A 218,715-nucleotide genomic window follows, 5' to 3' on the forward strand; every position below is an offset into this window, starting at 1 on the left:
TACTGGAAAGCAAGGGTGCGCTGAGTGCACTGAGGGCTCTGCATCCCATGTCATTAAAAACACTGGCTGCGATGTGAACGTCCCCTGCTTTCTGTCGACAGATCCGTTGTGTGTATCAGCGGGCCAAGGCTTACAGAATCATTAGAAACGCTTACTCAGATGAAAACTGCTTACTCGTTAACACGCTCAGCCAACGGGCCAATAGGAGGAGAGCAGCAGCAGCAGCATTCCCGTAGAAGAGATGCATCATTTCCTGTTTTTGGCCCAGAAATGGAAAAAACAAATAGGTTGCAAACAGCATCCACTCACACATGATGTAAAAGGTTTTAACATCAGTGTAGAAAGACTGGGATCCCACTTAGTGCCAACATTATTGTAGGCATTAAAGATTAGCTTCTTGTATTTAGTGATGTTAATTGTATTTGTCAAACTATACTGTTAAATACTGGAAAACATGTTTTTCATGCTCTCTGTGCAAGCGAGGTTTCTTCTTTCTATTTCATTTCAGGGGGAGATATCATATTACAAGCCCTTTCACGTGGTGTTATGTGGCTAACGTAGCCACTAGCTTCTCCAGCCACAGGCTAACATCATCTGCATATTACAAGACATCAACCAGTTTGTAGTTTTAACGGCTATTTACCACCAAATGTGCGATTAGGAAGAATATTTAGGTTTTTTACGTGACATAAACGTGACATTTATCTTATCTTATTTATCTTATCCAGAGAAACACGAAACAAATGTGATTAAAGATAAACCACAGACCTGTGATGTGCGGTTAATGTTACTTTGAACTGACAGATGTTTCTAGATGAGTGTCACACTTCAGTATCCAACCAAATGTGAAATATGGTCACAAAGGCGTTGAACAACAGCCAGAAAGGTGCTTTTAAAGAAGGTTATGACGTCCCAGGGAGGGTGACCTGTGACCTTTGGGATCCTCATCATCAGTTTATCCTCGAGTTAAACTGAATATTAGTGCCAAATATGAAGAAATTCCCTCACGGTGTTCATTTCATTAAGGCGAACAGACAGACAGATGGACGGACGACCACGGTGACCACATTTGTACTGATCGTCCCGTAAGTGCCGAGCTGCTCTGAAAGCTAAGACACTGGGAGGAGTTTTAGATTTCAAAGCTATAAACTTTCTGTTAGTGCCGCTGATGTTTGGGAACCCTGAAGTGCAGCAGACCAGTGTTTTAAATCCCAGATTATTTTTTTAGTTTACAAGTTTACAAGAATCAACTCACTTCAGAGGCTTTTTGTTCAAACCAGCTGTGGCTCACCTCAGTGGAGGTTCGAAGTCAAACACAGAAACGAATCCAGATCGACACACATGCTCACATGCTGGTTGTTCTTCTCCCAGTCACAGGACTCTACACATACAATCCTTTACTTCTGCTAACATAGGATCCACTCTGGGACCCGAACGACCGGCAGACGCTGCTGAACTGATCCCAGTCACTGCTCCTTTGCTGTGTTTTGAGTTTGTTGTGTGAGTGAACGTCGGCTCTGTAGCCCCAGGCTGCTCTCAGGTTCTGTTCAAGAGACAATAAATCATGTCACAGACGTGAAGCTGTTAAAATATACCTGCAGGGCGGCGATACGATCAGCCATCGGTGTCTTAGATTACCGCCATTCAGAGCTATTAATCCCAACTAATCATTTAATCTACACAATGACAGAAAAAGTGCTCGTGCTAAGTTCCCAGAGTGCAACGTGGCATCTTTTGTCTGAGAAAGAGCCGGAAACCCAAAGATATTTAGTTTACTGTGACAGAAACCAGCAGGAGCCAGTATGAGTGTTTGGGATTGAGAAACTACATAAACGATCAACGAGATGTCGTCGATCAATTATCTGTCAATCGACTTATGACCTCGGCGCCATCACCACGTCAGTAAGGTCTTAGAATTAAGCCAGCGTGGACAGAAAAAGTCCTCAAAGCGACACGGACAGAATCACGACAGCTGATCAGTTTACGGGGGTCAACGCTCCCGTCTCCATGGCAACAGAGAAAATGAAGACCGCGTGGTCGAAAGGCTCCGCAAAAGGCCGACGTGAGGCCTTTTGAGTTGGGACTGTAATATCAAATTCCAGGTTCAGTCAGTTAGATGGGTTTTTAAAAACAGGATGTGTGTTCACTTCGGTCCTTCTTCATCGTCACACACGTTCTGATTCGGCCAAGACAGAGAGGTGATGTCATTAGAGCTACAGAGGAAGTTCTGCCGTAAATAGAGAGAACAAAGGGTCATTTGAATAATGTCTTAACTTTTTACTGTGTTTTTATAGATCTATTTATTCTGTGTTTTATGAGAGCTAAATGTAGTTCCTCCCACCAATCACACCCCCGGGCGCAAATAAAGCCACTGATTGGAGACTCAGCTGCCAGTTCATCCCTGTAAACTGAGCCGGCTGAGCTCTGAGCATGAAAATAACCCAAACATGATCCCTGATGCACCTCAGAGGAGGTCAGGAGGTCAGCAGCACACACACACACACACACACACACACACACACACACACTGAAGACTTGTTAACCAACCACAAGTCCGACACCGACTCTTACAATACTAATCTAAATCAGTGCACAACCTACAGACAATTAAACGGTGTAGAAGGTAACCATAGCAACGGTGCTGATGCTGACAGTTACCTGACAGGTGAAACTCTCCTAAACAGGGTTAAAATGGCTGCAAGCACACTTTAAAAGGACGAAGGAGAGACACACACTAAACAGAAACTAAATACATTTACTCAAGCACTACACTGCTGTGCAATTTCTAAATACGAACTGTTTCTGCTCCTTTATGCATCTACTCCTCTACAAATGTGCTTTTTACTCATCTTCATTAATCTGACAGCTACAGTTGCTTGTTACTTTTTGGATTTTACAAAAAAAACACATATGAAACACAACATTTAGGATTAAACCAAAGATGTGTAGCGTATAAGCTGCTGTCAGCTCCACCAAAGAGACGTTTCCCCTCTAAACTTCTCACATAGTTTCACATCAATGATTGTATGAAGCCAAGAACGGTCAGATTATCTAATATTTCACAATAAAAGAAATAAGATACAAATCCTAAAGGCAGGATTTGTGTATCAGGACGTTGAGGCACAACTACACCCTGATTCAACCTTCAAAAAGGTTTACTATGTTTTATATGTAGAATATTAATCTGACATGTCATTTAAGAGTAAAAACTGTGAGATTTGCCTTCAGCATTGTAAAACTGAAATACTGAAGTACATCAAAACTGTACTTAAGCAGAATAGAGCATCTCCACCTCTGCCTACAGAGATATAACACCAGTGTGGTGCTGCTGTAGTGACCTCCAGGCCATCATGCTGTCCTCCTGGATTACTACTAGAATATTCTTACAGCAGCTAAAATGTCTCATAGTGACTTTAGAGGAGACTCATGTTGCATTTTATGTTTTTCTTTGCAGCTTTAAACCATCAGTTTAAACATCTACTGAGCTGATGGAGTCGTTTTATTCACTCTGTGTGCTGCAGCCTCCTCCTGAGAGCTCAGACCTCCCTCACATGTCATATTTAGGCCTCAGTCTGCAGCTGCAGCTCTGATCTCAGCTCTGTTGTCATGCAGTCAGAGTTTCCAGCGGTGTGAAGCCTCCACCAGGCTCCACCGGGCTCCACCAGGCTCCACTGTCCTTTACTCCGCTGCACAGGGAGCAGGGAGCCGCTTACCTGTCCGCAGGTTCCCTCCGGCTCCGCAGCAGCAGCTTCTCTCCGGGAAGACCTGTTTTTTTCCCCCCGAGTCCAGTCCGGCGGGTCTCGGGTTTGTTGTCGGAGACGGACGGAGGATCTCACAGGATCATGGTGGAGCAGACTTCAGGAGACTCTATCTGCCAGATGGTTCAACCTCCGCCTTGTTTTGTCCGCTTTTCTATCTTCTTCTTCCAGTTTTCCCTCTGCGGTGCGCTGGAAGGAGAGGATCTGCACACTCCAGAAGAGAGGGAACAAAAAAAAAAAGTTCCTGTGTATTTACATCACATCCCGTTTCCGAGGAGGAGGAGGAGGAGGAGGAGGAGGAAGGCAACATGAGCTCCCTGAACGTCTGACATCTGAGAACTTGGAGGAAATCCGCAGTAGAGCCCTACGAAGGGGACTACGGAGGGCAGATGGGACTTTTGCCCCCTTTCCCCACCAGTTTCCTCTATAATGTCTATAATTTAGTGGTCTAAAGTAACTAAGCACATGAGTTCTGCACCTAAGTGCAAGTTTGAGCTTCTTTTCTTTTGTGTTTTCATGTTCTAATACTTAATACTTGTCATCCACTGCTGCTCAGACACAAATATTGGACTTTTTTCCTCCTCTGGATATCTTTAGTCACCTTTTAGATTCTTATTATCCACAGTAAATATGATCACATCCAACAAACAAACCCTGATGTCGGCTTTTATTATTATTTTTTTTTAGGAAATTCACAAGCTCCCCAGCAGTTTCTAAAGTAAAAGTGGCCCCTTCACCAGCTGCACTGAACACATGACGACATGAATCGATGATTAGAATCCAGTTATGTTTGTTGTTGTTCTGAAATAAATCGTTCTGTATGATGAGTTCCTCTACTTTTAATGCTTTAGGTAGATTTTGATGCTGATACTGGTTTTGAATGCAGGACTGAGTGTTTCTGCACTGTTCTACTGTTACTTTTACTAAAGTAAAAGTCCTGAATGCTTCTTCCACCACTGGTGAGAGCTTAAAGTTGGTGCTTTCAGGTGTTTGCTGTGGGACGACTGTACTGTACATCAGCACTCCCTTAGTTTGTTGGTCAGTTTGAGAAGGTGACGTCTGAACCCCTTACACACACACGACACGTTAGATGAATTAGATTATAAGGAGCTCATGACTTTCCCCTTAATTCACATTCAATTGAATATTTGGGTCATTTGAACTGTCAGTTTAAGGTGATCCAGTTCTACTGAGAGATCTGAAACATTTTCAGATGCAAATTAAATATATTTGAACCCTTTTATGCATGAATTATGAAAACTTCAAGTGTTTGTTCATCTGTAGGTGTGAAAAACAAGATTTATAAAGAAATATTTACACGTCCAGTAGTTGAAATATAGCCAGTGATTCATGATGTACAATTCAGTGGACATGTGATTAATCATAATTTCCTCCCAATATAAAATCAATACTTGAAAAATTTAGCAACTGCATGACTCCTTAGATGTTACTTGATGTCTCCATATGTTTCTTACCTGAAAGAGTTTCTTTTTCTAGAAGGTTTGAACAGAAACAAAAGAGCACCTTGGTGTTTCTGGCTGTTTGTCGGCCATCTTGGCTTCACTCTGAGTGGATGAGATGATGCAGTAGCTTCACTGTAGCGGCTGATGTGCAGCTACGCCATCAAAACTCACGCATATACAAAAAAACAAAGGGTGCACTAGTACTCAGAGATCAGTGTGTTTGGACGGTATGCTGAGCCTTTAGGTTTTCACTGTCACTAAGCTCTCTTTTAACCTGCCAAGATCACCGTGGCAACTGATGCTGCAAACTTAACCTGAGTTTAGGCTTAAATCCTCCTCCCTCTTGTCCCTGATGATGTTCTCTGTGATTGAGGGAGATTCTCAGGGAGTCTGTTCTGCAAACTTCAGAAGTGCCACCAAAAGAAGCCGTGCAGTCGCAGCGTCACGTTGTCACGGGAACCAACAGCATCCAGCTGGTGATGCAGGAAATCTGTAGTATGAACACACACACTAACAAATGATGCACAAGTCTCTTCTGTACAGCATGATGTAGATCATTTAGACTAAAACAGACCATGAAGCAGGGTCCGGTCATTAATCAGTGAGCAGTGCATCGGGCCTCCAGCTTTGGGACGGTGCATTTTCAGCTGATCCAGAATAGTTTGTTTCACTTAAAGAGGAGGAACATTTTCTCCACTCCTAAAGGAACTCGTCATTCTTCAGTTGATCTCAAACAAATCACCAAGTTTGAACATACTCGGTTTTCACTGTACAGGAAAATCAAATGGTAGATGGTCTGTGTCACATCCTCACTCGTTCATTCAGGAGGAATCTAAGTTTCTTTCATTACACTGAAGCTGCTTCAGGAGCAAACTGGGGAGGACACTTCCACATGCTGGCTCATGGAGCCGGGGATCGACCCACTAAACCTCTGAGCCACAGCCGCCGGACTGAACTGTAAAAGCCATCAAACGAATGTAGTGAAGTAAAGAGAACAATGTTTCCCTCTGAGATGTATTTGTGCATCAGTCTACGTATTACATTTCACCACTGCTGTTTGGGGCCCGTGGTGTTTTGTGGGGCCATTTTGATGGACACCAACGTTTTATGTGTGTGTGTGTGTGTGTGTGTGTGTTCTTGTACCGTCCTACATAGTGAGGACCAGAATTTCACCAGCAGAGTGAGGACATTTTTGGGAAGTGAGGACATCTTGGCCGGTCCTCACAACTTCAATTGGCCGTTTGAAGGTTAAGATTTGGTCTTAAGGTAAAGGTTAGAATCAGGCTTAAGTTAAGGTTAGGTGCGTGTGTGTGTGTGTGTGTGTGTGTGTGTGTGTGTGTGTGTGTGTGTGTGTGGTGCAGGCAGCAGGGGGCAGCAGAGTGTCTCAGTAAAACCAGAGGAAGCTTCTTCATCGCTGCAGACACTCAAACTGACCTCTGTGGTCTTGCTCTTCATCACTGCACTCCTCCCTCACCAGAGACGAGGGAAGTGAAGAAGGTGAAGTTTAAGACGATCAGATTTCTTTTCTCTCCGTCCTTTTTCCAGATGTTTCTGAAAACACCAGATGGTCGTGACTGTTCTACTCTTTACTTTCCTCCATCTCCCCATCCAGAAGGGGGAGCCCTCTCTCCCTCTCTCTCTCTCTCTCTCCCTCTCTTTATTTGTCTCCTTCAGTCCACTGTTTCATCACTCTGCGCATGACATCACTTCCTGTCGCTCTCGTTCGCCCCGTGTTGACAGGGTCCCCCTCACTGTGTGTGTGTGTGTGTGTTGATGACGCAAGAGGCCTCTGGACTGTGTACACTAAAACAAGGATGGCAATTAGAGGTTATCTCCACACACACATCACATCACAGTTTCAACCACACAACGGCGTCACAACATGAGTGTAAAGTCACGGAAAAATGAATGCACACAACAGTTCAGCTTCACTCCTCCACAGTTTGATCCAGAGATTCCGGATACTAGTGTAGTAAATGTATATCTGTGTAGTATCCTTTTTTTCCACGCTGCTTCTCCTTTTCTGCATGAAATGGAAGTTTGGTTGTTGACAAATCAAAAAAAAAAAAAGGCAATAGATGGTGTGGATCAGCAGCAAGCAGGAAAAAAGACTTCACCGCTGTATTTGTTCTCATGTATTTTATTTTGAATTGTTCGCATCCCAGCAGCGTGTTTTTGTCGATGTTCCTGTTTGACAGAAAACAGTTTGCCGTTCTAATTAAAGATGTCATCTGCATGGAAAATCTGAGAAACTACAGAAAAAGCTTAATTTCCTACAAGTAGGAGCTTAGAATAATATCACAGCATCAAACAAACTGAGGATAAAAAGAAAACTTTGAGGCAGAAGATTTTTTTTAATCATGACCAGAGAGGTTTTCATTTTTTGAAAAAAACTTCACGTGAAAACTAAATTTCTATTAGTCTCTAAAATCACTCTGCACTCAGGCACAGTGGCGCTTTGAGCTAAATGCTAACATCATATCATCAACCATGAGGCATAGCAGTCATATAGAGGAAGTGATGTCATGGTAAAAGCCCGACGACACTCCTCTCGATGGCTGTGTGTCACCTTAAAAGGCCTCAGATATTCAGATGATGAAATTAAAAGTCTGAATCTGCTTGTTCTTATTTAGAATGAGTGAAACATCAAATCTCTAGACATCAACTATGAAAAACCAAAAATAATTTGTGGAAGAAGAAGAATGACTTATGGATTTATGTCTTTCAAGAAACCCAAGGGTGTTTTTACTGCTGGTTGAATGGTGCAAAAGCTCAACTCTCCACGCTGCTTCTCCTTTTCTGCATGAAATGGAAGTTTGGTTGTTGACAAATCCAAAAAAAAAAAAAAAAAGGCAATAGATGGTGTGGATCAGCAGCAAGCAGGAAAAAAGACTTCACCGCTGTATTTGTTCTCATGTACTTTATTTTGAATTGTTCGTATCCCAGCAGCGTGTTTTTTTGTTTGCCGTTCTAATAAAAGATGCCATCTGCATGGAAAATCTGAGAAACTACAGAAAAAGCTTGATTTGAATTCACCTGCTCACTTTCCCAACAGATCAACTTCAGTTTACAGAGTTGTTCTCCTGGATGGAGCGAGTACCAGATCTCATGTTCACTTTTCAGAGAGGCTGTGTGTCGCCGGCTAAACGTTCTCTGATCGATGGTACAAAGGGAAATAAGATGCTGACGAGTTTAAAGGCCTGTTTAAAGATGGTGCGCCTACAGAAAAGAGAGGAGCGTCAGCATGTGGCTGAAGAAAGGAGGAAGGATTATTATTAGCTGCACTCCGACTCCACACATGATTGATTTATTACTAGAGGAAAATGGCTCAGGGGGGAAAAAAGGGTCAAGACTGATTACAAACAGGATCTTATTGGTTTCTATTTCACACATCACAACAATAAACAACAGAATTAACAATAAAAATGGAGCCCAGGCTCAGAATGACAGACGCCTGCAGGTCGTCTACAGAGAGAAGAAGAAGTCAAAGAGCCGATAAAGCCGTCTGCAGCAGGAACCAAACGTTTACAGCGCTGACTCACACATGTAAACCTGCCCAAATGTGGCGCTGAGAGCAGCTCCGTCCTCCTCAGACTGTAAACAGGCATCAGCACTCGTTCATTTCATCATCACTTTAACCCCCCTTCTTCTTCCTCCTCCTCCTCCTCATCCTCCTTCTACCTTTTAACCTCTTAACAAAACTCTCACACCAGTCACTCAGATCTTCTAAAGATGACTCTGCTTTTTACTGCAGATTCACACTGACTGCATTTGTCTATTTGACTCATTCGTCTTTACAAACAAACAGTGAAGAAACAAGTTTTACTCATTTATATCCACTGGTGGTCGAAGTACGCAGATATTCCATGAAAGTAACAGCAGTGTGGAAATCCTCTCTGTGTTAGCAGCCAGGAGGAAAAGTCCTTTTCATTCAGCCTGTTTCAGAATAGTAGCCTACATGGTATTTTTAGTAACGTTGCAGCAGGTAGCGGTGGAGCGTTCGTACCTGTAGAAACTGCTGCTAACTTAATCTGTGATAATATGTTATAACTCAGTAGTTTTTATAGTCAAACTGTCATTTCCAAAGTCAGAAGTCATCCTTCAAACTCATTTAATTGGATGACTAATTAAAAAAGCATAAATTCATTATTACTGAGACATCAACAAAGATTATCTGCCACCTTGTTTCCACCAAAAAGCTCCAGGAAGTCCCGAACCAGAAGAACCTTTTTCCCAACATCGATACCAGAGCACTTCTGAGAATGCAGCTGTCTGAGCTGAAGTGTCCTCACAGCAGGGACTTTTTGGTGCTTTTGGTTTACAGGAACTACATTCAGGTTTATACGGGAAGGTCTCAGTCCCCCTGAAGGGGAAACACCCTGTAAGCCAGACAAGAACAGGACATCTGAAGAAGAAGACGTAGCAATTAGCGCGTTTATTAGAAGAATCCGTGGTGATGTGCAAGAGGGCAGCTCCCACGATGACGGCCCCATGAGGTGGGGACGGCCCAGCGCATCATCAGGTTATCCAACAGATGGACTCGGTCCAGCCGGCTGAAGTCTGACCCACTTCACGACCCCGTTTCTGCTCGTCACACAAAGACACAATTCATGTAAGACGGGAACAAACAATCTTCCTCAAAAAAACAAACACGTCAACATCTTCTTCTTCATCTCCTTCATCTCCTGGAGCTCGACTGCTTTGGTGGAAAACACTTCTGATAAAAAAACCTTTCACAGTGACGTTCGTGGACATTATTAAGCAGAGATGTCAGAGACACACAGTTTGATAACTTGACCCAAACTATATGAATGTAAGAGAGGAAATGGGCTTGTAAGATTTTAGTGCAGCTCTAAAAAGTGGGGGCACAAAAGAGGGAAAGGTAGAAATGATACCTTTGGAGTTTCCATAATGAATTATCATCAATGATTCATCTCTGTCTGTTTGTTTTCCAGATTGGTTTCAAATTATCTCCCGTAATGTAAACTTTGCTCCAAAGAACCCACATTTCTACATCACCTGTATTTAAAAATAGCTCTCAGGTCATCAGATACAGATCAGCGCAGGAGGAGGAGAGTTTATTTTGAGTTATGAGGAGGGAGAAACTCCAAGTGATGGTCATCAACAGTTTGAAGCCGCAGTGTTTCCTCTGGATTCACTCACAGAGCCGCTGTTATCACCATCAACTCTTTAGTGTGGAGGAGGACTGAAGGTCAGTTTATCTGGACACAGTCCAGCTGGCTGCTGCCACACAGGTTCGTTCGCTCACTTCCACTGATTCAGCTTTGACCAACGCCGTGACAAAAACATGTGCAGCTCGAAAAGTCGAGCCGCGAATGAGTGTGAGGACGTTTGTTTACAACAGTTTGGATGATTTCTGCACAGACCCAAAAATACTCTGTTAGAGGTCAAAGTACATCAGTGTCATCAGGACAAAGAACTGCTGTGACTGTACTAGTACATGTTCTATCATTAGAGTATAAGAATAAGAATGACTTTATTTATCCCGGAGGAAATTGTTGTGCCAGAGTGCGATACAGAGGTCAAGTCACAACAATACAAAATATTAAAATACAAAATTGAACAGAAACTTAGACACAATAAAATACAATTAAAACAAAAAGTACAGATTGAAAAGTACAAATTTGTGAAAAGTGTAACTCTTCATGTATTCATGTAAAAACAGGACTTTACTGCTGGAGCTCATTGTGAACTGTTTATCAGCTGATGATCATCTGCATTATTGATTAACAGACAGATTTATTTGTTTGTAGATGTTCTGTATATGATGAGAAACAGTTACCCAGAACCCAGAGCGTCCAAACAACAGTTAGAAACATTAAAAACACGTTAAAATCTTCATATTTGTGAAATGTTTTTATTTAAAAAAAATATTTAAACACTTACCAAAAATATATATGCCAATGAATTGTACTTATTGATTAATCTGCTCATTATGTCAGCGTGTGCACACTGTTTGATAGCTTCTAGACATGGTTTTGTATGTTTTGTGTGCAGAAATCTAAATCTATAAATTTGATAAATGATCAGGACGACCTTTGACCTCTGACCTCAGATTTTCTTGCTCCCTGGTGCTAAAATGGCCCCTGATTCTGACCAGTCTGAATGAAACTTGACTTTCAGTCCCCACGAAGGTGGAGAGGAAACACATAAAGACACTTCATAGACAACATCAAAAAAAGGTTTTACTACTTTTAACTAACACTGTAAAAGTTTCTATGAATTTAATGTAATTCTCTCAATGACTTTTATATTATTTCTACTATTATTCTGTATTTAATGAAACAAATTAACTCTTTTATTATCATTTTAAACGGCTGTCGAGGGAAATTACCTCCGATTTCGTGTTTTTCATTCACATGAAATCCGAAGCCTGCGTCTGATGGCTGGAGGTGTGAGTTTACTTTGCCTCATCGGCTCTCTGGCTCTCAGCCAACATTCCTGTCTGAAGGTTTGACTCCTCCATGAGCTGGAAGAGGAAGAATTTAAAGAGACGTTTGCTGGGAAATGTACATCGTCATGGTTTCGACAGGAAGCAAAGCAAAGCAACACAATTAAAGACTCGGACATTCAAAGTAACAGCAAAGCATGAGAATATCATTTTTGTGATGCTTCTGTTTATGATCAAATGATAATATTCACAATTACTATCTAATTAATTCCTTTTTTTTAAAATAATCTAATAATAGCTATGGAAATATTGACACATTTACATCTACTAATGATAATAATATACATCACCTTTATCTCTATGAGTTTACCTGTAAGAGGAAATATAACTGTGACTAAAACACTCCAGTACAGCCCAAGCATTTAACAATATCAAGACTAAATCATTTTTAAATGTTGATTTTAAGCTTTTGATGAACTAACAGCGAACTGGAATAAGAATTTGGGGATCTGAACTATTTGAGCTGCTCCTCTCAGTTCAGGCTGTTGAGTAAACAGACGTCGAGGTGAAGAAAAGAGAAGGAAGTTTGTCACTCGTCTTTGTTTCCAAACTGTGTTTCATCACATCAGATTAAACGGAGTTCCGCCTCATTATGTCCGGGGTGTGTCAGCACGCTGCTCCTGTAAAAACATCAAGGGGTGTCGCCCTTTTCTCCGCTTCCCTTCATTTTTCTTCCTCTGCATGTTTGACATTCGGGTTTGGTCGTGGGGAAAAGCTCAGACTCCCAGATTCAGACGACTGTTGCCTTTAGAGAGGAGTGCCTCCTTTTATTTAACGCTGAAATTAGACTGAATATAGAATAAGGACATTACAATCTAACGCCTCCAAAGCCACCATTCAACATCTTATCCTTCGTGAATTGCAGAACCGTTGCATTAGACTGCAACAGTTTTAGCTAGGAGGGTGAATGGGGGGATTACAATGTTACAGCAGCCAGCTCACACAAAAAAAAGGAACTGATCCATTTACAGAGAGCCACAGAAGTGGTCTAAAATCTGACAATACAGAAGAAACCAAACCCCAACATACTGTATATAAACTGTATTATGTTTTTATTTGATACGTCGATCTAACCCCAAAACAGCAGTTATGTTTTCAGGGAAATGTAAAAGAAAAAGATCGAGATGACGAAGGAAATGTTAATTGATGGATCTGGAAATTTGTTCAAATGTTGATATTGAATGTTTCAATAAAGTTTTGTTTGCTTTCTGTCAAAATATCAAATCTACAACATCCACTCGTCGCAAAATTGTAAAAAAAAAAAATTGTAAACGGCACCAAACCAGGCAAACTAAATGAACCTCATGTCACTGTAAACGTCAGCGTGGTCTTGAATCAGCATTTAGTACTTCTGGAAAAGAACCTGGAAGCTCAGGGGTCATTTTTTCTCTCCAGGACTTGTCTTGTTCTTTGGATTATTTAAGGTTGGGGTTCATTTCATGGCAATCTGGAAATGATTTCTAAAGATATTTTGATGCAATCTGACGTGTTGGCTGTACTGACCATCACTAGACTGATTTTAAACTCCATTTTTAAAAAGTTTGACACCTTGAAATATATATTTTACAATCACAAAACTATATATATATATATTTAATATTTAATGTTTGTTTTGTATTGTTGACCACTGGCAAAGTCATTTCCTTCGGGATGAATAAAGTGTTCTTATTCTTATTCTTATTTATAAAACAGAAGCTACACCTGAGCTTTCACCGTGAAGAGATGCTGCTGTAATCCTGTGAAAAGCAGCAGGTGATGTGTTCAGGTGTGTTGCAGTGACTGACATCATGCTGCACCTTCTTTTGTTATATGGATCATGATGTTCCAGCGTCTGTGCCTCCTCCGGTATGTACGGCACGCTGACGGTCCTGTCCCAGGTATGATGGTGGCCTTCCTGTACGGAGGTGATGCACTCTCTGATTGGTCCGCTGCGTTGTTGAGAGAGTGGGAGGCGTGGGAAAGAGCTCAGATTAGTAACAGTGAGATATTGACTTTTCCAGGTGTCGGATGTGTGACTGTGCACCTGAAAGCAGCCCCACCTGGCCGGACCGCTGGGCGTTCCCCTGCACACGAATACTTCAAATACCTGACATAGTTTTCTAATCCTGGATTTCTGCAGCTCTTTGGGTAAAATTAGCCAAAGGCGTTTAGCAATAACTCATTAAAGCATTTCAATCGTGCTCATCAATCAAACATACAGAGAAACTGTCAAATCAGGAAGTCGGCACACATGATCATGTTGTTTGTACTGAAAGTGACAAAACAATACCAAAGATTTTTATTATTATTTTTGTAGTAAATAACATGTTTAGTGAAGTTTTTGCTCTGGAGTCACTGATATAGTAGTAATAAAACTGTATTTCACAGCCAAAACTGACCTGAGATCAGTTGTAGTTCCTGGAAAAAATAACTTAAACTTGTAGCTGGCATCTGAGGGCACGCTGTCTGTCAAGCCAAACCTCAGAAAGAATCTCATCCACACATTCTCAGCGTGTTTTACCACCATTTCACTTTCCAAGTATGCCTGTAATGCTGCTTTCATTCAGACAGTAACAAGGAGGAAGCTGGAGAAAAGCCAGTTTGCATGTTAGAAGAATGTCCTCACTAAATAGTTGACACTCTTCTGCTAATCACCTGGACAGAATATCCTTCATCTGAATATGGAACAAATAAAAAAAAAAAGCCTCATAAACGACACATATGATTCAAAAATGATTACTATGTACAATGATGCTGTGAGGAAATGAGCAGCAGCCTATTAAGTCAGTGTCACACATGCTGAGTCATTTTCTTCACATCCGTTACAGGGAGTGGACGCAGGTGGGAAAACTGCTTTATACTCATCTGCTCTAAATAATCCATAATCCATAATCTACCCACAGATTATAAATCAGTCTCTCTAACTTCTCCACGTGGATTGTGTTCCCCCCTGCATTGGTTTTCATTTAAGCTTTTCATTTCAGTTTTTTTGGCTCCTTTTCAACCTTTTCAACTTTCTAAGAGCTGTAACTTTCCTCGGCCACAGTCTCAACCTCAAAGAATCTCTGACAGAGGAACTTTTTTTCATGATGCTGGTGTTGTCCCAGGATTTTGCAACCAGAAGTGTGATTAAGGACTTTTTAAAAAAAACTGTCCTGTGATCATGATCAAGCATCAGCAATGAAATATGATGAATTCTCTGCTCTGGTGAAGATCTTTGTTTTTTTTTCAGGTTCAAACGTCACTGATAGCTCAAGTGTATTGAGAAATCCCTACTTGGTCTTTTTCTGCTTCCTGTCTGATGCAGCCAGGGAATCTCCCATCAAATAACCTGCTTCCTTTTTTCCTCTTTTCCCTCGGCTTTGTCCTCCCCTCCTCCTCCTTCTTCTTCTCTCTCAGATTTCAGCTCCTCCTGCTTTCCCCAACCCCCCTTTCCTCTCCTATCTGGTTTGAGGCACGCTTGCTGCCAGAGATGACTCAGTGTGTTGGTATGTAGGGAAAGTAAAGGAGGAGGAGGAGGAGCGATAGAGGGGGAACGAGGAAAACCTTTTCTTTGTCCTCTTCAACTCTGCGATCATTTCCCCTCTCAACTTCACTCTCCAAGAACAGGAAAAACAAACAGCTCAACTCTTCTTTTTTCTGACAGGATCACTCTTAAACTCATTATTAAGTTTGCACCTGATAAGACGTTGATGTTAGGACACAAGCCAGTCAGCTAAGTGGCTCAAATAGGAGGAAACAGCAGCGAACTGGTGGAGAAAAATAAAGGTTGTTGCAGCAACAAATGGTGAATTGATACAACAAAGAATAGTAGAATAAAAAGAAAAACACTGAAAGTATAAACTCTTATTTAGATGAATATAAAATGACCCTACTCTTCCCCTTAGCATGTTACACTGACACACTAAATGATCGTATGTAACATAGTAAAATAAGTAAATGATTACAACCAAACATGTTAACATGAGAATGGTACTGAACAATAACATGCCAACATATTCAGTTACCATAATGATAAACATAACTAAATGTTAACATGTCATCAAAGTGGAATAATTAAAATGTTAAATGGTTCATTGTAAGTATATTAACATGCCGGTGGTTGCCTTCTTATGCATGCTAACATGTTAGCAGCAGCAGTAGTTCGTCCAAATGTGTCCGTCCTTCATTAAAACTCACATCTTTCTTATCTCTGACAGACCTCTGTCTGCAGAAGTGTTGGCTTTGACTGTTCAATATCTCAACGGCTAACCCTGATTTCACACCAGAAGTGATGCACACGTGTTTGTGTGTGTGTTATTATTTTCCCGCCTGCCATAACTCCATAACCATGACAGGGCTGGACCACTAACCAGGCGAAGTGTGCCAGACCCTCGGGGCCCACAGAGTCCCCGCAGTCACCACCATGTGTATTTTGTTTGTGGTAATTTGACAAATTGAAAACTGGTCAGAACTACTAAAGCACAATATCAGTGAAATAATAATTCAGTCAACAGCACGAAGCTCACGGTGAAACTGGGGCTTTGATCAATCACATATATAACTATTCATACATCTATAGTTAATACGAGCACAGCGAACACAGCAGGGGAAGTAAAGATGCTCCAGAAACACTAAAACATCAGATTTTAGTAGAGGAGCTTTAGGAAACGTGCAAAAATTCCACAAACTGCAGAAACAACTGGCCCTGTGTGTGTGTGTGTGTGTGTGTGTGTGTGTTTACCAGGGAGATGCTATAGATGAAGTGTGTTTGGAGTGACTGCTTGTTATGTGTAAAGAGTTGTCACGCGAGGAAGGTGAGCAGAGAGTTTCCACTGAGGTTTCCTGCTGCTGGAGCGTGTGTGTGTGTGTGTGTGTGTGTGTGTGTGTGTGTGTGTGTGTGTGTGTGGGTGGTGACAGATGACCACAGCTTCTGACTAGCAGCTGGTCGGTGAGGTCACCATTTTCTTTAATGCTGCACTCACATACAAACATTCGCAGTTTTCTACAAAAATATTTAAAGTGAGTTCTGCTGTTTATTGTACATTTATTACACGTGTGCTGTTGGCAGGAGTGTGTGTGTGTGGGTGTGTGAGTGTGTGTGATGAGGTATACATGATGTTGAGCTGTGTGTGTTATCACAGTGTGGGTGAACCTCAGCAGATGCAGCCTGTTAGTCACACAGTCCCCAGTCAGAGGAACAACATGAAGAACCACAGCAACAATAACAACATAGCAGGGCAACAACACGACACGCTGTGGATCATTAACATGTAGCATGATTAATACACACAGCTGTGATGTCTGAAGGACCAAACCAGCAGTCACGCAAGTTCTCACCCATTTATTTCTGTTTCTTACAGTGAACATGACAGCCGATCAGTCAGCAAACCATTCTGGAGCATTTTGATCTGAATATAATACTTTAATAATAAGTTTTTCCCTCCAGTATTTCCAGATATTTGTTATATTATTATAATATCCATTAATTTGCGCGTGTGTGAAGATCTATTAGCAGACATTATTCATTCTAATGAACATCATGTCATATATCATCATATCATTGTGCTTAATGCAGCACAGAAATGGATGGAAGCCAAGAGGCTGCCTCACAAATCTACAGCCTGCTCTCAAAAAATCATCTCAAACATGTGAAGTGTGTGTGTAATTAAACACGACTGATTAAACACACTGTCCTCACATCAATCTGCAGCATTTTTAAACTAACAAAAGTCTTTTTTTTTGTCCCTGCTTTCAGTTCGGTTCCGCTTGTTTTTTTGTTTTTTTGCCACTGAGTTATTCAAATCACTTGTTGCCTGGTTTGGCTGCACAGGAAGTGATGCAATTTATTTATTCAGTCAAGAGTCTCTCGCCTCTTTAGATAAAACATGATACAGTGTGTTTTTACCACAGAGGTCACATATAATAATAATAATAATAATAATAAAACCAGGGATTTAGACCATAAATGCATCACAGCTCTCAACACGCTGTCAAACCACCTGATACCACACTGCCATGAGTCCATTATCAGTGTTATCAGTGTGGCTGGCGGCTTAGATATGAACTCATGTAAACAACAGTGTGGTGAGTAAACTCTGGTCGTCTGACCTTGGCTGGACGGACCCACAATCCCTTGGGTGTCGTTCAACACCGACAAGACACTGTGAAAACCTGGAGGCCAGAGCTGGTCTTGGTGTTTGGGTGAAATGATCTAACAAACTACTGTTGGCCGGAGACACGAGGAGAGAAAACAACGACTGGAAGGAAACTAAGGCCGAGGAACAACAGACGGGCTCACAAGTTGGAAATGAGTATTTGTATGAAGAGCACTTGGGTCGGTTTGAGGAAAAGGATTTTGAGACATAAGTTAACGAGAAAATGTTTTGACGTTGATCATCTGAAGTCACAGGTTTCACCAATAAGCACCTTTTATTTTCCTAATTACACTAGTTGCATCATGTATGAGTTTAGAGAAACACCACAGCTTTTGTTTGGAAAACGTACGACTTTATTATGAGTGTGTTTCATGTTTGTATGATGAAAAAAACGTATTTATGGAAAAATCAACTACAGAAAAGTGGCTGAAAATGTCTGTAGTGACTCAAATGTGACAAAAACTTGCATGTGTTGTTGTCAAATGCAGGAAATGTGGAAATGGAATAGGAAATAGGAAATGTGTGACAGAGTGACAGATGTCATCTGAGCGAACCCAGTTCTCAATAAAGGTTTAAGCAAATAACCCCAAAAAATTCAGGTATCACGCGTCCCCAAATCTGGAAGACTGACCAGAACAAAAACATCTTTTCAGCCACACAAACTACAGAAAAGTTTTATTTTCAGTAAGTCACAGAATAAAAGTAGGAGCGGCAGCAGAAGTGATTTAAGGTAATTTTCCACTGCTGCTGTGGCTGAATGACACCAGGGGAGATAATGAGGCTCCGACAGGTTCAGACTCATCTTCAAATATCTTTTCACTATGTAACATCTGAACGCAGAGCCGCTCGTGCAGGATTCAGGAGGAAGCTTTGATATCAGCTCACTGACTCGGTGGTTTAGGAGCCACAGGAAGCAGCTCTGTGTTTACATTCTCACTGCTGCCTTTTTCTGATATCATGAACGTCCTTTTCCTTTCCTATTTATCCTGTTTATCTTATATTTGTATTTGATATTTTTACATATATCGATATATTTCTCCCATGCGACTTCACACTGAACACAGAGGTGCTAGTATTGTAGTTAAATCCGTCATTTGTGTTGATTAATTTGTAAAAAAAACTGCTGTTGGGTTCCTAAAGTAATTTATTACCATTTTGTTGACGGATTTGCAGCAAAACCTGATAATATCATACAGCAGACTCACTGTAGAAGGTCTTCTGTCCTGTTTTTAATACACAAACTGCTGTGGAGAGATTAGGGTTAAAGCTGTGAGGAAACATCATCATACATGCAAAGATCAACACTTGAGCTTGTAGCTGCAGACTACAGCTACAATATTAATGCTAAGTGTTGATCTGTAGAAGTGTGTTATGAAGAAGTGGGCCAGTCTGAACCTGATCAGCCACACCTCTGTAAGGGGACTCTGAAATACACCTGATATTATTGAATTCCCTTGAGTTGGTTGAGATACTGCAGCGATGAAATATTAAACTGGTTGAACAAACACATTTACATCATAGTTTCCATAGTTTGCGCTCTGACTGGAGCTCTTCTCTCACAGTAGCTGGAAACACATTACTCTATGTTTTCTTTTGCTATTTTCTTTTAAGGAATTCATTTAGAATTTGCATTAAATTTGGATGGAAACCCATCCGCCCGTTTCATCCACATCCATAACGTTCACCAACACTCGCTGCTGCTTTTCCAGCGTTTCCTCTGTTGTGTTCATTTCCTGCTGTTATTACAGACGTCTGAATTCGCTGTGACCCCTTGACTCGCTTATGGGCAATGGCATTAACCCGCGCTCTGTGGGCTTGTGGGAAATGACGCTTGGCAAAGGCAGACATTTCGACTAAGCAAACTTTTTCTTTTTTTAAATACTGTCCTCGTCTAAGCCACAGTAACGTACTGAGAGAACGGCTTTATTCCAAGAATTTCAGCTATTTAAAGTTAGTACAAATGTCAATGGGATTTTGAATGAGGTTTCACTTTGTCTCTCTATAGGATCCACATGTGAGCATATAAGAATGTGTGTGAAAACATCAGGATTAATGTGTTTGTGTCTGTCATTTTAAACGTGAACGTGTGTGTGAAGAAACACTTGTTTCTCCGTGCCCCCCCACCCCCACCCCATACCTGCCATACCTGGCCTGTTACCTGTCAAAGCTTCCGTTAGTGATACACCACGTTGCCAACATGGCAACCTCCAGCATCAACATCAACAGGTCTTCCCCAGAGGCCCCGAGGAGGCGGTCGACCTCATCGCAGCACGACTGCCTATGAAGTAATGCATCGACGGACGGTGAATCAGCGTCCATATGGAAATGAAATGACTTACTGAATATTAATCATTAGAATAACAGATCAGTCTGTAGGGTTTTCAGACACTTGGACTCTGTGACTCATCACCGTACGAAGCCGTGATGTAACCTGAAGCTGCAGCGGCTCCACGCCAACAGGCTCGTGACTCAGCTCCCATCAGACTTCATAACTCAGGGGAAAAAAGATGAAAAGTGGAAAAATGAAAGTGAGTCTGCAGAGGAAGGTTTTCTGCAGGAATCACTCCAGGCTGAACATCCCAAACACCCCAAACATCCTTCTCTATCTACGTTATCTGCCTCACAGCTTTAGATGCAGCAGCAGCAGCAGCATCATCACCCCCCATGTTCCCTAACAGCCTCCACTCTTCTGCTGTCAGTCTGTCCAGCAGGTGTTGAACCAGGCTGCAGACACAAGAGCACCAGTGAGGTCCAACACTCTCAGACCAAAGGTGTTCAGGTCAGTCGAGGTCATTCACACCAAAACCCTGGAAAACCCTTTTCTCTGTGAACTTGGCTTTGTCTCCCAGTGTTGTAATCTAACGTGGGTTTAACCCTGAGTTTATATAAGGGGGAGGAGGTAGCTCGTTTAGACGTTAGATTTCTGATTTCTTTCTTTGTTAATTCCAGTCACCAGATCATGTTTTCTGTATCCTAGCTGGCTCAATTGTTCTGCTTCTGATTATAGATATATTTGTTATTATGTTTGTTGACCTTTGGTTTAAAACAGACCTGTAAACTGCAGCTGTATGTGGTGTTTTTTTGTTTTGTTATTTTACGATCAGCCACAATTATTATTATTAAAGCTTGTAATTGATGCAAATATCACGATTATGTTCCAATTCAATCTGCGAGATACATCTAATAAAAGATAATATTCATTCAGTGTTTGAATAAATCAAAATACATCAGGAGACAGGAGCTTCTTTTCTTTTCATTTTTTATTAGAAAATACTAATCAATAAATAGCAAATAGAATAAATAACTAAATAAAACATTTAAACAAGAGACAGTGTTGGCCTACAGGAGTGACATGATTAAACTTGTAAAACATCCAGTTTGACTCAGGCCTATTAGTGCAATTAATTCTGTGTGTGAATCACACAGAGAAAGTTCAAGTTTTCTTGACTTCAAGTTTTTTGTCAGTGTTCACAGTTTCTTTCTTTCTTTCTTTCTTTCTTTCTTTCTGTGTCCCACTCCAGACTCTGTGTCCTCCGCTCTCTTGGGGACTGCTGGCAGGGGGAAGCCGGCGCATGGAGCTCCCTTCCCGGCTGCGCCGCGCGGTGCGCACCGCTGTTCTCCGGGAGCTCCTCAGGATCAACCCCAGCTCGGCTCATTTGCGGTGCCTGAAGAACCTCCGAGTGTGACTCGGACGGTTGACAGTTAAACTTGACTTAGTTGTCGCTGCCCAGTCTGTGGTAGACAAGCAGAGCCACCATGTAGCTCTTCCCGGCGCTCTGCTCGAACGGCCGGCTGCTCTCCGTCTCCTCGGCGGGCTTGGGGCAGGTGGTGTTGGGGATGATTTGTTCACCAGATGAGCCATCGTCCTCGCACATGGTCGGTGCGGCGGACAGGAGCTCGGAGCCCGCGCTGAGGTCAGTGAGCTGCCGCGCCTGCTCCTCCGCTGACTGGAAGGCGAAGCTCTGGTAGTCGCTGACCGAGCTGTCTGCGCCGCCCTGGGCCATGTCGACGCACGGCTCCTCGGTGTAGATCTGCCACAGCACCACCAGGCACAGGATGACCAGCCAGCGCTTGGCCTGGCTCCTCTCCGGTGGTGGGAGATGCATGCGGACTTTAGCTGGGTACATAACCCGGGTGCAGCGCTTCTTGGGCCGGATTGGCACGTAGGAGCGCACGGCGGTGGCCTGAGCCGGTATGCGCTCGAAGGTGAAGACCTCGGGCTCCGTGCTGCGGGTCGCCATCCTGGAGAAGGCGAAGCTCTCCTGGTGGACTGTCAGAGTCACGCTGTTTGTCCGTGAGTACATTTTCTTTGAGTCTTGTGTCGTTTTTCTCTTGAGTTTCTCTGTTTTACTCTCTCGGAGCTTTCCAGAAAGTCAGATATGCCAGACAGCGGAGAGCTCACACTTTATATCTTCTAGTTCAGGTTGTGCTTTTTTTAGAAACGCCCATATAGACGCAGGCCACTCCCTGAAGTTCAACCAACGCACCTTGTTGCTCAAGTCTGAAAATAACCTAAAAATGTACATATTTCTGCGGCATCAGGCTGCGGCGAGAGGCTGAATCATCAGGGCAAAATGATTACTGGGAAGAATAACTGTCACAGATCACATCAAGGGATGTTTATTTCAGAGAGATAGTCCTTAATATAATTCACTTTAGGACAGTTGGAGTCATTATCTAATCATGAAAACACCATAAATATGATAAGAAACCACAAGCTGCTGGGACATTTGACTTCTTATTGCACGTGTGGCTGTAACAATATGACCTTCACATGATATTCACATGATATTCACATGATATTCAGGAGTCCTTTGGAGGTCCTGTAAGGGTTCAGTTGACTGTAAACACCACAGACAGTGGGAGCTGGAAATTTCCTCAAAATAGTCCACATGGTGTTTTTACTGAACTTCAACTGACACCTGAGCAAGATGAATAAATAAATTAATCAGTGAATGAATAAATAAATTAATCAGTGAATGAATGAATGAATGAGTGAGTGAATGAATGACATCTGTTTCATTTGACCTGCAGGCGGATGCTGAATGTGTCATGTAGATGATGTAAAACACCAAAGTGCACTGTGACCTGTGTAATGTGAGGATTTCATGTTCCTTCCTAAAACTGGACACACACACACACACACACACACACACACACACTCAGATTTCATGCTAAAGAAAGAATGAAAACAGAAAAGTTTACACGTATTCATCTGAAAATTAAATTTAATCACTTCAGCTTGACATGTTTCAGTAAAATGTGTCTCCCAGCAGCAAAACCAATAATCTCCAAATCACCTCGCGGCACGGTGGTGAAAATATGGAGTGTTATAATAAAACAAGGAGAGTATCTTTAACCCTTATCGCTGAGATAGAGCACAATAAAATAGTTGTTGGGGGGAGTTAATCACTGTTTGAATAAACTGGAATAAACATTTTAAAGATGGATACCTTGGTGTTATGCTCTTACAGATTATATTCCCAATATGGCACCTGAATCTGGATTTGATTAAAGTTTAATGTGAAGAAGAGGCTGAGATTTCCAGTGTGTGATCACTGTCACACTGGACAGTCGACATTTGGACCGAATGACTGAGGTGTTTTCATGCTGTCAGTCAGCATCCGGTGGATGATGAACTGTGAACTTGAACTGATTCTAAAAATATCGCTGCTCGTCTGAAAATGTACCTTAAAACGGGGAGTTTTGGTAGTTTTCCAATATGTGATTATCATGACCCTGAGCTGTGGTCGATGTGACTGGTGAAATCACAGGATGTTACACTTGTGAAAACCCAGATTAAAAGAGGAAGATGAGATTTTCATGCACAAGCTGTGTGTGTGTGTGTGTGTGTGTGTGTGTGTGTGTGTGTGTGTACGTGTGTGTGTGTGTGACTCACTTGGCTGTTTGTGCTGATTTTTAATTGAATATTTTAAAATATATTGAAATGATTTTCACAGCCTGCAGCTCTGCTGATGTGGTTCATTCAGAAAGATCTTGTATTGGAGTTTTTCTTAAAATGCCATTTGGAAGTTGTTGTTTTGTTTTTTTTTAATTCACGATGAAGAAGAAGTGGCTCATATATGACTGTTTTTCAGAGTAATTCAAGAAGCTGGTTCTTCTTTTTGAAAAACTGCAGACTGGGTTTTTAAATTTCAACATTTTGTCTAATTTCTGCTGAAATGAATGAGGAGGACTCATTTATGTCCGTACTTAAAATTATGAAACCATCTTCCTTTCTCCCTGTGTTTCCCTGGAAGCTGCAGACTTTGCCCCGACCTGCCTGGTTTCACCTCTTTGTCTGATCGTGTCCTGACATGTGTGACCCCATCCTGTCCTGCAGGAAGAGAGCTTGTGCTCTTTATGTTAGATAATCCCAATGAAAGTCAATACAACGGCCTCACATTAGGTAACTGCAAACTGTGTTTAATGTGCGCAGCTCTTTTATTGTCTGATTCTTGGCATTTTTGAGGCCATACAAGGTGCAATAGAATAAGTCTGAACCTGCTTTCACTCTAGACTAGATGCAACTAAAACAACTTTCACAATCAAATCTTTAAATCTTTATTCTTAACGACAACATTAATAAATCACCGTTGAACACATTTACTGTAGAAAGTTTGCAAACTTTAACAGATTCAAAAATTGATGAGACTTCAATAAAACATTCTTTAGTAAACCCCTGGTCTGCTAAAACTAAAAAGCTGCGTCCAACATTTTGATTGATTTGATTCTAAAAATGTTGCTGCTTGACTGAAAATGCACGTTAAACAAGGGATTTTGGTCGTTTTCCAACATGTAGTTGTTGCGGCCCTGAGCTGCCTTTGTGCACAGCGGCCTTATCATGCTGAAGAGGCACCATTATGCCGAATTAGCTGTCGGCCGGGGAAGATTTAAAGTGCCTTAATTCCCTTTGTTAGCTGCTTTATGAAAGCAGTTTCGGCCTTGCGGGGATCACGGCGCTGCTACGTGACAGGAGACAATGCCTTTCTCTCGGTGAAGACAGCAGCAGCTGCATGGGGAGTGCGCTTTTCACAGGAATTAAATGATGAATGAGGTAGAAGGAGAAAAAACTAAGTGACTAAATGAATCATAAGCTTGTAAACCAGGCGGAACTATCTTTATCATTTCACTGTAACATAAGACTCACTTCAAAGCTTGGTGAATCGTTTTGTTTCACATCCTTCTGGACTCCACTGCATTTTCCAAACTCCCCTTTCCAGCGTCCATCTAAAGGAAAGATCTTTATTTGTTTATCTTTTACCATCAGTGCATACCAGGAGTATTTACATCAAAGAGGAGGAATACAAAGAGATAAAAAACAAAAAGAAGTAGAAAAGGGTTGAGCACAACGTGTTTTCATAGTTTTTCTCTCAGTTGCCTCACACGCTCTGACTGAAACCGCAGCCTGCGAGCCAGAGCTGCGATCAATCATCGAGTCCCATTTGTAATCAAAACCTGGCAAGTAGCTCCGCTTCATGAAGCTGCTTTGAGTTCCTGCCCGCTGCCGAACAAATTTGAGCCATGTGAGCGGTTGAGAGAAACTTTCACTGTCACAAGCAGATTATTTAGTGCTTCAGATGCAAATGTGTGCGGATGCATTCAGGCCTCGATGATTCTGACTGAAGCCAGAAAAAATTCTTCTTTCTCAAGGAAGAACTGGTTGATATTTGTCGTGTTCCTACTGTGTTTTCTATCGCTTGCAGAACTTTGCAGTGAAACTTGTGTTGTGTTCACATCCTGCATGTCTAGAATACTTTGAACATACCTCTGTTCCTTTTGTTTCACCGTGAGCTTCGGCAGAAAGAATCAGAAGCATCTGAGCCTGGTGAGGACGAGGACGCCATCGGCATGACATCAATAACACACACACACACACACACACACACACACACACACACACACACCCAGGGGGCGCATCGGGAACCTTGACTGAGTGTCTGGGTGGCCGGAGGAGTAAAATGTGTCACAAACAGCAGCAGGGTGAGAGATTCCTCACACTGTACATTCATCCACACACACGACTACACCAGCGCTTCCAAATACGGCAGGCAGTGAGGCGAGACATCATCGCCAACGGCAAAAGTGGCTGAAATGGGAGATGATATGATTTGGTGGTCAGAGGTCAGGTCCAACCCGCCGCCCCAGATACCCAGTGTCCTGTGGTGGGGGTTTATCTAGAGCAGCTCGTCGTGTCTGAGTGTAGACGTGGAGATTATGCATCATTGAGCTGCGTCGACCAGAGAGCATCCTGAAAATGTCCTAATAACCCTGGCAGGGTGGCTATATTAAACCTAAACAGTCGAGGAACATCATCACATAATCATGTCTGATAACTCACAGCACTGGATCAGAGACCACTTCTTCCACAAACTTAAACATCTTGGGAATAAGACTCATCACACCTTCTAGAAATCAGATATTAAAAGCTCCATTTTCTGCGTTCTAATCATAGAGGTGGCAGATAATGAAAAGGTCACACAGAGCCTTTTTTGTGGGAACTATTTTGTCCATTTAGACGCGAGGACGTGTGCGTGAGATGCTGCTCAGCACCGTGGATTGTTTCTAAAAACTACTGAAAGCTTTTGTGAAGCTTAAGAGGTTAAAGACTGTGAAACCGTGGAGGTTAAAAGGTTCAGAAATCTCTCCAGCCAGCAGCTCAGGCTCTGTGGTCTGCAAAGTGTTTTTCCACTCGGACGGTAAACTGAAGTGAGACTCCTCTCATATTAAAACGGTCTGTAAAAGCTCCTGTGTGTTATTTCAGTGACACTAACGGAACGTCTCCGCACGTGAACCCACACCTCCGTCTGCCGTCCGCCATTCAAAACTTCCACACAGTTTACAGTCTGTGATGCAGCTTTCTTTCCACTTGTACTGTAAAAGACTAAATGACTTGGAGCAGAACAAAAGACGGTTACTTCTGAATGAGTGAGTCCAGTGTGAGTCACGCCTCTGATGACGGCCACATGGCTTGTTTAATGTGTGTGTTTTCTTTTTACAGTAACTGTTTCTGACCCTCCAGAAGCACCGAGGGGTCCTGATGGATTTCAGTCAGCACACACACACACACACACACACACACTTTCCCTCTCTCTCTTTCAGGTCGCTATGGGGACCATGTGATGTGGGTCACTATTGTTTGGTAATTCTGATCAAAGACACTTTTGATTGGCAGTGTTGGCTCGTCGCTGGCTTGCTGCCATGTGAACAGGCCTACGTGCAGAACAGAGCAATGCCCCGCGGGCGACAACCGGCTGCAGCGGGACGAGGGGGAGGCAGTGTACATGACTGCACAACCCTCTTTTTACTGCAGGCCTGCACAGCTGGTTCTGGTTAGAGGAGAGATGAAGCGCTTCATAGAGAGCCGCTGAACCGTCCTGCAATGTGTTGCTTTTCACAGCGACCCCCGAGCTCAGCAAAGTAAACAGATGACTCCCTGCTCTTAGTAACTTTCGACCGCCGGCAGACGTCAGCGACGACGGGCTTGATGTCTGCAGCTCAACTCAGATAGGAAAACACAAATGGGAGGTTTTAAGTCACGCTGCTGTGTCACCAGTTTGTCTTTCCTCTCATCCTGTGAGCGCTGGGCTCAAACCGACAGCCGGAAAATCTCAGGGGGCCGCTGAGTCCGAGAAACTTTCACCGACGGATCATCGGCTCTGACAAAAAGATTCCTGTCATGGAAATTAAACACTTTCGAATGTTGGCACTTCCTTGTTAAACACATTACTCAGAAAGAGTGACTTGTACTTTTTGTTTGAAGCTTGGTTTTATGTTCAAAACATGACATGACAGAAATAATCTCGCCTCGTCATCTTCATGTTGCCCAAAAGCAGAGGAAACAACATTTTCACACAGATTTATTGAAAGATAGAAACAGGAGTTTAATTGTGACCTCAAAACTTGTTCCCCTGCTCTTCTTGTCCGTGTGTGAAAGAGTCCTTAATCTAAACTGAACCTCGAGCTGCTCCGTCGCCATCAGTATGTGAGTGTGCATGTGTGAGTGGGTAAATGAGATCATAACTATTTACAATAATGATTGTTGTGAGAGTTTTTAAACCACAAAGAGAGAGCCTGGAAAAGTGATTTTTCCTCTGCATGACAGTTGGTGACAGAAGGGAAATACATCTACGCCCAAACCAGGAAGACAAAATATATTCAGTGACACTGACAGATGTCAGATCAAGCGATAAAACCATTTGTTACAGTAAACATTTTGATGTTGGTGAATTTCTGACCCCCACAATGCCTCCTGTCTGCAGCATCAGGGTTAAAGAGGCTTTCATGGTAAGAGACCCCAAAAAACAACAAGAACTGATGCCATTAATCCAAAAAACAAGATCATCAGAAGCTACTGGCAAACTCAGATCAGCAGCTTTAGTCCTTTATCGCAGCTGCAGATCATGAATCACCACCATGCACTGAGAGGCTCCGCAAACTGGAGCCAAATTGGGAAATAAAAACAATTAAAAAAGCAGCACAGAGACGAGATACCTGTTGCTCAGGTGGATGACAGAAACCCCTGAGGTCATCTGATTACTTTGAAAGGTTCACCTGTTTATTTTCGCTGCTCTGTAATGAACCTGAACGACCGCACAGGAATGCAACCTTCCTTTAGGCGTATTATTTTAAATATGCCCCTTTACAAACTGCTGACTGACAGTTGACCTATACGCTGGTTTTCTGTGGAAAGCAGCAACAAGTTTCCAGATAGTGACGCACGTCAAAAGGAGGATCAAGTTGACACCGTTGAATTAGCTTCCGTCAGGTCACAAATAAACTGCGTAGGTTTACAGCTCTGCTGATTAAAGGGAAGAAAGTGATTCACAGGGATGAACCTGTGTTTTCAATCTTAAATTCAAGTATTTAAGATTAGATTCTCCGACTGTCAGAGCACAAGGTTTCTTTACAAGAAGAGTAAAGAGCGCAAGTCTGCAAGCATGAGCACTTTATCTGTCTGGATGTATTTCCACAACTGTAAGAATGATGTAAAGAAAAATGCATGTTGCCTCACAGCGAGTAGGTTCCAGGTTTGAACCTCGTCTATGAGTTTTGCATGTTCTCCCGTGGATACAGGTGTTCTCCAGGTTCCTCCCACAGTCTAAAGACAGTTTAGGTTAACTGGTGACTCGAATTTGCCTGTGGGTGTAAGTGTGAGCATGAATGGTTGTCTGTCTCTACGTGTCAACCCTGTGATTGATTGGTGTCCGGTCCAGGACCTGTGACCACAATAAGCACTAAAGATAATAGTGCTGCAAGTATTTCTTGTTCATGACCCGAATGCACTGCATTTTTCCTGCTCCAAATTGAACGTGTTCTTCCTTAGCCCGTGCTTGACCCTTCCACCAAGCTTCAAGTTCAAGTTTTTCTTTAAACCTACTGGCAAATGGACAAACAGCACCGAAAACACAACCTCCTTGGTAATCACAGTGTTTAAGTTTAGTTAGTTTTAGATTTTAACTACAGACACAACAGTTCTTACGGCAACCCTTTTACAAAAGAATCTGGATATCAAACAATCACTCAATGCTCAGAGCCTCACCCCCATCCTCACCTCTGGCCCATCAGTATTGGACCTCTATGATGATCTGAATTGGAGGTTTGTCCCATTGAGATCAAGGAAGGGGGACCTGGCCAAGCATAGACGCAACACATCATTTCAACAGAAATCACCATGAACTCACACAGATGTAAGTGGCAGTAAAGTATTCAGGTAAAACATCTGCACACAGACAACCTGGATTCAGTAGATTTCACCAAAATCGTTTCTATGTTTTGAAGTTAAAGATCAAACTGGAGATTGCTGAAAACCTAAAGTTGCTGAGATAAAATGTTGAACGCAGCAACTGTGTGACATTCTTAAATTTACAGAAGGGAAACATACATCTTCCACCTCTGATACTTTTCAGATCTCTGCAACTGGTGCATTACAACGCAGGTTTTCCAAATCAATCTTGTACTGCAGCACTTCACAATGACAATCTGTGCAAACTCCATGTTCCATGAATGAAAAGCAATGTCTGAAATAGAGTTTGAAAACATCTGAAACACTACGGTGAGGAGATCAAGGCTCAGATGTTGCATCACAGTGATAATATGACACCTGAGTGACAACATGAGAGAGTGTCTGACGGATCTAACTTTAAGCACACCTTAACCACACTTCATTGAGGACAGTCATCTCAAGATGTCAGCCATGTTAGTGCACCTGAGCCCAACGAGCACTGTGCAAAACAGAGATACACAAATTCTTATGTACATCAGCACATATTGAGAAAAACTTTGGCTGGCGTATAAGATTTCTTGTATGTCTTAATGACTGTGAGCTTCCAGTGTAGTTGCCAAAATGCTATAGAAATAAACTATTAAAAAAAAAAACAGTTGCATTAAGCATTCTCCTGGATTTTGAAGAGATGTCCATTATCAAAAGTAAGCAGATTTTCTGGCCTATGAACCTTTGATACACAGCAGCCACTCAGGCAGAGACTCAGCATTCCTGCAGAGCAACGAAGAATTAAGACCTTTAGTTATTGCACAGAAATGATGACTGGACAGGTGCAAGTTGAAATGCACCAGGTTACAGGTGTTGCAATGAGGTGCAAACATGATATCACAGCATGCTCGGAAAACAAATACAGGAAAAGAAATCCCTTTCCTTATTGATTCTGAGCATCAAATACCAAAAGTCTTGTATTTTCTGACTAAATCCTGGGATGTTTTAAGGAAAGTGAGTTCCGTGCTGTAAGTCATCAAACAAGCAAAAAAATAATGTAACATTGTGCAACATTAAAAACGCATTTGTGCCAAAATTATATTGAAATCTCACTGAGTTAATATGAAGCTCTGTGGGAACCACATTCACACACACACACACACATACCTGCGTTCACACCTGTACACACCTGCTGTGAATATGTGCCCTGATTGTTCTGCCAATTTCTTTCTTTCAACACTCACACACACTTTAACACATGCAAACCGCACACAAACATCCGCACACGCACACACACACACACACACACACACACACACACACACACACGTACACATTAACGAGCCCTGATAGAAACTGTCATCCTGCTCATCGGTGACGTGACGTCTTCTTCGTCTTCCTTAAACAGTTTTTACTTTAGTCACCTCAGGAGTCACTCTGACACAACGACAGAGCCCATCACAACACTTCACCCCTCAAACATGTCTGACTGTCCGTCCGTCTGTACATGGCTCAGTTCAGCACAATGACTTCATCACGGCGAGGGCATCACCACATGCTGGTTGTTTTCTATGGAGGATTATCATCTCTCTGGATGACATCAGATGATGTGCGTTTACAACAATCATGACAAAACTCTTAAACATGTCAGATTACAGTAGAACAAATGTATTTCCTGGAGAAAATGAAGTGAATTTCTACAGCTGAAAGAAATAACATTTAAACTGGTAGTTTGAGAGCTTGAAAGGTTGAAAAGAGGAGCATAATATTTCAACATTTTAATTATTTCTGTGGTAGCAGCAGGAGTAGAAGTTCATTTAAAAAGTGCCACATTTGTGTTTTTATGTTTTAGTGCCAAAATATCATGAGTTAATGAGACAGTTTGAGGGTTCTGTCGTCCCTTTGAAGCCAACAACTCAAACATTTAACCCTCGTATGGTGTTCGGGTCTGTGGGACCCGTTTTCATTTCTTTATCAAGAGAAAAATTATATGATTCTTTATTTTTTCAAACTCAGAATCATTGGCTGTGGCTCATTTTGACGAGTCTAGATCGTATCATTCTTCTTTTGATAAAGAATGAAAACAGATGAAATCAGACTCGATCACCATACAGGGGTTAAGTCATGCTTCTTAACTGGTTACATGACATTAAGGAGGACACAACTGTTTACATTTTGATTTCAAAATCGTATATTGAGAATAGAAGGTTGTGAAAGGGTTGAAGTTAGAAATATTTCAGTAGAAGTTTGTTAAAGAAGCAGAAACACAGTAGTCACTTATGTATTTCTCCACAGCAGATAGATAGGAATCCAAACTTTCCTAGGTGGTGTGGTCTATCAACAATCTCATGCACAATGCATGCTGGTACATGTAGGCAGAATGTGGCACACGTCCAGACTGGACGCCCTCATATCTAGCTGCAGAGGTTTCCTTTTAGGGTCTTTGCTCCAGTAGCCGAGGCTCATGTGATGAGGTGATGAGACCCTTCATGCTCTCTCATCTGCTGCAGCAAACTGTCATCACATCACTGTCTTCTTCTGTGGTGACGTGATGTTCATGCTAATGAACAACAAGGTGAGTTCAGATACACAACATCCCATGACTGAACAGACAGAAATATTACATGTCCACACTGACATCATTTTACCTGAAGGCCAACAGTATACATCGGTCCTGTCTCTCTTCTATCTGTTCTTCAATCCGTCATAAATGTATTGGAAAAGATACAAGATAGTGTGGCATCTTTTAATTCACCACTTCATGATTTAGACTTTTCTTAGTTACTTTCCTCGGCAGCTCTTTAAGATGCAACTTCAGGTTGCTGCTAAGATCCAATCCCTTATTACCTTATATTAAATATTCTGTTCTATTTAAGATACTACTTCAGTAAGGCTTTCTAAATTGGACTGATCAATATTTTAACATACATATTTACACAATGTTTAAATAGATTATGGGATATCATGTTGTGTACTTTATTTAGATTTTAAATTATTATTTTTCCATCTCCTACCTCTTTAGCCCAATTCTTTTCTGCTTTATTATGAATGTCTTCCGTGAGGATCAATAAAGTCTCATCATATATGACCAAACATGGTGTATTAAAGCATATAAACTACACCAGCCCAGCCAGCTGATTTGCACACACGGTGACATACTGGGGCATGTACAGACTTATTTTATCGCACAATGAGCAGGTTCATATTTCCTGAAACTCTCAAATAGTTTGTTATCTCCACCTGCGTGGGCTGAATGAGGAATTACCTTGTCTCCCTGAGTCACTGCCTAAGTTCAAAGAGCCCTCTGTTCAAAGTAATCACCCGCTCACACACCTACACACTCACATAGTTTACCAGACTGCTCAAGGAGGTGTCAGTGTCAGTTGTCGAATGTCAGAGCAGGTTGAACTGGAAACTCATGAACTCATTGCCTGAAATATTAAACATCTCAAATAAGCAACATCACAGTGAAAAGATATATCTGTAGTTGTTAATCTATAACAACTAATCATATTTTAAAATCATAATAAGTAAAGGATGTTGTAACTTTAGCTGTTAGATAAATGTAGTGCAGTAAAAATGTACAATGTTTCCCTCTGAAATGTCGTGGACTCTTTTAAGGCACATGTAAGATGGAAATAATGAAGTAATGTACGGGTACAAGCACCTCAAATTGTGCGTAAGGACAGTATTTGAGTGAATGTGAACTTGGTTATTTTCCATCACTGCTAGACACACATGCAGAAAGACACAAGCACATTTATTAGAGTTTTTACAATAAAAAAAACACAAATATCTATACAACAGTTCTCATATTTGATGTGTAATTAATGTCCTGCAAAACTATATCACACAATTCTAGAAAATGTATTTCTGTTGGCAGTTTTGCAGAAATAAAAAAGTTTCTTTTGTGCTCAGTAAACTCTTGATTTATGTCCAGTCTTTTACAAAGAGAGAGCACATAGTCGTCAGCATATTAGCTGAACCAGTCACTGCACTTCAAGGTTTGAGGTTTCTCCTCAAGAGAGAAACTTCACTCAGATATCAGCATGGCCTCATGTCCTGAATTAGCAACAAACTAATTGTTTGAGAGAAGTCAGAGGTCAAAGGTCACCTCCAGTGTGACAGTGATGAGCAGTGCGACTCTGCACCTTGACCTAACATTGTTTTCACTATCTATCTGCTGCCTCTTCTATTTTTCTTTCCTCAAAGTGCGTCCAGTTTCTTTGGTGACACAAAATGGTGTGAGGGGAAATGATTTGCTCCTTCATCACGCCACCACACACTCCAGCTGTGTCTCTGAAGCTCCTCCCATTGTCTGGACCATCCAAGGCTCCTCCTCCATCCATCCCTGCACTGTGTCCAGGCTTCCCTCACCCTTGTGGACCTGAGACGTTGCCAGGGCTGGACACTGCCTCTGGAGCTCTGCGAGTTCACAACAAAAGTCAAGTTATTTTTTCAAATTGAACAGACAGAAAAACAACAGATACAACATTTTAAAGTTATTTTGAAGTTAAAAGACAAAATTACAGAGTCAGAGCCTTTGTTGCTGCAACGCAAAGGGTCAATACAATACATCAGTGTTAATTTAGTCCACAGAAACTATGAAAAAATGTATTAGATTTTATCAATAAATAAATATTGAATACTAAAGTCAAAGGCAGATGGACAAATTAAATAATTATTATGAAATACTTTGACTAAAACTACACTTAACCTAGCAAAAATCAAATGAGTAAAATTTGACTAAGACTAAGTCAAAAGACTACAACTAAAACTAAATTCACATTAAGTGCTGAATTTAACACTTTATGGCAAGAATTTGAATATATGTTTAGTTTATTTAGTTTTACCCAAGTAAGCTATTGCAGTCGCTGACATTATTTTCTATGTAACATGTGGGAAAGTCATTTCTTTCTTGTTACATTTGCACAGAATTGCCTGCGAGTGAGTGTTTGAATTGTGCTGCAACAGTTCAGGTGTGAACCTATAAACGTTTGATGCATCAGTGTGCGCAAACCAACCTGTGCAGGTGTGCGTCTCCTCAGTGTAGATCTGCAGGAAGACGAGAGCAGAGAGGATCAGCAGCCAGCGGCGGACCTGGTCTGGGGCCTCCCTCTGCAGGGGCCTCCTGCTCTGAGAGGCCGGGTACAGCACCCGGCGGAGGCGACGCCCCCGGGGAGGAGAGGGATGCATCGACGATGACGAGGAACATGAGGAGGAGGTGAAGGTGCTGGTTGCCTCCAAAGGCCCCAGGGCTACAGGGAGTGGTCTGCAGGAGGAAGAAGGCATCCTCGATGTTTGATGATCTTTTGCAGTCTTTTACAGCTTTAGCCTAAGCTGCTGAGTCACCTTTTGATTTATCCTGAGTATAATCTTGTAGACTTTTCTTTGCACCCTTTATGTCACTCTGCCTTTGCCTTTTCACCTCAGACTCTCAGTCAGTCCTGTCCTGTCCTGCAAATCTTTGCCAGAGACCAGAATGTCTCGACTTAAATGACTTGTGACTTAAAATCTGCCATGCATTCTGCACCAGCAGCTTCTATTCTTATCTTATCTCTTAATCAGTTTCCTTCCTTCTTGCTGTGGAAGTCTATCTCCATCACCAATCTAGTTCTAAACTTGGTACACAGTCGCTTTAAATATGTGCAGAGTAGGTGTTGTCAGCCTGCCTGTGGCCAGGTTGACTCCACCCACCTCTGGAATTGCAGTTGTTGCAAGTTCAAATTATTTTTAGATGCACGCAAACTCCCTCTCTCCTGCCTGAAAACACCTCCACCTCCTCCTCTTCTGCCTGCAAATTGCTTCCCTTCTGTGGGGAAAGCCCTGCTGGAGCTGCACACCAGGCTTAGGGTGAAGCCAAGGCTTTCTGAGTTTATCACCGTACATTATCATGTTACTTCCCTGAGGTGAAATTAAAGGTGGTCGATCTCTAAGTAAGATTAGGACCTAAAAGGGACAACATGAAGGAAAGGAGATGAACTCATCAGGGATTGAACCCACAACCTCCAAAGTTAGATGGTAAAGATACTGATCCACTGATCAAGCAGGTCTCACAGCCATGGCACTCCAGTTTAACCAGCTTTTGTCTCCTCTAGCTCTCTGCAGAGTTTGTAGCCCTTCAGCTTCTTTGCTGAGGAGATGTAAGTCGATGCAACCACTGCTTTAGGGCTCCTCCTTCACACTTCAGTCCAGGGTTAGGGTTAGGGTTAGGGTTAGGGTTAGGGTTAGGGTTAGTTAGGGACCAATCAATCTTCATACACTAACATCACTCAAGGTTCCTCTGGTGTTCTTGCCTGCACACCATGGTTGCTCTTAAAACTATGAAAAGCTCAATATTTTTCTTTCATCCAATTGCTTTTCCTGCCCAGATGGTATATTTCATTTATTGCACAAATCAACAATCTGTATGTTATTGGTTGCCACTGAAAATGTGGAATAGCACAGGTGTTATTATAATTCACATATGCATTTCTCCTCTCCGCTCCTTGCGTGTGGACTTCAGCTTTGTTTTTCCCCGTCTCTCCTCAGGCTTCGACCACAGAAGCTCTCACTGAAACGTCAGGAATGTTTTTGAGTTGGTTTGCCTTTCTCTCTGCACGCAACACACACACACTCTCACTCTCACACACACACACACACACACACACACACACACACACATATCACCGCATGCAGCATACTGTATATGATAATGACATTATAGTATGTGATGTACAGTAATTTAGCACACAGACTGTGTTGCATGCCTTATGTGGTAAGCTGACACACACACAAACACACATACACACTTTATGCTGTCTGCTGAACTCTCACCTTCACTTTCACACCTTTGACTCTTCAGCTCTGCAGCTGCTCAGTTTAACAGTTTGATTGGTGTGTTTGGTTTGTGGTGATTGTGGGATTTGCATCAGGCTCTTAATTTCTGTCCCTGGGAGACCAAAGCCAGTTAATTCAGCCGTCAGCGTGCTCACTGTAAGTCAGTTCTTTAGTTCCTCTGTTGTGTTGTTTAACAGATAAAGGCCTAATGTTCGTTAAAAGTCAGTGTAGCAAATTTAATTGCAATCCATCCAATAGTTTTTTTGCGTACTTATACTGTAGAAAGTTTAACTGCAAAAATAAAAAAAGCATCATGACAGCACGGACACATGGCACATGACAGGAAGACAGTGGTGACCACAGAGAGGACCAAAGAACAGCAGTGTCTCACGTTTGGAGACAAACTGGATGTTGGATCGTCTCCATGATGTACGTGCTGCAACAATAAATGGAGCTGGTCAAAATGTGGTCCGACCCTTCGCTTCATTAAGTCCTGATTATCATGCATCTCGACCCTATGAACCCCCCAATTCAACCGCCGCGAGGGCAGAGAGTCCAAAACCCTCAGAGTCGATGTGACTGTGATTCACTGAGGGAGTGTCGAGGGAACGTATGCTTCACTCATTGTCTTTATCCCTGACATTTTTATTCATGTACTCAGTGTGCCCACACCCGCGGAAAGTCATTAAAACTGCTGATTAATGTAGAAGATCTAAAATGAACTCAGCCGTTAGAGTTGGAGAACAGAAGTTCTTTGTTGGGTTTTGTGTCGATGCATCTCAGACTTTTCTATTTTTAACACTTGGTGCAGAATCTCATACAAAACACGATTAACAGTAAAACACGTTACGATTCAAAGCTGATTCTAAGCAATCTGCTTCAGATTATAGTGAAGCTTAACACCAGCATGCTAACGTGCTCACAGTTGCTAACATTTGCTAATTAGCAATAATATGCAGGAATTAGTTAAATATCGACCTGATCAGGACGCTAGATGAAAAGTCTGAACCACATTCCATCACAATAGATCTAATTCTTTCATTTTTTGATTTTTCAGTCTGGAAAACAAAGTGGTGGACGGACAAATTACGATCCATGGAGCCACAAATTACTTTACATACATACCAATTAAATTTCATACTAATGTGAGAAAACAAAGACGGGTTCTGTGTTCTCAGGGTCATATGTTCCCCCACCAATCACCCTAACTTTAACCTGTCTCCTGTCCTTTGCCTGAACTCAACTACCTGCCCACACCCTCCCTGGGGAGCTTGGGAACACGGGACCATGGGAACCCAGTTCCCTTTGTCATGTTCCCATCATGTGTCATATACTGTAAATAGGCATAGGGATGACCCCACTGATCCCAGGAGCCACAATCAATGTACTGGGAATCATGAAAGATCACATTGTCCTCCAGCACATGAAGTGTTGATCGTGTATCAATGAGCTCCACCTCACACACTGTGAACTGCTTTGACCGGTGCTGTCTAGAGAAAGGCTGCAGCTTCTGTTCCTTCTGTTTTATTTTTAACACGGTGTCGTTCATGCACATAAATCCTATAAGCTGCCGTGCGTCAGCGTATTGTCTTCTCACAGCAATAAGGTCACTCTTTTGTTCACAAAACATGCCGACGGGACACTTTATACAGCTAAAGTGTTTGACTTCAGTAGGCTGCTATGTGCACACATTGCCTCTTGTTGGTTGCTATTGTTGGAGCTTCAACATTGGGACCATCACCTCAGTAATATTAACCTATTACAGTAGTATTGTAGGGAAAATGAAGTGTACCTCAGAAAACCTTTGTTTTTTTGATTTAATGGTAATTAAAGCTGGTATTTTTCCTGGGAAAAGATTTGGGGAATAACTCCTGATGTAAATTCTCTGTATTAACCCACAGAAGTAATCAGGGAATCATTGTGTCAGAGCGGATATGACCTTCCCAGCTCTGATGCAACAGAGAGAAAGTGATTTAGAGAAATTCAGATTCAAATTCCACAGATGACGGATGTCAGAGTCAGAGTGGGAGACAAAGACAGGACTGAACAGCGAACAGATCGCCCTCCGGACAGTTCTGCTTTGATAAAGATGTTTTCCTGCTCATTGTCCACCTCTGTCCTGGGAACATCTCACTCTCCTGTTTCTCAGGCGTCTCTCACTGTCCACGATGTTGGGTGATGCTGCAGCGGCTGCTGTCTGTTGTTTGCACTGGCAGGCTAACAGAATACCGACGTGCTGGGTCATACCTGATGATAGGAAAAGGCTCGGCCTCTCGACTGCAGGAAACAAGAAGTGGAGGCACGTTGGAGCTTGAAAATCACAGTTATTACTGCTTAATAATACAGATAAATGTCTCCCAGGGCTGTGATCATTGCAGCTACCACCCTGCCTGAAGAATTCAGCCTCATCATTTAGCGTTTGTGCAAGGTCTGAGGGAAAATTCCAGTTTTATTCAATCAGGGTTGAGTCTTTCTGGCACCAACTACTCTTATTTGGGGAATTAAAATAAAGGCAAATATTACAGTTATTTCATCCATAAAGTACCAAACATCAAGAACAGCATGAATAAAAAAAGGTAAAAAAATATATGGTTTCTAAAGCAGTAGTGGTTTTGTAAAACAGTAGCTCTCTGTAGTTCTTATCTTAACAGGAGGAGATAGTGCCTTTGTTTGGGACTACTTTCAGTGGCGGATTAATGCACATTTAGTCCTCTAGTGAGGATTTGGGGCAGCAGGACAGTGTGTGTGTGTGGGATTGAGTTAAAATTAACAAAAGTGTGTGTGTGTTCATGTAATTTAGGAACATGTTTCCCCGTAAAGCCAACTATAGCGTTTCATTCATGTAGCTTTCCCCGCTGTAGACACCAGTTTGTTCTGAAAACAGGAAACAAATGCACCGGTTTTATGGGTTTATGAACTCCAGGTAACAGTACCAAACTGTCTGAGACCAACCGGAGCTGATGTTTGAAGCCATTTGAGGTGACGGGCAATATCAAATGAATGCTTGGTGTGTCTACGAGTCTGTTTACAGGCTGCCATGACAATTAGGAAACAAACAGCTGACAAATCCACATTCAGGTATTTAATATCATAATTTTGTGAGTTAATTTGATTTATGCCTCCAGCAGGTCGTGCTCCGTTCTCAGGTTGATCTGTTCACCTGGAACAAAAAGCCCCTGCTGGTGTTGTTGGGATTTAAAACATAAAAGTAATTGCAAGTAGGGTGAATCAGAAATGTCTTAGATGATCAAACAGCTGCAGTCGTTGCAGAAGGCTTTGTTGTGAAACCCCAAAAGCAAATGACAGAATAATATTTCACATGATCAAATTAGTTCCCAGCTCAAATACAGCTTTCACCACACACTTTCCTGTGCTTTCACTCTCTCTTTCACTCTGTCCTCTCTCTGCAGCTTGATGATTAGCTTTAGTACGACACCCAAACGTCCTGAGTGGTTTTCTTTTGTGCACCTTGCATCACTTTTACTGCTCATTACTGTTTAAGCCCATATTTCATATTTGAATGTATTCTCTGCATGTGCTGTGAAGTCAGGATATAACAGAACATGCAGATACAGAACAAGCAGGACACAAAGCAGAAATGTTTGAAACAAAGTCCAAAACCTTTAAGCCAGACATTGGAAGGGATCAAAAACGAGGTCACAAGGACAAAGTCAACAGGTGAGGAACAGGCAAAGAATCAAAGTCTTGGCAAATAAAATAAATAGGGCAATGGTTCAGACAGGCAGAGAAACAGAGAAAAAGGAATGATTGGCTGGATGCATAACACAAGCTGGCAGGTATAAATACTGCAGGAGCAATTAGAGGGAATGGGGAGCAGGTGAGTTAGTGGGTGGAGCAGATCAGGTAATGGTGAGAAAGGTCAGGAGGAAGTGGTCGGGTCTCTCTTCCGAAACACTTGATGGAAAACGTCATGAGGTCAAGCAAAGAAATGAGGGAGAACTCTTAAGTTCTGCTCTAACACGGCGGATAAGGGGTCGCTTTAAATGTTGGAGCTGCAAAGAACTGTGGGACGGCATTTCCTTTCATAAAGGATGGTTCAGTGTGTCCTAAGAGATAAGAAAGGAAACGACGAAGAACCTTTCAGAGAATTCACCCAGCTCTCATCATGGCTGCCACTGGAAACCTCTGGGTCAACATGAGACGTTAGAGATGTTAATTTATCCCACAAACATTTTATTTTTCAATCAACTATTAAACATTTTAAGTTCAATTTCCCTGCAGGAAGATGCTAAATTCTGTTTTAAAGTCTTCTGCACAATACCAGGACTAAAATTCTGATGGAGAGACACTGGATCTCCTTTTTACCCACTGATTCCTGTTAACCTGAAAGCAGCACATCGACCACTGACCACTCTGGGTCGTGAAACGTTGTTTTCTTCTTATTGATACTGAAGTGGATTGTTGGATTATTTCGATTTTTCCAGATGTTGTTTTTCAGGTTTCTTCTCATCTGTTCTTGTTGTGTATGTGAATGTGCTAAAAAAAAAGGATGCATGCTAAGATGTTTTTCATAACACAAAGCTTAAATAATGTGCAGAATATATGATTATGTGACCAAAGCAGGGACTGGAAACACAACTTGTCGCATGAAAATGTTAGAAAATGACAATAAAAGCTTTCAGCATCTTTGCTTCATCTCAGGATTTCAGTTTCTGGTTTGCTTACTTATTTTCTGGAATTGAACTCCTGTCGTGAGAGTTCAGACCTCATCTGCCTCTTCGACCTCCACACCCTCATTTTATACCACAAACGGCTTTAACTTTCTATTCTCGTCTGCCTCTGTCTAATCCGTTCCTGCCGAGGAAAAGTAATCCTCTCACTTTTCGTGCAAAGAGCACATTATTTGTATTTTGAAGACATCACCCTCCCAGGCTAAACGCTGGTGGTTGGATGCAGAGGACGTAAATTCAGCCAAGAAAAGCAGACAGTAACACACAGACAGCGGAGGTACGGTGAGCCGGCCTCGGGCTGAATATCTGTGGGAGGTGGAGGTAGCGTGCAGGACACCACACCGTTTGTGTGCAGAGGAGAAACCTCAGCTATGCAAATGATCTACTCTACCTGAAGGTATCCTCACACAGGTGCACGCTGAGTTCAGTGAACTCGGGTTCAACTCAAAGGCAGGTTGGTTACTAAACATTTCACTTCCACAAGTTCTGATTATGAAACGATATTAATGACTGAGATCTGATTCTCTCCTGATTGGGATTATTGATAATCAGCAATATTGTTAGACAAAACATTGATGCTGGACAATTCCTCATGTACTTTTTTTTACACGATTTAAAAAATGGATCAAAATGCAGCAGAAATACAGATAAGAGAAGAGAGACTTTATTTATTCCACACTGGGGAAATTCACTTGTTCCTGCAACAGAAGAGACAGAAAAGGTGCAGAAATACAAATATAAAAATATACAACATATATACATGTGTGTATTGCAGAGGATATTGCAAGTATCACACAGTAGAGACAAAAAACAAATACTAATATTGTCAGTCATCAGTCCTTCACCAGCAATTACATTTATTTAAATATATAGATAATTTGAAACGGGAAATAAAAGGTGGTTAGTTTATTTTCGAAAAGGTTGGAACTTTCCGAGCTGTTCCTGAAGGCACCATTCCCTAACAACAACATTAGCATCTTGACGCTGATTTAAAAGGGTTAAAAAGTCCAGATAAACAACATAAAGCCAAAAATTATATGTAAAAAAAGGATTAATACACAACTATGGCGGCTAAAATCTCTCCTGATGACAAAGAGACGTCGTTATATTTGATACAAATTCGATATCTGGATGAGCAGTTGGAGAGGTAAGGCCGTGCTAACAGCTAGCTAGCTAGCTACCCGCTGCTCTTTATATAAACAGTCTAATATAAAATAAATTAAATAGGTAGATCCTTTAAAAACAGACATATAAACATAGATAGATGCATTAGCTTTGGTCTTTGACAGGAAAACTACTAAACTAATGATAAAATCCTGCTTTATTTGTGTGATGTTAGCATCATGTTAGCATCATGCTAGCAGCAGAGTGTTGTGTGTGACCATGATGTGAAATCCAAAGAGTCAGTTTGTGTTTACTTCACTTTCAAAGGTTGAAAAATGGCTGCAGCCATGAATAGATGATCAGAATAGTTGTCGACTGATTTTCTGTCGATCCACTAATTATTTCAGCTCCAACACTGTTTTCACTATGTAAGTCAGTCTTATGTTAATCTATTATTTTATATCTTGTTAAAGCAGCACTGTGTTACTGTTCATTTGATTGACCTCCATTTGAGTGTCACGTCTCTTACAGATCATTGTACGTTATGTAGGTTATCAGCTAATAAACAAAACATTACACGGTATGTGACAGATCAGCCTCACAGCCAGCACCTCCACCTGTGCTTCACCTTTTACTGATCTTATTTCACAAAACAAGACATTGCTTGAATTTCCGTGGGCCTTCCCAGCCACTGGCTCCTAGAATAATCACTATATTTCACCTCACGACCTGTTGGGGACTGGGGGGACGAGCTCCAGTCACAATTTTAGCATGATAACAAAACTCTGAAACAGGATGCAGTGGCGTAGTTTTGTCATTTTGTCCTGAATATAACCCCTGAATGTCCCTCTCAATCCCGCAGATGTCAGCTTAGATGTGACGAGCTGGAGAGACAAAACGAGGACCTCGCCGCTCAGTACAGCGCCCTGGAGAAGGACAAGACAGACATCGTTGAGTACCTGAAACACTCTGTGGCTGCTAAAGAGGTGAAGTTGGATGAGCTGGCGGAGCGGCTGGAGAGTCAGCAGCAGGCTGCAGAGCAGGAGACGGAGGACCTGCAGCTGCAGCACAGCCAGTACATGCAGGAGCTCCAGGAGCGGGTCGACGAACTGAGCTCAGAGAGGGGGGTGCATGGTGAGTCATTCATGAAATCACAGTGTTTAGGAGAGAATTATTATTACAAATATCATGTTCATATCTGATGTAATGGCTAGATTCCTGCTGTGAAGTTTGAAATGAATGTCTGAAAGTTGCAAAACTCCCTTCAGAGGCAAAGTTTGAGGAGCAGAACAAGCATCTGGTGAATGTGATGCAGCAGGTATCCCACATAGAGTCACTGAAGAAGCAGCTGGTGAGCGAAAAGGGAGAGCATTACGCTGTCGTCTACAGGCTGAATCAGGAGGCATGGTTCGAGGAGGGAAGGTAAAGTGTTGGACAGAGTTAAACGGATAGTTGGCGCTATACCCGTTGATTCAAAATGCTCATCAGCAGAGTAAATGTGTGCCTTCCCTTGTCCTCTAACAACAGAATAATTGAGGAGGAAGGGAAATCACTGGAAGATGGTGTTATGGCAAAGGTGTCAAGCACTGTCTGCGAGGAGAGGGCAGAGCACAAGAAGCAGGCGGAGCAGCTCCAGGTGCTGCTGAAGGAGAGCTTGGCCCTGCGGAAGGAGAAAGACCGCCTTCAAAACAGAATGGGAAGTCTGTGCAGTGAGTTGGAGCTCCTGAAGAAAAATCTAGACAAGAGTGCCAAAGTGAGATTCACTCTCAACAAGGTGAGCAACATTAACAATGTCTGCAAACATTGGGAACCAGAGACCTCTTGACCTGCACTAGAATCGCTGCTAACTAGGGATATTCTTACAGGACGAGTGTTGACAGTTAAAGCCTTAGTGTATAAAGACATCAGTTGCACGATAGGAGCCTGTTTGGCAGACTTTAGGCTAAGGGGGAATCTGGAATTGAACCAGAGACCTCTTGATCTGCAGTCAAATGCTCTACCACTGAGCTATACCCCCACATCCAAAGACACCTGAGAGCTGTAGTAGTGCACAGATGATGATTTCTGGTTAGTGTTGTCTGAAGTTGAGCTGATTGGACTGTTTGGATGAACAGTAACACAAAAAGAGAGACACACCTGCACCCGTCACTGAAATGGAGGTAGAATTAAGATAAGATACGATAAGATATTCCTTTATTAGTCCCACGACGGGGAAATGTACAACGTCCCAGCAGACACGAGGGGATATTAAAAGAATTATAGCAAATCTAAAACATCATCAAAAGGGAATCAGCTGATATTTGGACAGAGAAAACTTCTGTCACTTTGCGAACAAACACACGAAATCAAAATCCTTCAGCATCTTCCTTTCTTCAGGATGTGATGCAGCTGATGAAGAGGTGCAAGCGGCTGGAGGTGAAGCATCAGGGCTGTAGCGCCGTCCACGAAAACATGCTGGCCGACGAAGAGGCCGTCAGGTAAGATTCATGAGGTCGGCTTCCAGAAGGAGGTAATCCTCAAGATATTCAGCACCATTTTTTGACCGACTCCACTGCCTTCGCTCACAGGCGTAAACAGTCTGTGCTACATTACTGCAGGGAGGAAACACGGATGTAAAAGAAGTTTAAAAAGGGGGCATCTGGATTTGAACCGGAGACCTCTTGACCTGCAGTCAAATGCTCTACCACTGAGCTATACCCCCTCACTGCTGTCCTACCTGTTGTGTTTTCAGACAGCGCCTGGCTTCCATGTCCGAGGCGTGTTGTCAAAAAGCAGCTGAGTCGGCTCAGGTGAAGGCCGACATACGGAGGGAGAGGAGGAGGAGGAGGCAGCTGGAGGGCGGTATGCTGGAAGCGGTCATGATCCTCAGACACATCCTGACGGTAAAAACACAGTCCGACAGCTGCTCCACTTCCTGCTGTGGCGTCTCATTGCTTGAAATAAAACCTTGCAGACTCTGGAATATCATAATGTCTGTGTAGGAGGGAAGATTCATTCATTGATGAGTGATTAATTAGTTCGATTCGGTTGGTTTCCAGAATCCAGAAAGATGAGATATGAAATAGATACACTGATGTATTACTATGTACATTTTATCTTTGTGCTGTTAGTAGTAATTGTTTAACATGCAGGCAGTATTTTGATCTGCTGGTCAAGCTGGAGCGAACTTTGTATATCAAATGTTTTATCCAAATCTGTAGAGTAAACACAGCTGTCAAGTAAATGAAGTGAAGTAATTAGTAGAATATTTCTTTCTGACAAGGACTGCAAGATGGAAATACTCAAACACAGTACAAGAGACTTAAAGTGATACTAAAAGCACAGTCCTTCAGTAAATGTGCTCACTTCCTCTCCACCATTGTAGGTGTAGCTCAGCCAATGAGACGATTGCTGATTACCGCAGCGCTGCTGTTCTCTGTCGTCTGCAGGACTTGGAGAAAGCGCCAGAGACCCACTGGACGAGGCTGCTGGAGATCCTGGAGAGCACGGCCCCCCGGGGGCCAGAGAAGAGCAGCCAGGGACAGACCTCTGACCCCAAACCAGCCAGGTACTGGACCAAGTGCTGGTCCCACCGGCACCAGATGAACTGTTACCTGTATTATCCAAATTAGGCTGAACCAGATTTAAACACACACGTTCTCATCCTGCTTTAAATGTTCTCCTCACACTGTGTATGACAAATATAAAAAAAGTAGTTTTGATTAGATATTCGTCCATTTATTTATCTTTTCATTCTTTCATTCCTGTAGACACAGCAGAGGATGGAGGTAGTTAAAGGAAATGTGCACTTGTGATGTTTTTATGAGCTTAAATCAAGTTAAAATGTAAAACCTGTTTGTGTCGTGTTAGATTCAGTAAAACTACAGTTTGTTGTTACAGTCCCTCACTCAGGTACTGGACACTTTGCTCCTGTTCACATCACCGTCTCTCTCTCTCTCCTCCACAGAGCAGAGACCCTGAACTTTTCCACAGACCCGTTGTTCCTGATGGCCCGCTACAGGCCGGGCGACCTCGGCTTCGTGCCTCAGCCAACATGGCAACACAAGCCAGCCGCCTCCAGAACGGGTCCTCGGCTCACCAGCACGCAGCTGCATAGCAACAGGTTTGTTGGAGCTTCAGTACGTCGTCTGCAGGGGGCAGCACTGAGTTGGTTCACAGGGACTGGTGGAGACCAAAAGCAGAGCTAAATAAGGAGTAAATGTTGGGATTACATCACTCAAGTTGCAGAAATTGACTCCTAAATGACTCCAGTTTAGTGCTAATAGGTCTGTAACGCTGGATGTGTAGGTAAGCAGCTTTATATGGTGATGATGTGTCAGTGGTGTGTTCACAGTGTGAAGAACATAGATAGAGACCAACAAACACAATAACAAATAAAGATATATGCAAAATTGTTCTTTCCTGTTGTTGTTTTTTTCATGTTTAACCTATTCGTTGCTCTGTCCGTCTCTCAGGAATCTCTGCAGTCAGAAGAAATCCAGCTCTGATGACCCATCTGCTGCAGCTCCTCTGCCAAGAAAAATGAATGTTTCAAAATAAAGGTCCTAATCCCTTAATTATTATTATTAGATTTATTTACTGGTAAAGTGATTTTCCTAACTATTAGGATTATTGTTATTATTATTATTATTATTATTAAGCAGCCATTACCCAAAAATCCCAAAACCTAAATCACTGGAATCTGTGTTTTTTCCAAAAGATGACAAACTATTGATTGGAGCTGCAGCCGTACTTGATAATGTTGATACGAATTACATCATTGACCTTAAAAAGGACCAAATAAACAGTTCTGACTGTAAACCTAATTATACACAGCATGTTGACTCACAGACAACAGGGAAGCCCAGTGAAAACAAATGTGATCATCTCAGTTGTGTGTACAAAATGTTGGGCCAAGCTGAGGTCAAAGGTCACTCCGCTCAACCAAGACGACCTTCTTACTTTGAACTGTCGCCACCATTTAAACATGACGGAGGCTCACAGCGAGGAGAGGCGGAGTTCTGGACAGACGGAGGATGAGAGAGAGGAGGGAGAGGACTGAAAACACTGAGGGAAAACTAAACATCTCTGCCTCGACCTGCGCTTCCCTTTGAGTGTAAGCTTGTCGACCTCACTGCAGGTAAATGCCACACATTTTAGTGAGAGTTTTAGGGTTAAAATAGTAGTTTGGCACAAAGATACCAGACCAGCTGAAACACCTGTGAAGCTGAAGCCCCAAAAACCAGCATAGTTACATTTGCAGCCAGTGTTTGAGTTTGTATCTCTGTAAGCACATTTTACAGGAAGAATGCTCCTTTAAAAATGAATCCTCCTCTGGGCTACATTTTCAGAGCTGAGAGATTCATCCAGAGAGCCGAGGGTTTGAGTTACAACAACTCCGAGATCATCTGCTTTACAAGCAAACAGAGGGCGGGATGTCGCAGGCCGCAGGTCAAAGCATCCAGACAAAACATTCCTGAGGTGAACGAGTACAGCAGACACGTGCCGGGGAAAGAAAATAAAGGAAGGAGAAGTGTTTCAAAGTAGAAAATGTGGTGAAATACTATTTAATTCTATCAGGTTGATTAAAATATGTGTTTAAATTGTTTTGAAGAATCTAGTATTTTAAAATTTAAGGTCAAAATTTGAACCTCATTCAATATCTTAGACATCACTGGTCCACATCTGATGACTCGGAGGTATTGTGGATGATCCTGATTGGCCTGTTGGAGGCATCATTTATCAAGGAAGTCCCTTTTAAGCAGAGCGTAGAGCCAAGCTAGCAGCTCTGTCACCGACAGTAGAGGAAAAGTAAATGAATGACCACAGTTGATCCTCAGGGGAACCCCAATGTCTGAACCTAATTTACTGACAAGCCTTTCAATAGGATTCAATAGAACCAACAGCAGACTGGTGCGTTCAAGTACATATTTATTTAATGAGAATATCTCTGGATGTTCACACATTACCCAGCCAGTCTGCAGGTGCCTCTACCAGTCAGTCACTGGTGCAGCAAATAGGTCCTGATCCCACCACAAACACAACCAGCTGTGTTCTTTGGCACGCACCGAAAGAGCTCTGCTACTGGGAACCAAATCCTGGGAACTTCACCCTGAGCTTCCTGTGAAAACTCCCAGGTGACTCTGAGCAGAGGAACCGGTCAGCACAGTGTGACTGGACTGAACTGGAAAACACAGGAGGTGGTCAGCAGGAGTGTGTGTGTGTGTGTGTGTGTGTGTGTGTGTGTTGGAGGGTGTGCTGATGTAACATGCTGATGTAACATGATGTAGTAGCAGCAGTGTAAAAACCATGTGCAATTTTATTGAAACAGGATGATGGAGACAGCCTGGAATGTCCAGCTACACACACACACACACACACACACACACAGTCGGGAAGTTCATGATTTTACCAGTTATCCTGCAGAAAAGCCGTAAAATCAACTCCAGTCACGTTAACACATGGTTCCAATAAGCTGTGGATTAATGCAGAAAGTCATCCTGCTGCTGTAAAGACTTCATCTGAGACGACTTCATCTCACCTTCGACCCCAAATCACTCTTTTAGAAACAGGTGACATTACACAGTCTTCTACTAATATATATAAATAAAACTTAGAATATTTGATATCAGTCAAATCTGATGAAACTACTCACACAATCCTGTTGAGGCAGGTTGTTCTGATTATTTAATATTATCTAAAGATGTCTAAGATCTAATTGAATTCTGGTTTCTGGCAAAGTCTGGTTGTTTCTTAAAACCACAGTGTTTGCAGATGGTATCTAATTACTCTGCATGAATTGGAAAAATAATTAGAGGTGATACAAACTTGACAGAAGCAGATATATGAGGTGGTAATGGGAGCAGCTGGATCAGAGCCGTTCTGTCGGAGGAGAATCAGACGGTCTAATAACTGTTTGTTTAGTTTCAGACTCTCACAGCGTACGTGCCCACGCTGAGAGAGAGGAATCCTGGGAAACTGGCAGCGCATCGTGAGACAATGTGGATGTTCTCTACTGCCTCAACAACAAGCCCTCTATCACACAAACAAAATGTGTGTGTGTGTGTGTGTGTTTGTTTGAATGAAATTGTTCTGAATGAGGTCAACGAACTGCAGAGACCCTCTTCTGTCCTCGGTGACATCATCATCATCTCTCTGCAGGTCAGACCAGCGAGGCAAACGTCTCTCTATTACATTACAGATGTTTTTATACAGCAGCAACAACGTAATACCTTTTAATAACAGAATCTGAGCAGGATGCAGGGAGAGGATCTCAGAGACCTGCAGGTGATGTCGGGCTGCACTGGATCTCTGTGGACGGCTGGTGCATGGCTGGTCTCCGTGGAAACATGCTTGGTTAATTGCTCAGTGTGTTGCTAAGGTGTGTCCGTCCCTGGCATGCACAAAGCCACCTATTAACACACCCACGTGCACACTCATAGCCCCCACACTGTGTCATAAAGGATGTACAGGAGAGGTCACAATGCGCTCAGTGTGTTTGCTTCACATCAGAGCTCCTGTTGTCTGCTCAACTGTGTTTGCTTGGAACTACTTTGTTTCTCCAAAAATAAAGTAAAACAAATATACACTACTCACTAAAAGTTAGGGATATTCGACTTTCAGGTGAAATATATGGAAAATGTAAAAAGTGAATGCTACAGTGATATTATATCATGAAAGTAGGGCATTTAAGTAGAAGCATGCAATGGTAATTTATTCATCTTAAACAATTTATTTGAAGAAAATCTACCAACAGTGGTAGGTAAACCACAACAAAACATTTTCGGTGCCTCAATAAATTGGGACGTGGCCAAAGGACGTCCACTCCTCTCCTTTCTGTGACTCTTCCAGTCTCTGTATCACTGTTCCAACCTCCTGATGACACTCTGTGACCCTCTAAGCTCAGTGAACACCTCCGTCTGAGGACTTCCTGTTTGAAGCCTCCAGTGTTGAGGTGCTGCTGATCAACTGTTAGGTGTCGTCTTGGTCTCATGATGTCAGAATGTGAACAGCAGGATGAGGAGGACTGTTTAAATACCAATTCTACCTGAAGCAGGAAATGTATTGGTGGATTCATGGATCAAACCTGTTGTGAATGTTGCTGTTAAGCTTCTTGTTAGAGAACAGCAGCTGGTGCAGAAAGTACTGAGACACTGAACAGTTGGACATGTGCATTCAAAGGTTTAGAGAAGGTCACATTAAGTTCACCTGGAAAGGTTAGAATGTAGTGTATGTATACATATACTTATTCACAGTTAAACACGTCTACATGTAGAGAAATTGCGGGGCTGTCTGTACCAGACCGACTGTCTGCATGGGACAGACGCCACAAACTGTTAGATATATTTTATTCCCATGGCAATAATACATTTAAATGATTTAGTGGGCTTATTGATGTGTGAGATATGATGATTTTAGCATCTACATATCTTTGTATTTTAGTATTTTGTGGAGAGGGATGCACTTACGTGTTCATGTTGCCTCGACCAGAAGACGCTGGGACGCTTATTAATGCAGCGTGTTGCTGTTTGTTTGCTCCTCGTATGTTTTGTGTCTCAGTGTCTTAACATCTTTCATCCACCTCTGATGTGCAGTGAGAGCAGTGAGCGTCCTAAAACCCTGGAGTGCACACAAACTTCTGCTACTGATGCTACAGCGCCACCTGCTGAGTGCTTTAAGGTTCAACACAACAGGGTTATGAAATAATTGATCACTTGTTTTAAATGAGAAGATGCGTGTTGGCTCCTGTCAGATGTCACTGAACCACTTCACATATCATTTTCCAAATATTGCCACTGTTCTTCCGTTACTCTTACTGTCAGCTATGTTAGAAAACATGTGATCCCTCCTGTGTCACTTCTCCTGACATTTCTTCCTTCCTTTTTTTTCTAGCAGAATCGAGCACCTGATGATGGATCAGGGGATGTTGCAGGTGTGGTTTTGAGCTCTAAAAACAACATTGTGGCATTAAAACACTGCACAGGTGTGAGACTTTAGTACGCTAAACACTGCTAAACCTATTTCTGTGGACTGATTAGATGTTTTTGCTGGTATTCAGACAGCTGTGAATCCTGTAAATCTCATAAAATGTTCTTCTTGGATTCTCTCTCCTGACTGCACTTGAGCTCTAAAAGTCTGCTGGAAACAGGATCAGCTCAAAGTTTACTAACCACAATTTTAACTGAAACTTTGGGGACTTTTTCCCCTCAAATTTAATAAGAATTCAATTCTAGATTTTCCTTTAACTTTTCCCCTTCAAGAGGTTCGATTAGCTCAACTCTCAGACTTTCTCCAGCTTAGTGAAACAGAAACTCTATAGGTCAAAAAGGAATTTATTCATATTTAAAGGTAAACACATGGTTACAGTGAAAGCTTTGCTAAAACAGATATATAAAATATATACAGTTATTTATTTTACATTGCATAGTAAAACAGGTCTCAGCCTAAAAACACACAGTACAAAACCTGATCACCGACAGGAAGAGAAACATTGGCTCAGAATAAATAACCATCACAAACATTTGTAACCTTCGGTAAGTCGTCTTTTAAAATATACATGTTCACGGATGATTTTGGGACCCAACAACAACAAAAGGGAGTTTCTTTCAGGTTCAGTTTGATGTGTGAGATTTTTTGGGGAGAAGTTCTCTTTTCATTTTAATGTAAAATGAGTCGCTTTGATCGCTCAGTCAGTAAAAACATGCAGATGTGACGGCCGCTCTGTACTTCATACCAGTGCAGCACTCAGAGGCCGTCCCACACCTCTCTGCCTCTTTCCGCCATAAACCAAGTTTATTTTGGGAGCTGGACTGTTCAACCACAGACAAATTTTTACTTCCTTTAAAAAAAAACAAAAAAGGGATCAGTTCACCAGAACCACCCAGCACTTGGCGTCTCTCCACATGCATAGTTTTGGTTTTCAGATATTTATCTCAGAGTAATGTCCTGCCATCGTGTTGTGATGGGAGCAGAAGCCCTGACAAAGAAAAGCCAAACTCTCCACGTGGAGAGAAAGCACCAGAGGTTGAGTGGAAAAATGTGTTTTGATAATTTGGCCCTTGCGATCCATCACGTTGTTTTTGGAGCAAAGTCACCGTTATTTATTAATGTTACAGCATTTATGGAAATCCTGTGACTCCAAGCTCGCTGCGTCGGACCAGCTGTGGCTCAGGTCATTTGCATGGCTCCCGTTTACAGCATTTGGTTACAGACGAGGGCAGTTTTAAAGACAGAATAAACACACACGATCAAACATGTAACATTCACTCTCTGGGTTCTTTTTAAAGTGCTGGAAGCTTTAAAGTGAGGTGAGGAGACCAAAACTACAGGCTGGGACACAAAACGCCATTAAATCTTAATGTTACTGACCTGAAACGCAGCCTGTGACCAAAGTGACAAAGTGAAAGTAGATTCAGGTTTCAGTCCCTGGAATCACAAGTTGAATGTTTTATTACGGCTTCTATCTGCAGCTCGAAGGGAGAAACTCTTGTTAGTATAATCTATTGTTTTACAGCCTTCTACAAAGTTATCACATGACCTTCACATCAGTCCTCTTGTAAAACCCGACGGCCATTTTGTGACCTGAAGTTCAAGAGTGTGCGTTTCCCCCCCCCAAAATCTAAAGGGGGAATGATTTAAAGCTCTTGGATGTTGAAGAAGCAGCTGTTTCCTCAATGCAAAGTCTGGAAATACAGACATGTGTGATGATTATCTGGAACTTTTGGCACAAGTTAAATGCTGTGACGTTTCTGAGCTCAGGTGTGACACTGATTCCCAGAGTGTTGAGCTGAGAACATGTCCTCTTCTCTGGGTCTCGGCTTTGGACGTCATCAACGAGTTAAAAGCCGCTTCCTGCACAACAACCAGGACCGACCATCAGTGTCACCGCACATCTGGATCAGTTTCCATCTCTTCACCACAGCAGTGAAACAGATGCGGCCCATCAACTGGATTCAGACTTTAAATTCCCTCGAGATGAAGGGATCTGACTGTTCGATGGGTTTTGCGTTTGTTTAAATCACAGACATAAATGAAGGAGGAAGACAGGATGTGATGTAACGTAACATGATGTCACTCACTGTTAGTGATGCCTTTGTTGGTAAGGAGGAAGATGATGATGCCCGTCAGCAGCACCATCATCATCACCACAGACGTCAGGAGGAAGGCTCGGCACGCCGGCACGCCCGTCAGCCTGAACAGAGCTCCGCCCACGCCGCCTTCCTCGGCGCCGCCGTGACCCCTGATAGGTGGGCTGGGAAGCCCCACATCCAGGGAGCGGTTGGCGGCCCTCAGAGAGGTCAGCGACCTCTGACCCCACCGCCGATGACCTTCAGATGTCCTGAAGGAGAAACAGAACGTGGGTGATCAAGTTAAGCTGTGAATTTTATCTTTAGCTGAATCTATTAAAAGCCGAGTGTCACTTGATTTCCAAGATTTTATCGTTTTCAACCATCAATTGAAAAGTCTAATATTCTGCAAAAGACGAATCAGAATCAAATTCAGAAATACTTTATCCCAGAGAGCATGAACACAGTTTTTCTGCCAGTTTTAACCCCAACTGTTTCCAACAAATGTCAGGAAACTATGTGGTCTGAACCACTGGAAGAAAAAAAATATATATATATTTTCAGTATCAATAAATTCAACAGAAGTATCAATAAGAGATATATATTGTTCCAGCCAAACAAATGTGCTCCAATTAAACTTTTGATCTGCAGTCTGGCTGTAAAACTCCACCGTAATTTGTTGTTTTTCCTCCCAGTACTGAGGCAAAGTTCTCATTTTTAATTGCATCATAAGATCATTAGCAGTCTTCATTAGTTCCCTCTGTGTCACTGAGCCGTCATCAGGAGGCTTCTCACATTTGTAATGAAACACCCAAACACAAAAAAAACATTCGGGCAAAGAAGAGAACTCATCAGAATCAGAGTGTGAGCCATGAGCTACTACTGCTGGCAGAAAACATAAGAAAACACGGGCCGCGTTGTAAAGATGCTCCTCCTAACTGTGATGGTGCCAAAAACCAACAAACAGGAGCTCTCTGACGTTATGCAATGTTCATTTAAACCAGTAAAACATGAGATAATAATTAAAATAATTATCTGAACACATCTGAAGACATGAACATTTGACAAATTTCAATAAAATAACACGCAACTTGACTTGTGTTGCTACCAGTTCCTCCCTGTATTGTTAAAAGCTTTATGGAGGGACAAGAGATTTAAGAACATCTGCCACACAAGAAAACATTTGTTCAACTGTAAAGTGACAGAAGTAGATACAGTGAGCCCTTTTATAGTTCATAGCAAATAAATGTATTATTCATATGAAGCTTTAGAGAGCATGGCTTTAAACCATTAAATCTCTTTTCAAACGTAAGCACAAAGACAGTTGTGATTAAAGGCCGACCTTTTCACCTGCAGCTTCCCCTTGCTGCGGAGGAAGCGGATGCTGTAAACTCTCTGCATGGCGGCCGGCAGGCAAGACAGCACATTGGAGTCGGTGGCCAGTCTGGGCAGCCCGAGGGTGGGCAGGGGCGTGAGGCCGCGGCACAGCGGGCACTGGATGGCGTTGGGCTGAGCAGACTTGACGTTGATGCGCGCCAGGCACTCCAGGCAAAACGTGTGTTTGCACTGAAGCATCTTGGGACAGCGGAAGATGTTGTTGAACTGGCTGAAGCAGATGGAGCACTCCAGGTCCGGGCAGGTTTCCTCGGAGCACTGAGACGGGAGAGGAGACGGGCGGAGGTCAGGGGACGGGATGATGACGGAGACCTGCTGGGAGGGGGGCGTGCTGGGGGCAGGGTAAGGGTTCGACGTGGAAGCCGACACTGGAGACAGAGGCCTGGATCTGACCAGGATTTCACCTCCATCTTGGTCGTTGTGGCTCCAAACTATCACAGAGCTGTGGCCCGTCTGGATGACTGGAGGAGACGGTGAGGCGGACAGAGGTGGATCCTGGGAATTATCAGGAGGTGAATACGGAGGTGGACTTGGGCCAGGAGAAGGGACTTCATGGTGTGGGCAAAAGCTTGTGTCTCCGTAGGGATTCATGACTGCCGGACAGACGGACGGAGGAGCGATTTAGAGAAAGAGGAAGAGAGTGAAGCTCCAAGGAGATGAACAGATGGAGGATGTGGAGACAAGTGGCTTCAGTCACATGGAGGATGATGAAGAAACTCCTCGCACAGTCAAACTCCACCTACTGAAGAAGAGACATCATCAATACACTGCAAACCAGCAAGGTTACATCTACCTACACACTCAACAGAAACTAAAGTAGTGGCATTCATAGTGCGATTTCGTTTCCTGATTTGGTTGGTGCCTCTTTGTCCCGAATCCTACTGCTGCAGCACACAGAGAGATTTTAGACAGCAGCGCTCTTTCAACTTTGTTTTCGTCTCTTTGCTGTGTCAACATGACAGTGTCCCCCGTGCACAAACCAGTTCCATAAAGAAATGGTGTGAAAGACCTGCCCAGATCCCCCGGCCTCACTGCAGTCCAACACTTTAGGGATGAACTGAACCCCAGCTGTGAGCCACACGTCAGTGTTGGACATCACTACCTGCAGAGGCATGTTGAGCTCTCAAATATGGCTGTGATTTTGGGTTCCCACATACTTTTGGTCATGTTTTGTATCTGTATCAGTTGGCTTCATCTGGATTCATCTCAGTTTAAACTGCAGCCAATACAGGGGAAACTAAAGTTCATTAAAACAAGCTCCACAGGGTGAAAACCACCTCAAGAGCTTCGACCACTTTAATAGTTCATATCTGTTCATTTTGTCTGATTCTCCTCCCAGCAAACAGCAACAACAACACTGCTTTGCAAAGATGTTAGAAGATCAAACTCCTGACTTTGTAAACTTAAAGAGTGAAATGTAATATGTTCTGGATACCACATCATCATCACCACGTCAACAATTATAACTTGGACTGCACTTCTAGCACCTTTTGGACCATTACAGTCGTGTTACAGTCGTACTGTGGACAACAAGGCAAAAATCATGAGGTGGCATCATATGAAGAACTTTTTTTTATCCTTTTTCTAGTTATATTTGAACAAATTGGAGCCTTTCAACACGATGACACTGACAAAGAACTATTTAAAATGCAGCTCCACATAAATCTCAAACCCCGACAGATCCACTACGGGCTCTTTAAACTCATGTAGTTTTCCACAAGTTCATTCTAAAATTCCTGTAGAGATCCCAAGGTTCCCAAACTTAACAGGCTGAAATGAATAAAATGAAGCACAACATCTGGAATATTTTCTTTTCAAAGCTTAAATGGCACCAGCTTATTAAAAAAAGGACAAGGTTCCTACCTCCGCTGTCTGCAGCTGCTTCTGACATGTCAGCTCTCTGCACTAGAACTGCAGCAGCACCTTTACTCTGCTGCATGTAAGTTTTATGTTCACCTGGATGATGAATGAGTGGCACTGTGCCAGCCAGCCCAGTTCAGCGTGTTCCACAGTCTAGCGCTTGTCAACAGGACAGAAATTTGCATTGTCTGTTTTATTTACAGAAGGAAATAACATGTAAAACACGCCAGCCCCTGTGACGCTGCATGAGACACTCAGCAGGGATCACCTCGGAAAGATCTGTCACGTACTGTGCATTTTAACATGTAGTATTTAGGAATAAAGCCAAATAAAGTCCTTTATGTCGCTGTAGACAAACAGGAGCGGATCAGAACTATTTTATGATGCCAGATTCGGCATGAAGTGCATTTTGCTCCCATGTTATTCACATCTGATACAGATTCTGAACAATCTAAATCCTTGATTAGGACTATTTAAAATGTTCTCATCTGATATTTCTGGAGCAAGTCAGGAATTCATTATCTTCAGGTCTTCATTTCCTTCTTCTCATGATTTTATAAGTGTTGTCTCTGTGTTTAACAGTGTGTGTCACTGCTATTCTGTACACTACTGGCTGCAGGTAATACACCCTTTGTGTGTTTAGTATAAATTCTTGTATCCTCCTGCATATTACAGGTAAGGCCAAATTTACCTGCTGAAAACTGAAACTGTGTATATTACATCATATTAAATAGTGCTTAAATACTTACTGTAATTATAACTACAGACTTTGACCTTTTTTAAAAAGACACCAAACTCCATGCGGAAATCTTGTAATTTACAATTTATATTGCTACTGGGAAATACCTTATGGAAATTGATTTCAAAATTACTTTTAAAAACATTTGTATTTACAGCCACTCAATTCGGCACACATGTAACACCAGGAAACACTTATTTTGATCACATTTCCTCTTATTATTGTGCGGTGCCCCATGACAGGCAGAGGTCAGGGAGGGACCAGGTGTAGTGTGCAAGGTACCTTTAAATAAATTGCCTTTTCGTCGACGTTAAACGTTGTTTAATCCGCATCATCTATGCCGAATTTACGTTAACATTATCTTAATTTGTAGAACACATAAAACAACAGATTTTACTCAGCGGGTGGCTTTGTGCAATAACAGGAAACCAAATTGTAAGATTTATGAACGACGTCTGGTGCGCAGGCAGAAAACACTGCTCCTACCGTTTACAATCACTGTTGATTGATCATCCCACCATGTGTCATCACAAGTATCAGCCCGAGTTTAGTGGTCGTCTACAGAGCTCAGACTTCTCTCTTTGTTCCCTTCCTGCCACAGAGGCTCTACATTTGAATAGCTGAATAAAAAACGAGGAAACAGGTTTGTCAGATCACCTTTCCTGCCCGGAGGTGCGCACACCTGAAGGAGGTGATGCTGATTAACAGGAAGCAAAAAGGGGGAAGTTCAACCTTTTCCTGGGACACTGGAGCCCCAGTTTTTAGGGATATTTAGGAGTTAATATTTACAAGTTAGCCTCATATTAGCAGTGAATTGGCAGCTAGTGCCTTTTGCAGATCTCCCACCCCTTGGTTTTTTACATTTTTTTTGACTTTCTAACTTGCTTTTTCACTGTTTGTTTTTAACTGTGTGTTGTACGGTGTCCTTGAGTGCCTTGAAAGGCGCCTATAAATAAAATGTATTATTATTATTATTATTATTATTCAATAACCTCATATTAAAGTTGTAAATAAAGTAAATTGTTTGACTCAGGCTTTATTGTACCTCACTTGTACGTCATTTTGGACAAAACCATCTGCTGAATGAATGAATGTAAATGGATAACGGGGGCACTGCTCCTAAATTGGTCTTTCTGCTTTGCAGTTTCTTGTTCTTGTTAACATACATGTCTTCTCAGATCATTTGTCCTGGCTGTCTTGTGCAGGTTTATTTCCAGGAGCTGTTCCAGCACACAGTATAGACACAACAACCACCTGCCAACAGTCTCCCTCTGCTACAGCCTTGATTTTGCCTTGTTTAGGATTTAGGATGATGGATTTTGGTTTGGACTTCCTCCCACTGTCCCACAGACATGCAGGTTAACTGGTGTTAACCCTAACCTGCCTGCAGGCGTGTGAGTGGTTGTCTGTCTGCATGTGTCGGCCCTCTGACTGACATGACGTCTGTTTAGAGCCTCAACTCCAACAGTTTCTATTTCATTCTCTCAATGATTTACAGCTTTTCATCTCCTGTGTTCTGTTTATGCATCTCCAACATGAGAGCACTATAAAAAGTTGTGTAATGATAATTCATACACTGTCCACTTTTACTATGATATTTTTATGGATCCCTTCTGATGCCTGTCTGGGACGCACCCTGGACTGATTGGTCACAAGGTGGACACGTAGAGGCAGACAACCTATGGGCTGGACCCTGGGCCTATGGCACATCCAGTGTCACTGTTTTGTGGTCGGACGACAAACTGGTTCTTCTTCCTGATATACTGCTACTACTCTTTTTGATCTGGATTTGGAGGCACACTTTTCCACGAGGTTATTGGAATCTGATTCTGGTCGTTCGTCATGTGTGGGAAGCTTCCCAGTTCCTGTTTTACAGCTTTATTAGTTAAACATTAACTCACTGTTAACCTGATATCAAGTCTGCACAGTGAGCCTCACAAAGGTCTGAAGGAGTGCAGCTGGCAGCAAAGAGGATCTCAAACAGTGAGTAGATGCTTCTGAAATATGAATTCAAACAAACTAATCCAACCAATCACACTGAGCTAAAAAGAATATTTTCTTTCTGACAATATACTTTCAAAAATCCACGATCGGAGACCGACAGTCCAACATAGCAGCTACAGCCACCTGAGGGAGGTCATGGGAGTATATAGTTTGAACAGTGTGCTGTGTGGTACGTGTTGTACCGTCCAGGGTTTGAACCTGCTTGAGTTCTCATGTCTGGGCTCTCTCTGAGTGGTTGTCTGTCTCTATCTGTCAGTCCTCTGGTTAACCGCTTACCAGTTTAGTGGAGACCTCGTCTCTCGCCCAGTGCTCTCGACCCCCATGACCCTCTAAGGAGAAGAACTGTAGAGAAAGGATGGATGAGGTGCTTAGAAATGTTGTTGAATTCTTAAAAAATGAGGCCATATGCTATAGAGTGTTAAAGTGTTAAATCTTTACTGATACTGAGAACACATTTATGACTTTATTCATCTATAAATGTACTGATTAGAATCTTTTCTGGGGTCAAGGTCTGATTGAATGTGGACAAGGAAGTTCAATCCTCCTATAAAATAAGAATGCAGTTGGCATTGGAGAGAAGTACAATCAAGTATATGACATACTTTTATTGAAGGAAGATAATTTTTAAAGCAAACTCAGCAAGTTAGTGTTTTTTTTACTTAAATTATATGAAGTATGGAGTTACTTATTATTCTACTGATTATCACTTATTTGACATTAAATGTGCTGTTTGGTTCTGGTGTTTTAGTTCATGTGTTTGTGTTTTTTAGTTTGTCCACACTTGATGATGTGTTTAGAGTGACACCTGCAGTATGTGAAGCGTCTTCACTAAAACTATATGAAGAAAAACAAGTACAAGTAATTAGATTAAAAGCAGAATATCGGTGAAGATGATGGATCAATAGAGTTTAATAGAGGACATTACACGTTGGAAGAGGAAGCAGAAAACACAGTTCTGTCAGGTCTGATAGAAATCTGATGATTTTCAGGGCCGACAGCTTTGTTTTAATGTTTCCAGTCATATATATTTGTGTTTTAATCCTTAAAATGGATCTGAAATGAGGGGGTTTACTGAGACGGTGATTAACTGGGAATATTCTCGTGCGTAAAACAGGTGTTTTCCTGTTTGGGGAACTTTGAAGAACACTGACTTGTAGAGACGCTTTTCTTTACTCCTGCATCAAAAACAAGAGTCCTGAGATGACCATCCTCAGCAGGGGACCACCACCTGTTCATTCAAACCCCACTTGATCGTGTTGCCAGGTTATATTGAAAATCTCTCCAGTGTATGGTGACATTATAAGGTCCTGTTAGATTCATCACAGCAATAGAGACACTTTTCACAGTGGGCTACAAATGTCAGTTTTACTCTGAATTAGTTTAAGAAGGCCACTGTTATAGGAAGGAACAATTAGAAATACAGCCTACATGGAGAATTGATGTGAAGGCCATTACTAAATTTAAGAAATGGAACCAAATGCTCTCACAGCTACAGACACAGGCAGGTAGGAAAAGCAGCAAAACCTTCTAATAATCTTTATTTATTGATTAATTATTTATTGAATGTGTGTGTGTGGTTTTGTATTCTATCCTTTTTATTTCTGCCTCATAGAACAGTTTGCAGTTGCTTGTTTTCACAGATCCAATGCCAGGCTACATATTTAATATCTAAAACATGAATATTTCTGTATAAAGGACCGATATAGATATTTGAAGAAGAGACAACAGATATGTGAATCAATGAAACAATCACTGTGTTGTGTCATATTGTTGATCGACCTGCATCATCCTGTCAGGGTTCGTTTTGGGCTCCTTAATGACTCTCTGTACTTTCTGCCTCACATATGGTTTCTTTCCACACACCACATGGACTTTGAGTTTGTGTTCACTGATGTAACCTGCTGATGTTAACAAACAAGGTAATGTAGGATTTTACACTTTCCTCTCTTTAGGTTTTAAAATCCTGCTGTTTGTTTGAAGTTTCTCACGTTTCCAGCAGAGCGACATCATGGCAGCCCAACGTTGGTTTTCTGGTAAGACACACTGGATAACACACTGTCTGGTCTCATTGTATCATCACACACACAAACAACTGTGTTCTCAGAGGTGGTTATTAAAGTCATTTATAGTGTCATTATCTCTGAGAAATCAGGTTCCACAGGAAATGCATGAGCCTTCATCCTTTCTCATGTCCCATTTTATCTCAGGCCCCAAATAACAGGCCAACATTACTGCTCCTGGTCAGTGTTTTGGTGACTCTAAACTACCATCAGGGTGAATGTGAGCGATAGTAACCTGTCCAGGTGTGTCCAGGTCCATGACCTTGATCATCTATCCATCTGTCAAGTTTGGAGAATGGATGGATGGATGGATGGATGGATGCTATTGGAAACAAAAGCTGAGCTAAAAAAGGAAACACAGACATTAAAAATGATCAGATCTTATTTTAGGGCTGTGATGTGTTTGTTTTCATGTTAGTCCTTCTTTGGTAACAGTATTTTAATGCTGAACTACAACAAAGCATGACCAGCCCTGTGAATGCTAAAGTCCGTCCCTGACTTCCTGAGTGAGTGATGAAGTTCCAGCGTTGGCTGATCAAGTGTTGGACTGTTGACTATTGTACTTTCAGTATTAAAAGGTGCAGACAGTCCTTTTAAGCTGTTGTTGTGTGTGTGTGAGACACTGTGGTGTGGGTCCTCTGCCCCATGAGCTATGAGCATGCAGGAGGCATTTCTGCTCAACACATCAGCTGTCACAGTGTTCAGTACTGACAGAACAAGGCTGCTCACTCTGCTATGCAGCTCTTCAGAGCCAAGAAAGAATAATTGTTAACTCATATCAATTCATGGGCACTTTAGAGGAGCAGTGGAGTTCAGTGTTTAATCAATGTTCTGTATCCTCACAGCAAAATTTCAGATGCTGTTAAAGAAGAGCAGCAGCATACGACGGCAGCCTCCTGAAGGTGAGTTAAACCAAACTGAGTTATGATTCTTCTTCTGTATATCAATATGTAGAGTTCCAGTGTTTGCAGGTGGTGGGTACAAAATGACATCTGATTTTATTTGAATAGCTGCAAGCTCACAAGTTTCAAGTTAATAATGGGTGACGTCCACCTTTAAGAGCCTGTGACTTCTAGTAACCTGTCCAGGTGTGTCCAGGTCCATGACCTTGATCATCTGTCCATCTGTCAAGTTTGGAGAATTGATGGATGGATGTTTGCTTCATGCCTGCTGACACTGATTCTTACCGCCTCCAATACAGTAACTGATGATCATACATTCAATATTTATCTCCCACAAAATATCTGATGAATGAATCAAAAATCTAAACACAACTTTGTCCTGAAGGCAGAAAGTTCCTCTTCTTCTCTTTGCATTTTGTCACTTTTTATTGACTGAATTCCTTTTTGTTGATGCAGATGCAAGTTTAATCAACTCAGTATTGTCAGTCGATGATAATTGTATCTGTGTGTTCAGTCTGTGAAAATGTCAAAGCTGCTTGTGTGGATCAATAATCACTGTTACAAGCATGTTTATTACAGGTTACATGTGGAGGAAAGAATGAAAATATCTACATTATGTGTTTCCTTACAGGACAAGATGTGCCACCTTTAAAACGCAGCAGCAGCTGTGAACTCCTGCCACCTCACAGTGAGTAAAACTGAAGTCAGAAATATTATAGATAGATAGATAGATAGATAGCGAGTAAAAGTGACCACCACCATGAATACAACAATAATAAGCAGATAATAAATAAGCAGATAAATTGATAAAAAGATTAAAACCAAAGTGCGAGTTAAATAAAATAAAAACTATAGTGCACGTTAAAGAACAGAAATACATATTTGTTAAATAGCAGAGGGTGCTGAGAGCTCTCTGCCAGCCAGAGTTCACTTGTTAAACAGTCTTATGGCTGTTGGCAGGAATGATTTCCTGTATCGGTCCTTGTGACAGTGGAGCTTAACCAGTCTGTTTGAGAAGCTGCTCCGCTGTCTGTCCAGAAGTGGGTGGTCAGGATCGTCCAGAATGGACAACAGTTTGTTCATGGTCCTCCTTTCCACCACCACTTCAAAAGTGTACGGTTTGCAGCCAATCACAGAGCCGGCCTTCTTAATCAGTTTGTTCAGTCTGTTGCTGTTTTATTTTATAATAATAATAATAATAATGTTAATTATAATAATAATAGTAATATTCTTGTCTGCATTAACTATCTAAACTATTTTTGAGCTTACAGCTGAATTTGTAAACTTTAAGTTGATCAGTCCACCTTAAAAAACGTTCTTAGTGGTCGTTAATCCAATTTTATTGCATTCAACATGGATTAATTCCACATTTTGTTGTGTTTTCACTTTCTTTTCAGTGTCTCGGCTGAGGGTTGTTCTGCAGGGGAACAGCTGGTCTCAGAGGAGCTCAGAGGGGAACTTCCTACTGGGAAAGACTGAGTCCAACACCGAGCAAGAGAAATACAAACTGACAGAAGATGTGGGACGGCTGTTACTCAGCAGGAGAGTGGGTCGTCCCTCAGCGATCCCCAGCTCCTATGGCTCCAAAGAAAGCAACAAACCACAGCCCCCAGAGAGACCACTGAGCTCAACCAGCACCTCAGCAGCTTCCCAAGATAACAGCCAGTCAGCTGATCGATGGTTTAGTTTGGGAGAGATGTGAGTTTTGTGCAGCAGGTGGCGATCTAACGTTGGCTACAGGGATGAGGTCTGTTTAGAGTGAACACTATCAATAGTTGAAGGTGGTTTATGTTAAAGGTAATAGTGCAGAATGAAAGTGCAGCAGACAGTCGGGTTTACAAATATGTTTTTATGCCTCTGTGACAACGAATCAAATTTCAAACATCCACTTGTACTTAAGGATGATCTGATCAGGTAAAGGTCACTGTCACTTCACCACCGTCCCATTCTTGTGAACCTAATAAATCTGAGGAAGGACTAGAGGGAATTTCATTACATCTGACACGAGCATCCGATTGGACTCAAGAGGCTGAACGATTAGATTTCAGTAGCCAAAGGTCACTGTGGCCTCACTCTTCACACTTTGGGCCGTAAGTCAAGGATTCATACACTCATGATGTTTGACAACATTTCAGAGGACAAAACGATGTGATGACCTTTTCTATCTAAAAGGTCAGAGGTCGACTTCACTTTGACGTCTTAGTGTTCTGCAGAAACACTTTTCTGGCTGCTGGTCTCTCAGGAACAAAGGAGACGTTTGGCTGCAGACTGAATGTGGGAGCTAATCTTGGGTCTGGACTGACGTGGATGCAAACTGCATCTTAACTGGTTCGGCAGAGGCCTAAAAAACTGCAAGGTGCTGATTCCACTCATTATCATTACGTGCTGGTCAGACACAGGAGTTCTTTCAGCACTAGACTGATTGTACCACGATGCACCACAGAGTGCCACAGGAAAGTGTACATAGTGTTTATATTGTTTATATATGATGCGACTCTGGATTCATCTGGTGCAATAATTTTTACCTCTGTGTAATAGTTTTTAATGCATATTGTTATAAATTGCCTAAATTGCTCCTTATTTCTGAACACTGTACACTTGAGTTGGAGCTGTTTGTAACAAAAAGCAATTTCACCCTGCGGATTATTAAAGGAATTCTGATTCTGATTCTGATTTCTAACACATGTGATCAGACATGGTGGTGGGAAGCAACCAGAGGAGCTTCATGAATGTTTCACCAGTATTTCTGTGGTGAATAAAGAGAACCTGCACACAGACTTTATGTTCCACCACTTTAATGTGACACCGTTTTGATCCTGTGTGGGTCGTCCTCGGATCAGTCTGTCAGGATTTGATGGAAATGTGTTTGAGTTCTTCACATCATCTGATAAGAGACAGTCGGCACGATCAGTTTAGATATGAGGAAGAGCAACAGTTTGTTTTCAGAGCCGAACCCACTTCAGGTATTTCAGCATTAAATACAAAGAAGACACACAGTGTGTGAATATGAGTTAAACTCCACACCAGAGAAATAAAGTTTGAGCTCTCAATTCATTTCTCACAATTCAGATTGTGTTCAGAGTGTCATGTCTCGTCGTGTGTGTTAGTTTGTCTATGTTCACTTGTGTCTAGTCTTGTCTCCCACTTCCTGTTTTATGTTGAAACCCTAAACTCTCCTCTTGCTTCCTGCCCCTGTGTGTTTCCCACCTTGGTGATCGTCTGCCCCACCCTGATCGTTCCCACCTGTTCCCCATTACCTTGTTTGAGCATCAAAGGTCACTTGTGTTTTCCAAACCAAGCCATAGTTAACCATGTAATTAGTAAGTATCTTGTCCATGTAAATATTATGTTGTATTAAAGAGTTTGCCACCAGATTAAATGTCTCTGAGCCCCGTGCTTAATACAGAGTTCAAAAAGAAGACGTGTAGAACATATTTTCCATGTCGCTGTTTGAATTATTTGCTCTCAACACTGAATAAAAACATGTTTATATAAAGTTCAGTTTACTCTCTGAGTTTCACTCACATGTCAAATGGTGTTTTGTACTTTGTGAAAAATGTAGAATCAAACCTGATCATGTTCACGTTGTTTTTTTCCTCTCTGAACCTTCTTTACTTTCACTTCAGTCACTTCGTGTGACGACAGAAGGAATTTCAGCAGGTGAGTCCAAACTCAACTCAACAGCTGCAGACGGCTGAGATGAGCAGTCGGAGCTGAATATTGATCACCGATCATCCTCAGGTGAGTGCTGGCTGCTCTGATCAGATTTACAGCTTGTTATTATCACCGTGTTCACTGAGTGAGCTGGAAACACACTTCGGTTCGCTCACATGAATTACTGACACTCTGAGCTGATAAATCAGACTTCAGGCAGACGTGGTTCACCTGTTCAGGTGCTGCAGGTGGAAACACACAGGTGTCACATGTCTGCAAGAAAACTGCAGGTTTTCTGAATCTCTAAATCCAGGTTGTGTCTCTTCCTGTGTTTTTTAGTCTGACGTGAGCGAAACTATCTTTGCTGTTTCATCCCAGATCATCAACATTTAAATCAAATGAAACCTTTTCAGGTTTCACTGGTTAAACAGAAGCAGACGGAGCAGGTAGCCCCTATAACTCTATAACTAATGTAGCCTCAGCTCTTTTTTATTGGTCTTAAAGGAACCTGTGTTTTCTGTCCCACATTAACTGTCTATGTTTTACAAGTGTGTCATTTCAGGAAATTCTAGAGAGAACAAGTTAGTCCAGTTAATCCACACACATCCAGCTACACACACACACGCACACACACACACACACACACACACACTCCAAACTGTAACATGGGTTCATGTTCTCTTGGTGCAGAACAGGAACAGTGATTGGGTAGTCTGTCTGTACAAGGCTGCAAAGTCTCATGTCTTTGATCATTGATCACTGATTGATTGGTGTGTTGTCTGCTCAGATCAGATTGGCAGCTTTGACCAGGTTGTATCATCACAATAACAGTAACTCACAGGTTTAACAGACAGATACACTGTCGGCTCACACACTGTTGGAGTTCAGTGTAGTAAATAGTGGTTCATTTTATTTCATTCAGCTTTAGCACATTGCCGTGGTTCTTAACCAGCTATCTAGTGTGTGCTCAATAAATGAATACATTTATTGTGTTTGCAATTTGGGAATGTGTGTGTGTGGTTTTGTATTCTATCCTTTGTCCTTTTTATTTCTGCCTCATAGAACAGTTTGCAGTTGCTTGTTTTCACAGATCCAATGCCAGGCTACATATTTTATATCTAAAACATGAATATTTCTGTAGAAAGGACCGATATAGATATTTGAAGAAGAGACAAAAGACATGTGAATCAATGAAACAATCACTGTGTTGTGTCATATTGTTGATCGACCTGCATCATCCTGTCAGGGTTCGTTTTGGGCTCCTTAATGACTCTCTGTACTTTCTGCCTCACATATGGTTTCTTTCCACACACCACATGGACTTTGAGTTTGTGTTCACTGATGTAACCTGCTGATGTTAACAAACAAGGTAATGTAGGATTTTACACTTTCCTCTCTTTAGGTTTTAAAATCCTGCTGTTTGTTTGAAGTTTCTCACGTTTCCAGCAGAGCGACATCATGGCAGACAGACGTTGGATTCCTGGTAAGACACACACGATCAGATCTTATTTTAGGGCTGTGATGTGTTTGTTTTCATGTTAGTCCTTCTTTGGTAACAGTATTTTTAATGCTGAACTACAACAAAGCATGACCAGCCCTGTGAATGCTAAAGTCCGTCCCTGACTTCCTGAGTGAGTGATGAAGTTCCAGCGTTGGCTGATCAAGTGTTGGACTGTTGACTATTGTACTTTCAGTATTAAAAGGTGCAGACAGTCCTTTTAAGCTGTTGTTGTGTGTGTGTGAGACACTGTGGTGTGGGTCCTCTGCCCCATGAGCTATGAGCATGTAGGAGGCATTTCTGCTCAACACATCAGCTGTCACAGTGTTCAGTACTGACAGAACAAGGCTGCTCACTCTGCTATGCAGCTCTTCAGAGCCAAGAAAGAATAATTGTTAACTCATATCAATTCATGGGCACTTTAGAGGAGCAGTGGAGTTCAGTGTTTAATCAATGTTCTGTATCCTCACAGCATTTCTTCAGAGGCTGTTCAGGAAGCGCAGCAGCAGCACACAGCAGCCTCCTAAAGGTGAGTTAAACCAAACTGAGTTCTGATTCTTCTTCTGTATATCAATATGTAGAGTTCCAGTGTTTGCAGGTGGTGGGTACAAAATGACATCTAATTTTATTTGAATAGCTGCAAGCTCACAAGTTTCAAGTTAATAATGGGTGACGTCCACCTTTAAGAGCCTGTGACTTCTAGTAACCTGTCCAGGTGTGTCCAGGTCCATGACCTTGATCATCTATCCATCTGTCAAGTTTGGAGAATTGATGGATGGATGTTTGCTTCATGCCTGCTGACACTGATTCTTACCGCCTCCAATACAGTAACTGATGATCATACATTCAATATTTATCTCCCACAAAATATCTGATGAATGAATCAAAAATCTAAACACAACTTTGTCCTGAAGGCAGAAAGTTCCTCTTCTTCTCTTTGCATTCTGTCACTTTTTATTGACTGAATTCCTTTTTGTTGATGCAGATGCAAGTTTAATCAACTCAGTATTGTCAGTCGATGATAATTGTATCTGTGTGTTCAGTCTGTGAAAATGTCAAAGCTGCTTGTGTGGATCAATAATCACTGTAACAAGCATGTTTATTACAGGTTACATGTGGAGGAAAGAATGAAAATATCTACATTATGTGTTTCCTTACAGGACAAGATGTGTCAAGTTTAGAACGCAGCAGCAGCTTTTAATTCCTGCCACCTCACAGTGAGTAAAACTGAAGTCAGAAATATTATAGATAGATAGATAGATAGCGAGTAAAAGTGACCACCACCATGAATACAACAATAATAAGCAGATAATAAATAAGCAGATAAATTGATAAAAAAGATTAAAACCAAAGTGCGAGTTAAATAAAATAAAAACTATAGTGCACGTTAAAGAACAGAAATACATATTTGTTAAATAGCAGAGGGTGCTGAGAGCTCTCTGCCAGCCAGAGTTCACTTGTTAAACAGTCTTATGGCTGTTGGCAGGAATGATTTCCTGTATCGGTCCTTGTGACAGTGGAGCTTAACCAGTCTGTTTGAGAAGCTGCTCCGCTGTCTGTCCAGAAGTGGGTGGTCAGGATCGTCCAGAATGGACAACAGTTTGTTCATGGTCCTCCTTTCCACCACCACTTCAAAAGTGTCCGGTTTGCAGCCAATCACAGAGCCGGCCTTCTTAATCAGTTTGTTCAGTCTGTTGATGTTTTATTTTATAATAATAATAATAATAATGTTAATTATAATAATAATAGTAATATTCTTGTCTGCATTAACTATCTAAACTAGCTTACAGCTGAATTTGTAAACTTTAAGTTGATCAGTCCACCTTAAAAAACGTTCTTAGTGGTCGTTAATCCAATTTTATTGCATTCAACATGAATTAATTCCACATTTTGTTGTGTTTTCACTTTCTTTTCAGTGTCTCGGCTGAGGGTTGTTCTGCAGGGGAACAGCTGGTCTCAGAGGAGCTCAGAGGGGAACTTCCTACTGGGAAAGACTGAGTCCAACACCGAGCAAGAGAAATACAAACTGACAGAACATGTGGGACGGCTGTTACTCAGCGGTAGAGTGGGTCGTCCCTCAGCGATCCCCAGCTCCTATGGCTCCAAAGAAAGCAACAAACCACAGCCCCCAGAGAGACCACTGAGCTCAACCAGCACCTGAGCAGCTTCCCAAGATAACAGCCAGTCAGCTGATCGATGGTTTAGTTTGGGAGAGATGTGAGTTTTGTGCAGCAGGTGGCGATCTAACGTTGGCTACAGGGATGAGGTCTGTTTAGAGTGAACACTATCAATAGTTGAAGGTGGTTTATGTTAAAGGTAATAGTGCAGAATGAAAGTGCAGCAGACAGTCAGGTTTACAAATATGTTTTTATGCCTCTGTGACAACGACCGTCTGCACATTCTACATCTGTTATGCTTCATAATCTGATTCTCCTGAACATGATTTCTCAGGAATTCTTCAGATTTCAAACATCCACTTGTACTCAAGGATGATCTGATCAGGTAAAGGTCACTGTCACTTCACCACCGTCCCATTCTTGTGAACCTAATAAATCTGAGGAAGGACTAGATTCGGCATGAAGTGCATTTTGCTTCCATGTTATTCACATCTGATACAGATTCTGAACAATCTAAATCCTTGATTAGGACTATTGAAAATGTTCTCATCTGATATTTCTGGAGCAAGTCAGGAATTCATTATCTTCAGGTCTTCATTTCCTTCTTCTCATGATTTTATAAGTGTTGTCTCTGTGTTTAACAGTGTGTGTCACAGTGCTATTCTGTACACTACTGGCTGCAGGTAATACGCCCTTTGTGTGTTTAGTATAAATTCTTGTATCCTCCTGCATATTACAGGTAAGGCCAAATTTACCTGCTGAAAACTGAAACTGTGTATATTACATCATATTAAATAGTGCTTAAATACTTACTGTAACTATAACTACAGACTTTGACCTTTTTAAAAAAAGCAACTGTTAAAATTTACATATCCAAACAATATCTTGTGTAAAACACCAAATTCCATGCGGAAATCTTGTAATTTACAATTTATATTGCTACTGGGAAATACCTTATGGAAATTGATTTCAAAATTACTTTTAAAAACATTTGTATTTACAGCCACTCAATTCGGCACACATGTAACACCAGGAAACACTTATTTTGATCACATTTCCTCTTATTATTGTGCGGTGCCCCATGACAGGCAGAGGTCAGGGAGGGACCAGGTGTAGTGTGCAAGGTACCTTTAAATAAATTGCCTTTTCGTCGACGTTAAACGTTGTTTAATCCGCATCATCTATGCCGAATTTACGTTAACATTATCTTAATTTGTAGAACACATAAAACAACAGATTTTACTCAGCGGGTGGCTTTGTGCAATAACAGGAAACCAAATTGTAAGATTTATGAACGACGTCTGGTGCGCAGGCAGAGAACACTGCTCCTACCGTTTACAATCACCGTTGATTGATCATCCCACCATGTGTCATCACAAGTATCAGCCCGAGTTTAGTGGTCGTCTGCAGAGCTCAGACTTCTCTCTTTGTTCCCTTCCTGCCACAGAGGCTCTACATTTGAATAGCTGAATAAAAAACGAGGAAACAGGTTTGTCAGATCACCTTTCCTGCCCGGAGGTGCGCACACCTGAAGGAGGTGATGCTGATTAACAGGAAGCAAAAAGGGGGAAGTTCAACCTTTTCCTGGGACACTGGAGCCCCAGTTTTTAGGGATATTTAGGAGTTAATATTTACAAGTTAGCCTCATATTAGCAGTGAATTGGCAGCTAGTGCCTTTTGAAGATCTCCCACCCCTTGGTTCTTTAATTTTTTTTGACTTTCTAACTTGCTTTTTCACTGTTTGTTTTTAACTGTGTGTTGTACGGTGTCCTTGAGTGCCTTGAAAGGCGCCTATAAATAAAATGTATTATTATTATTATTATTATTATTCAATAACCTCATATTAAAGTTGTAAATAAAGTAAATTGTTTGACTCAGGCTTTATTGTACCTCACTTGTACGTCATTTTGGACAAAACCATCTGCTGGATGAATGAATGTAAATGGATAACGGGGGCACTGCTCCTAAATTAGTCTTTCTGCTTTGCAGTTTCTTGTTCTTGTTAACATACACGTCTTCTCAGATCATTTGTCCTGGCTGTCTTGTGCAGGTTTATTTCCAGGAGCTGTTCCAGCACACAGTATAGACACAACAACCACCTGCCAACAGTCTCCCTCTGCTACAGCCAAGAGACTGTAACTTGATAACCACTTGATTTTGCCTTGTTTAGGATTTAGGATGATGGATTTTGGTTTGGACTTCCTCCCACTGTCCCACAGACATGCAGGTTAACTGGTGTTAACCCTAACCTGCCCGCAGGCGTGTGAGTGGTTGTCTGTCTGCATGTGTCGGCCCTGTGACTGACATGACGTCTGTTTAGAGCCTCAACTCCAACAGTTTCTATTTCATTCTCTCAATGATTTACAGCTTTTCATCTCCTGTGTTCTGTTTATGCATCTCCAACATGAGAGCACTATAAAAAGTTGTGTAATGATAATTCATACACTGTCCACTTTTACTATGATATTTTTATGGATCTGTTCTGATGCCTGTCTGGGACGCACCCTGGACTGATTGGTCACAAGGTGGACACGTAGAGGCAGACAACCTATGAGCTGGACCCTGGGCCTATGGCACATCCAGTGTCACTGTTTTGTGGTCGGACGACAAACTGGTTCTTCTTCCTGATATACTGCTACTACTCTTTTTGATCTGGATTTGGAGGCACACTTTTCCACGAGGTTATTGGTCTTTAACCCATAAGAACCCAGACCCATTTCTCCTTTAAGTAAAACAGACTAAATAGACCACAAGGAACTGATCTCTGAACTGATTTTTGAGACGCTGCCCCAACTGTCCAGATCTGAAATGTTACATATATGTCACTGCATCATATCAACATTTTCAGAAAATATGGTCAGGACAGGTTCTTTGTGATGTAGGACAGTATTAGAATTATTGAATTGTTTGAAACGAACCTTTTAATAACAAAAACAAACTATTTAAAATTAGCTAGTTGTGTCCCAGGTTTTAATGGTCACTGGGTCACATGACTGCACCACCATGTTTAGTAGCTGTCACTGAGGGACTTCTTGAGTTGGGAAAATCTCCAGAATATCTAGAAGGTCTGTGACACCTGTGGGTTTTTATTGCAGTTATCCAACTATCCATCAGTGTGTGCAGTGGGCAGATGTGTCATTTAGGAAAATACAGTCGGCCAGAGAATTTGATTAGGACGTCCCTCATTAGCTCGACATCCAGTGTCACTGTTTTGTGGTCGGACGACAAACTGGTTCTTCTTCCTGATATACTGCTACTACTCTTTTTGATCTGGATTTGGAGGCACACTTTTCCACGAGGTTATTGGAATCTGATTCTGGTCGTTCGTCATGTGTGGGAAGCTTCCCAGTTCCTGTTTTACAGCTTTATTAGTTAAACATTAACTCGCTGTTAACCTGATATCAAGTCTGCACAGTGAGCCTCACAAAGGTCTGAAGGAGTGCAGCTGGCAGCAAAGAGGATCTCAAACAGTGAGTAGATGCTTCTGAAATATGAATTCAAACAAACTAATCCAACCAATCACACTGAGCTAAAAAGAATATTTTCTTTCTGACAATATACTTTCAAAAATCCACGATCGGAGACCGACAGTCCAACATAGCAGCTACAGCCACCTCAGGGAGGTCGTGGGAGTATATAGTTTGAACAGTGTGCTGTGTGGTACGTGTTGTACCGTCCAGGGTTTGAACCTGCTTGAGTTCTCATGTCTGGGCTCTCTCTGAGTGGTTGTCTGTCTCCATCTGTCAGTCCTCTGGTTAACCGCTTACCAGTTTAGTGGAGACCTCGTCTCTCGCCCAGTGCTCTCGACCCCCATGACCCTCTAAGGAGAAGAACTGTAGAGAAAGGATGGATGAGGTGCTTAGAAATGTTGTTGAATTCTTAAAAAATGAGGCCATATGCTATAGAGTGTTAAAGTGTTAAATCTTTACTGATACTGAGAACATATTTATGACTTTATTCATCTATAAATGTACTGATTAGAATCTGTTGTCTGGGGTCAAGGTCTGATTGAATGTGGACAAGGAAGTTAAATCCTCCTATAAAATAAGATTGTGGTTGGCATTGGAGAGAAGTACAATCAAGTATATGACATACTTTTATTCAAGGAAGATCATTTTTTACATTATATGAATTTCTGTGAAAAAGTTTTTTACAAAATTGTTCCACAGAATTGAATAATTTGTTTTGATCTAAAGTGTTTTTAGGAATTCTGTTCATATTATGAACTTAATAACATGTGAAAAATTGAATTCAGAATTTGTAAAAGTCTCCACAGACCTTGTGTCAGTTTGACAGAAAAGACATTTAGTGTTGTTTGTATATGTTCAGATTGTAGGTGCAGGTTTTGAGCTTTATCTGTTTGTTCAGAGGTCACAAGTGTGAAAGTGGTGGTCACCTTTAAGTTAACAAACAAAGATGATCAAACATTTTATCCTCCTCCTCTGTAGGTTCTCAAACCCAGCAGTTGGTTTCCAGCTGAATTAGTGTGTGATGTTGGCAGCAGAGTGACATTATGGCGGCTGCAGCATCAGGTGAGTTCAGTCAGACTTTATTAGTCTCAATAACACACTGTCTGCTCTGCAAGGCAGCTTTATTTATACAGCACGTCTCAAACACTCAGGCTATTCAAAGTAAACATGATAAGATCATTGATTTGTACCATGAAGGCTTCCATATGTTCCTGGGTCTTAGTCTGACTCAATGAATGTGTCCAACATCGTTAATAAGCTCGTCAGTGAGTTTATGCAGATATTATGTTCTTCCAAAGAAAAGACCCTCTTTCTTATTCTTACACTAAAAGTAGTTTGGTTTCTGTTCCCAGTTCCTGTTTTACAGCTTTATTAGTTAAACATTAACTCACTGTTAACCTGATATCAAGTCTGCACAGTGAGCCTCACAAAGGTCTGAAGGAGTGCAGCTGGCAGCAAAGAGGATCTCAAACAGTGAGTAGATGCTTCTGAAATATGAATTCAAACAAACTAATCCAACCAATCACACTGAGCTAAAAAGAATATTTTCTTTCTGACAATATACTTTCAAAAATCCACGATCGGAGACCGACAGTCCAACATAGCAGCTACAGCCACCTCAGGGAGGTCATGGGAGTATATAGTTTGAACAGTGTGCTGTGTGGTACGTGTTGTACCGTCCAGGGTTTGAACCTGCTTGAGTTCTCATGTCTGGGCTCTCTCTGAGTGGTTGTCTGTCTCCATCTGTCAGTCCTCTGGTTAACCGCTTACCAGTTTAGTGGAGACCTCGTCTCTCGCCCAGTGCTCTCGACCCCCATGACCCTCTAAGGAGAAGAACTGTAGAGAAAGGATGGATGAGGTGCTTAGAAATGTTGTTGAATTCTTAAAAAATGAGGCCATATGCTATTATGACTTTATTCATCTATAAATGTACTGATAAGAATCTTTTCTGGGGTCAAGGTCTGATTGAATGTGGACAAGGAAGTTAAATCCTCCTATAAAATAAGATTGCAGTTGGCATTGGAGAGAAGTACAATAAAAGTATATGACATACTTTTATTGAAGGAAGATAATTTTTTACATTATATGAATTTCTTTCAAAAAGTTTTTTACAAAATTGTTCCATAATATTGAATAATTAGTTTTGATCTAAAGTGTTTTGAGGAATTCTGTTCATATTATGAACTTAATAACGTGAAAAATTGAATTTAGAATTTGTAAAAGTCTCCACAGGCCTTGTGTCAGTTTGACAGAAAAGACATTTAGTGTTGTTTGTATATGTTCAGATTGTAGGTGCAGGTTTTGAGCTTTATCTGTTTGTTCAGAGGTCACAAGTGTGAAAGTGGTGGTCACCTTTAAGTTAACAAGCAAAGATGATCAAACATTTTATCCTCCTCCTCTGTAGGTTCTCAAACCCAGCAGTTGGTTTCCAGCTGAATTAGTGTGTGATGTTGGCAGCAGAGTGACATTATGGCGGCTGCAGCATCAGGTGAGTTCAGTCAGACTTTATTAGTCTCAATAACACACTGTCTGCTCTGCAAGGCAGCTTTATTTATACAGCACGTCTCAAACACTCAGGCTATTCAAAGTAAACATGATAAGATCATTGATTTGTACCATGAAGGCTTCCATATGTTCCTGGGTCTTAGTCTGACTCAATGAATGTGTCCAACATCGTTAATAAGCTCGTCAGTGAGTTTATGCAGATATTATGTTCTTCCAAAGAAAAGACCCTCTTTCTTATTCTTACACTAAAAGTCGTTTGGTTTCCAGAGCTGCACGTCCACTTCTGCTGAAGAAAGATTGTTTGGTTTCCAATATTGTAATATTATTACTTTAGTAACACACCTGTGGATTTGTTGTTCACTGGGATGGATCACACAACACAAGTCATTTTGAAGAGTGTTGAGCTTGAGTTCCTTGATTATAATCCTGTGAATTATGTACTTAAATGTTTCTGTTGCAGCTTTTTTAGCAGCCAAACAGTCCAACATAGTCCTATTTGATACCTTTTTTTTCTATGCAGTATATCAGGAAACAGTAAATAAGTCACCGGCATACTGTGTAACACAATGACAAACACAACCACATATATTGTGACGAAACAAAGGAAAATATGATTACACTGAATGGTAAGATGCTATTGTCTGTGGTCAAACGTTGTTTTCTGTCCTCTACTGTAGACCCTCGTCTAGAGCGAAGGAGAAGCTCAGCCCACACCTCTAGTTTTGTTCCAGTTGTGTAGTAGTTTTAAATAAAACAAGTAAAAACAAAAGTGAAATAATCCCGTCCTTCCAGAAAAAGTGTCCTTCTACTCAAAGATTTCATGTGATTGAATCGATGTTCTGTATCCTCTCACTGACAGATGATGTGCTGCCACTGAAGCACAGCAGCAGCTTCAGATGGCTGCCTCCTATGAGTGAGTTAAACTGAACCAAGTTATGATTATTCTTCTGTATATTAACATCTATGATTAATGTGTTTGCAAGTGGTTTGTACAAACTCACTATTTAATTTGAATAGTTGCAACCTCAGCAGTGAATTTGTAAATTTTTCCATATGATAACAGCTGATACATTCACTGAAGTCTATCTGAAAAAAAGCTGTGTCCTAATTGATTAACTAAGTTTAATGTTATTTTAAATGACGTCTACATTCAGGTTTTTCTAATTAGCTGTTTTCTTTCCAGTGTCTGAGCTGAGGGTTGTTCTTCTGGGGAACAGCTGGTCTCAGAGGAGCTCAGTGGGGAACTTCATACTGGGAAAGACAAAGTTCAACACAGAGGAAGAGCCAGAGCACTGTGTGAGAGTCACAGGACAGTTAAAAGAGAAAGAAATGTTTCTCATCAACACCCCAGATCTGCTGCATCCTGACCTCTCTGAGGACAAACTGACAGAACATGTAGAAACATGTAAGAGACTCTCTGATCCTGGACCTCATGTGTTCCTGCTGGTTCTACAGCCTGAAGACTTCACTGAGGAGCACAAACTGAGGCTCAGCAGAGTCCTTCAGCTCTTCAGTGATCGATCATCTGATCATTCACTGGTTCTGATATCAGCACCCAGAGAGGAGAGAGTCAAGGAAAAAGATGCACCAGACCAGCCCTTAAAAGACCTGATCAGCATGTGTAGATACAGACACCTGAAGCAGGAGAACCTTGAACCTCCAGAGCTGTTAACACGCTTGGGTCAAGTTGTGAAGGAGAACAATGGAGAGCATGTGAGCTGTGATGTTGTTGAGGATGAGGATCCAGGTTTAACCATGAAGGGAAAGTCTGCGTCTGGACACATCAAAGCAGCTGTAAACCTGGTTCTGTGTGGGAGGAGAGCAGCAGGGAAGACTTCAGCAGCCAAGACCATTTTAGGTCAGACAGAGCTTCATTCAGTCTCCAACTCTCCAGTGTGTGTTAAAAATCAGGGAGAAGTGTGTGGACATGTGGTTTCCCTGGTGGAGCTGCCTGCCTTGTATGGAGAACCTCAGGAGGCAGTGATGGAGGAATCATTCAGGTGTGTGTCCCTCTGTGATCCTGAGGGCGTCCATGCCTTCATCCTGGTCCAACCTGTGGGTCCCCTCACTGATGAAGACAAGGGAGAGTTAGAGACCATCCAGAAAGTATTTGGCTCCAGATTAAATGACTTCACCATGATTCTGTTCACTGTGGAGTCAGATCCTACAGATCCAGCTGTTCTCAACTTTGTAAAAGAAAACAAGGACATCCAGGAGCTCTGCCAGAGCTGTGGAGGAAGATATGTTGTTCTCAACATCAAGGACAAGCAGCAGATCCCAGAGTTGTTGGACGCTGTGGAAAAGATGAGAGTTGAAGGATCCAGATGCTTCACAAAGGACATGTTCACCAAGGCTCAGATGAATAAGGTTGTAGAGCAGCAGAGCACTATTATGAGACTTACAGTGAGTGGTGAGGGAGGAGGTGATGATAGAAATCAGGACAGAGAGTGTCTCAGGATGGTGCTGATTGGACGGTCTGGCAGTGGGAGGAGTGCAACTGGAAACACAATTTTGGGTAAAAAACATTTTAAATCTAAAGCCAGCTCAAGTTCTGTGACCAGATTTTGCGAGAAAGTGACAGCAGAGATTGACGGGCGGACCGTTGTTTTGGTCGACACTCCCGGCTTGTTTGACACGACTCTGTCCAATGATGAGGTTCAGCAGGAGCTTGTGAACTGCATTGGCTTGTTGTCTCCTGGACCTCATGTGTTCCTGCTGGTGCTGCAGATCGGCCGATTTACACAAGAGGAAAGAGACTTTGTGGAGCTGATCAAGACATGTTTTGGCAAGAATTCACAAGATTTCATCATCATTATATTCACCAAAGGGGATGATTTGAAAAATCAAACAATTGAGAGTTACATGGAAGAAGACCGTGATGGCCTTTTGACAACACTGATGAATGATTGTGGAAGAAGATACCAGGTCTTCAACAACAATGAGCAGACAGATCGCACACAAGTCAGAGAGTTGATGACAAAGTCAGTCAAAATGCTGAAGGAAAATGGCGGCAGCTGCTACACCTCAGAGATGTTCCAAGAGGCCGAGGCAGCAATACAGAAGGAGGTGAAGAGGATCCTGAAGGAGAAGGAAGAAGAAATGCAGAAACAGAAGGTGGAGCTTCAAAGAAAACATGAGGAGGAAATGGAAGCAGTGAAGAAACGAATGGAACAACAGAGAGTGGAAACTGAACAGGAGAGAGAGAAACAACTTAGAGAAATAGAGGAAAAAATCAAAAAGGAGCGTGAGCAGAGACAGAAAGAACAGATAAAGAGAGAAAAGGAAAACTACATCAAGAAGAAGCAGTTCAAACATCAGCAAAAGCAGTGGGAGCAGCAACTTGAAGCTCTGGAGAGAAAAATAAAGTCAGAATCAGAGGAAAAGAAAACCATTGATAGAAAACTGGAGCAGAGCAGAGAAGAGAAGAGAAAGCAACAAGAGGACTGGCAGAAGGAAAGAAACGAATGGTGGAAAAAACGACATCAAGAAGATAAACAGAAACGACAGGACTTAGAAAAGCTCCAAGAAGAATACGAGCAGGAAAGACAAAAACATGAAAAGAAAAGAAAAGAGGACGACCGAATGAGAAGAGAACAAGAAGAAAAAGAGAGAAAAGAATTAGAGGAAACCTATAAGAAAGAAAAAAAGGAAATGAAGAAGAAATATGAAGATGAGGCCAGAAAACAAGGTGAAGAATTTGAGTTTAGAGAGAAACACTCCAAGGACCTAAAAGAACAAGTAGAGGACTTGGAGAGACGTCATGAAGGAGAATTAAATGACCTAAAACAGAAATACCAAAACAAATGCATCATCCTCTGATCACCCAACTGACTCTTGATCATTTTGAAATTACATCAATTAAATATCACCTGAATCTCATTTAACAACACAGGTTTGCTCCACAGTGTCCAATTAGACCACTAAGAAAAAAAAAACACCACCAATTCTAATATTTTGAATTGTTTTTATGTAAATATGTGATCACACTGTTTTGTTTCCATCTACTTTATGGTGTCTGAAAAGCCACAAGCATTGTTATTATTAGCAGCAGATCCCAGAGATGTTGGACATGGTGACAGAAGTGAGTCAGTCTAAAGATGGACCACACAGCAACACAGCCAAAACATTTGCATGTGCACAAAAGGAAAAAGTCACACAGCCAAAGAAACGTATCACCATGATAGACGGTGAACTGGAGGAGCTGAGACACAAGAACAAGATGTTTTACATAATAGTCTTGAACCAGTTCAGCAGCAATGATGAACATTAGTAACTCCAGTTCTTCTGAGGTTGTAGGTATTGTCTCAGGATTGTGCTGATCAGGAAGACTGGATGTAGAAAGAGCTCTTTGGGAAACACCAGTCCAGGAAGAGAGGAGTCTAAAGTCAAATCAAGCCAGAATAAGTCCCAAACTGTTGTCAGAGAGCAGAGAGTGAAGTGGACGGATGTTGCAGCAACAAAGAAAGAAATGGAGAGAATCCTGAAGGAGAAGGAGGAGGAGATGAGGAGAGAGAGGGAGGAGCCAGAAAACAATCTACTGTCTCATTCTCACATTAGACATCAAAGTCTTTGTGCCACAAAACAATATAGATGAGTTAACTTTAAAAAATATCTATTAAAACAGCCAAAGTAACTGTTTGTGAGTAGCTTGTCGTCAGAAAAGTCCCTCCGCTGAACTGAACGTCCTGAGACAGAATAAAGCAGAGTGTCCGTCCAAGAGCTGCCTGCATAATGTCCTGCTGCTGAACTGAGTGAAAGCAGCAGATTTAAATTGGCCCTGTGTCTGTATATCTGCGGCCCTCCTCCAGTTTTCATGCTGCGTCCTCATTGGTCACCGCTCCTCTCCTCCCACACTGTTTGAAAACTGTGGCAGCACCTGCGACGTCAAGACGTGTCTCTCAACAATCACACCTAACTGGAGTCTGAGATGTCAGAAGCTCATCTGAAACAGGCAGATTGTGCCAAAGTGTGTTCTGCATTAGGTCTTAATCCACGCTGACTACAAACACTTCATCACACTGATAACTGGCCGCGGTACGAGAGACAATAACTGACTCCAAGGTGTCTGTCACATGTGAAAATAATGGTCTGGTTTATTTTCTATGTAATCATTATGTGCATATAGAAATATTGAGCCTTTTTACTCTATTTTTACTACTTTACATCGACTTTGTTGTTCTTGGTTGTTTTTTTTCTGTTCATGTGTAAGTACAGTATGTGTTCTCATACATGATTAAATCTGATTCTGATTATTATTATTTTTCGTGGAAGTGTAATAGAATTTTCATATACTCTGTGTGTTATCATATATTCTCATGATCATCAGTTCTTATGTGCTTGTTTAGCTCTCATGGTCTTAACAGTACCTTCCTGGGAACTCCATTTTGACCTGACCTCCAAGGTCAGACCAACTTTCCAACTTTACTCCCTTTGTCTCAGTCTTCTGCACAAGCGATACTCCTTTTTCTCTGATGAACCAACCTTGAAGATCAGCTTCACGAGCTAAACTCCCTTTTTCTTAAATAACTTAAATAATAGGATACGCTGATGGTAAACCAGGGGTAGCACCTGTCCAGGAGACTGACGCAAACACCACGGAGCAAAGCTTACTGTAAGACTCCCACCCTGAGATTAGCTCGGGGAAGAACCTTGTATCACTCCTGTGATGATTGTCTCAATTAAACCAAACTAATACTCCAGACATCAGACTCTTCTTTATTCATACAATACAAAACATTTCCACCACAGAAGGCCTATTTGTCAGATATGGCTTTTATGAACTGTTACTAAAGTAGGTCTTAATCCAACTGAAGCTGCAAGTGGGCATGAAAATCAATGTGTTATGTAGTAAAAATGAAATGACATTATGTAATGAATTAATTAAAGTTTCTACATTATGACTTTTCTGAACAGTTAGTGTGGTGTTTATTTTAAAATCTATCTATTAATTTATTTCATTGTTCTCACTTCCTGAGGTGTTGTGAACATTAACATAGCTCAAAGATCCCTTTACTACACCTGTGAGTTAAGATCCTCTGTCAAAGCAGCTCAACCACAAGGTTCAGTTGGTAATTGTTTATATGCTGGATGTTTTTTTTAATAAACAGCTTTCAATCTCGAACGTTTAAGCATATAAGCAGGTTTAAAAACATCTACGCTGACAGCCGTGTGACGTGTTGCTGAGGAAGTAATGTGACCTGATAGAAGGTCACGTGTGTTCTTTACTTGTTTAAATGTTGTGAATGGTACCGTGTATGGGGCAGTTTGGCTATCAGAAATAATCAATAACCAAAGATGATTAATAATTATATAAATTAATGGCAATTCTGTGTATGTACAATGATCATCTCTACATATACATGTTGTGCTTTGACAAGTGGTAATGTTCAATTTGGCTATCAGAAATAATTAATAATTATCAAAGATAATTAATAATTATTAAAATAAATGAACTTTGATTAAAGTCCACCTCGATTGGGGCACCACCTCGAAAAAAGAGGAAAAGACAGCCGTTTTAATTGATTTAGTCTCATAAAAATACTAAACTATCAATTTGGAATTATGTTTTATAATTAATTTAATAATTACTACCAAAATTACCACATTGATAGCTAGCTGAAGGATTTTGGAGTTCTTGTCAGTGTAGAGGTTGGCAGTGTTCACCCTTGTACAACATTAAAGGAGACCGCAGGTATTAAAACATTTATTAAAACAGAGCAAAATTCAGGGACATCATTTGTTACTCATTAAGGTGAAGGACTTGTACTTTTGTTGTAAGTACAGCTGAAGCAGAGTAGGTATTAAAGACATCTGCTGTTACAGAAATCAATCAAACAATCTAACTAAATCTCTATGACTAAACTAACAAATAATATGAAGTGTGTGTGTGTGTGTGTGTGTGTGATAAGGCTGAGGAATGTGAGATGGGCCCACAAAGGTGGGGGAGAGAGACCAAATGGTGATGGCCAGACCCCCTGGGGTGTGGGTCAGAGGCAGACAAAGGAAAGCTAAGTGCTGTTAGCTTAGCTTTGTCCCTCAGTGGCCTGTTGCAGACTGTGTGTGTGAGAGAGATAAAGGTGCAGGTTAAGACAGGATGGTTAGTTTGTAGACTAACATCAACTAAACTTAATGGCTGCACAGTAATTTACAACACATCACAATAATCAAACTCAATGAACATTAAAGCAAGTCAATACATTAACAGGGGTAAACCATGTATGCAGTAATGCTATGTTAATGATGCCCAGTTAGAGTTTGTTACCAGTCCTTAAAGGGGTAGAAGAAGTGTCCTTGAGGGTGCTGCTTTCTCAGCCTGTTGCTGGAGGAAAGGTGTGGTTCTTGTCCGTTGCTGTGTGGTTGCAGGCTGGAGGAATCCGGTCGCTCCTTTGTTCCTGTTAGTTAGCAGCTCTGTGCTAACTTGCTGGTGTGCTCCTGTTGTTGGTTCTGGTTATCAGCTGGCAGACTCTGGGTCGTGCCTGCTGGCGCTGATCTGCTTACTTCAGGCAGGACCTTGTGTCGCTACCATGAAGGAGGTGGCTGCTCTGGACAGACCACACTCAGGCAGAGCTTAGCTGAATTGAGCTGGTCTCTCCTCTGCAGGAGAGACATCAGAAAGAGAGAGTTCAGTGAGGGTGAACTGGTTTTCTTGGGCTGAGGTCGTAAAATCATGCGTCCCCTCCGGCCAATGGCGACTGTGGAGCTGGGTGCGGGGTGATTTCACACCTATCTGTGAAACTGGGGGCATTGGGGAAAGGAGCCCAATAGTTTTACAGACAAAGAAACATGCGGTTTCACTATGTGCTGTTCACCGTATAGTGAAGCCCAACATACATGTGCACTAATGTATAAGACTGGTATTAAACCCATCTGCCATGTACTTATCAATATTTATACATATATTCACACTTATATTCATCATAACTGATAAATTTTTGTACAACTCATCTACACATTCTTGTGTTGTTGTTCTCTTTCTCAATTTGAACCATGCGTGTTAACAGCTCATCAAGTTCAAGGTCCTTCTGCCACAAAAACCTGTACCGACATTCTCTGATCATTTCTTTTAAGGGTGGATGTTGCCGATATCTTTCCATGAAACCTGCTGTCTCCTCTCTGGGCGTTGATATCAGAACCAGTGAATGATCAGATGATCGATCACTGAAGAGCTGAAGGACTCTGCTGAGCCTCAGTTTGTGCTCCTCAGTGAAGTCTTCAGGCTGTAGAACCAGCAGGAACACATGAGGTCCAGGATCAGAGAGTCTCTTACATGTTTCTACATGTTCTGTCAGTTTGTCCTCAGAGAGGTCGGGATGCAGCAGATCTGGGGTGTTGATGAGAACTATTTCTTTCTCCATCATCTGTCCTGTGACTCTCACACAGTGATCTGGCTCTTCCTCTGTGTTGAACTCAGTCTCTCTCAGTATGAAGTTCCCCTCTGAGCTCCTCTGAGACCAGCTGTTCCGCAGAAGAACAACCCTCAGCTCAGACACTGGAAAGAAAAAAAGTGAAAACACAACAAAACGTGGAATTAATCCATGTTGAATGCAATAAAATTGTATTAACGACCACTAAGAAAGTCAGAGCTTCTTTAAGGTGGACTGATCAACCTGAAGCTGACAGATTCACCTGTGAGCACAAAAATATCTAAAGAAAATAAAATGTGAGACAAAAATACAACAAAATACTGAAAGTTTAGATAAATGGTAAAATGGTCTGTATTTGTAGTTAATGAAGACGAGAATATTTCTGACTTCAGTTTTACTCACTGAAAGGTGGCAGGAATTCATAGCTTCTTCTGTGTCTTAAACTTGGCACATCTTGTCCTGTAAGGAAACACATAATGTAGATATTTTCATTCTTTCCTCCACATGTAACCTGTAATAAACATGCTTGTTACAGTGATTATTGATCCACACAAGCAGCATTGACATTTTCACAGACTGAACACACAGATACAATTATCATCGACTGACAATACTGAGTTGATTAAACTTGTATCTGCATCAACAAAAAGGAATTCAGTCAATAAAAAGTGACAGAATGCAAAGAGAAGAAGAGGAACTTTCTGCCTTCAGGGCAAAGTTGTGTTTAGATTTTTGATTTATTCATCAGATATTTTGTGGGAGATAAATATTGAATGTATGATCATCAGTTACTGTATTGGAGGCGGTAAGAATCAGTGTCAGCAGGCATAAAGCAAACATCCATCCATCAATTCTCCAAACTTGACAGATGGATAGATGATCAAGGTCATGGACCTGGACACACCTGGACAGGTTACTAGAAGTCACAGGCTCTTAAAGGTGGACGTCACCCATTATTAACTTGAAACTTGTGAGATTGCAGCTATTCAAATAAAATCAGATGTCATTTTGTACCCACCACCTGCAAACACTGGAACTCTACATATTGATATACAGAAGAAGAATCAGAACTCAGTTTGGTTTAACTCACCGTCAGGAGGCTGCCGTCTGCTGCTGCTGAGATTCGGTGGAGGCCTCTCAGCTGTTAGTGTGAGGATACAGAACATTGATTAAAAACCCCTAAAGGGACTGTTGAATTCACTGTTTGATACTGAAGGCTTAAAGCTAAAGCTGCTGAAGGAAAATAAATCATTTGGGCAGTAAACACTGACATTGCTGAAGACTTCAGTGTAGTAGTGACTTGTGTTGTTCAATCCATCCCAGTAAACAACAAGTCTACAGGAAAGTTCCTGTTATCATTGAATGTTGGAGCCTATTGTTGTGAATAGGTGGATGGTAGCACTTCTTTAGCAGTCATCACACAGAGCCTACTTATTAATACAAGCTGCTACCACTTCAATTCAGTGGTTCAGTCTCAGTATCACTGTTCTACTTTGTAATAGTCTTTAAAGGCTGCACTGTCATTTTGTACCATAAAATATCATTAAATGAAGTGACTGCACAACGGCTTCAGGTGGTTCCAGTCACTGGGCCCAAACACGTGCTTGGGTCAGAATTAATAAATAGCTTTTAAGTTGTTGTTCCAAATACTTGACTTCTTTCTTTACAGGGTGTTATGACCCAGTCTAGGGGAGTTGGGACACAACATAAGAGTGAGAAAAAACAAACTTTGTTTCCAAATCAAATTTACCAATTTATTGTACCAACAGAAAGAGGCCTGACGTGCAGGTAAAAAGATCCAAGAACAAAACCAAAATAGTGCAATATATGTACAGTGACTATCTAACTATCAAACAAACGAACAATCAAAACCACCACCCAAACTACAAACCTAATCAGAGCACCACTAGCAATCTACTACAGAACCGATCTGAGGACAAAGTTCACAACAAAGTTCCAATCTAGCTGCTGTTAAGCCGAGGTTCCCGCTGGGGACTGGAACTCCCTTGGTTTAAATGTTCGGATGCTGCTGCAGGAACCAATCACACCCGTTCGCTGGTTGGAGGTGGGCAGGACCAACACAGCTGCTAAAAAAAAGAGAACACTCACTCCGACACAAACACAAGGACAACACAGGACCACACACAACAGAACAAAGACGGCCGGGGCCGTAACACAGGGATTGTAGAACAGTGATAAAGTCTGGCCATGAATTGATATGAGTTAACAATTATTCTTTCTTGGCTCTGAAGAGCTGCATAGCAGAGTGAGCAGCCTTGTTCTGTCAGTACTGAACACTGTGACAGCTGATGTGTTGAGCAGAAATGCCTCCTGCATGCTCATAGCTCATGGGGCAGAGGACCCACACCACAGTGTCTCACACACACACAACAACAGCTTAAAAGGACTGTCTGCACCTTTTAATACTGAAAGTACAATAGTCAACAGTCCAACACTTGATCAGCCAACGCTGGAACTTCATCACTCACTCAGGAAGTCAGGGACGGACTTTAGCATTCACAGGGCTGGTCATGCTTTGTTGTAGTTCAGCATTAAAAATACTGTTACCAAAGAAGGACTAACATGAAAACAAACACATCACAGCCCTAAAATAAGATCTGATCATTTTTAATGTCTGTGTTTCCTTTTTTAGCTCAGCTTTTGTTTCCAATAGCATCCATCCATCCATCAATTCTCCAAACTTGACAGATGGATAGATGATCAAGGTCATGGACCTGGACACACCTGGACAGGTTACTATCGCTCACATTCACCCTGATGGTAATTTAGAGTCACCAAAACACTGACCAGGAGCAGTAATGTTGGCCTGTTATTTGGGGCCTGAGATAAAATGGGACATGAGAAAGGATGAAGGCTCATGCATTTCCTGTGGAACCTGATTTCTCAGAGATAATGACACTATAAATGACTTTAACAACCACCTCTGAGAACACAGTTGTTTGTGTGTGTAATGATACAATGAGAGCAGACAGTGTGTTATCCAGTGTGTCTTACCAGAAAACCAACATCCCATGATGTCGCTCTGCTGGAAACGTGAGAAACTTCAAACAAACAGCAGGATTTTAAAACCTAAAGAGAGGAAAGTGTAAAATCCTACATTACCTTGTTTGTTAACATCAGCAGGTTACATCAGTGAACACAAACTCAAAGTCCATGTGGTGTGTGGAAAGAAACCATATGTGAGGCAGAAAGTACAGAGAGTCATTAAGGAGCCCAAAACGAACCCTGACAGGATGATGCAGGTCGATCAACAATATGACACAACACAGTGATTGTTTCATTGATTCACATATCTGTTGTCTCTTCTTCAAATATCTATATCGGTCCTTTCTACAGAAATATTCATGTTTTAGATATAAAATATGTAGCCTAGCATTGGATCTGTGAAAACAAGCAACTGCAAACTGTTCTATGAGGCAGAAATAAAAAGGACAAAGGATAGAATACAATACCACACACACACATTCCCAAATTGCAAACACAATAAATGTATTCATTTATTGAGCACACACTAGATAGCTGGTTAAGAACCACGGCAATGTGCTAAAGCTGAATGAAATAAAATGAACCACTATTTACTACACTGAACTCCAACAGTGTATCTGTCTGTTAAACCTGTGAGTTACTGTTATTGTGATGATACAACCTGGTCAAAGCTGCCAATCTGATCTGAGCAGACAACACATCAATCAATCAGTGATCAATGATCAAAGAGATGAGACTTTGCAGCCTTGTACAGACAGACTACCCAATCACTGTTCCTGTTCTGCACCAGGAGAACATGAACCCATGTTACAGTTTGCTTGAGTTGACTCACCAGCTGAAAATGTTGCTGCTCCACCAGTCAGAGTAAAAAAGTAAATACAATGAGATCATCTGTGTCTAACTATCTTCATTATTACTCTTCTATTTGGATCAACTTTACTCTGAATTCAGTCTCTAAACTTCTGTGTGTGTGTGTGTGTGTGTGTGTGTAGCTGGATGTGTGTGGATTAACTGGATTAACTTGTTCTCTGTAGTTTTCCCTGAAATGACGCACTTGTAAAACATGGACAGTTAATGTGGGACAGAAAACACGGGTTCCTTTAAGACCAATAAAAAAGAGCTGAGGCTACATTAGTTATAGAGTTATAGGGGCTACCTGCTCCGTCTGCTTCTGTTTAACCAGTGAAACCTGAAAAGGTTTCATTTGATTTAAATGTTGATGATCTGGGATGAAACAGCAAAGATAGTCTCGCTCACGTCAGACTAAAAAACACAGGAAGAGACACAACCTGGATTTAGAGATTCAGAAAACCTGCAGTTTTCTTGCAGACATGTGACACCTGTGTGTTTCCACCTGCAGCACCTGAACAGGTGAACCACGTCTGCCTGAAGTCTGATTTATCAGCTCAGAGTGTCAGTAATTCATGTGAGCGAACCGAAGTGTGTTTCCAGCTCACTCAGTGAACACGGTGATAATAACAAGCTGTAAATCTGATCAGAGCAGCCAGCACTCACCTGAGGATGATCGGTGATCAATATTCAGCTCCGACTGCTCATCTCAGCCGTCTGCAGCTGTTGAGTTGAGTTTTGGACTCACCTGCTGAAGTCACACAAAGTGACTGAAGTGAAAGTAAAGAAGGTTCAGAGAGGAAAAAAACAACGTGAACATGATCAGGTTTGATTCTACATTTTTCACAAAGTACAAAACACCATTTGACATGTGAGTAATCACTGATCAGGGACACCTGCTGCACCTCTCCTGCAGAGGAGGAACCTGTGGGGAGAGAGAGAACCAAGACACCAACACACAGACACACACACGGGGGCACGTGACAAAACACATTTTCTGAGGCGAAATAGCTCTGGAGGCTGTGAAGTTTTACTTTATTCATTTATTGAGCACACACTAGATGGCTGGTACTAAAGCTGAATGAAGAAAAATGAACCACTATTTATTACACTGAACTACAAAAGTGTGTGAGCTGACAGTGTATCTGTCTGTTAAACGTGTTAAATGATACAACCTGGTCAAAGCTGCCAATCTGCTCTGAGCAGACAACACACCAATTAATCAACGATCAATGATCAAAGAGATGAGACTTTGCAGCCTTGTACAGACAGACTACCCAATCACTGTTCCTGTTCTGCACCAGGAGAACATGAACCCATGTTACAGTTTGCTTGAGTTGACTCACCAGCTGAAAATGTTGCTGCTCCACCAGTCAGAGTAAAAAAGTAAATACAATGAGATCATCTGTGTCTAACTATCTTCATTATTACTCTTCTATTTGGATCAACTTTACTCTGAATTCAGTCTCTAAACTTCTGTGTGTGTGTGTGTGTGTGTGTGTGTAGCTGGATGTGTGTGGATTAACTGGACTAACTTGTTCTCTGTAGTTTTCCCTGAAATGACGCACTTGTAAAACATGGACAGTTAATGTGGGACAGAAAACACAGGTTCCTTTAAGACCAATAAAAAAGAGCTGAGGCTACATTAGTTATAGAGTTATAGGGGCTACCTGCTCCGTCTGCTTCTGTTTAACCAGTGAAACCTGAAAAGGTTTCATTTGATTTAAGTGTTGATGATCTGGGATGAAACAGTAAAGATAGTTTCGCTCACGTCAGACTAAAAAACACAGGAAGAGACACAACCTGGATTTAGAGATTCAGAAAACCTGCAGTTTTCTTGCAGACATGTGACACCTGTGTGTTTCCACCTGCAGCACCTGAACAGGTGAACCACGTCTGCCTGAAGTCTGATTTATCAGCTCAGAGTGTCAGTAATTCATGTGAGCGAACCGAAGTGTGTTTCCAGCTCACTCAGTGAACACGGTGATAATAACAAGCTGTAAATCTGATCAGAGCAGCCAGCACTCACCTGAGGATGATCGGTGATCAATATTCAGCTCCGACTGCTCATCTCAGCCGTCTGCAGCTGTTGAGTTGAGTTTGGACTCACCTGCTGAAATTCCTTCTGTCGTCACACGAAGTGACTGAAGTGAAAGTAAAGAAGGTTCAGAGAGGAAAAAAACAACGTGAACATGATCAGGTTTGATTCTACATTTTTCACAAAGTACAAAACACCATTTGACATGTGAGTGAAACTCAGAGAGTAAACTGAACTTTATATAAACATGTTTTTATTCAGTGTTGAGAGCAAATAATTCAAACAGCAACATGGAAAATATGTTCTACATGTCTTCTTTTTGAACTCTGTATTAAGCACGGGGCTCAGAGACAGACAGAGCTCAAACAAGACAATCCGGCACAGGACGAAGGGAGACGCAGACTATTTATACACAAGGTAATGGGGAACAGGTGGGAACGATCAGGGTGGGGCAGATGATCACCAAGGTGGGAAACACACAGGGGCAGGAAGCGAGAGGAGAGTTTAGGGTTTCAACATAAAACAGGAAGTGGGAGACAAGACTAGACACAAGTGAACATAGACAAACTAACACACACGACGAGACATGACACTCTGAACACAATCTGAATTGTGAGAAATGAATTTAGAGCTCAAACTTTATTTCTCTGGTGTGGAGTTTAACTCATATTCACACACTGTGTGTCTTCTTTGTATTTAATGCTGAAATACCTGAAGTGGGTTCGGCTCTGAAAACAAACTGTTGCTCTTCCTCATATCTAAACTGATCGTGCCGACTGTCTCTTATCAGATGATGTGAAGAACTCAAACACATTTCCATCAAATCCTGACAGACTGATCCGAGGACGACCCACACAGGATCAAAACGGTGTCACATTAAAGTGGTGGAACATAAAGTCTGTGTGCAGGTTCTCTTTATTCACCACAGAAATACTGGTGAAACATTCATGAAGCTCCTCTGGTTGCTTCCCACCACCATGTCTGATCACATGTGTTAGAAATCAGAATCAGAATCAGAATTCCTTCAATAATCCGCATGGTGAAATTGCTTTTTGTTACAAACAGCTCCAACTCAAGTGTACAGTGTTCAGAAATAAGGAGCAATTTAGGCAATTTATAACAATATGTATTAAAAACTATTACACAGAGGTAAAAATTATTGCACCAGATGAATCCAGAGTCGCATCATATATAAACAATATAAACACTATGTACACTTTCCTGTGGCACTCTGTGGTGCATTGTGGTACAATCAGTCTAGTGCTGAAAAAACTCCTGTGTCTGACCAGCACGTAATGATAATGAGTGGAATCAGCACCTTGCAGTTTTTTAGGCCTCTGCCGAACCAGTTAAGATGCAGTTTGCATCCACGTCAGTCCAGACCCAAGATTAGCTCCCACATTCAGTCTGCAGCCAAACGTCTCCTTTGTTCCTGAGAGACCAGCAGCCAGAAAAGTGTTTCTGCAGAACACTAAGACGTCAAAGTGAAGTCGACCTCTGACCTTTTAGATAGAAAAGGTCACCACATCGTTTTGTCCTCTGAAATGTTGTCAAACATCATGAGTGTATGAATCCTTGACTTACGGCCCAAAGTGTGAAGAGTGAGGCCACAGTGACCTTTGACCTTTGGCTACTGAAATCTAATCGTTCAGCCTCTTGAGTCCAATCGGATGCTCGTGTCAGATGTAATGAAATTCCCTCTAGTCCTTCCTCAGATTTATTAGGTTCACAAGAATGGGACGGTGGTGAAGTGACAGTGACCTTTACCTGATCAGATCATCCTTAAGTACAAGTGGATGTTTGAAATTTGATTTGTTGTCACAGAGGCATAAAAACATATTTGTAAACCTGACTGTCTGCTGCACTTTCATTCTGCACTATTACCTTTAACATAAACCACCTTCAACTATTGATAGTGTTCACTCTAAACAGACCTCATCCCTGTAGCCAACGTTAGATCGCCACCTGCTGCACAAAACTCACATCTCTCCCAAACTAAACCATCGATCAGCTGTCTTTAAACGCAGTCTTTCTCAGTATGAAGTTCTCCACTGAGCTTATTTACTGTTTCCTGATATCATACTGCATAGGAAAAGAAAGCAATCAAAGAGGACTATGTTGGACTGTTTGGCTGCTAAAAAACATTTAAATGCATAATTCATAAATAGATGAATAAAAAAAACACCACACTAACTGTTTAGAAAAGTCATAATGTAGAAACTTTAATTAATTCATCACATAATCTCATTTCATTTTTACTACATAACACATTGATTTTCATGCCCACTTGCAGCCTCAGTTGGATTAAGACCTACTTTAGTAACAGTTGTGGTGATTTGATGAAACACAACTTCACAAACACAAAATCATAAAAACCTTATCTGACAAATAGGCCTTCCAAGAAAAATAATAATAATCAGAATCAGATTTAATCATGTATGTGAACACATACTGTACTTACACATGAACAGAAAATAACAACAAAGAACAACAGAGTCGATGTAAAGTAGTAAAAATAGAGTAAAAAGGCTCAATATTTCTATATGCACATAATGATTACATAGAAAATAAACCAGACCATTATTTTCACATGTGACAGACACCTTGGAGTCAGTTATTGTCTCTCGTACCGCGGCCAGTTATCAGTGTGATGAAGTGTTTGTAGTCAGCGTGGATTAAGACCTAATGCAGAACACACTTTGGCACAATCTGCCTGTTTCAGATGAGCTTCTGACATCTCAGACTCCAGTTAGGTGTGATTGTTGAGAGACACGTCTTGACGTCGCAGGTGCTGCCACAGTTTTCAAACAGTGTGGGAGGAGAGGAGCGGTGACCAATGAGGACGCAGCATGAAAACTGGAGGAGGGCCGCAGATATACAGACACAGGGCCAATTTAAATCTGCTGCTTTCACTCAGTTCAGCAGCAGGACATTATGCAGGCAGCTCTTGGACAGACACTCTGCTTTATTCTGTCTCAGGACGTTCAGTTCAGCGGAGGGACTTTTCTGACGACAAGCTACTCACAAACAGTTACTTTGGCTGTTTTAATAGATATTTTTTAAAGTTAACTCATCTATATTGTTTTGTGGCACAAAGACTTTGATGTCTAATGTGAGAATGAGACAGTAGATTGTTTTCTGGCTCCTCCCTCTCTCTCCTCATCTCCTCCTCCTTCTCCTTCAGGATTCTCTCCATTTCTTTCTTTGTTGCTGCAACAGCCGTCCACTTCACTCTCTGCTCTCTGACAACAGTTTGGGACTTATTCTGGCTTGATTTGACTTTAAACTCCTCTCTTCCTGGACTGGTGTTTCCCAAAGAGCTCTTTCTACATCCAGTCTTCCTGATCAGCACAATCCTGAGACAATACCTACAACCTCAGAAGAACTGGAGTTACTAATGTTCATCACTGCTGCTGAACTGGTTCAAGACTATTATGTAAAACATCTTGTTCTTGTGTCTCAGCTCCTCCAGTTCACCGTCTATCATGGTGATACGTTTCTTTGGTTGTGTGACTTTTTCCTTTTGTGCACATGCAAATGTTTTGGCTGTGTTGCTGTGTGGTCCATCTTTAGACTGACTCACTTCTGTCACCATGTCCAACATCTCTGGGATCTGCTGCTCATAATATCAATGCTTGTGGCTTTTCAGACACCATAAAGTAGATGGAAACAAAACAGTGTGATCACATATTTACATAAAAACAATTCAAAATATCAGAATTAGTGGAGGATTTTTTTCTTAGTGGTCTAATTGGACACTGTGGAGCAAACCTGTGTTGTTAAATGAGATTCAGGTGATATTTAATTGATGTAATTTCAAAATGATCAAGAGTCAGTTGGGTGATCAGAGGATGATGCATTTGTTTTGGTATTTCTGTTTTAGGTCATTTAATTCTCCTTCATGACGTCTCTTCAAGTCCTCTACTTGTTCTTTTAGATGCTTTTCTTTGACCGCTGAGAGGTCTTTTAGCAGACTGTACTCTTTGTCACTCCTCCCTTCTGTCTCCAGCATTTTGCGCTCATGTTTTTGCTTCAGCTCCTTTATTTCCTCCATGTGTTTTTCTGCCAACGCTGCAAAGTCCTTGGTGTATTTCTCTCTAAACTCATTAAATTCTTCAGCTTGTTTTCTGGCCTCATCTTCATATTTCTTCTTCATCTCCTCAATTTTTTTCTTGTAGGTTTCCTCTAATTCTTTTCTCTCTTTTTCTTCTTCTTCTCTTCTCATTCGGTCGTCCTCTTTTCTTTTCTTGTTTTTGTCTTTTCTGCTCGTATTCTTCCTGCAGCTTTCTAAGTCTTGTTTCCTCCTCCTGTCGTTTCAGTTCATCTTCTTGATAACGTTTTTTCCACCATTCGTTTCTTTCCTTCTCCCAGTCCTCTTGTTGCTTTCTCTTCTCTTCTCTGCTCTGCTCCAGTTTTCTATCAATGGTTTTCTTTTCCTCTGATTCTGACTTTATTTTTCTCTCCAGATCTTCAAGTTGCTGCTTCAACTCCTGTTGCTGAAGTTCATCCTGCTTCGTCCTGATGTTGTTTTCCTCTTCTCTCTTTTCCTGTTCTTTCTGTCTCTGCTCACTCTCCTTTTTGATTTTTTCCTCCATTTCTCTAAGTTGTTTCTCTCTCTCCTGTTCAATCTCCACTCTCTGCTGTTCCATTCGTTTCTTCACTGCTTCCATTTCCTCCTCATGTTTTCTTTGAAGCTCCTCCTTCTGTTTCTGCATTTCTTCTTCCTTCTCCTTCAGGATCCTCTTCACCTCCTTCTGAGTTGCTGCCTCGGCCTCTTGGAACATCTTTGAGGTGTAGCAGCTGCCGCCATTTTCCTTCAGCATTTTGACTGACTTTGTCATCAACTCTCTGACTTGTGTGCGATCTGTCTTCTCATTGTTGTTGAAGACCTGGTATCTTCTTCCACAATCATTCATCAGTGTTGTCAAAAAGCCATCACGGTCTTTTTTTATGTAACTCTCAATTGTTTGATTTTTCAAATCATCCCCTTTGGTGAATATAATGATGATGAAATCTTGTGAATTCTTGCCAAAACATTTCTTGATCAGCTCCACAGAGTCTCTTTCCTCTTGTGTAAATCGGCCGATCTGCAGCACCAGCAGGAACACATGAGGTCCAGGAGACAACAAGCCAATGCAGTTCACAAGATCCTGTTGAACCTTATCATTGGACAGAGTCGTGTCAAACAAGCCGGGAGTGTTGACCAAAACAACGGTCCGCCCGTCAATCTCGCTTTTTCGCAAAATCTGGTCACAGAACTTGAGCTGACTTCAGATTTAAAATGTTCTTTACCCAAAATTGTGTTTCCAGTTGCACTCTTCCCACTGCCAGACGGTCCAATCAGCACCATCCTGAGACACTCTCTGTCCTGATTTCTATCATCACCTCCTCCCTCACCACTCACTGTAAGTCTTGCAGTAGTGCTCTCCTGCTCTACAACCTTATTCATCTGAGCCTTGGTGAACATGTTGTTTGTGAAGCATCTGGATCCTTCAACTCTCATCTTTTCCACAGCATCCAACAACTCTGGGATCTGCTGCTTGTCCTTGATGTTGAGAACAACATATCTTCCTCCACAGCTCTGGCAGAGCTCCTGGATGTCCTGGTTTTCTTTTAGAGAGCCGACAACAGCTGGATCTGTAGGATCTGACTCCACAGTGAACAGAATCATGGTGAAGTCATTTAATCTGGAGCCAAATACTTTCTGGATGGTCTCTAACTCTCCCTTGTCTTCATCAGTGAGGGGACCCACAGGTACGACCAGGATGAAGGCATGGACGCCCTCAGGATCACAGAGGGACACACACCTGAATGATTCCTCCATCACTTCCTCCTGAGGTTCTCCATACAAGGCAGGCAGCTCCACCAGGGAAACCACATGTCCACACACTTCTCCCTGATTTTTAACACACTCTGATGATCTGCAGACTGAATGAAGCTCTGTCTGACCTAAAATGGTCTTGGCTGCTGAAGTCTTCCCTGCTGCTCTCCTCCCACACAGAACCAGGTTTACAGCTGGTTTGATGTGTCCAGACGCAGACTTTCCCTTCATGGTTAAACCTGGATCCTCATCCTCAACAACATCACAGCTCACATGCTCTCCAATGTTCTCCTTCACAACTTGACCCAAGCGTGTTAACAGCTCTGGAAGTTCAAGGTTCTCCTGCTTCAGGTGTCTGTATCTACACATGCTGATCAGGTCTTTTAAGGGCTGGTCTGGTGCATCTTTTTCCTTGACTCTCTCCTCTCTGGGTGCAGATATCAGAACCAGTGACTGATCAGATGATCGATCACTGAAGAGCTGAAGGACTCTGCTGAGCCTCAGTTTGTGCTCCTCAGTGAAGTCTTCAGGCTGTAGAACCAGCAGGAACACATGAGGTCCAGGATCAGAGAGTCTCTCACATGTTTCTACATGTTCTGTCAGTTTGTCCTCAGAGAGGTCTGGATGCAGCAGATCTGGGGTGTTGATGAGAAATATTTCTTTCTCCTTCATCTGTCCTCTGACTCTCACACAGTGATCTGGCTCTTCCTCTGTGTTGAACTCAGTCTTTCCCAGTATGAAGTTCCCCACTGAGCTCCTCTGAGACCAGCTGTTCCCCAGAAGAACAACCCTCAGCTCTGATACTGGAAAGAAAACAAGTGAAAACACAACAAAATGTGGAATTAATCCATGTTGAATGTAATAAAATTGGATTAACGACCACTAAGAAAGTCAGAGCTTCTTTAAGGTGGACTGATCAACCTGAAGCTGACAGATTCACCTGTGAACTCAAAAATATCAAAAGAAAATGAAATGTGAGACAAAAATACTACAAAATACTGAAAGTTTAGATAAATGGTAAAATGGTCTGTATTTGTAGTTAATGAAGTCGAGAATATTTCTGACTTCAGTTTTACTCACTGAAAGGTGGCAGGACATCAAAGCTGCTGTGTTTTAAAGGTGGCACATCTTGTCCTGTAAGGAAACACATGATGTAGATATTTTCATTCTTTCCTCCACATGTAACCTGTAATAAACATGCTTGTTACAGTGATTATTGATCCACACAAGCAGCTTTGACATTTTCACAGACTGAACACACAGATACAATTATCATCGACTGACAATACTGAGTTGATTAAACTTGTATCTGCATCAACAAAAAGGAATTCAGTCAATAAAAAGTGACAGAATGCAAAGAGAAGAAGAGGAACTTTCTGCCTTCAGGACAAAGTTGTGTTTAAATTTTTGATTTATTCATCAGATATTTTGTGGGAGATAAATATTGAATGTATGATCATCAGTTACTGTATTGGAGGCGGTAAGAATCAGTGTCAGCAGGCATGAAGCAAACATCCATCCATCAATTCTCCAAACTGGACAGATGGATAGATGATCAAGGTCATGGACCTGGACACACCTGGACAGGTTACTAGAAGTCACAGGCTCTTAAAGGTGGACGTCACCCGTTATTAACTTGAAACTTGTGAGCTTGCAGCTATTCAAATAAAATCAGATGTCATTTTGTACCCACCACCTGCAAACACTGGAACTTTACATATTGACATACAGAAGAATAATCATAACTCAGTAACTCACCTTCAGGAGGCTGTCGTCGTTTGCTGCTGCTGAGATTCGGTGGCAGCTCGTCATCTGTTGCTGTGAGGATACAGAACATTGATTAAAAAAGCCAAAAGGGACTGTTGAATGCACCGTTTGATACTGAAGGCTTAAAGCTAAAGCTGCTGAAGGAAAATAAATAGAACAGGGATAAAATATGCCCATGAATTGATATGAGTTAACAATTATTCTTTCTTGGCTCTGAAGAGCTGCATAGCAGAGTGAGCAGCCTTGTTCTGTCAGTACTGAACACTGTGACAGCTGATGTGTTGAGCAGAAATGCCTCCTGCATGCTCATAGCTCATGGGGCAGAGGACCCACACCACAGTGTCTCACACACACACAACAACAGCTTAAAAGGACTGTCTGCACCTTTTAATACTGAAAGTACAATAGTCAACAGTCCAACACTTGATCAGCCAACGCTGGAACTTCATCACTCACTCAGGAAGTCAGGGACGGACTTTAGCATTCACAGGGCTGGTCATGCTTTGTTGTAGTTCAGCATTAAAAATACTGTTACCAAAGAAGGACTAACATGAAAACAAACACATCACAGCCCTAAAATAAGATCTGATCATTTCTAATGTCTGCGTTTCCTTTTTTAGCTCAGCTTTTGTTTCCATCCATCAATTCTCCAAACTTGACAGATGGATGGATGATCAAGGTCATGGACCTGGACACACCTGGACAGGTTACTATCGCTCACATTCACCCTGATGCTAATTTAGAGTCACCAAAACACTGACCAGGAGCAGTAATGTTGGCCTGTTATTTGGGGCCTGAGATAAAATGGGACATGAGAAAGGATGAAGGCTCATGCATTTCCTGTGGAACCTGATTTCTCAGAGATAATGACACTATAAATGACTTTAACAACCACCTCTGAGAACACAGTTGTTTGTGTGTGTAATGATACAATGAGAGCAGACAGTGTGTTATCCAGTGTGTCTTACCAGGAATCCAACCTGCCATGATGTTGTTCTGCTGGAAACGTGAGAAACTTCAGACAATCAGCAGGATTTTAAAACCTAAAGAGAGGAAAGTGGAGACACTGGAGAGATTTTCAATATAACCTGGCAACACGATCAAGTGGGGTTTGAATGAACAGGTGGTGGTCCCCTGCATAGGATGTTCATCTCAGGACTCTTGTTTTTGATGCAGGAGTAAAGAAAAGCGTCTCTACAAGTCAGTGTTCTTCAAAGTTCCCCAAACAGGAAAACGCCTGTTTTACGCACGAGAATATTCCCAGTTAATCACCGTCTCAGTAAACCCCCTCATTTCAGATCCATTTTAGAGATTAAAACACAAATATATACGACTGGAAACATATTAAAACAAAGCTGTCGGCCCTGAAAATCATCTAATTTCTATCAGACCCGACATGATGGTGTTTTCTGCTTCCTCTTTAAACGCGTAATGTCCTCGTGTAACTCGGTTTCAGTAACACGAAGCTTGAACCTCCATCAGTTATCTTAATAAACTCTATTGATCCATCAGCATCACCGATATTCTGCTTTTAATCTAATTACTTAATTGTTTTTCTTCATATAGTTTTGGTGGAGTTCACTCACCCGCTATATTTCTCCCTGGGCCATATTGTGCCGAAAGTGAAAGGATGGTTTAGTTTGGGAGAGATGTGAGTTTTGTGCAGCAGGTGGCGATCTAACGTTGGCTACAGGGATGAGGTCTGTTTAGAGTGAACACTATCAATAGTTGAAGGTGGTTTATGTTAAAGGTAATAGTGCAGAATGAAAGTGCAGCAGACAGTCGGGTTTACAAATATGTTTTTATGCCTCTGTGACAACGACCGTCTGCACATTCTACATCTCTTATGCTTCATACTCTGATTCTCCTGAACATGATTTCTCAGGAATTCTTCAAGTTTCAAACATCCACTTGTACTTAAGGATGATCTGATCAGGTAAAGGTCACTGTCACTTCACCACCGTCCCATTCTTGTGAACCTAATAAATCTGAGGAAGGACTAGAGGGAATTTCATTACATCTGACACGAGCATCCGATTGGACTCAAGAGGCTGAACGATTAGATTTCAGTAGCCAAAGGTCAAAGGTCACTGTGGCCTCACTCTTCACACTTTGGGCCGTAAGTCAAGGATTCATACACTCATGATGTTTGACAACATTTCAGAGGACAAAACGATGTGATGACCTTTTCTATCTAAAAGGTCAGAGGTCGACTTCACTTTGACGTCTTAGTGTTCTGCAGAAACACTTTTCTGGCTGCTGGTCTCTCAGGAACAAAGGAGACGTTTGGCTGCAGACTGAATGTGGGAGCTAATCTTGGGTCTGGACTGACGTGGATGCAAACTGCATCTTAACTGGTTTGGCAGAGGCCTAAAAAACTGCAAGGTGCTGATTCCACTCATTATCATTACGTGCTGGTCAGACACAGGAGTTCTTTCAGCACTAGACTGATTGTACCACGATGCACCACAGAGTGCCACAGGAAAGTGTACATAGTGTTTATATTGTTTATATATGATGCGACTCTGGATTCATCTGGTGCAATAATTTTTACCTCTGTGTAATAGTTTTTAGTACATATTGTTATAAATTGCCTAAATTGCTCCTTATTTCTGAACACTGTACACTTGAGTTGGAGCTGTTTGTAACAAAAAGCAATTTCACCCTGCGGATTATTAAAGGAATTCTGATTCTGATTCTGATTTATAACACATGTGATCAGACATGGTGGTGGGAAGCAACCAGAGGAGCTTCATGAATGTTTCACCAGTATTTCTGTGGTGAATAAAGAGAACCTGCACACAGACTTTATGTTCCACCACTTTAATGTGACACCGTTTTGATCCTGTGTGGGTCGTCCTCGGATCAGTCTGTCAGGATTTGATGGAAATGTGTTTGAGTTCTTCACATCATCTGATAAGAGACAGTCGGCACGATCAGTTTAGATATGAGGAAGAGCAACAGTTTGTTTTCAGAGCCGAACCCACTTCAGGTATTTCAGAATTAAATACAAAGAAGACACACAGTGTGTGAATATGAGTTAAACTCCACACCAGAGAAATAAAGTTTGAGCTCTAAATTCATTTCTCACAATTCAGATTGTGTTCAGAGTGTCATGTCTCGTCGTTTGTGTTAGTTTGTCTATGTTCACTTGTGTCTAGTCTTGTCTCCCACTTCCTGTTTTATGTTGAAACCCTAAACTCTCCTCTTGCTTCCTGCCCCTGTGTGTTTCCCACCTTGGTGATCGTCTGCCCCACCCTGATCGTTCCCACCTGTTCCCCATTACCTTGTGTATAAATAGTCTGCATCTCCCTTCGTCCTGTGCCGGATTGTCTTGTTTGAGCATCAAAGGTCACTTGTGTTTTCCAAACCAAGCCATAGTTAACCATGTAATTAGTAAGTATCTTGTCCATGTAAATATTATGTTGTATTAAAGAGTTTGCCACCAGATTAAATGTCTCTGAGCCCCGTGCTTAATACAGAGTTCAAAAAGAAGACGTGTAGAACATATTTTCCATGTCGCTGTTTGAATTATTTGCTCTCAACACTGAATAAAAACATGTTTATATAAAGTTCAGTTTACTCTCTGAGTTTCACTCACATGTCAAATGGTGTTTTGTACTTTGTGAAAAATGTAGAATCAAACCTGATCATGTTCACGTTGTTTTTTTCCTCTCTGAACCTTCTTTACTTTCACTTCAGTCACTTCGTGTGACGACAGAAGGAATTTCAGCAGGTGAGTCCAAAACTCAACTCAACAGCTGCAGACGGCTGAGATGAGCAGTCGGAGCTGAATATTGATCACCGATCATCCTCAGGTGAGTGCTGGCTGCTCTGATCAGATTTACAGCTTGTTATTATCACCGTGTTCACTGAGTGAGCTGGAAACACACTTCGGTTCGCTCACATGAATTACTGACACTCTGAGCTGATAAATCAGACTTCAGGCAGACGTGGTTCACCTGTTCAGGTGCTGCAGGTGGAAACACACAGGTGTCACATGTCTGCAAGAAAACTGCAGGTTTTCTGAATCTCTAAATCCAGGTTGTGTCTCTTCCTGTGTTTTTTAGTCTGACGTGAGCGAAACTATCTTTACTGTTTCATCCCAGATCATCAACACTTAAATCAAATGAAACCTTTTCAGGTTTCACTGGTTAAACAGAAGCAGACGGAGCAGGTAGCCCCTATAACTCTATAACTAATGTAGCCTCAGCTCTTTTTTATTGGTCTTAAAGGAACCCGTGTTTTCTGTCCCACATTAACTGTCCATGTTTTACAAGTGCGTCATTTCAGGAAATTCTAGAGAGAACAAGTTAATCCAGTTAATCCACACACATCCAGCTACGCACACACACACACACACACAGAAGTTTAGAGACTGAATTCAGAGTAAAGTTGATCCAAATAGAAGAGTAATAATGAAGATAGTTAGACACAGATGATCTCATTGTATTTACTTTTGGGTTCATGTTCTCTTGGTGCAGAACAGGAACAGTGATTGGGTAGTCTGTCTGTACAAGGCTGCAAAGTCTCATGTCTTTGATCATTGATCACTGATTGATTGATGTGTTGTCTGCTCAGATCAGATTGGCAGCTTTGACCAGGTTGTATCATCACAATAACAGTAACTCACAGGTTTAACAGACAGATACACTGTCGGCTCACACACTGTTGGAGTTCAGTGTAATAAATAGTGGTTCATTTTATTTCATTCAGCTTTAGCACATTGCCGTGGTTCTTAACCAGCTATCTAGTGTGTGCTCAATAAATGAATACATTTATTGTGTTTGCAATTTGGGAATGTGTGTGTGTGGTATTGTATTCTATCCTTTGTCCTTTTTATTTCTGCCTCATAGAGCAGTTTGCAGTTGCTTGTTTTCACAGATCCAATGCCAGGCTACATATTTTATATCTAAAACATGAATATTTCTGTAGAAAGGACCGATATAGATATTTGAAGAAGAGACAATCAATGAAACAATCACTGTGTTGTGTCATATTGTTGATCGACCTGCATCATCCTGTCAGGGTTCGTTTTGGGCTCCTTAATGACTCTCTGTACTTTCTGCCTCACATATGGTTTCTTTCCACACACCACATGGACTTTGAGTTTGTGTTCACTGATGTAACCTGCTGATGTTAACAAACAAGGTAATGTAGGATTTTACACTTTCCTCTCTTTAGGTTTTAAAATCCTGCTGTTTGTCTGAAGTTTCTCACGTTTCCAGCAGAACAACATCATGGCAGATTTGATTCCTGGTAAGACACACTGGATAACACACTGTCTGCTCTCATTGTATCATTACACACACAAACAACTGTGTTCTCAGAGGTGGTTGTTAAAGTCATTTATAGTGTCATTATCTCTGAGAAATCAGGTTCCACAGGAAATGCATGAGCCTTCATCCTTTCTCATGTCCCATTTTATCTCAGGCCCCAAATAACAGGCCAACATTACTGCTCCTGGTCAGTGTTTTGGTGACTCTAAATTAGCATCAGGGTGAATGTGAGCGATAGTAACCTGTCCAGGTGTGTCCAGGTCCATGACCTTGATCATCTATCCATCTGTCAAGTTTGGAGGATGGATGGATGCATTGGAAACAAAAGCTGAGCCAAAAAAGGAAACGCAGACATTAGAAATGATCAGATCTTATTTTAGGGCTGTGATGTGTTTGTTTTCATGTTAGTCCTTCTTTGGTAACAGTATTTTTAATGCTGAACTACAACAAAGCATGACCAGCCCTGTGAATGCTAAAGTCCGTCCCTGACTTCCTGAGTGAGTGATGAAGTTCCAGCGTTGGCTGATCAAGTGTTGGACTGTTGACTATTGTACTTTCAGTATTAAAAGGTGCAGACAGTCCTTTTAAGCTGTTGTTGTGTGTGTGTGAGACACTGTGGTGTGGGTCCTCTGCCCCATGAGCTATGAGCATGCAGGAGGCATTTCTGCTCAACACATCAGCTGTCACAGTGTTCAGTACTGACAGAACAAGGCTGCTCACTCTGCTACGCAGCTCTTCAGAGCCAAGAAAGAATAATTGTTAACTCATATCAATTCATGGGCACTTCAGAGGAGCAGTGGAGTTCAGTGTTTAATCAGTGTTCTGTATCCTCACAGTAACAGATGAGAAGCTGCCACCAAATCTCAGCAGCAGCAAAGAACGGCAGCCTCCTGACGGTGAGTTAAACCAAACTGAGTTATGATTATTCTTCTGTATTTCAATATGTAGAGTTCCAGTGTTTGCAGGTGGTGGGTACAAAATGACATCTGATTTTATTTGAATAGCTGCAAGCTCACAAGTGTCAAGTTAATAATGGGTGACGTCCACCTTTAAGAGCCTGTGACTTCTAGTAACCTGTCCAGGTGTGTCCAGGTCCATGACCTTGATCATCTATCCATCTGTCCAGTTTGGAGAATTGATGGACGGATGTTTGCTTCATGCCTGCTGACACTGATTCTTACCGCCTCCAATACAGTAACTGATGATCAAACATTCAATATTTATCTCCCACAGGACAAGATGTGCCAACTTTAAAACGTAGCAGCAGCTCTGCTCTCCTGCTAACTTTCAGTGAGTAAAACTGAATTCAGAAATATTCTCGTCTACATTAACTACAAATACAGACCATTTTACAATTTATCTAAAATACAGTATTTTGTAGTATTTTCGTCTCTCATTTTATTTTCTTTAGATATTTTTGAGCTCACAGGTGAATCTGTCAGCTTCAGGTTGATCAGTCCACCTTAAAGAAGCTCTGACTTTCTTAGTGGTCGTTAATCCAATTTTATTGCATTCAACATGGATTAATTCCACGTTTTGTTGTGTTTTCACTTTTTTTCTTTCCAGTGTCTGAGCTGAGGGTTGTTCTTCTGGGGAACAGCTGGTCTCAGAGGAGCTCAGTGGGGAACTTCATACTGGGAAAAACTGAGTTCAACACAGAGGAAGAGTCAGATCACTGTGTGATAGTCAGAGGACAGATGAAGGAGAAAGAAATATTTCTCATCAACACCCCAGATCTGCTGCATCCAGACCTCTCTGAGGACAAACTGACAGAACATGTAGAAACATGTAAGAGACTCTCTGATCCTGGACCTCATGTGTTCCTGCTGGTTCTACAGCCTGAAGACTTCACTGAGGAGCACAAACTGAGGCTCAGCAGAGTCCTTCAGCTCTTCAGTGATCGATCATTTGATCAGTCACTGGTTCTGATATCAGCACCCAGAGAGGAGAGAGTCAAGGAAAAAGATGCACCAGACCAGCCCTTAAAAGACCTGATCAGCATGTGTAGAGACAGACACCTGAAGCAGGAGAACCTTGAACTTCCAGAGCTGTTAACACGCTTGGGTCAAGTTGTGAAGGAGAACAATGGAGAGCATGTGAGCTGTGATGTTGTTGAGGATGAGGATCCAGGTTTAACCATGAAGGGAAAGTCTGCGTCTGGACACATCAAACCAGCTGTAAACCTGGTTCTGTGTGGGAGGAGAGCAGCAGGGAAGACTTCAGCAGCCAAGACCATTTTAGGTCAGACAGAGCTTCATTCAGTCTGCAGATCATCAGAGTGTGTTAAAAATCAGGGAGAAGTGTGTGGACATGTGGTTTCCCTGGTGGAGCTGCCTGCCTTGTATGGAAAACCTCAGGAGGCAGTGATGGAGGAATCATTCAGGTGTATGTCCCTCTGTGATCCTGAGGGCGTCTATGCCTTCATCCTGGTCCAACCTGTGGATCCCCTCACTGATGAAGACAAGGGAGAGTTAGAGACCATCCAGAAAGTATTTGGCTCCAGATTAAATGACTTCACCATGATTCTGTTCACTGTGGAGTCAGATCCTACAGATCCAGCTGTTGTCAACTTTGTAAAGGAAAACAAGGACATCCAGGAGCTCTGCCAGAGCTGTGGAGGAAGATATGTTGTTCTCAACATCAAGGACAAGCAGCAGATCCCAGAGTTGTTGGACGCTGTGGAAAAGATGAGAGTTGAAGGATCCAGATGCTTCACAAAGGACATGTTCACCAAGGCTCAGATGAATAAGGTTGTAGAGCAGCAGAGCACTATTATGAGACTTACAGTGAGTGGTGAGGGAGGAGGTGATGATAGAAATCAGGACAGAGAGTGTCTCAGGATGGTGCTGATTGGACGGTCTGGCAGTGGGAAGAGTGCAACTGGAAACACAATTTTGGGTAAAAAACATTTTAAATCTAAAGTCAGCTCAAGTTCTGTGACCAGATGTTGTGAGAAAGCGACAGCAGAGATTGACGGGCGGACCGTTGTTTTGGTCGACACTCCCGGCTTGTTTGACACGACTCTGTCCAATGATGAGGTTCAGCAGGAGCTTGTGAACTGCATTGGCTTGTTGTCTCCTGGACCTCATGTGTTCCTGCTGGTGCTGCAGATCGGCCGATTTACACAAGAGGAAAGAGACTCTGTGGAGCTGATCAAGAAATGTTTTGGCAAGAATTCACAAGATTTCATCATCATTATATTCACCAGAGGGGATGATTTGAAAAATCAAACAGTTGAGAGTTACATAGAAGACGACCGTGATGGCTTTTTGACAACACTGATGAATGATTGTGGAAGAAGATACCAGGTCTTCAACAACAATGAGAAGACAGATCGCACACAAGTCAGAGAGTTGATGACAAAGTCAGTCAAAATGCTGAAGGAAAATGGCGGCAGCTGCTACACCTCAGAGATGTTCCAAGAGGCTGAGGCAGCAATACAGAAGGAGGTGAAGAGGATCCTGAAGGAGAAGGAAGAAGAAATGCAGAAACAGAAGGAGGAGCTTCAAAGAAAACATGAGGTGGAAATGGAAGCAGTGAAGAAACGAATGGAACAACATAAAGCACAAATTGATCAGGAGAGAGAGAAACAACTTACAGAAATGGAGGAAAAAATCAAAAAGGAGCGTGAGCAGAGACAGAAAGAACAGATAAAGAGAGAAGAGGAAAACAACATCAGGAAGAAGCAGGATGAACGTCAGCAACAGGAGTTGAAGCAGCAACTTGAAGATCTGGAGAGAAAAATAAAGTCAGAATCAGAGGAAAAGAAAACCATTGATAGAAAACTGGAGCAGAGCAGAGAAGAGAAGAGAAAGCAACAAGAGGACTGGGAGAAGGAAAGAAACGAATGGTGGAAAAAACGTTATCAAGAAGATGAACTGAAACGACAGGAGGAGGAAACAAGACTTAGAAAGCTGCAGGAAGAATACGAGCAGGAAAGACAAAAACAAGAAAAGAAAAGAAAAGAGGACGACCGAATGAGAAGAGAAGAAGAAGAAAAAGAGAGAAAAGAATTAGAGGAAACCTATAAGAAAAAAATTGAGGAGATGAAGAAGAAATATGAAGATGAGGCCAGAAAACAAGCTGAAGAATTTAATGAGTTTAGAGAGAAATACACCAAGGACTTTGTAGCGTTGGCAGAAAAACACATGGAGGAAATAAAGGAGCTGAAGCAAAAACATGAGCGCATAATGCTGGAGACAGAAGGGAGGAGTGACAAAGAGTACAGTCTGCTAAAAGACCTCTCAGCGGTCAAAGAAAAGCATCTAAAAGAGCAAGTAGAGGACTTGAAGAGACGTCATGAAGGAGAATTAAATGACCTAAAACAGAAATACCAAAACAAATGCATCATCCTCTGATCACCCAACTGACTCTTGATCATTTTGAAATTACATCAATTAAATATCACCTGACTCTCATTTAACAACACAGGTTTGCTCCACAGTGTCCAATTAGACCACTAAGAAAAAACCCCACCACCAATTCTGATATTTTGAATTGTTTTTATGTAAATATGTGATCACACTGTTTTGTTTCCATCTACTTTATGGTGTCTGAAAAGCCACAAACATTGATATTATGAGCAGCAGATCCCAGAGATGTTGGACATGGTGACAGAAGTGAGTCAGTCTAAAGATGGACCACACAGCAACACAGCCAAAACATTTGCATGTGCACAAAAGGAAAAAGTCACACAACCAAAGAAACGTATCACCATGATAGACGGTGAACTGGAGGAGCTGAGACACAAGAACAAGATGTTTTACATAATAGTCTTGAACCAGTTCAGCAGCAATGATGAACATTAGTAACTCCAGCTCTTCTGAGGTTGTAGGTATTGTCTCAGGATTGTGCTGATCAGGAAGACTGGATGTAGAAAGAGCTCTTTGGGAAACACCAGTCCAGGAAGAGAGGAGTCTAAAGTCAAATCAAGCCAGAATAAGTCTCAAACTGTTGTCAGAGAGCAGAGAGTGAAGTGGACGGCTGTTGCAGCAACAAAGAAAGAAATGGAGAGAATTGGGCGACGTCAAGACGTGTCTCTCAACAATCACACGTAACTGGAGTCTGAGATGTCAGAAGCTCATCTGAAACAGGCAGATTGTGCCAAAGTGTGTTCTGCATTAGGTCTTAATCCACGCTGACTACAAACACTTCATCACACTGATAACTGGCCGCGGTACGAGAGACAATAACTGACTCCAAGGTGTCTGTCACATGTGAAAATAATGGTCTGGTTTATTTTCTATGTAATCATTATGTGCATATAGAAATATTGAGCCTTTTTACTCTATTTTTACTACTTTACATCGACTTTGTTGTTTTTTTTCTGTTCATGTGTAAGTACAGTATGTGTTCACATGCATGATTAAATCTGATTCTGATTAATATTATTTTTTGTCAGATAAGGTTTTTATGATTTTGTCTTTGTGAAGTTGTGTTTCATCAAATCACCACAACTGTTACTAAAGTAGGTCTTAATCCAACTGAGGCTGCAAGTGGGCATGAAAATCAATGTGTTATGTAGTAAAAATCAAATGAGATTATGTGATGAATTAATTAAAGTTTCTACATTATGACTTTTCTGAACAGTTAGTGTGGTGTTTATTTTTAAATCTATCTATTAATTTATTTCATTGTTCTCACTTCCTGAGGTGTTGTGAACATTAACATAGCTCAAAGATCCCTTTACTACACCTGTGAGTTAAGATCCTCTGTCAAAGCAGCTCAACCACAAGGTTCAGTTGGTAATTGTTTATATGCTGGATGTTTTTTTTAATAAACTGCTTTCAATCTCGAACGTTTAAGCATATAAGCAGGTTTAAAACCATCTACGCTGACAGCCGTGTGACGTGTTGCTGAGGAAGTAATGTGACCTGACAGAAGGTCACGTGTGTTCTTTACTTGTTTAAATGTTGTGAACGGTACCGTGTATGGGGCAGTTTGGCTATCAGAAATAATTAATAACTATCAAAGATAATTAATAATTATAAAAATGAATGAGACTTTGTGTGAAGTCCGCCTCGACTGGGGCACCACCTCGATAAACGAGGGAAAAGAAGTTCAGTCTCATAAAATAACTAAACATGCATTTATATGTGTTTGTGTTGATATCACCTTTGATGCAGCGAGGCTAACAGGTCTTTGTGCTAAGCTCGCAAACATATCACTGAAATTCCTCTAATCAAACACAGTGTGATTGAACCTCTACACACATTCATTTACATAATACTATATTTATAGATTTTGTCACCTTGAATAGCAATTATTGTTTTATTCTTTTTTATTAGTCTTTTATTGACCTTTGTTCCAGCAGGTCTGCATCTTCAGACTGTTACACAAAGCAGACATGGCTGCTGCAGCTATTGTGCAATCTGAGGGGAGGCTGAGCCTCTGCCTCACTTAGCACGTTTCCCTGTAATTTAACAGGAAATATTCAAATGTGGCAATTTTAATTTAAAAAAATGATTGAATTTATTGGAATCGTACAGAAATGACATTTATTGCACAGGTCAGTTAACAAATATTGATATTTATTTTATTGCATCATTATTTGTGGCCGGGACGTGCGGTCTCACCTGCCTCCCCTGACCGCAACCTGGTTTGAGTGTCTTATTACTTTTTTAAAACTTCACTCTAAACACATTATCAAATGTGGACAAACTAAAAAACACAAACACATGAACTAAAACACCAGAACCAAACAGCACATTTAACGTAAAATAAGTAGAATAATGAGTAAAATAAGTGTTCCTCACTGTCATTCATCACATTTTCAGCTTCTTCCAAAGAGGTTTACATCCATTAGAAAGCCAGCGCTGCTCTCTGGTGACCGATGATAGAAGTGCAGAATAGATGTCAGGATTTGAAATGACTGAATCAGACTTTGTCCTCAAACAAAAAAGAATCAAGCACTCAGAAGGAAAAGCAAAGACTGAGTAATTCAAATAGACACAGCATGAAAAGTTCCTGCTCAAATCACAACATGGCGTCAGATCACAGCGAAGGTTATTATATACATATATATCATTATAATATATACTTTTATTTACATTGCACACAGAGGTTAAATGTTTATGCTGAAGTTAAATATGTGTTTACTTTCTTTACTTTGTTCAGCTTTGCTGTTCTTGTTTCCCTTTTTGTCTGTTTATGTCTAAATACATGAGAAAAACCAAATTCTTGTCTGTGTTCACGTATTTGGTGAATAAAGTTGACTCTGATTCTGATCAAGGAGGGTGAAGGTCAGGGTGCCACTGGGCCGTATGTCAGTCAACAGCCTCTGCATGAGTGTGACAGTGACCTCGTGTTTGAACCCTGCGGTGACGCGGTGAGGACGGGGCTCCTGGACGGTCACCAAATCTAAACTAGCAGTTAATGATTAGTAAATACTTCTAAACTGTATCATTAGGTCGGCTGCTTGTTCACCACATCGTCTCATTGTCTGTTTCTACGTGTGTTCAGAACGGAAGATGTGACTGCCAACATAACATCAGGTTTTTGGTCTGTCACTTCAAAAATACATAACATAATAACAACGACAGAGACAACAACAACCCAATCAAAGAATATGTCCATTTTCTTCTCTTGTGATAGTACTCTTCTTGGAGCTTTCTGAAGCTTGTTTTCTCCTCCTCCAGCCTCTGTTTGTCCCCCTGGTGTATTCGTTCCCACATGTCCTCTCTCTTCTTATCCCAGGTGTCTCGATCTCTCCTCATCTCCTTTCTATGCAGCTCCATCTTCCTCTCAGCATTTTCCCTTTGCTCTCTTTCGGACTGGACTATTTTCTCAGAAGCTTCCAGTTTTCTTCTCCAGTCCTGTTCCTCTTGTTTTTTCCGTCTCCTTTCCTCTTCCTCTTTTCTTTCTCGCTCCTTCTTTCTCTCCTCGCGCTCCGTCTTGATAGATTCATCTTTGTCCTTCAGCTGTTTTGCTCTCAGCTTCCTCTCCTGATCAATTTCTACATGCAGTTCTTTGATTTTCCTTTTCAGTGTTTTCAAATCTTCCTCATGTTGTGTCCTGAGGTCCTCGTCCCTTCTCCTCCTCTCTTCTTCCTTTTCTTTCAAAATCCTCTGCACTTGTATTTGTATGAATTCCTCAGTGCGCTCAAACATCTCAGCGCTGTAGCAGCAGCCACCATTTTCCTTCACCATGGTGTCGATCTTGGTCAGCAGCTCTCTGACTTGTGTGCGGTTTGTGCCATCATTGTTATTGAAAACCTGGTATCTCCCTCCACACTCATTTATGAGTTGCTTGACGAAGTCATCACAGCCTTCAATATAACTCTCCAAAGACTGATCCTCTAGTTGATCTCCTCCGGTGAACATGACGATGATGAAGTCTCCACACTTCTTGCCAAAACATTTCTTGATCAGTTCCACAGAGTCTTTTTCCTCTTGTGTCAAGTTCCCGATCTGCAGCACCAGTAAGAACACATGAGGTCCAGGAAACAACGTGGTGACACATTTTTTAATCTCCTGCTGAGTTTCATCATCAGACAGAGTTGTGTCAAACAACACGGGGGTGGTGACCACGGCGACGGGTCGTCCATCAATCTCTCCTGTTGCATGTTGGTAGGACTTGGCCACAGACTTCTGGCTGGCTGTGGATATAAAACACTCTCTGCCTAAAATGGTGTTTGCTGTAGAGCTCTTCCCACTGCCAGTCTTCCCAACCAGCACCATCCTGAGACACTCTCTGCTCGTTCCAGCCTCACTCCTCTGTTTCACATCCCTCAGTTCAGCTTCAATTCTCGAAACGTTCTTCATCTGAGCCTTGGTGAACATGTCCTTTGTGAAGCATCTGGATCCTTCAACTCTCTTCTTTTCCACAGCGTCCAACAACTCTGGGATCTGCTGCTTGTCCTTGAAGAGAACATATCTTCCTCCACAGCTCTGGCAGAGCTCCTTGATGTCCTTGTTTTCTTTTAGAGAGCCGACAACAGCTGGATCTGTAGGATCTGACTCCACAGTGAACAGAATCATGGTGAAGTCATTTAATCTGGAGCCAAATACTTTCTGGATGGTCTCTAACTCTCCCTTGTCTTCATCAGTGAGTGGATCCACAGGTACGACCAGGATGAAGGCATGGACGCCCTCAGGATCACAGAGGGACACACACCTGAATGATTCCTCCATCACTGCCTCCTGAGGTTTTCCATACAAGGCAGGCAGCTCCACCAGGGAAACCACATGTCCACACACTTCTCCCTGATTTTTAACACACTCTGATGATCTGCAGACTGAATGAAGCTCTGTCCGACCTAAAATGGTCTTGGCTGCTGAAGTCTTCCCTGCTCCTCTCCTCCCACACAGAACCAGGTTTATAGCTGGTTTGATGTGTCCAGACGCAGACTTTCCCTTCATGGTTAAACCTGGATCCTCATCCTCAACAACATCACAGCTCACATGCTCTCCATTGTTCTCCTTCACAACTTGACCCAAGCGTGTTAACAGCTCTGGAAGTTCAAGGTTCTCCTGCTTCAGGTGTCTGTATCTACACATGCTGATCAGGTCTTTTAAGGGCTGGTCTGGTGCATCTTTTTCCTTGACTCTCTCCTCTCTGGGTGCTGATATCAGAACCAGTGACTGATCAAATGATCGATCACTGAAGAGCTGAAGGACTCTGCTGAGCCTCAGTTTGTGCTCCTCAGTGAAGTCTTCAGGCTGTAGAACCAGCAGGAACACATGAGGTCCAGGATCAGAGAGTCTCTTACATGTTTCTACATGTTCTGTCAGTTTGTCCTCAGAGAGGTCTGGATGCAGCAGATCTGGGGTGTTGATGAGAAGTATTTCTTTCTCCTTCATCCGTCCTCTGACTCTCACACAGTGATCTGGCTCTTCCTCTGTGTTGAACTTTCCCAGTATGAAGTTCCCCACTGAGCTCCTCTGAGACCAGCTGTTCCCCAGAAGAACAACCCTCAGCTCAGACACTGAAAAGAAAAGAAGTGAAAATATAACAATGTGGAATTAATCCATGTTGAATGCAATAATAATAATTTGATTAACGACCACTAAGAAAGTCAGAGCTTCTTTAAGGTGGACTGATCAACCTGAAGCCGACAGATTCACCTGTGAGCTCAAAAATATCTAAAGAAAATAAAATGTGAAACAAAAATACTACAAAATACTGACTTGAAAGTTAATGTAGACAAGAATATTTCTGACTTCAGTTTTACTCACTATAAGGTGGCAGGAGTTCATAGCTGCTGTTTTGTCTTAAAAGTGGCACATCTTGTCCTGTAAGGAAACACATAATGTAGATATTTTCATTCTTTCCTCCACATGTAACCTGTAATAAACATGCTTGTTACAGTGATTATTGATCCACACAAGCAGCATTGACATTTTCACAGACTGAACACACAGATACAATTATCATCGACTGACAATACTGAGTTGATTAAACTTGCATCTGCATCAACAAAAAGGAATTCAGTCAATAAAAAGTGACAAAATGCAAAGAGAAGAAGAGGAACTTTCTGCCTTCAGGACAAAGTTGTGTTTAGATTTTTGATTTATTCAAAAACCGCATCACTGCAGACGCTGCACCGATCCGCCTGTCGATCTCGCGCCCCATCCTTCCCCCACTCATGAACAAGACCCCGAGATACTTGAACTCCTCCACTGAGGCAAGGACTCTCCACCGACCCGGAGATGGCAAACCACCTTTTTCCGGTCGAGAACCATGGCCTCGGACTTGGAGGTGCAGATTCTCATCCCAGCCATTTCACACTCGGCTGCAAACCGCCCCAGTGCACACTGGAGGTCTCGGCCTGACGAAGCCAACATGACAACATCATCCGCAAAAAGCAGAGATGCTATCATGAGGTCCCCAAACCGGACCCCCTCCGGTCCCTGGCTGCGCCTAGAAATTCTGTCCATAAAAATAATGAACAGAACCGGTGACAAAGGGCAGCCCTGCCGGAGTCCAACATGCACCGGGAACAGGTCTGACTTAGTGCCGACAATGCGAACCAGACTCCTACTCCGATCGTACAGGGACCGGACAGCCCTTAGCAAAGGGCCCCGGACCCCATACTCCCGAAGCACCCCCCACAAGATGCCACGAGGGACACGGTCGAATGCCTTCTCCAAGTCCACAAAGCACATGTGGACAGGTTGGGCGAACTCCCATGAACCCTCGAGCACCCGATGGAGAGTGTGGAGCTGGTCCAGTGTTCCACGACCGGGACGGAACCCACATTGTTCCTCCTGAATCCGAGGTTCGACTATTGGCCGTATCCTCCTCTCCAGTACCCTGGAATAAACTTTCCCGGGGAGGCTGAGGAGTGTGATCCCCCTATAGTTGGAACACACCCTCCAGTCCCCCTTCTTAAAAAGAGGTACCACCACCCCGGTCTGCCATTCCAGAGGCACTGTCCCCGACCGCCAGGCGATGTTACAGAGACGTGTCAACCAAGACAGTCCCTGCACATCCAGAGACTTTATTCAGGGCGGATCTCGTCCACCCCCGGTGCCCTGCCACCGAGGAGCTTTCTGACCACCTCGGTGACTTCAGCTTGGGTGATGAACGAGCCCACTTCTGAGTCCCCAGCCTCTGCCTCCTCAATGGAAGATCCTCGAAGTATTCCTTCCACCGCCCGACAACATCCCCAGTCGAGGTCAACAGCTCCCCACCCACACTGTATACAGTGTTGGTGAGGTACTGCTTCCCCCTCCTGAGGCGCCGGACGGTTTGCCAGAATTTCCTCAAGGCTGACCGGTAGTCCTGCTCCATGGCCTCCCCGAACTCCTCCCAGGCCCGAGTTTTTGCCTCCGCAACCGCCCGGGCTGCAGCACACTTGGCCTGCCGGTACCCGTCAGCTGCCTCAGAAGTTCCACGAGCCAACAAGGCCCGGTAGGACTCCTTCTTCAGCTTGACGGCATCCCTTACTTCTGGCGTCCACCACGTCGGGGATTGCCGCCACGACAGGCACCAGAGACCTTACAACCACAGCTTCAAGCGGCCGCGCCGACAATGGAGGTGGAGATCATGGTCCACTCAGACTCAATATCTCCGACCTCCCCCAGGATCTGTGAGAAGCTCTCCCGGAGGTGGGAGTTGAAAACCGCAGCGACAGCGGGTTCCGCCAGACGTTCCCAACAGACTCTCACGATACGCTTGGGCCTGCCGAGTCTCTCCGGCTTCCTCCCCTGCCAGCGGATCCAACTCACCACCAGGTGATGATCAGTTGACAGCTCAGCCCCTCTCTTCACCCGAGTGTCCAGAACACGCGGATGGAGGTCAGATGACACGACAACAAAGTCGATCATCGACCTCCGGCCTAGGACGTCCTGGTGCCACGTGCACCGATGGACGCCCTTGTGCTCGAACATGGTGTTCGTTATGGACAATCCGTGACTAGCATAGAAGTCCAACAACAGAACACCACTTGGGTTCAGATCAGGGAGGCCGTTACTCCCAATCACGCCCCTCCAGGTCTCACTGTCGCTGCCCACGTGGGCGTTGAAGTCCCCCAGTAGAACAATGGAGTCCCCAGTCGGCGCACCATCCAGCACCCCTCCCAGGGACTCCAAGAAGGCCGGGTACTCTGTACTGCTGTTCGGCCCATAGGCTGAAACCACAGTAAGAGACCTGTCCCCGACCCGAAGGCGCAGGGACGCGACCCTCTCATTCACCGGGGTGAACTCCAACACATGGCGGCTGAGCTGTGGGGCTATAAGCAAGCCCACACCAGCCCGCCACCGCACACTGCAGGCAACACCAGAGAAATGGAGAGTCCAGCCCCTCTCGAGGAGCTGGGTTTCAGAGCCCAAGCTGTGAGTGGAGGTGAGCCTGACTATATCTAGCCGGCACCTCTCAACCTCCGGCACAAGCTCCGGGTCCTTCCCCCCAGCGAGGTGACATTCCATGTCCCTACAGCCAGAGGCTGTCTCCAAGGCCCGGGTCATCGGGGCACTCCGCCTCGACCGCCACCCGGGCCCACAGGAGGTCGGACCCACGTCGTCCATTCGGGCTCCGTGGGCAAAGGCCCGGCCACCAGGCGCTCGCATGCGAGCCCCAACCCCGGGCCTGGCTCCAGGGTGGGGCCCCGGCTGCGCGATACCGGGCGACGTCTCGGTCCTTGTTTTTCTTCTGCTCATAGGGGTTTTTGTTGGTCTTCTATTTTTTTTTGCGCTCTGCCATACTTCCTTAGTTAGTTCCCCTTTTGTTCGCGAGGAGTGGCAGCCTCGTCATTTTTGTATTTTCATATTCTGTTGTTAATAAACCCTTGTGTAACCTGAGTTTGGTTTTGGGTCCTGTGTTCACATTTTGGGTTCTCGGCCCAGTTCTGACAACGCGGTAAGAATCAGTGTCAGCAGGCATGAAGCAAACATCCATCCATCAATTCTCCAAATTTGACAGATGGATAGATGATCAAGGTCATGGACCTGGACACACCTGGACAGGTTACTAGAAGTCACAGGCTCTTAAAGGTGGACGTCATCCATTATTAACTTGTGAGCTTGCAGCTATTCAAATAAAATCAGATGTCATTTTGTACCCACCACCTGCAAACACTGGAACTCTACATATTGACATACAGAAGAATAATCATAACTCAGTAACTCACCTTCAGGAGGCTGTCGTCGTTTGCTGCTGCTGAGATTCGGTGGCAGCTCGTCATCTGTTGCTGTGAGGATACAGAACATTGATTAAAAAAGCCAAAAGGGACTGTTGAATGCACCGTTTGATACTGAAGGCTTAAAGCTAAAGCTGCTGAAGGAAAATAAATAGAACAGGGATAAAATATGCCCATGAATTGATATGAGTTAACAATTATTCTTTCTTGGCTCTGAAGAGCTGCATAGCAGAGTGAGCAGCCTTGTTCTGTCAGTACTGAACACTGTGACAGCTGATGTGTTGAGCAGAAATGCCTCCTGCATGCTCATAGCTCATGGGGCAGAGGACCCACACCACAGTGTCTCACACACACACAACAACAGCTTAAAAGGACTGTCTGCACCTTTTAATACTGAAAGTACAATAGTCAACAGTCCAACACTTGATCAGCCAACGCTGTAACTTCATCACTCACTCAGGAAGTCAGGGACGGACTTTAGCATTCACAGGGCTGGTCATGCTTTGTTGTAGTTCAGCCAAAAACATCAGCATTAAAAATACTGTTACCAAAGAAGGACTAACATGAAAACAAACACATCACAGCCCTAAAATAATCAATCTGATCATTTTTAATGTCTGCGTTTCCTTTTTTAGCTCAGCTTTTGTTTCCAATAGCATCCATCCATCCATCCATCCATTCTCCAAACTTGACAGATGGATAGATGATCAAGGTCATGGACCTGGACACACCTGGACAGGTTACTATCGCTCACATTCACCCTGATGGTAATTTAGAGTCACCAAAACACTGACCAGGAGCAGTAATGTTGGCCTGTTATTTGGGGCCTGAGATAAAATGGGACATGAGAAAGGATGAAGGCTCATGCATTTCCTGTGGAACCTGATTTCTCAGAGATAATGACACTATAAATGACTTTGACAACCACCTCTGAGAACACAGTTGTTTGTGTGTGTAATGATACAATGAGACCAGACAGTGTGTTATCCAGTGTGTCTTACCAGAAATCCAACCTGCCATGATGTCGCTCTGCTGGAAACGTGAGAAACTTCAACCAAACAGCAGGATTTTAAAACCTAAAGAGAGGAAAGTGTAAAATCCTACATTACCTTGTTTGTTAACATCAGCAGGTTACATCAGTGAACACAAACTCAAAGTCCATGTGGTGTGTGGAAAGAAACCATATGTGAGGCAGAAAGTACAGAGAGTCATTAAGGAGCCCAAAACGAACCCTGACAGGATGATGCAGGTCGATCAACAATATGACACAACACAGTGATTGTTTCATTGATTCACATATCTGTTGTCTCTTTTTCAAATATCTATATTGGTCCTTTCTACAGAAATATTCATGTTTTAGATATAAAATATGTAGCCTAGCATTGGATCTGTGAAAACAAGCAACTGCAAACTGTTCTATGAGGCAGAAATAAAAAGGATAGAATACAAAACCACACACACACATTCCCATTGCAACACAATCAATCAATCAATAAAGATTATTAGAAGGTTTTGCTGCTCTTCCTACCTGCCTGTGTCTGTAGCTGTGAGAGCATTTGGTTCCATTACTTAAATTTAGTAATGCCCTTCACATCAATTCTCCATGTAGGCTGTATTTCTAATTGTTCCTTCCTTCCTTGGACTCCATAGAGGTGGTGGGAGAGAGGAGGACCTTGTCCAAACTGTCCTCCATCACGGACAACACCTCCCACCCTCTGCATCAGACTGTAGGGGCCTTAAGCAGCTCCTTCAGTGACAGACTGATACACCCTAAGTGTAAGAAGGAACAGGTCCTTCATCCCGACTGCAGTCACACTGTATAACGCTGCATTATAGTCTGCTGCACCAACCATAATCACAATCAGCACCTATGCACCTTATTAGTTATTATTACATAAACTGTGCAATAATTCACATCCCATTCCACCTCACCCTGTTGTTGTTTTTTCTGTAATTATATTATTTGTGTATATAATTGTTTCTTTGTGTATATAGGTTTCCTCTGTATATATTATTTTATTGCTATTTATTTTTCTATTTCTTCCCTTGAGCTGCTGTAACAGCAAACTTTCCCCACTGAGGGATCAATAAACAATATCTAATCTATAACAGTGGCCTTGTTAAACTAAAACTGACATTTGTAGCCCACTGTGAAAAGTGTCTCTATTACTGTGATGTAGATGTTTCAGTGACTTCCTGAAGGCTGCATGAGCTGCAATCTGTCTGACTGGTCTGTAGCTTTAAGACGCGGCCCTGCTGCTGATCTGTGGACTTCAGTCCTGTTTGGGTTTAGCTGGTGGTCAGACTGATGGAGGAGCTCCTGAACACCCTTCAGGACCCCTTCAGGAACCCCTCCTCTCTCTGGTGTCCTAACACCGTTGACTTCCTAAGTGTCTTCACAGCATGAAGACAGTGAACACCAAAAATGATGCTTAAAGCTTCACAAGAACAAAACCTGCATCTGAACTGTGAATTATGGGCCCTTATAATGTCACCATACACTGGAGAGATTTTCAATATAACCTGGAAACACGATCAAGTGGGGTTTGAATGAACAGGTGGTGGTCCCCTGCTGAGGATGTTCATCTCAGGACTCTTGTTTTTGATGCAGGAGTAAAGAAAAGCATCTCTACAAGTCAGTGTTCTTTTACGCACGAGAATATTCCCAGTTAATCACCGTCTCAGTAAACCCCCTCATTTCAGATCCATTTCAGGGATTAAAACACAAATATATATGACTGGAAACATTAAAACAAAGCTGTCGGCCCTGAAAATCATCAGATTTCTATCAGACCCGACATGATGGTGTTTTCTGCTTCCTCTTTAAACGCGTAATGGCCTCGTGTAACTCGGTTTCAGTAACGCGAAGCTTGAACCTCCAGCAGTTATCTTAATAAACTCTATTGATCCATCAGCATCACCGATATTCTGCTTTTAATCTAATTACTTAGTTGTTTTTCTTCATATAGTTTTGGTGGAGTTTACTCACCCTCTATATTTCTCCCTGCGCCATATTGTGTCGAAAGTGAAAGGATGGTTTAGTTTGGGAGAGATGTGAGTTTTGTGCAGCAGGTGGCGATCTAACGTTGGCTACAGGGATGAGGTCTGTTTAGAGTGAACACTATCAATAGTTGAAGGTGGTTTATGTTAAAGGTAATAGTGCAGAATGAAAGTGCAGCAGACAGTCGGGTTTACAAATATGTTTTTATGCCTCTGTGACAACGACTGTCTGCACATTCTACATCTCTTATGCTTCATAATCTGATTCTCCTGAACATGATTTCTCAGGAATTCTTCAAGTTTCAAACATCCACTTGTACTTAAGGATGATCTGATCAGGTAAAGGTCACTGTCACTTCACCACCGTCCCATTCTTGTGAACCTAATAAATCTGAGGAAGGACTAGAGGGAATTTCATTACATCTGACACGAGCATCCGATTGGACTCAAGAGGCTGAACGATTAGATTTCAGTAGCCAAAGGTCAAAGGTCACTGTGGCCTCACTCTTCACACTTTGGGCCGTAAGTCAAGGATTCATACACTCATGATGTTTGACAACATTTCAGAGGACAAAATGATGTGATGACCTTTTCTATCTAAAAGGTCAGAGGTCGACTTCACTTTGACGTCTTAGTGTTCTGCAGAAACACTTTTCTGGCTGCTGGTCTCTCAGGAACAAAGGAGACGTTTGGCTGCAGACTGAATGTGGGAGCTGATCTTGGGTCTGGACTGACATGGATGCAAACTGCATCTTAACTGGTTTGGCAGAGGCCTAAAAAACTGCAAGGTGCTGATTCCACTTATTGTCTTTATGACTTCAATCACTCATAATAAGTCTTTGTGCTGTAAGTTGAGGCTTTAAAGTGTCGGCTGTAGAGTTGAAGCTGACCTGAAGGTCAGTTAGTCAAGAACAACAACAGCAGCTCTGTTTGCTTCTTTAAAATCCTCTTTGTGAAGAGCAAAGCTGAAGATGTTTAGAGTAAAGGAATGAGACACTCGATGATGTGACACCGTTTTGATCCTGTGTGGGTCGTCCTCGGATCAGTCTGTCAGGATTTCATGGAAATGTGTCACATCTCAGTCAGTGCTGAATGCTTTTGGACTTGTTTGAGTTGTGTCCACAATGAACAGTAAGGGGGGAAAGGGTGTGGAGTGTCTGTCTACCTGCTGCCCTGTCAATTAATTAGCAATCAGCAGCCAGCTGCTGGGACTGGAGCGACTGATTGGCTGCTGAAGAGGACAAAGAGGGGAGACACTCCTGCCTCTTGAGCAGAGGGGTAGAGCGACAAGAACCAGGACGGCAGCGGAGAGGGACTGGTGCCTCTGGGCCGTGTGAGCTTGTTTGGCTGCCTGCATGCTGTTTTTTTCCCTCTTGGTCTCTCCCCCATTCCTTCCCCACCTTTCTCTCCCTGTCTGTGTTGTGTGTGTCACTGCCTGGAACCGGTTCCGACCCGGGAAGACGGGGGGACGCAGGAGAGTGGTGGGAGTTCTGGGCCATGACGCTGAGGGTCCGTCTTCCTCCTTCCACCGTCCCTGGGTGAGGACTTCAAGAGGAGCAACTGGCTGTGTGAGGGGAACAGCCTGAGGGCCCACACCGCCGCTGCAGGAGACGCATGCTGGGAGCCGGGGACGTTGGCTGGAATGACCCACATGCAGTGAGGCCATCAGGGCTCACCAGGAGCAGCCCCTGCACTCTAAGAAATAATTTAGGGGATCTGTTACCACCACTTAATTAAATGCATAGCCGCAAGATTAAAAAAAATTATATATTTTTTTTACTTGGATAAACCTTTTAAGTTGGAAACATAATTTCATGAGTTGTGTTGACTTAATGATGTTGTATGTATAATGTCTGATTTCAACTCAAATCTCTGCGTTAACTGGTTTAAAACAAAATTCAAGTTGTCCTAACTTAATAAAATTAGTTTGACTTAATTTTTTTTTTACTATATTTTGTTAAAAGTGCAGGACCTTTTTAGAGGTTTGGTGGTGAGAGTTATCCAACTTGTATGGAACTTTATCACTGTAGTTTTATAAAATGTTTACAGAACAATTTAAAAACTGAAGTTTTTACGTTTGGCACTGTGGTTTCAAATAAGTAAAACCCTGTAAATTTGCTGTGATGGCATTATGGTTACAATTTAATTTCAAAGCATTATGGCCAATTTGTTTATTTATAACTTGTGGGGCAATTTAAGTTTGTAGTTTTTTCCCTACATTAAAATGTGAATAAATAAAATTAATTTTGAACAGTTTTGGTGCAGAGTGAATTTTTATAAAGCTATAACAAAAAATTTGGATTGGGGCAACTTAATTTTTTAACAGTTGTAACTTATGTTCAGAACTATGATTAAGTATATAATACTTAATTTCTTTTACATATTGTAGAAAAAAAACTGTTACAACTTAATTTTATGAGTAATCAACTTAAACACGTGTTTGTACAACCAATTAAGTAGATGGCAATAAAAAATCCTTTTGATTGTAGAGGAAAATCTATTTCCCCTAACTCAATGGAGGTTGTTGGTTGAACTTAATTTCATCAGAAGTTACCACAATTCAAAAAAAAAAATTGTTTTTTTTTTAGTTGAGTCAAAACATTAGTTTTTAGAGTGTGGACTGATTGGTCACCAAGCGGATACATAGAGGCGGAAAACCTATGTAAGAACGGGGAGATGTAAAGTAGTCCGGCCGAAAAGGTCCAGGAAGGTGGTAGCAGGCAGACCCAGCAGACTTGAGTGCAAATAAGGTGCTTTTATTTTACAGGGCTCAAGGACATAATTTAAATTACAAAATAAACCATAATTTCAAAATTAAACTGTAGCTACTCAAAAGAAATTATACTGTGGCAGCACAGCCCTCACGACTCAATCCAGCTCCCGTGACCAGGTCCTGGCAGACAAGGCTATGGAACCCACACGCTCGACTCAGTAAAGTAACAAAGAAACTTTATTCAAAAGGAAGAACAAAACAGGAACAAAGACAAAACCCTAAAACTAAACTAACAAAAGGCAACTTTGAAGAAAACAGGAGTGATCAAACACAACAAAATCAAAACGTAACAGAAAAACAACAGAAAGGGCACTCAAAACGCGATACAAAGTAGCAACTAAAAATGACTAGGCTAGACTAATAAAGTTAAAAGAAGGAGCAAGACAGGGCTTGACACAAAGTACACAACTGAAAAGAAAACCAAACTTCCAAAACAGTACTCCGATCATCAAATTCATGAACCAGAAGTCACAGGAAGGCACGACCATGGACATGACGAACTGGCACAGGACAAAGGGAGACACAGACAATAAATACACAGGGTAATGGGGAACAGGTGGAAACAATCAGGGAGGAGCTAGACAATCAGACGACAGGAAGTAAATTAACAGAAATGAGGGAAGACAGAGATACTACAAAATAAAACCGGAAATGCCAAGCAACATGAGACGAGACAAAAACGGAACTTAACAAAATACAGTATCATGACATCCCGTCCAAGTACCCACCAGTTATATATATATATATATATATCACTTTAGCTCAACCATTAGACTTTTTAACACAATATAGCCATTAGTTGCTCACACGGTTGCAAGTGCACGTGTTCTTTCATTTTTAGCCATCATTTTTGGAGGTCTGGATGTTTTGGTGGGTGATTTCTGAGAGCTGTTTGTGCTCTATTTTATCATTCTGGTAAAAAACAACAACAACCTGAAAACAGAAAGCTGTGATGCTGCTTTTTGTCTTTAACCCATAAGAACCCAGACCCATTTCTCCTTTAAGTAAAACAAACTAAATAGACCACAAGGAACTGATCTCTGAACTGATTTTTGAGACGCTGCCCCAACTGTCCTGATCTGAAATGTTACATATATGTCACAGCATCATATCAACATTTTCAGAAAATATGGTCAGGACAGGTTCTTTGTGATGTAGGACAGTATTAGAATTATTGAATTGTTTGAAACGAACCTTTTAATAACAAAAACAAACTATTTAAAATTAGCTAGTTGTGTCCCAGGTTTTAATGGTCACTGGGTCACATGACTGCACCACCATGTTTAGACAAACTGGTTCTTCTTCCTGATATACTGCTACTACTCTTTTTGATCTGGATTTGGAGGCACACTTTTCCACGAGGTTATTGGAATCTGATTCTGGTCGTTCGTCATGTGTGGGAAGCTTCCCAGTTCCTGTTTTACAGCTTTATTAGTTAAACATTAACTCACTGTTAACCTGATATCAAGTCTGCACAGTGAGCCTCACAAAGGTCTGAAGGAGTGCAGCTGGCAGCAAAGAGGATCTCAAACAGTGAGTAGATGCATCTGAAATATGAATTCAAACAAACTAATCCAACCAATCACACTGAGCTAAAAAGAATATTTTCTTTCTGCCAATATACTTTCAAAAATCCACGATCGGAGACCGACAGTTCAACATAGCAGCTACAGCCACCTCAGGGAGGTCATAGGAGTATATAGTTTGAACAGTGTGCTGTGTGGTACGTGTTGTACCGTCCAGGGTTTGAACCTGCTTGAGTTCTCATGTCTGGGCTCTCTCTGAGTGGTTGTCTGTCTCTATCTGTCAGTCCTCTGGTTAACCGCTTACCAGTTTAGTGGAGACCTCGTCTCTCGCCCAGTGCTCTCGACCCCCATGACCCTCTAAGGAGAAGTACTGTAGAGAAAGGATGGATGAGGTGCTTAGAAATGTTGTTGAATTCTTAAAAAATGAGGCCATATGCTATAGAGTGTTAAAGTGTTAAATCTTTACTGATACTGAGAACATATTTATGACTTTATTCATCTATAAATGTACTGATAAGAATCTTTTCTGGGGTCAAGGTCTGATTGAATGTGGACAAGGAAGTTAAATCCTCCTATAAAATAAGATTGTAGTTGGGCATTGGAGAGAAGTACAATAAAAGTATATGGCATACTTTTATTGAAGGAAGATCATTTTTAAAGTAATGTAAGTTTACTTACATTATATGAATTTCTTTGAAAACGTTTGGAAACTCAACTTTTTTACAAAGTTGTTCCACAAAATTGAATAATTAGTTTTGATCTAAAGTGTTTTGAGGAATTCTGTTCATATTATGAACTTAATAATGTGAAAAATTGAATTTAGAATTTGTAAAAGTCTCCACAGGCCTTGTGTCAGTTTGACAGAAAAGACATTTAGTGTTGTTTGTATATGTTCAGATTGTAGGTGCAGGTTTTGAGCTTTATCTGTTTGTTCAGAGGTCACAAGTGTGAAAGTGGTGGTCACCTTTAAGTTAACAAGCAAAGATGATCAAACATTTTATCCTCCTCCTCTGTAGGTTCTCAAACCCAGCAGTTGGTTTCCAGCTGAATTAGTGTGTGATGTTGGCAGCAGAGTGACATTATGGCGGCTGCAGCATCAGGTGAGTTCAGTCAGACTTTATTAGTCTCAATAACACACTGTCTGCTCTGCAAGGCAGCTTTATTTATACAGCACGTCTCAAACACTCAGGCTATTCAAAGTAAACATGATAAGGTCATTGATTTGTACCATGAAGGCTTCCATATGTTCCTGGGTCTTAGTCTGACTCAATGAATGTGTCCAACATCGTTAATAAGCTCGTCAGTGAGTTTATGCAGATATTATGTTCTTCCAAAGAAAAGACCCTCTTTCTTATTCTTACACTAAAAGTAGTTTGGTTTCTGTTTCCAGTTCCTGTTTTACAGCTTTATTAGTTAAACATTAAGTCGCTGTTAACCTGATATCAAGTCTGCACAGTGAGCCTCACAAAGGTCTGAAGGAGTGCAGCTGGCAGCAAAGAGGATCTCAAACAGTGAGTAGATGCTTCTGAAATATGAATTCAAACAAACTAATCCAACCAATCACACTGAGCTAAAAAGAATATATTCTTCCTGACAATATACTTTCAAAAATCCACGATCGGAGACCGACAGTCCAACATAGCAGCTACAGCCACCTCAGGGAGGTCATGGGAGTATATAGTTTGAACAGTGTGCTGTGTGGTACGTGTTGTACCGTCCAGGGTTTGAACCTGCTTGAGTTCTCATGTCTGGGCTCTCTCTGAGTGGTTGTCTGTCTCTATCTGTCAGTCCTCTGGTTAACCGCTTACCAGTTTAGTGGAGACCTCGTCTCTCGCCCAGTGCTCTCGACCCCCATGACCCTCTAAGGAGAAGTACTGTAGAGAAAGGATGGATGAGGTGCTTAGAAATGTTGTTGAATTCTTAAAAAATGAGGCCATATGCTATAGAGTGTTAAAGTGTTAAATCTCTATTGATCCTGAGAACACATTTATGACTTTATTCATCTATAAATGTACTGATAAGAATCTGTTTTCTGGGGTCAAGGTCTGATTGAATGTGGACAAGGAAGTTAAATCCTCCTATAAAATAAGATTGCAGTTGGCATTGGAGAGAAGTACAATCAAGTATATGACATACTTTTATTCAAGGAAGATCATTTTTTACATTATATGAATTTCTGTGAAAAAGTTTTTTACAAAATTGTTCCACAGAATTGAATAATTTGTTTTGATCTAAAGTGTTTTTAGAAATTCTGTTCATATTATGAACTTAATAACATGTGAAAAATTGAATTCAGAATTTGTAAAAGTCTCCACAGACCTTGTGTCAGTTTGACAGAAAAGACATTTAGTGTTGTTTGTATATGTTCAGATTGTAGGTGCAGGTTTTGTTCTTTATCTGTTCGTTCAGAGGTCACGAGTGTGAAAGTGGTGGTCACCTTTAAGTTAACAAGCAAAGATGATCAAACATTTTATCCTCCTCCTCTGTAGGTTCTCAAACCCAGCAGTTGGTTTCCAGCTGAATTAGTGTGTGATGTTGGCAGCAGAGTGACATTATGGCGGCTGCAGCATCAGGTGAGTTCAGTCAGACTTTATTAGTCTCAATAACACACTGTCTGCTCTGCAAGGCAGCTTTATTTATACAGCACGTCTCAAACACTCAGGCTATTCAAAGTAAACATGATAAGATCATTGATTTGTACCATGAAGGTTTCCATATGTTCCTGGGTCTTAGTCTGACTCAATGAATGTGTCCAACATCGTTAATAAGCTCGTCAGTGAGTTTATGCAGATATTATGTTCTTCCAAAGAAAAGACCCTCTTTCTTATTCTTACACTAAAAGTAGTTTGGTTTCTGTTTCCAGTTCCTGTTTTACAGCTTTATTAGTTAAACATTAAGTCGCTGTTAACCTGATATCAAGTCTGCACAGTGAGCCTCACAAAGGTCTGAAGGAGTGCAGCTGGCAGCAAAGAGGATCTCAAACAGTGAGTAGATGCTTCTGAAATATGAATTCAAACAAACTAATCCAACCAATCACACTGAGCTAAAAAGAATATATTCTTCCTGACAATATACTTTCAAAAATCCACGATCGGAGACCGACAGTCCAACATAGCAGCTACAGCCACCTCAGGGAGGTCATGGGAGTATATAGTTTGAACAGTGTGCTGTGTGGTACGTGTTGTACCGTCCAGGGTTTGAACCTGCTTGAGTTCTCATGTCTGGGCTCTCTCTGAGTGGTTGTCTGTCTCTATCTGTCAGTCCTCTGGTTAACCGCTTACCAGTTTAGTGGAGACCTCGTCTCTCGCCCAGTGCTCTCGACCCCCATGACCCTCTAAGGAGAAGTACTGTAGAGAAAGGATGGATGAGGTGCTTAGAAATGTTGTTGAATTCTTAAAAAATGAGGCCATATGCTATAGAGTGTTAAAGTGTTAAATCTCTATTGATCCTGAGAACACATTTATGACTTTATTCATCTATAAATGTACTGATAAGAATCTGTTTTCTGGGGTCAAGGTCTGATTGAATGTGGACAAGGAAGTTAAATCCTCCTATAAAATAAGATTGCAGTTGGCATTGGAGAGAAGTACAATCAAGTATATGACATACTTTTATTCAAGGAAGATCATTTTTTACATTATATGAATTTCTGTGAAAAAGTTTTTTACAAAATTGTTCCACAGAATTGAATAATTTGTTTTGATCTAAAGTGTTTTTAGAAATTCTGTTCATATTATGAACTTAATAACATGTGAAAAATTGAATTCAGAATTTGTAAAAGTCTCCACAGACCTTGTGTCAGTTTGACAGAAAAGACATTTAGTGTTGTTTGTATATGTTCAGATTGTAGGTGCAGGTTTTGTTCTTTATCTGTTCGTTCAGAGGTCACGAGTGTGAAAGTGGTGGTCACCTTTAAGTTAACAAGCAAAGATGATCAAACATTTTATCCTCCTCCTCTGTAGGTTCTCAAACCCAGCAGTTGGTTTCCAGCTGAATTAGTGTGTGATGTTGGCAGCAGAGTGACATTATGGCGGCTGCAGCATCAGGTGAGTTCAGTCAGACTTTATTAGTCTCAATAACACACTGTCTGCTCTGCAAGGCAGCTTTATTTATACAGCACGTCTCAAACACTCAGGCTATTCAAAGTAAACATGATAAGATCATTGATTTGTACCATGAAGGTTTCCATATGTTCCTGGGTCTTAGTCTGACTCAATGAATGTGTCCAACATCGTTAATAAGCTCGTCAGTGAGTTTATGCAGATATTATGTTCTTCCAAAGAAAAGACCCTCTTTCTTATTCTTACACTATAAGTCGTTTGGTTTCCAGAGCTGCACGTCCACTTCTGCTGAAGAAAGATTGTTTTGGGTCCAATATTGTAATATTATTACTTTAGTAACACACCTGTGGATTTGTTGTTCACTGGGATGGATCACACAACACAAGTCATTTTGAAGAGTGTTGAGCTTGAGTTCCTTGATTATAATCTTGTGAATTATGTACTTAAATGTTTCTGTTGCAGCTTTTTTAGCAGCCAAACAGTCCAACGTAGTCCTATTTGATTGCTTTTTTTTCTATGCAGTATAATATCAGGAAACAGTAAATAAGTCACCGGCATACTGTGTAACACAATGACAAACACAACTATACATATATTGTGACGAAACAAAATGAAAATATGATTACACTGAATGGTAAGATGCTATTGTCTGTGGTCAAACGTTGTTTTCTGTCCTCTACTGTAGACCCTCGTCTAGATCGAAGGAGAAGCTCAGCCCACACCTCTAGTTTTGTTCCAGTTGTGTAGTAGTTTTAAATAAAACAAGTAAAAACAAAAGTGAAATGATCCCGTCCTTCCAGAAAAAGTGTCCTTCTACTCAAAGATTTCATGTGATTGAATCGATGTTCTGTATCCTCTCACTGACAGATGATGTGCTGCCACTGAAGCGCAGCCGCAGCTTCAGATGGCTGCCTCCTTACAGTGAGTTAAACCGAACCAAGTTATGATTATTCTTCTGAATATTAACATCTATGATTAATGTGTTTGCAAGTGGTTTGTACAAACTCACTATTTTATTTGAATAGTTGCAACCTCAGCAGTGAATTTGTAAATTTTTCCATATGATAACAGCTGATACATTCACTGAAGTCTATCTGAAAAAAGCTGTGTCCTAATTGATTAACTAAGTTTAATGTTAGTGTAATTATTTTAAATGACGTCTACATTCAGGTTTTTCTAATTAGCTGTTTTCTTTCCAGTGTCTGAGCTGAGGGTTGTTCTTCTGGGGAACAGCTGGTCTCAGAGGAGCTCAGTGGGGAACTTCATACTGGGAAAGACAAAGTTCAACACAGAGGAAGAGCCAGATCACTGTGTGAGAGTCAGAGGACAATTAAAAGAGAAAGAAATATTTCTCATCAACACCCCAGATCTGCTGCATCCCGACCTCTCTGAGGACAAACTGACAGAACATGTAGAAACATGTAAGAGACTCTCTGATCCTGGACCTCATGTGTTCCTGCTGGTTCTACAGCCTGAAGACTTCACTGAGGAGCACAAACTGAGGCTCAGCAGAGTCCTTCAGCTCTTCAGTGATCGATCATTTGATCATTCACTGGTTCTGATATCAGCACCCAGAGAGGAGAGAGTCAAGGAAAAAGATGCACCAGACCAGCCCTTAAAAGACCTGATCAGCATGTGTAGATACAGACACCTGAAGCAGGAGAACCTTGAACTTCCAGAGCTGTTAACACGCTTGGGTCAAGTTGTGAAGGAGAACATTGGAGAGCATGTGAGCTGTGATGTTGTTGAGGATGAGGATCCAGGTTTAACCATGAAGGGAAAGTCTGTGTCTGGACACATCAAAGCAGCTGTAAACCTGGTTCTGTGTGGGAGGAGAGGAGCAGGGAAGACTTCAGCAGCCAAGACCATTTTAGGTCAGACAGAGCTTCATTCAGTCTCCAGATCATCAGAGTGTGTTAAAAATCAGGGAGAAGTGTGTGGACATGTGGTTTCCCTGGTGGAGCTGCCTGCCTTGTATGGAGAACCTCAGGAGGCAGTGATGGAGGAATCATTCAGGTGTGTGTCCCTCTGTGATCCTGAGGGCGTCCATGCCTTCATCCTGGTCGTACCTGTGGATCCCCTCACTGATGAAGACAAGGGAGAGTTAGAGACCATCCGGAAAGTATTTGGCTCCAGATTAAATGACTTCACCATGATTCTGTTCACTGTGGAGTCAGATCCTACAGATCCAGCTGTTGTCAACTTTGTAAAAGAAAACAAGGACATCCAGGAGCTCTGCCAGAGCTGTGGAGGAAGATATGTTGTTCTCAACATCAAGGACAAGCAGCAGATCCCTGAGTTGTTGGACGCTGTGGAAAAGATGAGAGTTGAAGGATCCAGATGCTTCACAAAGGACATGTTCACCAAGGCTCAGATGAATAAGGTTGTAGAGCAGGAGAGCACTATTGTGAGACTTACAGTGAGTGGTGAGGGAGGAGGTGATGATAGAAATCAGGACAGAGAGTGTCTCAGGATGGTGCTGATTGGACCGTCTGGCAGTGGGAGGAGTGCAACTGGAAACACAATTTTGGGTAAAGAACATTTTAACTCTAAAGCCAGCTCAAGTTCTGTGACCAGATTTTGCGAGAAAGTGACAGGAGAGATTGACGGGCGGACCGTTGTTTTGGTCGACACTCCCGGCTTGTTTGACACGACTCTGTCCAATGATGAGGTTCAGCAGGAGCTTGTGAACTGCATTGGCTTGTTGTCTCCTGGACCTCATGTGTTCCTGCTGGTGCTGCAGATCGGCCGATTTACACAAGAGGAAAGAGACTTTGTGGAGCTGATCAAGAAATATTTTGGCAAGAATTCACAAGATTTCATCATCATTATATTCACCAAAGGGGATGATTTGAAAAATCAAACAATTGAGAGTTACATGGAAGAAGACCGTGATGGCCTTTTGACAAAACTGACGAATGATTGTGGAAGAAGATACCAGGTCTTCAACAACAATGAGAAGACAGATCGCACACAAGTCAGAGAGTTGATGACAAAGTCAGTCAAAATGCTGAAGGAAAATGGCGGCAGCTGCTACACCTCAGAGATGTTCCAAGAGGCCGAGGCAGCAATACAGAAGGAGGTGAAGAGGATCCTGAAGGAGAAGGAAGAAGAAATGCAGAAACAGAAGGAGGAGCTTCAAAGAAAACATGAGGAGGAAATGGAAGCAGTGAAGAAACGAATGGAACAACAGAGAGTGAAAATTGAACAGGAGAGAGAGAAACAACTTAGAGAAATGGAGAAGAAAATCAAAAAGGAGCGTGAGCAGAGACAGAAAGAACAGGAAAAGAGAGAAGAAGAAAACAACATCAGGAAGAAGCAGGATGAACTTCAGCAACAGGAGTGGAAGCAGCAACTTGAAGATCTGGAGAGAAAAATAAAGTCAGAATCAGAGGAAAAGAAAACCATTGATAGAAAACTGGAGCAGAGCAGAGAAGAGAAGAGAAAGCAACAAGAGGACTGGGAGAAGGAAAGAAACGAATGGTGGAAAAAACGTTATCAAGAAGATGAACAGAAACGACAGGAGGAGGAAACAAGACTTAGAAAGCTGCAGGAAGAATACGAGCAGGAAAGACAAAAACAAGAAAAGAAAAGAAAAGAGGACAACCGAATGAGAAGAGAAGAAGAAGAAAAAGAGAGAAAAGAATTAGAGAAAACCTACAAGAAAGAAAAAAAGGAAATGAAGAAGAAATATGAAGATGAGGCCAGAAAACAAGGTGAAGAATTCAATGAGTTTAGAGAGAAACACTCCAAGGACTTTGTAGCGTTGGCAGAAAAACACATGGAGGAAATAAAGGAGCTGAAGCAAAAACATAAGAGAAAAATGCAGAAGACAGAAGGGAGGTGTGACAAAGAGTACAGTCTGCTAAAAGAGCTCTCAACGGTCAAAGAAAAGCACCTAAAAGAACAAGTAGAGGACTTGAAGAGACGTCATGAAGGAGAATTAAATGACCTAAAACAGAAATACCAAAACAAATGCATCATCCAGTGATCACCAACTGACTCTTGATCATTTTGAAATTACATCAATTAAATATCACCTGACTCTCATTTAACAACACAGGTTTGCTCCACAGTGTCCAATTAGACCACTAAGAAAAAAATCCTCCACTAATTCTGATATTTTGAATTCTTTTTATGTAAATATGTGATCACACTGTTTTGTTTCCATCTACTTTATGGTGTCTGAAAAGCCACAAACATTGTTATTATTGGCAGCAGATCCCAGAGATGTTGGACATGGTGACAGAAGTGAGTCAGTCTAAAGATGGACCACACAGCAACACAGCCAAAACATTTGCATGTGCACAAAAGGAAAAAGTCACACAACCAAAGAAACGTATCACCATGATAGACGGTGAACTGGAGGAGCTGAGACACAAGAACAAGATGTTTTACATAATAGTCTTGAACCAGTTCAGCAGCAATGATGAACATTAGTAACTCCAGCTCTTCTGAGGTTGTAGGTATTGTCTCAGGATTGTGCTGATCAGGAAGACTGGATGTAGAAAGAGCTCTTTGGGAAACACCAGTCCAGGAAGAGAGGAGTCTAAAGTCAAATCAAGCCAGAATAAGTCCCAAACTGTTGTCAGAGAGCAGAGAGTGAAGTGGACGGCTGTTGCAGCAACAAAGAAAGAAATGGAGAGAATCCTGAAGGAGAAGGAGGAGGAGATGAGGAGAGAGAGGGAGGAGCCAGAAAACAATCTACTGTCTCATTCTCACATTAGACATCAAAGTCTTTGTGCCACAAAACAATATAGATGAGTTAACTTTAAAAAATATCTATTAAAACAGCCAAAGTAACTGTTTGTGAGTAGCTTGTCGTCAGAAAAGTCCCTCCGCTGAACTGAACGTCCTGAGACAGAATAAAGCAGAGTGTCTGTCCAAGAGCTGCCTGCATAATGTCCTGCTGCTGAACTGAGTGAAAGCAGCAGATTTAAATTGGCCCTGTGTCTGTATATCTGCGGCCCTCCTCCAGTTTTCATGCTGCGTCCTCATTGGTCACCGCTCCTCTCCTCCCACACTGTTTGAAAACTGTGGCAGCACCTGCGACGTCAAGACGTGTCTCTCAACAATCACACCTAACTGGAGTCTGAGATGTCAGAAGCTCATCTGAAACAGGCAGATTGTGCCAAAGTGTGTTCTGCATTAGGTCTTAATCCACGCTGACTACAAACACTTCATCACACTGATAACTGGCCGCAGTACGAGAGACAATAACTGACTCCAAGGTGTCTGTCACATGTGAAAATAATGGTCTGGTTTATTTTCTATGTAATCATTATGTACATATAGAAATATTGAGCCTTTTTACTCTATTTTTACTACTTTACATCGACTCTGTTGTTCTTTGTTGTTATTTTCTGTTCATGTGTAAGTACAGTATGTGTTCACATACATGATTAAATCTGATTCTGATTATTAGTATTTTTCGTGGAAGTGTAATAGAATTTTCATATACTCTGTGTGTTATCATATATTCTCATGATCATCAGTTCTTATGTGCTTGTTTAGCTCTCATGGTCTTAACAGTACCTTCCTGGGAACTCCATTTTGACCTGACCTCCAAGGTCAGACCAACTTTCCAACTTTACTCCCTTTGTCTCAGTCTTCTGCACAAGCAATACTCCTTTTTCTCTGATGAACCAACCTTGAAGATCAGCTTCACGAGCTAAACTCCCTTTTTCTTAAATAACTTAAATAATAGGATACGCTGATGGTAAACCAGGGGTAGCACCTGCCCAGGAGACTGACGCAAACACCACGGAGCAAAACGTACTATAAGACTCCCACCCTGAGATTAGCTCGGGGAAGAACCTTGTATCACTCCTGTGATGATTGTCTCAATTAAACCAAACTAATACTCCAGACATCAGACTCTTCTTTATTCATAAAATACAAAACGTTTCCACCACAGAAGGCCTATTTGTCAGATATGGCTTTTATGAACTGTTACTAAAGTAGGTCTTAATCCAACTGAAGCTGCAAGTGGGCATGAAAATCAATGTGTTATGTAGTAAAAATCAAATGAGATTATGTAATAAATTAATTAAAGTTTCTACATTATGACTTTTCAAAACAGTTAGTGTGGTGTTTTTTTTTAATTTATCTATTGATTTATTTCATTGTTCTCACTTCCTGAGGTGTTGTGAACATTAACATAGCTCAAAGATCCCTTTACTACACCTGTGAGTTAAGATCCTCTGTCAGTGTCAAAGCAGCTCAACCACAAGGTTCAGTTGGTTGTTGTTACATGCCAGGCTGAAAGCGAGGGGGCACAGTGCAGTTGTGGGTGTGTGTGTCTCTTCCTCCTGTCAGGGCTCCTATAAAAGGACTTTTCCTGCAGTGATTGAGAGGTCTGCATGGTCTGCTGGAGCTGCTGGAGCTGTTGGATGTGATGTTGAATGTTGCCAGTCAACTAGAGTTTGTTCAAGTTGATTAGGTTGGTGGAACGAGGGGTGGGATAGGTAAGATGGGGTACCCTATACATTTCTCACACAGGTAGATAACACTGTCTAGAAACACTAGGTTTTAGGGTTGGTGCCACCTCTGTGTTGCTATTTGATTAAGCTTCTCTGTTTGATAAGTCAGGTTTTGTTTGGGTTTGTTTTCAAAACCAGATTCAGTTTAGGCCCTGTTTTATTGTAATTGTTTGAGTTTATTTGGCACAACCCCTCATCCCACCCTCTTCTTCCACACTTGTGAATTTTATTTATAGTTAGTCAATAAATTGTTGTTTTTGTACCACAACTACTTTGACTCCATCTGTTTTGATTGTCCATGTTAATGTCTAATTTCAATCATTGAAAGGAGACGTAACAGTTGTTCATATGCTAGATGTTTTTTTTAATAAACTGCTTTCAATCTCGAACGTTTAAGCATATACGAAAGGTTTTATTAGTGTCGAGAGAAAAACCATCTACGACATCTACAACCATGTGACGTGTTGCTGAGGAAGTAATGTGACCTGACAGAAGGTCACGTGTGTTCTTTACTTGTTTAAATGTTGTGAACGGTACCGTGTATGGGGCAGTTTGGCTATCAGAAATAATTAATAACTATCAAAGATAATTATACAAATTAATGAGACTTTGTGTGAAGTCCACCTCGACTGGGGCACCACCTCGATAAACGAGGGAAAAGAAGTTCAGTCTCATAAAATAACTAAACATGCATTTATATGTGTTTGTGTTGATATCACCTTTGATGCAGCGAGGCTAACAGGTCTTTGTGCTAAGCTCGCAAACATATCACTGAAATTCCTCTAATCAAACACAGTGTGATTGAACCTCTACACACATTCATTTACATAATCCTATATTTATAGATTTTGAATAGCAATTATTGTTTTATTCTTTTTTATTAGTCTTTTATTGACCTTTGTTCCAGCAGGTCTGCATCTTCAGACTGTTACACAAAGCAGACATGGCTGCTGCAGCTATTGTGCAATCTGAGGGGAGGCTGAGCCTCTGCCTCACTTAGCACGTTTCCCTGTCATTTAACAGGAAATATTCAAATTTTGATTTAAAAAAATGATTGAATTTATTGGAATCGTACAGAAATGACATTTATTGCACAGGTCAGTTAACAAATATTGATATTTATTTTATTGTATCATTATTTGTTTTTTTACTTTTCATGTGGTTTAGGTACAACCTGGTTTGACTGAGTGTCTCATTACTTTTTTTTAAAACTTCACTCTAAACACATTATCAAGAGTGGACAAACTAAAAAACACAAACACATGAACTAAAACACCAGAACCAAACAGCACATTTAATGTCTAATAAGTGATAATCAGTAGAATAATGAGTAAAATAAGTGTTCCTCACCGTCATTCATCACATTCAAACACATTTTCAGCTTCTTCCAAAGAGGTTTACATCCATTAGAAAGCCAGCGCTGCTCTCTGGTGACCAATGATAGAAGTGCAGAATAGATGTCAGGGTTTGAAATGACTGACTCAGACTTTGTCCTCAAACAAAAAAGATTCACAAAGAAGCATCTTGAAGGTTTTAAAGGTAAAAATAACCACAATTCAGGACAATTCGGGTGGGTGTAGTTTGTCTGCTTGGACAGGTATTAAACTGTGGCCAAATGCTTGAAACAATCAGCTTGAGGTTGAAGGTAAAACACACACAGTTACAAAATGGTGGCCAGCTAATAAAGATGACAATGATGAGGGCCTTTTGTACAACAGAGTATCAGAGTATAAAAAAACAGACTGATTGCAGGTTTATCATATCAGAAACAGGTCAAAGTCTCTGGTGGCTCCTTTCCAACATAACAGCCTCTCACTTTGGGATCTAGAGGTCTCTCACTCTGCAGGACCTGGACCTGAAAGTAGGCGACGCCTTGCTGTTCCTCATTAAATTGTTTGAACTTCCTTCACCTTCAAGCACTCAGAAGGAAAAGCAAAGACTGAGTAATTCAAATAGACCTCCAGATGCTTTTAGAAATAACTCAGCATGAAAACTTCCTGCTCAAGTCACAACATGGCGTCAGATCACAGCGAAGGTTATTATATACATATATATCATTATAATATATACTTTTATTTACATTGGACATTGCTTGTCCTTGATGTTGCGAACAACATATCTTCTTCCACAGCTCTGGCAGAGCTCCTGGATATTCTGCCGACTGGACCCTCTTCCTACTGTTCTTGTTAAAGCTGCTGCTCTTTCTCTGGCCCCTCTCATCACACACATAACCCACTCTTCCCTCACCACTGGAATTGTCCCCTCACCCCTTAAAACGGCTTCTGTCACCCCCACACTCAAGAAACCTGGTGCTGACCCGAACAACCACAATAATCTCCGTCCTATTTCCAATCTTCCAATTCTCTCCAAAATTCTTGAAAAAACTGTTGCTTCTCAACTTCATTGTCATCTGTCTCACAATAATCTCTATGAACAATTTCAATCTGGTTTCCGCCCCCTTCACTCCACCGAAACAGCCTTACTTAAAATAACCAATGATCTCCTCCTAGCTGCTGATTCTGGTCTGTTATCCACCCTCATCTTACTTGATCTGAGTGCGGCCTTTGACACCATCTCCCACACCATCCTCCTGGACAGACTTCACACTATTGGCATCACACAGACACCCCTCACCTGGTTTAAATCCTATCTTCATCCAGATCAAATCATTCACTTCCTACCCACTCCCAGTCACCACAGGTGTGCCCCAGGGCTCGGTCCTGGGGCCCCTGCTCTTCATCATTTACATCCTCCTTCTTGGCCACATCAAACACAATATTCAGTTCCACTGCTACGCGGATGACACTCAGCTCTACATCTCCACTAAACCCGACTCCATCATCCCACCTTCCTCCCTCACCAACTGCCTCCTTGAAATAAAGCTCTGGTTCACAAATTTCCTCAAATTAAACAGTGATAAAACAGAAATGTTACTAATTGGCTCTAGATCCACTCAACAAATCCAACAGTTTATCCCATTTGACCACTCCTCCATCTCCCCCTCCCCTCAGGTGAAGAGTCTGGGTGTCATCCTCGACAGCACACTTTCTTTCACATCACATATTAACAACATAACCCAGTCAGCCTACTTCCACCTCCGTAATATCAACCGCCTGCGCCCCTCCCTCACAGCCTAGTCACTCGACTACTGCAACTCCCTTCTGTTCGGTCTCCCCCAAAAAACCCTCCATAAACTTCAACTGGTCCAGAACTCAGCAGCTCGCATCATTTCTAGGACACCTTCCACTCATCACATCACACCCATCCTGCAACAGCTCCACTGGCTCCCCATCACACACCGCATCCAATACAAAATCCTACTCCACACATACAAAGCCATCCACAACCTCACCCCTCCATACCTCTCTGATGTCATTCACGTCTCTGTACCTGCCCGCACTCTCCCATCCTCTTCCTCTGTCCCCTCTGCTCACCTCGTCACCATGGGGGGCCGAGCATTCAGCCGCTCGGCTCCCCAGTTATGGAACTCACTCCCCCCTGTCTGTATCTACACATGCTGATCAGGTCTTTTAAGGGCTGGTCTGGTGCATCTTTTTCCTTGACTCTCTCCTCTCTGGGTGCTGATATCAGAACCAGTGAATGATCAAATGATCGATCACTGAAGAGCTGAAGGACTCTGCTGAGCCTCAGTTTGTGCTCCTCAGTGAAGTCTTCAGGCTGTAGAACCAGCAGGAACACATGAGGTCCAGGATCAGAGAGTCTCTTAGATGTTTCTACATGTTCTGTCAGTTTGTCCTCAGAGAGGTCGGGATCAAACAGGACTTGCACCAAGTTGCACTTTACTCATCACCCATCACTTTTTTACCCCTGTACATATATTTTCCTCTGTACATACATTTTGTTTACCTGTAAATATTTTTTTTATTTATCTATTCAGCCTTATTTATGTATGTGCCTTGCCGGGAGTATGCAAAATTTCGTTATGCCTGCATAACGAAATTAAAGAAACTTGACTTGACTTGGATGCAGCAGATCTGGGGTGTTGATGAGAAATATTTCTTTCTCTTTTGATTGTCCTGTGACTCTTGCTCTGTATTAAACTCAATCTTTCCCAGTATGAAGTTCCCCACTGAGCTCCTCTGAGACCAGCTGTTCCCCAGAAGAACAACCCTCAGCTCAGACACTGAAAAGAAAAAAAGTGAAAACACAACAACATGTGGAATTAATCCATGTTGAATGCAATAAAATTGGATTAACGAACACTAACAAAGTCAGAGCTTCTTTAAGGTGGACTGATCAACCTGAAGCTGACAGATTCACCTGTGAGCTCAAAATTATCTAAAGAAAATGAAATGTGAGACAAAAATACTGAAATTTTAGATAAATGATAAAATGGTCTGTATTTGTAGTTAATGCAGACGAGAATATTTCTGACTTCAGTTTTACTCACTGTCAGGTGTCAGGAGTTCAAAGCTGCTGCTGTGTCTTAAAGGTGGCACATCTTGTCCTGTAAGGAAACACATAATGTAGATATTTTCATTCTTTCCTCCACATGTAACCTGTAATAAACATGCTTGTTACAGTGATTATTGATCCACACAAGCAGCTTTGACATTTTCACAGACTGAACACACAGATACAATTATCATCGACTGACAATACTGAGTTGATTAAACTTGCATCTGCATCAACAAAAAGGAATTCAGTCAATAAAAAGTGACAGAATGCAAAGAGAAGAAGAGGAACTTTCTGCCTTCAGGACAAAGTTGTGTTTAGATTTTTGATTTATTCATCAGATATTTTGTGGGAGATAAATATTGAATGTATGATCATCAGTTACTGTATTGGAGGCGGTAAGAATCAGTGTCAGCAGGCATGAAGCAAACATCCATCCATCAATTCTCCAAACTTGACAGATGGATAGATGATCAAGGTCATGGACCTGGACACACCTGGACAGGTTACTAGAAGTCACAGGCTCTTAAAGGTGGACGTCACCCATTATTAACTTGAAACTTGTAAATTCAACAGTGAGCTTGCAGCTATTCAAATAAAATCAGATGTCATTTTGTACCCACCACCTGCAAACACTGGAACTCTACATATTGATATACAGAAGAAGAATCATAACTCAGTTTGGTTTAACTCACCTTCAGGAGGCTGCCGTTTGTTTCTCCTGGAGGATACAGAACATTGATTAAACACTGAACTCCGTCCTGTTTGGGTTTATCATTTTTGATACGGGAGTAAAGAAAAGCGTTTCTAGAAGTCAGTGTTCTTCTAAGTTCCCTAAACAGGACGCCTGTTTTACGCACGGGAATATTCCCAGTTAATCACCGTCTCAGTAAACCCCCTCCTCCAGATCCACTTTAGGGATTAAAACACACATATACACTCCCCTCCAAAAGTATTGGAGCAGTGAGGCCAATTCCTTTATTTTTGCTGTAGACTGAAAACATTTGGGTTTGACATCAAAAGATGAATATGAGACAAGAGATCAACATTTCAGCTTTTATTTCCAGGTATTTACATCTGGATCTGATACTCAACTTAGAAGTTAGCACCTTTTGTTTGAACCCACCCATTTTTCATGTGAGCAAAAGTATTGGAACATGTGACTGACAGGTGTGTTTTGTTGCCCTGGTGTGTCCTATTACATTGATTATTCAAACAATAAATAGCGCTTAATGTCTACGTTCAGTTTCAGATTTGGGTTTTGCCTGTGCAGACTGCATTTATAGTTAAAGGCGTAACTGACAAGAAAACCAGAGAGCTGTCCATGGGTGAAGAACAAGCAATTGTGAAGCTGAGAGAAGATGGAAAATCAATCAGAGTCATTGCACAAACATTGGCCATAGCCAGTACAACCATTTGGAATGTCCTGAAGAAGAAAGAAACCACTAGTGTACTAAGTAACAGACGTCGAACGGGTAGACCAAGGAAAACAGCAGCAGTTGATGACAGAAACATTGTGAGAGCTGTAAAGAAAGACCCTAAAACAACTGTTTGTGACATCAGCATCAACCTCCAGAGAGCAGGAGAGAAGGTGTCACAGTCTACTGTTCGCAGAAGACTTCACGAACAAAAGTACAGAGGCCACACCAGAAGATGCAAACCACTCATTAGTAAGAAGAATAGGAAGGCCAGGCTGGGATTTGCCAAAAAGTCCAGAGACAAGCCTAAAAATTCTGGGACAAAGTTTTATGGACTGATGAGACAAAGATGAACCTTTACCAAAGTGATGGAAAGACTAAAGTTAGGAGAAAGAAAGGATCTGCTCATGATCCCAAACATACAAGCTCATCTGGAAACACAGTGGAGGTCATGTCATGGCTTCTTCTGGGATGGGCTCATTCATCTTCATTGATGATGTAACACATGATGGCAGCAGCAAAATGAACTCAGAAGTCTACAGAGACATTTTGTCTGCCAATTTAAAGAAAGATGCAACCAAACTGATTGGGAGATCCTTCATGGTGCAGCAAGATAATGACTCAAAACACACTGCCAAAACAACAAAGGAGTTCATCAGGGGCAAGAAGTGGGAGGTTTTAGACTGGCCAAGTCAGTCTCCAGACTTCAACCCTATAGAGCATTTTACCTGCTAAAGAGCAGACTGAAGGGAAGTAACCCCCCCAAACAAACCACAACTGAAAGAGGCTGCGGTGAAAGTCTGGAAAAGCATCACAAAAGCAGAGTGCAAAAGTTTGGTGACGTCAATGGGTCACAGGTTTGATGCAGTTATTGCAAGCAAAGGATTTGGAACTAAATATTAAGTCTTCTTCACTTTAATCTATTTGAAGTCTATCTGTTCCAATACTTTTGCTCGCCTAAAAATTTGGTTTTCCGTTACAAATAATGCTATCTTCTAAGTTGTGTATCAGATCCAGATGTAAATACCTGGAAATAAAAGCTGAAATGTTGATCTCTTGTCTCATATTCATCTTTTGATGTCAAACCCAAATGTTTTCAGTCTACAGCAAAAATAAAGGAACTGGCCTCACTGTTCCAATACTTTTGGAGGGGAGTGTACGTGGGAGAAAAAACAAAAAGAATGGCGGGAAAAACGATATCAAGGAGATGAATGATGATGATAGATGCAGCTTTTCTGGAGTCTCATTCACTAACTGGAGCTTTAGGCTAAAGAAGCAAAGACTTTATTGTAATCTTATGGTGTCAGGTGTCTAAATTAGTAGTGTAGCCACCTTATTTTGGAGTGTGGAGTTTTTTTTATACTTGTGTTTGATCTCTTCCCTAACTAGCTTAACTTGACAACTTTCTTTAACGATGAATGAGGACATCAGGGTTGAGCTGTTGGAGGGTTTTTTCACCCCCATCCAAAATCTATAAAATCTATTCCATACACACATTTTAGGAGAAACTGTTTTTACACCATTGTTTAACTTCCCTCATTTTAATACGCTGCTTTTTTTTCTCATTTGACACACTGATGCTGCCTTTTCTGTTCTGTTTTTACACTCATCTATTGTTTAATAAAAGGATTTGTACAGCAGGTGGTGTCTCCTGAATTTAAATATTAATACATTTGTATGTCTCGTGCATTTTATCATTCAGTTTGTATATAGTCGGCACCACGGTGGTGTGGTAGTGAGCACTGTTGCCTCACAGCTCATAGCTTCATTATCCCAAAGCTGCACTTTCAAATTACAATAATAAAGGCCCAAAGTGTAATAGAGTGTATAAATAATAAAGTGTATAGAACTGTTTTCTGTTTAAATACAGTGGTGATCTCTGGGGATCTGATCTGGTGATCTGACTGTGCCCAGCGGTCTCCTGGTGATGGCAGCTGTGATTCCCTGTATCGACGTAATGCTTGCAGTTCTCATTGGGCACGTGCTGGCTGCAGACATCCAAAGTTGTTGCCCCCTTTCCTCCTCACTCAGAGCTGTGCATGTGCCAGGACCACAGAACAGCAGGGATCTTGTCAGTGGGAGGTCCAAATGCAGGAGAGTGAATTCACAGTTTGAAACCTTCAGTCCTTCCTTGGGACTTGGATATAGTCCTTGGTGCACTTCAGCTCTCTCCCTTTGATCCCCCTGGCGTTGCTGATTTTAAATGGCTACCCCTAAAGACTGCATTTATGCTAGTTATAACTTCTTCTGGACCCATAAGCAAGTGGTTATTCCAGTGCTTATATATGAATATAAGCACTGTGGTCGCTGAGCAGAAGTGTCTGACTCAACACCTCCAAAGAGAAAAAAACAAAACTGTTCCAAAATAAAGCACTATTTATTCTTAACATAAGAATGTCCACAAAACTTATTAACAAAGATGCTATTTTAAATAAGGATGCTAAAGATAAACTCTCTGGTGAACAGGGCCGCAGGTCTCTTTCTGGTCTCCCTCACCTTCATCCCCATCCTCCGGCCACTAGATGGGGTTGGCTCACAAAACAAAAATCAGTAAAGGGAAAACAATGATTCTACAGTTATAGTTGCAGGTTCTTGCTGGATGGGTCGAGTGTATTTCTCCATATTAGTCTTTTATTGACCTTTGTCCCAGCGGGTCTGCATCTTCAGACTGTTACACAAAGCAGACATGGCTGCTGCAGAAGAACAGAATAATCTGCTGCTTACATTAGTAAGAGTGTGCTGGAGTTGGCAATTAATGGTTCATTTAGTAGGTAATAACACGTGAACTTCCTGTCTCCAGTGTAATATTTGTTTTGAGTCAAAGAATTTCAGTGCATCAAATCTATACAGCACTCAAGGTGTTTTAAATACTAGAGCAGCAAATGACGACATCACAGGAGCTGTAAACATCAAGTGGCATTTTATTGATGAGGCATTTTATTGACAGTGAATTGACAGAATGGATGAGAGAAGAAGCAGAAAATTGATGTGCAAAATATATATATATATTTTTTTTTTTTATTAAAAAGGGAGGTAGTAGAAAGCCATGGGTAGAAAGATGTTCAGTGATAATACAGTTTGTTTCTTTGACTCTAGTTTATCACCAGGAGGAGTGAAAGCTGCAAGCAGAGTTGGAAAATGTTCAGAGACGTTGTAGGCTCAGCAGGTCGCCGAGACATTAAAATGTAAACGGTCCCTTGATCCATCTTGTACGTGGCATTTTGCATCTTTTAGTCTGTTCACACAAGATAAACCGGAGACTTGTCGGATGGAACAGCTGAAGAGCAAATCAACTTCGCCGCTGGGGCAGAGGAAGACGTGGGGTTTTCTTAGAAGCACTTGCGGTGGACGATGGCGGGGCCGGACTCGTCATACTCCTGCTTGCTGATCCACATCTGCTGGAAGGTGGAGAGGGACGCCAGGATGGAGCCGCCGATCCAGACAGAGTACTTCCTCTCTGGGGGAGCGATGATCTGGAGGTGACGAGACAAAATGGGTAAGACAAAAAGTAGAGGTCACCAAGGCTTCAACTACTTGCAGTTCTCAGGAGGAGAACGTTTACTCTAAGTTGTCCTTCGCTGATCAGCATGAAAATAACTGTACCTTGATTTTCATGGTGGGTGGGGCCAGGGCGGTGATCTCCTTCTGCATGCGGTCAGCGATGCCGGGGTACATGGTGGTGCCTCCGGACAGCACAGTGTTGGCGTACAGGTCCTTACGGATGTCCACGTCGCATTTCATGATGCTGTTGTAGGTGGTCTCGTGGATGCCAGCAGACTCCATTCCTGAGCGAGCAGACAGAACAAGAGTTCATTTCAACTTGAGTCCAGACTCCATCTAAAGAGTTTAGTTTTCACAGTAATACTTTTTTTCTGAATAATTTTTCTGTGCGTTAAAGGCTCCCACCGATAAATGAAGGCTGGAAAAGGGTCTCGGGGCAGCGGAACCTCTCGTTGCCGATGGTGATGACCTGCCCGTCAGGAAGCTCGTAGCTCTTCTCCAGGGAGGAAGAGCACGCTGCCGTCTGCATCTCCTGCTCAAAGTCCAGAGCCACGTAGCAGAGCTTCTCCTTAATGTCGCGCACGATCTCACGCTCAGCTGGAGCACAAGTGTTATAGAATAAGTTAGATATTCAGAATGCAAACTCTGGAGTTTCATCTGAGGCAACAGATTATAGGAGGTAACGCTCATACCGGTGGTTGTGAAGCTGTAGCCTCTCTCTGTGAGGATCTTCATCAGGTAGTCTGTCAGGTCTCTGCCAGCCAGGTCCAGACGGAGGATGGCGTGAGGAAGAGCATAGCCCTCATAGATGGGCACAGTGTGGCTGACACCGTCACCAGAGTCCATCACAATACCTGCAAGACAGAAAAACGGAGAACATTTACAGCGCCACTTTAGTGTATTTGGCTGCAGTTCCCCCCCATCAAAAGCAAACATGTGACAAATTCAGTGTTAGACGATGGTGATGGTTGTGTTGGAGTCCTCACCTGTGGTTCGACCGGAGGCGTACAGCGATAAGACGGCCTGGATGGCCACATACATGGCAGGACAGTTGAAGGTCTCGAACATGATCTGGACCAGAGAGAGACGACATGAGTCACTGTGGAAGCCGAGAAAACTGAAGAACAAAACCCTGTAGTTTTCCCTCCTTCAACACAAGAGCCGTTCTGCAAGTTAGAGCTCTGCCACTGAAGCCGTGCCATCGACCAATTTATGTTGACCACGACCCTGCTGCTGTAAGAATCTCTCAAAGCACTCGTCTCTCACACACAAACACACCTGTGTCATCTTCTCCCTGTTGGCCTTGGGATTGAGGGGAGCCTCGGTCAGCAGGACTGGATGCTCCTCAGGAGCAACACGGAGCTCATTGTAGAAGGTGTGATGCCAGATCTGCAGGACAGGAGCGCTCGTTAGTTTGACGACCAAGTTATGAAGCGATTTGTGTTACTGGCAGATACGCAGGACAAGTCGAGGGTGGCTGTTAACTCGTTTCCTGAATTGTTTTACCAGCTTTTAATGCTGGAATATTTACAGTGGTGAAAATAAATGCACATTTACCTCAAAGCTGTACTTTAGTGTCTCCATTAACATAAAATGTAGAACAACAAACACTTGTACACAACAAGTTACTGTTAGATATTACATTTTACTCCACTACATCCATCTGACAGCTCTACTCGTATTCGTTTTAAAACCCCAAATTACGGTAGGAGAGCTCGACCTTTAATATGAGGGGATTCCACACTAATCTATGTACATGCCTTCCTCTGCACCACAGCAATGAACCAAACGTTTGAGCTCCACATGCACATGTCTTCACCTTCTCCATGTCGTCCCAGTTGGTGACGATGCCGTGTTCGATGGGGTACTTCAGGGTCAGGATGCCCCTCTTGCTCTGCGCCTCGTCCCCCACGTAGCTGTCCTTCTGTCCCATTCCCACCATCACACCCTGCACGAGCAATCACACCTCCTCAGTCACATCTCTCTGCGTACGTTACATTTTAATGGTCAAACACAGGTGGCCGTCAGGCCGGTGTTGGTACCTGGTGTCTGGGGCGGCCTACGATCGAGGGGAAGACGGCACGGGGGGCGTCGTCTCCGGCAAAACCAGCCTTGCACATACCGGAGCCATTGTCAACAACGAGGGCAGTGATCTCGTCGTCCATATCTGAAAGGAAACAGTTTAAGAGCAACATGTTTATTTTTCCTAAATATCTTTGCCCTCCATGTTCTTTATTTAGATGGATATTAATGATCATTTTCAATATTTTCCATCCTTGGTCCCTAAACCATTTGTGACGTTAACCTCCTGTTAAAACTGGAAAAATTAAGCTTTTGTGCAATGTCACAATTTAGTTTCTTTTAAAAAGTGAATAAATTGAAAGATTTGAGCATAGTTTAGATTAAAGGATATCAAAACGGTAAATAAGTTTTAACCGTTTAAAGAAAGTTTCAGAAATGGAGGTCAGGATACTGTAGATGACTTCTTGAACACTTTATGGACCAACGCTTCAAGTCAGGAGTGAATCTTTTAAAGTGATGCAACATCCTTTAGATCGTGAGTTTGATGTGATGAAGCTCAGCACTGATCTGAAACAGTTTAGTGTGGATGCACTGTACGTGTTCATGTCCCACCGAGGGGGGAAAATTAATACGGTTTCACTTCCTAAAATTAGTTTTCCTTCCAGTAACAGACCGTTGCTTGTTGGGTGTGGCAGCTCAAGTCATCAAAACTGACAAACTCATGTGACTTTGAGTCCCACCAGCGTTGCGACATTTCAAAACGAGTTCAGACAGAACAGAAAACACTTCATGATGCAACATGTGTTTAGTGTACGATAACCACATGTGAGATCAATCAAGTCAGCTGCAGCATTCGGTCTCTTAATGAGCGACAAGTCACTTAAAAAAAAAAAAAAAAAAAAAAAGCTTCATCAAAATGCAGGTTTAATTTTGCAGAGGGTTTGAAACAGGAAGTGTCTGATGCAGAAAGGAGCAGCCCTTCCCTCAGGACATTTAGACACCTCCCCCTCACTAAAAGAGTTATTGACAGCTACATAAAAGCTTCCGCAGTTAGAATAAAGTTTACTGGATTAGGTCCAACAAGTTTCATTGACAAAAAAGAAACTGCTGCACAATAATTTGACATTTTCTTCCTTTTAACTAAAACTCAAAGAGCCTTAAACAGAAAATATTCATTCATTGAGATAATTTCCTTCTCATTTATCGGACCAGACCTCTGCTGCTGCTGTCTTTACAGACTTCACTCTCACTTTCATTTCTAGCTTAACATAAAATAATGTAATGTAATGTAATGCCTTGTATTGCATTAGCGGTTTGTCTTTTGAACAGCAGGTTTAGCTGATGGGAAATGTTTGGACTCAGGTAACATCCTCATACCTGCAGAGATCTAAACCAGATTAGAGAGTTAAACCTTTAGGAGACGTCGTCAAGAAGACAGTCAGCAGTATTTTGGCCCTGTAATTACACAGGATTAAAAAAAAGAAGAGCTTTTTTTATTGTTGACGTTTGACCCTTTAACTTTAAAAACAGGGGGTGAAAAATAGTTTTGCTGGTCTGAACAATTCAAACTACAACATAAACGCATTTGTAGAGAAAAAAAGGGGCTTTTAAAAGCTCAAACATCAGCCATCACCTGCCTGTCACTCAGCTGAGGTGTTTCAGCGTCAACAAGTCTGATCGATACATCTGTGACTCCACTGTGACGTTTGACTGGTGTGACACGGTTCAGATTAGACACCGCTGGCTCTTACCTGTGCAGGTGCGTCTCAGGTGTGTGTGTGTCGGTGGAGTCCTGCAGGTGTTTCTCTGCCCCAGCTGTGCTCGGTGAATGCAGCATCACGAGCCAAACTTCACTGGTTTTATTCGCGCTCGTGGGCCTGCTGGCGTTGTCCATAAAAGGTAAAGTTCTCTCAGCGCGCGCTCCCGTTGGTCTCTCTCAGCTCGCCTCCTGATTGGCTGGAGGAAGCATCTGTCAAGTGGGAGGAGGCAAGCGGGGTAAAAACCTGTTCCCCACCTCCAAACAAAAGCCTGCGGGGTTTTCACTGAAATTATGGATTCCACCGGAGGAGGAGAGCTGTGATTGGCCCCTGGGACCGGAAGGTGGAGTAGAGATTTAAATCATCTCCTTGGAAGAGAAGTCAGTTTCTCACACACCACAAAAAAAAAAAAAAAGATCACTGGTGGAGGAGGAGAGAGCCGGCAGCACGTGTTCAAGTAAAAACCAAGAAGTTTTATTGTGATGCACAGTTGAGTTTTTGGTCAGAAAGCTTTTTCTTCATGTTTGATATTTTTACATTTCTATTTGTTGGACTGAACTAAAAGGACTTACTCTGATAAAGTGCATGATGAGATCAATTAGTAGGCGATTTTTGTCATTTCGCTTCACCCACTAGTTACAGAGAGCCCTTAATTTTTAATTCTTACCCAAAATCCCAGCGGTCACGTCCTCCATGCGGCTCCACATCCCAGTTCACCTGCTCAGATTTTATAGATTTGGTCTTTTCCTTTGATTTTCATGCTTCTATCACAAGCAAGTAGGCCATGTTTTCAATTTTTTTATTCAAATAATCTGTTTTAATTGTATTTTTTTGAAGATGTTCCCTACTTTATTGTTCTGTAGCCTTCCCTCGTCGTCCACAGTGTGAAAAGCCCTCCACTGACATGTGGACTGGTGCCATTTAAAATGATATTGACACACTGTACTTCCAACAAAAATAGGCCAAGCGTGTATCTTTAGCCGAGCGAGCTGCTTCTGAAACACGCCGTGGCGCTTTTGGTGGAATTTGAAGCACTGACTGTGATGTGCATCCCGCATCCTGGTGGAATTTAGCCAATATACTCGTCAAATTTTAGATTTTCTGTTTAAGGCTGACTGTCTTTAGTAAATTGTCAACGCTGTCAAGTTGCATCGTTTCTTAAAACCTGCAATAATGTTTTGGTAGCTTGTTTTCAACAGAAACGAGTAAACACAACAACACACATATCATCTTCACACAGTTTTATTTTCAAACATCCAGCGGTTAAAGAGCAATATTATCATTCAATTGGTGTTTGTGTCACCTCATGAGTCCAATATTCATTCGCTTTTAGCTCCATTTTTGGTCTCCACCCACCTCTGAGGGAAATATCTGACAATTTAACTGCTAAATGCTTCACTATGTTCACCAGCTAGTGTCTAAAGGCTGATTTATACTTCTGCTTTGAATCTCTACGCTGTAGCTTATGCCGGTGTGAGCATTTATACTAATGCACTGGTGTTTCTATCTTTGCTCTGCGAGTACAACACCAAGACAGAAGTCGCCTCTGTGGTCAGTTTCTCCCAGTTTCTTCATGTACTCAAAACAATGGCGACAATATCTGAGTGGACCGTGTTGGAGCTGGAGCTAATAAATACTTTTCTGCAAATTACCTCAATACAGGAAATGTGGATGATCATTGAATGATGTGTCAGAACGCTACATAACAATAAAATAAGTACATTTTAACAGCACCAGCTTTTATGTTTTGATAAAAGTTCCAAATTTCAACACTTTGCCTTTGATAAATGTGTAAATCACAGCCATAGAAGAGTGTGTATTCCCTATTAATTACTCACCATAACAAGCGCTTGTGTCAGAAATAGGGAGTAAATGGAGGGAGGGATTTCACTTGCAGTATTGGTGTTTTATTTTGTTATTCAAACTCAGAGTTGTGTTTGTCAGGTTCTTCATTCTGCCACAGGTGATGTTATCTGATGCCAAAACTCAACGATGAAAACAGGAACTTCTCTGAATGTTTGTGGTTTCGTGTTGACTTCCAGATGCAAGTAAATCCTGCATATCCGGATCTCCTCTAATGTTTCCTCTTGATCTTCATGATCTTTGTCTCCACTGGATTTTTAAAACAAATAAGATAAAAAAAACTTCCCCTTAGACATCAGCTGCAACCATCCTCCTCCTCCTCCAACCACTGAACTGATTTGTGAGCAGTTTAACTGAACAATAGTGTAATTCTACGACAGTCTGTCTGTTGTTTATTATATATATATATATATGTGTGTATATATATGTATGTGTATATATATATTTACCAGATGTCACAGTTCAGATCCTTTATTTAGTGAAGTAAAAGTACTGATGCCACACTGTGAAAATACTCCACTACAAATAAAAGTCCTGCATTCAAAACCTGATATAGATTATGGGACTTAAAGTAAAAGTACTCATGTTGCAGTAAAATGTTCCCTGTCAGTGTTTTATTTTTTTTTTTATATCTGAGGTTTCTGAATTAATATCGAATTTTCCTGCTGTAGATGCTGAAGGTTGAGCTCACTTTAATTACTTCTTAGACTGTTTAACCCACAGCATCATGGTCTATAAGGCCATCACATGCTTGCAGTGTCACTGTGCTGAGAACCACGTCTTTAAACTATTAATCAGAAAAAAACCTGTTTTCAGCTCTGTGACACTTTTTAGGGTTTTTAGGGTTGATGAAGACTCGTGTGTGTGTGTGTGTGTGTGTGTTAAAAGGGTTTGTTCATCCTCTCTCACATGCTGGGTCCATTTCGGATGAATTTTGTGCCGATGAAGACGTGTTTTGTTCACGGATTCAACGGTAAATTTAAATTCACACTCACTCTGATCCTTTTTTCCTCCATGGCGACGAAGGCTAAGGCTCATGGGTATTGTAGTATTCAGAGACGTCCACCAAACTGTTGGAAAAAAGCAGATATCTCAGAAATAAAGCTAAAATTGTTATGTTAATAACATGAATGTATGTGGTCACAATATTAGCCATCATGCGTCTATGTTCCAGTAACACTGAGGATATCGTTTAAAGAATTTAAGTGGGAATACGGCACTTCAGACTTCCCAACTCTACTGCAGTGGTCGATCGATAGCAAAGCATCTTGTCTGAAACCCGTCATGTGTTTCACATGTAAATTCCTAATATGTAAAGTAACTAAAGCTGCCAGAAACATGTAGTAAAGGTACAAGAAGGTAGCAGAAAATGGAGATACTGAAGTGAAATGTAAGCAACTGCTGAACTGTGCACTCAAAGTGAATATACACCGTTAATGTCTGCAAAGGATCTCACTTCTTAAGTGCTTTTCCTGAAAGATGCTGTATATGTAACATGTTGAAAATATAGTCATCAAATAACATTAAAATAAAGATCTAAAGTTTAACAGTCCAGTTTTCACAGACTTATTAACATATTTTCTGCTAACAGATGCTTCAACTTTAACAGGAAAAAGTGAAAGCAACAATCCTCTGCTCCATGAAATCCATTTTATTCTCAAACTCAGAGCCGACGGTGAGCCGACACCCCGCTGATCTCTGTCAGCTTGGTGCTCGCTCATGTTTCGTGTGTGTGTTATGATGGAGTTTGGTGGCTTAAATCAGAATCTAACAGTATTTGCTGCTGGGTGTAATGAGTTGGTCCACTCACAAGCACTTAGCTTACGTTCATGATTATTCCTCAGAGACGGGTGAACTTCAACATTCACACAGACGACACCTGTGCCTCCGCTCTCACAGTGATGGTGGAGAGGAGCCACACTGCCTCCACTTTCGGTCTGGCTTGAGACCTTTGTTTCTCAGGATTTCCCTCATTTCTCTGTCAGCTCTCCACAGTCGACTCCTTTATTGTGCAATGGTTGTGGTCGGGGGGTCAGGAGAAGCCACCGAGCCCCAAAACAGGTTCATCTGGCCCTGATCTATTTATCTATTTATTCCCTTGTTCTTTTTCACTGTTGTCTCAGTCTTGTTTCTGTTTATAGGTCACTTTCTTCTCATCTTTTTACCATTTCTATGTACATTTCTATATCTATTTTCATTCTCTTCTTCTGCCACCTTCTTCTCTCTTTCATCTTTCTTTCCTCTTGAACATGTGAAGATTGACAGTAACATCATGGGTGTTTAAAAGGTGTTACATTTCAAGTGGCCTGGCTTGGTTAAAACTGGTCCACAGCAGGTTCCTGTTCTGCAGCACAAAAAAGGCCAAACACATTATCATATAGAATAATACAACATAAGGTGGTGTTACTGTCGGTCTATGCCTTTATGCTCTGTAGTGGAACGCACACTCATATCATGGCTGCTTCACAATAGTTGGACTTCTACATGGCTTTATGTTGCAGAGGTGTTCCTGTTATTGTGTCCACACCCTGAGCTTGCACAGACATGTCTGTATGATGTACATGTGCTGTTCTACGAATGCTCATCTCTCTCTGAATTATGCTCGAGTAAAACTGGAAAAATGTTCTGGGAGTTTTTTGGTTTTTTTTTTCTTTTACAGACGTGAACCTCAAAATCTTTTCCATTTTTATTATTTCCTTTTAGGCCAAACATAACGCAGGATTTCAGGGTGTTACCTGAGTCTGCAATTCACCTTTTCAGGAGAAGAGGCGGTCCTCGCCGAATGTGTCCACGCCTCCGTGTATCAGACCCAAACTTCTTCCCATCTGTCCTTGTATGGACTGAACTGCTGCTGAAATTCCACCAAATGACACACCTGCTGCAGAGGGAAGTGAAGGGCACATTCACTGTGGTACTGCTGAACTCAGTGAGCTTCACAGATTCTGACAGTTCATGCTTTTATACAACGTTTACCTGAAAGATGCAGATTTAGCAGAAATAGACAATAAGCTCATTAAATGTGATGAAGTGAAGCCTCAGAACCCCTAAAATCCTTAAATGTCGTGAGCTGAGAGGAGATTTTGAGGCATAAACTTTTGAATTTTACTGCTAATTCTTGTTTTACTCATGCAAAACTGAAGATCTGGGTTTTACTTTTACTTTTGACAAAGACACTGAGCTGCTGCTTTTCCTTATATGGACTTAAACTGCAGCAGAAATTCCACCAAATGACACAAATGCTGCAGAGGAGTCCTGCTGTACTGCAGTTTTACACAACATCTACCTGACGGATGCAGCGACCAGAGATTTTGCAATAAGCTGCACAAAAAAAAGATACACATTGATGGGAAGTATATTAAATCAAATACTGAACTCAAGTGCATTTTTCAGAAATTTGTACTCAAGTATTTCTTTTTACTGGCACAACAAATGCTTTGAACATTCTTATGGATTAACCTGCCCAACAACATTCAGAGCAGTTATTACCACCCTGACCTGCAAAATTGAAATCCTGCTTACATGTAATGTGTCATATTCATCAGTAATATATATAAGAAACAGTATAATGTCTATAACCAGTTCCTCATAACAATCACTTTTACTTTTGATATCACAAAGGCTGCTTTTACTTGAGTAACGGTTCTGAATATTTCTTCCACTGCTGCAGATGCACGGTACCTCAATCCTAAAATGTTAAGAGCTGAGAGGGAGATTTTGGTATTTGGAGGCTCTAAAACGTGAGTTTATAGTATTTAAACTACCAAATTACTAAAGCACTGCTCAACACTTTCAGGGAAAGTCAATCGCTGTAAATTTTTACTGCCAGTTTTTGTTTATCTAACCGAACTGAATAGAATAGTTCCTTTATTGATCCTTCGTAGGAAATTATTTAATCTATCTGCAGCAGTTTTCCTAATTTGACCTTGTTGTCCTGATGCAGAGCACTGAAATGCAGGATTTGACTGCAGTGAAGACAAAGCTCCAGTTTGCCCCGGCTTGCTGGTTTAGAGCCCTGACCTGTGATCATCGCCCTGCAGTCAGGGGAGCCGACATTGTCCGCATTCTCCGGCTGGTTCAGGCCTGTTCAGGGAGCAGGAGGAGTGTCAGCCAGTCTACCAAACACTCTGAAATCTGATTAACATACAACAACACCAAGACCAAAAAAGGTGTGAGGCCTGGAGGAACTTCCTGGCTGGCTGGGAATCCTCCGTCTGTGCATCCTCTTCAAAAATCAGACTGCTTTTTATAAAAATCAACATGCAGAGACTTGAAACCTGCAGCAGAGAGGCAATCCATCATACCTGCCTTTATCCTTTATGTTTGTCAGACATACTGTTTTGTTTTGTGGCAATTCAGAGGAGAGTCAGTCTGAGAGTAAATAACGACATGCTGACTGACTGGGAAGAAGCAGGTTTCAGGTCTCTACAAGTTGATTTGAATGGAAACGAGCTGAAACTAATGACTGCATGGACGGAAAGAACAACTCATTCAGAAATGTAAAAGTGTGTTGGTAAGATAATCGATAGGTGTCTATTAAATGACAGCGTTTGATAACACAGAGTCTTGTTTTCAGCACAGTTAGAAGAAAATGGGACCCAAAAGAAGTAAGAAACTTGATTTATCAAGCACTTTTCAAAAGTAAATCATGTAGCGCTGCAACTACAGCCACTGACCTTTCATAATCAACTAATTACTGCAGATTATTTTATTTTATGCGGTCTATCAAATGGAAGAAAATAGTTTTAAAAAATTGTCTTGTCTGACTAAAAGTTCTAAATCTACAGTAGATTCTACCAATATTTGGCATCTTTGCTTGAAAATGATCAATTATCAGAATACCAATATCATTTTTACAAATTAAACAATTACATAAGTGTGTTTAAAAAAAAAATACATACAAAAAGTGTCAAAAATGTACAGCCTATGTGCGTACTTACTGTAGTGCACCAGCAGAGCTCACAAGAGGACTGAAAATACACAAAGTGCAAAGTCAAATGTAAAATATAGAAAAAAATACCGTAGATAGAAAATAGCTCTATAAATATCTGTTGTTTAAAGATATATCTAATATAAAGGGACTATTAAAACCACTACACTGTAAAAAAGCACCAGTAAGTAGATCAAATTCAAGAGTTTCTTCTGGTCCAACACATCATTTCAGTGCTGTTTCCTACATAAGACGACTCATCTGTTCATTTAATTGTTCTGGTCGGATGATTTCTAGACATTCTGGTGGCCTTGAATTACTTGAATTAATTAATTATCTTTCCTCTAACGCCCCATCAGGTCAAAACTTTTTAGTAGACACAAAAAAAATCAGTTCTCATCAAAACCAGAGATTAAGAAAACAGAGGCTCCCTCACTAGTGGTAGCTCATCTGAAATATAAATGCATTTACTTTTGAGATACTTTACTTTGCAGTTTTTACTCTACTGCATTTATTTCACAGATTCAGATTATTAAAGCAAAATATAATCAGTTAATAAATTGCAATGTAGTTTATGTGCTAAACTACCCAGATATCAAGTCACTTTAGAGTTTCAAAGTCATTTTAATAATTGAACTATATTGAAAAAGCAAACTTTGATTTATTATTTATTTATCTTTATCTTATGTGTGTGTGTGTGTGTGTGTGTGTGTGTGTGTGTGTGTGTGTGTGTGTGTGTGTATATGTTTCTATTATTGTTTCACTTTGTGTGTTTATATTATTATTTATATTTATATTTATTTCATTTGTTTCAGTCTGGAACAGGCACTAAGAAAATTTCACTGCACATTATAGTGTATAACTGTATGTGACAAATAAAGAATCTTGAATCAAAGTATTCATCTAAAAACAAAAAACTGAACATGCAGTCGTCCTAGACGTATTAGGAAGTTAATATCACCACCATTAATTCAATGTTTTACTTGTCACCACTCTATTTATAACAATATACCTCCAGCTGCTCCACACAGTTTGTGGTGTAGTGTGTAAAAATCACATTACCTGCGTCGCAGAGGTTTGACGTCATCTCTGTGAGGTACGGGCGCCATCTTGTGGAGCCCCTGCAAAACTGCGTGGTGCAACCCAAAAAATCCGTTAGTGTTGAACGTTATTGACCAAACTGTTAAAAAAAACTCCGTGAAAATACTCGAATATGTGCAGTTTTGTGGGTATGAGCTCCTTTTAAATGATTATTTTTTATGTTGAAATGTTTAAATGGCTTTTAATCACCGATTCCGTTATCATAATACTAGTGTGTAAATTGTTGCAGTGATTTGTTGAGCATATCAACTCTGGTGACTTAAGGCTTTGGGCAATGTAGCTACCTAGCTAACCTAGCTTGTTGCTAAACAGCAGTTAGCTAACTTACTTCGTTATTATTATTATTATTTGGTATTTGTAAGTGTTTTTAGAGTTAAGTGCCACTGATGCTGTATGTCAGTGACCATATTTTGTCATATGCAGGTAAAGCTCAGATTAGTGTCGTTCATTAGTGTCATTTATTTCACCTGCTACAAGTTGTGGTGAGTCAGTTGTAAGTTATGTTCCGGTGTAACATGTTTTATTGATCTTTATATAACCAAAACTGGCTGTAAGAGACCTAACTTAACATTTTAATGTTGTTACCAGATCCAGTGGACACATGAACACCTGGATGGGGCCTGCAGACAGGGGCGGAGCTGGACTCACCTGCAGCCCGGAGTGTGGCTCTCCAATGTCGGCAGCAGAGGACCAGGAACCATAGGTGACTACCTCTGGGCCTCACAATGCAAAGAAGTCTTTCTCATTTTAACTATTATTAACAAACATACTGAAACATTATAATTGTTGTTATTTTTCTATATCAGTCTGCAAAGCCTCATCGTAGTTTCTGGTGATGCCTTTAAAGATGACGTGAAAACTCAAAGAGGACTGAAAATACATGAAGTCAAATGTAAAAGATAAAAAAAAAAAATACCTTATGTTAGGAAATAGGTAAAGCTCTATAAATATATGTTTAAAGATGTATCTAATATAAAGGGACTATTAAAACCGCTACACTGTAAAAAAGCACCAGTAAGTAGATCAAATTCAAGAGTTTCTTCTGTTCCAACACATCATTTCAGTGCTGTTTCCTACATAAGACGACTCATCTGTTCATTTAATTGTTCTGGTCGGATGATTTCTAGACATTCTGGTGGCCTTGAATTACTTGAATTAATTAATTATCTTTCCTCTAACGCCCCATCAGGTCAAAACTTTTTAGTAGACACAAAAAAAATCAGTTCTCATCAAAACCAGAGATTAAGAAAACAGAGGCTCCCTCACTAGTGGTAGCTCATCTGAAATATAAATGCATTTACTTTTGAGATACTTTACTTTGCAGTTTTTACTCTACTGCATTTATTTCACAGATTCAGATTATTAAAGCAAAATATAATCAGTTAATAAATTGCAATGTAGTTTATGTGCTAAACTACCCAGATATCAAGTCACTTTAGAGTTTCAAAGTCATTTTAATAATTGAACTATATTATGTAACTGGTTGTCTCAGCACTTAGTGATATCTACAACTCCACAACAACTAACGTAAACTGCCAAGGAAGGTCATGTGTTTGATTGAAAGCTCCAGAACAGCTACTAAATAGAACTTCCAATAGAAGTTGACTGATTTGATCGATTGATTTGAATCGTTACTGCAGAAGCCCGAGGTCGATTACTGACAGCGTCAGGCTGCAAATACACGTACAGATATAATGTGTGTCAACTGTTTTCCACACACAGAATTGCACAGAATTGTTCGGCTGAGCGCACCATCAGAACCACCCTCCCCAACCTGCAGGACATCTACCAGCAGCGCTGCAGGTCATAGGCCAGGAAGACTGAGAGGGAGCCCCCCCATCCCAGCCAGGTCGGCGTTACCGCTGCCTGAAGAGAGGATGAGGAGGAGCGTCTTTCCTCAGGCCGTCCGCCTGCTGAACCTGAATCAATAGACTTTATGGACAATCTATTCGAAACCTGCAATATTCTGGCATACTTGTATGTACACCCACATACCTTGTTTTAAACTTTGATTTATTATTTATTTATCTTTATCTTATGTGTGTGTGTGTGTGTGTGTGTGTGTGTGTGTGTATATATGTTTCTATTATTGTTTCACTTTGTGTGCTTATATTATTATTTATATTTATATTTATTTCATTTGTTTCAGTCTGGAACAGGCACTAAGAAAATTTCACTGCACATTATAGTGTATAACTGTATGTGACAAATAAAGAATCTTGAATCTTGAATCAAAGTATTCATCTAAAAACAAAAAACTGAACATGCAGTCGTCCTAGACGTATTAGGAAGTTAATATCACCACCATTAATTCAATGTTTTACTTGTCACCACTCTATTTATAACAATATACCTCCAGCTGCTCCACACAGTTTGTGGTGTAGTGTGTAAAAATCACATTACCTGCGTCGCAGAGGTTTGACGTCATCTCTGTGAGGTACGGGCGCCATCTTGTGGAGCCCCTGCAAAACTGCGTGGTGCAACCCAAAAATCCGTTAGTGTTGGACGTTATTGACCAAACTGTTAAAAAAACTCCGTGAAAATACTCGAATATGTGCAGTTTTGTGGGTATGAGCTCCTTTTAAATGATTATTTTTTATGTTGAAATGTTTAAATGGCTTTTAATCACCGATTCCGTTATCATAATACTAGTGTGTAAATTGTTGTAGTGATTTGTTGAGCATATCAACACTGGTGACTTAAGGCTTTGGGCAATGTAGCTAACCTAGCTTGTTGCTAAACAGCAGTTAGCTAACTTACTTCGTTATTATGATTATTATTTGGTATTTTTAAGTGTTTTTAGAGTTAAGTGCCACTGTTGCTGTATGTCAGTGACCATATTTTGTCATATGCAGGTAAAGCTCAGATTAGTGTCGTTCATTAGTGTCATTTTTTTCACCTGTTACAAGTTGTGGTGAGTCAGTTGTAAGTTATGTTCCGGTGTAACATGTTTTATTGATCTTTATATAACCAAAACTGGCTGTAAGAGACCTAACTTAACATTTAAATGTTGTTACCAGATCCAGTGGAGACATGAACACCTGGATGGGGCCTGCAGACAGGGGCGGAGCTGGACTCACCTGCAGCCCGGAGTGTGGCTCTCCAATGTCGGCAGCAGAGGACCAGGAACCGTAGGTGACTACCTCTGGGCCTCACAATGCAAAGAAGTCTTTCTCATTTTAACTATTATTAACAAACATACTGAAACATTATAATTGTTGTTATTTTTCTATATCAGTCTGCAAAGCCTCATCGTAGTTTCTGAGGATGCCTTTAAAGATGACGTGAAAACTCAAAGAGGACTGAAAATACATGAAGTCAAATGTAAAAGATAAAAAAAAAAATACCTTATGTTAGGAAATAGGTAAAGCTCTGTAAATATATGTTTAAAGATGTATCTAATATAAAGGGACTATTAAAACCACTATACTGTAAAAAAGCACCAGTAAGTAGATCAAATTCAAGAGTTTCTTCTGGTCCAACACATCTTTTCAGTGCTGTTTCCTACATAAGACGACTCATCTGTTCATTTAATTGTTCTGGTCGGATGATTTCTAGACATTCTGGTGGCCTTGAATTACTTGAATTAATTAATTATCTTTCCTCTAACACCCCATCAGGTCAAAACTTTTTAGTAGACACAAAAAAAATCAGTTCTCATCAAAACCAGAGATTAAGAAAACAGAGGCTCCCTCACTAGTGGTAGCTCATCTGAAATATAAATGCATTTACTTTTGAGATACTTTACTTTGCAGTTTTTACTCTACTGCATTTATTTCACAGATTCAGATTATTAAAGCAAAATATAATCAGTTAATAAATTGCAATGTAGTTTATGTGCTAAACTACCCAGATATCAAGTCATTTTAGAGTTTCAAAGTCATTTTAATAATTGAACTATATTATGTAACTGGTTGTCTCAGCACTTAGTGATATCTACAACTCCACAGCAACTAACGTAAACTGCCAAGGAAGGTCATGTGTTTGATTGAAAGCTCCAGAACAGCTACTAAATAGAACTTCCAATAGAAGTTGACTGATTTGATCGATTGATTTGAATCGTTACTGCAGAAGCCCGAGGTCGATTACTGACAGCGTCAGGCTGCAAATACACGTACAGATATAATGTGTGTCAACTGTTTTCCACACACAGAATTGCACAGAATTGTTTGGCTGAGCGCACCATCAGAACCACCGTCCCCAACTTGCAGGACATCTACCAGCAGCGCTGCAGGTCATAGGCCAGGAAGACTGAGAGGGAGCCCCCCCACCCCAGCCAGGTCGGCGTTACCGCTGCCTGAAGAGAGGATGAGGAGGAGCGTCTTTCCTCAGGCCGTCCGCCTGCTGAACCTGAATCAATAGACTTTATGGACAATCTGTTCGAAACCTGCAATATTCTGGCATACTTGTATGTACACCCACATACCTTGTTTTAAACTTTGATTTATTATTTATTTATCTTTATCTTATGTGTGTGTGTGTGTGTGTGTATATATGTTTCTATTATTGTTTCACTTTGTGTGTTTATATTATTATATATATTTATATTTATTTCATTTGTTTCAGTCTGGAACAGGCACTAAGAAAATTTCACTGCACATTATAGTGTATAACTGTATGTGACAAATAAAGAATCTTGAATCAAAGTATTCATCTAAAAACAAAAAACTGAACATGCAGTCGTCCTAGACGTATTAGGAAGTTAATATCACCACCATTAATTCGATGTTTTACTTGTCACCACTCTATTTATAACAATATACCTCCAGCTGCTCCACACAGTTTGTGGTGTAGTGTGTAAAAATCACATTACCTGCGTCGCAGAGGTTTGACGTCATCTCTGTGAGGTACGGGCGCCATCTTGTGGAGCCCCTGCAAAACTGCGTGGTGCAACCCAAAAAATCCGTTAGTGTTGGACGTTATTGACCAAACTGTTAAAAAAAACTCCGTGAAAATACTCGAATATGTGCAGTTTTGTGGGTATGAGCTCCTTTTAAATGATTATTTTTTATGTTGAAATGTTTAAATGGCTTTTAATCACCGATTCCGTTATCATAACACTAGTGTGTAAATTGTTGTAGTGATTTGTTGAGCATATCAACACTGGTGACTTAAGGCTTTGGGCAATGTAGCTACCTAGCTAACCTAGCTTGTTGCTAAACAGCAGTTAGCTAACTTACTTCGTTATTATTATTATTATTATTATTTGGTATTTGTAAGTGTTTTTAGAGTTAAGTGCCACTGTTGCTGTATGTCAGTGACCATATTTTGTCATATGCAGGTAAAGCTCAGATTAGTGTCGTTCATTAGTGTCATTTATTTCACCTGTTACAAGTTGTGGTCAGTCAGTTGTAAGTTATGTTCCGGTGTAACATGTTTTATTGATCTTTATATAACCAAAACTGGCTGTAAGAGACCTAACTTAACATTTAAATGTTGTTACCAGATCCAGTGGAGACATGAACACCTGGATGGGGCCTGCAGACAGGGGCGGAGCTGGACTCACCTGCAGCCCGGAGTGTGGCTCTCCAATGTCGGCAGCAGAGGACCAGGAACCGTAGGTGACTACCTCTGGGCCTCACAATGCAAAGAAGTCTTTCTCATTTTAACTATTATTAACAAACATACTGAAACATTATAATTGTTGTTATTTTTCTATATCAGTCTGCAAAGCCTCATCGTAGTTTCTGGTGACTTTAAAGATGACGTGAAAACTCAAAGAGGACTGAAAATACACAAAGTCAAATGTAAAAGATAAAAAAAAAAAATACCTTATGTTAGGAAATAGGTAAAGCTCTATAAATATATGTTTAAAGATGTATCTTATATAAAGGGACTATTAAAACCGCTGTACTGTAAAAAAGCAACAGTAAGCAGATCAAATAGTGACTCACAGGGAAACACTTTATTCATCTTTTATATCGACAAACAAAGAAACCAGAGATCAAACACACAACACAGCATCAAAGGTTCATCTGAATTGTGCCTTAAGTTGATGAAATCAGTTATAAATGATCCCTTTTTATCTTCTTATTTTTCTTATCAATTTAAATGAGATTACAGCTTGTTTCATATTGAATATTTGCAGAGGAAACAGGGTGAAGGAACAAAGATGATCTGTGGAGACCAAACAGCTACTGAAGTCTTTCATTACTAAGCTGCTGTCCATTTCTTTATATGGAAATGATTACAAAAACAATTAGCCAGAAAGAAAAGAAACGAAAGATTATTTCCAACAAAAGTCCACTGAAGACAACAAACTTAACATAACAAAACCACTTAATACAGAGGGAAAACATAATCAACATATTTGAGGAGAAAAAGTTTTAAAAAAAAAGGACACACTTCTCCCTTATAATGATGATTTTATCAAATGTTACAGAAAAGAAATTAAAACGGAGACGATCCTGAATGTTACAGATTAAATGTTGTTCTCAGTGACATAGACCAGAAGTTTAAAAACATTAGCTAGCTATTAGCTGTTAAAAGCCAGATTCATCAATTAGACATCAGAACTCTTCAGAGGAATTTATCAGCTAATCAGCAAAATATATCTGTGTTGACAAAAATTAAAAGATTCCTCTTATTTACTGCATTCTGTATTAACAGCCAGTCTGAACACATGATGACTTGAGAAGATACAATATTTCTAGACATATTGATTATGTAAAAAATAAGCAGGACTGATAACTATTTAGCAGGCCTCAATCTGGACCTGGGAGTCTATTATGGTCTCTTACATCACGGCCACGTATTTACATTTACAGTGCTGTAGTCAGCTTAAATGAATGTAATGAATCAGTTTAAATGAGGCCGAGTGCAGAATACAGAGCTTTGTCACAGGTTGTTGAGATCTGATGACCACGACCAAGTTCCAACATGATCACAGTCTGGGAGAAAAACTTGATAGTAGAGGCGGGACTTGAATGCCGGCCGCGGAACCAAATGATTCTAGAGAAAACAAAGTGCCTCTGAATCTGCTCTGTTGTTGTGACGTTTAGAATCCAACTAATCCCCTCATGAAATGCAACAGCTGCTTTTGTCTTTCTTTAACTCTTTCTGTATAAAGTCACATATCTCTTCTGCTGTTTTGCCTTCTATCAGTAAGTCATTGATTTTTGTCAGAGTGCCTTTGTCTTTCATCACACAGTCCACTAAGACACGAAGCTGTTGTAGATGGATCAGCTTTAGATTTTGTTTACTGAGGTCATGGTTGCGGTCTGAAAATTTCTTGAGGTCATTATACTTCTCATTTTTGTCTTTTATTCGTTCCTCATAATGTTCTTTCTGAGTTTCAAAATCCCTGGCGTATTTCGCTTTGAATTCATTGAACTCTTCAGCTTTTTTTCTGGCTTCCTCTTCATTCATCTTCTTCAGATTCTCCATTTGTCTCTCATAGTTCGCCTTAATGAGGCTTTTCTCTGTTTCCTCTTGTTCCCTTCTGATTAGATCCTCTTCTCTTTTTTGCTGTTGATAATCTTGTCTTTCTTGCTTGTATTCGTTTTCGAGCGTTCTCAGTTTTGTTTGTTCCTCCAGTTGTTTTTGTTCTTCTTGATGTCGTGTTTCCCACCATTCTTTTTGTGTTTTCTCCCAGTTCTCTCGTTCTTGTCTCATCTCCTCTCTGCTCTGCAGCAGCGCTTTGTCAACGGTTTCCTTCTCAGCCGATTCTGACTTCATCTTTTTCTCCAAAACTGCAAGTTTCTCTTCCCACTCCTTCCTCTGAATTTCTTCCTGCCTCTTCCTCTTCTCGTTGTCTTCTTCTCTCTTTTCCTGTTCTTTCTCTCTCTGTTCACGCTCCTTCTTTATATTTTCCTCCTTTTCTTCGAGTTGTTTTTCTCTCAGTTGTCTCTCCTTTTCAGTTTCTGCTCTCTGTTCTTCCATTCGTATTTTCATCAACTCCATTTCTTCCCTATGTTTTATTTCAAGTTCCTCCCTTTCTCTCCTCATCTCCTCTTCCTTCTCCTTCAGGATTCTCTCCATTTCTTTCTTTATCGCCACCTCTGCCTCTTGCAGCATCTCATTGGTGTAACAGCTGCCTCCATTTTCCTTCACCATGGAGTCAATCTTGTTTATCAGCTCTCTGACTTGTGTGCGGTTTTTTTTATCATAGTTATTAAACACATGGTATCTTCCTCCACAGTCAGCTATCAGCTTCTTAAAAGAATCATCACATTCTGTGTCAATGTATTCCTCAATGGACATCTCAGCATGTTCCAGTTCATCTCCTCTTGTGAAAAGAACGATAGTGAAGTTTTGAGAATCTTTTCCAAAGACTCCATTGATGCATTTTAATGTCTCTTTCTCCTCCGGTGTAAATCTGCCGATCTGTAGCACCAACAGGAAGACATGTGGTCCTGGAGCCAGAAGATTGATGCACTTCATCATCTCGTCATTAACATCTTCAGGGGACAAACTATTGTCAAACAGACCAGGGGTGTCGACCACAACGACTGGACGACCGTCCACTTCACTTTGTTCTTTCTGGCAGAACTTGGTGACTGACTTCTGGCTTGATTTGGCTTCTAACACCTTTTTGCCCAGAATGGTGTTTCCTGTAGAGCTCTTCCCACTGCCAGTTTTCCCGAACAGCACAATCCTGAGACAGTCTGGGCTCTGTGCCTCATCATCACCTGTGAAATATAAAGACCAGGAGTTTACTTATTAATATAATTGGCTTAAGACTGTAATGTAGGTACATGGTTTATAATGCAGAAAATATTTTAAATTCCAAGTACTTACTACTGATCTTGTTCTTCTTTCTCAGCCTCTCCAGTTCACCCTTTTGCCTGCTGATAAGTTTTTCTTGTTTTATGACTTTTTCCATTTGCGCATGTGCAAATGTTACAGTTGTGTAGCAGCGTGGTTCATCTTTAGATTGACTATTTTTTCTCACCATGTCCAACAACTCTGGGATCTGCTGCTTGTCCTTGATGTTGAGAACCACATATCTTCCTCCACAGCTCTGGCAGAGCTCCTGGATGTTCTTGTTTTCTTTTAGAGAGCCAACAACAGCTGGATCTGTAGGATCTGACTCCACAGTGAACAGAATCATGGTGAAGTCATTGACTCGAGAGCTGAAAGTCTTCTGGATGGTTTCTAACTCTTTTTTGTCTTTATCGGTGAGGGGACCCACAGGTTGGACCAGGATGAAGGCATGGACGCCCTCAGGATCACAGAGGGACACACACCTGAATGATTCCTCCATCACTGCCTCCTGAGGTTTTCCATACAAGGCAGGCAGCTCCACCAGGGAAACCACATGTCCACACACTTCTCCCTGATTTTTAACACACTCTGGTGATCTGGAGACTGAATGAAACTTTGTCTGACCTAAAATGGTCTTGGCTGCTGAAGTCTTCCCTGCTGCTCTCCTCCCACACAGAACCAGGTTTACAGCTGGTTTGATGTGTCCAGACTTTGGTCTGGTGGCCTCTTCAGTGAAGGATTCCTTGTTTTCAAGTAAAATGCTCTCAATTTTCACCATTAACAGTCTGTAGTCGTCTTCACCCATGCTGTGGTGTCTTCCCTCAAAGTCTTCAAGGAGTTTGTTAAAAAAGACATTCTTTTCATTCCCCTCATGAGTCATGATGAGCATTGAGCGTTTAAAAGCATCTTGGCCAAACAAACTCAGGATGAACTTCAGTCTCCGGCTGTCCTTTTCTGTGAAACCAGAAGGCTCCACTAACAGCAGCAGAACATATGGCCCGGGAGCACAAAGATTCACGCAGCTCTTCATCTCTCTTCTTGCTTCTTCCGCAGACAAACAGAAGATGTTTGGAGTTTTCACCACTGTTAATGGTTTTCCTCTCCACTCTCCATTGGCTGTCACACAGTGCGTGCTTGACAAATGAAAACCTTGCTGCCTGACGATCAAGTTACAAAGTCTTTTTTGCTTGTCTTCACTTTTTCCCAGCAGCACAATCCTGAATCCAGATGCTGTAATACAATGGGAATGTATGTGTTAGCCCTAAATGATGTACATATACACTACTCACAAAAAGTTAGGGATATTCAGCTTTCAGGTGAAGTTTCAGGATGAACCTAAAATGCATTCTCACCTTTCCACCTCGCTTTTCACTGCTTTTCAATGGTGAAGAATAGTGAAGAAATGATGGCACCAAAAAATCAGCAGCAAATAACACTGTGATGAATTCTCTATTTTCAAAGTGTCTCAATCTCAAATAGTCGTAAACAGCAGGAAACAGGACTCATTGTGGGGTGGCAGGAGGTCGTGGATGCTACTACCTGAATGTGGTGGACCTGAGCAGTCCCAAAAACAAAGAGAGCACCAACACTGACCACAGCATGATGCTCCGACAAATAACAAGCAGCCACAAAGGAAAAGACCTGAGACCAGCAGCAACACAACAAGACTTCCACAGACATAATTATGAATGGGACCCAACTTAAGTCGCGTAACACTGGTAGGCCATGTAATGCCAATATTGTCTGAAACCCAATATTACATTATTATCAGTTTAATTATTTGGAATCCGGGGATGTGATATGCAGTCTCAGTGCTGGTGCTGCAGATGGTTCAAAGAAAATATCAATAACGCCTGCGAGGACCTCGCTTTTATAAAAAGTCAAAGATAACATTCAGGCCACCTCTGGACCAATAAAAAGCGCTGGTCCTGCTTAACTGTTGATTAATGATTATAGAAAATGTATCATCTAGTAACTGATTGATCAAGCTGATCTTTGACCTGCCAGTGCACTGCTGGAGCAGATTAGTGTGTGGTTAGTATGACTTAACTGAGTAGACTTCAGATACGCTACGGACAGTTGTCACCTCCAGAAGTTCTCCGACGACACTGCCATCGTGGGATGGGTGTCAGAGGGGAACGACTGTGAATACAGGACAGTCATCACGGACTTTGTCGACTGGCGTGGACAGAACAACCTCCTAGTCAACGCCAGCAAGACAAAGCATTACGAAGCATTACAGTAGCCGACAATCCGAGGAGGCTCCGAGGAGCCTCGCGGCGTACCGTAATACATACTGTGCTTCAACTTCGTTTGACTTATGACTGTTTTGTTTCGCTTAATGCGCCTTATAATCCGGTGCGCTTTATATATATGAAAATAGACCCGTTTGTTGATATTGCGCCTTATAATCCGGTGCGCCATATTGTCCGAAAAATACGGTATATAGGTTTTTCCTTTGTATATATTATATTATTGTATATTATTGCTATTTAATTTTCTATTTCTTGCTATTTAATTTTTCTATTTCTTTAACTGTGTGCTGTCTGTCCCCTTGAGCTGCTGTACTCTCAATATCTAATGATCTGACAAAGCAGATTAAACCAAAAGGTGAAAATTGAAAACGTCCAATCTGTCCTTACTTGCAATATAAAGTCTGACTGGACTCACCAGATGATTCAGCCATACTGTCACTCTGCTGGAGACCCACAAGAGAAAGATTCAACCAGAGGAGTTCCCAACTGTCATAAGAAACACAATGGAAATTACAAATGACAAAAAACTCCTCAACTCATAATAATTGTTAAATGTAATTTAAATAATATTTAAAGAACATTTCTGTAAGGGCAGGACATCCATCTTTCTTTTAACATATCAAAACATGTTACTTGATAAAAGGTAAATCAAACTGGCTATTACTGGATACTGGTTATTCAGATGACACAGTAAATATAATGTCTTTCGTTCATGTGTGTGTTTATCAAATGATATGTTCAATTTGGCTATCAGAAATAATAATTATCAAAGATAATTAATAATTATTTAAATTAATGTAACTTTGTAAAAATCCCACCTTGATTGGGGCACCACCTAGATAAACAAGGAAAAAGATAGTCAGTTCAGTCTCATAAGGTAACTAAGCTATCAATTTGGAATTATGTTTTATAATTAACTTAACTACTACCAAAATTACCACATTTATAGCTAGCTGAAGCACTGAGGCAGAGAGGTCAGACAGCACTGAGCTTAGCTCAGTTGACCCTCCGGGGTTCCGCAGACAAAGAAACGTGTGGTCTTCACCATGTGGTGAGGCCCAACAACACAATCACTGTGAGAGCTGTGCAGTGCAAATACATGCACCTACAATACTGTTACTACAGGAGACAACTGAGTAAGAGGTTCAGTGTCTCGCTCAAACGGATGAAGGACACAGTGTTAACTAGAAACTTTGATATTGCAACAAAATGTTCTTCTGGTGTTAAATTAGAACTTTTATAGACCTCTCCCTCATTGTGAGGGTGAAGATGGCAAATGTACAGGCCAGTCTGACCAGACAGACTGGTGTCTCCTATTGTTTTAATAAGCAGATAAAGATGAAATGTTCTTGATTGATTGATTGTAAGAAACAAAAGTTTTTGTTTTGTAAACATATTCCTGCTAGACAAGCTACAACGCTGACGGCTGGTGGAGATTGTGACGCACGAACCTACCGGACCAGTCGAACATGGTTGCGTGTGATAAACTCTTCAGGACCTTTAAAATCTGTTGGAAGACCCACCTCTGACAACCTTCCCCCAAGGTCTGTCATGAGCCCAGCGCTGCCTGAACCCCAGCGTTGTATTGCATTGTATTTCACCTGTGAATCTGAATTAAAGGCGCTTCTGAGACTGACTGAACCCCCCGGCTGATCTGTGAATAATTTCAGGCTGTCCATTAAAGAATGTGGGTGTTTCTTACAGTGTCTCATGTTTTCCATTCATGTACAAAATCACTTTTTGTTGAAATAATTTACACATTCTTAGCAAATATACCCTGAAAAGTTTGTTATACAGCAACTAAAAAGTTGACATTTAGCATAACGTAACAGTAACAGATTCATCAGTAACAGTTATCAGAGAATTCATAATCATGTCTGGGTTTTTACTGCCTCACTGACCTTTATTTTGGATTGTGGAGACGAGAACAATGACTTTCTCATGTAGAAACTCTTTCAGTTTCTATATGAGAAACTCCATGCACACCTCCATTAATAACACAGAGGATGATGCTCTGTAATTCAAGGCTATTGCACAGTCCAGATTTCCTGTTCTGATGGCTGCTTTGTGCTCAGAAATACAGACATTAAGTTTGTCAGACAGGCCTTTCCTACCAGGGCAGGTCAACATATAGGCTGCATTTGAGCAGAGTTGCACTTAGATGTTTGTAGCTCTTACAGTTGACAGTATTATTACATTGAAAGTTACCTTTCAGAGACACAATCCCATTATAATGGCTTGGCTTCTCAACAGATCGAACCAAATGGTGTCAAAGAGAGTGTGACCCCATTAGAGATCAATTTGTTTCTCTTTTCATGGAGCAAATCTGCTCTTTCAGTTTTTCTGGCACATTAAAAGGCAGCTGTTATAACTGAAATACTCTCTTACATGACACCAGCAGTCATCCAAAACACTCAAAGAACGATACACCTGCACGTCAGTTTGTCAGATTATGTCAAAACTGCACATATTTTTTATGAATTTGTGGCCAAAATTAGATTTTCCTGTTATAAATTGCTTAATACGCATTTATCTTGAGTCTACTCACCAGAAATGTAAAAAGAAAAAAAAAAAACTCTTACCAAATGATTTGAGGGAATAATTTGTCCAAAACAGCTTTTTAAGTTTTTGTCAAATCATTTATTAGTGACCTTGCGTACTTAAAATCAAGAACCATGACTCACAAACATCTTTGTGTCCTCTGGTTTCGAAAGTACTTTTACTACATGAAGCTGGTAATACAGACTGTAACAATAAAATGATCTGAAATTAATATGAACATGAACAGGTTGGGGCGTGTGAGGACAGTTTGGAAGTAAGATAAGAGACAAGACATCACATAGAATAAATTGCATACAAAAACACAATAAAAAAAACATTATAGTTTTGCAATTGGGTCTTTATTATTGCTAGTTTGTGAGTCGCACTCTGTAACTGGTCATAAACAACCTGAAGCCAGCCACCATGTGGTTGCTCTGGAGCTGCAGAGTTTACCCTCAATGGGTCACATCTGATCTGAAGGAAACACAGTTGGTTATAAGTTATGGAGAAGTCGGTGTGTAGGTTTCTGTTTGTACATGATCAGAAAAACATCTACATTTGTGACAAACTACACATCCTAATCATTCTGTCAATCACAAATCTTCAGTTCTTCAGTCATTTACTGACTTGAGTCTCAAGTCTTAACTCGACATGAATCGTTGAAGCTAATTCATTAGCCGTGATGTTTTAACACGTGTGTGTTAGCTGAAGTAACCTGGTCAGTTATGTAAGATCGTAATGGCGTTGGCCTCCCGTGGCTGAGAGGCTGCTGCAGTGGACTTTGGTATTTATGAGCCTGAGGCACCACCTGGACTTCTTCAAAACACGCCTGATGCATGTTGGGACAGTTTTTGGTGTCTCGGTGGGTCACGAGCAGTAATTATCTTATTTATTGCCAACATTTCTCTTTAGTTTTGGCTTCATAGAAAAGAAAATCCATTTACTCACTTTACAGCAATGCAATACAAAAGACATCATGTTTTAGCTGTTGAGTCGGAGACAAGTTGATTTAACTCTTCTGTGACTTTGGATTCAGTATTTGGGTGTTTTGTGTTTTGTCCCATATGTAAGTGAGCTGTTCTCCATGTAAAATGCATCCAACACCAGAGTTAGTTTGGTAAAGTCGTACGTTTAATAAATGAACGAACAGTGTAGTTTACATGTTTTACTAATCTACTGGAGTGTTCTTTACAGGACGCACCAGGGGAGTGTAGAAATAATATGAATCTGAGTTGTGTTTCCAATCATGTTAGCTGTTTTCTGTCTGGTAGGTGGGTTTATTTAGCCCCAGTGTGTAGAACTGAAACTAATAGTGGAGGTCAGCCAATAATCAGTCAAAATTAACAATAGTTATTTTCAATAAACACAGAAGCTTCAGCAAAGGTTATTAGCAGCAGTTATTATTTCTGTAATTCGATTTACAACCTGTGCAGCCGCAAACACCTTTATTTTTCTACCTGTGGTTTGAGATGATGTGTTCATTTTTAATCCCACCTGCAGCTCTGATTCCAGAGACGTCAGAGAAAACAACAGAAGATCTTTCTTGAATCGCTGAAAGAAACAAATCTGTGATCTTGGAGCTTCAGATAATCCAGGGTTTTAGATGGGGCCTTCAAAAAATGCTCATTTTGTGAATTCGGGCTGAGAGTCTGCACCCCTGGTTAACAGATCCAGATGTTTTTCTTTTAGACTTTGAGCCCCTTAATGAGAAATAAGGAGGAGAATTAGGTGCAGCTGGGATTTAAAGTGTTAAAGGTCCTGAAACCTGTGGATTTATAGATTTCTGTCCCGCAGCTCCACTGTGTTTTACATGTTCATCACATCTGGGTCAGGAGGCCCCGCATACCTGCAGCGGCAGGACAGGCGTCTGCCTGTCTGCTGGCAGGACGGACGCATAAATACCTGGACGTCCAGACGCTGCTTTCACTGTCAGACTGTCTGCAGGTGGAAGACGGCAACATGGTCCCACTGAGGCTGGTCGCCTTCGGCTGTGAGTATCCTCGCTGCCTCAGTCAGAGTGCTGAGTTTCACAACCCTGTTTCTGTTTGGTTTGTAGCGTCGATTCGTTCTGAAGTGTTTTAGCTCTGCGTTTGGAATCAGTTGGGTGTTTAAGCTTAGAAGAAGAGTTGTAGTAAAGTAGATTACAAATGTGAAGATGTAGGTTTATTTGCTTGATGCTGTTGTGCCACAAAGAGACAAACAGACAGAAACGATGTAAAAACAAATCCAGAGATCTCACTTTTTCACTGAGTTTCTAATTTTTACTGTAATGTTTGAGATTTATTTTCAGTGAATGTCGACCTTTTTTTTTTCTGAAAAATGTGCCAGGAACATTCAGATCTCCAATTTCAATTAAAGACTAATTGTTGTTTAATGCTAAGTATTCAGAAAGCTGATCATCTGATAATCCCCACTTTATATATGTTTTGAGTGAAGATGCCAGCTCTTATTCTGCCGGAACATGTATGTTGTCTCTTACTGTAGTTTGGTGTTTTAAATTGATAAAAGTTGTAACTCAGAAGACCTTGTGTTGTGTTTTCAGTGCTGGCTGCTGCCTGGTGTTTCACTCGTGTTGCTGGTAGGTTTGTTTGCTCATTCTGCTGGAAAACAAAAACACTGCAAACGTGGTGTTTATGTTGTGCTTAACACAGATTAATAAAAAAAAAGAAGAGATTTTACACGTTAAAACCAGATCATGAAAATACTACAATGACGATGATGATGATGATGATGATGATGATGATGATGAAACCAGTGACCTGTGTGTGTTTTGACAGAGGGAGAGGTCATCTACGCCTGTCTCAATGACACTGCTGAGATATCGTGTGGTAAGAAAACACACTTGATGTCTGTTTGGGACCAGATCATCACTCACATTCATTCATTTACACTTTTATTGGTACATTGACTGAAATCTGCTCGGAACACACAAGTTTAACACTGTGGGATACATGGTTATTGATTTTAATCACTAAAACAGTGATTTGTCATTCTTACAGTTAGTTTTATGTACAGATTAAACAACTAAGATCTAATGTGTTGATCAGTGAGCTTTAGTGGAGCTGGTAGGAGGCTCCTGTTACCTTTAGACAGACTGAGGTCAGCTGTTCCCTCTGTTTCTAGTCTGAAATGCTAAAGTTTACCACACAGACATGAGTCGGAAAAAGAAGCATATTTGCCAAAATGTCTGATGAAATGTCTTGAACGCTCCTCTGTGTATCAACGAAATCAATAAATCATGGCTGTTTAAACGCCTCCCATAAAAGATTAGCCCTCCATTTTCCTTTCCTATTGAAGAGCAGCCAAGAGTTCTTTAAATCACGAGAGCCGACAGAAACATTTAGCAAAGTAATCACTAAAAGTTTAAAAATGAAATGTGGTCTAAGTGCTCCTTTCTCCTCCTGCTCCTCTTCCTCCTCCTCCTCTTCCTCCTCCTCCTCCAGATGTTGGCAGTAAGATAAAGCTGGAACACATCCTGTATAAGGTTGGTGTGGGGACGAGGTGTGGGGAGGGAAAACGCTACCCAGACGACGGACCCGACAACTTCTGCTCCTTCCCCTGGGCCGAGATGGTGGTGGAAGACCTGTAAGGAAAAACTGCTCCTCGTCTTTCTACACTGAATCATTAAACGTGGGACAAACATGGAGAGCAGAAGTGATAACCGTTTAAAAATAAAAGTCTCTCCACATGTTTCGACAAGGACAGTAACAGTATTTTCACGTAAAACCTGGAAATAATCAGAAAGTTTGAGGATTTAGAAACATTTAAAAACACCATTTCCCATAAGTCCAAGCAGCTCATTTACCCTCTGAGGGTGAGTTTCGTCCAGCTGTTGGTTCTGACCACGGTTCCTCTCCCTCGTGTGTCTCCAGCTGTGGCAGCAGGAGGTCCTGTAACGTCCCCGTCACTGAGCTGGTGTTCGGCGAGTATCCCTGCAAGGAGGAGACCAGGTACCTGGAGGTGTCCTACACCTGCGCCACCCCACCTCCTCCACCTCCTCCACCTCCACCTCCAACCAAACCTGACTGTACGTACACACACACTTCTACACTCTGATAATAATTATTAGAAATAATAACATTTTAACTAATACTCTAATGACTTAATATATTGATGTGTAGCTTGTGAGGTTCCCCTGTTGATCAATAAAGTCTTAATCTACAATAAATCAAGAAATAAAGGAGCAGAAAAAGTTCTTCAAATGTGTTTAAGTACAGTAACTGAATAAAACAACGTGGGGAGAGAAAAAAAAATACATTTACATTGATGTGGAAACTGAATTTATGTAAATAAATATGTATGTAATTAAATACATATATATATAAATATGTAAATAGAATAAATGAGAATCAGTTACAAGTTATTTTTCAGCTAAACTCTTCAAATAAAAGTCTCGTTTGTGGAAACACGTCAACATGTCGGTCACCAGAGTATCAAACGCACTCAGGAACCTTCCTCTTGGATTTATTCCTCCTAAAAAGGAGCTTTATGAAGCACCGAGTGGTTCAGTTCTGATCTGAAGCATCTGGTCTGGATCAGGTCTCCAGTCTGAACTAAACCTGGAGGAGCAGCGTTGGGTTTTTATGATGCTCCTCTCACTCGTTTTAAATCAAGACTGAATGAGTCAAACTGCACATTTTAATTCTTTATTTGATTTTAGTTTTATATTTTACTTGAATCATTTTAAATCCTCTGTATGTCTTATTCATATCTTTTCTCAAGGTGCTGTACATCCTTCCTCTTTCCGAACTGTAGCGCCGCCTGGTGGCAAACTTCAAAACATTTACATTCTCATATTAGTTACTTTTTGTATATTTGCTGTGTCTGTTAAGATCCTGACGCTCGCTGTGTTTCTCTGCAGGTGAAGACAAATCGGCCGGTGAAGCCTGACGCTTTTAAAACTTGATTGTTCATCCCTGTGGAACAGAACAGGCCGATCTCACTGGAACCTCAGGCTGGTTCTTCACGGTGTTACACAAACAGTGTCTGGCTCCTGTTTGGGTTCACCTCTGAGCTGATTCACTCAAGAAGGATTGAAGTCAATAAAAGCTTCAGCGTTCACTTTGTGAAATAAATCTTTTGTAATCTGTTTATCATCTTCAGTCGCTGCTCGCAAACTGTGGATGTTTATTTTCTCATGTGAAGTAATTTAACAGCTAAAAACACTTGTTCTCATTCTGTGTGTGTTGGTCTTAAACAGCTGGTTCATTAGTTGATTAACTGACAGAAAATCAATCAGCCAGTTGTTGATTCAAAGAAAAAAAGGAGGTAAAACTTGAAGTGATGATTAGAGATCAGAGATTCAAACTTTTATAAACATGTTTCATAAACAAAGAAGAAATCTGGAGAATCACATTTCACAAAATTGATGTTTGCAAAAAGAATAATTGATTTCAGCAGTTTGAGTTTATCCCAAGGTTTCTCCACTGGGTGGCGCTGTTGGTCCATTAAAACATGTATATTTAATATTTAAAGTCATTTATTCAGCTGTTTCACCATATAAAGATGTAATAAAGTAATAAAACTGTTACGGACACATTTACACCAAGTAGATTTACACAGTTAGTAACTGAAGTAGGATTTTTAGGTACTTCTACTTTGAGTATTTCCATCTTTTATACTTTTACTCCACAGATTCATGTTAACAAAACATAACCAACAATAAATCATGATGTATCATTATAGATTAAGATCAAACTTCACTGATCCTCTTGTGCAAATTCAGAAGCCAACCAGCAGTAAATAAAATCAGCTCCACCTTCACCAGCTGAAACAGCAATAATAATCTGATTATATATTTTATTCTGTATGCTCAGTACTTTAGTAATGCTTTCTGTATTTCTTCTCAAATATTTTGAACGTGTTTCCTCACTTGTACTTTTCATCCACTTCTGAGTAAAAGTACTTTGTGAAACCAAATAAACTCTTATAGGATAAAAACCTTCAAGTTTGTGTGAATCACATGTTTTAATGAACATTTCATGCTCATGTTATGGTCACAACTTTAGCCAGATGAAGAATATTTCTCCTGCTCCTCTTCCTCAGTGAGTCAGTTGCCTGCAACTTAACATTTTTCTCTTCCATTAGTGAAGAAACGAAAGTGAAAGCATCCTGAAGTGTGAGGAGCTCCGCAGCTCGCTGGTCTCTGTTCTGCCACTGATTGTGCACCTGACGGCGGCATGGAGCAGCCCGAGTGTCGGCCGGTGACCGTGGAGGGGGACTGGGGTTCGGTCCAGCCCAAAACCCTGAGGAACAAACTTCAGCTTTACTTCCAGAGCAAGAAGAAGTCCAGCGGGGGGGACTGCCGGGTGGAGGCCGAGGATGGAGCCCCGACAGCCGCCGTGTACTTCACATCAGAGGCGGGTGAGTCTCCAGCAAACCACACGGTTACTGTGATAATCCGGGAGAAAAGTCAGATTTGAATGGATTAAGGCCTCGAACAGTCACAGAAGCACAGAGAGCAGAGTCAGACTGACGCAACAAACAGGCCTCACTTTCACTTTCTCAGAGCAGAAATAAGATTTAATCATGAAAAGACTCAAAAGATTCTGCTTCTTATTTTGTGTGAAAACTGAGGAAATTAATCCCGGTGAAACTTTTCTGATCTCCTGAAACTGCTCAGTTCAGATTGGCTGTCAAAATTCACATCCCAGCATGCACTTCACCGTCCTGTCCTCGTGATTCAGCTGATGGGTCACAGCAGAGGTTTTATTGAACAGATGAACTAATGAGTGTTGTGATGGAGCCACACTGGTCTGTGGTTACATTAACAGCTACACTTTCACTCTGCTTATCTCATCTGATGTTGTTTTATGTTGTCAAACTGTGTTTTTAATTAATTACCTGGTTTGTTCTCTTCGTTTCTACTGCTCTTATTCCACTTGTGTGTTGTAGTTTTCTTTTACGGGATAAGGTAAGTTTATTATAAGGCGAGTCGAAGTGATTTACATAAAGCACTAAAAGCGTAGTGACAAAGTGCAAAAGAAGCTCATTATAAGTCTCTTATAACTCGTTTAAATCCACCAAGTGTCCACCAAACATTAGAGACCCCTCACTGGTACTTAATGCACTTTTTAAAAGAACTTCTCAGACCTCTAAAGAGATTTTAAAGCCCGTTTATCTGCTTCGTTCTCAGGTCTCTCTTGTGATAAAGGATCTTAATCTCGATGAGACTGTCTGACTAAAAAGATATAAATCAAAAACAATTAAAAACAAATAGTCCACAGGGATTTTTAGCAATGTGCCTGCAAGTAAATCAAATTGAAAGTTTCTTATTTCCACATCCAGCCGTCACAGAGCGACAAAATATTATTTTAGCTGCTTTACTTTGTGTGACTTTATGCTTCCTGACATGTGAGTCGACAATCTGGTGGAGCAGGTGAAGCCTGACAGAGGACATTTCTTCATGTGTCACGTTCACGTCTCCCATCAGGACCTGAGTAAAGGGGCGTGGCCGAGGACAGATCACCTGACACAGACACAGGAAGTGACTTTAATGAGCCGCCTGTGGTCCAATCGTCCTGATTGTGGTGCTGCTACACTCTCATTTGTGGGTCACGTGCAACACCTGGTGGTGAAATTTGGTAGCAGCGCTCCGATCCAGTACAAACACGGTGCAGCAGCGTCTCTATGGGCCGACCAAGAGCATCCACTCAGTCAAAGTTGACAGAAAAATAAGTTTTCAATTTGTTCATTGTTTGGATTTCGATGCAAACGTTCGTATGAGATGTCAGAATGTCAAACTATTCCTTTAAGGCCTTCTGGTGTGCTTCTTGTGATTTCAGTGAGAGAGCGAGTCCTCGCCAAAGAAAACCACGAGATCATCCTGGAGAATCAGACGGTCAAGTTACGTCTGACTTCTGCACCAGTGAGTGTCAGTAAAGATTTAACAGTGTTTTCTGTGTAACTTAAACCAGATTAATATCAGTACCTCACTTTAACAACTGTGACCTTCTAGGTTCTTCAGCTCTGGTGTTTTTACTCACATTTTAGACTTTTGTGTATAATTCAAACTTTTTAAGCATTTATTTGTCCCTGCACACAAAAGAAGCCTTTTCTGGACCTTTCAACCACATCTCACAGTCTTCATCAGCAAATGAAGCTCTCTCAGTTGCTAGTTGACATGACGACAACTGAGCAAACCCCATTTTTGCTGATGAAGATCGTTGTGAGATGAAGAGCTGAAAAGGTATCAGAGGCCCCTGCTGGAAAACGTTAGCATATTAGCACGGTCCTGTCATGCTAAAGCTCGTTAGCAATCGGAGATGCTTCCAGTTTTGGTGTCTTAAAAGTTGTTTTTGTTCATTTGTTGATTGTCTTTTTTTCTTTTTGACATAGTCCCAACATTTTATACAGAAAAATATTTAGCATATAGTGGTTGATGGGAAGATTCAAGTGCGTAGAATCGTTACACTCTGGGGCCAGTGGCATAAAAACAGACTTAAACTAAACACGAAGAGTTTCAGGCAGCAGCACCAAAAGAAATCATCGTCAGTGTGAAATACCTCATCAGATAACACTGCTGCTGCAGACCGGCTCAGTTAGACCGTTTCAACGTTTTTTGTTTGTTTCATTCTTATTTAAAGATGAGCTGAAATATGTTGAAGTTCTGACATCCTCTAATAATAATAATAATAATAATAGTTTATTCATATGCACCTTGGGAGTAGTGAAGTTTTATTTCCCATAGCTTAGCTTAAATCTTTAGATTCTCTGATCGTTTTCAGTTTTCAGTTTTCAGTCTGCATGTAAAGCTGATTTTTAGACACATTTTTTTCGTCCATCAGTTTCATTCTGTGATTAAAGGGTTGTTTTTGGTTTCACTTCTCAGAGCCCAAAGAGCAGTGACGTCGTCTCAGGTAAAACTGCTCTCAAACCGCCATCCTCTCTTCTTCTTCTTCTTCTTCTTTTTTTTAAACATCACTAAAGAATCATTGATGTGTTTTTATTCTTACAGTAGAGACTCAAACCTACAATGTGTTAGTCTCACTTCCTGTCCAATCCTGCCCATTGGTTCCTGCTGAAGACGTAAAGCTTTAAAAACACCTCACAGATGTATGGTTTCATTTTAAACGAGGCCCAAACACAGCAGCTCACTGTAGTTTACACCAAAGAATCAGGAGGAAATGGTGCTTGATTGTTGGGGACTATTTTCAGCGGCGGATTAATCCACATTTGGTGCTCTAGTGAGTATTTGTGGCAGGAAGACGGTGTGTGTGTGTGTGTGTGTGTGTGTGTGTGTGTGTGTGTGTGTGTTCATGGTGATGGTAGAAAATGTCACCCGTAGCACTGGTGTGTTTTTGAAAACACTGTTTAACAAAGTTTAAACATTTTAGTGCAAATTCTAAAACAATGAACGTTATTGTTTGTCTCCATCTTTGGTTTGGAGTGAGAGATTTTAACTTTTACTTATTTAAAAACTCTTTCACTTTCACTTCACTCACACTTTTGTCGTGTGCAGATAATAAATCTAACCTGGACTTAATTCTTAGATCCAGTGAAAGATTCAAAGCCTCCAAAGCCGGACGTTGAGCCTGGAAATGGAGCTCAAGCAGCGAACAAAGAGGGTAAAAATCAATCTCTATTATGTTACAAACACTTTGTTTTTGTGGGAATTTCTTTTTCAATAATTAATTAATAAGAAAAATATATTTACTTAAGTTTCAAAGCAGCAAATCTACAATTTCTTTTCGTCAAATTCAGACGTTTTCAGTGTTAAAAACATGTAAATTCCTCAGATGACCATAATGAGGTAGAGACTGTTTTTATGTTTCTGCTCTCAGAGTTCGTTCAGAGCGCCGGCGTGGTGTTGGACAACGTTGTGGACAGCATGTCCAGAGATCTGCTGGCCATGCTGGTGGAGAACATCTCAGGCCTGGACGAGAGCAGCTACAGGCTGGAGATCATCTGGGAGACCAGCAGAGCCGTCGTCACCTTTCACAGCCCTGCAGGTGAGGAAGTAGCTCAGAGGTCCTCAAACTGCTTTCAAAGGCCTTAAATTAGCTGGATGAGAAAAACCAGGATCATTTTAGCCTGATAACAGCATGAAGTCTGGATTAGTTAAGCCAAGCTTGAAGAACAGGACCTGTTTTTATATTAACTTCCCTGAAGAGCCAACTGAGGAGTAAATAGTTCTTCGCTGAGTGTGAGAAACATTAAATCCCACCAGAAGCGTTTCAGAAGCTCCGTTTAAGATCAATTCAACTATATATTCCATCACTACATCAATGTTGTTTTATAATCGGTGGCACCAGACCAGACGTTAACCGATCAGAGGGTTTTAACACCCTTGGTCTTGGATGTGGAGAGAGTTTGACTTTAACTTCAGTCCGCTGTCATATACAAGAAACATGTTTAAACCTTTAGACTTTCTAGGAAACTGTTAGAAGCATGAAAACCTCCAGAAAATTAACAAATCAATAAAATCTGAGCAAGTCAACTAATCAGCCGGACAAAAAGTGGGATTTCAGTGTTAGAGACTTTTAAAAAAGGGACCCACTGCTTACAGAGCAAAGTGTGAGATCACATGATGAATCACGTGTGTTCAGCGCAGGACAAGCCAATCAGACTGATGGATCCACCGTGCATCAGCCTATTGATAAATATTTGGGGAAACATCTTTAAGTTTTATTCCAGTGATGTTTTTGTTTTGTACCTGTGAAGAATACAAAAAAGAAAATGTTGTATTATTTCTACGATAAGTGTTAAGTGTTCATACTTATCACTAACATCTATGAGTGAGTGATGACTCTCGTTTTATTATGATCCCATGATCATATATGAACCAGTCATGTTATAGATGCAGACCTTATTTATTCCTAACATCATTCTGTAGTTAATCTCGTCTCTCTGAGTTAAAGGACTAATCTGGAGTATTTTACAGATGTGGAGAAGTTCCTCTCGGTGAGTCGGACCAGCAGGAAGCTGCAGAAACACGAACTGACCGTTTGGCCGCTGGAGGCAGCAGAGAGCGTCCGAGTGGAGGGTGTTCCTCCGACTGTGATTGAAGGTACGGAAACTGTTAAATCAGTGTTTTCCACAAGCGGGTCTGGGAGCAGAGGAGGTTTAATCAACAGGGGTCGTCACCACCATGATGCTCAGACAGGAGCTTCATGTCTGTTATTTTGGGAGATTTGTTGGTTTTTCTTGTTTTGTTCTTTATATTTTACTTTACATTTTTTAGCTACTTTTCTTTCATGTGAAGGATTTTTGTTCTTTAAATCAGGGTTTCTGTTTAGACCCACTTTTCAAACCAGCCCTTATCACACTGCATGCCACACACCTCTCAATCTGTTCTGTTATTCTTTATTTCTGTTGGGATTTTGAAGTTTCATTCCAGCGGTATAAACCATCGACTTTCACGCCAAAATCTGCTCACGTTCCCTGGAAACACCTTTTCTTTGGAACGACTTTCTACCGTCAAAAACGTCACAATGAACCTTGTTGTTCCACAGATATTAAGAATTACAACTGAGGCATTTTGTAAGGACAATTTGAAATCTGACACTGTCCTCACATTAAACCCTCAGTACAGAATCAAGTTTTCCCTCTTCAGCGTTAATGCTGCTGTGCTTAAACACTTTTTACTTCTTTTCCAGACATGTTGGAGCTGTACTTTGAGAAGCACTGGGCTCTGCCGGACAATATCGCCATAATCCCAGATGAACAGGCGGCCATTGTCACTTTCAAGAACTCCAAAGGTTTTTGATTTATCTTGACTATTGATGTTTCACCCACTGTTATTTGTTAAAGTGTATTTTAAATATTAAAACACAAGATGCTGGCAAGCCCAGAGACATATTTAACCCTTTCATGCATGAATTGAATGATGAATGAATGAACACAATCTAAAATCAATACTTGGAAAATTTAACAACTGCATGACTCCTTAGATGTTACTTGATGTCACCATATGTTTCTTACCTGAAAGAGTTTCTTTTTCTAGAAGGTCTGAACAGAAACAAATGAGCAACTTGGTGTTTCTGGCTGTCTGTCGGCCATCTTGGCTTCACTCTGAGTGGATGAGATGATGCAGTAGCATCCACTGTAGTGGCTGATGTGCAGCTACGCCATCAAAACTCACGCATATACAAGAAAACAGCTTTTGAATGGCTGCACACTGCAGTGACCTCTGTGCATGAAAGGGTTAAACCCATACAACAAGAAATTAAGAGATTTGGACAAAAGTATGTTGATAGCTGAACATTTCATCCACTGGTGATGAGCAGGTCGACCCACAACCACAAGTCCCACTGTGCGACCGCAAGTCTGGCAGGTTTGGGTACATTAAATATAAAATATCACAGCACATTAACGCAGTGTTTACGCAGTCCTCAGTCCTTACAGTTGTGCTACTATAATACCGTCAGTTAATGATGTCAGCGGTTTGCAGCTCGGTTGGTAGATTAACGCATATTTTTGCAGGTCAGGTGTTGTGGATTGGCTCTAATAACAGCTCAGGTGTGTCCTCTGGTCCTTGAGCCTTTCTACAGATTCAGCCAGTGTTAGTATCAGTGAATATTAGTGCGGCTGGTCATCAGTTGGCGTTCCAGTTCATCCCAATTATACTCATCCCAGTCACGTTCTTCAGCAAACGGAGCATGGGAGTATGGTCACGTTAAAACAGGAACCACAAACAGGAAAGTTAAGAGACAAACGCAAACTGTTGACACAAAATTGGAAGAACGCTGTTGCCTAAAATGTCAGCACGTGCTCAGACAATCAGATTTCATTTAATTGGATCTACTCGGGAAAAATAGACTCAGACCAAACCAGAGATTGTACATAGTTTTGACCATAGAGTGTGTGTGTAGAGTGTATAACCTACTGTAGATGACTAATCTTCTTACAAACTTATAAAAAACAATCTCAGCACTGTTTAAATGTCCTGTAGCTCCAAGTAGAACAACCACTTACCTGAGCTTTCTTTTTGTTATCATCCCCCGTGTTGCTGCAGTTGTGGAAACCATTTGCATGAAGGAAGGCTACATGATGGGCTCCTTTCCTGTCAAGGTGTATCCGTACTACAAGTCCCTGGGCACTGCCTTGTACGGCAAGGAACGACCAACATGGAGGATGCCCAGGCCCTTCACAGAGAAGGTTGACCACGTTGTCTGGAAATTCGTCCTGAGGAAGAAGCTCTCAAAAAGCATCAACGATCAGATGCGTCCGTACTTCTGCCGTGTGAACCTTGACGACCCTGTGGTGAAACTCAGCCCTATCCCGAGCTTTTTGAGACAGAGGGGCCTGACAGCCAAAGGTGTAGATAACTGGATGAGCGTCGCCCAAGAAGCCTTCTTTCGGCTGATGTCTCAGTTCTCGGCCTTCCAATGTCCAGCGAATGCGCCTGCTTGGAAAGCTGCAGAGAAAGACGTCCGTTTGGTTGTCATGGAAGACGCTGTCCTGGTGCTGGATGCATCCAGAGGTATTTTAACTGTGGCTGGTCAAGTTGACAGCATTAAAAGAATCAGAGCTCCAGTGGAGAACATTGTTCTTAAAGCCATGAGTCAGATTGAACGCCAGACAAACGCCATCTCTGAGGTAATGAGCATATCCCCTGCAATGTTCTACATCCTGAAGCAGGGTGGGTTACAGAAAACTGCACTGGACATTTTCCCTGACATGATCCTCTCCTACGATGAACGCAACCACACGTTAACCATGACAGGACTCCCTGCAGAGGTTATCCAGACTAAGGCATGGATCTCGCAGAGGAATGCAGCTATGAGTAAAAAGCACCTGAATGTCCCTCCAGAGCTTCTAGACTTTCTCAAGATGGTTGATCCCATGGACATGTCGCAGGATCTGTTCACATCCCAAGGCATCAGTGCCATCTACTGCATTGAGAGCAATGGGGTTTTGCTCCTGGGGGGTTCAGACAGCGCTCTCGCTCACGCAGAGAGTAAGATGACGACAGCTCTTTCCCTGCAGACTGTGGATGTGAAAGACAAGGAAGTTCTGAAACTTCACAACTGGAAGGACCTGAAAAAACAGCTGCTGGACACCTACAACTCATCAAAGAAGACAACATTGGTTATTCAGATCCATTCAGAGAGAAGAGACAAAATAACGGTGGCTGGCTTCGTCATTCCGGTGAAGGAGGCCAGCCGCAGTCTGACAACATTTATTGAGAACTACTCACGTGTCCAAGAAACCATTCGTACTGAGTCCTGCGCTGTTCTTCAGTTCATTGACAAGAAAAAATCTGAAGATTGGTCCAGTATTGCCAAATCTTGTGATGTGACAGTCCATTTTGATCCAGAAAGGCCAAAATTCACGATCGCTGGTGCTCGTCTTCACGTCCAGAAAGCCAAACCCCGCTTTCAGGAACTGATGAGTACTTTCTTCACCGACAGCCTCATCGTGGACAAGCCTGGAGCTAAGAAGTACTTCTCGTCTCAAGGAAGCATGTTTCTTTCTGTGATAATGTCGGAGTTCGGCTGTGTGGCGGTCCTTCGTCCGGAGAATCAAGAGGAAGAGGAAGAACAGAACTATGAGGAGGGAAATGACCTTTGTTATTGTAAAGTGTTGACTTCTGATGCAGTTCTGGTTTCGGTAAGCAAGGCAGACATGTGTAGCTTTAGTGCCGACGCGGTGGTCAATGCAGCTAACGAAGACTTGCAGCACATCGGCGGCCTGGCTCTGGCACTGCTGAAGGCTGCCGGACCAGAGCTGCAGAAAATCAGCAACGACTACATTTCCGCAAATGGAAAGCTTCGCCCAGGCGACGCCGTGGTGACAGGTGCGTGTAACCTGCCTTGCAAGTATGTCGTCCATGCAGTCGGTCCGCGGTTCTCCAACAGTGACAAGAAGACATCGGTGTCACGTCTGAAGCTCGTGGTCAAGGAAAGTCTGAGACAAGCAGAGAAGGTCAACTGCACCACCATTGCTCTGCCAGCGATCAGCTCCGGCGTGTTCGGTTTCCCCGTTGACCTCTGTGCTCAGACCATAGCTCAGGCAGTGAGGGAGTACTGTGACAGGCCAGGAAGTCCAAGATCACTGAAGGAGATTCACCTTGTGGACAACAATGATAACACAGTGAGGGTCCTGGCCACAGCGGTCAACAAAGAGTTCAGTGACCTCGGACCTACTCTGACAATTCCACAGCAAGCAAGAGGGAAAAGCCCAAGGGCTTCTGGGTAATTTCTTTTAATATAATGAAGTTTTACGGTTGATTATAACATAAATGATTATTGAGTGTATATTTAAAGTAATAGTTCAACATTATCTTAAACGTGCTTGTTAGCTTTTTGGCTGCCAGTCACATGTTTGCACGACAGATATGAAGCCACAGCCAGTTAGCTTAGTTTAGCATAAAGACTGGCTGTGGGGAAACAGCTAGACTATATAATAGCTAGACTCCAGGAATTTACTGCTCTCAGCCACACAGAACTGCCTCTGGAGAGAAAAATCTTTAAACTTTTGTAAGAATCTAACAATCAAAATTGAAAATGTTAATTAATGAGCTCTGGAGGTGCTGGTGGATAAATTCCACCTTAAAATCTGTGTGCCTTGAACATAAATTGGTCCAGAGAAAGAAAATACACTATTAACTGCTAAATGTTGCATCTTCTTAGCTAGTTACCAATCCAACAGGAATAATTAACCTCAGGACCAAGGTGTTGGACCGAGTGATGCTGCCATTCCTCGAGTAAACTAGTCACCAACAATGTCAGCTGGGTTTAGTTGACAGTGGAGCCAAACACCTCCAATGCTAATGTCTCTTTTTTACATTTCTACACCTGCTCAAAACAAATCAGTCAGAAATGTTGGAGGGCGTCCTTTTGAACTTAATTGTTAACTTCCCAGCGGACATCAGAGGGGTCGAAATCAATGGCGGGGCCGTCCGTTTGGTGGAAGAGGAAGAGGAGGAGGTGGAGGAGGAGGAGGAGGGCAAGGAGGAGAGCGAGGAGGAGACACTTGGCGTACAGGAGCTGGATTTCAGAAAGGCCTGCAAGTTAACAGGGGAGGTCACAGTCCCAGCGGACATGCCAGGCCTGGAGGGTAAGGTTCTTTGTCTTCTTTTTCTCATCTTTCTCTGTTATCAGTGTCTTCTTATGAAAAATCATGCTAGGGAATGCAAAAGCACTGAAAAAGGGAGGCTGTACTAGGCGCTAATGCTTTCGTGATTTCTTATCCTTTTGGTTACGAAGAGCCAAGCAAACTCTAAGATGCTTTGGACGCAGTAATGGTGACCGTACTCGCTGTGATTCTGTGTTTTGGCTGTAGGACGACGGAGCAGACCACACCTGAGGGTCTGAGGATTGTTCTGTGGAAGGGAAACATTCAGGACCAGACCGTGAGTACTGACCTTTGTTAGTCCCACAGTGGGGGAATTCACAGTGTTACGGCAGAAGTAGTATTCAATACAACAGTTTCAGTGAAGCCAGTGAATAGCATGACATTCTTCGGTCCCTTTCAACGCTGTCACTTTGGTCCACAGACTGACGTCATCGTTAACACCATCTCAGAAACCATGAACCTGACCCAGGGAGCCGTTTCCAAGGCGATCCTGCAGGCGGCCGGGCCCGGCCTGCAGTCAGCTGTTCAGTCTGAAGCCAGGGTGGCCAGGCTGCAGAACGGCGACGTCGTCATCACAGACGGCTTCAACCTCAATTGTCGGAAGGTCTTTCATGCTGTTTGCCCTGTTTGGGACAATGGAGACGGCCGAGCAGAGGAGGTGAGGGGGTTTGTGATCATGACAGTTTATTTTGGGCAGCGAGGTCACACTCGAGTCCAGAGGTAGGATATTTGTTGTGAGCATCACATTGGACTGCAGCTGTAGTCTCATGGAGAGCTGAAGTGAAACTGGAGCTCCCAGGTTCTGCTACAGGAGTAAAGAAAAGCTCGTTCAAAGAGACTTAACTTTATCAAAACCACAAAGGTTCCGTGTTCTAATATCAAGTGCACCAACAGATTTGATTTGTCTTAATTATGTTTATATTCAAACCATAAGTCTTTTGTTTTTTTTTTTACTTTGTATCCTACGGAAAATGCAACTCTGTGATTGGGTTTAGGAGTCACACTTTTCTTTTATACCCACAGGCTACTTGTAGTTTTCACTTTTTAATCAGAGAACCAGATATTTATTTACCAGATCATAGTTATTCATCCTTTGCACTAATGATTCAACAAGGAGAGTTTCACGTTCATCCAAGACTTGAGGAGTGGTAACTGTCAAGGACCTGAAATAACTTTGCAGCTCTGTTGGCATAACGAATTCTTTGGTGGTAAAATAAGCAACTGCACCTGCACTAGAAAACACGTTGTCCTCCAGAGAAGTGTTTCCCAAGCTCACGTTTCAAGTACAAGTATCTTAAATGTGTACTTTCCCTCAGTAAATGTACTTAGTTACATCCCACTGCTGCTTCAGTGCATGTAATGGGTACTTCAGGGGAATTTGAACCAATAACCTTCATGTCACAGGTGTATTTATTGTATCTAACCTCCAAGAAAGAGTTTATTCTCCTTGCTGTATCTGCAGTCCTGTGCGGCAGCCGTGTCACTTGTTCTGTGTGTCGTCTTTTTGCCTCAGAAGCTGACATCCATCATCAGATATTGTCTGAAGGAGGCCGAGAAGCAGCGGATGAAGTCATTGTCCTTCCCGGCCATCGGTACGGGGAATCTGAGCTTCCCGAGAGACGTGGTGTCCCGAGTCCTCCTGAAGGAAATCCACTCACACAGCCGCGGGCGAACTTCACACTGTGTGGAAATGGTGGTGGTCGTCGTCCACCCGAGCGACAACCGAACTGTGGATGTGAGTTATCGTTTCGTTGAAGGCCGCTTTTTGTTTAAAGATCTGTTTCGTCCTCTTCTGCAGCATTGATGGTAATAAGCAGTGATTGTAGGCGTGTTTTTGGGCCTCGGTCTAACAGATCCAAACAGCGTCCTCGCTGACGGGTTTGAGTGCAGAATTTTTCTTTTTCTTTGTAATTGTTTTTGAAGTTTCATCGTCTGTAGTCGTCGATCTTTTCTTTGTTTGGCCTAGAACCAAAGAATACTGCAGATGCAAGGGGCTGGATCAGTGGCCACCATTGTCGTACCTTAATCAACGATCGATGATAATGACTTAAAAAGACATTTAGTTAAAGAGAATCCTCGAGGTTCCCACTTTAAAGTGACACACAGTGGTTATAACCCTTAAATCAAGTTTGATGTACTGAAACCAAAGAAGAACACAGTACATACTGTTTAAATACTGTGTAAATACGGGTCATTGATTCTGCTGCTTTCACTGTCGAGCTCTGACGGGTTAAATCTTGTTTGTCAGCATTTCACCAGGGAGTTCAAAGGTGACACCGGTCCGAGGAGCGCCCAACATGAAGCACAAGAATTTACCGAAGCACCACCAGTCAGCCAATCGCAGCAGTCCTCAGGTGAGACCTTTCTTTTATACCATGAACACAAACAGCAAAACTATTGAAATGACACACGACTCAAACAGAGGTGAGGGGCAAATCTACTGATCATTTAGATATTAACCCCTGAATGTAATTAATTTGATTATCTGATGAGACGGGATGATGACTTCAGTGTTTGATTTTAAAGACAGTTTGATCAGTGATTTTAGAGAGAGAACGGTGAGTTTAATCGATGACTTTAGAGACAGAACGGTGAGTTTAATCAATGACCTTTGACAGAGACTATAATTGATGATTTTAGAGACAGAACGATGATGATTTAATCGAGGTTGGTCACTGTGGTTGGTGCTATGGAGAGCCAAAGACATACTTGACTACTCTAATACTCTTGTTCACTTGACCAATTCATCGGTTGCACTTTAAAAACCTGCAGGCTCTCAGCCGTTTATGGCAGAAAGGTTTTCATGATTTTTAGTCTTTTTACGCTCAGTCTTGGAGGTTCACTGTTTAACTCTGATCAGAAATACAGTTTAAACACTAACATGAGCTCTGTGTGTGTGTGTGTGTGTCAGCCTCTTTCAGTCAGGTGTCGTCCCCCTCCCTCGGTGTGTATCAGATGCAGATGGGTCAGCTCACCCTCGAGGTGTCGTCTGGAGACATCACCAAGGAGGCCTGTGACGTCATCATCAACTCCTCCAATCAGGACTTTACCCTTCAGTCAGGTGACTATCCCTCCTGGCAGCGCTGGGTTTCCTCCTCCTCCTCCTCTTCTGTCTGTTAAGGAGTGAATACCACAGTAAAAGTAGTTTGCTGAACAAACCTAGTAAGACATTTACTTCAAAGGGCCCTACCATCTTTTCTAATTTTAACTTTCACCTTTTTTGCATTTTATTTTGAAGGACACTGATTTCAGTTCAGTGAAAATTGACGTGCAGAAACTTGCTGCAGAGAGAATCCATCCCAGTCAGCATCATGTCTACACTGTCCCCCTTTCACTGGTGTTAGCTCAGTCACTGATTAGTTTGTTACCAAATTATTACACATTCTTCGCTACTTGCTACTAAAAGTCAGACTGTGTAACTTTAGAAAACTAAAGTATCATCGTCTCTAACCTCAACACTGCTAAAACTCTTAATGTTAACATGTAACTAACATTAGTTAGTTTGCTGACTGTCTTTTCTCTACTTGTGCTCCGACATTTTAAAATGTCTCAGATAACCAAAATAACGTCTTAAGGAGAGTGGAAGACGAAGCGTCGCCTTCACTGTGCACCAATAACATTATTGACCCCTAACAGAAAACACAGGCCGCCTCTGCAGAGTGATTTTCATAGAAATGAAGGGAAATCAATGGCAGCCTTGAAGGTGATTCAACCTAAACACTGATGGATGATTCGGAGAATTATTAGCAAGAATTAATGCAAGTGTGCAGGAAATTGAGTTAATGGGTTAAAATATGTACAACAACATATGAGCCACTTCAGTGTTAATAAAATCCTGCATGTGTTTTGTTTTGTGAGATATTTTCTGAACCAGTTGTGGCTTTTCATTTTTTTCTCAGGAGTGTCCAAGGCAATCCTGGACAGCGCCGGATCAACCGTTCAGACGGAGTGTTTAAAGATCGGTACGTAGCTGGAATTTAACCTTTAGTTATCCACAGGCTGTACATCTGAGGATTTCTGAATGCAAAGGCTTTACGTTATTTATTTATTCATTCAAGCCCAAAACAATTATTATGGTTATTTAATTTCCACATTCCTGTCAGATTAATTTAAGAGTCCCGTACAAAAAGTGGGTGTACAGTGATTCGGTCATCTAGTTTAATTGTCAGTGTTGCTTTGGTCGTGTTGTCTTTTGTGCTGTTCCCATTTGAAAACTAAATAAACATATAGTGGAAAAAGAAAAGATGCTACTGGTTGCATTATGGGAAATGTAGGATCCATCGTTTTTGGAGCTTGACCCATATTAGGGAATAAAAGATATCCGAGCTTCTACCGATGGCAAACAGGTTCCCTTCAAGCCCCCCTCATTAAGAACCATTCCTTTGCCCCCTCATTTAACAATACTATGTTCGATGGGTGGTTTGACAAAGGAATTCATAGTTTTGTGGATATATTCATGGATAAAGTATTCCCGTCATTTGAGCAGGTACAAAAAAAATATAACATTCCTAAATCACACTTTTTTAAATATCTGCAGGTGCGGCACTTTGTAAAACAAAATACTCCATCATATCCTAACCTCCTAGATCAATCAGTAATGGAGGAGTTACTCTTACAGGACCCCTGCATCAAGGGAGGGTTAACAAAAATTTATGAAAAACTCTCACAGTTGACATCCACAACGTCGCTGGAACACCTAAGAACGGCCTGGCAGGAGGACTTGGGTGGTGAAATTACAGAGGAGCAATGGCAGACAGCTCTAGCACAGACTCATAAAAATTCTGTATGTGCAAGACATGGTCTAATACAGTTTAAGATAATACATCGATTACATTGGACTAAACATAAACTTAGTCAAATATATCCAGAAATAGACCCAGCGTGTGATCGATGTGGGCTTGCACCGGCATCACTGGCTCATATGTTTTGGAGCTGCACAAAGTTAGCAAACTATTGGAAAAATACCTTCCAGACCCTATCAAAAGCTCTACAAAGACCTGTAGACCTAGACCCCTAACAGCTGTTTTAGGAATCATAGATGCCAACACCACTAAAACCAATACAGAACAGAATATAATTTCTTTTGTGTGTTTGTTGGCAAGGAAACTGATATTACTCAACTGGAAACAGAAAACTGCACCTACACATAAATTTAATGAGAGACGTACTCAAGCACCTTGAATTAGAGAAAATAAGATTCTCTCTGAAAAAACAGGAAGAGGAACTTTGCAAAATCTGGCAACTTGTTATTGATCAATTATGCAAAACGATCTCCAAATAAGAATGGAGATGGACCCCTTAGCTTTTATCAAACCGAATTAGATTAGTACTCTGAAGCACGCACCCCCCCCTTTTTTTGTTTTTTCCTCTTTTTAATTAACAACTAATTTACTTATTATGTGTATATTTTTGTTTATGTATGTATTTTTATTTTTAATTGATCTTAACATCGTTGTTTTTGTTTTTACTTGTGTGTAACCGTGCTAATGTGTAGATGTATACTTGCGAGAATGTGTCCAGTTGTTTGTTTTAACAAAATGTTAGAAAAACAATAAACACAGTTAAAAAAAAAAAAAAAGATATCCGAGCTCAGCAGATTGGGACGGTTCATTTTTCAGCCTCCTTTTTTGTGACAAAGCATCACTGTGCTCAGATTTGACCCTGCAGAGCACTAGTACGGCTCTTAGTCTCCTGGCAACCAAATTTAGGCTGCTAAACGCCAAGTATCAGTGTTTGAGCCTTGTCTGGTTCCCGTCTGTAGTGAACTCTCCTGGTTACCAGCCTCGTCCGTTCATCCTGACGTCGGCCGGGTTGCTGCCCAGCAGACAGATCATCCACGTCGTTGGCCAGAAAAACCCAGCAAAGATCAAAGAGTTGGTCTACTCAGTGCTGAAGTTCTGTGAGGAGAACAAGTTCAGCTCCGTCTCCTTCCCGTCCATCGGAACAGGTCTGTTCAAACATTAAACACACACACATACATCCCTGTTCTGATTCTAGTCTGACAAAGATTGTTTAATTGTATATTGAAGTGAACTCTTCTCCTGAAAGCTCTGGTCTCTGTCAAACACTTCCTTTTTCTTCTCGCCTTTACTGCTTCACTGTGCAGCCACGTTTACTCTCATCTCACCGTATTAGAGCTTCTGATCTGCAGGTACAGTAGATTGTCAGGAAGACAAAAATCAGAAACTTTAAATTTCATATATTCAATTCATTATCAAAACTAATTGACATCGCATTCAAAATGTTGGTGGAGTAAAAGTAGACAAATATTAGCATCAAAATATCCTTAAAATACTAAAAGTACTCCTTATGCAGAATGACCCATTTCAGAATTATGTATTTTATATTACTGGATTATAATTACTGATTTATTCATGTGGAGCTTATTGTATTTACTTTGTATTCTGCTGAGTAGCTTGTGAATTTCCTCCAGGGGTCAATAAAGTTTTTTCTTTAACGTTTTGTATTAATAATCTGAATCTATAAAACAACTTACTAAAGACAGTTATTGAAAAAAGTACCTCAAAATTGTGCTTAAGTACATTAGTCGGGTAAATGTTGGGAAGTAAAAACAATTAAAAGAATAAAAATAAGACAAATAGGAACAGAATAAATAAGAACATATTGAAGGTTACCGAAAGCTTTCACAAAGAGAAAAGTTTTAGGGCAGCAGCTGCACAGACAATTAAAGGTCTTCTGTATTCCCCTTAGTGAGACTGATATTGTTAAAATGATCTTTTTTTAATCAATAAGTTTGAGAAATATGTTATTTCCTTAACGTAGACTGGGCAACACACAAATTAGGCACATGACTATTGGCAGAGATGGTTGGTATTGGCACAAGAGTTGTTTGTTCAATGCAACACTTACATCATCATCATCATCATCATCATGCCCGTTAGGTCAGGGAGGAGCCGACCCGTCGGCAGTGGCGGACACCATGATGGACGCGGTGGTGGAGTTTGTGAGGAAGATTCATCCGAAGTTTGTTTGCAACGTGAAGATCCTGATCTTCCAGGCGGTCATGATGACGGAGTTTCACAAGAGCATGAAGAAGAGAGAGGGAGAGGTGGTGGAGAAGAGCGTCTTCACCAAGATCAAAGGTGTGTGTCATTATTATTATTATACAGGAATTATATTGTAATTTCATTTGTAGAGATTATAGGATAATGCTGGTTTCTAGTCTATATTTGTCAAACACCAACAATGTGTTGGTCCGTCTCTCAGTACTGTCTGACTTCCTGTCTGTGCCTCTCTGCTCGAAGCTCATTGGTTCCTACTGAAGACGTAAACCTTTAAAAAAACACCTCACATATTAAATTTCATTTTGTCATTGACATTATTTCCTAAAAACAGCTGGTTTTTAAACATTACTAAACCGCATGTGGTGCTCTGAGTGGGTATTTTCTCATCACTCGTCCTTTAAATGTGCCAATAAAGCAGAAACTCTATAACTACTGCCACAGAAACACACCTAACATAACTGTAACACAACACACTATATTGTTTCAGACTTTTTCGGATTCGGGGAGGAGCGGCCCAGCAGCGATGCCCTGGTTCTGGAGGCGGAGGAGTTTGAGCCCACAGTGTTTCAGCTCTGTGCCGACAATGAAAAGGTTAACGTGCAGTTATTTATTTTATGTTTTGGCGCTTTGCTTTCTGGGCACGAGTCAGCACACCGTGTACGAGCACTAGTAGCACTACAGTTCAACACCTCAGAAATCTGAAGCAGCAAAAACTGCAATTTCAGAAATTAAGCTAACTGGCTAATAGATTTTATCGCCTCCTTTAAAACTGAACACAAGCAAAAATGTAAAAGTCATAGTTTGTGATTTTACTTCCTAGTAATTATTAATATTTTCTGGTTGTTTCTAATTGTTTTGAAATGCTTCTTTTTACCTGGATGTTTTTTTGTGTGTGAATGAAAACTGAGTGGAGCCTTATGCACACATGCTCATCTCATCAACAGCAAGCAATTCAACAAGTTTATAGTAATTCAGTGAATCGGATTTGAAACACTCATACAATCAAACCTCACAGAAAAAAAACTCAGTGGGGTTTAGACTATGAAAACGTTCTCGCTTGAAATGATGCTCGTCTATGACTGAACTCCATAACCATCATCCTGCCACAGGCTGTGAGTCAAGCCAAGAGGAGGATTACGGATCTGATCGTGGCCGAGCAGGCGGAGAGAACCATCACAGAACCGTACATCAGCCAGCTGAGGCAGGACGACGTGGACCAGCTGAAGGCCCTGCAGAGGAAACTCACCGTTAGCATCCGTCTGGACCAAGGGCTGGAGGACCAGGAGCCCAACATCCACCTGGAGGGTTTGACCAGAGACGTCTTCACCGCCGAGTCTATGGTTAGGTCAGTGATGGAGGAGAACAAATATTTTACACCGCTTGTGTCCAGGTACCAAACGCCAGCATATTCCTTTAAACTGTTGTTGCTGACCATCAGGGACATCATCCGAAAGGTGGAGAGGGAGGAGAACTTGAAGAGCAAGGCCCGGCAGCTGAGTGGAGTTGTTGAGTGGCAGTTTCAGGACCACAGCGGGGCGATGGTGCCCTTTGACATCTACACCAACCTCAGCCTGGAGGAGGCTCTGGAGAAAAAAATAATGGTGAAGATCAAGATCGACAACGAAACCTACACTGCTGATGTGGCGCTCAAAAAAGCAGCTTCAGTGAAAGGGAATAAAGAGGTGGAGCTCCTGAGGAAAGAGTTGAAAGGTGAGTGAGCTTGTTGCTCAGCTAATTAAAGATTAAAGACATCAGTTTTCTTATGTGCAGATGTCCCGAATCCTAAAAACATAAGGGGGCAACGATCCAACAATTACTTTGAAACTTGATTTCAAATGAGTAAACGATTCTTTTAGCCTGCTTTTATGTTGTAAACATCCTCTTAAGACTTATTGATAAAACCTGCTGTACTATATTTGTATTTATTTTATAATTGGCAATAGAGATGCAAAGTGACCCTGGATCTCAAAGTATTAGTCCCATCAGTTTTTGTCATCTACAAAGATGAGCACAGATCCCACATTGTTCCCTCCATCTCCTGCTAATTCATTTTAATGTTAATCAACACTGCACTTTTGCTGCTTTATAATGTTTGAATACTTAGTACAAGAACTTGTACAAGCAATATTAATATTCATTTAACTGTTACATTAATAGTGTTATTTGCTCGACTTTCTTATTGCCGGTTTATATGTTTAACAGTTAATTATTAACAGTCTTAATAAAGGTACAAAGCAAAGATGTATAATTAATGCTAACTGCCAACTAGCTAACTGTAACCTGAGCTAAACTACGGTTAGCCAGCTGGATGTAATTTAGCGATGGGCATAAATCTGGCTTTGGTTGCTTCGTTATGCTACCTGATAAAGTAATTTGCAAACGGCAAACCAGTTTAACCAAATAAAATAAAACGTAATGCCGGTCGATCACATTCAGTCTTCTATATTGTCACATCAAAGTGAACCGGAGCAACAGGACGCTGAGTGATAACAAGGATTTTGAGAAAATGACCTCAAATTTGAAACACTCAGATGTGATCATTCCAGTATGAACAACACGAATGTCTAATCCAAATATGAACGATGGCCAAAACTATGAAAATAAGATCCAGGTTGTACAAAAACCTGTTACTCTCTCTGCAGATGACGCCACTCTGCCGCCAGGTTGGGATGACATGACAGGCGACCTCATCAAGCGGGCTCCTCTGTCGGCAGGATCGAAGGAGTACAACGATGTGGAGACAGAATTTCAGAAGACCGGTCTTGCTGCAAACATTGTCAGCGTATGTTTCATCTATGATACACACAGGGGGGCGATTCAGACCTACGATAAAACACCACGAAGGTTTCTGTCAGTTTGAAGATCTATCAGACACCAAAATACTTCGTAATACAAAAGTGAAGGATGGTGGGACATATTTTAATCACTCATTGCCTACCATGAGATAAACAGAAGAAATAATAGAAAGTAATAATAATAGAAAAGGGGATGTGCCGTCGCAGGTATTTGATTGGCAGATGCCAGATGAAGCTCAGATCAGCTGTGTGTAACTCTCAGAATGGATGAATAACATGTAGTTAGCCACAACTGAGCAACATAGCAAATTAATATCATAACATGATGAAACTATGAAGGATACTTTGCCTGTTGTGGGTTAAATTTAACAGGTTGCAACATTTATCATTTACCAACACTGATGATGTAAATACTCCTCAGTTTAGTCAGTTTTAACAAACTCCACTAAGTAAAACTTGATGCTGGATCTCACGAGGGATTCGAATCCTGATCTCCAATAAATAGATTATTACATGACTAGTAAATCAGGACTGTGCTTCTGTGAGATTGGAGTCTTTTTGCTGATTGTACACAGTTGGTTGCATCTAAAAACGGCACCACATTGGTAAGAATAACGGCCGTTCCTGCTGAAATTCAGCCGCGCAGTTGAACTGAATTACAGGTTTTGTCGTAACTGCGTTGCCAGATTGAACGGATCCAAAATCTGACGCTGTGGCGAAGCTACCAGCTGATGAAGGCACAACTGGAGGTGAAGAACAAACACACGAACAACGAGAAGCTACTCTTCCACGGCACCGCGGCAACCTCCATCGATCTCATCAACACACAGGGCTTCAACCGCAGCTACGCAGGAACGCATGGTAACCAAACACTGGCAGCACAACGGGAACATTTAGCAGGAGGATAAAAACACTTCTGACTACATCGTACGCAAAGTTCAACGCTTAACTGAATCAAAAAAACATGTAGTTGCAACTTTACACTGCTCACAGGCCATGTGACACTGAAAACGTTATTCTCTTCATGCTGAATAAGATCCTGCAGTAATCTGCTTTAGCACGGCCAGAATAAAACTAATTCAGTGTCCTAATCCAGGTAGTAGCATGTAGGTTCATTGCCATGCAGCTATTTGGACATTTCCCTTTGACCAGGCTTAACAACATTGGAAACTTTGCACTTTCATCGGTCATCAGTGCGTTTCTAGATTTATACCTTGCAACAGCTTCAACAGTTTTTGCTGGAGCCTCTGTATCGACACAGCAGTCTGACTCTTGTTTCGGTTGTTTTTCTGCAGCTGCGATGTTTGGCAAAGGCACTTACTTCGCTGTGGACCCCGCCTACTCTGCACGGGGCTACTCCAAGCCTGACGCCAAAGGGCACAAGCGCATGTACCTGGCCAGGGTCCTGGTCGGAGACTTCACCCAGGGTGCAGGCAGCATGATCACTCCGCCTTCCAGGAGCTCTGGGAATGCTGCGGATCTGTACGACAGCGTTGTTGATGTCGCCGCCAAGCCGACCATGTTCGTCATCTTCAATGACATCCAGGCGTACCCAGAATACCTGATCACATTTACATGAACAGCTCTGATCAGAATTAACCTCCATTATTTGTGTCTACAAGCAGTTGCCATTTTCTTGATTACGCATCACCCTCTCTGAGATTAAGATTGAAATCTAGCTCATAAATTCTGTCATTATGAAGAAGCAAAAGCATGTATACCTTTAATATGTTTTAAAACTGTAATTTTCTGGCACTTGTCACACTATTTGCTTTGCTTTGGGATTTTGTCTGAAATACTGTTTATTAAAGGCTTTCATTAAAGGAAACTTTACTTTTAAGAGTCAAGTTAGATATTGAGTTTGGTTTGCATTTTATTCCAGGGTGATATATGGAGATGTTATGCTCACATTTTAGCTTTTTGGTGAAATTATCATTTGTCTGATAGTTTGGTTTATCGCCAAATACCTGCAAGAACAGTGACATTCGCCTCAGCCTCAGATTTACTTTGAATTTAGTGCTGCTTAGCAAATGTTAGCAAGCCAACATGCATAAACTAAGATGGTGAACATGGCAAACATTAAACCTGCATAACGTTAGCATGTACGTTAGCATACTGATGTTAATCCTGAGGAGGACTCTCCTCTGAACTGACGAGGCTGGTAATGGTGGACGTTTTTACACCAAAGAACCCACAACATAATCACATAATCATTCACAGCTCGATGCACTGAAGTCCAGAGAGTCCGTTGCAGGAAAAAACAAAAAAAAGGCCCTATCTGGAAAAGTTTGAGCGAGTCTGGTGGGCTGCTTTACCAACAAGACGGCATCTGATCTACAGGTGCTTAAGGCGCTTAGTAACACAATACATAACACATGGTTTCATTGCATTTATATTCAATCAATTGTGTTAAAGTCTCAAGACTTCAGCTGAGTACTGGGAATAAATGCATTTTGTTTCAGAAGAGAGAGAGAAGGGGTTAAATATTTTTACAATATGTTCATACTGGTTATCTCCAAGTAGTCAGGCAAATGGCTTCCTGTATGTAAATTTAGATGTTACGTATTGAGGAGGCGGAGAAAGTAAAGGAAATGAAAATCAGGCGGGAAGTAAAGCACCAACGTGACGAACAACTTCAAGAGGCTCGTCTTTTTGTCAGGTGAGTTATTTAAGGGTTTTAACTAAAATGCTTCTGTGTGTGTGTTATTCATTAACTATAACTTATAACATAGACGAACAAGATGGTCAACTCTGAATTCCACACTGATCGCTCATCATCTTCAGACTAGTTTAAACTAGTTTGATGGCTGTGACCCTCGTGGGATTTTTTTTTTTTTTTTTTTAACTTTATTTTTTATTAAACATAGAAAGACACAATACAGAACAGAGCACTCCTTGACAACATCACAGACTATATATGACAATGTATAAACAGAGCCCAAAAAGGAGGGAAAAAAAAAACATACATATACAGTGGGTACGGAAAGTAGTCAGACCCCTTCACTTTTTCCACATTTTATGTTACAGCCTTATTCCAAAATGGATTAAATTCTTTTTTTTCCTCATCAATCTACACACAATACCCCATAATGACAAAGTGAAAAAAGTTTTTTAGAAATTTCTGCAAATGTATTAAAAATAAAGAACTGAAATATCATATGTACATAAGTATTCACACCCTTTATTCAGTACTTTGTTGAGGCACCTTTGGCAGCGATTACAGCCTCAAGTCTTCTTGGGTATGATGCTACAAGCTTGGCACACCTGCATTTGGGGTGTTTTTCCCATTCTTCTCTGCAGATCCTCTCAAGCTCTGTCAGGTTAGATGGGGAGCGTCGCTGCACAGCTATTTTCAGGTCTTTCCAGAGATGTTCAATGGGGTTCAAGTCTGGGCTCTGGCTGGGCCACTCGAGGACATTCACAGACTTGTCCCGAAGCCACTCCTTCGTTATCTTGGCTGTGTGCTTCGGGTCGTTGTCCTGTTGGAAGGTGAACCGTCGCCCCAGTCTGAGATCCTGAGCGCTCTGGAGCAGGTTTTCATCCAAGATGTCTCTGTACTTTGCTGCATTCATCTTTCCCTCTATCCTGACTAGTCTCCCAGTTCCTGCCGCTGAAAAACATCCCCACAGCATGATGCTGCCACCACCATGCTTCACCGTAGGGATGGTATTTGCCAGGTGATGAGCGGTGCCTGGTTTCCTCCAGACGTGACGCTTGGCATTCAGGCCAAATAGTTCTATCTTGGTTTCATCAGACCAGAGAATCTTGTTTCTCATGGTCTGAGAGTCGTTTAGGTGCCTTTTGGCAAACTCCAAGCGGGCTGTCATGTGCCTTTTACTGAGGAGAGGCTTCCGTCTGGCCACTCTACCATAAAGGCCTGATTGGTGGAGTGCTGCAGAGATGGTTGTCCTTCTGGAAGGTTCTCCCATTTCCTCAGAGAAACGCTGGAGCTCTGTCAGAGTGACCATCGGGTTCTTGGTCACCTCCCTGACCAAAGCCCTTCTCCCCCGATTGCTCAGTTTGGACGGGCGGCCAGCTCTAGGAAGAGTCCTGGTGGTTCTGAACTTCTTCCATTTACGAATGATGGAGGCCACTGTGCTCTTCGGGACCTTCAATGCTGCAGAAATTTTTCTGTACCCTTCCCCAGATCTGTGCCTCGATACAATCCTGTCTCGGAGGTCTACAGACAATTCCTTTGACTTCATGGCTTGGTTTCTGCTCTGACATGCACTGTCAGCTGTGGGACCTTATATAGACAGGTGTGTGCCTTTCCAAATCAAGTCCAATCAATTGAATGTACCACAGGTGGACTCCAGTCAAGTTGTAGAAACATCTCAAGGACGATCAGTGGGGATGCACCTGAGCTCAGTTTTGAGTGTCATAGCAAAGGGTGTGAATACTTATGTACATGTGATATTTCAGTTTTTTTATTTTTAATACATTTGCAAAAATTTCTAAAAAACTTTTTTCACTTCGTCATTATGGGGTATTGTGTGTAGATTGATGAGAAAAAAAAAGAATTTAATGCATTTTGGAATAAGGCTGTAACATAACAAAATGTGGAACACCTATACACACACATATATATGTATGTATATATATATATACACACACACACACACACACACACACATATACATACATACGTACATACACATACATACATACATATAAAACCTTTTGGGGCCCAGAAAACTTAATATCAATAAGTGAAAAATAAATTAATGGACAGTTAAGACATTACAACATAGTGTGGGGTTCCCCTCAGTTATAGAGGTATCTTGCTATAGGTAGCCACCTCCTCACAAAGACATCAGCCTTCAATTGTAATTGAGCAGTTAAGGCTTCCATTTCATACACCTCCCTCAACTTCTGTTTCCACTGTGCCACTGTAGGTGGCTGTGGATTCATCCAATTTATTGTCACCATTTTCCTAGCAGTCATCAAGAGTATATGTAATAGGTACTTTTGTTCTCTGGTGTACATGTCTTCAGGAGTTAGATCTAAAAGAAATTGACTTGGGGTGAATAGTAAATCAGTTCCCATAACTTTATCTACCTCTCTCTTTACCCCCTTCCAAAAAGGAAGCACCCTCATGGGATTTTGACATCAGTTGTCCTTTCATCAACTGTTTTATCCTTGCTTCACCATTAGTGGTTCATTAACACATCAGGTACTGAAATCCAGTCATATTCCAGGAAGTGTACAGGTTGGCTTTTTTCCACGACTCCATGGTCCTCAGTACAACCTCTGCTTGGAGGTGGTGTCTATCTGAAGAAAAAAACAGCCGTATATCAGTATATCCACATCATTGCGATTTTCCGAACAAGTGGAATTTAGAAATACAAACAATGATCCCAAAATGTCCAGGGAGAGAAAAATTGATTTAGATGGAAGGCTGTTTCAAGAAAGATGGGATGGCGAATACATGTTTGTGCTTCAAGGAGAAAAACCAGTATGTCTTTTGTGTTATGAGGCGGTGGTCAAAGACAACAATCTACGTCGGCATTTTTACACCAAACACGGAGCTAAGTATGCCAAAGTCAGCCTTCAAGAAAAAAAAACAATTTGTGCAAGAATTAAAAGGCAAACTGCGATCGATACACCTGTCTCACATGTTCTTAGCAGCTCACAATTGTTGGTTGGACCGTTATTCTGCCCCTCTCAACTATGACAAAAAAGTTTTGAACAAAGTTAATGTCATAACTTGTTGTTATTTTTCTTTATTCACTTGGATAGTTTGATCGTTGATTGATGGAGTAATGTGGGTTTCATAACCTGACAAATTAAAAGGATTTATGTTATAATAACAGAGCAACAAGCAAACATTTTTTTTACATCTATGCAAATATATATGTAATATTTGTAAGTTGAATAAGTTCAGTTATTTAACATTAAGGAGTAGTTGCAGTTATTTTACATTTATACTATCTTACAGTTACATCTGGCCCTTTGAGGGACACCATTATGCTTAAAGAGTTTGGTCTAGACCTGCTCTTCATGTAAAGCGTCTTGAGATAACGCTGTTGTGATTTGGCGCTATATAAATAAAGATTGATTGATTGATTGATGTGGCCCTTGGTGAAAATGAGTTTGACACCCCTGCTCTACAGGTCACAGATGGGACTATATCCAGGATGGGGACATATTCTGCTAACTTTGGTCTTGTTTGCTGCTGACAGAAAAGACTTTTTTCTTTTGTTAAGCTGAAATAATAATGGAAAAAGACTATTTTCCATGACCAGTCACGTTCTTCTCTGTGTTTGTAATATTCTGCAGTATGATGGCAGGGCAGATCAGTATCCGGGGAATCCTGAGGCTTCTGGTCCTCCTGTGCCTCACTAAAGAACTTGGTAAGAAATATTTTACATACCAACAATGTGTTCTACGTCTTTAAAAACCGCAAACTGTGTCTTCACACCAAAAACCAGGCACATTTTTCACACCGTGTGGTTACATATTGATGCAAGTCGACACAAAGTCGAGCCCAGCGATGCGAATTTGATGCGTTTTGTGAGGTGAAATTGTTCAACCTGACCAACTTTGCAAGTGAACCATGTGGTCAAAATTAATAGGAGTAATACAAGGCCAAAATGTGTCTTGCTTTTGGTGTGAAAACGTGTGTATGTACGTGTTTGGTGTGTTCAATATTCAAATACTCTTCGAATATTTCACACCGACTACCAAATAGTATTTTTGCTTGAAATGCACATCCAGATATAAAATGTAAAACTCATTTTAACGCCATAGAGGTGAGAGACAACGAGTGGGAGCAGCTGAACCCAGATGTTGCTGCACTGCACCGCCTCAGAGGACACGTGTTTCATAAAAGGCTCAAGAACCCTTCGAATCAAAGGTATCTTAATGGTCACAGCTATAATATAATATATGGATGGCCTCCTGAGTCACATTTTATATCACTAACTTCAGATATCACCTTGGGTTCTGGGAAATTATGGAGGGGTTTTCTTTTCAGTATTGTCCGACACTTACTGCACAAAATGCGCATGATACCGACTACCTGAGCATCATGGAACATGTTGGGATTTTTTTCTACTGCGTCCATGTTAACAGGTTAGAGCAGCCGAACAGCCACTCAGAATGATCTGTGATAGACATTATTGACATCATACAAGCAATAGTATACAGCATAGGTCACTAACTGGCGAAACACGGTCCAGGTCCAGACACAGGCACCATCCTATATGGACCCGGACCTATTATCAATAAACCAGCACAGCCTTTCTAGTGTTTACAGCACTGGTTGAGCAGATCAGGAATCGCACAGATCAATTGCATCAGAGTTGAGCCATCCCATGTCTCTGCATTCCAGGTGCTAAACGTTCGCTCTGCAAACAAACAAAAGTTAAGAGGCAAGGGACAGATGAAAGGAAGATAGAAAGAGAAAGAAAAAGTAAAGAAAGTTATACAGAGAGAGAAGACGAAGAGACGAATGGGTTGGAGACAGGGAGAGAAAAACAACCACAAATGGTCGCCGCCTCAGAAAAGAAAAGTGGATAGCGAAAACAGAGCTTTGACCAAGCACACCCACTGAAGTCTGAACTGAGATTGCCCAGTATGATCAATCCAGCAGGACCCATTCAGTCACTGCCCAACTACATGCAAGATGTGACAGTTAAAGAAAAAGGGAAAAGCTGCTGCTAAACGTTGTTTTTCCTCAAGTTATGAACTTTATCTTAAGCTGCACAGTTATTCAAAAACAATTTTATTTATTTTCTCTTATTTCTAAATACAGCCCTTCTTTTACTTCATGAGACAAGAACGTTCTACCCATCTACAGTATTATGTGTCTGTTTATTCCACGTACTACACGTCCCATAGAAAACCACCTTGTGACGAACTGCAACTGTTCACTGTTGATGGGGCAAAGAAAGATAAAGCTTGATTTTCACAAGCCAACGTTTTGTAGCCCAGTTAAACAACATGCAATCAGCTAATGTCAACAGAGAGGCCAGTTTATCAGTAAGGCTCCAGTGTCAGTACCTTAATCAAGGGAAAAGAGATGAGCACTGAAAAAGTAACAAGAACTGTGTTTTATCTTAGGGATGCATCCATCCATGGGGCCAGAGTTAAGAGATCCAGTAGCAGGTAAGGAAGTATTTTTTCTATGTTAAATACTAGATACTTAAAGAAGAAAACACCAAAGAGTTTTGTTGTAGATCTGGTGGGAATACTTCACTCAAACTCTGGAGAGCTTCTCACTGTAAGAAGCAACTTATCACCAGGGCAGATTTAAAACGTGATTAAAAGGTGTGATTGATGTGAGCCGCAACTATTAGTTGATTAATAGATTAGTCGACTGTCAGAAAATTAATTAGGAAATATATTTTTTATTTTTAAAATCTTAAAGTAAAAATGCTAAACCCTTTTTTCAGTTTTTTTTCCTGTCTTCGTATTTAACATATATATAGTAAAGTTATTTTTATTCAACCAGCAAGTTTTTACTTGATTGGAAATGACACTGGCGTCTCTCAGAAGATAATAGGACTGTCAAAAGACTTCTTCTTTAGGTAGAGGAGATTGGAGCCAGCTTGCAAGTTATAACAAAGTTTAATCTTACATGTAAGAGGAGCGTTTGACAGTGCAACAACATCATGGAGGTTACAGAGTAAAAGGCTCATCTGGTGAGCATATACAGTTAGGTTTTATAATGGGCGTTGTGGGTGTAGTTCTCACACATCGTGTTATCATCTACTGGCGTGAGAATTTCTTCTTGTCCTTGTAGATATGAGGCTTCCCACCGTTGCAGAGCACACCCTCGATTGCCACTCTGTCTGGCAACGTGTGAGCATGTCCTTGGATGGCAATTCTCATAACAAGGACGATGTACAACAGGCATCATTGTGGAAAAAAATATTTCTCAGCTTTTATTTACATTTGAACAAAAAGTGGCATGTCCAAAATTATTCATACCCTTTGCAAACTGTCACAGTCTATGGGAAAATCTAAAGTTCTGTACCATTCCAAATAGTCCAAGCTGTTCTAAAGCATCCTAATTATCCTGATTCATTGGGAACAGCAGCAGCGGGAACAGTTTTAATCAACTCAACAGGTGAAAAACAGCAGTTCTCTGCAGTTGGTTTGTGGCCAGTCATGGCTAAGACAAAGGAGCTCACTGAGGACCTGCGGCTGCACATTGTGGCTGCTCATAAGTCAGGAAAGGGCTATAAGGCCATATCTAAATTGTGGTGTTTAAAAGAAACACAGTAAAGAATACTGTGAAAAAGGCATTGATGTACAGTGATGCCACACCTGTTCTCAGTAACTTATGTTGTAGCATGTTTAGGTCTATTGGGGGCGCTTAGAACCCATACACACAGTGTAAGAGAGCCCCAGAGTGAGGGTGTGTCAGCCAGGAGCTGGCACGCTAATAAAGCAGCACCTGTTGTTAGCTTCGCCTCTGTCGTGTTTTCACCTAAAGGACGTATCCAACACTGTCTGTGGACACAACATAAATGTTTTCAAGTTCCAGTGGCTACAGTGCAAAGTATTACTAAAAAATACAAGACGTTCCGCACTATGGAAAATCTCAGAGGACGTGGTTGGATAGTGAGAGAGGTGAAAAAGAATCCAAGGATCACCACCAAGGCCATCCTGGTGAATCTGGGCTCTGCTGGTGACAACGTCTCAAGGCAGACAGTCCAACGGACCCTGCACACTGCTGGGTTGCACGGACGCAGACCAAGGAGGACGCCACTTCTCCAGATAAGGCACACAAAAGCCCGCTTCGCCTTTGCAAATGCTCATCTGGACAAAGGAGAAGACTTCTGGTCTTCTGTTTTATGGTCAGATGAAACAAAAATGTAATTGTTGGGCCACAATGATTCATGACCTTCATTTGGCGTGAAAAAGGAGAAGCCTTCAACCCTAAGAACACCGTCCCCACTGTCAAACATGGTGGTGGGAACCTAATGCTTTGGGGGTGTTTTTCAGCCAATGGACCAGGGAACCTAATCACAGTAAACGGCACCATGAACAAAGAGCAATATATCAAGATTCTCAACAACAACATCAAGTAGTCTGCAGAGAAACTTGGCCTTGGGCACCAGTGGACATTTCAGCACGACAACAACCCAGACCCTCCAACCTGAAGGAGTTGGAGCTCATCGTTAAAGATGAATGGGCAAAAATACCAGTGGAGACATGCAAAAAGCTGGTCAGCAATTATAGGAAGAGTTTGATTGCTGTAATAGCCAATAAAGGCTTTTCTATTGATTATTGAGAAGGGTATGAATAATTTTGGACATGCCACTTTTTGTTCAAATGTAAATAAAAGCTGAGAAATATTTTTTTCCACAATGATGCCTGTTGTACATCGTCTTATTATCTTCTGGGAGACGCCTGTGTCATTTCCAAGCATTGCTGGTTGAATTAAAGAAAAAAAGTCAAAATTTGCCAGGGGTAGGAATAATTTTGGGCTTGACTGTGTGTGTGTATATATATGTATATATATATATGTATATATACACACACACACACACACACACACATATATATATATATAAATAAAAATACAAAACACACAGATGTCCACACTTTACTTTAATATTTCATCTATTTGCTTATTTAATTTTGTACCTTATGTGAGAGTATACAGCTCTGTACGACATATCGGTGTAACCTTGATACCTGTACACTCTTGTTATTACCGTTTTTGCTTAGCAGGCTGTTACCATTATTATTATTATAATAGTCTTAACTTTTCCTGTGGGCTTTACTGATTGTTTTTTTTTGTGTACCCATCTATCATGATGAAATTTTAGGGAGCACATTTACGAAAACCCAATGAGTTTGCAGGATGATCTTCAGGAATGCCAGAGTTTCACAGCTTGTGTCATTCAGAAGAAACAGGTTGGTGGATTTTAAATGACATTAGCAATCAATACTGTGTTTATCAGAACTGAACAATGGAACCAAAATTAGTCAAATAAAAGGAGACGTCCTGCTCATTTTCAGTCATACTTGTATTTTGTCATATAAAGTGAGTTCACATGCTGTAAGAAGATATCATTTTTCTCATCCTGTAATACTACATACCCATCTTTTCAGCCTCTATCTGAAGAGCTAGCTCTTCTAGCTCTTTAAGGCCACCCTCCTCAAAAAGCTCAGTCTGCTCTGATCAGCTCTGCCCTCTCCGAACATAAACAGGGAAACAGCATAACACATCGCTGCTCTTTAGTCATCTCTTAACCTACCTTGCAATATCTCCCACTTGTACTCTATCGTTTCTATTTTTTCTACCATAGCTGAACACATTTCTCATCTCCTCCTGTCTGCTGTGACATTGTCAATTCCCCCATAAAGGAATATCTAACAATAAAGGGTTACACACACCAGACGTGTTTTGAAGTTGCTATCAGGACCTTTCCATCACAAGTTTGTCCAAACTAAAGTAATTACAATACATAGAATCAGTTTTACTATATTCTTACAATATTTTAAGTGGAGTTTAAAGACCCTCTAACTTATGTATAATAAAAATAATCTACATCAAAACCAATTTTAAACTTGATTATATGTTGTGTTGTATGTATATTGTTATTTCTATTTTCCAGGACTTTGACAGCTTTTTGGCAGCAATTGAAGAACAAAAGATACAAGATTGGCTGCTAGGTGCTTCAGAGATCGCCCACAGCTACAACCTAAAACTTCTGATCATGGCTGATCAAGAAAAGTCAACAAATGACAGAGCCTACCAGGAATACAGCATGGATCCTCACTACTCCGTAATAGTCAGCAAAGAGTGCCTGTACAATGTCTCATGTCTACCAGAGGCAGACAGCTACACCGTAGTTAAAATATTCGGAACCATTTCAGAAGAAGGACAAACTGTGTCTGGCCTTTCTGGCTCATCACTTGCAGAGTTGATGTTGAAACCATCACTGGAAGCTGTTCCGGTATTCTCCATTGATGGAAACACGACCACAGGCTTCCAACATGACTTTGTTCGGGTTTTTATGGTCCACAGCATCAAGGCAGTCTTAGAAACAAACCATGAGAACCACCAGATTTATCAGGTCATGACACAACTTGACTCTGTTTCTGGTTACCGAATTCCACAAAGACCGGTTGATCATTTCACACAGTATGACCACCAACAAATCATCATCATGGAAGATGACCATATAGTCAGAACAACTGCTACTTATCTTTATGAGAAGCATCCAATGGTCAGTTCTGTCTACATTCTTGATGAAAACCAAAGACTGAAACTGATTAACGGTGCCTCTGTGCCTCTGTCAGAGGACAGCAGACTGGTTCTGGTAGGCCACGGCACAAGAGACAACTCAGGAGAGATGAGACTGGCAGGGTACCGAGCACAAGACGTCGCTAACATCATTCAACAAACCTCCAGGATTGGTAATAAAATCAAAACAACAAGTCTGGTGGCCTGTGAGGTCGGGTCAGATTCGGCGTTCATTAAAACCTTGCTGAGGGAGCTCCATGACACCTTCAACATCGAGACAAAGCTGCACCTCAGGGACACTGTGCTCCAGGTCAGGCACACAGGAGAGAAAATCACCCTGGAGATCACGAAAGAAGGGTTGCAATGGCAACATAAAGATGGCAGCAAGAAAGTGGTAGGGATCCTTGATAGGAATGGCGATGTAATTATTAGAAATGAGCCTGGAAGAAAAGGAGAGGCAGTTTTTACCGATGAAAGAAACTTTCTGATGGACAAAACTAGAGGAAAACAGAGGAAGAGGAAGAGGCCAGATGAACCACAGACATTTCTAGATGAACCACAGAGATTTATAGATGAACGTGTTTTTGGTGCGTTTAAGGAAGACGAACCGCTCACACAAATTCGTGCGGCTTGTGATGAGCTTGAAGCTCTGTCTTGGGGATTCTTTCACAGAGATCTGCCCGGTTTAGAAAAAATTAGCACTAACAACTTACAAATAACACAAGAGCAGTACTTAATTATGGAAACAACTGATGATACGATGAAGAGGATAGTACATGAGCAGGAAATAAAGAGAGTTCTTGGTGAGTGTTACGAGATAAAATCAAGTAAAGATATAAGAAATGTCATCCAGTACTTTGCTGAGACCAAAGACACTAAGACCACATACCTGATGATTAATGACTGGATATTGGCTGTTAATCATAAGGACCTGTATGTGACACTCGTTGGAAAAAAGCTCAACAGCAATCGAAGAGAAAGTGAAAAAGAAATTATTAAATGCATTACTGAACAGAAAGGCAAAGAAAGGTATGAAGACATGCGAAATGGCATTCGTAGGAATTTCAAGACAAGCTTTTCTCAATATGTAAAAGATATGTTTGTTGGAGAGCGCACAACGCCATCCACTGGGGCCTGGTGCACCACATATTTAACTGCATCAATTATATCTGAATCTGCTAGAAACTTCAGGACATTTCCTCTTGTTCTTATGGCACTGGATATACTCGAACGCTCAGATGACAAGACTATCCGTACAAAAGCACAGAATTTCTTTTGGGAAGACCATCCGATGGCAAGAGGAGGAAGTTGGTTTAACAGGAATGAACGTGGATTTAGAGGCGCAGCATCACAAAACCCAAAGGGTAGATCGTGGGAAAAACTTGTAATGGTAATAAAGAAAGAATTTGAACTGTACCAATTATGGGCTACAATGAATAACAATGGGAAGGGGGATCCGATATTGGAGATGATAACAAAGTTTAAGTTAACGGAGAGTAATTCAGTTGAAGAGAACCCCTTTGTCAACAATTACAAAACTTTCAAAACAACATTAGAACATCAGGATAATTCAAGAGCATCTGGAGATAGGGGTAGAACATCTGGCACATGAGGAGGCTATAATGACGGCTACGTAACACCCCAAGACCTGAAATCTGCCTCTGAGTTGGAGAAATCCTTCAAACTTGAATCATATTTCTCCAGGTTAAGAGCATTAACAGCTGAACAAATCCTCAATGAGCTAAAGGCAAAATATAGTGAAAACCTGGCAGGGTTGCGTCTGCAGGAGGGAAGTGCCAAAATAGAGAATGGACAGTTCATATGCCACCTTATGTCTGAGGATGCTGATGAGTTCAGGGTTGAGTTATCTCCAGAGACTCAACACTACCATGAAAAGATGTTAAATAACATTGACACGGCAGTTCATGATCTGGAGACGCACAGTTCAATCTTCCCCCATGAAGCCAACAAATATGTAGAGCACACTGGGGCTGCTGTTGGGATGCTGGGCCTCATGCTAGGGATGAAAGGAGCTACCCGTGCTTTTGAACAGGGTGACATCAAAGATGGTGTGGTAGGGACTTTGCAAATGGTCCATGCAGTGGCAGATATGGCAATGTCCGCTACTGCAGGACAAGTTCTATCCTCGGAGACCAGAATCGCAAGAGCAACAGCAGCAGTTATGACAAGCCCTGCAATGAAGGGTACTATGGCAGTTATACCAGTAATGGGAATTGGATTTGGAATATACAATTTGGAACAAGATTTGGAGAGACATGACGCACTGGGATACACTGACGCTGCCTTGGATGCTGATTTAGTTGCTTTAGATGTGGTTGTGATGGTTGAGCCTGAAGTGGCACTGTTTGTGGCACCAATAAAACTGGCTCTATCAGTCGTCCGGATGGTCATTGATGATGTTTATATGGCCGAACGGGATGAATTAAGCAGCCTCCCAGATGAAGCTGGAGTTCTAGAGAAACTTGTAGCTGTTCTACGTGGCTTTGGGAAGGGGATTATGCATTTTGAAATTCATGTGGAAAATTTTTTTTATGATTGGCGTTACGATGAAATTGAGGAGGGACACAGACTTGTTGAGCAGGTATCAGACTATCACAACTATTACAAAGTTACAAAGCAACAAGATGGAACGAGTGCCATTGATTTCAGTGCTGGCGACTCTTCCAGGAATGGAGGAGGTATTCACTTCTGCCTCGCTGACCGTGGTCAGTCTGAGCTCTGCATGGACTATTTTGTATCGAGTGACGAGAGTTTTAGGAAGAGGTGTTGGAAGATGGATACACATGGAAGCAAGGATATTATCCTTGGTCTGGGAGAGTCACATCAGTTAGAGTACAAGAAACTACAGAAGAAAGTACTTATGTTCATACCAGTCGGTTCTGTGACAGTGGTTTCAGGTTATAAAGCAGTGTCCAAGTCCAGATATGGGATATACAAGGGAAATAGAGATTCTAATCGTTTTTTAGCAATTCAGAAAGCACAGGACAACCACCCCATAGAAGTCATGTTGAGTTACTATTACACACTTTATGGTGAATCAGGCAATGACATATTCATTTCAGTGTTGATTACAGTCACATTTCTGTGTCTAAATCTAGAGATAATGTTGTGTTGATGTATGAGGGCAGCCATAGTGTGATGATCGAAAGATGGTTTTTAGGGGAACTATATCGACACATGAACATGATATCAGGAGACGGTATCATATTTGAGATTTCCTCCACTGTTGTTTCTTCTGTCCAGCTGGTGGCCAGAGGTGTTAACAAGATGTTTCAGATACATGGTGAAACTGTGGACGCATCACAGCCACTTTTGAGTACAGTTACAAACATCTTTGGGTCACGGTATGATGACAAGCTTATTGGAAATGAAGAGAAGAATCTGATCGATGGAGGAGGAGGTCGTGATCGTTTGATTGGTGGTGAAGGAGAAGACATATACATAGTGAAAAACAGAAAACAGTCTGCAGTGGTTATTGAAAATTACTCCAGAGACACTAAAACAGACCTCGCCATTATAGAAGCAAATCTTCACACTTTTAAAGTCAGGGTACACGGTGACAATGTTGTCTTAAACGCCTTCCATGGAAATACTGCCATTCATGTGACTTTAGCTTGGTGGTTCAGATCGCCAGCAGACAGACACTTGCTGGTTGTCACAAAGGACCTGATCACTTTCACAGTCTCAGATAACAAGCCTGACTGCCTGCAGAGTGACCCATTCACTAAATGCATAAAAAGCCTCAGCATTGACTACAGCAGCTCCCCATCTCCCCTGGTGGTGGACCTACAAAAAGACGAGGCTTTTAAGGACGTCACAGAGGTCCGCGGGTCAAAATTCGATGATGTTATCAGAGGGAACAAAGAACACAACGTTATAATCCCAGGAAGAGGAAACGATTTCATTCAGGGTAGAGGAGGAGAGGACTGGTATGTTATCACACCAGGCCAAGGAGTTAAAACCATCAACAATCATTCACCTGATCAAGCTTTGGACGTTCTCTTCCTGAAAGAAGAATATCAGCATTTGACTTGTACTTGTGAAGGACAGAGCGTCATAATTTTGATGAATGGTAGAAAAGTCATTATATTACAGAGCTGGTTTGATTCAAAGGATTTCCAGCACCTGCAGATCAAGACCAGTGATGGAATAACAGCTGGATTGATGTCCAACCTCAGCAGCTGTGGCGAGTCTTTAATGGTACCTTTAACTGTTGATTATAGAAAACAGACACCTGAACCACTTCATTCACTCCTAACAAATCTCCAGAAATGGTCAATTAATGGTGAAGATGAGTCTGTTTCTTCTGAACATGATGAGTGTATCAGATACAGAAGCAAATATTTCAGAAAAATGGTCTTCTGCGACCGTCAAGGCAAAGTGATGATGATGAATAACGCTGATTCAGTGAAAGAAATGTACGGCTCCTCAGGTTTCGACATCATGCTCGGTAACAGCAATGAAAATTTGCTCGATCCTTACACCGAGGGTGCGCTGATGTTCGGAGGAGAAGGGAAAGACACTTACATAATCAAACAAGGATATGGAAAGGATCTAATGATCGACAACTTTGCAGAGGATCAGAAAATTGACACTTTGTTGGTTGACATGGATTTCCTCGATGGCAGCCTCGTCTCGCTGGACTCATCGACAGAAGATCTGACTGTGATGATCACGACTAACGAGGAACAATTGAAAGTCAGCCTGCTCAACTACAATGATGGTCACCAACACCAGCATATAGAATTTCAGAGCTCTGATGGAGTGAATTTTAGACTGAAATCGCTAAACCCAAATGAAGAAGTCCCCATCTTTCACATTGAAGCTTTCAAAGTCACTCTGAAACAATCTCAGGTTGACTGCCGATTGGACCTGAACTCTCAGAGAAATCTGTCAAAGGTTCATACGGTGCAGGGTTGTCCCTTCAAGTCCAATAACATACTTGGTAACGATCAAGACAATGCTCTAATTGGTGGGTGGAAGGATGATGCCTTGGATGGAGGCGTAGGAGATGACACACTGGTTGGAGGGAATGGAAATGACATCCTGATTGGCAATTTAGGAAATGACACTCTTTATGGCGAGGATGGAAATGACACTATGATGGGAGGCCCCGGCTGGGACGTCTTCATTCCTGGACCAGGGGCTGATCTAGTGGACGGAGGTCCAGGCAGAGACACTGTTCTATACAAAGGTGATCATGGCACAGGTAAAGGTGTTTATGTTAACCTGCTGACTGGACAAGGCCACTATGCTGACGCTGAGGGGGACGTGTTGAAGGACGTGGAGACCGTCATTGGCACCATATATCGTGATGTATTGGTGTCTGGATATGAAAGTTCTCTTCTCAAAGGCTCGGACGGCAATGACATTTTGGTGTCCACTGGTGGTGATCACCTTGTCGGGGGTGATGGAAATGACATTTACATGTTGGCTTTCCACCACGGGTCAGTCTCCATTGACAACTGTGCAAAGGACAACGCCACAGACATCTTGTACTTGAGTTCGCAGTCATCACCAATATTTGACTGCCAACGTTTATCCAACAGAGTTCTCCTGACATTCTTTGGACTTAACCAAACTACTGTTAAAATCACACTGGAAGGCTGGATCAGTGACGATAACGAATGCGGACATTTGATGTTGGTTTTCAGACAGTTGGAAGTCTCAGTGGACAGGCTGCTACAAAAGTGTTAGTCAAGACAGAAGAAAGCAGTTTGGTCTTCAGCCATAACTTGGGTTATCTGTACCAGTGTTGTCATCTTCCACTGTTTTTTCATTGTTCAAGCATGCAGGAAGGTCACTGAGGTCACAACAGCAAAAGACTCAGGAACAAACAGAAACAAATGCTGATGCAATGTAGAGTTCTTATCTTTGAAAGTAATGACACAGTATCACAGCTTGGGTATAGCTAGATTAGTATAAAATTAGGCAGCCCGTTATGGCAGCTCACGCTTGCAATACCTTTTATACCTCCCCCACCCATGTACATTGTCCCTTTTTTTATACTTCATTTTGTTTAAATGTAAATGGTAAACCATCTGTATTTATACAGCACCTTTCTAGTCATTTCGACTTCTCAAAGTGCTTTTACATCCTCACACATCGTCACACATCATTCATTCAGGAGGAATCTATGTTAAAGGAGACTTTTGTTTCAAGTGGGTAAATTGTGCAATGTTTTATGTGTACATCTCTGTTCATTAGATTATCATTTATTGCTGTATTGATGATCTATTGCTGCTGTTCTTTTACTTTTGCTTACTTGCTGCTGTAACATTGTGAACTGCTTCGTCGTGGGACTAATAAAGGAATATCTTATTCTAACAGTGTCATTGGTAATTAAAAACTTCTATGCATATCACTTTGTAACCTATTAGACATCCTGAACTTATCAGACAGACTCATGTATGCAAACACTAGTTAATCATAACGCAGCGTTCCTGGTGTCAGACACAATCATGAGTATGACTTTCAAATGCATTCACAACTAAACTAAATTACCAACTTTAACCATCCTTCTTGCTGGTGAAGAGATCCAAATATGACATAACTCACCTGGCTCACCAAGGGTGCAACGTTTGAGGAAGTTATACAGTCACGGCGTCTCTGAGCTAGAAAGAGAACATGGATGCGGAGAACGTTACAAAGCAGGCGGCTCAGTCTCACAAATAACTACACAGTGTTAAAGAACAAATAACACTGGGTCATGTCCGCTTACATTTAATATTTATACCAAAATAATATAGAATATAAAATATGTAGAATATAAAAACTACGATAAATTAGAAGTAATCAGTTAGTGTGTCCATGGGAAAAAAAAAAATTCCATACTCAGTGTTACCTTATTAGCTTTTTTTCTGGAGCTTTCGTCCCTTTTGTCTAGCCTCTTGGATTCCACCGTGGGTACCTGCGCGCTCCATTAACGCACTGAGGAAGAAGACTTGGTGTTTACTGAAGGTGAGAGAAGAAAGAAACGATTGAATTACATCACAAAAGATTTCTGTTTAAGCAGTAAGCTAATCTTCAAAGCCGCTTACAGTTTTAGTCAATGCAAATCACAAAAATCATTCTATTCGATTAAAAAATTGCATTCAATGAAATTTTATTATATTTAAATTATCTTATTTGTATTAAATTTAATATACATATTTTATCATTATTTAAAATTAACTTCACTTGTCACTTTGAAGCTTTGAAACCTGCACTTCAGCACTGATTTAACTGTTCTTTTTAAGCCCTTAACATCATGTCAGTCTCTACTTGATATCTGAAAATGGGTACATGCTCACTGGAAACGTGGTCACCACTCATGAATCAACATCAAGTAATAATAAAGAAAGAAGCAGCATTACAAAAGTGAAAAGACAAGCGCGTTGTTGGTCAGTGTGAGCTCCTGTTTGCCAAATGTAAATTAGATATGAATAAATATTCCGTCTATCTCTGTGATGTCCAAGTGGTAGAAAAAGTACGACATTAAGACAATAACTGGTTCTAGTAGACGTCAGCTAAGAATCAAAAAATGAATTGAAATATATTGAAAATAGAAGAATAGCACAGCCACAAAAAAGCTATTTAAATGACATGAATAAAGTTTTAAGCATAATTTACTGATAACTGATAATGTCTGTTAGCTTGTAGCTTAGTTTAGCTCAGATAGACAGGACGAGACGGATGTTAGCTTAAACTGCATCTGCTGGTGATAATCTGACTGATGAATAAATATTGTGATGCACTTGATTTTTAACAACAAACTTTTTTAAAGATAAGAATCTGAATTTGTTCTTGGTCTTTTAAAACCTGTAACTGGCATTTTGCGCCAGTTTATGGTGTTTTACGGACAAAATGATGTTGGTGGAATTATCAGATCAATTACGAAACAATTTTCTCGGGTAAAATGAGACACAACGCAGTGAGACAGATAGCTACAGAGCTATAGTAAACGCTGCTGAAATATTAAATGTTATTACTATCAAGCCCACCGATGAATTCAGTGTTTTACCTTCGAAATAAGCAGTGAAAACCGATCAAATTTGCTGCCGTTACTCCCGTCGGTGTCTGTCCGCCATTACTCAAAACGACCGTTAGAGCCATTTTCTGGGTTTAGAGTTACCCGAGTAATTTTGTTTTTTAAAGCACGAAACAATTTATTTTTGCTTGTGTCGCATTTTAATGTCACATCAGATTAAGTCTGTAAGAAAATTACCCCAAAAAACGTAATATTTTGTATTTTTAATTTCTACTGACCCCGCCCCCGTCTATACAATTCAATGGCGGTAGAAAGGACCAATGAAACAACGGGATTCGTGAGTGATTGGCTGAGCAGCCAATCAGGATCTCATACAGGAAATACGTATATAGGAAGACTTCTAACTGCACTATTTTGGACAATTGGTTAATTTATTAATTAATTAATCTGATTTTATTACTTGCAGTTTATTTATTATTTATTTGAAGTATTTGAAAATGAAGTCAAAAACATAACTTCAGTTCAGTTTTCCAAAAATAAATAAAAACACTGATCATGTGTACATCCAATAGAACATATATGAGTTGATTTCTGAGTGCTGTGATGTGATCCGATCCATGTTGATGTTCTGACTCCTGTTTGTTGTCACTGGCTTGTGGACTGTCATTTTGAAGCCTCAAGTTCGGCTCTAAGGTCATCGCCTTCTTGGTTTTTCGGAGCCAGAAGTGACTAGTCACTAAACTAATAAATCAAGTGGGAAGTTTTCTCAGACTTCCACCCAATCAGACTTCTTTTACAGTCTATGGTTCACTCTTAAACAAATTAAGCATTCAATTAGGTCTAATAATTGTGTCACTAGTACAAAGAAGACATTTTATGGTATTTTAAAGTAAATGGACAAGCAAAGTAGAACTAGAACATGTCCTTAGTCATTTTGGTCAAAAGTCAGTCAGAATTTACTGTAAAATAAACAGACAACAATTTCAAGATCCTGGTGCTTTATTGTCCTCAATTCTGAAATTTTACAGCATGAGTGAGAAGCAAAGAGAGAGGGAATTAAAAGCAAAACAAAAAAAAACGACGAACAATTTCTGATACAGAAAATACAGTTTGTGTATTTTATGGAAATAGGATGATTTATAATCAAGATGCAAAAGCAAAACCTGGACATATTTCATCACCAGTGTGCAGAGGAAACAGGTTTTGGTGACACTGATGTTTCTGTTGGAGACCTGCAGATCACAGGTTCACCAAACACGGCACGAGGATTTGGTCTGATATCAGTTTAAAGTTTTGAGTTTATGGACTAAAAATATCTGGAACAAAGTTACAAACTGAGATCTCCCATCATCCAATTTAAAAAAAAGCACTGTTACCTTGTGAAAAACAGCCGGAGAGACAAAAACATTGTTTCTCTTGATCCTCTTAATATTAGAGAAACGTTAAAATCTCCACTAAATAATCTTCAACCCAAAAAATGGATAAATACTGTATGAAAATGGAAATATGTAAAAAAATAAACCAGCATAAAATAAATATTAACGAGCCACAGATACATCATTAAAGCAAAACCATTGAGCACTGAACTTGGTCAATTAAAACAAAATATCGCCTGAAATTAATGCGACATTTCAGAAAAAAGGTAACGTTTTTTTGGGGATTACTGTATCTCCAGATGTGTGTGTTCATAATGTACTTTTTTACTTTTAGTCCACAAACATATTTATCAGAAACTAAAAAAAAATCTTCTCAAAAAGACAAACGATCCAGCTTCTTTACTCACCATGGAATGATTTTTAAACACACGACCAGTTTGTTTCTTACAAGCAAATCAGTTTTGATGTTTTAGACTTTTGAACCGATTAACTTTCTTGTTTTATCAACGATGAGAAAACAGTCTGTAGCTGCAGCCCTGTTCAGAGCACACCTGCGGTTTTAATTTTGACAAAAACTGAGGCCTTAAATGTAAATCGTCTGAGGATGTAATGGATATCACACACACACACACACACACACACACATCAATTAATTACACTGAAGAAATGAGGAAGATGTCTGGATGAAGGTTCGTCTTTTCACCGTCAGATTTCAGCCAGTTCTGCAGATAATTTAAACAAAAACACGTTTCTCTCGGTATAAAAGCCTTCAAACATTCAGACCAACTGTTTTATCAATCAGAGCTCCTCATCAATTAACCGTTTGAGACGTCTTACTGTCTAATAGCACAGATTTTTTGTCCGAGTTCAGTTAAACCCGGACTTTTGTGGGTCGAGTTCGACATGCGGAGGAGTTACTCCTCCATCGCTCGAGTCCGCCGGCTGTTACAGGCGATATTTGCGAGGAAAATGTGTTTAAAAATATATATTTACGAAGAGCGTGAAAAATTCAGGACATTTCCAAACATTTTACAACATGTTGTGATTTCCAAACTAAAAAAAAAAAAACCTAGCTAGTTACTTGGTGGTTGCCATGACAACGGATGTAATACTCAAATCCTCTCATTTCTTGTACCTGGTTTCTCTTAAAAGGAAGTCACGTGTCATTAAAAACAAAACAAAAAAAGGACACAAAAATCCATAAAGACGAACATGATGATTCTTTTTTTTTGTTTTGTTTTTTTTAAATCATTTCATCCACGAGTCCGGCTGAAAATCCTTTCGAGTCGCTCCAGGAAGATGCACCTTCTCGTCATCTTGCCTGAATTTTTGTCACAGTTTTGAAGCATCACGAGCGAATCTTTGTGCTGACGGACGTTTCGTTTATTGAAATGAAAGAACAGAGGGATCGTCCGTCCGCTCCACAGAAGAACGGTTTGAACGACACTCTGAGGCGGCAAACGAAGCAATCGTGAAGAAACCTGAAGAAACGGGACCTTGAAAAACGCTGCAGAGGGTTTGATGGTGGTTTGGGGGGATGGGGTGGGGGGGGTGGGGTGGAGGTCCATGTCTTTGGATGATGCAGGTTTCTATTTTTTTTTTTCTTCTCCTGATGTGAAAATGCGGGTCAGTCGATTCGCCCTCATTTTAAACCTCGTTCAAAGTCACTCACAGTGTTTGCAAGAAAAGTCTTGTTTTAGATTGTCCGCCATTTTGCCTTTGACATCATCATCATCATCGTCCTCAACATCATCATCATCAGACTGTAGTTGTTCCTGTTTTGTTGAAGCCTGCGGGATCCAGACGACCTCAGTCCAGCTCTGACCTCCGACCTCCACCAGATCAAAACACTTCATCACCTCATTTCTCCACAGAAAGGAACGAGAAATTAAACTGAAACACGACGGTCGCAACGTCGACTTGGACAGACGTCACGATCACATGGGAACCGTTTCTGACCATCAGAGCTTCACTCGTCATGAAACAAAGAAACGAGTCGCCGTGTTGGAAAAAAAGTTTGTTTTATCAACCTGAATGTGGCTCAGAAATAAGTTATTCCTCCGTCTCTCCCTCTGTTTGGTGTTTGTGTTCTAGGATCCCTGATGAATGAATAACTGGCTGCATGTAAAGTCTATTTTACATGAACATCCCGACGAGGTCGCTGTCGTTACGCTTCCAATCTATGTACTGGAGTTTCTGTAGGTCAGGGCTCGTCTGAGAAACTCTTCTCATCGTTCATATCGATTAGTAAAAGTGAAATTCAAGCACTTTTTAAGCACTTTCAAGGCACCTAAAGCAAAAATGTTCAGGCTCTGAAAGCCTTTTTTGTTATTTGTATTATTATATTATCCATAGTTTACCAGCTGTTTGTGTTAACTTTCATTTTATGTTTCGATGCAGGTACAACAGTTGACTGGCTACTTTTAATCTGCAGCACGTCTAAAGGTTAGAAGAAGCATTTTGAGAGGAGATGGTCGCCCTCGTGGCGCCTGGAAAGATGCGCCCTTTTCGTTTTGGCGTCCGCATCAGTCGACGACGGGATTATTTCACTTCAAATATTAGAAGATTTTTGGTTTACATGAGTGATTATGTGGCTCAAACACGAGATTATGTTGAAACTCAAGCATTTTTCAGGATGTTTTTTTGGTTTAAATTAAGCATTTTTCAAACTTTCCTTTCATGAACCCTGAACCTCTGAAGCTCCTTCCTGTTGTAGCGACTCATCTGCCAGAAAAACAAAATGGTTCCCATGTGATCCCGACCTCCGGAGTGTCATCGCCGTCCCTGATGAGTATCCTGTTGATCTTCGGCACCAAATCAGATAATCGGATAATCAAACAGCATTTCAGCTCTCTGGTGTCTTGA

General features: G+C 41.4%; 12 protein-coding genes, 1 long non-coding RNA gene, 2 other non-coding genes and 1 pseudogene across 17 annotated transcripts; 7 read left to right on the top strand and 9 right to left on the bottom strand.

Annotated features, from left to right (window-relative positions):
• Positions 1–21,050: 21,050 nt before the first annotated feature.
• On the bottom strand, positions 21,051–22,166 carry ier3 (immediate early response 3). Its single transcript, XM_070834307.1, has one exon. It carries the CDS (start codon positions 22,111–22,113, stop codon positions 21,523–21,525), a length of 591 nt encoding a protein of 196 aa, XP_070690408.1. The 5' UTR covers positions 22,114–22,166; the 3' UTR covers positions 21,051–21,522.
• Positions 22,167–42,096: 19,930 nt separating this feature from the next.
• LOC139203554 (cilia- and flagella-associated protein 157-like) lies at positions 42,097–46,675 on the top strand. The gene is made up of 9 exons (XM_070833359.1): positions 42,097–42,179; positions 42,999–43,270; positions 43,405–43,558; positions 43,664–43,910; positions 44,513–44,613; positions 44,868–45,018; positions 45,565–45,683; positions 46,083–46,238; positions 46,591–46,675. The coding sequence occupies exons 1-9, from the start codon at positions 42,097–42,099 to the stop codon at positions 46,673–46,675; spliced, it is 1,368 nt and encodes a 455-aa protein (XP_070689460.1).
• Positions 44,082–44,153, bottom strand: trnac-gca (transfer RNA cysteine (anticodon GCA)). Its single transcript has one exon. It is a non-coding gene; the product is annotated as a tRNA-Cys (tRNA).
• trnac-gca (transfer RNA cysteine (anticodon GCA)) lies at positions 44,766–44,837 on the bottom strand. The gene has a single exon. It is a non-coding gene; the product is annotated as a tRNA-Cys (tRNA).
• Positions 46,676–52,927: 6,252 nt separating the features above from the next.
• On the bottom strand, positions 52,928–55,167 carry LOC139203555 (E3 ubiquitin-protein ligase RNF152). Its single transcript, XM_070833360.1, has 3 exons — positions 54,524–55,167; positions 53,194–53,453; positions 52,928–52,966 (listed from the first exon to the last, which is right to left on the bottom strand). Exons 1-3 carry the CDS (start codon positions 55,165–55,167, stop codon positions 52,953–52,955), a joined length of 918 nt encoding a protein of 305 aa, XP_070689461.1. The 3' UTR covers positions 52,928–52,952.
• A 6,984-nt stretch (positions 55,168–62,151) lies between these two features.
• On the top strand, positions 62,152–79,634 carry LOC139204214 (GTPase IMAP family member 8-like). The gene is made up of 2 exons (XM_070834195.1): positions 62,152–62,829; positions 76,569–79,634. The coding sequence occupies exons 1-2, from the start codon at positions 62,757–62,759 to the stop codon at positions 79,202–79,204; spliced, it is 2,709 nt and encodes a 902-aa protein (XP_070690296.1). The 5' UTR covers positions 62,152–62,756; the 3' UTR covers positions 79,205–79,634.
• A 2,482-nt stretch (positions 79,635–82,116) lies between these two features.
• Positions 82,117–88,322, bottom strand: LOC139204219 (GTPase IMAP family member 2-like). Of its 2 annotated transcripts, XM_070834202.1 has the most exons (6): positions 88,270–88,322; positions 86,764–86,838; positions 84,839–84,889; positions 84,151–84,207; positions 83,336–83,873; positions 82,117–82,978 (listed from the first exon to the last, which is right to left on the bottom strand). In XM_070834202.1, the coding sequence occupies exons 2-6, from the start codon at positions 86,780–86,782 to the stop codon at positions 82,942–82,944; spliced, it is 702 nt and encodes a 233-aa protein (XP_070690303.1). In that variant the 5' UTR covers positions 86,783–86,838; positions 88,270–88,322; the 3' UTR covers positions 82,117–82,941. The 2 variants fall into 2 exon arrangements, with proteins under 2 accessions (XP_070690303.1, XP_070690302.1); XM_070834201.1 differs by lacking the exons at positions 86,764–86,838; positions 88,270–88,322 and having other exon boundaries at positions 84,839–84,934.
• A 3,568-nt stretch (positions 88,323–91,890) lies between these two features.
• LOC139204211 (GTPase IMAP family member 8-like) lies at positions 91,891–98,268 on the bottom strand (annotated as a pseudogene).
• A 2,657-nt stretch (positions 98,269–100,925) lies between these two features.
• On the top strand, positions 100,926–103,495 carry LOC139204220 (uncharacterized). Its single transcript, XR_011584418.1, has 3 exons — positions 100,926–101,047; positions 102,414–102,488; positions 103,345–103,495. It is a non-coding gene; the product is annotated as an uncharacterized lncRNA (long non-coding RNA).
• Positions 103,496–103,759: 264 nt separating this feature from the next.
• On the top strand, positions 103,760–107,818 carry LOC139204213 (GTPase IMAP family member 8-like). Its single transcript, XM_070834194.1, has 2 exons — positions 103,760–103,798; positions 104,075–107,818. Coding segments are annotated over exons 1-2 (2,793 nt in total). The 5' UTR covers positions 103,760–103,797; the 3' UTR covers positions 106,867–107,818.
• Positions 107,819–109,998: 2,180 nt separating this feature from the next.
• Positions 109,999–117,308, bottom strand: LOC139204215 (GTPase IMAP family member 8-like). Of its 2 annotated transcripts, none has more exons than XM_070834196.1 (3): positions 117,089–117,308; positions 112,684–112,740; positions 109,999–112,433 (listed from the first exon to the last, which is right to left on the bottom strand). In XM_070834196.1, exons 1-3 carry the CDS (start codon positions 117,105–117,107, stop codon positions 110,014–110,016), a joined length of 2,496 nt encoding a protein of 831 aa, XP_070690297.1. In that variant the 5' UTR covers positions 117,108–117,308; the 3' UTR covers positions 109,999–110,013. The 2 variants fall into 2 exon arrangements, with proteins under 2 accessions (XP_070690297.1, XP_070690298.1); XM_070834197.1 differs by lacking the exon at positions 117,089–117,308 and adding an exon at positions 116,882–116,991.
• A 10,085-nt stretch (positions 117,309–127,393) lies between these two features.
• Positions 127,394–131,438, top strand: LOC139204212 (GTPase IMAP family member 8-like). Its single transcript, XM_070834193.1, has 3 exons — positions 127,394–127,432; positions 128,315–128,368; positions 128,647–131,438. Exons 1-3 carry the CDS (start codon positions 127,414–127,416, stop codon positions 131,436–131,438), a joined length of 2,865 nt encoding a protein of 954 aa, XP_070690294.1. The 5' UTR covers positions 127,394–127,413.
• Positions 131,439–142,664: 11,226 nt separating this feature from the next.
• Positions 142,665–147,161, bottom strand: LOC139204218 (actin, non-muscle 6.2). The gene is made up of 9 exons (XM_070834199.1): positions 147,038–147,161; positions 145,307–145,431; positions 145,084–145,212; positions 144,543–144,653; positions 144,251–144,335; positions 143,957–144,118; positions 143,670–143,861; positions 143,367–143,548; positions 142,665–143,236 (listed from the first exon to the last, which is right to left on the bottom strand). Exons 2-9 carry the CDS (start codon positions 145,427–145,429, stop codon positions 143,093–143,095), a joined length of 1,128 nt encoding a protein of 375 aa, XP_070690300.1. The 5' UTR covers positions 145,430–145,431; positions 147,038–147,161; the 3' UTR covers positions 142,665–143,092.
• Positions 147,162–161,909: 14,748 nt separating this feature from the next.
• LOC139204397 (GTPase IMAP family member 8-like) lies at positions 161,910–166,341 on the bottom strand. The gene is made up of 3 exons (XM_070834419.1): positions 166,311–166,341; positions 163,674–164,870; positions 161,910–163,564 (listed from the first exon to the last, which is right to left on the bottom strand). The coding sequence occupies exons 1-3, from the start codon at positions 166,324–166,326 to the stop codon at positions 161,952–161,954; spliced, it is 2,826 nt and encodes a 941-aa protein (XP_070690520.1). The 5' UTR covers positions 166,327–166,341; the 3' UTR covers positions 161,910–161,951.
• An 8,201-nt stretch (positions 166,342–174,542) lies between these two features.
• parp14rs4 (poly(ADP-ribose) polymerase family member 14-related sequence 4) lies at positions 174,543–196,094 on the top strand. Its single transcript, XM_070833364.1, has 23 exons — positions 174,543–174,799; positions 176,221–176,309; positions 177,267–177,294; positions 177,928–178,002; positions 178,219–178,386; positions 179,319–179,444; positions 180,034–180,135; positions 181,392–183,573; positions 184,244–184,438; positions 184,664–184,733; positions 184,878–185,114; positions 185,970–186,191; positions 186,705–186,810; positions 187,368–187,517; positions 188,356–188,418; positions 190,218–190,403; positions 191,359–191,559; positions 191,969–192,072; positions 192,591–192,826; positions 192,920–193,191; positions 194,124–194,263; positions 194,963–195,137; positions 195,572–196,094. The coding sequence occupies exons 1-23, from the start codon at positions 174,616–174,618 to the stop codon at positions 195,853–195,855; spliced, it is 5,595 nt and encodes a 1,864-aa protein (XP_070689465.1). The 5' UTR covers positions 174,543–174,615; the 3' UTR covers positions 195,856–196,094.
• A 4,478-nt stretch (positions 196,095–200,572) lies between these two features.
• Positions 200,573–208,101, top strand: LOC139204425 (uncharacterized). Its single transcript, XM_070834449.1, has 5 exons — positions 200,573–200,629; positions 201,027–201,132; positions 202,341–202,385; positions 205,061–205,148; positions 205,853–208,101. The coding sequence occupies exons 4-5, from the start codon at positions 205,083–205,085 to the stop codon at positions 208,094–208,096; spliced, it is 2,310 nt and encodes a 769-aa protein (XP_070690550.1). The 5' UTR covers positions 200,573–200,629; positions 201,027–201,132; positions 202,341–202,385; positions 205,061–205,082; the 3' UTR covers positions 208,097–208,101.
• Positions 208,102–218,715: the final 10,614 nt, after the last annotated feature.

This window comes from Pempheris klunzingeri, chromosome 7, assembly GCF_042242105.1.
Source record: "Pempheris klunzingeri isolate RE-2024b chromosome 7, fPemKlu1.hap1, whole genome shotgun sequence".
Lineage (NCBI taxonomy): Eukaryota > Metazoa > Chordata > Actinopteri > Acropomatiformes > Pempheridae > Pempheris > Pempheris klunzingeri.

Excerpts from the sequence above, each read along its gene's own strand:
- LOC139204215 (XM_070834196.1), bottom strand. Across the intron at positions 112,434-112,683 it reads TGAACTCCTGCCACCTTATA|TGTCTGAGCTGAGGGTTGTT; the intron begins GTGAGTAAAACT and ends TTTTCTTTTCAG.
- LOC139203555 (XM_070833360.1), bottom strand. The coding sequence starts at position 55,167 with ATGAATCCCTACGGAGACACAAGCTTTTGCCCACACCATGAAGTCCCT. Across the intron at positions 53,454-54,523 it reads GGGAAGCTGCAGGTGAAAAG|GACATCTGAAGGTCATCGGC; the intron begins GTCGGCCTTTAA and ends TTTCTCCTTCAG.
- LOC139204397 (XM_070834419.1), bottom strand. Across the intron at positions 163,565-163,673 it reads AAAGAAGAACAAGATCAGTA|GTGATGATGAGGCACAGAGC; the intron begins GTAAGTACTTGG and ends TATATTTCACAG.
- LOC139204425 (XM_070834449.1), top strand. The coding sequence starts at position 205,083 with ATGAGTTTGCAGGATGATCTTCAGGAATGCCAGAGTTTCACAGCTTGT. Across the intron at positions 205,149-205,852 it reads GTGTCATTCAGAAGAAACAG|GACTTTGACAGCTTTTTGGC; the intron begins GTTGGTGGATTT and ends TCTATTTTCCAG.
- parp14rs4 (XM_070833364.1), top strand. The coding sequence starts at position 174,616 with ATGGAGCAGCCCGAGTGTCGGCCGGTGACCGTGGAGGGGGACTGGGGT. Across the intron at positions 176,310-177,266 it reads TGACTTCTGCACCAGTGAGT|AGCCCAAAGAGCAGTGACGT; the intron begins GTCAGTAAAGAT and ends TTCACTTCTCAG. Across the intron at positions 183,574-184,243 it reads AAAAGCCCAAGGGCTTCTGG|CGGACATCAGAGGGGTCGAA; the intron begins GTAATTTCTTTT and ends TTAACTTCCCAG.
- LOC139204212 (XM_070834193.1), top strand. Across the intron at positions 128,369-128,646 it reads CAGATGGCTGCCTCCTTACA|TGTCTGAGCTGAGGGTTGTT; the intron begins GTGAGTTAAACC and ends TTTTCTTTCCAG.
- LOC139204218 (XM_070834199.1), bottom strand. The coding sequence starts at position 145,429 with ATGGACGACGAGATCACTGCCCTCGTTGTTGACAATGGCTCCGGTATG. Across the intron at positions 145,213-145,306 it reads TAGGCCGCCCCAGACACCAG|GGTGTGATGGTGGGAATGGG; the intron begins GTACCAACACCG and ends TTGCTCGTGCAG. Across the intron at positions 144,119-144,250 it reads CGCCTCCGGTCGAACCACAG|GTATTGTGATGGACTCTGGT; the intron begins GTGAGGACTCCA and ends TCTGTCTTGCAG.
- ier3 (XM_070834307.1), bottom strand. The coding sequence starts at position 22,113 with ATGTACTCACGGACAAACAGCGTGACTCTGACAGTCCACCAGGAGAGC.
- LOC139204219 (XM_070834201.1), bottom strand. The coding sequence starts at position 84,914 with ATGTTCTGTATCCTCACACTAACAGCTGAGAGGCCTCCACCGAATCTC. Across the intron at positions 84,208-84,838 it reads CAGACGGCAGCCTCCTGACG|GACAAGATGTGCCAAGTTTA; the intron begins GTGAGTTAAACC and ends GTTTCCTTACAG. Across the intron at positions 82,979-83,335 it reads GAGAACAACAACACAAGAAT|AGGAGAGACCAGCTCAATTC; the intron begins GTGTAGATGAGT and ends TCTCTCCTGCAG.
- LOC139203554 (XM_070833359.1), top strand. The coding sequence starts at position 42,097 with ATGGCGGCTAAAATCTCTCCTGATGACAAAGAGACGTCGTTATATTTG. Across the intron at positions 43,271-43,404 it reads CTCAGAGAGGGGGGTGCATG|AGGCAAAGTTTGAGGAGCAG; the intron begins GTGAGTCATTCA and ends AACTCCCTTCAG. Across the intron at positions 44,614-44,867 it reads GCCGACGAAGAGGCCGTCAG|ACAGCGCCTGGCTTCCATGT; the intron begins GTAAGATTCATG and ends TTGTGTTTTCAG.
- LOC139204214 (XM_070834195.1), top strand. The coding sequence starts at position 62,757 with ATGTGTTTCCTTACAGGACAAGATGTGCCACCTTTAAAACGCAGCAGC. Across the intron at positions 62,830-76,568 it reads TGAACTCCTGCCACCTCACA|TGTCTGAGCTGAGGGTTGTT; the intron begins GTGAGTAAAACT and ends TTTTCTTTCCAG.